This window comes from Cheilinus undulatus, linkage group 12 (genome assembly GCF_018320785.1).
Source record: "Cheilinus undulatus linkage group 12, ASM1832078v1, whole genome shotgun sequence".
Taxonomy (NCBI): Eukaryota; Metazoa; Chordata; class Actinopteri; order Labriformes; family Labridae; genus Cheilinus; species Cheilinus undulatus.
In genome coordinates, this window is record NC_054876.1 from 45,545,783 (window position 1) to 45,834,140 (window position 288,358).

At 39.4% G+C, this 288,358-nt stretch overlaps 4 protein-coding genes and 1 long non-coding RNA gene across 7 annotated transcripts; 3 read left to right on the forward strand and 2 right to left on the reverse strand.

The window, feature by feature from the left end:
* Positions 1–1,641: 1,641 nt before the first annotated feature.
* On the forward strand, positions 1,642–50,048 carry klf5l (Kruppel-like factor 5 like). 2 transcript variants are annotated; one of them, XM_041802132.1, is made up of 4 exons: positions 1,642–1,899; positions 24,116–25,055; positions 27,266–27,325; positions 44,291–50,048. In XM_041802132.1, exons 1-4 carry the CDS (start codon positions 1,759–1,761, stop codon positions 44,467–44,469), a joined length of 1,320 nt encoding a protein of 439 aa, XP_041658066.1. In that variant the 5' UTR covers positions 1,642–1,758; the 3' UTR covers positions 44,470–50,048. The 2 variants fall into 2 exon arrangements, with proteins under 2 accessions (XP_041658066.1, XP_041658067.1); XM_041802133.1 differs by lacking the exon at positions 44,291–50,048 and adding an exon at positions 27,478–27,618.
* A 22,586-nt stretch (positions 50,049–72,634) lies between these two features.
* klf8 (Kruppel-like factor 8) lies at positions 72,635–197,411 on the reverse strand. 2 transcript variants are annotated; one of them, XM_041802021.1, is made up of 7 exons: positions 197,095–197,411; positions 129,375–129,686; positions 92,657–92,929; positions 92,338–92,572; positions 83,959–84,070; positions 77,445–77,584; positions 72,635–77,161 (listed from the first exon to the last, which is right to left on the reverse strand). In XM_041802021.1, exons 1-7 carry the CDS (start codon positions 197,119–197,121, stop codon positions 76,980–76,982), a joined length of 1,281 nt encoding a protein of 426 aa, XP_041657955.1. In that variant the 5' UTR covers positions 197,122–197,411; the 3' UTR covers positions 72,635–76,979. The 2 variants fall into 2 exon arrangements, with proteins under 2 accessions (XP_041657955.1, XP_041657954.1); XM_041802020.1 differs by having other exon boundaries at positions 92,657–92,932.
* A 1,151-nt stretch (positions 197,412–198,562) lies between these two features.
* Positions 198,563–205,542, forward strand: rbm41 (RNA binding motif protein 41). Its single transcript, XM_041801550.1, has 7 exons — positions 198,563–198,602; positions 200,781–200,897; positions 201,393–201,594; positions 201,901–202,105; positions 204,235–204,731; positions 204,981–205,128; positions 205,267–205,542. The coding sequence occupies exons 1-7, from the start codon at positions 198,595–198,597 to the stop codon at positions 205,404–205,406; spliced, it is 1,317 nt and encodes a 438-aa protein (XP_041657484.1). The 5' UTR covers positions 198,563–198,594; the 3' UTR covers positions 205,407–205,542.
* Positions 205,543–210,910: 5,368 nt separating this feature from the next.
* On the reverse strand, positions 210,911–230,992 carry LOC121518903. Its single transcript, XR_005992677.1, has 5 exons — positions 230,832–230,992; positions 226,884–226,959; positions 215,198–215,277; positions 212,904–212,996; positions 210,911–211,690 (listed from the first exon to the last, which is right to left on the reverse strand). It is a non-coding gene; the product is annotated as an uncharacterized LOC121518903 (long non-coding RNA).
* On the forward strand, positions 229,983–236,363 carry LOC121518902 (cornifelin homolog B-like). Its single transcript, XM_041801587.1, has 3 exons — positions 229,983–230,104; positions 232,883–233,040; positions 235,496–236,363. The coding sequence occupies exons 1-3, from the start codon at positions 229,990–229,992 to the stop codon at positions 235,619–235,621; spliced, it is 399 nt and encodes a 132-aa protein (XP_041657521.1). The 5' UTR covers positions 229,983–229,989; the 3' UTR covers positions 235,622–236,363.
* The last annotated feature ends 51,995 nt before the right edge of the window (positions 236,364–288,358 follow it).

Consider the following 288,358-nt stretch of genomic DNA (forward strand, 5'->3'; position numbering starts at 1 on the left):
TAACTGTACTTTAATATGTGAATATATCTAGTCTATAACAGTTTATAAGACAAAATATAAAAGTTAAAAGCTGTGCTGTGAGAATTCACCACATTAAAAATAAGGTGAAAGTTTAGCTGGTGTTAAAATCAAACTAGATTAAGTCAGAAATCTGGGGTGCGCTGATCTCGTTTTAAAACAGTCTTTAGCCCAAAGATTCAAGCTCTGATTTCTGTACTAAAATCAGGTCCAGTTTAACGTCAGGAAACTTGTTGTTTTTGCCCCCTCCTTACAGAGCAGACTTCCTTGTTTTGCAGCCCGGAGGCGAGCAGCTGAGTGGCGCGCTGACGTGACGTCAGTACATACCGCCATTGTTGTGTGTGTAGCTCCACCTTTTTGGGATGGATAGGTAAGATTGGTGGAAGGGTGGCGACAAGTGGGACGGCACGGGTCGGTTTTTTGGAACCCTTTCCAACTTTTGCTCTATGGAAACGCAAAAAATGCGCACTGAACTCAGCCGGACTGCTTGGTGGAAATGACCTAATAGTCAAACTTATCATTTCTAAAGGTCAAAACACAAAATTAAGTGTCAAAACAATTTTTTAAAAAAAGCAAATATATGAAAAAAACATCAGAATTATGATTTGAAGGTCAAAATATGAGATGCAGTTTTAAATTGTGAGGCTTAAAGGTCAAAATATGGGATTAAAAGTCAAAGTTAGGAGTTGAAAAGGTCAAATAATGATGTAAAATTAAAAAATAATGAGTCAAAAAAATTTATAATATGACTTAAAATCTAAAATTGGGACCTAAAAGGTAAAAAAACTACATAGGCCTAGGCCAAATCTATAGATTTGAAAAGGCAGAATATGAGAACTTATATTGAAATAATGAGTTTCAGTTATTATTGTGAGATGCAAAATTGAATAAAATTAAATGAAAACAAAATTTCTTTACCATATCCTGACTTTTAATGCTTTTATTTTTAGTCTTTATTCTGTGACTTGAGGATTTTTTAAATCTTAAGGGTTAATTTTACATTTTTGTACTGGAGGAAATCTGCAGTCCTCGGTGGGCCGCTGAGATTAAAAATATGATATGATTTTGCGGGCCGGGTAAAACCATAAAACAGGCCAGATTTGGCCCCCGGGCCTTGAGTTTGACACCCCTGTTCTATTGTGATTAAAATATGGGTTGATGAGATTTGACAATCATTGACTTGTGTTTTTATTTACATTTTACCCAGCGTCCCAACTTTTTTGGAGTTTATTTTTCTTGCTGGTTTTTGCTTAATTGTGCAAAATAACCAATATTAAAGTAAAACTAGGAAACACAAAGCTCTGTTCAGTGTGTTGCCTTTGATCAGAGCACAAGCGTAGGTGTCTGAATTTCAAAATAAAAGCCCAGAATGACTGAAGAAATCAAGTTTGGATCTTTTGGTTGATTAGAATTTATTCTTGTGTGTATTTAAGGTGTCATAACTTCTCTCCGGTCGTTTTTCCTCATCCCGGAGTCTCTCAGGTAACTGCAGCCTCCCTCCTCGCACCTGATTGGACAACAAGCCCCATCCTCTGCTCTCATTGGCTGTGTTCCCAGTTCCAGGTAGCAGGTCCATACTTGAGCTCAGGTAAAGCCTACCTGTGAGACAGAAGAGAGGGGAGGGCTGTGGATTCACCACGTAGCTTCCAGCTCTACAGAGGCGCTGTTAACAGTCATAACGCTTTATGTTTCTGTTACAGCACAGGTTTATTATCAGATATATTTAATAAAGCACCTGTGATGGCAACGAGTGTAGGACTGGCCATGAATCCGCCGCACACGACGGAAGAGAGGGCGGTGTTCACGCAGCTGAAGCCGGTGAGGATGTCTGGAGCGGACGGAGCGGAGGAGGCGTCCGTGTTCGAGGACGTCAAACCCGGGGTGAGAGTCTCCACAGAGCCGCTCCGGGCGAGGTCCGGCCTCTGTGTTACTGTAACAACTTCCAACCTTGTATTACCCTCACTTTAATGACTGGAGAGAAAACGTGGCTGTAGATATGCTTTGGTGGAAACGTTTGGATGGTAAACAAGAACCATTTTATTACGCTAGAGCAGCTTTGGGCGCTTTTTTCCTGTCATGAGGCTGCTCTTTAAGGAAGCAGCTCACCTGTACTGGCAGGTAGGTAGGTTAAAGTCCTACACAGACACCTGACCTGTAAGAAAAATCAGCTAAAGTTCACCTGTTAAGCTGTTTGGAGCAGGTATAGAGGCAGATTTTACTGTGGGCCTTCAAATTAAAGCTACTTGTCAATTTCACAGGAAGTTCTGCATTGTGAGGGAAAGCTTATTGATTTATTCGATTTTATCTAAAAAAGGCATTAATAGTTGTGTAACAGATTTTTATGACGGATGCACAATATTATGGAAATTACTATTTAAATGCTGCAAGACCATTTGAGGATTCTTTTCTCTAAAGAAAATGGTGTACCTACTTTAAAACCAGCATCAGTTGATTTATTAAACTCAGGTCAACTTTAAGATAACTTGAGTTGCAGCATGTTAACCAGAGTTAAACAAACTTAATTCTATTGCTAATTATAAATTGAAGCTTTAAAAAAAATAGGTCCACAATTTTCTCTCAAGGGAGTTGGAAAAAGATCAGGGTTTTGGTCTGTTAGCTTAATGCTAACACATAATGGGAATCACCTTTGATAGGCTAAAAGATTTAGCAGTTATTTGTGTTGATTTGAACTCAAGAAATGATCTGTTTCTGCTGACATTACCCTGTGGGATTCAGTGTGATTGGTCAGTTCAGTAAAACGGGCCGTCTCTTGAGTTACGTCACTGGTCCCCAACCTGTGGCACGGGACCCTCTTAAGGGGTTGCCAGTGATCTCAGGGGGCACACTGGCTTTGTCTGCTCTAAGTTAGATTTGCACACACTGAAATCATGATGAAACACTTATTAGATAATGCAAAGGTCTTTGGGTAAGAAAAACATGCAGACCCAGTCCCAGCTTTTCTTAGATTCATGTTCTAGGACAGAAATGTGAGGAACCTCTGAGTTTTAGTCCAGCTGTGCCTCTGGCATCACTGCTTTTTTTGTCTTTTGTTGTTTAATGGCGATCAGCACGCCGCTGCCTTGTCTGATAATAGTACCAGAGTAAAATCAGGGGTAGTTTGAATTTAAGACATTGTTTCATGAAATCATTGACTTTTTTTTAAAGTAATCTCAGGAAAAACATTTCCCATCCCTTGCTTGACCTTATAACAGGGGTGTCAAACTCAATCACAGAAGGGGCCAGAGTCTGAATTAAGGTCTAACCTGAGGGTCTAACAGGGTCCACATTAACTATCAACCTCTTTTTTTGCCAGTAATAAATTATGGGAGAAAAAAAATCACCTCTAATGATTATGATTTTAAGATTTAAAAAGTCAAAATGAAAAGTTTAAAAACTCAAAATCTGAGATTAAAAAAGTCAAACTTTTTAGTCCAAAAAGTCAGAACATGAAATTAGATGTTAATAGTAATTAAATGTTAACAAACATAATTAGATGTTAAAATATTGCTTTTAAAGGCCAATAAATATGTATAAAAAAAGTCACAATCATGTTTTCAGGAAAAAATATAACTCAACATTTAAAACTGTGAACCTAAAAGGTAAAAATGTGAGATAAAAGTCCAAATAATAAAATGAAAAGGTTAAATATGAGATAAAACGCGAGAGTTATTAGTGCAAAAGGTTAAAACCAGAAATTAGATGTTAAAATTATGCTTTTAAAATGCAAATATATAAAAATAAATGTACAGTCATGCTTTAAGGCAAAAATATGATGTAAATTTTGGATGATGCAAAAAAGATAAAAAGTGAAAATAATAAATTGAAAATGTCAAAATAAAAGATAAAAAGTGAAAATAAAAAATTGAAAAGGTCAAAATAAAAAATAAAAAGTTAAAATAATAAATTGAAAATGTCAAAATAAAAGATAAAAATCGAAAATAATAAATTGAATAGGTCAAAATAAAAGATAAAAAGTGACAATAATAAATTGAAAATGTCAAAATAAGAGATAAAAAGTGAAAATAACAAATTGAAAATGTCAAAATAAAACATCAAAGTGAAAATAATAAATTGAAAATGTCAAAAAAGATAAAAAGTGAAAATAATCGAAAATGTCAAAATAAAAGATAAAAAGTGAAAATTATAAATTGAAAATGTCAAAACAAATGATAAAAAGTGAAAGTGATAAATTGAAAAAGTCAAAATTATAAGTTGAAAATGTGAAAATTATAAATTGAAGAGCCAAAATTTTAGATGAAGTCAAAATTATAAATGTAAAAGGTCAAAATATGAAATAAAAGTCAAATGATAGACAGAAGTCATAATTGTGCAATGAAAAATTAAAAATCTGAAATTAAAACACAAATGAATTTCTTTTCCCATATTTTTTTTATCTAATGATTTTTTATTTTTATTTATTTCACATTTTTATGGCTGAAGGATACTTGATATCATTGAGGTTAAGTTTAGTTTTAGGCAGAGCTGTGTTTATTAGAGATGCATGATATTTGATTTTTGCTGATATCCAGTATTCTGATGTTTCCAGACTCATTTTACCTGATGCCAATGACCGATTTATGCACCAACAAATATACTTATACTTTTCTTATTTAAACGAATCAAGTGGAACTGAGAGAGGAGCAGGGAAATTTTTAATGGTCAGAGCTTTGATCAAAATGTGCAGGGCTCTTGAGATCGGATGGACCCCCTTAATGTAAAGCCAGTAGAAGGCTTACACAAGTGGTTTTCACTCTTTATCAAGCCTTTATCAAGCCACTGGTTGTCCTTCTGGAACCTTGTCCCATCTCTACAAAGGGTCTTACTGAGGTTCGTCTCCCTCGGTCGCTTAGTTTGGCCGGGTGACCAGCTCTTGGAAGAGTCATGGTTGTGCAAAACTTCTTTGGGAATTCTGGAGGCCACTGTGCCTCTGGGAACCTTCACTGCAGCAGAAATGTTTTTGTAGCCTTCCCCAGATCTGTGCCTGTCACCAATCCTGTCTCTGAGCTCGGCAGGCAGTTCATTTGACCTCATGGTTTTTGCTCCGATATAATTCCTGTATTACAATCTTGGCTTCTTCTAATGTTGGAGTATCTTTCTGCTTCCTTAAAACATCCTGAAGGCCCTACTCATCCTAATAGTCATGCTTATGAGCTGAAACCATGAGCTCTTACTGTCTAAACTCACAGGACTGGATGAGATGATGGAGCAGCAGCTAGGCTGTAGGATTGGCCTCTATCTTCTCCATCCATCATTGCATTTCTTTGCATCTTCCCACTGGGTAGAGTCAGTGGTAGTTTGCCTGTCTGATGCTGGAAATGTGCAGGAATATTTCAGGAATGTCATGTTGCAGCGGTCGTGGTCTTACAGAATGACTAACACGTCTCTTCCCTTTCCTCTGTGACCTGTGGAGAACTGATCACAGCACAGACATGACAGCTGCATTAAAGATAAATGGCGGTGAATTGTCCGTTGGCCCTGCGTGATCACAACAGAGCCCAAACAGAAACCAGATGCCTCAGCGCAGTGCTGAGTCCTGGCCTTCTTCCAGGTGTTCGGTAAACAGGTGACAGACCCCGACACCTGAGGCTCAAACTGCTCTGCTGCTCCGTGCGGACCTGTGTTTTACAATGACGTTTTTACGTTTTCATGTTGATGTGTAGCTCTCTTTGTCATGCGTGGACAAAGATGTGTTTCTGTTGATTTTTATGCAAACATGGAGGGGAAGTAGTCACATGCTGGAGCTGTTTCCAACAATTTATTGACATGGTCACCTGCACAGGTGCAATGGTGAAGACAGCGACCAGCATAGGAACTAAAACTTGGCTTTTTTGTATTTATGTCAGCTTGAGTTAAAGCTAGTAAATGCAACAATGGGACTCAGATCATTTTATTTAACAGACTATTTTAGAGCATTCATTACACCACGGGTGTCAAACTCAAGGCCCGGGGGCCAAATGTGGGCCACGGTGCAGCCCACAAGATCATATCTGAATTAGAACTGGCTCACTGGGATGAGGTCTGCAGATTTCCTCCAGTATAAATATGGAAATGTAACCTTGAAGACTAAAAAACAAAGCCTTGTTGAGTCAAAAAAATCTGAAAAAGTAGAGTAGAAATAGTCAGGAATGAGGGTAAGAAATTAATTTGTGTTTTCATTTCATATTTTTATTTTGCATCCCAAGATTATGACTGAAACTTAGGATTTTGACTTTTTATTTCATATTTTGACATTTTAAATTCATAATTTTGACCTTTTCTCTCATATTGTGGCCTTTTAGATTCACAATTTTTCATTTTAAACCAAATCTTGACCTTTTAAACTCCTAACTTTGATTTTTAATCCCACATTTTCACTTTTTAAACTCTAGATCTAAAATTTTATCTCATATTTTGACCTTTAAGAGTCACACCTTTTAAAAAACTTTATTTTGACTTTTATTTTGTATTTGACCCTTAGGTCTTATAAAGTTGACTTTTTATCTTAGATTTTGAGCCTTTAACTCATATTTATTTATTTAGCATTTATTTGACATGGACTCACAGTAACATTGACGCTGTGATATTTAATCATTTTTCCTTTTTTTTTTTTTTTTTGGAAATCTTATAATCCTTTATCATCACTGTTTAATTTACCCTATAATTCATTACCTGTGAAAACACTGTTGATAGTTTTTGGTTAAATCTTGACCCTGTTAGGCCCGAAAGTTAGATTTCGGCCCCTGCTGTGATTGAGTTCAACACCCCTGCTTTAAACAAATGCCAAACCAGTTTTATGGTCATTCCTCCACTATCTCCTTTGGTTGTCACAGTGCCAGAATTCTAATTTCACTGTTTTAATATCTGCTCAGACACGCCTGCAACAAAAATTTAAGTCCTTGGCTGCCATGCTGGGAAATATCTTGTTTTAAATGACCAAAAATTGGGGGCAAACTCCTGCACAATGTCAAATACTTTCAGTACATATTAGTGAGCTAAGGCAGCGCTGTCTTTCTTACTTTCTTGCACTAGCTTTTTGACACTAAGCTCTCAGCCTGAAGGCACAAGCTTTCCAACAGAGCCATTCTCTTCAATGCCAGAGCATTGGCATTGGGTGTGTAGCTTTTTAGCTGTATCTCAGGAACCAAAGATTGTAGAGCAGGGGTGTCAAACTCAGTCCCAGCAGGGGCCAGATTCTGGATTCAGGTCTAGCCTGAGGGCCTAACAATGCCTAAAATGTCAACATATGAGAAAAATTTGAAATCATGAGTTTAAAAGTCGAAATATGGGATTAAAAAGCCAAAGTAAGGAATTGAAAAGGTCAAAATATGACTTTGAATTTAAAATTGAGAATTTAAAAGATAAAAATGTGCTGATAAAGTCCAAATTCTGAGTTGAAAAGGTCAAAGCATGAAAGGAAAAGTCAGAATCATAAGTTTGAGTCATAATCTTGAGATGCAATATTGAAAATATGAAATAAAACACAAATTAATTTCTTTCCCCACATTCTTGACTTTTTATGAAATCTTTCTTACTCTTTACTTTTTCAGAATTTTATGGCTTAACAGCTTATACTGGAGGAAATCTGCAGACCTCATACTGGTGGGCCAGTTATAATGCAAATATGATATGATCTTGCAGGCCAGATATAATTGTTCCACGGGCCGGATTTGGCCCTCGGGCCTTGAGTTTGACACCCCTGTTTTAGAGACATATTACCAAGACCGGCATGTTCAACGCCCCTGATTTATTGAAGGTCGATCCAGGACATTAGCATCTAAAATCTTCAGGAAAAAACATCCATGAAACAGTGTCAGACATCTTCAAGGAAATATTTAGGGGGTAAGGGCATGAAGATGGCATGTAGAGATGCAGCTATTAGGAGAATAGGTTCTTTATCTTATGTACTTTTCAACAAAATCAAACAAATCCTTCTATATTATAACCTGCACTCAGTCAGGAACACGCTCATCATACATTTAACCATTTCATTGCAGGATAGATGTGCAGTTGGCAGAGAAGAATCTGCTTAAAAGATGCTCTCTGGATCTCTCTAGTCTGCAGCATGCATTGACTTTACAGGGAGTACAACCCCTATATATACCGATCCATTTCTGACAATATGTAATTAAAACAATGAAATTATTTCAGAAGCAATTAATCCAATTAATCAACAATTAATATTGTAACTACAGCAATTTGCAAATTGCAGCATGCCACATTGTATGTTAATCTAATTTGTGATTAATTGCCCAGCCCTAGTTCAGAATAGTGTGTTATTTTAAGCACTTTGTCAGGATTGTCAAAGGGAATCATGATGCTAAACTCCTGCTCAGTTCGGAGAATTAATTTCAGTAACAGGTCAGTTCTACTACAGGAAAGACTTGGTGAGTTTTACCTTCAAAACCTCAACCTTGGTGCCGGAACCCCCTATGGGGTCGCGAGTCAGTGAGAGGGGGTCTCCAGATGTCCAAAAAAACCTAAGAATATTTCTAAAATTACACTGTTGCCACTTTATACCAATTTTGTCACATTTTTTACTCCTTTTCATAATTTTTACCACCAGTTTTAACACATTTTGCCATTTAACAGCTATTTTTGTCAGTTGTAAACTCTTTACACTACTTTTTTTCTGCCTGTTTTTGTCACTTCTAGACCAATTCTTGCCTCTGAAGCTTGATGTTGCCTCTGTTGACCCATTATTGCCACTTTTTACACCCATTTTACACCCAATTTTTCCCATTTTAACCACATTTCACCATTTGATGTGCCCAGCTTTGGTAGTTTAACCAATTTCTGCCTATATGTGCCTGTTTTTTCTTTCTCAGTTAACCCCCTTTTTTGCCAGTTTATATCAATTTTCCATACCATTTTTTATCATTTTAAAGCCATTTCAGCCACATTTTAACTCCTTTTTACAACTATTTATGCCCATTTTTGCCACTTTAACCAATTTTTGCCATTTTTATCTTATATTTGCCACTTCTAATCTGTTTCTGCAACTTTTAAAATCCAACTTCACCACCTTTTCCACCTTTTTTTTTTTTGCCATTTTTAACCCATTTTAGCCATTTTTAAACCATTTTCATTCTTTTTTTGACAAAAAGGATTTACATTTTTAAGGCTATGTACTACACACATGAATAAATAAAGATATTTGTTTCTTTAATACGTGTGGTTATTATTCAGGTTAAATATAAAATATAGTTTTCACAGCTTAACTTCACAGTGGACCATGATTTTGTTGACCTCCATGGGCCCCTAGTTTGGCTGGGCCCCAGAAAGCTCCCCCATTTATCCCCCTTATGGACGGCCCTGTCTGCACATGACTATTCTGAATTATTCTGAATTGTGCATGGTTGTTCAACCACCTTCAGGTACAGTGGGGGTCCCCAGTCTCTGGCACCTTTATTTTTGGGGTTGCGGGCTGAAAAGGTTGAGAACCACTGGTGTAGATTGTCTTATTTTAATTGTGTGGTTTACTGAACCATCAAAAACACACATCCTTACTGTCCTCAATCCAAGCAAACCACTTTCTGTAAATTCAGGATATAAGTAGCCTTTATTTTAGTTTTTAGTTTGAGATAAAATCTACCTTAACGCTCAATTATTGAACCAGTGGAACTGAAGTTTGTCAAAGACAGAAGCCAAACTTCTTTCTGAAGCTTCTTTTAGTTTCTGTTTGGAGGTTTTTCTCCTGTCTCGGCCTGTCTCTCTGTGGATGTATGTAGGTCGCAATGACTGCAACAGGAAGGACTGATTTTACAACCTTAATGGTTTCCATTCCTGGCGGATTCCAGTGAAATACAGTAAAGAGCCCTGAATGAGAGCAGAGCATCATGGGATGTACCGCTGTCTTGTTTGTGTGTTAGGAATTCTCCAGCAGTTTACTTAATTGCTTCAGTAAAAACACGGTTTTATTACAAACGTTTTCATCCTAGCTCTGCAGAAAAAAAGTTTGGAGGGTTTTTTTAAAGATAAAACGTACAACATCTGCCTGCTTTTCCTCATCTTTGTCATTGCTGGAACATGCTCGATGCTTGATGTTATGCAAAACCCGACTCTGCCAAGGACAAAGGAGTCAGGTTAAGTGAAATAGTTACCCCTTAGGCAAATGAATGCCAACCGCAGCCTGAGAGACTTTACCTTATGTGCTCTTGATTCACCACAAATGTGTATCAAGTATTTCAGTGAGAGGAACTCCTCAGAGATCTCTGTTTTGGTCTGATTTGACTGAAGTTTAGGGTTTAATAAAATGTCTGCATGTCTTTTTTCACTTCCCCCCCCTCCTCTCAGACGGGCTTTTGTGTCTTTGTGTTGATGTTTTTAAAGAGCGTTTAACATAGCCTCTGTCGTGACAGCAGTATGTTGCCCGACCTGTCTGAGCAGAGCCCGCATCTCCATAGACCGCCTTGAGGCATCCAGGAGGATGATAAAGGCTGACCTCATGAGAAAGTCTGAGCAGCAGTGAAAGTCTGACACCGGGCAGGTCTAAGCAGACTGTAGTTGTCATACATGTTTAGAGACAGTTCAGCGTTTTAGGAGGTAACCCGTCAGAAAAGAAAAAGAGTGAATCTTCCAGCTTTGCCTTTAAATTTGGTCCTGCAGTTGTTGATAAATCAGTGATAAGATGAAAACTAGACTGTGATTGTCAGAAAGCTGTTGCATATTTTCAGTGGTTTCTGTTTTTCTCCAGTTTAAATTCCTCTTTTTGCTTCGTAAGTGTCCGACAACCCCTGCAGCAATTTTCTGGTGTTTGTTGTCAACTTTCTTGTCTGCAGGTCGACACGTTTTCATGTCTTTTCTTTCCCAGTGCTGGGTCTAAGGCCTGAATTTCAGAAGTGGTGACATGTACTCTGTCTGCATTCAGAGGCATTATTGGAGGCATTTCCAGCAGCGCTGATCCAAACTGATACCTCATTTGAGGAACTGTTTATCACAGTGTTACTCAACATGTGGCTCTGGTGTCTTTTAAGTCTTAATTTTAAATATTATTTCCCCAGAAAACCTTTAAAAAAGGGAGACTTTTTTGCCACTTTCACTATTTTTGCCATTAAAGCTACCTTTTGCAATTAAACACCCAATTTTTTTCTTATTTTTTTGGCAATTTTGCAACTTCTTTTTGCCACTTTTTCCCATTTTTGTCCTTTTTCCGTATTTTTTGCCACTTTTCACCCAGTTAAGCTACGTTTTGCCATTAAATAGCCATTTTGTCTTATTTTTTTTGGTCATTTTGCAACTTCTTTTTTTGCCAGTTTTTCCCTATTTTTTGCCACTTTTCACCCATTAAAGCTACCTTTCACCATTGAATACCCATTTCTTCTTTTTTTTTTTGGGGGCATTTTGCAATGTCTTTTTGCCACTTTTCCCAATTTTTTTCCACTTTTCACCCAGTTAAGCTACCTTTTGCCATTGAATACCACTTGTTTCCTCATTTTTGCCATTTTTTGCCCATGTTAATCACTTTTCACTCATTTTTTGGCCACGTTTTTGCCACTTTTGGACCATTTCTGCCACCTGTAACTCATTTTTTTGGTCACTTCTCACCAAGTTTGCTATTTTCTGACCCTTCTCCCACTTTTTCTCCCCTTTTTTGCCCATTTTTGTTGCCTTTTGACCATTTTTGCCACCTTTAACTTAATGTTATTGCTACTTCAAGCTGTTTTTGCCACTTTTCACCCTTAGATTGTGGCTCTTGAGAAGGTATTTTTCAACAGTTTGGCTCTTTGGTTGAACAGGGTTAAGTAACACTGTATTAGACGCTCACAGAAAATGCTTTTATTTTGGAGACACGCGGAACAAACGTCACTATTGCCATCCTAAATATTTCAGTTTGGCCATTTGTAGAAACTTTGTGGATGCCTCAGTTGTTTTAGTATCCTGTTTGCCTTCTGGGGACTTTATTCTAATCAGAGTATGTTTAATGGTAGATTTAATCCAGTCAGGCACATCAGCAGTAATGACTGAATGAGTAACTAGTATGAAACCTCTTTCCAGATTCTTCTGCAGTTATATCACCTGCAGGTTTCCTGTTAGACTGAGACGACAGGTGAGGTTACAGAATAACTTCTGAGTGTACAGATGGAGAGAGAGTCGCCGGTCCTGCCTAATGATTCCTGAAGATCAATACTCTGACAGGGTCTGAAGCTGAGGTTAAAGATGGTGGTGCCGCACGTTTCCCTCCATCCATGTTTCTTCTCATGCCACTCGAGCGTCAGTGACTTATCGTCCCTTTGCCTTCTTTGGCTGGAATGACTCAGTCTGACTGATGATTTGACTTCCAGGACAACACAAGCTGCTGATTTGCATGTGAGCAAGCGTCTGCTGGCTAGTCTCTGCTCGTGTTGTACCCGCTGATTGTTGATGGGGAGAAACACGATTCATTTTGTTTGGTGGTAGAATTATACCAGACCTTAAAGATCATATCACAGTTAAACTATAACTGGCCCACCAGTGTGAGGTCTGCAGATTTCCTCCAGTATAGAAATGTAAACTAAACCTTAGTGATTAAAAATATCCTTAAGTCATCAAATTTAGAATCAAGAGTAAAAACAATTAGATAAAATTAATTTGTGTTTTCATTTCCAGTTTTCAATTTTGCATCTTACAGTTACAACTTAAACTAAGGATTTCACATTTTGATTTCATATTTTGACCCTTTTCAATGAATAATTTTGGCCTTTTAAACTCACAATTTTCAACTTCATCTCGTATTTTACATTTTAAATTCACAAATATTAATTTTGCCTCATATTTTGGCCTTTAAAACTCATGATTTTGAATTTTACCTCATATTTTGGCCTTCCAAACTTATGATTTGGGATTTTACCTCATATTTTGGCCTTCTAAACTCATGATTTTGAATTTTACCTCATATTTTGGCCTTCTAAACTCATGATTTTGAATTTTACCTCATATTTTGGCCTTCAAAACTCATGATTTTGAATTTTACCTCATATTTTGGCCTTCTAAACTCATGATTTTGAATTTTACCTCATATTTTGGCTTTTAAAACTCATGATTTTGAATTTTACCTCACATTTTGGCCTTTTAAACTCGTGATTTTCATTTTATATTTTCATATTTCACCTTTTAAATTCACAGCTATGAATTTGGTCTCATATTTTGATCACCTAAATTCTTAATTTTTACTCTTAGCCTCATATTTTGGACATATATATTATTTTTTTTCTATTCTATTTTTTCTTTTTATTTTGTGTTTTGACCTTTTGAACTAATAAGTCTGCCTTTCTACTTCAGATTTTGAGCCTTTAGCTACACTTTTAATTTTGACTTTTAATGTTGATGTTTATGGTGTTTATCATCAGAGCTAAGTTGTTTTTTACTTCCCATAATTCATCACTGGTGAAAATGAGGTTGACAGTTTTGGTTAAATGTTGACCCTGTTCGGCCATCAGCTTAGACCTAAATCCAGATTCCTTCCCTCGCTGGGACTGAGTTTGACACCCCTGGATAAGATGCTGGGTCGTCGGTGGTTGTGAAATGTTTGTTTGCCGCTGTTTATTTGCTGTCATAGTAATAGTGCTGCATAAAATCAGATAAGATCACTGAAAAAAGCCGAAATTGTCACCATCAACGCCTGAAACCAGATCATCTTACTTGTAAAACAAGACACATGATACATGACACATGACACAGAAACATGATTCCACAAACCCACGTAAATAATTTTTCATCATAGTACCAGAATTCAAATTTAATGTGATAGTGGTTTAATTAAATTATGTGCAGGTTTATTCATGTCTTTTAAGACAGAACATAACACCTGTTAACTCTTTCATTACTGAGTAAATGTGCAGCTTTTCTAAGAGTTTCCATCAGTGCTGGTTTAATTCTACTGTGACGATACTGAAGCACATCACTGTCTGCTAAACAGGTTTTAAATGTGTTGATTGCAAACCTCAAAGCCAGTCTTCTCTTCCTTCAGTCTCAGTTTCTATTAAAACAACCCAAACACAGCAGAGATTTATCACTTGACTCATGCCGTTTGGATTGTTTGGTCTCCTGATGTCATAATTACCCATCATGCCCGGCCGTGCCTCTGGACCAGACTGCACATGCCGTCCGCAGACAGTCTACTGTTTCTTAATACCTGTGGTCTCTAAACTCATCAGCTGCTAAATCTCCCCAGTGACTGTCTGTTCACTCGTCTGGAAAAACAGTGAAAATCTAGAATCAAAACAAGAGGTGAGGTCATGTTGTGGTGAGGAGAAAACTCATGATTCCAGGTCTGCAAACACCCCCCCCACTTACTGAGAGATGAATTTGAGAAGGAGCTTTTCTGTTTTGTGGGACAGTGCAGGACAAAGAATGACAAGAAACTAGAGACAGAAATAGGACAGCTGGTGACAGACTGGATTGTTTGGAGGAATTGTTGACCTGATTGTTGGGATGCTGCAGCTGTGTTGAAACCAGCTCTTCCTGAACATGATTTATGATAGCACAGGCATAAATAGAACTGAGAATCTAAAGAAAATGTTGCTCCATATGTTAGCTCTTTGCAAATACAAATGCAAGGTTAGTTCCAAAATGGTTTGGACCAACAAGTGTGGACTTACTGCTTAGATTTAAGGTGTTTCACAGACAGATGGTTGCTGAATGGTCATGGGTCTTTGTGCCTTCAGTTCCAGCTTGTTTGTGGGTCTTTGTGCCTTCAGTTCCAGCTTGTTTGTGGGTCTTTGTGCCTTCAGTTCCAGCTTGTTTGTGGGTCTTTGTGCCTTCAGTTCCAGCTTGTTTGTGGGTCTTTGTGCCTTCTGGTGCTGCATGTTTGTGGGTCTTTGTGCAATTAGCTGCTCCTTGGTTGTTAATCTTAAACCATGGAGTTTTACATGGTATAACACTGATTTCATCTCTTTTCCACCATCATTTCATCATAGATTTTAACCCTTTTTAATCTTTACACATCCATGTTAACTCTTTGGTCTCCTTCCTTGGTGGATTTTGTCCAGCCGGCAGTAACTTCTTGTATTTATTTCTCTTTGTGTCATGATTCCAAAACATGCATTCATATCTCTTTGTCTATCAGCGGCCATAAAGCAGCTCCACAGTCTCAAAGGTTTTATTTTTGCTCCCATGACCCCGTCATGATTTCTGCTCTGTTGAACCACATCCAGCAGTTCAGACCAGGAGGCCCCAGCACTATCAGTTGGATTTTTATGGAGATCCAAAGGGGAACAGCCACAGTTTCTCTGCATTCCTCAGAGTTGTAAAGAAGAAGCAGTGCGCACACTCAGACGTTTGTTTTGCAATAAGAAGTCAAGAGGAGTAGTCAGAGATGGCAGATGTCTTGGCTTTATTGGTCTTTGGGTCATTAATCCTCCATTTCTTTTCTATTGGTTATTTAATCTGCAAAATGTGAGCTTTTTCTAACATGTTTACCACCAAAACAGCTCAGGCAGGTCACATCTTCTACCCAATAATAACTCTCGAGATGTGCTACATGCATGCATTAAATCATCAGAACATAACAAACAAACATATGCAAATGACATCTGTTCATGTCCACTTCATCTGTCAATAGCTGATGTTTGTCAAAAGGCTCCATATCAGCTGATATTAATGTTATAATGATACATGAAGAAGATCCGGTTTGGGATCTGCTAACTTGGACCTAGAGAATAAAAGGCTCGCCTATTTTTGCTGCAAGCTGTGCTTATCTCCCAACAAAAACAAAGTAAAAATTATAAATACAGAGGCATATTTACCTGTTTTTTTGGTAAATATGTATGTCCACATTGGTAGACTATTTCACAAGCAAGATGAACACAGTTACACTTTGTGCTTAACAAACTTGGATGCAATTAAGACATTTTCCCCTCCCTCATGCATGCCGCTTCTGAATCATGCAGCATGTTATATCGATGTGCCATCCGTTCCGCTTTTTCCAACAGTAAAAACTTTTTAATTCTCTTTTTTTTCTTGAATTTGTAAATTTTTTAGTTGTTTTTTATGTGCAAATTAATAATTTGCACAAAAACTGGTGGATGGAAACCTCACAGATGACTTGGAAAATAACCGCTCTTGTCATGTAATTATCAAACAAGAGAAGAGCTTGGAAAGGCTACTGATGTGTGGGCAGTGTGCTATGGCCTTAAGTCATGCCGGATTATTTTCCCAGCACTCAAACTCGTCAGTAAAAGCAAACAGGAAGTTTCCTACAATCCAAGTATCTCTGTGCTTTTCTAACCTTGCTAAGAAGATGGATTGTGCAGACTGTCATCAGGATGAATCCAAATTGCAAAGCTTCAAGCTAGTTTGCTTGTTCCAGACTGCATCATTTGAGGAGAAAGAGGTGGTAGGTAAGGGTGTAGTTTAGCTGAAGAGTCTGCAGGCCTGTGGGTGGATGCAGCTAGGAAGGCAGTTTGATTAGAACTGGACATTTATCAGAAGAAGAGAAAAAACTGCAGTGAAAGATCTCAGTGGAAAAAAGACATCTTTGCTTTTCTCTTGACCGGCTTCAGCATGAGTCAAATGTACTAACTGGCTGCCTGTGGAGCTTGTGTTTCATAGTTTACTCCTTGTTTCGTCGCTCTGATTTGTGAAAGTGAAACAGCTTTTCTATCATTCCAGGTTAGTCTCTTTCCATTAGAGCCTTAAATACAGATTTTTTGTGCCGTTATTGGGGTTAAAAACACTCTAATGTATCTGTCAAATGTACAGCAGTGTAAAGTACATTCTCATGGAAGTAAATCTGTCTTAAACATGCAGAGGTCCTTTAAGGATGGATGTGATGTTGGCAGAAAGAGTGGAAACTCCCACTGTGCCCCATAAAGCAGAACAGAGCTGATAAGAGACTGTGTTATCAGGATGAAGGATTCATAACAGAGCAGTTATACATGTTCTCCAATTATTAACTGACTCAGTCTCTGCACAAACATATTCTGCTCACTTACTGCAGACAAGACCATTTGTAAGAGACTTTTTCACCAACTAGTGTGCTGTAAGGCTGCTCTGCTGGGTCTTTAATGTGTTGGGTAGAGTAAATATGACTAACAGGGTTCTGTTGATAAAGGAAGTGGAGGGCAAACACCTCTAAAAAAGACAAACACGAACTCATATTTTCTCAGAGTGCCAGGGTTTTCTGACAGAGCTGAGTCGATCTTGATTCAGGATCTTGATCAAAGTTACGTTGAAACTTTGGTCGTGTTAAACTCGCAGCCGTTATACTTCTGAGCTATGTTCTTATTTCTCTCTTGGACATTCTTGTGATGTGATATCAGAAGAAACCTTCAAAGGATTTTCTTTAAATTTGGCACAAATGTCCACTATGAGTCAAGGATGAATGGATGGATTTTGGATGCCATAGGTCAAAGGTCAAAGTCAGTGGACCTCATCTTCATTCCTTGCTTGTAACTTGGATGCCTCAGTAAGACTTCTGAATTTTCTTCAGACTTTTGTCCTCTCTGATTCAAGGATGAACTGAAAACATTTTGGAGGTATAAAACCAAACCTTTCTTCTTTCTTCTTCCCATCACTCATTTTTATTTAACCTTGCAAAGCAGATGGATTCGCCCGTTTCCACATTTCTCACTGGTGAATCCACCTTACAAAGCTCCCATCTGAATAGTTTGGGCCCAGTTAGAAAGTGACAGGACCAATCATGATGAGGGGCAGTACTTTCAGGTGCAGCAGAGTCGTAACGTAGGCAAGCAGCAACAAGAGGCCGATGCAATTTTGGTGGAAGAGATTAGCGTGCATTGCATATGATTTTAGGCTGGGAATGAGCTACAACGACATTCTGAAAAGCCTGGCATTGCAAGGAACATTATTACCGAGAGGCATTTAAACAGAATATTGAGAGCCAGGTTGATTTACCAGCGGAGGTATGACTTGGACGCTGGGATAGAAAGGCGCCCTCAATTTGCTAACTTAGCTGTCCAGGAATGATAATATTATTAATCAGTATTACTTGCACACGTTATACTTATTTCGTGGCCACAAACTGGTATTTTGTGGCCATGAATTAGTATTTCGTGCACACATTATAGCTATATTGTGGACACAATTTAATTTTTTTTGACCGTGTCATGTCTGGGGCTCCTACAAATTAGTATGGTTCAGTTGTGCTCTTATGAAAACTGTCAGTAAAACCCCAGTGTGGATCAAGCAACCATTCTGACTCTGCTTGTAAAGATGGGTCTCAGTCTGACTCTGGTGTGGTTTGTCTGCAGTAAGAATATCGACTAACCTTGATCCGACCTAACTGCAGAAAGCTCTTTTTTTGCAATAAAACCAGCCACTGCATGGTGCATTATGGGTAGGATTGTTACTACCAGAAAGGCAGAAGGATTCATGTATAGAGATTGTCACTGTCTTCATGACACTGGCATCAGGCTGTAACCTCCTATCTCCATTTTTCTTGTTTTCTTGTTTTCATAAATCAGTAATATTGGTCAGCCTTTACACCTCTCAGTGGGTTTTACAAATTTTAAACAAATAAAAAATGTCTGAAAGATGCTGACCATGACCAGCCAGTGTTAAACTGTTTAAAAAATGCAGGATCTCCAACCTTCCCTTAAAAGTGGTGATAATGGAGATAGGATGTTCATCAGCAGTGATGAACACCTTAGGTAACTCAGAATCTCATTTACAAGAGTTTCCTGGATAGACAGACATAAAAAACAGACCCCGCATCAACCAATCCTGAGTCAGAAAGCAAGAAGTCATCAGTCAGAGCACCTTTAATCTACACTCTAAAAGAGATCTAAGGAGACCAGCTCCTGCAGCAGATTCCTCCTGCAGGAGCAGCGTACCTGAAACTCCTTTTACCCATTTCTAGACTGGCTTTAGGGCAAAATTGTAAAAGTGACTGAGTCAAAGAAGGAGGTCTGTAGCTTCCAGCACTTCTACATGAAAAAATCAGACAAGTTTGATGGAAGCAGGTTAGGTTAAGCTTTAGAAAGAAGGATATGCCTGTGGTTTTGTCTACTTGTGGTCAATGAAGGCCAGCCTACAAAGCTGCATATGCACCTCATTGTCAAACTCTATCATTTGTACATTTACACACATGCAAAGTTAGTGAGTTTCCAAACCCATGAAGCATGAAGTCTTTTGAAATAAGAGGGTCTTTCATGGGAGAACTGTATGTTCAAAGTGCATGCAGCCTCAAAGTCAGATAGTCATTTAAAGTATTAATGCACCATGCCTGATAAGAAAACTGCAGCTGCATGCTCCATCATACCCCGACCTCTCTGTCATCCATGCACAGCACAGAGAAAAGTGCTAAAAAATGGGGAAAGTTGCGGGTGAATCAGAAGTACAGAGTGACAGCTGGATGGATTACCAGCAGGTCAGTAGGGGACGCGACCAAGGGCACCCAGGGGTTACCTCTGCCAGCGTCCCAGCAGCACAGGGCCTGTTTGTGTCCCGTCCTGAAAGGCACACAGGAGCCCTCAGTGAGAAGAAAACAGAGAGGCTTGTTTGTTGTATTTTTTCTGCAGTAAATAGCCCAGACTTTGATTTCACTGAGTGCTCAGATTGCATTGACGACAAGGTGGTTGGAGGTCACCTGCAGCAAACGATGAACATCTTTCAGTCCAGCAGTTATGATGGATTTAATGCAAACGTGCAGCTTTAAATAAATGCACAGTCACATGCACACTGCTTCTGTGTGCTACAAAACTCCATATGAGTGAAAGCATTTTAATTACATCACGATTTGTGATATATAGAGAAGTGTCTTGCACATGAAAAGCAGATAAAAATGTACACTACACTCTTAACTAAGGAGCCGTGTCCCTCCAAACCTGAGAATCATCAGCAGATTATTACCAGATGGATGGAGGAGTTTGTGTTGATGGTGCTGGCAATGGAAACCGCGCTGCAGAATAAAAGTGTTGAAACTGATTTTCTCTGCGTCTTTGTGCCCTCATGAACACGAGCTCAGGAGTACATCAGCACCTCGTTAGGTCATTTGTCCCCAGGTCAGAGGACTGAGAACAGGACTCCAGAGTAAACGCTGGATTAGGATTTCTTACTGAGGGGATCAGTCATGCTGTTTTTCCCTGAACCAGTGATACTCAACATGTGGCTCTTTTGTGATTATTTATGGCTCTTTTTTATCTTAATTTGAAATATTATTCCCCAGAAAACCCTAAAAAGGAAACATTTTTTGCCCTTTTTTTTTCACAATTTTTTGCTATTTCTCACCCATTTAAGCAAACTTTTGCCATTAAATACCACTTTTCTCCTACTTTTTTGCTCATTGTTGTCTCTTTATTGCAACTTTTTCACCATTTTTGCCACTTTGTGCAATTTTTGCCACTTGTATCCCGTTTTTGCACATTTAAGCTATCTTTTGCCATTAAATACCACTTTTCCCATCTTTTTTTGCAAATTTTACACTTTTTTGCAACTTCTTACCCATTTTTCACCACTGTTATCCCATTTTTGCCCTTTTCACCATTTTTTCTCCCTTTTTTCACCCATTTAAGCTACCTTTTGTCATTAAATACCACTTTTGTCCTAGTTTTTGCCCATTTTAGCCACTTCTTTTTGCCACTCTTATCCCATTTTTGCCCTTTTTTAGCCATTTTTTCCCCCTTTTCACCACTTTTCACCCATTTCATCTACTTTATGCCACTAGATACCACTTGTTTCCTATTTTTTTGCCCATTGTTGCCACTCTCAACTGCTTTTTGCCCATTGTAGTCACTTTTCACTCATTTTTGTCTTTTTTTTGCCACTTTTGGACCATTTTATGCAAAATGTAGCCTAATTTTTTTTGTCACTTCTCACCCCTTTTTGCTACTTTGTGACCTCTTTTCCACTTTTTTTCCCCATTTTCACCCATTTTTGTTGCACTTTGACCCTTTTTGCAACTTTTCACCACTTAGATTTTTAACGATGTGGCTCTTTGGTAGAGCAGAGTTGAGTAATATATCTCTAAACAATGCAATTTTAACGTTTTCTTATTATTATTTCTAATATTTAACCTGTTAATGGTGTCTTGAAGTTCTGAAATTCTGTAAAACTGAACACAATTCTTGCCTCTCACTGCCAAAGTTACACAGTGCTGGAAGCACTATGTGTGCTCTGTGAAAATGGGTATATTCCACTCTTCCTGCAATTGAAAGACTCCATGCATTAAAGGTGGAAAAGTCCTATCATTTTGCTTTAAAGTAGGAGTTGCAACAGGACAAATGCTAAGGTAGAGAGATTGCTGGATTGAGCTAAAGGGTGCAACAGTTGATCTTCTGTGCTCAAATCCTCCTCTGCTACAGGAAGTGTTTCTCAAACTCTATCTAGCATGCTCATCATTCTTAAAACAACTTTAATTTATCTTATTATGTGCAGGTTATAATATTGATTGATTTATTGCTTGTGTTTGTTGCATAATGCTTAAGATGAGGAACCTAAAAATCGCTGTATTGGGGAAAAAAGAACACAATTAGATTAGTTTTGCAAATCGTGCAGCCTTATGTGAAGCTAAAGCATTGTTTTTGACTCATCTTGGAGTCTTCCCACCCCCATGTCATCCTTTCTTCAGTGTTGTATGTTTGTGAGGGATCACATCTGTCTGCCTGGTCTATTTTTACCTGACAGTGTTTAAGTTTCGCTGCATCTTTCTCATGCCTCCACCTTTGTTTTGGTTTGGCCCTGAGCTTTTTTTTCTGTTCAGCTTCATGCAGCGAATCCCTTCATCAGCCACTCCCATGGAGGGAACTCTCAGTTTGTTGTTGGTTTGCAGTTGTGTTTGTATGCACAGTGTTGCTCTATTTGTGCACATGTAGAAGTTCATGCATACTTTTGCATTGCTCATGCTTTAATTTAGTGAGAGTATAAACCCACCCGCTGGTGTATTCATGTGCATGCATCCTCTGTGTGGTCTCTGCAGCATGGATTCTTTAGGTAACGGCTTGTGCACATCTAAAGGAGCAACTGTCTGCTTCAACTACTCTGAATCACACACATAGCAGTTCATCAGGATTAAGACCTGGTAGTGCTGTTCATTCAAACAAAAGGGAAAATACCAGCAGTTTATTTTCCTATGCACTCCTTCACCTGTTCAGTCTTGTTGCTTAAGTATTTCTCTATATTCTAACAAAGGTAATATTTCCACACCCAAGGATAGAACACATGTGACGGACAGGTGCATGTCACTGCTAATATGTGCAAATATCACATCAGGACCTGTCACCAAATTTGGGTGATTACTTCAAGGTTTTAAAAGTCTGCTATTTTGCATTTCAGAACACCTTTAAAGTTCAAGCAGTTCCTCCCAGCGTGGTGATTTGTGAATCAAATGAAGTGACAGTAAAAGCTACACCAGTGTGGTCAAAGAGCTAAGAGACAGCTTCAGAGTGCTTTTTCTCTGTTACAGATATGCAGGAGTGCATGTACAAAATGACTCTCTGACATCCCTGTTAATATGGCAGCATTTACACTTATAAAGGGTTAATGTTTAGTGCTTTTCTTTGTGTGAGTCAAGTCTGTGTTAAGAGATTCTTTTAAAAGTTCTTTGTTATACTTTTACTTTACTTGCTTTTTGGATTACAACACATTATTTTGAAAGAAAGTAAGAAGCAGAAAAAAACAAGGGACAACATTAGCGTTATGATGGGGAAAAGGGAACTTACCATGGACAAAACATCCATCCATCCATCCATTCTCTATACCGCTTATCTTGTTGGGGGTCTCGGGGGGGTGGAGCCTATCCCAGCTGTCATTGGGCAAGAGGCGGGGTACACCCTGGACTAGGGCTGACATATAGAGGCAGACAACCAGGCACACTCACACTCACACCTACAGCCAAATTAGAGTCACCAATTAACCTAATGAGCATTATTTTGGTGGTGGGAGGAACCTGGAGTACCCGGAGAGAACCCACACATGCACGGGGAGAACATGCAACCTCCGCACAGAAATGCTGTGACCGGGAGGCCCTGTCTGTTTATAGCAGTGTGAATTTCGTCAACTAAAACTAGGACTAAAAATGTTCGTTAACAGCCTTTTTTTCCATGACAAAAACTAGACTAAAGGCCTTTGCACACTGAGGCTGTTTATTTTGTCCGAATTTTTTGCATGTTAAAAAAGAAAATCAAGCTCATGTTGTTATTATCAGTGAAATTTCGCATCAGTCCAAGTCATTTAAATGGGTGATCGATGATTCAAAACAGTGTCCGCTGCGTCCTCCTTGCTTGCTCACCCCCACCCAACCCCTCCCTCTCTCTCGCTCTCCTGCACTGAAACTTCACTACCTCACTGTAGTTTGCCGGTGTATTATGTGGATATCAGGTATGGAAATATAACAGATAAAGGCAGAAGTTTGTAGCCTACTCACGGCTCATAACAGAGGCTGAATTACTCTCCATCTCTCCAGCTTGGCTCAGTGCTATTTTCCCTATTGTTTCCACTTTTATCCCATTTTTCCCCTTTTTCACGATTTTTGTCTCTTTTTGCCCATTTAAGCTACCTTTTGCCATTAAATACCCCTTTTTCCTATTTTTTTTTTTGCCCATTTTTGCAACTTGTTTTTGACACTTTTTCCCCATTTTTGCCACTTTTATCCCATTTTTGCCCTTTTTTAACCATTATCTGCAACATTTTGTCCAAATAAGCTACCTTTTCCTATTAAACACCACTTTTGTCCTTTTTTCCCCAAATTTTGCCTCTGCTTTTTGCCACTTTTTTGCCCATTTTTGCCCCTTTTCACCATTTTTTGTCACTCCTCACCTGTTTAAGCTACTTTTTTCTATGGCATACCACTTGTTTCCTATTTTTTGCTAATCTTGACTGCTTTTTGCCCATTTTAGTCATTTTTCACTCATTTTTTGCGGCGTTTTTGCTACTCTCTGACCATTTTTATACTTTTTCTCCCCATTTTCACCCCTTTTCAGCCATTTTTTCTGCATTTTGACCATTTTTGCCACCTTTAACTTATTTTCATTGCTACTTCAAGCCATTTTTGCCACTTTTCACCGCTTAGATTGTGGTTCTTGCAAAGGCATTTTCAACAGTTTGGCTCTTTGGTTGAGCAGGGTTGAGTAACACTGTTCTGTTAAGTCTGCAATGGGCGACACTGAGCCTGAAATGTGAACTGTCAGGACTTTTGAATTTGCAAACAAATCTTTAGCTCATCTTGACTCTCTATTTCTTTCAGACTCGGCTGGAGTTGGACAAGTACTTCCCCCAGTCCACCAGTTCTCTCCTGACCCTCCCTCCTGACTCCACGGACAAGAAATACAGAAGAGAGAGCGCCTCTGTGGTGGACGAGTACTTCTCAGAGGATAAACCCTCCACACCCTACAGCCTCAACATCAACGTCATCCTCCCCAGCACCACCCACCTCCGCACCGGCCTCTACCGGCCCAACACCAAGACCCTGACACCACAGCAGATCAAAATAGAACCCGGCCTGGAAGTGCCCTGCTCCATCCCCACCTCCACCACCCAGGCCCTGCCGGACTTCACTTCAGTGTTCAGCGTCCCGCCTGTCGTCAACAACGTCTTCATAAAACCTGAAATGAATGCTGGAGGAGTGGTGAGCAACCCTGCGGGGTCCCAGCAGCAGCAGCAGCAGCCAAACCTGGACTCAGAGCTTCACATCGGACCACAGCCCCCCCAGCCACAGGTCTACCACATGCCCATCACCAGCTGTGCCGACCTCACCATGACGCTGTCCCACACCAGCCCGTCGGCGCACATCTCCACCAACGGCAGGACCATCATGAACCTTGGCGCGGTTGCGTTGCCAACGTCGAATGGAAACTACCTGATGGCGGAGCATCAGCTACAGCAGCATCACGGGTACTACCAAGCCTCCTTGAACAACCCCTCCCAGCACACGGCCCCCCACAGTCTGCCCCCCTCACCCCCAAACTCTCAGCCGGGTAGTCCCGATGGTCAGGCAGATCTGCTTAACTTAGCGCCACAAGCTCCACCTCCATACCAACAGCGCCTGGGAGGAATGAAGGTGACAGGGTTGTCCCATCATGCCTTGCTGATGACGCACGGCCAGGGTGTTCTGACAGGACCCAAATATAACAGACGGAACAATCCGGAGCTGGAGAAGAGGAGGATCCACTTCTGTGACTACCAAGGTGAGCTGTTGGATTAAACTGGATATAGATGTGCAAAAGTCCAACTGAGTTTCCTAACAGCATGTGATACTCACCAGTGTCAGCAGCAACATTGCTTTATGCACTGGGCTTCTGTTGAAGCATGCTAGCAATGCCCAGTTGTGTTTTCTCTGTGTCACTAGCTTAGACATAGGTAAGGTAAGAGGGAGATGACAAGGCACCAGGAGTGGCTGACAGACCAGTTTTCTTGCTTTTCTTTGACTTTTCTCACTCACAGAGCTTGTAAGCTCATTTTTACAGAGTGGAGGCAGTGATGCATCAGTTGTATTTATCCATCCATTTTCTCCACATCCAAAATGCTGGATGTCAGACAGTTTAAGGGGTGAGAAACTAGAATAATGGTGCAGAAATTTGATACTTAGAAAATACAGTTTTCACAGCAAGTGTCAGTGCTGTGTGAGGTGAAGAGATATCCTCTGGAAATGTGATGTCTGTAATAACAGCAACATGCAACGTGTGTGCTTGCTTTGCATAGTGTCGACTAGCGCTGGGCAATTAATCACAAATTAGATTAGATTGTAATATGGCGCTCTGCAATCTACAAATCGCAGAAGTTGCAATATTTCTTCAATTTGAAAGGTGTCAAAATACTAGTATAGCACGTTCTTTTTTTGCAGCAGCAGAGATTTTATGCACATTATGCAAACATTCGAGTGTCAACACAGCAGTCTGACGTACCTCTCACTAATCCATGCTTGCATCACTGTTGATGTGCCATGCTGCTGCTGGCAAAGCTTCACCCTCCTCCACCCCAGCCTCCTCCTTGTTAGCTTAAAGCTTTTTGCACCCTCATATTCAGATTCATGCTAATATGGGTTAACTGCTTCTGAAATTATTTGTTTTCAATACACATTGTCATAAATGGATCTATCCATATGGTGGTTTTTAGCCATGCAACTCCTGGAAAGTCAAAGCAAGCTGCTTGACTTACCCAGGGAGCATCTTTAGAGCAAAGCCCCCTCCACCAAGTTAAACTGTATATCCATTTTGCAATAAAATGGTTAAATGAATGATGAGTGTGTTCCTGACTCAATGTAGGCTGTAATACAGAACGCTTATGCTACATGATGAAGAACCTTATAATAATTGCATATTAGATTGCAATTGCAATATTGGGGGAAAAAAAATCGCAATGAAATTAGTTTTGCAAATCCTTCAGCCCTAGTGTCGACTCTGTTTCTCTCATCCTAGCGCAGCAGTGTGTTTTATCCAATGACTGGCTTGTGTTAAGTCCATGATGATTCAAAGAAGCAGGCTGTTGCATTACACAAGGTCAGGTCAGGGTTGGACTGGCAATCTGTCACACTGGGAATCTGCCTGGTTGGCCGAAGCACTTTGGGGCCAGTTTGATTGATCTGTTTTTTTTTTTTGTTTGTTTGTTTGTTTGTGTTTTTCCCCCCGGTAATCGCTGCCCCATAGAGCAGGGGCAATCAAAAATATCTTAACAGGCCAAGTTACATGTTAACATAGGAGCCCTTCTTTCAAATCACCTTCACAATTCTTGCATCCATTGAACTTGTGAGTTTTTGCAGAGTTTCTGCTTGAATTTCTTTGCTAGATGTCAGAATATCCTCCCAGAGCTGCTGCTTTGATGTGAACTGCCTCCCACCCTCATAGATCTTTAGCTTGAGGATGCTCCAAAGGTTCTCAACAGGGTTGAGGTCAGGGGAGGATGGGGGCCACACCATGAGTTTTTCTCCTTTTATGCCCACAGCAGCCAATGACATGGGGATTCTTTGCAGCATGAGATGGTGCATTGTCTTTCCCATATTGCTGAAACCTGTGGCCCGCTTAATAATGTGGAATGTCCTCCTCAGGTAGTTTTCCTTTGATTGGGCTCACCTGGAAAGCTAATGATAACAGGTGTCTGAGATTGATTTCAGTGATCCAAAGAGCCCTGAGATACAACACCATCCATGAGTTTCACTGAAATAACTAAAAAATTGAATGTTTATGGTGCTAAAATCCAATTTGTATAATAATTCGGAGATTTGCAAAGAATTTAAAAAGAGAGGAAAATGGAGAAATGCAATGGAAATGCTTGGGAAAAAACAGTTATCAAAAGTTTCTACTTTTATTTTGAAAAGGATGCAGGAATCCTGAGTTGAGGATGTCAGGTGAGGACGTTCCTGCTGTCATCCAGGCTTATATTCTCTGTGATTTCTTTTCAGGCTGCACCAAAGTTTACACAAAGAGCTCTCATCTGAAGGCACACCAAAGGACGCACACAGGTGAGAAAACAGCTCTCTGTCCCATCACCTTCATACTGATGTGACAGGAACAAAATATTTATCTTTCTGTCTGTCTTACTTTGTGATGGTTTCATCTTCACTTCCACAAACACTGAACCAACTGCTGACATTTTTCTTTTGTGAACTTAAAGAAAACATCATCCACGAGTGGTGAAGCTAGACAGAAGCAGCTGGTTTTAATCAGTGAATACAACAACATCAGCGCTCTGCCTGAGGAAATACAACGCTCTATTTATTATAACCCCTCCCATTACAAATAAAGCAGGTCACTGGGATTCCTGATTAAAGATTTGATCTTTTACTATCAACTGTCAGACTGAAATTATTTCAATAAATAACATATTTGTACTACTTTATATTCCGTTACAGTGTTCACGTCTTAGGACATGTCTGCACAACAGCAGTTGCAGCTGAAAACTGTGCATTTTGTCTTGTTTTGGGTGCCTAAAAAATGCTAAATCTTTAAAACGGCGCATTTGTTATTGTTGTGCAAACTGGCAGTGTGCAGTTTCACTGGAAAGGGAGACTTTTCACTGATGATGCCATTAAGGTACTGCTCTCTCACCGTCTCATTCACATGAAATGTACTCACTTTGCATGTTGTTCAGTTTAAAGTCGCAGGACGAATTGATATTATAGATTGATCAATATTCTATCATTTAAAGCATTTGTTCCCAACCTGGGGTGTGGGCTCAAATTGTGAAAGAATGGTTCAGGGAGCATGAGACATCATTTTCACACATGGATTGGCCACCACAGAGTCCAGACCTTAACCCCATTGACAGTCTTTGGGATGTGCTGGAGAAGGCTTTGCGCAGTGATCAGACTCTCCCATCATCAATACAAGATCTTGTTGAAAAATTAATGCAACACCGGATGGAAATAAATCTTGTGACATTGCAGAAGCTTATCGAAACAATGCCACAGCAAATGCCTGCTGTAATCAAAGCTAAAGGCAGTCCAAAGAAATATTAGAGTGTGTGACCTTTTTTTGGTGGCAACTTTTTTTTTGGCCAGGCAGTGTATATATAGATGTTGAATTTTTAAGGGCATTTAGGTATTTTTTTTGGATTTCATTAGAAAAGAAATAAACATTTCAGTTCCAAAAAATGAGAATTTTCTGGCTTTAACTTGTTTTTTCAGGCTTTAATGGGATATATTTAAAAAGAAATCATGATTAGAAACATAATATGTTTGGAAAAACCTTAGAGATTAAAAAAATGAAGACAATTGGCTAATTTTTGAGCAAAAAATTAACCTTTTAGGTGGCAAGAACCCAAAGTTTTTGAGATTATAAAGTTTTTCTTATTTTACTCAGAATTTCAGAGTTTAAAAAGATGGATTTTTTTTTTTTTTAATGACAAACGGAACTCAAAAATTTTAAGCTTTTGAAATCCTACATTTACAACAGTGTCATCAGAAATTTACAAGAAACCATCTGGAAAGAGATTTTTTTTTTTTTTTTAACTTTATGATCTCAATAATTCTTAGTTTTAGTTCATGTACAGTGTAAAGTCTTTTTTTCTCATAAATTAATATTTTTTTAAATGTAAGAATTTCAAGATTGTTCTGGAAAATCAACAGATCCTCCTTTATCTTTTTTATCTTCTTGTTTTTTTTCAATCGTGGCCCTCTACACTATTGCAGTAGCATAGATATTTTGTCAAGAACAAGTGTATGTAGGCCTATTATGATGTGGGGGGCGCTTAGACACAAATAGGGAGTCCTAAGGAAAAAGGTTGGGGACCATTGGTTTGAAGTATTGATTCTCACCTGGTGGGTTTAGGACACAAAAGTGGATTGCAGGGCTGTTTTGAGGGGGCCTTGGAAAAAAATGCTGCAAAGTCTCAAGGGTTTCTAGAAGTTCTAGGCAGACGTGTCTCCAGGACTAAATTCTGGTTGACTTTTTTTATCTTGTCATCTGGGATAGAAATGCTTTGGAAAAAAGTTGTTATTCTCTTGATGGTGTCTTCTATTCTTAAAACCTTAAAAAAGCACAACCAGAATCTGGGTTTTATGGCTAGACCAGTATAGACCCTCTGGCTTAAAGCAAGATCAGGTTTTACTGGACCAAACTGGACTGCTTGGTGAGCATGCACCAGTACCACTGTTTATGGCTGTCACCATAAACTATCCTTATACTGAGCATTAAGACCGTCCCCCTTTTTAAATAACATCAGTATTGAGAAGATAAAAACTAGGGCTGGGAAATTAATCCAAATTTAGATGAAATCTAAATCACATCAAAGCCTGCTGCAATTTTTGAATCGCAGTAGATGCAATATAGGGTTTTTTTGTTTTTTGCAGCAGAGATGTTTTGCCCTGCACATCTTGAAATCATTCACATGTAACTTTTTTTTTTTTGAAAAGTTTACAAAATCCTACTTTCCTCCTTTTTGTATGTTTTTCCTCTTTAAAAAAAGATCTTCACTTTTGATGTAACAATTCATAATAAATTTGCAATATGAGTCAAAATAATCACAATTACATACTTTTTCCAACTTGTTAAGCACTAGTTTAATATATTGTGTTGGTTATAATATAGAATGATTTGTTGCTTTTGTTTGTGAAAAAAATACGTAAGACAGTGTTGGAGAAAAAAATTACAATTACATTATTTCCTGAAGTTTTTTTATTTTTAATAAATTTGCAAAATTTTCTAAAGTTGTGTTTGCATGCCATCCTGATGGGGTAGTGAGTGTAGATTCATGAGAGTAAAAATTTTTTTTTTTTTCCTGAATACTTTCTGAATGACCTGTACGTCTGTATATCCTAAAAACCCAACATCGTACCCAGCGCTAGTTGTTGATTTGGGCAAATGAATGATCAACCCTTAAAAAAGCTCACGTTTACCTCACTTTTCTGTCCACATGTTAACTAATCATTGGATTTAAACTATAATACATGCAGTCCACACCTACCCATTGCAATTGTTACAATTGTTAGGCTTAAGCTCATTTATTTGTCTGTTGCATATTTTGTCCCATTGGCAGTTTCACTGCACCCAGAGATGAACACAATAGAAGCTAAAAGACAACAGTGAAGTGATTTCCTTTTTTTTTCTCCACCGTGTCTAAACGTGCTCGTACCTGCTCGCCAAGCTTCCACGGAGAGGGACAGAACAAAGACATGAGGGAGGAGGGGAGGAAGGAGGAAAGAGGAAAAAATGGAGGGAAGACATGCAGTTAAAACTAAGGCCAAACCAGTTACTCCTGCTTTTCAGTCTCTTTTCAGAGGATTGTAAAAGGGGGGCTGGTAAGAATGGGGGAAGGCTGGTTTCGATGCGTTTCCCTCCTGTAAGATGAAACCTGCAGATTCCCAACAGCCTCAGACCTGGATTTTGGAGATTTACTCATGCGATTAAAGAGGCTGAGCTCCCCTGGTGTGAAAACTGTGACGACGGAGAGAGGGAGAGCACGTGAATGAAATGTGCACATAGGGACATCATAAATAGATCAACTGAAACTTTATAGATCCCTGTGGGGAAGTTTGGTTGTTAAACTGCAGGATACAGTGGTGAAGAAGACAAATAGACCATAAAATACACGGTGAGAATGGTAAACAGAAGAAATAATGAAGCAATAAGACAGTAAAGGAATTATAAATACAGTATAGGCTGCCCACACTGCTATAAACTCTGAGAGAACAACATTAGTGGTAAACACACCGACAACCAAAATGATCCAACATTTAGATTTATATTGCCCTGATAAATAAAGACAAAGAAAACAGCAGCACTCATCATCTCTATCTGCTCTCTCTTAGGTCCGATTTAAAGAGGGTGTTATGGATATCATCTTCAAGCTCCAATATTTCTAACATGGAAGCTTTGTGCAGTTTTCTCTTATTTTGTGTCTGAATGTGGAGATGAGTCATCTGCATCTTTCCCCTTTCTGTCACATGGAGTGTCATTCTCTTTCTGACCAGTGGTGGATGCATAAAAATTCTTCACAGTGATTGGCTATTTGTCTTAACAGAAAGCTGTGATGTAGGCTTTTTTATTTAGCCAAGTTACACTGGTTTATTTTTACTACCTTAAATACACTTAAGGTAAGGTATATCTGAGTGGCATTTCAAAAACTGGCAGAAATCAGATGTTTTGCTTCCCCATCTCCCACACCTACATTGACAGCCATGAAATCTGCAGGAAAATCTCTGCAACTCTTGGAGTTTTTAGTTTAAGTTCTGCTGAAGTAGAAACATTTTGTACACAGTCTCAGAACGTTGGTCCTGATCCCCAACGTAAAAACATACAGTATAATGATCTGCAACAGGGCAAGTTTGGAATCATCCCCCTGTTTTTCGCCAATCAGCTGTGTCTCAAAAAAATGAAAGCATGATTGACCCTAAGAAATAACCAGAGCGACTTTTCCTTGAAGGAGGCATTCAGCACTCAACGATGTTCCCATCATATTCATAAATGTTCCTAAACTCGTGATCTGACTAAAGCGAGCATGCTTCGGCATGTTTTGCATTTGGTTGATGATGACTCATGAATTAGAAATGTTGACGGTCTCTGAATGCAGGACCTGCAAAAAGAGACAACATGAGATTAACTGAAATGTAGAAGATATACCACATCTTCTCATCTATTTCAGGTTTTGTTTTCTAAAATCTTGTTCAAATATTTGGATCAAGATTGAAATTGCTCTACAATCTCTGTTAGTCCATTTTGCTTCATTACCTCCGCCAAGGAGGTTATGTGATCATCAGAGTTTGTTCATTAGTTAGTTAGTTTGTTTGTTAGCAACATAACTCAAAAAGTTTTGGATGAATTTTCAGGAAATTTTCAGGAAATGTCAGAAATGGCATAAGGAAGAACTGATTAGATTTTGGGAGTGATCCGGATCACCGTCTGGGTCCAGGATAGTTTTTTTTAGGATTCTGTACTATTGGGAGACAGGGCTAATGGCGGAGGTCTGCGCTGTTACCACTTTACACCAGGAAATGGCAGACATGAGTAACTTCAATCCCAGCAGCATTTTGTCTGTGTTTCCATTCAAAGTTTTGGAGTTTATAGAGTATGAAATACGCACACCAGTTGAGGAGACGAGTCGGAGCATAACATAGAGAAAGACAGCGAATTGTAGCGAGAATACTCACAATGCTGGGAGGAATAGAGGAATATTCACCCTCTCCCATGACTTCCAGTCATCCAGTGAGACCACGGGGGAGACTGTCAGTGCATCTGTTGGCACCAGCAGGCAATGCTTCCGCCTTGACAGTCCACCTGTAGCAAAGCCAAGGCTTTGCCTCACCGCGTTTCCAACCCACCGGGAAGGGGGTAATCAGCAAATGCCGTGGTGGGGGGCACATGGGGACGGATCCAGGAATTTTTTTTTTTTCTTTTTAAGATTTATTTTTGGGCATATTTGTGCTTTATTAGATAGAGGAGGACAGTGCATAGGGACGGAAACAGGGTCAAGAGTTGGGGAGAGACATGCGGTAAAGGGCCTCAAGCCGGATTCGAACCCAGGCCGCCCACGTACATGGGGAGCACCTTTTAACCACTAGGCCACCTGCTCCAGGAATTTTTTAAAGGATTCTTTACTAGTGGGAGATAGGGCTAATGGCAGAGGTCTGCGCTCTCTGAATGCTTTTCTAGTCTTTAATAATCCAGACAGTCGAATCATATTTTTCTACATCTTTATTCGGTGGAGTGCCTCAAGGCTCGGTCCTCGGTCCCACTTTTTAAAATGTTCTTTCCTCTCTGGTGCAGAAATCATGAGTCCTGTGTACCCGTGTCCTCTAGATTTAAGACTCTGGAGTCTGGTTTGCAACTTAGTTTAGTTGTTTTCACTTATAGAAAGCTTTTATTGCATTTTTGCTTCAATACAGTCGACTTCATGTAGAACAATTAACTGACAAATTGCTCCACTGTAGCGTACATCTATCTGTCTGCACATGTACGGCTGTGCCCAACAACCAAAAGGGACTTTTCAATCCATTAAAATTAAAAGGTAACAGAAGCTTAACCTTAATTTGCGTCAACACACTGTCACTGTTTCAGCAGAGATTGTTCATGTGGTGACTCTATGTGCTTCACTTCACTGGAAATGAGATATGTTCTTATGTCCTGAGGCTGCAGTATCAGGAAGTTGTGTGGGTGTATCAGCAAAGAAAGAATGCAGTGGATCTCAATAATATCTATTTCATCCTTTTTGCCAAGGGGGAAGCTTGTTTCAGAGGTTAATGGCTACTAACAGAGCAGACATCTTTGTTTTCAGACATCTAATCCTACATTTCTGAAAAATGTATTAACATGTTTATACATTTAGATTGTCCATAGCAGCAGGAAATTGTGTGTTTTTATGTGTGATTTCCCACTCACACTGCATGCTGCAACAGGCTAATAGCTACTGCTCAGTCTGCCTGAGAAAGAGGTCAGTAGACTGAGTAGCTCAAGGCTAGATTTGAATTCTCTCAAAATGAGTTGAATTTGGATTTCCCTGCTGTGAAACTATTCTTATCTATAGCCGAACAGGCTCAGCAGGGAAACACACTGCAAAAGCAGAGGAATGTATTTAATTTACATAAGTGCTGTACTTATTTATCATTTTCAGATCATTTTAATTTACCTAACCTGCTGGTATCGCTTACATTTTCCAACATTATGGCCATTAAGGTAAAAATGTTATAAAACATGATATTTAAACACTTATCTCCCCAAATGTTTAAGTTTCAATCTTTTAATCAGTTTAGTCCTGATCAGAACATCCAAATACTTGATGATGTTACAGTTGTTTCCTAAGTTTTTGTACAGATACCAGTTTAAAAGCCAGTATTTACAGCTGATATAGGCCAATATTTATATCTAATATAGGAAAATATTTACAGCTGATACAGGCCAGTATTTATAGCTGATATAGGCCAATATTTACAGCTGATATAGGCCAATATTTACAGCTGAATTAGGACAGTATTCACATCTGATATAGGCCAGTATTTACAGCTGATGTAGGACAGTATTTACAGCTGATACAGGCAAATATTTACAGCTGATACAGGCCAGTATTTATGGCTGATATAGGCCAATATTTACAGCTGATATAGGCCAATATTTACAGCTAATATGGGCCAATATTTACGGCTAATATAGGCCAATATTTACAGCTGATGTAGGCCAAAATTGCCACTAATATAGGCTGATATTTTCAACTATTGTAACCCAGTATTTGCAGCCGGTATAGGCCAATATTTAAAGTTGATATAGACCACTATCTAGTGTTGATATAGGGTAATATATACAGCTAATATTGTTGAATATTTACAGCTGATATAGGCAGATATTTACAGCAGGTGTAGACTGATATTTACAGCTGCTTTTGGCCAGTATTTACCACCAATATGGGCCAATATTACCACAAAAATAGGACAATATTGCCAATTTTCACAGCCCATATAGACTGATTTTTACAGCCTGTATAGGCCAACATTTACAGCCAGTATAGGCAGATATCTATAGCTGATTTAGGCCATTATTTATTTATTAATGTTGCAAAAGTGCATTTGAAAAGAAAATGTTGGCATTAACTTGCTATTAGGACTAAAATAGAAGTTTAAGTATCATCACAGCCGTCAGAAGAGTTCAGTATGTAAATTTGTTAAGTTCTCTCTTCGTTTTGACAAAACGTTTTGTTCTTTTATGTAAGAAAAGAGTCTGCATACTTTAAAGTCTCTGTTAAGAACATGTTTGAATCTTCACCTCATCTCTAATGCAATTTGAGGAAACCATCAGTCAAAGCCTGAACCACCTGAGGGCTGAGGGTGCAGGTTATTATAGTTCATGGCTCTACCTTCATTCACATCTCTGCTATCACAACAACCTGCTCCTCCCATTCGTACTCCCGGACGGCCTTGACCATGGCCTCAGCAGCCGCCTGAGCTCCATTAAAGTAAATGTGCAACTTGATAATTGTGTTAGTGAGCGTAAAGAGTAGAGTAGTGTGAGGCTGATGGGGAAACCTCCAGCCCTCTTCACAAACACTGAGCTGATAAAACAGAGCGGGTTTATGAGCGTCCTGAGGAGCCTGGAGTGTTTGCTCTTTGACTCAGTAAAACCCCACATAGGTGCTTTTAAAATGTTGTCACACTTCTTTATTGTACACTGTGAAGTCATTCAGAGCATGAATGGAAACCCACAGTTAGATCATATGAACCTTCACATATCCACACTTTACATGAATGAGGAGACATTTAGTTTGAATATTTGATAGATTACTGTGTTAAATCACACTGATAAAGGCTTCTGTTAAACCTCAATATTCATTCTCAGGTATATTGACTGAAAAACCGCTGATTTTTTTAGTGTTCTTACGTTTTATAACCCTAATTCCAAAAATGTTGGGACACATAGTACAATGGACGTAAAACAGAAGTGCAATTCCAGCTGCCAATGCCTTCTATTGAGTCTGATGACATTTTATTAAATAAAATTAACCCTTAGAGCTCACAGCTAGTTTTTTCACCATCATATCTTGTCTGGAATTTTTGTCTAAAAAAGCTTGTAAAACATCAACCCTGTGGTGCACAGTCAAGCTCTATACATCCTTTTTTCAGAACAACCTGGGCTTTAAGAATATATCTACTACAGTAATGTCACTTGAATTTTTAAAAAGTTATTGGACTCTAATCACAAAAGAAGAAAACAAATCAGAATTTGAAACTCAGAGATTTTTATTTATAACACACAGAAAACAATCGTGACTAAGCCTTTTCTTTGTACAGACTTGTTCTCCCATCTCTTAGGGACGCAACGGTGAATAAAATAAACATTCTGTGACTAACAGTTTTCAAAATATCTACATATATACAAAGAAAAGTCCATGCCATGCATGCCACTCCTCAAAGCAGTAGAGATGCAACTGGTCGACTACAACTCCCACGATGCATTGCAGTAAACAACATTGCGATGCCCTGGGCAAAAGCTGAAGTGATCAAAAATGGATTAAAAATGGATTGAAAAGATGCTTATTATCGGATCTAACAATGTGGATTCGATCTGTAAAGACCCAGAAAAGTCACCGAAGTTCTGAGCTCACTAGAACGGCATCCTTTAGGGCTACGGAGACATCGAGGGTAGCAAATGAACGACAAGAAGGTCAGCTTTCAAATCAGCTGATTTATGCTTCTACGTCACGTTGACGCTATACCTACGCCGTTGACGCGATGCCATCATTGACCATTCGAACTTCTGTGTCGAGGGACCGCGTTGTTCTGCATTTCACCGCCATGTCGCTAGGGGGGTGTGGCTGTGTGTGGTTTCAGAGGTGTCACATCCAAATCCTTGTTTATCTTCTGGTCATGGCGACCGAGGTGGAGCGGGTGTGTTTGGAGTTGGAGCTCATCAATATTGACGAACAAATTCTTTTGTTGCAAATGTTGAAGCGCAGGCGACAGGGAAGACGTTTGCGGAGGTGGTCTGTACGACCACTAAATGAGTCGAGGCTGAGGACGGGTGAATTTACCACACTGGTTCACCCACTGAGGGACCTGGATAGAGAAATTACATTTTTTAGCGGACCAATCACAGCCCTTGTGGTCTGCGTCGCCACGACGCGTAGTTAGGATTTTTTTGGAGGTGCGCGTCAGGCTATGTCTAGGGGTCCGCGTCGACGCAGAGGGCTACACGTAGCTACGTCGTCGATGCAACGCAGAAGCATAAATCGGGCTTAAGTGTCTATGACTTGTGGTTCAAAAGTTAGCCACGTTTTTATAAACTGTCACTTCTTGTTATTTACGACAACGCCGTCCTCCGAGACCAGAAAATGTTCTGTAAGAGTAACAAATGCACAGAGAACATAATCAGAAAGGCACAACAGAGAGATTTCAGATAAAATAAGAATTAAGTGTCTACAACCTGTGGTTCAAATGTTGCTAAGTGATTTATAAAGGGATGTGTGCGCTCTAAGGGTTAACACTAAGGCAGTATATTTATTGTTCAAACACTTTATATGCATAAGATGCATTTTTCTACATTGCATCTGCAACGTTTGTGAACTTACAAAGATATTTTTTGGATTAGGGATGCACAGATGTATTGATCTGGCATCAGTGGCAATCATTAAATAATGTGGACATGAAGCAATGGCAAGGGCAGCAATAGCAGATGTTTATCTATTGTTTCTAATAAATAATAAGCATTAAGGAGTTATATTCATGAATAGTTGAATAGTAAACCCATGTTGTCGGGCCTTAGAGAGAACATATTGTCCAAGTTTCCATGCAGTGTTTTCAGAGGCGCTTAAAGCCTCCTATAGAGAGTCAGTACTCATGTTGTATATGTTCTTCTGAAGTACGTGTCAGCCTGCAACAAAAGCTTTTTGTCCCACTGTGATTGATGATGCTCTCTGCTGCTAAACTGCCTCCACATTCACGAGAGTGTCCATTATGGTTTATGAGCTCCTCATTCATGCTCTCATTAGTGAATGTTTCTGTGTGTTTGAGAGAAAGAGATAATAGGCCGTCCGTTTCTAATCAGCCACCTGATCAAACAGTTTCTGTCTGATGTTTGTGAAAGCTTTGAGCTGATGCCTTTGAGAGTTAAGGGAGATAAACATTTTTTTAGAAAGAGCATCCTAGAGACAGAGAGATGAGAATAATCAGCCAATTATGTCATGAGTTATTATGTTTGAATGCTTGAAACTGTCACTATTTTAACCAAAGAAGGAGAGGAGAAATTTAAAAGTAGCTGCAGAAACACTCAACCAAGTTAAGGATTCACAACCTTCCAACTAGGTACATTATTACAAATATTAAGGTTTGCATTACAAATTGACCCCAAACTAGTATTTTCACAATAAGATGTGCTCCATCAATAGGGAATGAGAGCCAAGAACTGATTCCGATTTGTTCTATCCATCAGCATCATTTACATTTTATGGTCACGATTAGCTTATGGATGCCTTACTCAGTCATTTAAGAGCAGAGGAGGCGAGGAAATAAACAAACATATACCAGGGTATACAGCACAGGTGTAGTGCTTCATCTAATCCTTTATCAAAATGCTTTAAGACTAAAAAAAACATGTTTATAAGGAGACTTTTACAAGCGCTGGAAGAGACTTATAGTTGAAGAATCGTTAATAGATAAAACAGGTTAAATCAGGACAGTGGAGTAAATGAAGTTTCTCAGACCTGTGCTCTTTTCCTCCCAGCGGTAAGATGAGAAGTAATAATCCAAAACTGATATCAGAGGATCTGGGAATGTGAAGTTATGTTCTTTGTGATTTTAAACTGATCCAGATTTGACTGTAACGTCTTCTGGAGATAGTTCATCAGGAGTCATGGGGGTTTTGGGTTAGGGATGATCTGATACCATTTTTTCCTTACCGAGTTCTGATCCAATACCAGTGTGAACTTTCTGGACTGACTGGTGCAGACTAGCAAATTATTTTAGATCTACACTATATTGCCAAATATAGTGGCAATAGTGGCACCTGCCTTGACTCATATGAACTTAAGTGACATCCAATTCTTAATCCATAGGGTTAAATATGACATCGGTCCACCCTTTGCAGATATAACAGCTTCAAATCTTCTGGGAAGGCTTTCCACAAGGTTTAGGAGTGTGTTTATGGCAATTGTTGACCATTCTTCCAGGAGCACATTTGTGAGGTCACACTGATGTTGGACGAGAAGGCCTGGCTCTCAGTCTCCGCTCTAATTCATCCCAAAGGTGTTCTGTCAGGTTGAGGTCAGGCCAAACCCAGGCTCGTCCATCAGATTGTCAGATGGAGAAGCGTGATTCATAGCTCCAGAGAACGCGCCTCCACTGTTATAGAGTCCAGTGGTGGCGTGCTTTACACCACTGCATCCGACGCTTTTCATTGCACTTGGTGATTTATGGCTTGGCTCGGCCATGGAAACCCATTCCATGAAGCTCTCTACGCACTGTTCTTGAGCTAATCTGAAGGCCACATGAAGCTCGGAGGTCTGTAGCGATTGACTCTGCAGAAATTTGGCGACGTCTGCGCACTATGTGCCTCAGCATCCGCTGACCCCGCTCTGTCATCTTACGTGGCCTACCACGTGGTGGCTGAGTTGCCGTCGTTCCCAATGGCTTCCACTTTGTTATAATACCACTGACAGTTGACTGTGGAATATTTAGGAGTGAGGAAATTTCACCTCTGGACTTCTTGCACAGGTAGCATCCTATCACAGTACCACGCTGGAATTCACTGAGCTCCTGAGAGTGACCCATTCTTTCACAAATGTTTGTAGAAACAATCTGCATGCCTAAGTGCTTGATTTTAAACACCTGTGGACATGGAAGTGATTGGAACACCTGATTTCAATTTGGATGGGTGAGTGAATACTTTTGGCTATATAGTGTATCTTAAGATAACTGAGGATGAAAAAAGTAGAGGAGAATGAAAACATGCAGCTATGAGTTGTCAACTCTTGTGGTATTATTGGTACTTGGTAGCTGTGAGTACCTGAATGTAAGTACTCGTATTTAGTCTGTGCATCCCTTCTAGCGTTTTGTTCAGCTTCTTTCTTGCTCACTCTCTCTTTTTCTGTTCTTAGCTTCATTCAGCACCGTCCTCTTCCATCTCTTTGCCTCATCCATTGAATCAAACATAATCGAGACAGGCCAAAGGCCTTTTTTTGAGCTGAAGGCGAATGTATAAATTGACATGCACGCGTCTTGCAAGAGAATGACAACCTGTAGAATATGAGTTATCGTCTTGATATTAAATACCTCATAGACTGACCATATGGTATCAATGGAAACCCAGTTGAACTCGGTGGTCTTCCTGAGACTGAAGGAAAAGATGGTACAGATACGTAGATGGTTCGGAAGGTTTACACCTGACCTTTTGGCAGCTCATTTAGGAGTATACACTCGTCAAGTGTGTTTGTTCTGTGCGTGTGTGTCGTATTTCAGCCGCTTGTTTGCCAGCCCCGGGGATAATAGTCTTAGAGAGGCGGCTGTGCTTTGACCCCAACAGAGCAGCTATAGAGCAAAACCAAACACACCTGCAGGCCGAGAGCGTCAGCCTTTTTATACGGAGACATTTGTACTCCACCTCTACGCACACATAAAGAGCAGTTAACTCCAGAAACAGGATATTGTCCCGATGGCAGACTGGAGCACGTCTCAGCCTCTGATGTGGGATTCACGTGCTTGTTGGATTAAAAAAAAAAACCGTCTGCTCAGGTTTACTGTTGTGGCTACAAAAGGAGATCCCTGCAGCTGTTATGAATATTGCAATAAAAATACACCTTCATTTATTACAAAATACATACTTTTCTTTTATTATGAAGAAGAAAAACCCACACATGGTGATCCTGAGTGATGTCAACAGGATATTTATAGAGAGAAGTTGGCAGCTCACTCTCTTGTTTGATAAAAAATCTCATCTGTATTTGCATCCCTCAAAAACTTTTGTGCAACACTTCATCTGAATGTAATGCCATGAATCAGTTCAGGGGGGTTCTCTGTCATCCAGTGTTGCAGGAGTGAGATTGTCCGTGGCCGTTTGCACCATCAAGTGCTCATTAGCGGCGTGGGCCCTGATAATGCTTTTATGATGCTGTCTAATCAATAGCAGAAGCTATCAGCTATTGGCCATCAGTCACTCTGTGACAGTCATTAGCAGAGCAAGGGGGTCCAAAGAGCATGAGTGGGAGGGATGCAGGTGACAGGAAGATAAAGTGACGATTAGGTATGCATGGAAGTATCTGCACATTATTGGCATCTGTAGATATGAAAAACAATTTTTGAAAATAATAAAGGCATTATTTAGTGTAGAATCAAATGTTATTTGCCTTGTCAGTTCTTGGTTGACTGGTCAACTGAGTTCACATGGGAGAAAGAGAAAGGACAAAAAGCACTGGGCAGAACAAGCAGACATTTTTATTTTCTGATTTTTACAGCAGTTAACTTAAAAGCAGCACCTCTTCAACTCAACACAAAGATGCAGGTTGTCTGTATTGCTCCACCCTCCATCACAGCATCTACCCCTGCTACCTGTTCAGTTCACCAGTCTGCAGATGTGTTGCATTAAGTCTCTTGCATCAAGCCAAGTGGCTTTCATGCGTTTTGCACTGAGGTGTCTCTCCATCCTCTCTGCCATAAAGCCCAGATCAGTGGAGAGCTGCAGTAAAGGTTGTCCTTCTAGAACTCTGTTCAATTGTTTTTACTCTTGATTCTAAATTTGATGACTTAGGGATATTTTTAATCATCAAGGTTAAGTTTACATTTTTATATTGGAGGAAATCTGCAGACCTCATACTGGCGGGCCAATTATGGTTAAACTGTGTTATGATCCTGAGGGCTGTGTATAATTCTACCACGGGCCGGATTTGGCCCCTGGGCCTTAAGTTTGACACCCCTGTTGTAAAGGGTCTGAATACTTATATTGATGTGATATTTCAGTTGTTTTTTTTTTATTAATTTGCTACAAATTCTAAAATTCTGTTTTCACTTTGTCATGATAAGGCACTGATTATAGATTGATGAGAATTATTATTATTATTTTTTTGACTGTAGCATCAGGCTGCAAGAAAACGGAACTAAAAAATGTAAAGGAGATCTGAATACTTTCTGAATGCACTTTAACTGGGTAGGAACTTCTTAGCTGGTAGGATCATCCCTATCCTGGAGTGCTAAATTTTCAACTGATTGTATTTGACGAGAAAATTATAAGTCCCTTACAGGGACCAGACCTCCTGCTGAAAAAGATTCCAACTGTACGTCTTAGATCGTGCTCTTGCAGACTTCATCGTTTAGCTCTGTTGGTGAATGTGCCTTGCATTGATTCCCCAGATGTTGTTTTTCACCTCAGCTTTGAAAAATGACTTTTCTTGTGTTGTTTGCATACCAGTCTATTCATCAGAGCTTTTCTGTGTTGATGATTAGCTCAGTGTTTGGCAACAGCACGTTGTGGCTCAGCAGAGAAATGTTTGGGTGGAGTCGGATTAGTGCCGTGTCTGATTGACTTCACTCATTATTCTCCAGGGCTTTACTTTTCTATTCTCTATTTATAAAGACCTTTCAATTTCAGAACAATGAGAAATAGTGTCTTTATAGTATTACACATGTCATTAAAGTATGTATAATTATTAAAGGTGTGCAGATTTGTCTGAGAGCTTTGAGATTGTAAAGGAATATTTGCACCAGAATTCTGGTATTCAGAAAATCAGAATCGAGTTTTATTGCAGAGTACATTTCCACATACAGGGAATTTGACTTTGTGCGAAAGAGATCAGAATAAAAAGTAAGAGGCTAGGCATATAAAGACGTTATCATAGAAAAATATAGCAGCAAATTTAAATATGAAATGCAATATAAACATCACAAAAAGGTGCAAAAGGTGAAACTGCACAGTTGTGCAGGTTTACTGTGATTAGGTTATAGTGCATTTATCTAAAGGAGTGTAACACATAGTGTGCAGTCGAAACAGCAGAGATAACGTCAGTTGTGTGTTGATGTAACACATAAAGTCTTTTTAAACCTGCATTATTTTTGTGGGATGGTTCTGGGGTCCAGTGAGGGTCTGTGGGGGGAGGGCCAGAGTACTGTTCATGAGGCTGACAGCTGAGTGGGAGAAAAAGTTCCTGATGGACTTCAATCTCCTGCCAGAGGGGAGGGCCTCGAAAGTCCATGCTGCAATTTTACCTGTACACCTCAGAGTCCTGGATGTGTACAGGTCATGGAGAGATAGTGGATTCCAGCCAGTTGTGCACCATCAGAAGTTTGGCTTTTTGATGAGGGAGCTGATGTTGAGCTCTCACTCGAGGTGCTGGGTGATGAGGGTCCCAAGGAGGTGGAGCGAGTCCGCTGGGCAGCAGCGTCCTTCCTGAAATCTGTTTCCACTGTCTTTGGAGTGCTGAGCTTCAGATTGTTTTGACTGCACCAAGTCACCAGATGGTCCACCTCCCACCTATAGGTGGACTCACCCCCCCAAAGATGAGTCAAAGACCTTCAGGGACCACAGACTGGTGACTGAAGATGCAGGTCTAGGTAATGCAGCCTTAGGGGGAGCTGGTGCTGATGTTTCTGCTGTCAGAGACAGGTTTCCCCTGCTGCTTCCTGTCAGACAGGAAGTCTGTGATCTACCTGCAAGGGGCCCTGTCCCTGTTGATTAATTTTTAACTCATAATAACTCTAATATGACCTTGAAGATGCCTGAAGAATGTTAAAAGCTTCACAGACATTAAGTTTTGGCAGTCTGTAAGAAGTGCATTATGAGGTTTCAATGTTCCTCCGGGTTTCAGGCGTAACTTTCCATTTAAGGTGTTTTTATGTAGCGATTTTAGGACCTGAGGTGAGTCAGAATGTCTAAGCAAAATGCTCCTGGAATTAAAGCCATCTAAAAAATCCCTTGAGCACTTTTACAACACAGTGGCAGGAATGAAGCAAGCACACATCCTGTGATGATTCAAGTAGAGACATGAAAATCTCTTGAAGTCAGACAAAGTTGCTCTAATTTGGCCCTCTCCTCTGCTTTACCCTTTTTTTCTGTCCAACAGTATCACTCCCTTTAATAATTAATATAATACTTATTATTATGCTTGTTAGTAGTAGTAGCGGTATGGCTGAGCAAAAGTCTGCTGGTTTTGTCATGTGCAGTGGAGCTCGCTGTCATGTACATTGCATCTTGTGATTTTATCTCAATATTTAGCTTAACTGCAAAGAGCAAAGTGTTGACAGCAGGGAGCCATAAAAACCACAAGCTCAACCTCTCTCGCCCACGCTGCAAACTGCAATTTAAAAAATCACTGCCGCTCAGGAACAGAGCTACGCAGGTTGAAGTTATTATCGCTAACACAAAAACACCATCCCCACTGTGAAGCATGGTGGTGGCAGCATCATGCTGTGGGGATGCTTCTTTATCATCACGTTTTATTTTTAAAAAGATACAAACACTAAACCATTCCTGTTAAAAATCAAGTACATTTCTGACCCCACCTTCTGCTCCTCTTCTCTGTGTTGCAGGTGAGAAACCGTACCGCTGTACGTGGGAGAGCTGCGACTGGCGCTTCGCCCGATCGGACGAGCTCACCAGACACTACAGGAAACACACCGGAGCGAAACCCTTCAAGTGCATCGCCTGCAGCCGCTGCTTCTCCCGCTCCGATCACCTGGCCCTGCACATGAAGCGCCACCAGAACTAACACAGACACACCTGTACATATCACTCAACCGCAATCATACACAAACTAGTGTCTAAACATGATAGTCGCACGGACCAAACAGCATTCATGAACAGAACCAAAATCATCCCTGTTGCTCCGTCAGGGATCATATCTATGAAACAGGATTGATAACAGGAAAATTTCTCTTTCAGATATGCAAATTGACCACCAACAAACATGGGCAGTTACGATAGATTTCTAACATCCCAGTCCCACATTATACAGTATGCTTTCAAGGTATACTGAGTACACAATTCAGCACTTTTCTTCTTTTTATGTATCTTATTGGTTTGTGAAAACAATAGAATCAATGACATACTCAGGAAAATCCCAAGTTCCAAGTATAGCTGTCTACTGTCTAGTCAAACATATCTCAATACTCAGAATCAGCATTATCGTCAGTTTCAACCACCATGATGAAGGAAATCCAAAATGTAATGTCCTCATATGTACGTGCAGCGTCTTAGGATGTTGAGATATACAAAACTCATTTCAACACACCTAAGATATGTAAACCTGTTACAAGCAACAAACTCTTTATTTTTTCCATTTTATATCCTGAAATTTGGTGTTTTACTGGACTTGTCAGTTAACCCTTATTGCTCACAGCTATTTTTTCAACGTAATGTCTCTACCTTAGAAAGCTTGTAAAACATCAACCCTGTGATGCACAGTCAAGCTCTACACATACTTTATTTTTCAGGACAACCTGGACTTTAAGAATATATCTACTACAGTAATGTCACTTAAATTTTTTCTCTAAAGACAAAATGCATTGTGGTAAACAACATGGCGATGCCTTGGGCAAAAAGCTGAATTAAGTGATCGAAAATTGATTAAAAATAGATAAAAAGACACTTAATATCGGATCTGACAATGTGGATTCAATCTGTAAAGACCCCGAAAAGTCACCGAAGGTCCGGGCTCGTCTTTTAGGGCTACAGAGACATCGAAGGTAGGAAACAAACAACAAGAAAGTCAGCTTTTAGAGGAAAAAAGAGTGTCTATAACTTACGGTTCAAAAGTTATCAACATTTTTATAAACTTGTCACCTCTTGTTATTTACGACAACGCTCCTTAGAGATCCCGGAAAGTCAGCCAAGTTCCGGGCTCACTAGAAAAAGTTCTGTAAGAGCTATAAATGCATGGAGAACATAGTCAGAAAGGCATAATGCTGAACTTTCAGATAAAAAAAACAATTAAGTGCCTATGACCTACGACATTTGAACTTTACCAAGTGATTTTTAAAGGGATGTGCTTGCAGCATGAATCCGTGCCGCGTGAGCTCTAAGGGTTAAATGATGAGGTTGTTTTTGACTCATATTAGATAAATGCACTTGCACAGGTTTTAGTTTTGCAGAGTAATGCTGAAACCAGCAGACACTGAGCCAGCTTGCCTTTTTTTGGCTTTATTTTAAGGCAACTTAATCGTGCTTGCAGCAGGAATTGCATCATGCCACGCTATTCCCCATCCACCTCTCTTTGTGTGTTTTATCTCCTAGGATACTGAACAAAAATTATAATCAATTTTTGTACATCTTAGGACAGATTTATGGTCACTTTTCAGGACTTAAGCAAAGTAGTATGCATCAGTTAAAATGCGTGCATGCAGACTTTGCATGCTTGGTCTGCTTGCTATAAATTGTAATAAATCAAAGGACAAAATGTCTTACAGTTGGCCTGTGGAAAATAACTTTGATTTTTAGCTTTTTCCTCTTATTGTTCTCTTTTTCTTGATGAGATAAAAATCATCCGTTGCCATCAGTCAGTGCTGTGTTTGCATAAGTCTTAGCACCAGAGCTAATGATCTACCCAGGACTCAGAGATGATTTTGGTGTCTGTTTCCATCATGCTGATCCATAACACACATCTAAAATAACGTGCAACATGCACACAATCGCACTTACACAAATGCATTGCCTACTGCAGACGTCAGAACTGTGGGGTCAGGCTCTTACCAAGCATTCAGGACTCTTTTTGATCAAATCGAGGACTGAAGTTCTTCCACATGAACTATTTTTACCCTAAAATCTGTTGCCAACTTCCTCCTCCCCCTCACTGTCACCATGTTTTATTGTTTGAGGTATGAACTGTCAAAGAGGAGAGCTTCCTTCCATCCTGCCTTTTGTAAATACTTGTGTATGTATATAAGTCTGAGATTGTGCGTCTGAGAATACAAAACGAATGTATTAAGATTTATACTTGACTTTTTTTATATTAAATGTTGATACGATTTTAAATGTCGAAACTTCCTTGCGACATAATCTCCCTTTAAGAGGGAAAAAGTCAACAAAATAATCAACTGTCATGATCTGGAACCCTCAATGGAAAAGTTAGTAATCACCTGGTTCTGCTTGTTTCAGCACAGGTACTACCTGTCGAGCTCACAGCCATTTGCCAATGTTTGTATGCGTGATAGTACAGGTTACCACGGTGACACAGCTCTGACAGCAGTTCACGGTTTGCCTGCAGTTTCTGTACAGCGCCGGTTTTTCCTTTTTTCTCCTGTATTTGTTTAACACTTCAACTCCAGAGGGTGGATGTACCGGTAACCCAATTACTCTTGATGGTTTTAATGAAGAGTGCACTGTAAACTGGAAGGTTAACGTACGCTTCATGGCGTGACATTAAATGTCAGCTGTGGCTTCGTGGTTCTTTTTTAGTTTCGAGTCATAAACTCTGGATGTTTCTGCAATGGTGTAGCTTGTACGACTGCCAACAACATTACAAAAGGAGAAAATATGCTTTGCTGTTCACATGAGATGAGCTGAAATAGTCGATGTTACCAGGAAAATGGATAAAGATATAAAAAAAGTAACTCTATTTATTTTGAATGACTGAATTATAGTTGTTATTTACAGAAATGTGTCCCCTTACAATCCTTACCCCCCTTTCTTCTGAAAAAAGGTTCAAATAAAACAAGCTTTATAAGTTTTCATCATCAAGGTCTCTTCTAGCTGTAAATCAAATTTCAGCTGAAGTGGTTAAACCCTCTTGGTGGAGTTCATCCTTGAAGGACTCCTGAAAATGGGCCAGAAAAACACAGATTGTGCTAATTTATACACAAATAGCTGATTTCCTGTTGGAGTTAGAGTATGGCCCCAAGAGGGTTTTTTGTAGATCTCATCAAGCAGCATAGGCTCAATAAATTTCATACATGTAGGTGAAAGTAACCCCTATGGGGGACCCTGTTTTGAAGTTTTCAAGGGGGCGCTATTGGGCCATTTTGCATGAGTCATGTGCAAAACCACCAAGATATCCCATTTCTCAGCAGGTCTGATAATTATGATGAGTTTGAAGAGTTTTTGACATGTTACAGCTGCCAAAATGCCATCAAAATGGCATAAAATGGCACGTCCTTGCATCCCAATAGTGAAAAGAATTCACATCCACACCTCAACAGAAAATAACTACAACAGTAATAACTGATCTTAATGTTGCAAAGACACTTATGAGCAGACTATCTGTGTCCAAAACCATAGACGATCGTTAAATTTCAGTTGTTTGTTTCAGTGACATAGGACACCACAGACATACTGACAGTTTTTAAACCAGTTTTTTATGTTACAGATAGGGCGGTTAAACTATACAAATTAATTAATATATATATGTTTTAGGGCTTTTTATGTCTTTAATTGACAGAGAAGAAGTGTGGATAGAGTCAGAGACAGGGGTAAGAGAGTTAGAAGAGACATGTGGGAAAGGAGCCACAGGCTGGACTTGAACCTGGGCCACCCTGTACATGGGGCGTGACCTAACCAGTAGGCCATCTGCACCCTAAACTATAACACTTTAAATCTAGATCAAGCTCAGAGTTTCTTTGCAATTACTATCCACATTTTCAAATCCTGCCACTTTGCATGTGAGATAGTTTAATTCCATTTTTTTTTATTTTTTATATTGGCTTCAACTAAGGGTAATTCACATCTAATTTTGGCGCAGACCTGCTTTTATTTTGAAGGAAAACAAGGAAAAGGAACTTGTCTTGGATTGAAAAGAAAATAAGAGAACTTTAAAGTGGTAAATGTTTGATGGCTCAAGGTGCAGATGACCTTTGACTTGTCCGCTGAGCTGTGAAATGTGACATTAAGGGGCAGTGGTTGACTTATGTACATCACTGTGGCTGCAGGGAGTGTTGCTAAAAGGGACAACAAAGCAGGCAAATGATGCAATTTTTAAAAAATGACACACTAATTATGGATCTTAATTAATGCGACTGATGCATTAACTCTGACAGCCCTATTTATAATCCCACTGAAGACACACAGGATTATTGAACCAGACCTTGAAAACACATGCCTGTCATTTGTAGTAAGAATCTCACGGTGGCGTTTCCACCCATGCAAGATTTCACAGAAGCTTGCGTGATCAAATGTGACTTCAGAATAAAACTTTTACAAAACTTAAACTGCACATAAAATTTAATGTGATGTATGTAAATTCTGAGGTTTTTTTGGTCATGTCTATGAATGGCAAAAGTAAACTACATTGCTACCACTCATTGAGTGTTGAAGGTAATCCATGAGACTCAGCTCGATCTGTTCTCGTAACTATCAAACATGTTTGATATGTACGATTCAAGATCAGGGAGGATCTGGCTCAGTTGGTAGCGGTAAAATAACGACATGACACCGCCCACTTGGGGGATTGTTAGGATAGATAATTAGTTAATAATTCTGGCAATGCCCCGATTGTTGGATGTTGCGGAGAATTAGGAACATAAGGCCCAAAATTAGGCCTAAAGTTCTAGGGAGTAGCCAGCCTTATTCACGTTTCATTGTAAATGCTTAAGGAGAATGCTTCCCCACTAGGGGGAGCTACTCAGCAAAATCAGACCAGTTCTACAACTGCCAACTTGTACCATCTTAAGGAAAAGCGTGTAACAGCAGCATAGCTTTAAATCTGCAGATTAACACAGCTCCCTGCAGGACAAGGAAGTCTTTACGCCTGAGCTATTTAAAGGACAGAACTGGACATAAATCAAATTCACATGCAACATCAAATGCAAGTTTCTTGTTCTGCTGTTATAGTTGTTTTCCTAAAGGTGGCACATGTTGGAAAGGAAGAGGGGATTTTAAATTTCTGATCTTTTTTTTTTTTTAAACCCATGAACTCAACAAGCAGAAACTTCAATTTACATTTCTTCAGCTGGAACAACTTTGTGATCTAAGAGCATTCAGTTTTTAAGGTTATAAAGACAGTTATTGATTGGCCCATGTCTGTCCATCATGAAATTCATCCCTTAATTTCAACATTAATGTTTTATTCTGTAAAGACTGGTTCTCCTGCCTCACTCTCTCTGGAGGAGGGAGCACCGACCGCCCGCTGTGTACATAACTGTAGTTTTACCAGAAGACTTTGTAAATATTTATTTGTTTTATTTCCTCCTATTTTATTAATATTTGTTTTCCTTTTTTAAACTAATGGGATTTTAGATCGGTACTATGTAAATGCTTGTTAATTGTGTTTTGATACTTCATGTGTGTGTAAGAGAATTTATCAGTTTATGAGCAAATTCCTAAGAACAACAACAGTGTATTTTTTCTGTTTGTGCAAAATGCTGCAATGAAACAATAAAAAGATTCATTTAATAAATGCTTTGTTTTCTGGTTGTTCTTCGTATGCCTTACCGCAGGGATGTCAGACTCAATCACAGCAGGGGCCGAATCCTGAATTTGGGTCTAACCTGAGGGCCTAACTGGGTCAAAATTTCCCGTAAACTGTCAACCTCATCTTCCCCGCTAACAAATTATAGGTGAATAAACAGAACACTGATGATAAATGGTTTTGAGATTTTAAAAAATGTCAAAAGATAAAATCAAGATTTCTAAAGTACTAAATAAAATTCAAAATCATGAGTTTTAAAGGTCACGATTTAAGATAATATTCACAAATGATGACTTTAAAAGGTCAAAATATTAGATAAAATTATATAATCATTAGTTTAAAAGCCAAAATTTAAGCTACAATTAAAAAATCATAAGTTTAAAGGGTCAAATTATGAGATAAAATTCACAAATCATGAGTTTAAAATGTCAGAATATTTGATAGAATTATATAATCATTGGTTTAAAAGGTCAAAATCTCAGATAAAATTCAAAATTATTAATTTTAAATGTCAAAATATAAGCTAAAATTCAAAACAATGAGTTAAAGGGTCAAAAGAAGAGATCAAGAGGACTGACAATTTGCATTGGAAAAGGTCAATATTTGGGATTAAAAGTTATATTTAGGAGTTGAAAAGGTCAAGATCTGAGAAAAAAATCTTGAATTAAGAGTTTAGAAGGTGAAATTATGAAATAAAATTCAAAATAATACATTTTTAATGTCAAAATATGAGATAAAATTAAAAATACTGAGTTTTTAATGTTGAAATATGACAAAAAAATAAAAATACTGAGTTTTTAATGTCAAAATATGAGATAAAATTAAATTTACTGAGTTTTTAATGTCAAAATATGAGATAAAATTAAAAATACTGAGGTTTTAATGTCAAAATATGAGATAAAAATGTAATATTGTAATTCAAAAAAGTTCTTATTTAAGATTAAAATTCAAAGTTAGTAGTTGAAAATGTCAAACTGTAAGATAAAATTCTAATCCATGAGTGTAAAACGTCAAATTATGGATTAAAGATTAAAATCGTGAATCTAAATGTTCAAAATATGAGATAAAAGATAGAAAATTATGATTTGAAGAGGTCAAATTATGATATAAAAAGTCAAAACCATAACTTTGAGTCATTATTGTGAGATGCAAATTAGAAAATAAGAAATGAAAACATACATATTTATAACACATAAATATAACACATATAACATATAAATATAACATATTTTCAATCATCAAGGTCAAGTTTATATTGTTATACTGGAGGAAATCTGCAGACCTCAGACTGGTGACTGATTATAATAAAAATATGATATGATCTGATGGTCCGGGTATAACTGCACCTCCACGGGCCAGATTTGGCCCCCGGGCCTTGAGTTTTGACACCCCTGCCTTATGGTTTTATTTGTCAAGAATACTGGTTTTAAGTTAAAGAAAAAAAGACTAGACTTTACTATCTAGTCTGCAATGGATAGTTTGGTATCTGCGATGCACAATGGCATTAATGTCTGTTTTTAAACATTTGCTCTTGCATTTCAGAGATCTGATTTTCATGTGGACCTGTGATTTTTATGTGACAGTAACATCTTGTTTGAGGTACATTCAACTTCTACTTCACCTTCAACTTTATTGTCCCTTTGGGGAAATTTGCCTTGCAGGCAGGTAAAAAAAAAACCATGAAACACAGTCACATAAACTCAGAAACAACACTGAAAAGGACAAGTACACAAATACATTGAGGACAACTGAAGGCAGAGCCATCATTACATTGTGGTGAAAATTGAATGTATCACAACTATTCACTTTTAAAATTTAAATTTAGCTGTGTGATGGGCCAAATGTTAATACACGGATCACTCTGCACACACTCCTCCATTCTGGTTGGGCTCAGTCAGCTGAGATACCTGATTGTCTTTGCTTACCTGTCAGGTAAACGTTAACCCCACCGTTAGCCAGCTCCACTGGGGCTGCGTGACACAAAAGAGCCTGCCAGTTTGCCGGTGGGGGAAGAGAGTCAACAGTTAAGCAAGAAGAATAAGTCGGAGTGTAAAGGTATAAAGACAGAGAGGGTGGAGTCCTCGGCTCTGTTTAGCTGCTGGGGAAAGTAATCATTATGTTTGTGCCAAGATGCTTTCAGCGAGGAGCCTCAGAGATTTGCCTCATCATCTGAGACAACGCCCTTTATGTTGACACGTAATGTGCTCTGCATGTGTATGTGAAAACGGTGCATGGACAGCTCATAGCTGTGTAATGGCTCTATTCTCAGAACAAACAGACATGTTATTTGTTTAAATGTGTGCCATCAACATCAACAGTATCATCGTTGTGTGCAGTGACATCTGGGTCTAATGCCAAACATTTTAACCGCCTCGGTGTGCTAAATCCACTGATTGGTCCACTGTTACAAAGAGGGTAAATGATGCAATGCAAAGCTTTGTTGAATCCACAGATACTGGATCCTGTAGGTCAGGAGCAGAAAATTTAAGGTTCAGTTTAAGTGTAGTTTGACTTTGTATGTTGACATGTAAGTTTTCAGAGTAAAAGTTCCATCCAGACCCATTTGCATAAAGCATAAATAAGATTTAAATGAAGATTTTGTGCATCTTTAATCTAGAGCACTGGCTCTCAAATGATGTGCCTTGGGAATTTGTCTGACTTTCCATTAGTACTACAACTATGCAACAACCAAAGACACTTTAACCAATGTCCTCACAGCATGCAAGCATTACACGTTGCATTGCATCATACAGCATTTCATGCTCACTGTCCATGTGTTATCTGTTAAATATGCAAATGTAAATCTACATGTAAAAATATGACATCTCATGCTTCTCATGAGGTATGGTGCCTCTAACGGCTGTGAGTCACATAGTTTTGTCTCCATGTTAGCACAAGTCAGACCTTAACGTTTCATAAGTGGTTATGAAGAATATCCATGCATCACACTCCACTTTATAAAACAAGCTAACAAGAAAAGTGGAAGAAAATCAAGAATATCCTCTGGTGGGACACTCCTGATGCCTTGTCATCCTTTGTGCAACCTTTTCCCGTGTTACTCCATCTTAATAGGAGCGACAGAGAGAGAATAGGAACAGGGTGACTGGGGATAAACCTGGGGAGCTGCAGTGCATCACTTGCAGGGTGTCAGGATGCTCCAAAAGGAAACTCTGTAACCAAACCGCTGTTGTAGCTGGCACATGCTCACACTGTATGCAGTTGGGACATGTTGCTACACATGCTAAAGAGGCTTTTTGCAATACAGGATATTAATATGGTGTTCTTTGAGATGCCAGCTTGATTTTTGGTGTGCCTTAGGCAAAAAAAGTTTGAAAACCATTGATCTAGAGGATAAAAAGCAGATGCAGGAGAAAGAAGCTATAGTCTCTATTGTCTACATTTGTTTTTCCTCTAAGACCATACTAGTTTTGTTGTGAGATGCTCCAGATATGACCTGGTCATAGATAGATATTGCTATGAGCTAAAAAGTCACCTAAATTCTTGCTAAATTCAGGGTCAAACTTTAATAATTTTGGGAGAAAAGTGTATGTGACAGTACTGGTGGACTTGGGGCCCTAATGTTTGGAAAAACAAAAATGAAGAGCCTCTTTTGATCCCTCTGAATGGAAAAAGTGAACAAAGTGTGTTTTTTTTGTGTGTGTGTGCACAAATCTGAAAAAAGTGCCCTCTTTGGTTCCCTTCAAAGTGGAACAACTTTGACAAATTGCCTTCTGAAGTGCCCTCTCGATTATTTGACATGAGTAAGATAGCATTACAGGGACGTATTTCACCCTTTAAGACAAGTTTATATCGGTCTCAGAGGTCCCCAAAATATGCCTGTGAGGTCTGTTGCTGAAAAAACACTCCACTGTTGGATTTCTGCATGTCTAAAACCACCTCTGTTTCAGCCCTGCTCAGAAGGAGCTGTTTCTGTGTCTGTGGCTTTAAATGTTAATGAGCTGTCTGACTCCACCCCTCTCTTGAAATGGACATGGCTCTCCTGATCCTCCTCTCAGAAGATCAGGAGAGGAGGGCGGAACTTTCTTCCAAGCATGGCGGGCCAACCGAACCTGGGGGCGTGGCTAAATCCCCACATGACATCATGAGGGGAAAATCTGAGAAGGGCTTATTTTAGCACACATTTTCTGAAAGGTGGACAAAGAGAGGGGGAGGTAATGGATTTTTCTGGCACTTGAGGGGATTGTGGACACCAGGGGCACATATTTCTGTTTGAAAAGCCTGAAAAAGTGATTTTACATTTTATGTTCCCTTTGTTAGTTTGTCCTCTAAAATGACCTCCTTGGTCCCTTCTAGAGAGGAGACAAAATTTGACAAAAGGCCCTCTAGTAACCTCAAACTGGACAAAACCTGATGAACTGCACTCTCGTGTTCCTCCAAGTGGACAAAATAAGACAACGTTTCCTCTAAGGTGCCATCCAAGTGTACCAAATTGAACTAAGGGCCCACTTTTTTAACCTGTTGGTGGATAAAACTGATCCAAGTGTCCTTTATATTTCTCTCTAAGGAGAAACATTTGGAAAATGGGCCTCGAGGTTCCCTTAAAGTAGACAGCCAAGTGCACACTCATGTTCTGTCTAAGTGGAGAAAACTTCACAAAGTGCCCTCCAGATTGCCCTGTAAGTGGACAACATTTGATAAAGTGGCCCTCTTGGTGCCATCTAAGTGGGCAAAAGCTGAAAAAGTGCCTTTTTGTTTTCATGTAAGTGGGAAAATTTGGAAAAGCTCCCTCTCAGGAGCTCTTTGGTGGTGTCCAGACAAACTGATGGTCTGCATTTAATGTTGTAAACTAAAGTCTCTCTCTCTTGGGTGGTATGCCAGTCATTTAAGTGTTTCCAGATAGGTTCAATGAAATGTTCTGCTTCACAGATTAATCCGTCACCAGCTCATTCATCAAGAATGCTGAACAGTCTTAATTGGAGCAGCTGAAATGTTGTCACCTTGAGACCTTGCAGCCAATTAGAGCCAAGTATTTACCAAACCATGGTGTGACTGAACTAAAGTAGGTCACTGTTTTGCATAATGCAATCCTTCCTGATGTTCATAGATGTTTACCGCTGAGGGAAGTTGGCAGCAGCAGTGTTACATGCTGTTCCTAGCAGGTACGCAGATGACTCACCTGTTTATCTACAATCTTCGCCTTTCATTTTGCAGTGTCGGTACATTTTCTTTGGCCTTGGTGTCCTGATCTTTCACCTGAGGGCCTGCTGGAGCTACAGCTCATTCCTAGTAATACGCAGCAGTAAGGATCCTGTTAAAACTTGTCCTGATTCTGCTGCACAATCTTTGAGCAGAAGAAGAGACTGAGGAAGAACTCTGAGATGTCAGATCTGGATCTTCTTAAAGCTGTATTTGTTTATGAAGTGGAGACTCATAAAGGTATAACATGCAGATTTTTCACACTTGTAGGTCTAAATGGGTTTAAAGGTGACAAAACACATGGTTAGTGCTGCTTACTTGTGGTGAACCATGATTATTCAACATGTCCTGCCACCAAGACTCTCCCACTATGTCCAAAGTCTGAAAACGGGCCCAACAGAAGCTGAACTTCCTGAGACAGCTCAGGAAGTTCAGCAGCTGCTGATCATGTTCTGCATCTCCATCATCAAGTCTGCTCTCTGCACATCCATCACTGTCTGGTTTGGATCTGCCACCAAGCCTAGATGCCAACAGACAATCAGGTATGCAGAGTGAACTATCAGGACCAAATGCCCCTGAATAACAACCACTCTTATCAAAGAAACAAATATCTTTATCTATTCATTTAGCCTTCTTTAGATGAAAAAAAACTTTGTCAAAAACAAAATTGAAATGGGTTTAAAATTGCTAAAATTGGTTAATAATGGCAAAAAATTGAAAGATGGTGAAATTAGAATATAAAAGAATATGAATGGGTTAAAAGTGGCAAAATAATAATCAAAAATGGGTTAAAGTGGCAAAATGGGCACAAAAGGTGGTAGGGGATTAAATAGTGGCTGAAAAGGCTTTAAAATGCAAAAGATGTGGTGGAAACTAGGTGGAATGGGATGAAAAATTGATATAAACTGGCCGAAATGGGTTAACTGTGGTTAAAATGGGCAAAAAAGGAGTGCAAAAATTGGTTTAGAAGTGGCAAAAACAGGCAGAAAAAGTGATGGAAAGGGTTTAAAATAGACAAAAGGGGTTTTAAGTGGCAAAAATGAGGGCATATTTGCAAAATTGGTGTTAAAAAGTGATGAAAAAGGATAAATATTTGGTAAAATTGATGTAAAGTGGCAACACTGTTGTCTAAAAAATATATATTCTTAATTTTTTTAAGGCATCTGGTGACCTCTTCTCAGTATCTCATGACCCTCAAGGGGGTACCGACCCCAAGGTTTAGAACCACTGTTTTAAGCAGTCTGAAGTTTCTTCATAAACTTCCAGACTCTCTTTAGTTGCTTCTGATATTGAGTAATATAACAAATTTATTTATTTATTTATTTCTGTCAGAGTTTTTATAGTGCAATTGTGGATCAGTGGTTCTCCACCTTTTCAGCCATGCACATTCAAGAATAGTCATGTGCAGACAAGGCCATCCATAAGGGGGAAAAGGTAGAGCTTTCTGGGGCACAGCCAGACCTGGGGGCCATGGGGGTCAGCAAAATCATGGTCCACTGCTGTGTTACTCAACTCTGCTTTACCAAAGAGCCAAATAGTCAAAAAAAATATCTTTGCAAGAGCCGCAATCTAAGTAGTAAAAAGTGACAATAAAGGATTAAAGTATTGATGAAAATAAGTTAGACGTGGCAAAAAATGGTCAAAAGCAGCAAAAAAAGTGGTAAAAATGGGCAAAAAGGGGAAAATAGGCAAAAATGACAAACACTGGGGGTAAAATTGGCAAAAATGTTGAGAAAAGTGGCACAAAAGGGTAGAATTGGCAAAGATGGGTGAAGAGTGACAACATTAATTACTGGTGGCAAAATGGTCAAAAAGTGGCAAATATGAACCAAAAAATGAAGGAAAAAAGTGGCTAATATGGGCGAAAAAGAGGAAAAAATTGCAAATAACAAAAAGCAGGATATAGGTAGCAACAATGGTCAAAAAGCAGCAAAAATGAAGCCAAAAATGAGTGAAAAGTGGCTAAAATGGGCAAAAAGCAGCAAAAAGGTGGTAAAAATGGGCAAAAAGCAGCTTAAGAGGTGAAAATGTCAAAAAAGGGGGAAAAAGTTGCAAATGGCAGAAAGCAGGAAAAAACAGTAGCTAAAAGAATTGGCAAAATGGTCAAAAAGCAGAAAACATGTAGCAAAAAATGAGTGAATAGTGACCAAAATGGGCAAAAGGCAGCTTAAACGGGCTACAAGTGGCAAAAAAATGGTAAAAAAAAAAAAAAAAAAAAGACTAAAAACAAAAAGCAAGATATAGGTGGCAAAAATGGGAACAAAAAGTAACAACAAGAAGTGGCAACATGGGCTAAAAGCAGCAAACATTTCTAAAAAAAAAAAGGTGGGGAAAAATTTTATAAAAGGGGCAAAAAATGCAAATAAGGTTAATGGAAATACACAGACAAAGAATCAAATAAGTGGCAGAAACAACCTGAATAATGTGACTTGCAATGGATAATTTCTGAGGTCAAAGTTTCCCTTTTTAAGGTTTTCTGGGGGAATAATATTTTAAATTAAGACATAAAAGAGCCACAAATCATCACAAAAGAGCCACATGTGGCTCCAGAGCCACACGTTGAGTATCACTTTGGTAACCCTTTAGGTGTCTCACATCTGCAACCAAGGGATGGCGACACCTTGTGCTACAAAACAGATCTTGATTATAAAAACATGCTTCTTAAAAAAAAGTGTCAGGTCTGATTCAGGCTCAGGGCAATAGTTCATGAGAAGGGACGCTTGGGAGGAGCATGCACAGGCTAAAGTAAGGTCAGGCTGGAATTTTAGGGCCCAATCTTTGCTCAACTCTGGGGCAGAGACCTTTATTGCACATGCACCCACCCTGGAAGTAACCAGCAGAAGTCATGTGTCCGTCCTCCCGCCCGGTCTATTGAAGCCTATGAAGAATATTTTACATGCTGAGAAATGCTAAATGTCATTACAACTACACTCGTGTCTGATTAGAAGCATCTAAAGGCTCGACTTGTTCCAACAGAGACCAGAGAACATCATTAAACATGTTTGGGACTGGATTCCTTGGGTTACTTCATCAGCCATCTGTGTAAAACTGCTCATCATTCTCTGTTTCCTCAGCACAGAGACAATATGTGTTGAAAACTTAAAAAGCAGCACAACAAAATCTCCCGTCAAAGTGCATTCAAGGTGAAGATCCCTCTGAGCCATGTGACTCCGATGGCATCTCTATCACCTGTGTTGTTTTAACTGCTTACATCAATGACAGTAAGAAAAGCAGCCATGCTCAGGTGACATCTGAGAAGGAGGAAAAGGGAAAGCAGCCAAGAGAGCTGTCCAAACATCCCCAGCACCTTCACATTCTGAGTTTTTACTGAGATGAAGAGGTCATTGTTTATCAGGATTAAAGAGCTGCTGTGACAAGATCCACAAAGTATATCTGTATTACAATATCAAAACAAACCGTCTGTGTTGTGCCATGGAGACATCATAGTAACAGTCATGTGTCTGTCTGCACTGGAGGAGCTTTATCTGCAGTCACATGTGTTTATTTAGTGTTTGTTTCAAGAGCGTGGTCTCAAATAAACGCCATCATTCTTAATCATCAGTCATTATGAATCAATCGACCTAAAGATAAATGCAGGAAATATTTCTCTGCATTGAGGAGACAAATGTCAGTAGACCATGAAAATTGTTTTTGATAAATTCCTGCGTCCAGGCATCTAATTTAACTTCCCTTGCCAGTAATAATGAGTGATGACTGGATCTTTATTCTAGATATTGTCCTATTTTTCTTGCTAGTTCCCTGTGATAATGGATTCAGTAGGTTTTTCTTGACAAACTGACTCATTATCACTGGAAAGCCAGCATTGCATTCTTGAGATTTCAGCACAGATAAGATAAGATAGTAAAGACAAGATAAGATAAGATAAGATAAGATAATATAGATAAGATAGATAAGATAAGATAGATAAGATAAGGTAAGAAAAGACAGATAAGATGAGATAAGGTAAGAAGAAAATATAAGATAGAAAACATACGCTAAGATAAGATACGACAAGATAAGATAAGATAGATAAGACAGATAAAATAAGAAAAGAAAGATAAGATAGGTAATATAAGAAAAGACGGATAAGATGAAATAAGATCGATAAGATAAGATAGATAAGAGAAAATATGATAAAAAAGACAAGATAGATAAGATAGGTAAGATAAGATAAGATAGATAAGAAAAGAGAAAAGATAATATAGTTAAGAAAAGATATGAGAGAAAAGATAATATTGATAAGATAAGAGAAGATAGATTAGATAAGATAAGATAGAAATATCAGATAGATAGGAAAAGACAAGAAAAGATTCAAAAAGATAAGCTAAGAAAGAAAAGACAAGTCAAGACAAGATCAGATGATTAAATAGAACTGTTTCTTTCATACTAAAGGAAATTAAATACAGATTTTACATCAGCATCCTGCAAAAGTGTTGAAATATACAGTCATGTGCACATATACAGTCATGTGCACATGTTGTGGCATGTAGGGTCAAAAGGACTCATCACATGGCCAGAGTGCTGGGTGTTAACACACGTGTGTTGATCTGCAGCCAAGGTCAAGCTCAATGGCATCTATTTTTCCTAGCCTTTTTTACTCCCGGTAATCCGCCCGGCGACACCGCTGGTTTTCAGGCTCTTGGGACATCCACTGCACAACCAGGGGCTCATGGCAACCTTATTGCCCACGCAGACAGTACTCTAGGCCAGTGGTTCCCAAAGTGGGCTTTGGGACCCCCCAGGGTGGGTAAGTATAATGACAGAGGGACATAGTGGCAGTTTAAAGGTGACAAATTTCACCCCTTTAAGTTTATATTGGTCTCAGAGGTCCCAAAAACATGCTAACATGTCTAGAAACCCCTCTGTTTCAGCTCAGAACGAGCTGTTTCTGTGTCTGTGGCTTTGAATATTTATTTATGAACTGTCTGACTCTGCCTCCTGACTACACCCCCCCTCAGGATCACAAGAGGAGGGAGGAACTTTCTTCCAAGCAGGGAGGGCCAACCGCAGCTGGGAGAGGTCTAACTCCCCACATGACATCATGAGGGGAAAATCTAAGAGCGCCTTGTTTCAGCACACATTTTCTTAAAGGTGGAGAGGGGAGGAGGGTGGTCTGATTCCTGGGGGGGATTGTGGACAGGGCACATATATTAGTTAGAAAAGCTTGAAGAACTGATTTTTGCATAATGTGTCCCCTTTAAAAAACAAGCAGTTTCTGCCTTTTTAAGGCAGAAGACGTTAAAATGATTGATTTCAGTGTTTATTGGTTTTAGACTGTAAAATGATATTGGCTGTAACGGATGCTTTCAAAGGTGGAACTGTGTTCTTCTATATGTAACGGATGTGTAAAAAAAATAATAGTTATAATTCACCAAAAGTCCATCCTCAGTATCAGTTTACATTTTGTTGAATATTTTCCATGTTTGAGTATTTATTTCATGGATATTTGTATTTCATTTCTTTTATTTTGGAAAAAAACTTTTATTTTTGCTGACTTCCTGTGATGACGTCACATCCTGTTTGTTCACGCTAGTCTTCTCAGATGGTAAATGCCCTGCTGAGGAGAGGTAAGTGTCTGTTTATGCTCTTGTTCATTCAGTGCTAAAACTTGGTTTAAAGTGCTAAAAAGGGTTTCAAACTGTATACTGTTAGGCTCACAGATATTTTCTACATGTAATGTACGTTTTGCAAAACATTTAAAGTGTTTATGAACTAAGAACAGTGTTTAAATTGACGTGGATCTCTTTCAGGCTAGTGGGGCATGTGTGTAGCTTCTCATGCAGTATGTTGGCAATTTTGTGTCTCCCTTTTAGTGGTGTGCATGTGGAAGCCCAGAAACGAGTTGCTGTGCTTAAAGTATTGTCTTTGGCACAGGTATGTGAGCCACTTGTCTGTTTTTTTATTAATGTATTTTAACTTCTGTGTTTTTGTGACAGATTTATACTTTTATATTTTCATATTACGACTTTATAGTTGAATAGCACTGTGAACTGTTAAAATTCATTTTTATTCATCATTAGGCATAAAATTTGTTACATATGGTAAATTTCTTTGTCATTGTTTGACATGAATTACAGTGTTTAAATAACGAACATGCATTTACTGAGATGGCAAATGCCCTACTGAGGAGAGAGGTGTTCATGTGGAAGCCCAGAAACGTGTTGCTGAACTTAAAGTATTGTGTTTTGCACAGAATAAATTAGGGATGCACGATATTGGATTATTGCCGATATCCGATATGCCGATATTTAAAGATTCATTTTAGCTGATACTGATATATCTTATATATATTTGAGTATGTTTTATAACTAAAAATTCTGTCCTTTGAATGCAATTTTAGGTTTGATAACCAAAAAAGAAACAAACTTTTTTTTCTTCAAACACACTTGAAAGTTTAAAGAATGAGAATAAATAAAGAAAAAGATCTTACATAGGTCTGTTGGTTCAGCCTAAACCTCCACTAATCTATTAGTATACATGACCAGATTTTACAGTTTAGGGTAAGAGTACCCATTAAGCCCAGGCACCATTTAAGCCCATTTGCAACCTTGAAGTCAGTTTAAAATAAAAAAGAGGGGCCTGTCTAATGCTATACATTATATTCTCCAATCACACAATTTCTTAATTATACGTCAGTTTTTGTTTGGCACCAGTCACATTTGTAGATGCTGAATAAGGCTCGCCTACATTCGTGCAGTCTCAAGGAGGCTCAGATAAAGTCGCCTCAAAACTTTGGTGTTTGGGACTTTTTTTCAATTATTTTCAGCCGCTGACTTGTTAAGTACATTCATATTATGTAATTTGAGAGATTACTGATTTGTTTTTTGTGTATAAACAAGTAGTTTTTTGTAATTTCTTACTATTTAGTTTTATGTTAAAAGATGAGTCCTGCTTGCTAGTGTAGTGAGCTAATCACTAGTCAATACATGTGGCCCTACTGATAGTTACACTGCTTAAGGATTAAAAATGATAAGTACACAAACTGTTTTCTGATTCATTTTACATAAATCTTCAAATTAAGACACAAAAAAGGGTTTGGGGGGGGGGGTGAGATATTTTCAAAAAATGTCTTTGTTCCAAGGTGGGCTTAAATGGTACAGTGACCCAAAAAACAGCTAGCGTGAGCTAACTTTGAACAAGAACTCCTTGATAATTCAGAAAGTTTGGCAAAAGAGGGATAACTATCATGGCAGGTTTATAGGCTACAGGCATTTCTTTATACATTTGTTTCATTTTGGTGGGAACATATTATCTTTATTTCCCTGGAAGTCACTGTAGAACCATTTAAGCCCATCTTATGTGTTTCAATAGGAAATGATGACATTTTGAGGTTTGATAGCTTTTCACTGTAATCCTGATCACACACTACCCAGTTAATTTTTCATAATAATTTGTTTACAGTGAGAAAAATGCCAACAAAAAGGAAGAATTACAGCAACTGTCCTAAAATCATCATTGTTACAAGCCAAACATTAAATCCAAGTTCAACAAGATATTGTTGATGCACTGTAATGTCATTTAATACTTTTTAAAACAAATACATATTTTATTTTGTCAATATTGAATCAAATTTTGTCAATATTAAATAAAATGTTCACTAAAATGTTAAATACTGGAGCCAATGAAAATTAGTTTTTGGCCTACTTAGTCATGTTTGTGGTGGCCCATTTTTACAAGCCAAACATTAAATCCAAGTTCAAAAAATCAACTGTGTTTAACATGTATAACATGTTACTGAATTAATATGTGTTTACTACCTGAAAAATATAATACATTTTTTAAATTTCTGTCAGTAAATGTGGTTGTGGGCTTATTTGGAACACAGATGGGCTTAAATGGTACTTTGGTACCGATTAAGCCCATGCCAGACTTTTGACTTTACTCATAAAATTTCTTTAATTTGTTCTTTAAATTATGCATAACTAAATAAATATACTTTCAAATGAGAAATTAATCATTCATTTTAACAAATTATAATGTTTATAAACCATCTTAGTATCTATGAAAAATAAGTGAACTTACATTTTGGTGGGCTTAATGGGAACACTTACCCTATATGCTGATATACATGTTTAAAATATCAGATGTAAATTTTGGCGAAAGTTTTGATATCTGCCGATGCCGATACTTGGCTTTTTTTTCTAAGATCTGCCGATACTGATATCTGGCCGATAATATCATGCATTCTTAGAATAAATGCTTCCAGTGGTCATGGAAAATTCAGTCCTGCCTCCTCATTCCTCATCATAACACAACACAGAGGTCAAATACTGGAAGCAGAACAGAGTGTATGGCCAGACCGGCTATATATAGGTGTTTCAAATCTAAATTTGCATTAAAGATAGACTGATGAGTTCAGCCCCTGATATCTAGGGTTGGGTACTGTTTGGGTTTTTTCCAATACCAATGCTACATCGAAACTTTTTATACGGTGCCTGAATCGTTACATGTGAGGGGGGAACATGTGTCAGCGGGAGAGTTAAAGCTGTCTGGGTGTCATGAATGCAGAAATATCTTAAGAAGGTTCCAGTCAAACACGGGATTTGAACGAAAACCTGTATAGCTCCACTCGTAAATCACACAACTTCCATAATGTATTTCTAGCCTTTCACTGGGTGGCAGCGTATCAAAATAAAGTATCAGTATCTGAGTTGTAATTCGGACCAGAAGGTATCATATGTGTTGTTACTGGTTTTAGATATTCATCCCTACTAATGTCGAACACTTCTGGCTCTGCCCCCCTTCAACATGATCTAGAACAGTAGTACTCAACTGGTCTAGCCTCATGACCCACCACTCTCTCTTACGACCAATTGCAACCAAATCTCCCCCAAAAATTCTACAACATATGCTAAGTTAATTGAATATGTTGCAGTTTGAAGCATAGAATAGAGGGGAAAATATATATTTTTTCCAATTTTGCAGAGATCTTTAGAGATTACTTCATTATAATGAAAAAAGTAGCTTTACTCAGTGCAATAAAATAAGATAAATTAGTTGAAATACTGACCAAACGTTTAAAAGGAAACCATTCCACAGTAAAACAGGGTAAAATAAAAAGTATCAATGCATGTCCACTAAGAACTTCAGGACTTTTTGCCACCAATTTTTAGATACCTATTCACAACCTGATGAAATCTGCTCCGTGACCCACTTCTGGGTCCCAACCCACCAGTTGAGAACCACTGATCTAGCAACTTCCTGATGCTTTCCAAGGGGAAACAGTTTGGAAGAGCTGCTTTTAGCTTCTCTGCTGCAATCACACAGAACACTTTAAAAGGAACATTCAAACTACAAAAACCTGTTCCTATTTTCCTGTTTACAGCTATGATAATGCAGCATTTTTAACCATGCTGTTGATATTCTGTGTATTAATCTGTTTCATGCATTTACTCTCAACATCACTGGATATCCTGCAGCATGCCTTTAGATTGAATGGATAAATGACCTTGCCGAGATCTGAGCTGCTGCCTGCTAAAGCAGAGGATAAATCAGTGATACTCAACCCTGCTCAACCAGAGAGCCAAATTGTTGAAAAATACCTTTGCAAGAGCCACAATCTAAGTGGTGAAAACAGCTTCAAGTAGCAATAAGAATAAGTTAAATATGGCAAAAATGTTCCAAAAGTGGCAAAAAAAATTAGAGAAAAGTGACCAGAATGGGCATAAAGCAGTCAAGAGTAGCAAAATAGGGCAAAAAATAAGAAACAAGTGCTATTTATTGGCAAAATGTAGCTTTAATGGCTGAACAGTGGCAAAAATGGTCCAAAAGTGGCAAAAACATGGCAAAAAATTAGAGAAAAGTGACTAAAATGGGCAAAAAGCAGTCAAGAGTGGCAAAATAGGAAACAAGTGGTATTTGATTGGCAAAACGTAGCTCAAATGGGCAAAAAATGGTGACAAAAATGTGAAAAGGGGCGAAAAATGAGAGAAAAGTGACTAGAATGGGCATAAAGCAGTCAAGAGTGGCAAAATAGGACAAAAAAGAGGAAAAAAGTGGTATTTATTGACAAAAGGAAGCTTTAATGGGCGAAAAGTGGTGAAAAAATGGTGAAAAGTGGCAAAAATGGGCAAACAAAATAGGAGAAAGGGGCACTAAATGGCAAAAGGCAGCTTAGTTAGTGGGCAAAATGTGGCAAAAATGGTGAAAAGGGGCAAAAGTGGGATTAAAGTGGCAAAAATGGGGAAAAATAGAAAACAGTGGTATTTAATTGCAAAGGTATCTTAATTTGGTGAAACGTGGCAAAAAATGGTGAAAAGGGGCAAAAATGGGACAATTAAGTTTGAGAATTAAAGCTTTCTGTATAAGTCTGGGAAACAAACTGATAAATGTGAATCATTTCTGAGGTCAAAGTTCCTTTTTTTTAAGGGTTTCTGGGGGAATGATATTTTAACTTAAGACATCAAAGAGCCACAAATCATCATAAAAGAGCCACATGTATCCCACAGTATCATTGGGATAAATGTCAGATTATTATAACAAACCTCCACACTTAAGATATAAATTTGAGTGCACACTACTTTTGATTATCACTTATTTAGTATTGATAACCCTTTACTGTTTGACAGATTTTAAATGCTCTATAAATCCATCAGAAAGCACCCAGACAGGCCAGTTTTTTTTTAAGAAGCACCAGGCAGCTTTGACCCTTATCGACCTGTTAGCATTCCTGAAAGTGAGCCAACATTGTCATACAGGCGGCTGAATCACAAAGCACCAGTTTTACTCTTTAAGGCATTTATAGTGAGTTGATAGTGTGTGCCTGTCTCCATCTGTATGAATCCACCGTCTGACGCTGAGCGTGTTAATGATTGTCCTGATCAGGGCTGCAGGAGGCCAATAAAATCATTCAGAGCAAACGGCAGAGAAGCGTTCATTCAGAGCCACAGAAGAAAGATGTTTTTATGACTGAGTTCATGCACTTTATTCTGAGATTCTTATTCATTAACCTGGTTAGATCTCACATTGTTCTCCTTCTGTTTGACTTGTTAAAATGATCCCTTTCAACTCATTCTTATTGACTTGATTCAGTCACTTTTAAAGATGTCATTTTCATTTTATTGTTGGGACTCTACTTGATGTTGACTCTTCTGTCTCTGCAATCATGTTTGGATTCCTTCAGTTCCTTCATCCTCTGCTGGAGCGCCCTCTGGTGGACAACAATTAGGCATGCATTCGTGCAGTTGTATGAGGTTTAACAGTGGACAGAAGCATGAATCTCTGCAACGTCCTGGTAGATGACTGCTTTGACTTGAAGCACAGTGGAGCAGCAGATGACCTTTCATTAAACTTTTACCCTCTCCTGCTGGACAGTTAATTCAGTTAAAGACTATCATGACAAAACATGACAAAAAACACAGAGACAAATGAGGCTTTAAATTGCACCAAAAACATTTTTATTCTATAAAAGAAGAAGGAAGGAACGGGGAAATAATCACAACTGTACAGGGAGAAACTGACTTTTAAACACCATGAGTCACAGTATCAAAAAGCTCACGTTTTCCTCACTGATCTTTACACATTTGTTCTGTACAAATACAAAAGAAAAGAAACAAAAATATTATTAATAATTGTATTATTATAATGATAACTGCATTGCACTGAGTAAATATAGTACTGGCCCATAAGTTACTGCATTCAAGAAAATACCTAAACTTTGTGGTTTGCAGAGGAAGTGATCGCCGGCGAGTCGAGGCACAGACGGACACGCTCGGTGACGTCACCCTCAGACATGAACTCTATCCTGTCAGGTCTCCCAGGGGATAAAATTCAAACACTTTCACTGCCTCTTCACAGATGAACATTCCTGCTTTTTTTTTCAAGAACATAAGATTTAGAAGAATACCGAGGGGGGAAAAAAGCACAAAGCGCAAAAAACCAACAGGAAGCAGGAAAAAAATAAACACAAAAACATGCATCAGTCTCCCTGCAGAATAACTCCAACACCAGGGGTAAGACTTTGTCTGGGTCATCATCATCAGGCTCTGAGACGTTAGAAGTTACTAGCTCTTGATTTGGTGAGTTAAAAGTACTAACTGTGCTGCTTTAATGCAGCTCAGAGCAGATCAGTGTGCTTGTAAAGGGGTGGATAAAGACATACATGTGTGCAAAGAGGGTCAAACGAAAATAACTGGATAGAAACAATCAGTACGTTTACATGCATGAATATCAGCTGGACTGCAGGACTGGTCCTTGTCTTAGTAGACAAGCACCAAGGAAATTTGTTTCATTGATGGAGGTATGACTGCACAATGCTGGGTGGCAGTATGCCCCATTTTAGCCAGTGAATATTGAACCTTGTTCTAATTGACTTTCTAATTGACTTTGCCAATATTTTATTTGTCTTCTAGGTCTGGGTCTGACTGAGGTGTGTACATGCAAGAATAAAGTATCCAACCAAACCATCTTGACGTGAGTTGTCTACAAGAAACTCTATTTCAGTCAGCTTAACGCAGTGTTACTCAACCCTGCTCAACTAAAGAGCCAAATTGCTGAAAAATTCATTTGCAAGAGCCACAATCTAAGTGGTGAAAAGCGGCAAAAACAGCTAGAAGTAGCAAAAAAATATGTTAAAGGTGCCAAGAATGGGGAGAAAAAGTGGAAAAATTTTCAGAAAGTAGCAAAAATAGGTGAGAAGTGACCAAAAAATGAGTTACAGGTGGCAAAAAATAGTCAAAAAGGGGCAAAAACATGTCAAAAAAATGAGTGAAAGGGACTAAAATGGGCAAAAGGCAGTCAAGATTGGCGAAAAAGGGGAAAAAAACAGGTGGTATATAATGGGAAAAGGTAGCTTAAATGGGCAAAATGTGACAAAAAATGATGAGAAGGGCATAGAGTGGCAAAAAGAAGAGGCAAAAATTTGGGAAAAAAGGAAACAAGTGGTATTTAATGGGAACAAGTAGCTTATTTGGATGAAAAGTGGCAACAAATGGTAAAAGAAAGGGTAAAAATAGGGAAAAAGTGTCAAAAAGAAGTTGCAAAAAAATAGAAAAAGAGGGGCTATTTAATGGTAAAAAGTAGCCTAAATGGGCAAAAAGTGGCAAAAAAAATTGAGAAAAAAGGCAGAAATGGGATAAAAGTGGAAATAATAGGCAAAAGGTGGCAAAAAGGAGTTGCAAAATGGCCAAAAATAGGAAAAAAAGGGGTGTTTAATGGTAAAAAATAGCCTAAATGGGCAAAAAGTGGCAAAAACTTTTTAAGGTTTTCTTGGGGAATGATATTTAAAATTAAGACATAAAAGAGCCCCAAATAATCACAAAAGAGCCACATGTGGCTCCAGAACCAAACATTGAGTATCACTGGCCTATCGTGTTTGCATGCATTTTAAAAGTTCAGTTTTAGTCACAGTATCGCAATAATTCCACTTTTTCCTTGGTGCATGTAAACGTACTGACTGTCTTGAGTTTCCACTCACTTTAAAAGAATGAGCTCACATATTAAATTTGAACCTGGACATTTCTGTTATCAGAAAACCCAGCCTAGAAAAGCCAACTGTGTTGTTAGCATCAAAGGAAATGTATCATGGATTAAATCCCTGAAGGATAGACAGATGCAGAGAAAAATGGAACCAAGGTTGTTGCTCTATTTCTAAACCAGCTGTCTGCTGTTGCAGAGGGAACTTAATAAATATGCATCTCTTTCTGTTACAGAATGAAAAGACATCTGGGTTTAACATAAGCAGAGATAAACTGATGTCTGTATGGCAAAGGAAAGACCTACATGAATACTTTAAAACTCCAATTAACAGCCCAACCTTCCACTTATGTCCCCTTTAAACTAGATACACTTACAACACAGGAATATTTTATCGTGTGCAAATTTAGTATAACAATGAGCAACTTAGATTATAAAGCATAAATTTGATCTTGCTTGTAGGGTTGTCAACATATAAGAAGGTAACTTTGATTGGATTTTAGTATAAATCAAAAACTACTGATAACTGATACCACAGCAGAAATAACAGAAATCCTGCACGGTCAGTGGTGGGGAAATTCTTGTTCTTGAAACACTTTAAAGTGTCCACTCTTTAAAGCACGGGTGTCAAACTCAAGGCCTGGGGGCCAAATGCTGACTGCGGTGCAGTTTTACCTGGCCTGCACAATCATATCTTAATTAGAACTGGCCTGCTGCTATGAGGTCTGCAGATTTCCTCCAGTTTAAAAATGTAAATTTTAAATTAACAAAAAAAAGCCTTGTTAAATTATAAAAATCTGAAAAGGAGAATTAAGAAATAATTACATAAAAAGTCAGGAATGAGGGAAAGAAATTAATTTGTGTTTTCATTTCATATAAGTAAAAAAAATATGTATGTACTACACTTTCATAGCACCTTTATGAGACAGACTGTTTGTGTACACAAAGTTAAAGAGTGTAAGTTTTTTTAAACTCTCATTGTGCCAAAAATAATGATGCATTAATATCTTCATCACAAATATTTCACTTTGCATCTCGTTTTTGGAAATATTGCACATTTTCTGTTTTTCCTGTTGAAAAAAATCAGGGGTTCTAATGACAAAAAGACCACTGAAACCTAAAAAAATATTGAAAAATTATAATAAACTTTATATCTATGGATAGGTCTGAAGTTGTTGAAAAGATCTGATACAGTTAAAGTAAAAAAAGAAATATTTATGTGTTACATTTTTACAGCACTTTTACTTTTTATATACGGACCGTTTGTGTACACGAGGTTAAAGAGTGTATGTTAATTTTAAGGTATGCACGAGGGTTAAAGCATGCAACAGCATAAAACCTAGACATTTTCCCTTGATTTTCTCCCTCTTTAATTCCAAAAGTACTTAAATACTTAATGCATATAGGGCCTCTGATTGAGGCATGCTTTATTTTCTGAAAGTGTGCAGAAACACCAGGCGAGTAAAAAAGGACTGGGCCTAAAATGGTGATGGGCTTTTAATTGAAGTATTATGCTTAACCAGAACAAAGAAGAATATTTTCTTATTTACTACCCTTGTAATTCTATAGCAGAATGGGCCTGATGTGAGCCATGACAGTACAAAACCAGCAATCAGATCTCTGCCTGCAAACCCAAAATATTACAAAAAACTTTTTTTTTTTTTTTTAGCCCTGTCAGACCTGATATTTCCTCAACACATATGAAACTGAAGATTAAAAAATGTTTTCTGACCCAAACCAGCTAAATGTCACATTTCACTCACTGTTTGATGTTTTTTAGTGATATAATTCCTAATTACTAATTTTCAATGTGGGTTTTCTTTCCTTTTTTGGGGTCATAATGTTTTGGGGAAACCCACAGTAGTCTCACACATGGACATGACATGCTCACCAACGTCACTAGAAGAAAACAAGAAGGCTACTCTCCATGCAACAAGTGTGCACAACACAAGTGGGACCAATTTTTTTTTTTTAAGAAACTACGAAAACAAAAGCATCATTAGATTTGAAAATAAAAAACAATACATGATGAAACACATTTCATCAAACCAACAGAGGAAGAAGAGAAAAAAGTTTTTTTCACATTATCTAGTCAGTGTTAAAAATAGAAATTCACCCGTTACATTTACTCTGCACATTTTGATTATATACATTTATGTACATGGATTTATCTTAATTATTTGTCATTGTCCTTTATGTCTTTATCAACAGTTTACAAAAGAAAGAAAATTGCAATCAAATGCATATACTCTTCTAGAAAGATGTGCTTAGTAACTATGTTTTTTTTTAGTCGAAGCAGACGGGGTGTTAGGAGAAATGGGGACATTGAGTTGCCCTGCACTGCTTAAAAGAGGCAAAATCTGTCGAAACAAGTGACTAAATCTAGTTTAGATTCTTCAAATTTTTATCCCATTCACTATTGAATTAAAAAATGTAAATGTGATCAGTCAGGTTGCTTAGACAGATTTCTTCTGTTTGCATTGTGCAGATCCACAACACTCTGCCCTGCTCACGGCACGCACTCAGCTCGCAGGGAGCCTGCACGTCCGTCTCAGTTCTCATTCTGTTCTGTAAAAAGTCAAGTGTTTAGCTCTCACTTACTAGCTTTTGAAATGACAACAGCAACAGTGACTCCAAACAGCTAACAAGAGCAGCAAAATGCACGTTGCTTTTTGTTTGTAAAGGGTCACGTTAGGATTGGGAAGTGTGCTGCGTCGATCACAGAATCGGCCTCTTAAGATGGCACAAATTCAAGCTTCAGAGGCGATGTTTTTCGGCGATCGACAGCTCGGGCTTCTACGCATCCTCTCCACCCTTTTTAAAGGTTCTTGTTACAACAAAACTACAAGCTAGTGCTCTACTACTGAGTCCAGAACAGCGCTTTGAGCGAGGTCTGCGTTATAATGTTGCATATTAATCAAGTTCAGTCCAGAATCGGAGCTGGAAAACAGCCCGCTTAAGACATGGACACCATGGGTCAGAGGGCAGGGCCGGGAGGTTCAGTTCTGTTTCAACTGTTTACAAATGTGCACATTAGATTTGTTCCGTTGGGTATTTGTGTGAGAAATTTATGGAGAAAACAACTTTGTGTTAAATTTCTTAGTCTTTTGAGGCCTTAAGGTGAGTAAAAATGCAGTTGTAAGAGAGCTGAACCCCATCACCCTGACAGAAATGCTAGTGAGGAGAGCGCTTAGTTTCCCCGTGATTTATAACACTGACACTGCGGACCCCAGTGAGCCCGACACAGTGCCTGGTTTTCTCCCAGAACCACCGACAGACAGTCCGGCCACTGAGGCTTCCATTCAGCCATTCAGGCTCTTTAAATTTGTTTTACATTGTTGCAAATAGGTGTTTCTGCATGATGGCAAGTGTTTGGGGTATAACTCACTATGTAAATCTAGTTACTTTTACTTTTTCATCCTTTCCCTGCAGCTTGTGCACTGTTTCTGTTTCCCTCCCATATCTGGGCAGGTAGCTATGTACTGAAGGTGATACCTCGTTTTGTCAGCATTAATGCTAACCTTTCAAAGCAGATGTATTCGCCCATTTCCATGTTTTTCACTGGTGAATCCATCTTGCAAAGCTCCCATCTGAAACATTTGGGCCGGTTAGAAAGTGACAGGACCAATCAGTGTCAAGGGGCAGTGCTTTCAGGCGTGGTGGAGTCGTAAGCAAGCAGTGACAAGAGGCCGGTGCAATTATGGTGGAGGAGATTAGCATGGATACTGCTATAGTGCCAGTTTTATCAGAATTTGATGACATTTCTTGGTTAAAAGAAGAACAAAGAACAGCAGTGAGTTGTTTTCTTTTCAAAAACGACAAAAATCGTAAACTGACATGTCTATAGTCGCCATGGTTCGTGTTATGCAGTTCTCTATGGAGTTTACTCCTCGGTAGCGGCTACGATGTCACGTGTTTAGTTGCTCTGATTGGCCTGTAAAGATGTGACAGACAGAACGTTCATCCAATCACTCTTTGAGTTTTTTTTTCAAAGGCTCTGCCCTTTCCCAAACACTGTCTATGGAAGGTTTACCAGATGGATGAGTGACACTCATCCATCTGGTGTGTCAGGTTACATTAATGCATTAGTTACAATGCAATTAGGGCCCATAATTGGTGCATTTTTTACATTAATTACATGTTTTATTGTCCGTTTCAGTGAACTATGGTTAAGCCACTTTTGCTGAATTTTTTTGCTAATTTTGCTGAAAATTGCTAAAACTGAGTTCCTCTTGCCATTTTAATGTCATATTATTGTAAAATACAGAGCTTTTAAGGTTATGATGGCTGTTACTCCTGTTATAAGGCTGCAGAGGTGCAGATTTTGGGGTGTAAATTAGGTTAATGGCATGCCAATATTCTATAGCCTTTGTCCCTGTAGGGTCAAGTATAGTTCTACATGTGCAGCATTCGCCATCCTTCCACTTCTGTAAAGTTTTAAGAAAACTGTAAAAATATTTCTGATGTAAACAAATGAGACTTTAGCTTCAACATGGACCATTCTCAGTCAAATGTAGCCTCACTTTAGGTGTTTCTTCTCTAGTGTCCTGTCCATAGAGCTAACCTGGACAGGTGGTTCACAAAGAAAAATCTTGTATATAAACTCTATGTGTTGAAATAAAGAGCAGCCAGATTTGTGCAGCCGGATGTCCTCTGTTGGTGGTTCTGGTTTCGCCCTTTCAGATTGACTTCAGTTATTAAGGCTCAACGGGCAAGAGGTAAAAGAACAAGTGCCCGGAACACACACTCGTAAAAATCTTAAATTCTGATTATGTGTTTATCTCAAAACATGCACACTCACTCACAGACACTCACACGAACATCACTCCCAAAAAAAAACAAAAAACAAAAAAAAAAAAAACAGCCACTCGGAAAAGCTCCCCTAGTCCCTGCGTGAGTTTAAGTTGTAATCTCAAACCATTTGTGTCTCCTCCATCTTATTCACAGCCTCAAAACACAACGAAAGCAACTGAAGTTATCATTTAAAAACGCTGCTTTTCTGTTAAAACCTAGCCAAGAAACAAAAAAGAACTGAAGGCCTTAATTTGTAAAACAACAATGATGCACAAAAAGCAAATACTGTTATTAAAGAAGAGTCAGAAAAAAAGGGGGTGTGCAGGGGGGAGAACACGCACATGACAAGAACGTGATTGATACACTGGAAACAAATGATTCAGTAAAAAGTTCACAGTCTTGTAGCTCCTTGTACCAGGGGAGGGGAGGGTGGGGGGTTGTTAGGGGCTGCAGGGGTGAAATATTTTAGAGCAAAGTCTCACAGATGTTTACCAGAAGAGGACATTTATGTTTGACGTCACTTCAGCTGCTCTACAAAGCTCTTTATATTCACAAACTTGCACATAGATATGCATATCTACTTTCAGAATCAATCACAGCTAAATTTTCATTTTCCAAATGAATTTTAGTTTTTTAAAGCTGTTTTCTGAACTGCTCCAGGATCTGCATGAACTTTTGCACATTTTCACAACATGTGGGAAGTGGAAAAACATAGAGAAATATGCTAATGAGCAATTAAAGGATGTAAAAGCAACAGAATCTTGGTGTTTTGGGCTCATTTGAGAGGACTTCATCCAGACCATGGACCTGTGGTAGAGACTTTAACCTAAAATCTTTTAAATTAAATTCATTTGATGTATACATTTTTTTTTACAAGAACAGTTAAAATAGATGATTTGAAATGATTTTATGAAAGGCATCCCATGACCCTACGGGGGTCCTGACCCCCACTTTGGGAGCCACTGATCTAGACCAGGAACCTTTCTGAGCTCAGGAAAGTACTAGCTCTAGATTTAAGCTGGAAATAATGATATTTAGTCATATGAACAGTGTCTATGTAAAATTCAAGAAGGAAACTGCAGTTGTAAGTTTTTTTAAGTACTTATATAGCAACCATTTTTGCTTAATAAAGGTTGGAAAGTTCTCAATAACAAAGTCAGGTCAAACCTGATACTATCAGCATTTAACAAATTAGCATCTAACAATGCTGTCAGCTTGCAAACTTTCCCAGACCCATCTAAACAAAATGGCTCTTTTAAGTCCTACATTGTTCAGGTAGAGTGTAAATCCAGCCCAAAAATTCCAGCCGGCCAAAATCCAAGTCCATGCATGGTCTCTCTGAGCCAGACAAGACCTGTCCCGTTTACTGTATTCAAGGACCCAAGCCTAATTTATTTTATAATCAAAGTTAAACTAAAATTCAGGGTTGTTTTAACGACAGAAATCTGTTGAAATGAGATCAGCATGTACTACAAATGTGGAGCATTGAGGATGAGGAGCTGACGCGCAGACATAACTGTGCACTCAGAGATTTTCTCTCTCTTCCTCCCTTGCACTATTATTATGTGCCCCCCCATGGGCGGAGGAGCCTGGCAATTTTTAACAGCTTTTCCCCCTCATTAGGTCACAAGACATCACAAGAAAACAGTACAAAAATGTTAATAAAATAAACCAACAGGAGTGTGGTTTTTAAAAGACTTCTTATATGGATGCACAATATTATCAGCATGATATCAGTATAGGCAGATATGAACATTTCGCTGATATTCACCATATAAATCTGCAGTATATATCATATATCTGCCTTAAATATGGGCAAAATATAAAACTGTACCATCAGGTATAGAGGGCCGCCTAAGGGGCTTCACACTTGAGGAGGCCCACTCTGAGCCCTGAACAATTTAAAGAAGCCCCAAATGTGAAACTACCAGACTATCTACAGCCTCTTTGCACAGGAGGCTCTTGGTCTTCTTAAAGGTGTGCATATATCAGTATCTGCCAAAATGAGTTTGCAAAGATCGGCATATCAGATGTAAGCAAAAATCCAATATGGTGCACCCTTGCTGCTTAGCTCAAGAAGTAGGCCTGGGCAGCAGGTCTTTAAATTGGTGCAGTGGGTCTGCAACAAGGGAAGTTGTTAAGAAGTAGGAAAAAAACAAAAAAAAAAAACTGATAAAACAGACAAAATCTCACAGGTTGGATAAAACATAGCTTTGCTTCCAAGTCTGACAGCATGTCTTTGCTCCCCTGGAGCTCGACTCGGCCCGAGCCAAAGGGTAGGTGTGGAGATACTGGCCTGACCCAGTTTCAGGTTGCAGGCCACATCAGACCAGATTTCAGCTTGGGCAGAAAGTTTAAGGTTTAGTTTCAATAAGGACTTAAAGGAGCCGAGTCTAGTATTGCAGAGATTATACTATAGATGAGTAATATTAGCAAAGAAGCGGTTCAGTGCTTATGGTAGCTGTTATCTATATCTATAACAGAGCAACTGAACAAACATTCTAGCCTTTACATTTTGCAAAATTTCCAACCAGATTCGGTATGTATGTGTTTTTTTTCTACAGTGCATTTATGCAACACCACTGTGTTGAAGCGTCACTATTGTTAGGCCTCACAACATTCATTCTGATGCCGCACTGGCCTTATATTTTCTGTCCTGTCCAGTGCACTTTGGCTTTGCAGGAAAGAGAGCAGCACGACGAAGCATACACTATGCACACAGCACTGCACTCCCCTGCTGGCTCTGCTGATCCTGTTTTCGGCCTCTTTTACTACCTACAAAGACAACGGGGCGAAGTGATGTTCAGAGTGAAGACAAAATATCAAAAGGGCATGAATATCCCTGCTTTAGGCAACGTTGTAAACTGGGCTTGTATTTATTTGCAGACAACATCATTACAGCATTTGAAGCTTCCAACCCCAGCAAAGGAACCAAACCAGAATCAAAAATCCGATCACAAATTTTAGTTAAAAAATTGTTGTTATCAAAAAAAAAGTAAAGTTCCTGAGTTCCTCAAGGGTTCCTTAAAGATCCTGTGAGGCAAACAGGAATGTTTGTGAAGGATAGTGTAATTTTAGATCCCTGACTGATTATCCAGTTCTTGATATGTGCAAAATTATCCTTAAAAAAAACAAAGAGCAGCTGAAGTGACGTCATAAGTTATCAAATATTCAAACACCACACACACACTACTCCTTTTGTGTCCTCCTCTCCTGGTGGATGGATGAACATGGTAAAAGGGGCTGTGATCTGTAGGGTGGACGGTGATGATGATGATGATGATGACGTGTAGAAACTTGCACACAAACTCAAACTCAGAGACACATTCCTGATATCCCTGTCCTTTCATGATGAAAAAGAGCAGGAGGGAGGTTCAGTGTCTTTTCTTATCTGAATCTGGGGCTTAAAATCCCAAAGTTTGCAGGGATCTAGAGGTTCATTTGGGGTGGGAGGGTCTCTGGTACAAGATGTGCTGTGAGGGGGAAAGGGGTTGGGTTGAGGGGGGAGAGGTGAGAGTTCACATCATGACGTGGCGGCGGCGGTGCAGGGAGAGGTGGTCAGACCGGGAGAAGGAGCGGTCGCACTCAGTGCAGCGGAAAGGTTTGATCCCCGTGTGCTTGCGGAAGTGTCGGGTGAGCTCGTCGGAGCGGGCGAAGCGCCAGGTGCAGCCCTCCCAGGTACAGTGGTAGGGTTTCTCTCCTGGAGGAGGTAGGAGACAAGGAGAGGAATTAAGAGGAGAGGAAAGAGCTTAGAGTTAGTTTTTGTTTGTTTGAAACCGTCACATTTCATTGGATGGATTGGGTGTTTAAAGACAAAATATAAAACTATTTAAAAGACAGAACTGAGCAATGATAAATACTTAGACGGACTCCTGAAACACAATCCGTCTTCAGTGCACCTCAGTCTCTGTGCTGTATCATGAATGAGTTCTGATGATTGACGAAGGCACAAGCATTTAGCATTTATTATTCTCTTTTCTCACCTGTGTGTATCCTCCTGTGAGCTTTGAGGTGAGAGCTCTTGGTGTAAACTTTTTTACAGCCTTCATAGTCACACATGTGGATCCGCCTCCTCTTGATGTCGGGAGAATCTGGATCAACGGGCTCCAAGTCCATCACTGACCTGGACGAGGAAAACAGTCAGACTGTAATGTGCATGCATGCATCATGTTTTTGTTCAAAACTGCAAAACTCAACCTTCAGCTTAATGACATATTGTAGTCATAAACAGGTCCTGACAAGAGTTTTTAGTGTGATTTGACTAACTTTAGTGTTTTTTTCCCATTAGGTCTACTTGATTTTGAGAAGATAAAAGGAACTACATTAACAATAAATCATGAAGGAATCCTCATCTATAAACTGAGCAATTGTCTATAGATCTATGGTTTCTAGTATTAAGTTTCACTGACATCCTCATGCCATCTTATTTCTTTTATGGAAAAAATAAATAAGTAAAATATTTATTTTTTTGTTCTGTTCTAGAAATAATAGCACTTGAATTTTTGCATGATATGTAGAGTATAAAAAAAACTGCAGGTAGAACAGGAAATATTGCATCTTCTGTGATTTGAAAGTTGCAGCAGAAAATATTGGGATTTAAAAAAAAAACTGATTAACTGCCTTAACTGGATCTCACTTGTTGGACTGTATGGTGCATGTCTTTCCTCACTTTATCTTCCAACATTTCCTGTTCCTCTTCAGCTTTACTATGAGGTTAGGCAAAAAGCACCAAAATGATGTAAAATAAAAATGCTACCAATAGTACAAAACAGGGTTACTGTGACAGGAAAAATGACCTGCACTTCTACTTAATAATTAGAATATTAATACTTTTATTTTATTATGTATTTATATTATTATTGTTATTTTCATAATTATTTTTGTTGTTATTCTTTTTATTTATACCATCATTATTATGTTAATTATTAGCATTGTTTTTATTTTCATAATTATTGTTGTTGTTGTTCTTATTATTACCATCATTATTGATGTTTTAATTATTATTTGCATTATGATTTTTATTACTATAATTATTTTTATTTTCATAATTATTGTTGTTATTCTTTTTATTTTTACCATTAATACTGATGTTTAAATTATCACTATCATCATCATCATTATTATTATTATTATTATTATTATTATTATTATTATTATTTGCATTGTTATATTATTTTTTATAACTACTATATTTTATCATTTTTGTATTACTTTTGTCAATTTCATTCTGGAAAAGTACCATTTTTGACCAGTAGTTTTATAATTATTTTAATAATAATTATAATTATTGCTATTATTATTATTTTCATCATTGTTTTAATTCTTATTATTGTCATCATTATTTATTATTATTATTTTTATCACTAATAAATGTATTACCTTTGTATTAATACTTTTATCAATCTAATTACGAAAAAAATGCAAAATGTAACCAGGAGTCTTATTATCATTAATATTATTATTATTTCATAATTATTGTTGTTGGTATCATTTTTTTTTTTTTTTGAATTACTATTATTTTTATTATTTTTGTTTTCATACTTTTATCAATCTAATTTTCAAAAAATATAATATTTAACCAGGACTCTTTTTGGGCCATTCAGAATACAGAAGTGGAAATTAACCATTTATATTTACTTGAATCCTTGTTATTGAGTAGCTTTTTGAGGGTAATTGTGCTTTTTTGAGTACATTTTGAAATCAGTCATTTTTACTTTCACTTAAGTTTTTTCTGGGAGAAGGGTTTTTTTTCACTTTATTTTAAAAAAGCATCTATACTAAGTAAAAAACTAACAGTCAAAGGCAGTGAGTTCAAGCTTTTTGTCAATGACATGAAACTGGCCTGTAGTTTGGCTTTGACTACATGATGATCAGAGAATGATTCCACATCCCAAAGCAGAGATTTTTTACTTCATCATAGAGGTGTGACTTTACCTGAACAACCTTGAAAATTTATACTACTGGGTTGTTCTTGTCAAAAAAGAAGGATCATATTTCATTGGTCAGCTCCTCAGAAGCTACTCAGTTCTTAAAGTCAGCTTTAAATTAACAACTTTTTACTTTTACTTAAGTTGATTTGTTGAACAATAATTTGACTTCAGCTTAAGTGAATTTAAACCAAAGTGAATATTCTTTTACTTGAGTACAAAACTCTGACTTTTTCCTCCTTTGCTTGATTGTGAAATGATTTGTGTGATGCTGAGAAAATAGAGCAGTCCATCTCTAATTAGGGTTTAAGTTTGAATAAAAGTAGATATCTGGCCACTGGAGGGCGCTGCGGGTCACGACTTGTCCACACAGCTGTACAACAACTTCCACTCCAACAGTCCTCTCTCTACCTCTCTTTTTTCAGGCTCTTTTTTTCCTGAATCAAGCTTTTGATGAATCTTTAATCTTTATTTTTTTACATGTTTTTGATAATTTCTCATAGGACTGTAAAATAAGTTACTGTGAAAACAGTTCAAATCCTTTCTGTTTCTCTCTGGTTGGTTTACAAAGAGGTGTGACTGCAAAGTGGATTACGAAACCATGTTTACACCCAGTGCTGGGACAGCACTGCCCAGCAACACACTAATACACACACTAATACACACATAAACACACACAGACAACCACACTGAGAAATGTACACAGCCTTACAAAATAACACAAAAACACTTGTTTATTGTTGGTATCACCCTCTCTCTGATTGTCCCGTCACGCACACGCATCCACACAAAGTGTAGATTACAGTGGCGAGCTAACCGTCACGTCCACACCCTGAACTTCAGTTACAGTGAGGCAGCCTCGCCCAGTGGGTGTGGCAGCAGCTCTGACCTAATTTGCTTAGAAACACACCCACACAGACACCTCGAGGATTGTATTTAAAGAGGCTTCAGTGGCACATTAACCTTTACTCTGCAGTACAACCAGTCACAGCATGTCAAATGTCCATGTTTTCACCAGAGGACGAAATGACCTCAGTGATGAAGTCCTGAACACTCCAGTCTGGTGCTGATAGAGCCACTCCAGCATGCTCTGCTCTACGCTGGGTTATATAAGGTTATATAAGTGTCCAGTCCAGGCAGCGCTGCAGTAATGTAATTAGTCAAGAGGCTGCAGGGGAGGGAGGCCATGCACACAAAGACAGCATTTCCCAGAAACCCTGCTGAGCATTAGTGTCTCCCTCCCTGACTCTTATCATGGATTTTACTCTGAAACATCATACTTTATGGTATTAACATCATCCTGACATCAACTTTACACACACTTGATTTACGGTAGAGCTCTGTGGAGGAAAACATTTCTACAAAGGCCATCCTGCTCCAAACCGAGTTGGTTGACAAAAGACAAGTCAGCAAAAATACACGGCAGACATTTTTCCTCTCGGGCCACAGGTGGGAAGCTTAATTAATTAAGTCATCATACTTCCAGACTGTTACTGGATGAGGTCTGATTGACGTCAATATGTCTTCTGAAGCCAATCCTGCTGCTGTCGGGCCTTTTGTCCCTCCCACTTTACAGAGCAACTCAATCTGATGGGATGTGATTAATCTTGACAGCCCTACGTCACAGAAGTAATCACATGACTTATTATCAAAATCTGACTATTCAGTACTGATGTTTTTATTTTACAGCTATGTGAAACCACTTTTCTAAAGCAGGGGCGTAAAACTCAAGGCCCGGGGGCCAAATCCGGCCCGCTGTACGGTTATACCCGGACCAATGAGGCCTGCAGATTTCCTCCAGTACAAAAATGTAAACTTAACCTCAATGATTTAGAAAAAACAAAGGCTAAGAATAATTACATAAAAAGTCAGGATATGGTAAAAAATTGTTCATTCATTTCATTTTTATCAGTTTTGCATCTCACAATAATAACGGAAACTCATTATTTTCATATAAGTTCTCATATTCTGCCTTTTCAAATTTAAAGATTTGACCTATGTATATTTTTTTTTACCTTCAGGTCCCAATTTAAAATTTTAAGTCATATACATTTTTTGACTCATTATTTTTTAATTTTATGTCATTATTTGACCTTTCAACTCCTAACTTTGACTTTTAATCCCATATTGTGACCTTTAAGCCTCACAATTTAAAATTGTATCTCATATTTTGACCTTTAAAACATAATTGACTTGCTTTTTCATATATTTGCTTTTTTAAAAAGATAATTTTGACACGTAATTTTGTTTTGACCTTTTGAACTAATAAGTTTGACTATCTCTGATTTTGAGCCTTTTAATTCATTATTTTTACTTCTTTAAATCTCAAAATCATCACTGCTAATTTTCCCCCCATAACTGTTGGAAATAAGGTTGACAGTTTATGGTTAAATGTTGACTCTGTCAGGCCCTCAGATCTGACTGAAATTCAGCATCCGGCTCCTGCTGTGATTTAGTTTTACACCGCTGTTCTAAAGTCCGTGCAGACGAAAGCACAGGACTTAAACCTTCAGAGCGTCTCCAATAACAAGCGATTAAAGGTGTATCACCTGTTCTTTGGTTCTGACTTTGACAGATGCATGCCAGCCCAGTACCTCTTCCATCTAAACAATCAATCCAGTCTGGATGAAGGCATCCCAGACCACCACTGTATGCAGTCTGGGCTGTCTGATATCAAATTGTTTATGCACTGAGGTGTGCCCATGCAAACCATTTTAGTGTCTAAATGCCCAAAATGGACACAAATCCCTGTGAATGCATTGTATAAATGTTGTGGAAGAGGAACTGCAGTCTTTCGCTCTCCTACAGTGCTGTGAAAAAGTATTAGCCCCCTTTCTGATTCCTGATTTTTTGCATATTTATCACACTTCAATGTTTCCGATCATCAAACCAATTTTTATATCTCACAGAGACAACCCAAGTAAATAGAAAATGCAGTTTCTAAATGATGATTTTATTGATTAAAGGGAGAAAAATACACAAACATATCTGGCCCTGTGTGCAAAAGTAATTGCCCTCTGAACCTTAAAACTGGTTGTTCCTCCCTTGGCAGCAATAACTGAAATCAAGCATTTGCGATGACTGGTGATGAGTCTTTCTAATCACTGTAGAGGAATTTTGTCCCACTCCTCTTCACAGAATTATTTACTTCAGCCATATTGGAGGGTTTTGGAGCTTGATCTGCGTGTTTAAGGTCACACCACAGCATCTCAAGTGGATTTAAGTCCAGACTTTGACTTGGCCACTCTAAATCCTTTATTTTGTGTTTTTTTCAGAGCCATTCAGAGGTGGACTTGCTGGTATGTTTCAGGTCCTTGTCCTGCTGCATGACCCAAGAGGGCTTAAGCTTGAGGGCACAAACTGATGGTAGGACGTTGGCCTTCAGGATTTTCTGGTAGACAGCAGAATTCATGGTTCCGTCAATCACAGTGGTCCAGGTCCTGAAGCAGCAAAGCAGGCCCAGACATCACACTGCCGCCACCATGTTTAACTGTTGGCATGATGTTCTTTTTATCAAATGCTGTTATTTTTACTCCAGATGTAACGGGCCACACTCCTTCCAGAAAGTTCTACTTTTGTCTCGTCAGTCCACAGAATATTTCTCCAAAAGTCTTGGGGATCATCAAGATGTTTGTTGGCAAATGTGAGAGGAGCCTTTGTGTTCTTTTTTTGTCAGCAGTGGTTTTGGCCTTGGAATTCTCCCATGATGCCATTTTTGCCCAGTGTCTTTCTGATGGTTGAGTCATGAACTCTGACCTTGACTAAGGCCAGTAAGGCCTGCAGGTCTTTGGATGTGGTTCTGGGTTCTATTGTGACCTCCTGGATGAGTCGTCGTTGCACTCTTGGAGTCATTTTGGTTGGCCGACCACTCCTGGGAAGGTTCACCACTGTTCCCAGTTTTCTCCATTTGTGGATTACGTCTCTGACCATGGTTTGCTGGAGTCCCAAAGCCTTGAAAATGTCTTTGTAACCTTTTCCAGACTGATAGATTTTAATCACTTTGTTTCTCATTTGTTCTTGAATATCTTTGGATCGTGGCATGATGCGTTCCTTTCTGAGATCTTGTCGCCTACTTCACTTTGTCTGACAGCTTCTATTTAAGTGATTTCTTGATTCAACAAATCTGGCGGTAAACAGGCCTGGGTGTGGCCAGTGAAAGTGAACTCAGCTTTCCAAGAACTGTGGTTAATCACAGTTAACTCATGATTTAACAAGGGGGGCAATTACTTTTTCACACAGGGCCAGACAGGTTTGGAAGTTTTTCCTCCTTAATCAATAAAATTATCATTTATAAACTGCATTTTCTCTTTACTAGGGTTGTCTCTGTGTGATATAAAAATTGGTTTGATGATCGGTAACATGTAAGTGTGATAAATATGCAAAAACATCAGGGATCAGAAAGGGGGCACATACTTTTCACGGCACTGTAAATCAGCTTCATTTATCAACAGCAAGGGTCAACATAGTTTCAAGTAGATCCTTACTATCTTTCAATAAAGTCCCAATAGATACTCAACATTTCAGCAGACGTTATAAAAAGAGATTTAGTTGCGTCTGATGCTGAACTCACCCTGCATCGATGCTCTGGGCGCTGAGGGAGGCAGACCCCGACTCTGTGCCACTCTCTGCATCACTGTCACTCTGGTACTCCACCGGAGACGTGGAACCCGGCTTGATACGAACTGTGAAGACAGACACAAAGAGAGAAACATTTGGTAAATTTATACTGAGAAGAATAAAGTGGAAAATTAGAGGGAGACATGGAAAGCCATGGGAGGAGGGCTGATAAGGAAGCTGAAAGCCCCAAAGAAAGGGACAAATCAAAGAATTGAAAAGGAAAGGAGGAAGAAATGGAGACAAGAGAAAGTGGAGGATGGGTGAGAACAAGTGAACAGCGGGGGGTTAATAACTTCCTTATAGTCAGGCCTGGATTCCAGCAACTTAGCAAGACAAAAGCTTCCCCCATGAGTTTGTGTGGTTAGGTGTGGTCTGGTTTTCACAGCATGTTTACATCCTTAACTTATGTCCCTTTTACTAAAATGTTCACAGAAAACAACAGACTGTCTCTTTTCCTCTCAACAACCTTGGACAATGTCAACGCCGGAGTGAACACAATGAACAGATGTTAATGAAAATTACTCTGCAGAACTCAAAGATTTTGCTAATTAGCAATTAACTTAACAAAAGTCTCTGGAGGCTATGAGAAGCTCCGGCTGGTTGTCCTCAGGTTTTTGAAGTCACTGTTAGAAACAAAGCGTCTTCACCAAAGAGGATGGTTTTTAGAGTTGTAGGCTTACTTTTAAATCTCTGATAGCTGAGATAGTTTGGTTGAAGGCTGGGTATTTTGAGATTTATATTCATGTTTGCTTTTTTTTGTTTTTTTTTTTTTGCATTAAAAGAAGCACAGGAGTGCTGTTGAGGCGTAAAGCCAGATTAAGGCTGAATCCCAATTCTCCCCTTAACCGTCAATCTTAACCATGTCGCAAAATCATGATCCCGCAAAGTGCAAGGGCCGTCCCAATTCTCCTGAGAGTTGAGTTGAGGGGCGAATTTTAGGGATTTACCTCCCTCAATTTTGAGATGTTCCTGGAGCTCCCTTGGTATTGAGGGATATCACTCCAAGAAAGATGGCGGTGAATGCGGGAAAGAAATGAGATACAAATGTAAATTTCTTTGTTAACAGAGATCTAAAAATTACAAAAACCACTCCAATATCTTTGTTTAATGTTATTTTATGGATTATTTGCCTTTTTGTAGCATAACATGTACTATCATTTTTACGATTGTAACAGTGCCGCCGCAGACAAACCTACGAGTTACAACTGGTGTTTGGCGTTAGCTAATGGTCGTGTTATACGGTGACTTTCAGCTGAATATGTCTGTGTTTATGGTGTTTATATGTTACTGGGTTGAATATTAACACGTTCTCATTGTTCTTCTTCCTCTGAATCAACAGACTACGCAGTTTTGGCACATTACTGCCCTCTACAGTCTGAAATCGTAACTGCTATTAAAGAGTGTCCCATTTCTAAGTCACGAGATGGCCCTTACACTTGATTTTGAGGGGCGAGTTAAGACTGAGGGTTGAGCTCGAGGGTAAGATTGAGGGTTAAGGGGAGAATTGGGAGCAGCCTTATTCTTCAAAGTCAAAGTTTTAAGACTTAACAAGAATATTTTAAACCATCAAGGTTAAGTTACATTTTTATACTGGAGAAAATCTGCAGAACTCATACCGGTGGGCCTGTTATAATAAAAACATGATATGATCTTGGGGATAACTGCACCGGGCCTGGACCTTGAGTTTGACACCCCTGCCCTATAGGGTCCCAGCCCTCATGTTGAGAACCACTGCCCTAGGCCATGTTTACTCACCACATACACCTCTTACTCCACCCTAAAGGTGTAGACTTTGTTATGTTTTTAACATAATTTTTTCCCATTCCCCTGGTGAAACTCAAGGACATCCAGAGCTCAACCGGGGTTGTGTCAATCCTCCTTCCTGCCGGATGGTGCCCTTAGGCGGCCTTACCTGCCACACATCAGCCTTAATTTTTGGCCTAAACATGCCTGGATGTTCTGTACAGTATTGTGCATATAAATCAGTTTAAGTTCAACTTAAAATAAACTGCAGTCATTAGGTGAGAAAAAAATGCATTCATCATCTAAATCCCAAGTCCTCCTGTCAGAAATCTTTGTTCAGATCAGACAGAAGCACTAATTCATGTGATTTATTGGTACATGACTCCAATTCTTTCTGTCTCAGTGAAAGGCTCCCACTCCTCCATCACTCCTCTTTTTCTCCTCGTCACGTTCACAATTTACAGACTTCATGCACTACTGCTCATGAGGAACAATCTCAGCAAAGCGGAAACATGACATGGGCAAACAAAGGAATAAAATACGTCAAAATAAAAACAACATGATTGAAAACAAAGCCAGATTTACCCGTACATCCCCCCTTCCCCTTCCTCCTCCTCCTCTGTCTGCAGGAATGCAGCAGCCATGCTGGTCAAAGTCCACCCAGCCTGGCAAAGGCGAGGGTGAAGGGAGGGGTAGGGTACTTGGAAGGGTGATGCAAGGAATCTGGGTGGAGTATTTTTACGTGTTTGTGTGCTGTTGCATGCGTGTGTGTGGCAGAGGGTCACACAGCTAAAAGTGCTCTTTGTCTCTGCAGACAATTAATCCCCCATCCGCCGCTGCGGCCTTTCTTTTTCAAAAGCGACCCAGCTCCTCTCCTCTCAACCCCTGCACCCTCTCCTCCTCTCTGCATGCTCAGCCACACCCTCCCCCACACCCTTAGCTCACCTCCACCCACTCTCTTCCCTTCTTCCATCTACCTCTGCAGCCCTCCTCTCTTATACCTTCCACACAGCACATGAGGAGTGGGAATCAGCTGCCTCTTTCTTGTTGAATTTGCAGGTACAAGAAGATTCTGAAGATGCAACACTCCAGAACTTTAGTTCAGACTTTAAGATGAGGCAGCCCCCTCACTGACAGCTGGACCTCCAGGACCTACTTACATTATTGATATTATATTGATATGATATTAGATTACATCAGTTAAAAAGGACATGTGAATGAGCCAACTCAGTAATGATAACTTTAATAAAACTGCATGAGATCATGTTCTCAAAGCATCTGGTAAATATGTCACTACCACCCTCCCTTTACTTGATACTGCAAAGCTGCATAAGGAATGGAGTTAAAATATCTGTAGCAACCAGTTTGGCTTTTTTAAGACAAATGTGACAACATTTGGACAAAATACTTGAGCTGCAAAGGATCAAGGGCTTGGCAAATTCAACCCAACGTTGTCACAGAGTAACACTGTATGTTGGTGTTTTCAGGGTGCATTTTCCACAATGGTGCGATGATGAAGCTCTCCTGTCACTGTGAACATGTGCAGCAGTTGTACGCCACAGATGTGACATCCTCTTTATTGACAAAAGTAGCATGCAGTCTCCATTTGCAAACATTTGTGATCCTCTGAAGAGCTCAGTGGCTTCAAGCATGGTACTGAAATGGATGCCACCTTTGCAATAAGACTGTGTGAAATTTAATCTCTGCAGGATATTCCACTTAGGAAATGAAAGCATTTAGGAACAACAGAAACTCAGCCACCAAGCTGAAGGCCATGTAAAATCACAGAGTGGAGTCAACGGCTGCTAAGGTGCATGGTGGGATAAAGTCCCCTACACTCTGCAGATTAAGCACAAGAACTGTGCAGCTGGAGCTTCATGAAAGGGTTTCCATGGCTGAGCAGCTGCATGCAACTCTCACATCACAAAGCCTAATGCCAAGCGTCGGAGGGAGTGGTGTCAAGCACACCAACACTGGACTGTGGAGCAGTGGAAACTGATCTGTTGAGTGTTGAATCACGTTTGGCAGTCAGATGGGTGAGTCTGGGTTTGGAGGATGCCAGAAGAAAGTTTGGGTTAGGCCTTTTATCTCCAGTGAAGGCCAAACTTAATGCTTCAGCATGCAAAGGCATGTAGGACAATGCTATGCTTTCAGCTGTGTGGCAACAATGTGGGGAAGGCCCTTTTCTATTCTAACATGACTGTACCCCAGTGCACAAAGCAAGGACTTTAAAGACACGGTTTGATGTGTTCATAACTTGACTGACCTCAGCCCCATCGATCACCTTTGGGATGAACTGGAACAGAGATTGAGAGCCAGGCCTTCTGGTCCAACATCAGTGCCTGACCTCATAAATGCTCTACAATGAATGGGCACAAATTTCCACGAAACACTCCAAGGAGACTAGAGGCTGTTATCGCTGCAAAAGAGGGGCCGACTCTACATTTAAATACATGGATTTGAGTACAAATTTCATACTTCATCATGTCCTCTTCTGAACTCATATGCTGAAATTGTTTTGATAATAACCATTAACAATAACTGCAGTTAATTATTAACTGCATATCTGCTATCAATAATGACGTTTTGCCAACAGACTGATGGGAAACAGACGTCAATGACTGATTAACTTTGCCCACCTCAGGAAGGAATGCAGATCTGATGCATTATTTAGATCAGTGATACTCAACGCGTTGCTCTAGAGCCACACATGGCTCTTTTGTGATGATTTGAGGCTCTTTAATGTCTAAATTTGAAATATGATTCCCCTGGAAAACCACAAAAAAGGGAAACTTTGACCTCAGAATTATCCATTGCAATTTGTTTCCCACACTTCTACTGTAGGCTTTAATTGTCAAACGTAATTGTCAACCTTTATTTTTTTGTCTGTATATTTCCATTGCCCTGATTTGCAATTTTTTTGCCCCTTTTTTTTAACCCTTTTTGCCACTTTTAATCAATTTTTGCTGCTTTTAGCTCAGTTTTGCCACTTTATTCTCATTTTGCCCTTTTTCACCAGTTTTTACCTCTTATCCTGCTTTTTGCAAATTGCATATTTTCCCTTTTTTGCCACTTTTTGCCCATTTAAGGTGTCTCTTGCCATTACATGTCACTCTTTCCCATTCCCCCTACATTTTTGCTGCTTTTTGCCACTTTTTTCACTCAATCTTTACCATGTTTTTGCCACCTGTAAGTCATTTTTTGTCACATCTCTTTTTCTCCACATTTCTGTCACTTTTCACCCAGTTTTTGCCGTTTTCTGCTTATTTTACCCCTGTTCACATGTTTTTGGTGACCTTTTATTACAGCTTTTTGACTCTTTTGCTTTAACTTATTTTTATTGCCACTTTTCACCTCTTAGATTGTGGCTCTTGCAAAGGTATTTTTAACAATTTGGCTCTATGGTTGAGCAGGGTTGAGTAACACTGATTTAGATCCTTTTAGACTTTAAGGCTACAAGAACTTTCATATAAGGAGCATAGAGTTAATCCCAAAAAACAGGCCCAATATCTAAACAAGAAACATGTCGACAAAATCAACTTGTCAACAGTATTAAAGCATCTGTTGTTGACTTCAAGCTTGATGCCAAAGTCCAGGGTGTGTCAGGACATTGTGATACATCATTTAGGTGTGGCTCCAGGTGTAACAGTCCAAACAAGCCTCTTTACAGCCTCCTGTAAATCACATTTTAGTAAGGAGAGATTACTGCCATTGCTTGATTACTTTTACAGCCACTGAAGCGAGCAAAGTTGCTCAAACCGGCTTATAAAGATTAATGAAATGGTATTAAAATACTTCATTACTGAACGGTTCATTACAATGGGAGAGATTTTGTCGTCTGGGTTCTTATGTGAGTAAAATATGCAGCCAATGATAAAAAGGATGAATGCTTCTGAAACTAGTGCATAAACTTCACAGTTTTTGTGTTTCTGAGACACTTTAAATGCATGCTGGGAAATGAAGGAGGGTTTGAAATGGAGTGGAGAAAGTGAAAACTGTAAATTATAGCACTCAATGAGTCAAAAACTCCTGGCATGTTGTGAACGTCACTCACTGATGAGGTCAAACAATCCGAGAGCATCCTCGGGCCAGTTTCAGTGCCTCCCCCGTTTACATTCCTGAGATGAGGCTGCTCGGGATGAGACGGCGAGGTGAGTGCCTCTGACTTCACCGAGGGGACTTTACTGCAGTTTGTCAAAGGGGTGGAGGCCTGTTTTGCCAGCTTGCCTGAGCAAATGTCGAGCTTCCCCCCAGTGTTTACTCAGGGATGGATTACACCGCCTTCGGCCTCTCTGCTCACCGTTGCTTAACGCCGATCGAGCGGACTGCTCGAGGTGTTTCACGATGATGGCAGCAGGAAACTTGAGCTTGGTTTGATAAGATTTTACAGTAGTGATACACATCACCTTTTCACACAATGATAAACTGTAGAGTCACAGAAAGGTCAGAGCTTTCTGTGCATCCTCACGCACAAGTTAATAGATTACTACAAACACAAGAACCTATCAGTAAGCTTCCTGTTTGGACAGTGGATAAGCCCTCTTTTGGATTAATCTCTCTTTATGATTAATAAGATATCTTCAAAATTACCTCCTCAGGGAGAATGCAAGTGATATGCTTTTAAATGGATTTTATCCAGTGATGTGTTCTAATCTCAGATTATCTGTATCAGTGTCGCTAAGTTTCTCCCAGTAAGCACAGTCCAACCTCATAATTTATGATTCCCTCTGCTAGGGGATGCCCAACACATGTTTTCATACCTACACTGATCATCAAATGATATCAGCTGATACACTCACCATACAGTGCCAACAAAACATATTCACCCTGTTTGAGGTTTTACCCTTTTGTCGATTTTAGAAATCTATCTTGGTCAAAATAATTTGGCTTTTTTGACAAAAAAACACCCTTGAATGTCAAAGTGAGAACAGCTTTCTACACAATAATGTCAAATAAAGAAAAATATGTAATATATAAGAAGAATGGAGCGGGAGCAGCATCAGCAGTGATGCGGTCTCTGCATCGGTCTGTCCTGGTGAAGAAAGAGCTGAGTTGAAAGGCGAGGCTCTCAATTTACCGGCCGATCTACATTCCTACCCTCGCCTATGGTCATGAGCTGTGGGTCGTGACCAAATGAACGAGATTGTGGATACAGGCGGTTGAAATGAGTTTCCTCTGCAGGGTGTCTGGGCTCTCCCTTAGAGATAGGGTGAGAAGCTCGGCCATCCGGGAGGGACTCGGAGTAGAGCCACTGCTCCTCCGCGTCGAGAGGAGCCAGATGAGGTGGCTCGGGCATCTGGTATGGATGCCTCCCTGATGAGGTGTTCTGGGCAGGTCCCACTGGGAGGAGGCCCCAGGGAAGACCCAGGACACGCTGGAGAGACTATGTCTCTCGGCTGGCCTGCGAACGCCTTGGGATCCCCCGGGAAGAGCTGGACAAAGCAGGCTTCCCTGCTTAAGCTGCTGCCCCCGCAGCCCGACCTCGGATAAGCGGAAGAAGATGGTTGGATGGATGTAATATAAAATAAGTGACTGCATAAATATTCACCCACTTTAGATTGACTGGCCTAATCCAACAGAGGTCCAGCCACTTAGTGAAAGTCGTCTCCCAGTTAGTGAAATGGGGATCACCTGAGTGTGGTGATAAACACACCTGTGTCTAGAAGGTCCAGTCACTGGTTAATCAGTATTCCTGGTTACCATTACACCAGGAAAACAAAAGAACAAAGAGACCAAAATGGAGATTTAGGCCATCAGACAAGGTGCCAAACACTGTACATCACCACAAACATACCATCCCCGCAGTGAAGCACAGTGGTGGCAGCATCATACTGTGGGGATGCTTCTCAGCAGCCGGTCCTGGAAGGACTTTTTTTGCAGTTTTGCAAAGAAGAATGAAGTAAAATTGCAAATGTCCAGATGTGTAAGCCTGATTGAGACCTATCCATACAGACTCAGTGCTTTGATTGCAGCACTTTATTGTTGTCAAAAAAGCCAAAATATATTGACCATGACTGATGTATAAAATCAACAAAAGGGTAAAGCATCCAAGGGGTTGAATACTTTCTATAGGGATTGTATTTCAGCTTTAACCATGAGACATTTTCCTCCTGTAAACCAGCCTTTTAAAGGTCCATATTAGAATCAAAAGGATAGTATCAGCTGGTGATACATTTACAGATGCACAGCATTGGTAGCTATAACGGGAATATTAATCATCCTTCGTGGATGGAGAGATTCTAAAATAGCAAAGATTGGCAGGCAGGCTGAGGGCAAGTCCAACATATCACTAACCACAACCTCAGAGCATCTCCACTAGGAATTGAGCTGCACTCCTCTGAGACCCGGAGCTCACCATAAATGATAGTGTGGGCAGGAGCGACACAAACATGGAAGAACAATGGTGGGTGTGACGGTCAAAGATAGGACCACTGGAACTGTATAAGCCCACGCAGAGGGCTTTTTGTTTCTTAGATGACATTTCCAGGAGAATTTTAACCTCTTTGGATTCCAAAGCCGTGCATAACAGATGGGCATCTACTCTGGATATTTAATGCTTTCTACGAGAGGATTTCATTGAACCACTCACCGGATCCTTCTGAGCGCCCGTCGCTGCCTATGAGCGGCACTGTGATAGCTGCTGTTGCAACACCGTCAGTCGGCATGGTTGTGTAGACGACTGGCAGCGACTGCACCACCACCGGGATGGTCTGGAGCTGCCCCACCTTACTGGGCATGCTGACGGAGGGGATTGTGTGTATGACGTGAAGGATCTGCTGACCTCCTGCACCCTGAGTGGCCAGGATGGAGCCTGGAGAGAGGACCTGGAAGACGATATAAGTCAGTATCACCCTTCTGAATTATTTTTAAGAAACAGCAGTGATAGAGGATGATGATGAGGAAGTTACCATAGAGCCTATGGATTGTACTGCAGAGGGGACGGGTGTAGCAGACAGGCCCGGCTGGGTCACAGCGCCGCTGGGTGCAGGGTTGACTGTGGTGCTTGTCGTAGACACAGGAAGTGAAGAGGAGCGAGGTTTGTTGAGCGACAGGTCGACGGGCTCGGTCTGGTCTTCTGCAGGGCTCGGCTGTGGCGAGGAAGGCTCTGTCTTACAGAGTGAAGGCTCTGTCTTCACCTTTACTAGGTCTGTGGGCTGTGTGCAGTCATCACCAACCTCCGCCTGCTGGAGAGAACAGAGCGTCACGGGTAAATGGGAGAAGATTGGAAACCTTTTCGGACTGAGATACAAATACAAAACCCAAAAATACTTTATCTCAAGGTCTCAGTTTAAGGCAGATCTTATTCAAGCTTTTCTTTTGTGCACAAAACTCCTAAAAATCTCCTTAAACTTTTAGCATTAGTTACGTGTCTGAATGCTATGTTTTTACCATGGCATTTTCCAGCCAACCATCAACTGAAAGTTCCAGTTGGGTATTGGAGGTGTGTCCTGCCACTGGGGAGTAAACTACAAAATGCAAGCTGTGTCAACAAAATTGTTGCAAAAGTCATGTGTGTATGACAGCCAATTAAGAGGCAGAATTCAGGTGTAACTGATGGCTTGTGAGGATTATGACAACTTGAAGCAAAAAGGAGTGAGTTTTCTTAACCAAAATGAACTAAGTCCACACTTACAAAGTGGTCTATATATCTGCAGATTAGTGCACACATTTGTGAATCTTTGTACAAAGTTACAGATCTTTGCACGCATTTACAGATCTTTGCATGCATTTAGAGATCTGAGCACATATTTGCAAATATGTGCACACATTTGTGGATCTTTGTACAAATTTACAGATCTTTGCACGCATTTACAAATCTTTGCACAAAATCAGAGATCTCTGCACGGATTTACAGATCTGAGCACATATTTGCAGATATGTGCACACATTTGTGGATCTTTGTACGAATTTACAGATCTTTGCACGCATTTACAAATCTTTGCTCGAATTTACAGATCTTTGCATGCATTTATGGATCTGAGCACATATTTGCAGCTTGGTGCACGCATTTGTGGCTCTTCATAGGAATTTACAGATCTTTGCATGTATTTACAAATCTTTGCATGAATTTGAGGATTTGTGCATGCGTTTTCAAATCTGCCTATGCATTTGCAGATTTGTGCACAGATCTTTGTACTTATTTGCAAATACTTTTGCAACAATAATAGCTCCACAGAAGCTGCTCAATATAATGGAAAAGCCCCATTGGTCACCAGAGTAGGGACATTCAGGAGTTGAAAATAAAAAGGTTATTTCAAAGACCTGCAACACCTGAAAACATCCCGTTCACATTTTTAAGAGAATAGCTGCTGCCTTAGATTAAAAGTTAAATTGTGTTGTTTTTTTCCCATACAGATTGCCAGTCTGAGGTGTTTTATTTACGCCTCCAGTGACATTTCATCTTTAATACATGATATCACAAGGCACAATGAGAGTAATCCCCCCTCTGTGCTGGGATCAGAGTAGTAACAGAGGCATAATGATGGAGGAGCTTCGTTATGCTACTGCTGCTATGGAAAGGACTGTTTATTCACAGAGCCGTTTGTTCTTTGCATGCTTATAATGGCCTTAAGATCCTGGTTCACCGATGGTGGCTGTTCAGCTATCTATGGGAATGATGTTTTTGCACATGCAGATACAAGACACTTGAAAAATTACTGTGGGAAGTTGTGGTTAGCCAATGTGTCTTCATGCATGTACTCTTTTCTACTTGCCTGATTGTCCTCCTACTCTTTTTTATATTGCAAACATGTACAGTTGCATGTAGCATTGATATTATACTGTCTCACTCGGTCTTGGAATTATATATTGCCTTTGGACGTCAGGAGAACATGAAAGAGGACTGAGATTCTTGTGATTCCCTCTAGAGGAGAAATATTAAAGATACCGATATAAGAGGATCCCGAATTTACAGTGTGGAAATTCTACTAAACAACCACAACCCTCTTTTTCCAATTAATTAAAACCACTGTCCTTTGAGGAATTGCTGCTTCCTCAATCCACACTTTCACATAACTTGCATGAAGCTTCTCCGTGTTACGCCCTAGATTCTTTCTGCCTCCTCAGAGGAACCGAGCACCCTGTTCGCCTCCACAGCCACCCAGGGCTCAGCTGGCATGTAACTCGAAATCACGGGGAACAATGGCTGCTGTGTGGGACACTGAGGGGGAGGGAGGAGGGGGAGAAAGAGAGGGAGAGGGGCTGGATGGGAATAGAGACAGACTGGTACAGAGAGAAGTGAAAGAGTAGGGAGCAGCAGCGAGCCTCCAGTCCAGATCTTGGCCTCCTTCCAGTTGAGCTGAGCGTAGCTTGGCTCAGGGTGAGGAGGAGCTGGGTGGAGACGCTGCTACGCCCTTTTATCGGTTCACACAGTTCAGCTGGAGGCTGGGCTGTGTGACGGAAGGTGAAGACACAAGCAGGAGGGCTGATAAACAGCCTAAAATCAGCTGGTAATAAACCATATCTGCATATTTTAGCATATTATATGTCAAATTTGTTTCTTTGGATGATTTCTGCCTTTAAACAAAAGTTCAGGCTCTCAATCAAAACTATAACGAAAGACTCTGAAGGGTGTGGGAGCAATTCCATGCTTATTTTACAGTGGTTCAGTTTAGTCCGTTACTGTATGCAGTTATTTGCATATCCATTGGGCAATTTTGAAAAACAATATTGCTTTTATTTTGACTTATACTGTAAATTTGTTATGATCTGTGGTATTATACAGATATTTTCATATCCTTATTTTCTTTTATTTGAAAATTTTGTGAAATTCTTACTGAAAGAGTGGAAACATGATTGATGAGTAGGATTTTTTGAGATTTCTGAGCAACCAAAGCCAATTTATTCTCACTTAGCATAAAATGTGTGCAAGAACATCTCTGCTGCAAAATATTTAAATCAGAATGGTTTTTGAAATGGATCTTTGACAAGTTTCACCTTAAAGCAGGGGTGTCAAACGCAATCACAGAACGGGCTGGATTCTAAATTTAGGTCTAACCTAAAGGCCTAACAGGGTTCACATTTAACCAAACTGTCAACCTCATTTTCACCAGTAATAAATTATGGGGGAAAAAACTAGCACGGATGATAAAAGATTCTGAGATTTAAAAAGTCAAAACTATAAGTTAAAAGGCTCATAATCTGAGTTAAAATGTCAAACTTATTAGTTCAAAAGGTCAAAACACAAAATTAGACATTAAATAATACTTTTAAGAGGCAAATATATTAAATAGAAAGTCACAGTCATATTTTTTTAAGGCAAAAATATGACTTAAAATTTAGAATGGTGCACCTAAAAGGTCAAAATATGAGATAAAGGTCTAAATGATAAATTGAAAGAGTCAAACAATTAAATAAAAGGTCAAAATTATAAATCAAAAAGCTCAAAATATGAGATAAAAAGTGAAAATAATAAACTGACAAAGTCAAAATATGAGATAAAAAGTCTAAATTAAAAATTGACAAAGACAAAAGTCAAAATAATACATTCAAAATGACAAAATGAGAGATAAAAAGTCCAAATAATAAATGTAAAAGGTCAAAATTTGAAATTAAAGTCCAAATAATAGATCAAAGTCATAATTGTGCAATGAAAAATTGAAAATATGAAAAGAAAACACTAATTTATTATTTTCTCACATTTCTTTTTCCTAATTTTTATTATTTCTTATTTTTTCACATTTTTATGAAGTATGGATATTTGATATCATCAAGGTTAGGTTTACATTTTTCTACTGGAGGAAATATCCAGACCTCATATTTTTGAACCAATTATAATAAGAATGGGATCTTGCAGGCCAGGTATAACTGTACCATGGGCCGGATTTGGCCCCCGGGCCTTGAGTTTGACACCTTTGCTTTAAAGAGACATTGCAACTCCTGGGATTTGGAAACAGCAGGTCATATTGTGATTCCAGTCAAATTTAGATCAGTTATTTAGACTTAGGGTCAGTCCTATTTCTACCCCTTAGCCCTTATCTTAGCCCCTCCCCCTGGTTTTGCACGTTCTTGTCAGGTGAAGGTTTCCCAATTCTCATTTGTATTGAGGGCTACATTGACATTGAAATGAAGATTTTCCAGGACCACACTTGAAAAAAAGGGGTATGATGAATGTCCTTCCATGCACTGTGATCAACTGTGAAATGGCGCAACGGACTACGAAGGAGGCGCAAAAATGTAAAAATATTTTCAGCATAATGATTACAGAAAATACAACAGTTGTGTTTTCTCATATACTCAGTCTTTAGCCACTGGGGATGGGAGTTTATTGTATTTTTGGTAAGTACATGTGTAAAGGAGGGCTGTTAACCATGTAAATATATGGAGGAGATCAACATGGACATCCACAGTATGAACGGGATGGTCAAAGCTTAATTGTCACCTATAATGACCCACTGTTTATCAGCAATGTGTGATCTCCACTGCCAAAGTTAGGCAAGGTATGAGTATAATGAATCTAGGGCTGGGCAATTAACCGCAAATTAGATTAAATCGCAATATGGCCTGCAGCAATTTTCAAATCGTAGACAATGCAATATTTCTTTGACCTCAAATTTGTGTCAAAATACCAATTTTTATGCAGCAGAGATGCTATGCATTGCATATCATGCATTCAGAATAGTGCCATATTTTTAGAATTGAATTTTTAGATTGTAGAAAAAAATCCTATTTTCTTCATTTTTGTCAGTTTTTCTAATTTAATATGAGAATTATATAAAAATTACCATTACTTTGAATACAACAGTTCATATGCAATTTGCAAAATAACTTAAAATCATCACAACAAAGTATGTTTTCAAAATTATTCAGCCCTAGTTCAATCTGATATTGTGTTGGTCATAGTATAGAATGAATTATTGCTTTTTTGTTGGAAAATGCATGAGATGGGGAACTTAAGAAATAATTGCGTATTAAATCTCAACTGCAATACTGGGGGAAAAAAATCGCAATTAGATTATTTTCCCAAATCATTAAGCCCAAAATGAATCTGTGCCATTCCACTTTTCTTGACGCCTTCTGTTGGGGTACAAAGTGCACCTATTCAACGATAAAGGGGGAAGCTGCTGCCTTCTGATTGGGCAAAAAAATCCCCACTTCCAGTGTAACAGCGGTTATAATGGACAAACACAAAGAACGGCATGAAACGCTTTTCTCCCCATTTCACATAAACATGCTATTTTTATTTGTAAGATTTATTTTTGGGCTTTTTCTGCCTTTATTGATAGCAGAGGATAGTGGATAGAGTATGCAGGAAAGTGCCACAGGTCGGATCCGAACTGCGAACATGGGGCGCACCTCAAACCACTGCGCCCCAATAAACACATTTTTAATGGGCATGGTGATATACCATTGTATTTGTTTACGAAAGAGCTAGTTTGGAAGGACAGAAGATTTTTTTGGTTTGTTTTAGAGACAAAAAAATTCATTAAAATGGGTCCAAATTAAGTCGTTTTTGGGAGCTGAAAGAGTTTCTAGCCAGGATTTCCATCACTCTGAGTGAGGCTGGATAGACATCAGCTGTGGAAATACAAGCAAGATCAGGATTTCCTGTTCTGAGCCATGCCAAACTGTGCTGAACCAAACTGGACCACTTGGTAGAAAGAGACTGTTTGAATCACTGCACCTTGCCATCATTATTTAACACTACTGATGCTTCATCCAGCCAAAAATTAGCATTTAGGTACATCAGAAATGTGACTTTTGTGGGTAGTAAACCATGTTCAATCAAATTGTCTTATTATACAAAAATAAATTAAGTAAGAACGATAACTTTATTAAAGTGGGCACACTTAATCTCCTCTTTGTTTGGATCCACTATAAACACCAACACCTAGGCCTACAATATACTTAAAATGGACTGAACAGGTGCAGAACTTGGCGAAAGTAAGGAGGCATTTAAGGAGCTCTTAAGGGAAATAGGATAAGGAAGGAAAGGAGCCAGGAGAAAGGGAGCTGTTGACAACACACACAGAGAACCTGCACCAAACCTGGCTGAGGTAAGGAGGGATTTTAGTCGCTCTGTAACAGGCAGAGAAGAGAGGAAAAGGGGGGAAGGGGGGAAGGGGAGGAAGGAAAGCCAGTGAGAAGAAGAGATGAAGGAGCAAAGACGGAGAGAAGAAAGCAGAGCCATAACATGATTATAGGAACAGGAGAGAAAGGAGAAGAAATAAAACTGAAAAGAGAATGATGAAGTGTGAAAGAAGTGAGGGAGTGGATGAGACAGAAGGAGACGAGAGTGAAAGGGAGTGGGTGGGAAAGGCCCAGCGTTGCCATGGAAACTGGGAGCTATCAGCTGACTCCATGTTTTCCACTTGTTCCCCACCCACCACCACCACCACCCAGCTCCCTTCCCTTCTCCTCCTGGTGTGTTTCCATCACCTCACCCACACCTCTTCCTCCCTTTATTTCTGGACCACGCCCCCTTTCACCTTTCTCTCTCTCCTTTAGCATCCCTCGCCCTTTTACATCAACCACGCCCTCTCATCCCTTCGTTTCGCTCCATTTTCCACCCACTCGCTCTCATTTTTCTCCATTATCCTCCATTCTTTTCTGCTTTTTCCTCCTTTTACGCTTGCTCAGATTAAACCCACAACTCTTTGTAAAATCCGCCCAAGAGGAGGCCGAGAGGCTGAACTGTACGAAGAAAGAAAAAGGAAAGATAAACCTCAGTGGACTTCTGTGAGCTCTGCGATCTGAGAGACTGATGGAGGAGTAAAAATGAGGAAAAGACCAGAAACTTTCTGATATGAGCTCAGAGTGATTAGCTCAAAAAGAAGGGTGTACAGCAGCTTGTTACCCTGTGGAAAGAAAAAAATCCAGCCTTCATACTACTCTCAGATGATTGTACTCTAATTTGACATTTTCAAGTGACTTTTAAAGAGCAAAGTTAGGATTCAGGAGAGCACATTACCTTATTAGCCCTTGTCACAAGACAACAGAGCCCTGTGTCTCTGTACAGAGCCTATAAAAAATATTCATCCCCTTTAAAGTGATTTGATCAGCATTCCTGGCTACCATTATACCATGAAGACAAAAACACCCCAAGCAACTCAGTGAAAAGGTTACTGAAAAGTATGAGACCATTAATCTCCATATTTTCCTTGAAAACCAAGTATGTACACTCATAATATCAATTACGTAGTATATTGCAATCGCAAATCACAAATTACAATTTGAAAATTGCAAATCAAACTAGAAAAAAATGCAATTCCAGCTGAAATTGCGTGGGAGATGCTGAGAACTGAACTGTCGAAGAACCGTTGAAAATAGCTGAAAAAGCAAAAAAATAGCTGAAAATAGCACGAAAGCAGAACACCTTGCTTCAGTTGTTCAGAAAGCCTTCAATGAGCATTTGTGGATAAATTTTAACATTAGTGCAGATGGACAGCTGAAAGCTGATGGTCACACTTTGAGCCCCACTGTGGGAAAACTATTTATCCTTTTGACCTCAAACCTTTCTGAGCGTAAGAGGAGATGTGTGGCTATGTTTTTAAGTTTGGTTGGTTTCGGTGGACCAAATATTTTTTCCAGGAGAGCAATTTGTACAGGAAGTTCTGCCTCTACTCAAAACGGCTGCTGTGCTCTAGAATGTGACATCATCACTCTAAGCCCCTCCATTTACCCCCATTGTAAATGTCTGAGAGCCAGAATCTGTATAAAGTTTGATCAGTGATTTCTAGAAATCTGTAAAAGATATCAATAATGTGAATCATTCCTAAATAGCTGAAGAGACTGTCTAAGTTTTAAAGAAAGAATGAGGTCTGTGTGTGGAAGTAAGCTGAATTTACAAGCCTTAGATTTGGAAAGCTGGCCTATTCGAAATAATGATAGTTCTTTAATAGAAAAAGCAAAATAGTTGAAAAAAGTATTTATAGCAGAAAAAAGTAAGGACACAAGAAGCAGAAACATTTAAAAGTAGAATTTTGAAAATAGCATAAGAAATGCCAAAGTTATGAGGAGTTGAAGAAAATGAACTTTTGTGGAATTTTGCCTGTTTTTTTCTGTCTGTTTAACATTGTTTAAAAAAGTTAAATATTTTAAAAATTATAAAAGTTAGATATATATGAAAAGTCATAGCAATCATCCCGGGAAGAAATTGGAATTTCTTAAGTTTGAATGGTGTTGATACCACAAATTACTAAGGAGGAGATAGCTGCCACGGAATTAATCTTAATGGCCAACGTGAAGAACAACAGCGGGATGCTGTCCATCATAAATGCGATCACACGCTATTACCAAATCAAGCATCACTAAAAAAACACAATAAGGAAATATCTAAACTCAGTTAAGTCCTTAATATTGGCCCCCATGGAGATCTATAGGCAGCAAAATAAGTAAAATAACTCTGGGAAACACTGATCAACATTTAAAAGTGTTTGATTACTGGAAATAACAGACTGATTCATAGTTGATCAGCATACACAAATGTATCATTAGTTGCACAGAGCTTGCAGGGAATTTTGAGTAAAATGAGATGTAATTTGAGCCAGACAAGCCTTTTAACCCCAGACCAGTACCTGAATGTGTGTATTAATTTCATTTCCTGGAGTATCTTCAGCTTTGTATCTCTATAATCTATCAAACCAAAGAATATTACAGTTTTATAAGCAATGCTCCAGATTATGAGGTTCTCAATTTAGATAAACTCTAACAGGATTATGCAAATAACTATTTCCCATGGCCAGTTTGCATCTGTCTGCTTGTGATCGCCTTTTCTGACACCGTGCACGAAGTAAGGATGCCATTGACAGCTATAAAGCACAGTGACATGATTCTTAGATTTCTGCTGCAAAAAGACTAAAGTCTGTAGCTGTTAGAGCTTTCATTAAGATCAATTTAAACAGTCACTTATGTGCATTATTTAGTATTAAATGCAATGCAAAAGCAAATGAGTCACTTGGTTTAAATGCATGTTCCAGTCTCAGTTTTGTTGCATCATTTTCTGCACAATGATAAGCTCAAAGTTCATCCTCACCCTTCACTCCACCTGCAGTCAAACACATTTGCATTGTTTATAAAGCCAAAGATGAAGTATGGTCATAAAATAACTGTCAGGAACTATCACAACGATCTGTCATAGCTGAAACACAACCCACTTCAAATAATACGCTCTCTGAACGCAGCAAAAGAAAACCCCTTTGCTAAGCTGCTGCAGTGGAGCTCTATGGACTTCTTTCTCCCTCCCTTCACTTCTCAGTTCAACCGCTCCGCCATAAAATGGGTCACCCAGTCTTCGCCTCGCAGTTAATTCATGTGATCTCTGAGTTGAATGGGAGCGTGCAGCAGCTGTGACTGCAGCGGTGAGAGAGAGAAAAGATGGGATCTGTCCGGAGAACTTTAATCGTGTTGGACTCTCACACATGGGGTCTCACACGGATACAACATGGAAGGAAGAGTAGAAATCCAGCTCTGCTATGAGGGAGCTTATGTGCTCTCAGAGTGGTGCAGTATGAATACGACACGTGAGTGGAGCTGGAGTGACAGTCTTCTATCAGAGAAAGGAGCTGCCGTACTTTATTTTAGTTTGGTATCAGGAGCAAATTCAGTTCGTCCAATAATCTTTAAACATTCTTAATTTTCAACGTATGGAGAGTGCAGGAACCAGGGATTCCCATAAGTGCCAGCTGTCAGCCAAACAGCCAACTAGTCACTCAATTACAACCAGCAGTTTTCTTATTGTTAATCTTGTTTAATAACTTATCAGGTCCTTATTTACATTTGTGCACTGACTTTATGCAAGCGTCCATGAGGTCCTTGCAGCCCTGAACCCTATGCAAAGGAAGCTTTCAGACCCCCTGACTGGTCACTTTTTCCTGGGGGCTGAGAGCTCTGTAGAAGGCCTTGAGGTAAAGTTCATTGCATGTGCATACTTTAAGAGCAATTTTTGAATCCACCTCTGCTATCGAGGGAGCTAACATGCCTAATGTAGTGCAGTATGTATGAATATAGCATGGAGAGTTAGCCTTTTATCAGCGGGAGAAACAGCCGTCGTACTTCTTTCTTTTAGTTTGGTATAAGAACTAGCACGGCAACAGACTTCATGAAGAGGCAATACTTTCATTTCAATCCAGTCCAGGTTGTCCATTTACCAAAATTCTTTTAACATTCCTTCTATGCTGTAAGTCCTTGTTGCCCTGAACCCCAAGAACAGGAAGCTTTGAACCCCCCCTAGCTGGCTACTTATCACCACAGGCTTACAACTCCAGATGTTTGAGGAAAACCTTGAGATACAGTTCACTTTGAATGTATACTTTTCAGAAGAGGTGGCCATTTTTGAATCCAGCTCTGCTCTCAATGAACATATGTGCACAAAAAGCTGGGGTTTATATGAATACGGCATGGAGTGTTAATTCATAAGAGAGTAGCGGAGCTGTTGCTCTCCTTTTGATTAGATTGGTTTCAGAAGCAGCTTGGTTACAGACTTCATGAAGTGGCAAAAACCTTATATTATAAGTTGAATAACCAACAATAGAAAGTAGGTGCCACAGTTTTCCATAAGCACCAGCTGTCGGCCAAACAGCTGACTACTCACCTAATCATAACCAGCTAATTTTTTTTCTATTGTTTACTTAATGAAATTGTTTGCTCCTTTGTATAAGTTGAATAACAGAGGCAGCTCAGAAGTGTCAAAAACTTTAAAATTCAAGTTGAATAACCAACATTTCTTCAACATTCTTTAGTTTCAGCATATGAAGACTGCAAGAACCAGGGTTTCCCATAAATTCCAGCTGTCAGCAAAACAGCAGACTACTCATAAATTACAATCGACTACTTTTGTCTTATTGTTTACTTTATGATATACTTTGACAAATGCTGGATGCATATGTTTATGTTGAATCTACACTGTAGCCTACACCGCAGTTACTTGTAGCCATCAACCTTATACACCTTATAGCACTAGCTGTTAGCCAAACAGCCGACTAATCACCTATGCACATGTGGTTGACTTAATAAATAATTTGAAAAAAGCTGAATTAATATGTTCATGTTCAATCTTTGCCTTAGCCTCCACCATAGGTCCTTGTGGCCCTCAATTTTATGCACCTTATGGCACCAGATGTCAGCCAAACAGCCGACTACTCACTTACACACTTTTGGCTTGTTGACTTAATAAAACAGTTTGACAAAATCTTGATTCAAATGTTTAAGTTAAATTTACGCTGTAGCCTCCACCAAAGGTCCTTGAAGCCCTCAACCTTATACAGAGAGTTCAGGTACTAGAGTACTAGACAGCACCAGCTGCCAGCCAAACAGCCGACTACTCACTTAAGCACCTATGGCTATGGTTGACCTAATAAAAGGGTTGGAAAAAAAGAGTATTTACTGCTGTAGCCTCCACTATACAGTAGGTCCCTGTAGCCCTCAGCCTTATACAGAGAGTTCAGGTACTAGAGTACTAGACAGCACCAGCTGCAAGCCAAACAGCCAACTACTCACTGATGCACTTATGGCTATGGTTGACTTAATAAAAGAGCTGGAAAAAAAGATTATTTACACTGTTGCCTCCACCATAGATCCCTGTAGCCCTCAACCTTATACAGAGAGTTCAGGTACTAGAGTACTAGACAGCACCAGCTGCCAGCCAAACAGCCGACTACTCACTGATGTACTTATGGGTATGGTTGACCTCGAAAAAGTTTCCTTCAAGTCTGACTCAAACTTTTACATTGAATCTATGTCATAGTCCTTGTCACCCTGAACCCTATGCAGAGGAAGCTTTCAGACCCCTGTCATTATTCGTGTCTTTACTTTAAAGACAAGAAAAAGTACATTTTTTTAAAGGAACATTACGTCAAATTTTCTCGCTGAAATGTTTCTGCTATTGTGTTTATACTGTTTATGATTCGATTTTTCTAAAGGTGATTGCTCACATTGACTCAAATATTCAAAACTGTTTTCAAAATTAGACAAATCTTCTTAATTAATTAATTTCTTAAGTTGTGAAGGGGAATGTCATGTCCACAGGTGGTTCCACCTTTAAGCATGATTAGGCAAGATTTTTAATGCACATTGTATTAGAAAGTATTTATTGATTGTTTTTGCCTTTGTGTGTTTTCTGAGTTTCAGTCTCTCCACTATGCCTTTTTATCTTTGCACTTCTCTTTTCCAAAACCATTCAAACATAACAGTCATGCAAACAAAATAAATTCAAACATAATGTTTTGCAGTCTCAAATGGAGAAGAATAGCACAACTGTCATTCTGATGTTTGTTTTCACGGTTTCTCTGATGAAACAAAAATGAAAACTGGAAAATGCAAAACATACTTCAAGTTCCTGGGTAGTTATTGGAAAAGGGCCAAAAGTAACAGCAAAGATGATGCCACAGGGCACTGAAAACAGATGCTGTAACACTATGCTTACTGTAAATACTCACTCCCATCTTTGGAAGACAATCTGATCATATTTAGTCAAACACAACCAGCTTTGAATACACAGAGAGAAACAGGATGGAGCCAATGGTAAGGAACCTGAATGCCACTGAAGCCTAATAGGCTGTCAGTCCAAGTCACTGCTGTTATTTTTTCAGAGAGGAAGAAATCGATAGGTCCTGAGGTGAGGCAACAATACACTGACTGCTAAAGGTGAGGGGAGGATGGAAGAAGAGAGAGATAAAGAGAGGAGAGACGGAAGAAGAGGCAGCGCTGCTATTGATTTCCTGAGTGTTGTATGCACCACTGTCCTCTGTGATAAATGTTCTTTAATCACACTTTCAAAGCAGAAAACTATTAAAGTTAAGCAAATTAAATGATATAAGTGGAGGTCAAAACATCTCATGTGAATTAAAAAAATGCATTGAAGTGAAAATAGGGGAGATAAAGTATGCCCTGATTGGATTCACTCGAGTTCAACTGCTCCTTTCTTTGAATTATTTACATCGACAAACATTTCTAAACACGCAACATGCATGCAAGACTTTTGGTTAATATTTGATCACTTAATTCACTGCTGGGAGTCTTTGAGGCGAGAGGTTAATGTTTGTGATAGGGATGAATAAAATTGGACTTCTGCTGATAACCAATATAACAGTATCTTTAAATATATTCTAGCCGATTCCCAGGGGCGAAGCTATGGATTTGGGCTGCCAGAAAGAAAATTACACAGAGGGCCTCCTTTAGCCATCCAGCCAAGCAAAAAAATTTGTGTGGATTTACAAAAAATAGATCCTTTTTCTGTATTTTTGAATTAAAATTTGCCTAATAAAGCCCTATTGTTGGCAAGATTCAATTAAATTGACTTCACATTATTTTATGTGTTTATTAATCTCTTATTAATCCCTGTTTCTGCCTTCTCCTCCATTATCCTCATCTTGCTCTGCTTTTACTGCATCTTTCATTTCCATCATCGTCATCTGGCTCTAATTTCCTGATTTCTTCTCCTCCATCATCCTCATCTTGCTCTCTGTCCCTGATATCTTCTCCATCACCCTCATCTTGTTATCCGTCCCTACTTTCTTCTCCTCCATTATCCTCATCTTGCTCTCTGTCCCTCCATCATCCTCATCTTGCTCTCTGTCCCTCTATCATCCTAATCTTGTGCTCTGTCCCTGCTTTCCTCTCCTCCATCATCCTTATCTTGCTCTCTGTCCCTCCATCATCCTCATCTTGCTGTCTGTCCCTGCTTTCCTCTCCTCCATCATCCTCGTCTTGCTCTCTGTTTCTCCATCATCCTCATCTTGTGCTCTGTCCCTGCTTTCCTCTTCTCCATCATCCTCATCTTGCTCTCTGTCCCTCCATCATCCTCATCTTGCTCTCTGTCCCTCCATCATCCTCATCTTGCTCTCTGTCCCTCCATCATCCTCATCTTGCTCTCTGTCTCTCCATCATCCTCATCTTGTGCTCTGTCCCTGCTTTCCTCTTCTCCATCATCGTCATCCTGCTCTCTGTCTCTCCATCATCCTCATCTTGCTGTCTGTCCCTGCTTTCCTCTTCTCCATCATCGTCATCTTGCTCTCTGTCCCTCCATCATCCTCATCTTGCTCTCTGTCCCTCCATCATCCTCATCTTGCTCTCTGTCTCTCCATCATCCTCATCTTGTGCTCTGTCCCTGCTTTCCTCTCCTCCATCATCCTCATCTTGCTCTCTGTCCCTCCATCATCATCATCTATCTCTCTGTCCCTCCATCATCATCATCTTGCTCTCTGTCCCTCCATCATCCTCATCTTGCTGTTTGTCCCTGCTTTCCTCTTCTCCATCATCGTCATCCTGGTCTCTGTCTCTCCATCATCCTCATCTTGTGCTCTGTCCCTGCTTTCCTCTTCTCCATCATCCTCATCTTGCTCTCTGTCCCTCCATCATCATCATCTTGCTCTCTGTCCCTCCATCATCATCATCTTGCTCTCTGTCCCTCCATCATCCTCATCTTGCTGTCTGTCCCTGCTTTCCTCTTCTCCATCATCATCATCTTGCTCTCTGTCCCTCCATCATCCTCATCTTTGCTCTCTGTCCCTCCATAATCCTCATCTTGCTCTCTGTCCCTGCCTTCTCACAGGATGATAGAGGAGAAGCTTTTTGTACCACTGAAATTGGCCAAAATAACAGCCAATAAACAGCAGGCTAACATTTACAGCATATAAGTTATTAGTCATATTGTGCATCCATGGCTTATCGTTAGATTTACAGTTTTACATAAAATTAATGTTTAAATGCATTTTCTCCTCTCTGCTTTTTACGTAGATGAGAAACATCACTGAATTTGTGTTACTTGCTCCCCTTATATGACTCTGGGGTGGTGGATTTGTTGCGTCGGCGCTGATACGCTGTGTGCATGTCCGTGTGCCTGAGGAGGGGCAGATAGGACGATAAAATAAAGACAGAGCAAAAACAACAGCTGGGGGAGATATTTACAAGGAAGCATGCAGCCCTGCCCCACCTTGCACACTCACAAACACATGCAGCTCCACCCGTCACAGCCCGACCCACCCAATGAAACGCCAGCTGCACCCACCCTGCTGTCTCTCTCTCACTCTCTGTCTCTCTGACTCGCCCACCTGTTAGCAGGCTGATCCGTGCACTGTCTGTTAGCAAGTGCTAACGCTAATCTTACTTAACAGGAGTTGCCAGAGTTGATTTCCTGGGTGCTCAGTAACTTGTTCCTCCCTCACGCCCACACAGGGTGGCCTCAGTCTGACCTCAGAGCAAAACTCTGACTTTAGAGAATAGTCTGACAGATCAGTGAACATGAGAGAGCAGGAAGCTTTATTTATTTAACAATCAGGATTAAATATCCCCAAAAAGACAAACATACCCGAACTGAACAAGATGTACTGAGTTTTGATTTGATCAGGGGCCAATCATGGATCAGTGTTTTGCTGATGTAAGATACGACTACCTGAGTAGGCGACAGATGGAGGTGAACAGAACTCAGGCTGTTTCACTCATAAAGCCAAAATACATGATTTTACTTAGCTTTCCTCGACAATAAAAAAGAGCATTTCCAGGTCTACACTTTTAAATCTCATCTCTGGCTCCTTTCCTGAATGCCATTCCCCACTTTCTCTCTCTCTCTCTCTCCCTTGTGTCCTATTATAACCACTGTCCTATCTGAATAAAGGCGTAAAAACACAAGAACGCTAAAAACAACACAGGGTCAAGCCATGATGGCTAATGTTGCTAATGTTAGCAAAGAAGCTAACCAGGAACCTACTTGCTGTGAGGCAACAGTGTCAAAGCATCCTGTAAATTTCAAAATAAAACACCAGGTGCCGACTGTCAAACGTTTATCTCATCACAATATCACCATTTCATCAAATCAGGAAGCAAATGAACAGCAAATAAACCTTAGCTATGCAAAGCAGCATGTCGTTTCAGTGTTTTTCTCTTCATTTCCACGTGAACTTCTCCTCTCATGACCCATCTGCTCTCTGCTGAGCTGCACTGAGCTTTACAGCGCTCCCTTCTGCTTAAGAACCAGACTCAGTGGATGAAAAGAGGGTCAGGGCAAAACCATGGAGTTGATGGATCACTCCACAGATGGACTATTTGTAATTTGGGGTTTTAGAGAGAGCATTAGGTCAGGACCAACCTATCTGACATGTCTGGAGTAGGAACGGACTTGTTAAAACATGTCAGGACATGTCAGAATTATCTGGGAGACAAACATGCAGATTGTTTTCAGCTGCAAGAGTCTATAAATAGAAAAAAGGATGCATAAAAGATAAGTTGTTTATTGAGGACAAAATTATGATGTAATGTGGAGTAAAGTTAGAGCATCAAACCAACACTGCTGCTCTGACTTTTTAACCTTGTTTTCACTTCCAGATGAAATGTTTGACATAACCAGGCTAGACTGGACGTGTTTAAAACCTGACTGTTTGTGCTGCCATGCCCTATCCATTCACACTCCTCCTGACTCTACAATGAAACTTTAAGTGCAGCGTCAGTATGACTGACAGCAGTGATGACTGACATGATGCCAGCAGGTCAAAACTGTAGAAGCATCTGATTAGCAACATATTCATATGATTCTATGGTGTATTTAAAGGATTATGCTCTTTTAAGAGTCTGCCTGTTCAACAGCTTGTGTATTAACCTGCTCCCCACTTCGTTTACATTCAGACTTTAAGAATGCGCCTCATCCTGTCACATCCAGTTGTTATATAGACAGAGAAGAAAGTGTAGGCGTAAAGACAGCGCCTCACAATAGTTCATGGGTAAAAAGTTTCTAACAAAGCAGCAGGCTCGTCACTCCTGTCCTCAGATGATTCTTCAGAGACGTTCATAAACAATTAACCTGACACACCAGATAGACGGCTTCACATTTCCATGGCAGGGATGAACATATAATTCATATCCTTCAGGTTGTTGGTCCAACCTTAAACTCAAACACACATATGGCCCACATTTACAGCCGATTAAGGCTGATATAAGCCAATATTTACAGCTATATATAGAGGGTGAAAAAAACACATATTAAAAGCAAGAAAAAAGACATATACAAGCCATTTTTTAAACCACTGATATACGCTGATAAAAGCACATTTTTAAAGCTGATACTGGCTGATACAAGCTGATATTTACAGCGAGTTCAGCTAATATAAGTTTTTTTTTTAACATAAGTTATCATTATTATTATTATTATTGTTATTGTTATAATAATAATAATAATAATAATAATTATTATTATTATTATTACTATTATTTTTTTAATGGGAATTTGTTTGGATGTTTGGGAAAATGTATTTGTATTTCTTGGGTAATTTGTTTGGATATATCTAAAGATTTTTTTTTTTTTTTTTGCTTTTTTATGGAAATGTGGAAAATTTGCTTGGATGTTTTCGGGTAATTTTGAAAATCCTGATTTTAATGGAAATTTTGAGAAATGTTAACATAATTTTTGGAAATTTGCAATTACTTGAGGTCAGAGTGCTTTTAAATTTTTAGGTATTTTCATCGAAATTTGGAAAACTTGTTCAGGTATCTGATAAACTTGGATATTTTCATGTATCCATGGAAATGTAAGAAACTTATTTGTAATTTTGGGAGGAATTTGATTAGTAAATTTCAAGTATTTTCAATAATTTTTTGGGACAATATTGTATTGTAAGTATTGTAAGTTTCAGGGGCAGTTTTGGGGAAAATTTGCTTTAATTTTGTTTTTATGTTATTGAAAATTTGGGAAATTTGGGTATTTGAGGGAATTTGGAAAGCTGATATTCACAGCCAATACAGGCTGATTTAAGTCGATGTTTACAGCTGATACAAACCAATAGAAGATGATATTTACAGCCAAAAAAGCCTAATAAAAATAGATGTTTACAGCTGATGTGAGCTGATATTTTAAGCTGACTTTGGTTGATAAAAGGTGGTATTTACGGACTATTTTAGCCAGTATTTACAACTAAAAAAATCTAAATATTTCAAGAGAATAACAACAGATATAAGCCAATAATACCAGCCAGGACAGGTTAAAAATAGTTAATACTTAGAGCTGATATAGGCTGATTCAAGCTGATATTCACAACCAATAAAGGCTGATATAAGCTGAATTTTCAAGCCAATATGAGCAGATAAATTCAGTATTTAATGCTGAAATAAGCTGAGAATGGGGAGATATTTAAAGCCAAAATAGGCTGATTTAAACTAATATTTACAGATGATACAAGCTGATATATTTAGACTAATAAAAATGTATATTTACTTATTTACTTAGGCTGATATAAGGCAGTATTAACATACAATATAGGCTGATACAAGGCAACATTTACAGATGATATAGGCCAGTATTTACAGCAGATATAGATCAATACAAGCAAATAAAAACTGATATAAGCCAATATTTTCAGTGGATCTTGAAAAAGAAAACAAAAAACACTGCTCTAGCTGCATAAGTTGATATTTAGTGGGGGGGGGGTGCAAAAAAAAATTCAGGATAAACCTAGTGAAAAGGGCAAAAACGGATATAAATTGCAAACCTGAGCAAAAGGAAGTGGCAAAAGTGGGCTTAAAGCAGTAAAAATTGCTTAAAAGTGGCAACAAAATGGAGAAAAGGACAAAACATGTCAGATAAGGGCAATGAAAATATACTGACACAAATATTGGGGTGCAATGTGACTTGCAATGGATGATTTCTGGGGTCAAAGTTTCCCTTTTTAATGTTTTCTAGGGGAATAATATTTAAATTTAAGACACAAAAGAGCCACAAATCATTACAAAAGAGCCACATGTGGCTCTAGAGCCACACGTTAAGTATCAGTGCTGTAGAGGGTGGAGAAAACATAAGTCCTGTATTCATTCAGCGAACAATACACGAGTCCATTGACCCGTCCATTATTTCTAAATCATCACCTTTAAAAATGGAAAACCACAAACTTTCAGCACCATACAGAAAACGTTTGCAGCCGTGACGCCTCGGCTTAACTCGGGAAACAGTCTGTTTGTGTTGGAAGCAGGTGTGTTCATCTCAGCACACTGGAAGTTTTTTCACTTGGCTGAATAACATCCTAATTTTAGAGCTGAATGGATGAGATGACATGGAGAAACATGGAGATTATTGATGTTTTACTGTCAGCATACACTCTCATTATTCACCTCTGTTTCTGATGCAGCAGCAGTCACCAAAACTCTAAATCCAGTCACTATTTCTACCTGTTTTCAGATAAAATGGTTGTTGTAAAAAGAGAACATTTATGACATATGATGCTTTTTCACTAAAGCAGTGAGTATGGCTCCAAAGTTAGGCCCCCAGATACACTCAAATGAAGTTCATGAACTCTGATCCAGACCCATCAGTGAGGCTGGGTCATGGCAGTGTCAGTTCAAGCCTCCAGGAGAACCAGGACCTACAGCTTCATCTCTAAGCTGCAGAGCCAAAAATGGAGATATTTGTCAAGAAATACACTTGAAAAATGACTCAACAAAAAAACAGAATACATGAAAAAGAGAAGCAACTGATGCCCTAAAACCAGCGCTGCTCATAGAAGAGGAAACTTAAGACTAAAAAACAATGGAAAAAATAATCCAGGTCCTGGCAACATGATTTGAAAAGTAGGGCCTTAAATTCATAGAAACAACCCTGAAGAAGCCAAAATACTTTGTTGTATCTTTAATATTCCAGCTCTACCCTGCAGGTACTGCACATACAATAGTATTCACACATCTGCTTTACAAGACAGTCATCATTTCTGCTATTAGAGATATTCCTGCTAAATGTTTATTGAGGTTGAAGGTATTTGCTTGAAAGTTTGGCAGAATTTGCTTGGAAATTTTCATGGAAATTTAAAGGGAATTTGTTTGGATATTTGTGGGAATTTGCTTGGAAATGTTAAGGTATTTCAATAGAAATTATTGAAACATGTTTGTGTATTTATGGGGAGTTTTAATGGAAGTTTAAAGGGATTATTTGATGTTTGGATGTTTGGGAGAATTTTGATATTTTCAGGTTTTCCATGGAAGTTTGGGGAAATGTATTTGTAATTTTGAATGAATTTGCTTTGAAATTTTCGAGTGTTTTATTGGAAATTTTGGGGGCATGTATATATATTTTAAAGAGTTTAATTGGGAAAATTTTTATTTTTATTCTTTTTTTTGCACTTTCATTAAAAATTCTCTCACACTTTTTTCAATAATTTTCATGGAAATATGAGAAAGTTGGGATGTTTAGGGGAAGTTTCTCTCATTTTTTGGAATTTTGGAGAATATCCTTAATACTTACAGGAATATACATGGGATTTCTGGGAAAATTGTTATTTGAATGCTTAGGTTTATGAAACAGTTTCAATGGAAGGTTTGGGGGATATTTGAAAACATTTTTGGGGATTTTTAGTAAAACATTTTTAAGGATTTTCACAGAAATTTCAGCAGGATTTGTGTGGATTTAAAAAGGAAAATCCAAGAAATTCAAAAAACAACTCACTCAGCAACCACTCAGCCCAAACATTTGCTCCCAAACTGATCCAAGTCTGTATTTTCTGGACCTCCAGGAGATTTGTGGACACCATTTCTGGTCAGATCTAATTTCTGATCAAAGTCCAGGCTGAGATTTTAAACTCATCAGGTCCTACTGATCACAAAGAAGTGTGAGAAACTAAACGTCCAGTGTTCAAACCATCCTGAGCGACTGGATTATTGTTTTTTAACCCTTTAATGAAATATAACACGTCATAATATGCTGCAGCATCAACGATCTACACCACTCACATCAGTTCAAAGATGCACTCCAACAAGTCTTCTCTGCTTCCTGTTTCCCTCACACAGCTGCTGTTTTTTCACTTCCTGGAAGCCCTGCTCTGGAGGAAGTAGGCTGCCAACAATGACATCATCATCCTGCACCAGCAGAGGGAGCTGCATTAGTCCACTATCTGCACTGCAATCGTCCTTTTCTCACCCCACATCATCTCTCCCTCTCTCCTCTCTCTGCATCCCTAAAATTTCCCCGTGCTCCACTCTGAATGGACCGAATGCTCATCGACACTCACAAACACGCACAGAAACACAATAGATACACAAAAACTAAATAACACTCATGGTAGCAAAGCGCTCCTGGCAAAAGCACAGCGAACGGGCCTCTAACCTCTGATGTCTCATGCTCTCACAGACACACACGCACAAACAGGGGAGTGATAGAGTTTGTGTACATGTGTGTACTTGTGTTGTGGCCTGTCTTTGTGCATGAGTGCTCCGGTTTGCTGGAGGACAACTGACTTGTTTATGTGCATACATCAGTGACAAATACACACATGCACACAGGGCCTCATTGTGTATTTGTGTATATGAGAGAGAGAGGGGGAGAGACATAGGGAGATTATGGGGCTATTCACTGTGCCGTGCTGGCAGGTATTCAGGATGTTTGTGTGTTTTTGTTTGTATGTGAGTCTGCCTTTGGCTGAGTTAGAAAGAGAGAGAGGGAGAGGGAGAGGCTGGTCTGGAAAGGTGGAGGAGGAAGAGCAGGAGGAGGAGGAGGAGTGAGGGGGGGAGGGGTCAGGCTACACACAGCCTTTTCGGCAACTCCCGCCAGAGCCACGGTTGCCATGGTGATGGGGTGAGCGGAAGCAGAGCCTCCCTCGACATATCCTATTAGGGTGAGAGAGGGGAGAGAGAAAGAGAGAAGTCTGAAAGAGAAAGTAGAAGAAGAGACGGTAGGAGAGAGAGGGGCGAGATAAAGGTGTCTGCACCCATGCATAATGCTGGTTTAAGACCGAGTCAGAGATAATAAGAAAGTCTTCAGATAACTTTTGCCCTAACAAGACAATAGAAAAGTCATTTGACCTCCCTCTGAAACAATGTTGAACTGTTTCCTCTAACTTTAATTCTTCACTGCTGACCTGCAGCTTAGCACAGCATCACTTTCTTACTGCACAGTGGCTGTTAAGTCTTCTCAGACGATGCATGATCAGCGTATAACCATGCATTCTGGGCACCACGCATAGGTCAAAATACGTCTTCAGTGATGCGCTGTTATCAGAGCTCACTAGCCCACCTATTGTGCAAATGCATCATTTCCATAGCTCACTTACTGTAGCTAAGATTGCCTGCATGCTGTGTGTAGTAAACCCTGCTAATAGGAATGAATGGCAGTGAATTAGCCTCTAGCTAAGAGGCTAGCAGTACATCTTTAACAGGTTTTCTCCCTCATGTTATCATAAATATGCTTTGAATGGTAAACTGCTGCAACTGCCACTGCTGCTGCTGCGGGCAAACCTTAACCTCCTCCACCCCAGCCTCCTCCTTTATAGCATAAAGCTTGTTGCGCTGTCAAATGCAGATTCATGCTACTATGGATTGGTGCCGCAGGCACATCCCTTTATAGATTGATTTTGATTGATGATTCCACGTCTTTTACTCCTCACATTCAGCAATTGGTTAAGAGGTTAAAGCTGAAACTGGGTTTTTATTTCAGGATCAAATCCTGTCTTTCTTTTGAGTCTAAGAAAAGACTGGTTGCTGCCACTTTTATGTCAGTGTTGCACTATGGAGATGTCTTGTTCATGCATGCTTCGTCTCAGAGCTTACATGCTCTAAACACCGTGTATCATGGAGCTTTGGGGTTCGTCACAAACTCTAAATCCCTCACTCATCATTGTTTTTTGTATGAGCATGTGGGTTGGTATTCTTTGTCTTCACGTAGACTTAAACACTGGTAGACTATTTTCTATAAAACTGTTCTTGGTCGTCTACCTTCCTACCTTCTGACCTACATTAGTCTGAAGACCTCTGGAACTTATAATCTCCGATCTCAGGATCTTTTCCTACTGTTTGTCCCCTAACCTTGCAAAGCAGATGGATGCACCCGTTTCCTTGTTTTTCACTGGCGAATCCATCTTGCAAAGCCCCCATCTGAACCGTTTGGGCCCGGTTAGAAAGTGATAGGACCAATCAGTGTTGAGGGGCAGTAGTTTCATGCGCAGCGGAGTCGCGATGTAAACAAACAGCAGCAAGAGCTGGTGCAGTTATGGAGGAAGAGATTAGCGTGGATGCTGCTAAAGCACCAGTTTTATCAGAACTTGATGACATTTCTTTGTTAAAAGAAGAACAAAGAACAGAAGTGAGTTGTTTTCTTTTCAAAAACGACAAAAGTCGAGTACTTACATGTCTGTAATCACCATGTTTCGCGTTATTCCTCATTAGCTGCGCACTTGCAGCTTGATAGCTGCTATGTCACATGTTCTGTTGCTCTTATTCATGTTCATCCAATCACACTCTGAGTTTTTTTCAAATCCTCTGCCTTTTCTCAAACGTTTCCTACTGAAGCTTTCCCAGATGGATGTGTGAAACACATCCATCTGACGTGTCAGGTTATTGTCCCCAGGGTCAGAACTGAACTGGGTAAAAATTTGCTGCCCCCTTTGCCTGGAATGACTTACAGAAAGACCTAAAACTTAGTGAACTCGTCTCATTGGAGGCTTTTAAGAGGAGGTTGGTTGACTTGGAGGCAGTCAGATCTGTATGCAAATGTTTTGAATGATGTGGTTTAACATAGCTGGTTTTAACAATTACTTGCTGCTTTCTCTTTCAGTGTACTGTTATTTGACATTTTACTTGTATGTTTACCTGTTTGTCTGTAAATTTGACTGTGCTGCTGCTATCTTGGCCAGGACACTTTTGAAAAAGAGATTTTTAATCTCAATGAGGTTGTTCTCCTGGTTAAATAAAGGTTAAAAAAAAAAATATATATATATATATATATATATATATATGTATATCACTTGGTACCATTTGAACTGTAGGTCGTAGACACATAATAGTTTTTTTTTTTTTTTTAATCTGAAAGCTCTTCGCTGTGCCTTCCTTATCATGTTCTCCATGCATTCGTAGCTCTTACAGAACATTTAATGTGAGCCTGGAACTGGGGACGGTGTTGTCATAAATAACAAGAAGTGACAAGTTTATAAAAATTTCGATAACTTTTTTTTTTTAGATTTATTTTTGGGCATTTTTGTACCTTTTTTTGATAGATGAGGACAGTGGATAGAGTCAGAAACAGGGATGAGAGTGGGGGAGAGACGTGCAGTAAAGGGCTCTGGTCAGATTCGAACCTTGGCCGTCCGCATACATGGGACGCACCTTTAACCACTAGGCCACCTGCGCCCCAAAACGTTGATAACTTTTGAACCATAAGTCATAGACACTCTTTTTCTCTGACAGCTGATTTTCCTGTCTTTCATTTGCTACCCTCGATGTCTTCGTAGCCCTAAAGGACGCTGTTCTAGCTAGCCCGGAACTTCGAAGACTATTCTGGGTCTTTGCAGATTGATTACAGATTTCTCCAATTTTGGTTAAAAACAAAAAAACGGAATAACAAGAGTTTCTCCTGTTTTTTTTTTCAGTCTGGTTTCAACCAGGAAATGGATCTGCCAGAAAGTACACTGACCTTGGCCGGTATAATTTGCAGACATTTAACGGCCATGTTGTCCTTCAAGTCCACCAAACACCACTACTTCTTACTGTTTTCAACATTTATTATATAAGTATTCAGAGTAGGTGCTTTTCACTGTTCCCTGTGGGCAGACGTGCCAGATTGAAACTTAGAAAAGGGTAACTGGAGTTAAAACAACACTCATACAGTAGGCTTCATGAAGATTTGGGGTGTTTTAGTTTTTGAAGGCTTCCAGTCGAGTGAATACCAGGAGGATCTGCTTCCTCAAGACTTTATCTTTGGACAGGAAACTCCACTCCCCTCTGTTCGAGGCAGCCACAGAGGTGTGGTCAACACACACTCACACACACACCACACACACCCTCTGTTTAATGATCCCTTACGCAATACTACCCCACCCAGCCCCCACCCTCCACTAACCCAAACCATGCCACAACACAACACTCACATAGGGCTCTACAGGACCCCCTCCCCCATCTCCTCGAACCCTCACAGCCTCTGGTGAACACTCTTATAAACTCGACCTTTAATCTGACATGAATCAGGTTTTTAATCAGAGAGGCGCAACTTTATTTTGTGGGGTTTCAGGGTCGAAATTTATGTCAGTGGCTAAGTCTACGCCCCACACACACACATCCAGTACTTCACTTTATTGTAAGAGTTCATCTACATGAACCAGTGATCAGATCTTCTACAGCAGGGGTTCGCAACCACCAAAATAAAGGTGCCAGAGGCTGGGGACCCCCGCTGTACCAGAAGGTGGCTGAGCAGCCATGAACATTCAAGAATAGTCATGTGCAGACAAGGCCGTCCATAAGGAGGGATAAAGAGGGAGGTTTCTGGGACCCAGCCAAACTGGGGGCCCATGGAGGTCAGCAAAATCATGGTCCATTGTGAAGTTAAGCTGTGAAAACCATATTTTATATTTGACCTGAAAAATAACCACTCTTATCAAAGAAACAAATATCTTTTAAAGTGGCAACAGTGTTGTCTAAAAAAAATTCTTCATTTTTTTTAAGGCATCTGGTGACCCCTTCTCAGTGTCTCATGACCCCAAGGGGGTCTGCCCCCAAGGTTGAGAACCACTGTTCTACGGTATTATGAACTCAGATGATCAGTGCAAATAATGGATGAGTCATTTCAATAGTTGAGATGCATTTATAATACACAAGCAAATAAATAAAGCTCTTAATTTCATAAACAAGGGACCAATGTCACCTGCAGACAGAGCGATAAGTATATCAGCAGGGTAGAGCTGATTCTGTTTCACAATCATCTCCTCAGTAGAGCCAGTAAAAGTTAAACATACGAGGCCCCAACATTGAGCCCATTAAGGGGGAAGGCCACATGCACATTATACCAATATGCACTAATTCATAGCTTTTAAGCAGTGTCACTCAACCCTGCTCAACCAAAGAGCAAAATTGTTGGAAAATACCTTTGCAAGAGGCACAACATAAGTGGTGAAAATTGGCAACAAACTGCTTAAGTAGCATTGAAAGTAAATCAAAGGTGGCAAAACTGGTCAAAAAGCAGCAAAAATGTGTGAAAAGGGGCGAAAATGGGGAGAAAAAAGTTAAAGAAGGGTCACAAAATAGCAAAAATGGGTGAGAAGTGACAAAAAAATGAGTCACGGGTGGTGAAAAATGGTCCAAAAGTGGCAAAAATGTGGCCATAAAATGGATGGAAATTGACTAAAATGGGCAAAAAGCAGTCAAGTGGCAAAAATGGCCAAAAAATAGTAAACAAGTGCTATTTAATAGCAAAAGGTAGCTTAAATTGGCAAAAAATGGTGAAAAAGGGCAAAATGGGATAAAAGTGGAAAAAAGAAGTGGCAAAAATGGGCCATAAATAGGACGAAAGTGGTATTTAATGGACAAAGGTAGCTTAAATGGGAAAAAAGCTGCAATAAACGAGGAAAAATTGGATAAAAGTGGCAAAAAATGGAAAACAGTTGCAAAAAGAAGTGGCAAAAACAGGCAATAAAAGAGGAAACAAGAAGTATTTAATGGCAAAAGGTAGCTCTAAGAGAACAGATTTATAACATAACACAAAGGGCTTTCTGGTGAAATTTGTGCTGATCTTTACTGTAAATTACTCATCTTCTGATGTGCCATGCGTGACTTTTGGCAAAGTTTGGAGCAGCTGTGATGACGCTTTGTGCTGGCCTATGAACATAACTGAAAGGTTGCTTCCAGCGAATTACTAAGTTATTACCAAGATGTTTGTACAAACCTGACATCATCTATTGGCGTTTAAATTTGTTGGGATACTGTATTTTGACATGCAGAATTTTTCCTAAATTATATGCAGGATAAAAGTTCAGAATCAGGATCCCAAAAGGATATCAAACCCCCAAAACAGCCCTAAATTCAACAGTAAGCACAGCGACTTAATGTAAGAGCCCTAAACTTGATTCAAAAGTATGTAAGTCTTCTCCCTGCAGTCAGCTGCATGTCATTCTTGTTTGTCAAACCTGGCATCTAAACAAATCTAACACAACCTAATCCTGTAACCTGGAGGCACAATTTAGACCTGATGCTGCTGAATTCTGACATTAATCCACATTGGAGGGTGAAGAGATAACATCTGTATCAGCGGGGATGAAGAGAGGTTGATTCCTGTCCTGAGTGAGACTTTCTTTTGACTTTTTTCTCCTATATCTTCTCAAAATTGCATCTCTCCCTCCTATATCCCACCCCAAGGTCTCAAGTACCATCAGACCGCAAGCTGTATTCTGCTCTTTACTTATTCTAGGAATTATGGAGTGGGAAATTCCTAGAATTCAGATCCAGAGTTGGCGCAATACTTGCTTAAGGGCTATTTGTTGGAAGAAAAAACGCCTACCAAGGCGAACTGACTGATGGTTGCAGTGCCTACAAAAAGTATTCATATTGATTTTATAAATCAGTCATGGTCAATATAATTTGGCTTTTCACACCAAAAAATTATCTACTGTCAAAGTGATTGCAGTATAAAGACAGCTGTGTCTGGGAGGTGCAATCACTGGCTAATCAGTGTTCCTGGCTACCATTGCACAATGAAGACAAAAGAACACTCCAAGTAACTCAGAGGAACGGTTATTGAAAAGTCAAAGTCAGAGGATAGAGACAAAAACATTTCCAAGTCTCTGAACATCCCCCAGAGTTCAGTTAAATCCATCATGTAGAAATGAAGGATTATGTCACATGTGTAAATCTGCCTAGATCAGACCGTCCTCACAAACTGAGTGAGCGCGCAAGGAGACTAGTGAGAGAGGCCACCAGGACACCTATGACTACTCTGAGGGAGTTCCAAGCTTCAGCAGCTGAGATGGAAGAGACTCTGCAGACAAAAACTGTTGCAAAGTTTTATGGGAGAATGGCAAAGAGAAAGACACTGTTGAAGAAAACTCAGATTTAATCTGACCTAAAGTTCACCAAAAGGCATGTGGGAGACTCAATGGTCAAGAGGAAGAAAGTTCTTTGGTCCGATGAGACCAGAATGGAGCTTTTTTTGCCATTAGATAAGACGCCAAACACTGACATCATCACAAACACACCATCCCCACTGTGAAGTATGGTGGTGGCAGCATCGTGCTGTGGGGATGCTTTTCAGCAGCCGGCCCTGGAAGGTCAAAAGAATGCAGCAAAATATAGGAAAATCCTGGGATGCTATGGCTTGGAAGAAGATTTATTTTCAAGCAAGACAATGAGCTGAAGCATACACAGAAAGCTACACAGAAATGGTTTAAAGACAACAAGAGGAATGTTCTGGAGTGGCCGAGTCAAAGCCCAGATTTCAATCAAATAGAGAATTAGTGGCTGGACTGAAAAGGGCTATTCACCCCTCATCCCTGTGCAACCTGGCAGAGCTTGAGCAGTTCTGCAAAGAAGAATGGAGTTAAATTGCAGAGTCTAGATCTCTGAGCCTGACTGAGACCTATCCACACAGACTCAGGTTTTAGTTAAAAAAAAAAAAAAAAAAAGCAAAATTGAATTGTAAAAAAATCCATATGTGCCAAAAAAAAAATAATTTTGAGTACAAAAACCTAAAAAACATTCAGTGTAGCTAAAAAGAAGCCAGATTTTGAGGGAGAAAAGTGGTGGATGCAATAATGTCTGCATTTGCATAGAAAGCAATACTGATGAGTCACATATCACTGCATTTTTTACTTTAACACTCAGAAAAGGATGTTAGATATGCTTAAGTGTTAGCATGGAGCAGGGGAAGACATAAATAACCGACTGTCAGGCCAAAATTCCAGCAACACTGAACAACTCCAGGTTCTGCAGACGAAACCATCCCTGTCTCCCCTACTGTTAGCACACTCAGCCTTTAGAACCCAGGAGAAGCAGATAGCTACACAACCTTCGTCCTTGCTGACATAATCCTGCAGTGCCACCTTTTCTTATCCGTCCACACCCTCCAATCTCTCCTCTAGCCCCGTTTGCCTTCTAGCCTCTGAATTATCTCTTCTCCTCACTCTTTTCTTGTTTACCCTCCTTCAGCTCCCTCTCTCCATACCTCACCCATCCTCCCCCCATCCAGCTGACACCCTCCTCCTCCTCCTCGCTTAGCTCAGTCTGTTTTCTGGGTTAATGGCTGCTATGGTGACAGGCCTCACCTTATCATTACTGCTCACACCCTTTCTTCTACAGCCTCTCCTGTCGCCCATTATAACCAGGAACATGGACCGACCTATCACAACACTGGAGCTGGAACTGCTTAAGGTGTAGCAGCATGCCAGCTCAGCCACAGCGGCATGTAAACACCCCCAAACTGTGTATTATTTATGATCACGCTTAATTATCATTCATAAAGTGAAGCCAGCAATAAGCTTGGAGTTAGCCAGCAGACAAACACCATCAATATGAGCTGTGACAGTGAGGTTTGGTCCTGGATTAGTCAGGTAACTGAGCTTCACCACTAATGTTTATAACAACATAATGAGCCATTATGGAAGACAAAGAAGCTAATAGAGAAGAACATTGATTCATAAAAGCTGAACAGTGAATCAAAGGTGTAAACAAAGGAGCCACGTAGTCAAAACAAAGCAAAGAAACCTCCTTATGTTACCTGACTGGTTAATGGACTGTCTTTGTTCAGGACCAACCCAAAACAGGTCGAAAAAATACAGGAAGAAGGAGAAGAGCAGGAATAAGAAAAAAAGACAAGAAGAACAAGAACAAGAAAATAATACAAGAAGAACAAGAACAAGAAAAAAAACAAGTAGAAGAAGAAGAGCAAGAACAAGAACAGACAAGAAGAACATCACAACTAAACTAACAAAAATAACAGCGAAAAACAATAACAGCAATAGCAGCAACAGGAACAACAACAACCACAACACCAGACAACAAGAACAGCAACAGCTATGCAACAATGAAAACAACGATGGCACCAACAATTAAACAGCAACAGTAGCAAAAATATTCACAACAGCAGTCTGATGAAAATGACAATTTTGACAGTTGTTGTCAAAAAACAACTATAAATACATTAATATTTTTTTTTAAAAAGGACCACACAACAACTGGAGCAACAAGAAACCCCAGAAAAATTGGCAACAACAACATCAAAAACAGCTTGGAAACAAAAGCAGCATTAACAAAAACAGGAACAACATCAACAATCCGAACAACAAAAGGACCAACAACAACATTGCAACAGCAGCCTCAAAAGCAACAACAACAATAAAAACAACAACAGCAGTAATGCAACAGCAACACAACCTCACAAACATCAAAATCTCACAACATTGTTAAAATAAAAACAAAATTACAAATGGTGATTTTTACATAAGAAGGTATAAATCAAAAAAGCACAAGAGATTTTCAAAATTATGCACACCATGTTTCTGCAGAAAAAAGTCAACTTATTGTGTTAGTCCATCTAAAACTGGACTCTAAGAGTTTGTGTAGGGCTGCAAATGGCACAGTGGTTTGGTCCTGCCCCGTGTTTTGCACGCGGTCTGGGTTTATATCAGTCCAGTGGCTCCTTTCCCACATGTGTCTCCCCCACTCTCACATCCCCATTTCTGATTCTATCTACTGTCGTCCTTCATGAATCAAGGCATGAAAAGTCCAAAAGTATATCTTTACTAAACAATTTCTTGAAATCACACTGACATATCTAAATAATTCAGCTGAGGATTGATTAACTCGACTGGACTCAAACCAGCCTAGATGTTCTGAGCATGCTCCACAGTTTCCACGCTGGACTCTGACCCAGAAATTGATGAGCTAGAGCAGTGTCACTCAACCCTGCTCAACCAAAGAGCCAAATTGTTAAAAAATACCTTTGCAAAATCCACAATGTAAGTGGTGAAAGTGGCAAAAAACGGCTCAAGTAGCATTAAAAGTAAATTAAAGGAGGCACAACTGGTCAAAAAGCAGCAAAAATGTGTGAAAAGGGGCAAAAACAGGGAGAAAAAGTGGAAGAAGGGTCAGAAAATAGCAAAATGGGTGAGAAGTAAGAAAAAAATGAGTCACAGGTGGCAAAAGTGGCAAAGAAAGTGTGGATATTTACTAAAATGGGCAAAAAGCAGTGAAGAGTGGCAAAAATGGGGAAAGAATATGAAACAAGTGGTATTTAATGGCAAAAGGTAGCTTAATGAGTGAAAAGTGCTGAAAAAGGGGAAAAATGGGAGAAAAGTGGAAAAAAGTGGCAGAAATTGGCAATAAATAGGACAAAAATGGTATTTAATAGCAAAAAATGGGTGAAGAGTGGTGAAAAAGGGCAAAATGAGACAAAAGTAGCAAAAAAGTGGCAAAAACGGGCAAAAAAGAGGAAACAAGTGGTATTTAATGGCAAAAGGTAGATTTAATGGGTGAGAAGTACTGAAAAAGTGGAAAATGGGGACAGAGTAGAGAAAATAAATGCTAAAAATGGGGGAAAAAATATGAAATTAGTGGTATTTAATGGTTAAAAAAATTGGTGAAAAGTGGTGAAAAAGGGCAAAAATGAGAAAAAAGTGGCAAAAACAGGCAATAAAAGAGGAAACAAGTGGTATTTAATGGCAAAAGGTAGCTTTAATGGGTGAAAGTGGCAAAAAAAATGTGAAAAAGGGCAAAAAAGTTTCACTATAAGGTTTTCTGGGGAATAATATTTAAAATTGAGACGTCAATGAGCATGTGGCTCACGAGCCACACGTTGTGTATCACTGAGCCAGAGGGACAGCGTGCAGTGCATCTGTGTAAAAAATAAAGCACAGGGACAGAACAAAACGTACTGAGCTAGTTACTGAATATAGAGTCTTTGGATAAACTACCTTCCCCTAAGTTGATTCTGAAAGTAAACCCATTGGGGCAATAAGAGGGCAACCAGTACGACCTTAGCAGAGGTTTCAAACCTCTCTCTTTACCCACTTTGTCGGGATGCTCTAGCTCTGTGCTGACCTCTGACTTCCTCATTCTCTGTTTCATGGAGCTCATTCTTCTGACGCTCTGCCTGGAGTCACTCAGGATTAGAACAAACAAAAGGTCAATGCTGCTATTTCAAATGCAAAAAAAAAAAAAACATAAATGTCAACACGCTATCATAGCTATGCAATTTTAAAAACCAAGTATCAGTGGAAACCAAGCACCATCGGGACACCCCGCTCCTCCTGCTTCTGCACTTCACTGACATCACTGCAGAACAATCTCTAAAGCACACTCTGTGAGAAAATATATACCTGACAGTAATAGATTAATTAGTTATTGATTAAAGAGACAAGAAATTTCCCCGTTTTATCTCCTTAAAATATATTCCAAGGACAGAGAATTCCATCCCTGGCATGAGAAAACCAATGCTGCATTAAAAATATATATCCAGGCACTTGAAGTCTGATTAAGTGAAGGCTCTGGGTTGTATAGACGTGGTACAAAGATCCTGGAGCAGCTAGGATAAACAAATGCAGAAGAAGAAATGAAGAGGATGGACCGTGGTGACAACTACAGCTGCACAAACAACACCACTTCTGCATATTTTAAGAACACGAAAACTTAAGACGAATGTGACCTTTATGTTAACTTTCGCTAAACTCATCTTCCTTCAAGCATACCATCCCATCACTCTCTGCTCTGCTCCATCCATCATGTCGTCTACTCCTCCATCAATCCTGCTGCTTTAACTCCATCTTCAGATCTTCCCACTGTCATCAATAATCCCTCATTCAGGACTCCGCCCACCAATCCACTATCCACATTTCTAATGCACTCAGTCCTTTCCCATTCCTCCTCCACATGCTCTGATTTCACGGGAAGAGTCCTCTGTACAATACTGGTGCAAAGTTACATTTCCAAATCGTTCTTACAAACTTTGCAGCAATGAAGCGAACATTAGGGGACACTTTAAAGGGGACATAATTCACCCCTTTAAGACAAGTTTATATTGGTCTCAGAGGTCCCCAAAACATGCCTATGAAGTTTGTTGCTGAAAAACACTCCAGTATTGTATTTTTGCATGTCTAAAAACCCCTCTGTTTCAGCCCTGCTCTGAACGAGCTGTTTCTTTACATGTGAGCTGTCTGACTCCGCCCCTCTCGGGAAATGGATGTGGCTTCATAGATGTGGCTCTCCTGAGAGGAGAGGAGCTGAGAGGAGGGCAGAACTTTCCTCCAAGAGGGGAGGGCCAACCTAACCTGGGGGCGGAGCTAACTCCCCACATGACATCATGACATCACCACATTTCCTGACAGGTGGAGAAAGAGAGTGGTACTTGAGGGGATTGTGGACAGGCCAGGGACACAAGTTTTTGTCAGAAAAGCCTGAAAAAGTAATTTTGCATAATATGTCTCCTCTAATTTAAAATAATACATGCATAAGATGAATTAGAAGCTTGCTTTTCACTTGGACTGACATCTCTGCTTAGAAGACACATGTATTTCTACCGTGTGTGCACGGAGGCAGGCATCCACTGCAGCACCTACTGGCATTCAGTCTTTTCGTTTTTGTTCCACTGAAATCAAACATGTCCAATTATTTAAGCCAGAATCAAACAAGAAACAAGTCTCACTGTAAGCACGAGACTGACTTCAGATCCAGAGGCTGCAGCTACCACATCCAACTGAACATGATACAAGACTTGAAAGCTGATTTTCTGTTAGGACAAGGTTTTAACCTCAGTGATCATTAGCTCCAGCGAGATGTTAGCTGGAGGCAGGGAGAAAGGAAATGCCTCATTAGCAGCCTGCTAGCTTCTAATGCTACCTCAGACTCAATGACAACAAATAATGCAAACAACTGCCTCCCTCATGAGGACAGTTACGTGTGCTCAGGCCTGTGTGCACGTGCATTTCTGTCTTTCTTTAAGCTGAGACATGAGATCAAAAGGAGAACTTTTACGCCTTGCTACCTGCTGCATCTACACATCAGGCCATCCACACTTCCTGCCAAAACTTCACTAAGGGTTTGCTGACAAACTTAGCTACCGCTGAGAAGTTTGGAGTTCAATTCAAGACCTTTCTGATCACTTAAAGGTAGAGTATGCAGATTTTCTATACTGAAATCTCTAAATCGAAGATGTCAAACTCAAGGCCCGGGGGCCAAATCCGGCACGTGGTACTGTTGCACCCGGCCCACAAGTTCATATCATATTTCTATTGTAATTGGCCAGCTGGTATGAGGTCTGCAGATTTACTACAGTATAAAAATGTAAATTTAACCTTTGAAAGCTGAAAAAGGGTAAAAAATATTTAGATAAAAAGTTTGAAATGTAGAAAAGAATCAATTTGTTTTCATTTCATACTCTCAATTTTGCATCTCAAAATCACATTTATTGTTTGACTTTTTATTTTATAAAAAGTCATATTCCACCATTTCAACCTACTGTTTTAATTTGATCTCACCTTTTGACCTTCTCAACTCTAACTTTAACTCTTAATCCCACATTTTGACCTTTAAGACTCACAATTCAAAATTGTAACTCATGTTTTTACCTTTGAAACTCATGATTTTGAATTTTATGTCATATTTCCATTCTCACAACTCCCAACTTTGACATTTTATCTCATATATTCCCCCTTCAAATTATTATTTTAACTTTGAATTTTGTGTTTTGACCTTTTGAACTAATAAGTTTGACTTTCATCTCAGATTTTGAGCCGTTAAACTTGCAATTTTGACTTTTTTAAACCTGAAAACCATCTATCATCAGTGCTCAGTTAATTTCACCCATTTTTTTTACTGCAAATGACAGTTTATGGTTAAATGTTGACCCAGTTAGGCTCTCAGGTTAGACCTAAATTCAGAATCCGGCCCCAGCTGTGATTGAGTTTGACCCCCTGCCTTAGGCCCCATCCACACAGAGATGAATTCAGGCCTATACGCAAAAGTTTTTTGTGGTTTCGGCATTTCATCCACACAGAAACGGCATTTCGGGTGACGACAAATGACACTTTTGTAAAAAACGGGTCCCAGAGTGCATAAACCTGTAAACGACTACCGTTTCGTCTCAGTGTAGACTATCCGCATCTTTCTTGAAACAATTATGTCACACACAGCGTAGCTCTCTTTTGACGCCTGCACGGGTACGCCAAAACAACAATGGCTGAATACAGGGTTGTGTTCATGCTGCAGAAGCTACTGAGCTTGTTATGGATTTTATAGCAAAATCTGATGCTCCTTAACCACCACTGGGAAACGCAGGCACCAGCTGTTCATAAATTCAGCGGCGAGAACAACCAGAAGGGTAACTAGAAGAAAGTTTGTGTCAGTTTTCTGCGATCTTTTTCTCTCGTTTGGCGAACACACTACAGCAGTGATGCTCAACGCGTGGCCCTCGAGCCACATGTGGCTCTTTTGTGATGATTTGTGGCTCTTTTGTGTCTTAATTTGAAATATTATTCTTTTAAACCTTGACCTCAGAAAATTATCATTGCAAGTTACATTAACCAGTTTGTTTGCCACACTTACACAGGAGGTTTTAATTGTCAAACCTAAATGTCAACCTCTATTTTTTCCCTTTTCTACATTTTTGCCACTTTTAACCCATTTCTGCTGCTCTTAGCCCATCCCTTCCACTTCTTTCAGCCACTTTGTTGACCATTTTTGCGACTTTTATCCCATTTTTGCCCTTTTTCGTCAGTTTTAGCCACTTTTATCCTGCTTCTTTGCAATTTTTTGCCCATTTCAAGCTGCCTTTTACCATTAAATGCCACTTTTCCCCTATTTCCCACCTTTTCACAGCTTTATGGCCCATTTTAGTTACTTCTCACCATGTGGATTGTGGCTGTTGCGATGGCATTTTCTAACAATTTGGCTCTTGGTTGAGCAGGGTTGAGTAACACTGCACTATGGCGTTTCAGTCGTTTTCAGTCATTTTTAGCGGTTCCGTGCTTACGCGGATATTTCCTGAAACGATTCCATCTTTACGGAAAACTTTTTCAAAACCAAACAGCATTTTCGGCTCCGTGTGGACGGGGCCTTAGACCTTGCTGTTGGAGCCAGCGGTCCTCCGGGAATTTTTTTGTATAATCAGCTATTTTATTCCTTCTTGGCCCCCTGGTTAGATTCTGAATGGACATGATAAACTAGCAAAGCACTTGGAGAGCGCAGACCTCCACCATTAGCCTTATCTCTCAATTATACAGAATCCTTTAAAAAATTCCTGGATCCAGACAGTGATCCGGATAGCTCCCAAAATCTAATCAGTTCTTCCTTATGCCATTTCTGACATGTTCTGAAAATTTCATCAAAATCCATAACTTTTTGAGTTATGCTGCTAACAAACTAACTAACAAACCCTGCTGATCACATAACTCCTTGACGGAGGTTACTACTGAAACTTAGAGTGACTATATCTTGAGGCCTCAAGCAGCTGCCTACATTTGCCTGATGGTAAAACCACCTCATCATAAGGGAATTACAAGCTGTTTTTTGTTGGTTATTGCAGAAGTAAAAAAAAAATAAAAATAAAATAAAATATGCAAGGTAGGATGATAACCTGCTAGTCTGGATGTAGTCCAGGATAAAGGATACTTCTCTAAACCATATTTTAACATCTAATAACTGTTACCAGTCTTCTAAAGATTGCTAAAGTCTTCAAGGCCATTGCACTAAAGCATCAATAGTGAAATTATTTTATTCAGGTAATCAATGAGTCACTTCTAAACTGTCTCAATAACCACTTAAACAAATCCTCCTCTGCCATCTGACGCATTCTAATCCACAAAGTGAACTCAACCTGATCACACATGTCTGATAGGAAGTGATGTGAGTCGGGAGCCACACCTAACCACACCCTCCTCCACTCCTTCATCCATCCTCCTCCATGTCCACCCACACAACCTTCTTCTTCTAATCAACCAATCACCTCCATCCAACCCTGCTTCCCGCTCCCTTCCCCCTCCTCACCGTGCACTCCATCTCCTCTGGCTCTGGTTTGATCTGAACAGAGGGCATTTCTGTCCCTCCCTTCTCCTCCTCCTCTTCCTCCTTTTTCTTCTTTTTCACACACTGTGCTGCCACTTCCTTGCGCTCCTCTTCCCCAGCTTCCTCTTCCTCTTCTTTCTGAGGCGGCCTAGGCCTTGTAGCCTTCTCTTCTTCCTCCTCCTCTTGTGGCGGTGGAGGAGGTTGCTGGGTCAGGGCGTTCTGCTTAGCCGGGCTCCTTCTCTTCTTCTTCTGGCCGGCGGCGGCGCTCTTCTTCTGCTTAGGAGTCGACTGGCACTGGAAAGGAGGAGAAGAAGAAGGTGAGAAGAAGAAGAAGAGGGGATTAAAGGAGAAGACAGGGGCCAAAGGAAGGTAAAAGAGGGGGTGATAAGGGGGGGAGTTGAGGGGAAAAAAGAGGGGGTTGGTTGAAAATGTCAGAGAAAAAAGGGTGAAAACAATGTAGAAAAAAGAAACTTCCAGACCAGGAGAAAAGGCTGAAAAGAGGGGATTTGTGAAAGGAAAGCAGAAGAAAGGGGGGGGAAATGTGAAATCAAGAGAGGAGGAAGACAGGTAGAGGAGGAAGCAAGACAGGAAATGGCAGACTAGAGTTTGGAGGGAAAAAAACACATGACAACAAGCATTACCTCTGCTCTAAACAAAAAAAAAGACCCTTCTCAGAAATCTGCCAGAAGGGGGGGTTAAAACACACACAGACACTCACTGTGGTTCTAAAAAGATAGAAATTAAAGCTGAAGAGAGAGACAGAGAAACAAAAGGCCTAATCCTGAGGCTGCCAGTGAGGGAATGAGAGCGAAAGAGAAATAACAGAGAGAGAGAGCAGGGAGGAGTAGCCGTGAAATGACCCCTCCCTCCCTTTCAGCAGCAGGCAGGCAGACACACCCTTTTCTGGAAGCCCAGAGAGCGAGCGAGAGAGAGATAGGGAGACAGAGAGAGAGAGAGGTGTGGGGAGTGCCGAGGCCGAGGGACTCAGCACACAGACTTGGAGCTGTGCACACGCCCTTTTTCTTCTTCTCTGTCTCTATTTTCTCTCCATGTCCACTTCCTTTTTCAAACATTTTAATGTACTTCTGCTGGAACTGAGATAAAACCGAACTCCTGTTAGTAAAAACATCATAGAAGCACTAATGTTGGAGTTAAAACTTCTAAATGATCCACCTAGGGTTTCCTCTGGCCTAAATATTTAGAGAGGAGTGACACCAGTAACACCAGTTAGCTTAGACAGAGTCATGGATACTAACAACAAACACTCACAGCTTTTCTGTTGGATTTTTCAGACACTCATTTTTTTTTTTTTTTTTTTTACTAAAAGTAAGGCTGTAGTGTTCAGATTGATAATGCTGAACATTAGCAGATAGTTAGACTAGTGGTTCGCAACCTGGGGTCTGGGGACCCTTAGAGGGGCCACTGAAGATCTCAATGAGGGCGTCAGGGCCCTGTCCGTTCTGATTTTGTCAAAGTTAATTCCACGTATCTCTGGCATGGGCCACAGCCTTGTATCTCCAAAATCACAACTTATCAGGAACTGAAAAAAAGCTGTATCTTTAACCTTCATGTGTCCCTTTGCTTCCTTTGGCAATTGTATTGTATTTTACGGCATCTCAAATAAATTTTGTCTTGACTTGTGCCCCGTGCTGATAATGCACTGTGTAGAAAAATCCTGACGTTTGTGCCCCTAGTGTCCATTTTGGTCCTATCTACTTCCATTTTAATATGATTTTTTTATTCTGGGGCCATCAGAACATTCATGTAATAAATGCTGATGATTTTTCTGTGGTATATTTGTGAAAGTTGTAAGCTGCTCATTTACAGCTCTGACCTCTGAAGTCACTACAGAAAGCAGATCACATCAGCATCCCCCCCCCACCCCCGGCACTGTTAATGAATTGGTTGGTTGACTGGATGGATGGATGGATGGATGGAAGGAGGGATGGATGGATGGATGGATGCATGGATGGATGCATGGATGGATGGATGGATACATGGATGGATGGATGCATGGATGGATGCATAGATTGATGGATGAATGGATGGATGGATGCATGGATTGACGGATGGATGGATGGATGGATGGATGGATGGATGCCACGATTGATCGATGGATGGGTGGATACATGGATGGATGCATAGATGGATGCATAGGTTGATGGATGGATGGATGGATGGATGTATAGATGGATGGATGGATGGTAAAAATGGACTTGAGCTTGTATAGCACAGGTCAAACCTACCCATTCACACCCATTCCTTCACTGATGGCAGAGGTTGCCATGGAGACGTGGCCATCAGTATTTGCTAATCCCATTCATACGTTTCCATACCCATTTACTCGCCACTGACGCAGCAGTGGGGGGGGGGGGGGGGGGGTTGGGGTTAAGTGTCTTGCCCAAGGACACATCGGTATGTGACTGCAGGAGCTACAGATTGAACCAACAACCTTCTGATTGTGAGACGTCCATCCAATGGAGGCATGGATGGATGGATGCTCTGTTGATCCTGAGGGAAACTCAAGGAAATGCATTTAAATGGAGCACATATTGCCTCGCAGTAAGGCTGCGCCCCATGTTCAAGTGGCAATTTTTCCTGCATGTCCCACCCCCAGTCTCTCATCCTTTGTTCTGACTCTATCTACTGTCCTCTCCTCTAAATAAAGGCATGAAAAGCCCCAAAATATGTCTTTAAAAAAGCATTTAAATACATTTTTTTGCACTTTCAATACAATGCAACAAAAGCAAAGCAAAAATAATCTGAGTCTATAAATGTCTGGTAGTTGTGAAAGTCAAATTTGTTCTATTTCGGAACTGAAATCAGCTCAATCAATCTTGCGCCCTTTTAATTTAGTAAAAGAATGTCATTTGCAACCACCAAAAAGAGAAAAAGCATCAGATAACTTTAGAAAAGCATCCTGGACCAGAGAATATCTGTGGCTTTTTTTAGTGGCACCATTATTAAAATGATAAATCAGGCATTAAAATCGCTGCTGCTGATTTGGTTTATAAGGTGATGTAATGCTGCTGTGTCATATTCATCATGATGTTATATCAGACTTCCAGCTGTATTCTATTAAAAAGCATAAAGACAGTTGATGACACCCTTGGCTAATGAAATCCTGATCCATATTTATGTCTTCTATTTTCACAGACTGATTTGACTCTCTGCCGTCACCCTCTGTTTGAACTCTGCTCATGAACAGAGGTTATAAAAAAGGACGACTTCTCTTCCTCTTCTCTGTCCTTTCCTTCCTCTCTGAGCTCAGTTGATGCTGATGTGACTGTGTGGTTAGAGCCAACGTTTCAGTGGAATTTTAAAGAAGTCTGTGAGATCGTGCACGTACACGTTTCAGCTGTGCGTCTTTGAGTCTGCATGCTGTAAATTTTAACCTGACGTCTCTGAAAGGGGTTAAACTGGGTCTTGAGCACTGGTGCACGCTCCAGAATATAGACAGAAACGAGGGTCCCACATGGTGACGTACTGACACCGACATGCTTCAAACAGGAAGTGAGAGTGAAACAAATTTGCAGATATTTATCTTTCCCACGCCGTTAAGGCACTCTAATTCACAAACTAAATCTGTACATCCTGTCTATAGCAACGACCCTGTTATCTGCCCTGTGAAACACTTTGTTTGTCTAAGTTTTAGACTAATGATCACCTGATGTTGCTGCTTTATTTTGCAACACAATTGAGGTTTCTGGAGAAATGTTACAAAAGTTATTCTACGTCAAACAATGCCCATAGATAAAGAGGAAAGACAGCTAGGGTAATGTGGATGGACTGTTATATGTTTCATTTTATCACCAAATAATTATTTGCTTAATAATTTTGTCTGACTTACTAGTAACCTTGCAGAGCATGATTGGATCAGCCAGGTTCAAAGTCGGTCATCAGGCAGATCCTCTTGGAAAGCCTCACGCTGATTTGCTTGTTCCTGATCAGAGAATGACCAGACCAATCAGCGTCCTTTAAAGAGAAGGAAGCGATAGCTGCAGGTGGGGTTTAGTTGAAGCGACTGCAAGCCTGTAAACACTGGCGGCCAGTTAGCATAGAAGCAAAACCATGCAAAAAGCCTTTTTTAGAGGTGCACATGGGCTTGCCAATCGAAGCTAGTCTAAAGCAGTGGATCTCAACCTTTTCAGCCAGCGACCCCCCAAAATAAAGGTGCCAGAGACCGGGGAGCCCCCACTGTACCTGAAGGTGGTTGAACACAGCCATGTGCATGCAAGAGTAGTTGTGTGCAGACAAGTCCGCCCATAAAGGGGGATAAATGGAAGAGCTTTCTAGTACCCAGCCAAACTGGGGGCCCATGGAGGTCAGCAAAATCATGGTCCATTGTAAAGTTAAGCTGTATAAACCATATTTTATATTTAACCTAAAATTTGAAAATTGCAGCAGGCCATATTGTGATTTAATCTAATTTCCGATGCCCAGCCCTAATTAAAATGGTTTAAAAATTGCTAAAATGGGTTAATAATGGCAAAAAAATGTAGAAAGAGGTGATGGAATTGAACTTTAAAGTAGCAGAAAAGGGGTAAAGTGGCAAAAATGGGCATAATTAGTGGTAAAGGGAATTTAAATGTGGCTGAAATGGCTTTAAATTGGCAAACATGGGTGGAAATGTGGTGAAATAGGTTGAAAAATTGGTATAAACTGGCAACAAAGCGTTAACTGACAAATAAAAAATAGGTAGATATTGGCAGAAATTGGTTAAACTACCAAAATTGAGCATATCAAATGGTGAAATGTGGTTAAAATGGGAAAAACTGGATTTAAAAAGTGATATAAAGGGGTTAATAGTGGCATAATGGGTCAACAGAGGCAACATTAAGCTTAAGTGGCAAGAACTGTTTTAGAAGTGGCAAAAACAGGCAGGAAAAAAAGTGGTGATAGTCGATAGATAAAATGTAAGCCAAAGCTGCTCAGGGGAAGTGCAAAAACATCTTTGCCAAGGGAAGCTTTCAGTGTGGCGACTTGCTCTTTTTTACCAATAAGGAATGTTTTCCAGCTCTGATAAAACTGCCGCCATACTGTAGCTACATGGGGCTAACTGCTGTACTAGTAGCAGCTGATTGGCTAGAACCATTTTAAGATGTGGCACAGCTGTTTTAGATTTGGGCTTTGCAAAATTGATTTGCTTTATGAAAGACATGGAGCTTTGCAAGGTTACTTATCTATGCCATTATCTTAAAATTACCATGCTGGTTTGACTGGCATAAGAGGTATACTTCATTTGGTCTGTGTTTATCTGATGCATCCAATCATTCTGATGCCAGCATCATGTCAGCCTAACTGCTGAATCAAAGACCAGATTTTCATCAGTCACCAATGAGGCAAACTGATCTGCTTTCATGGTGAAACACTGATAAACATCAGAAAAAGTGGTGAAAAACATTAATATCAGTTTCAGCAATTGGCTAAATTGCTATTCTAAGCATCCATATTGGTCCTAAATTTCACAATAGTTTCTGGTTAATCTGGAAGCTTTGACAGTTTCTGATTCATGCACAGATGCGATGAAACGTCCAAAGGCTCTTTTTTGCTCCGCATTAAAGATATAGAGTGAGCTTTCTGTCTAAATTTTGCATTCATTTTGCACATCTATCTGCAAGTTTTCTGAAGCCTATGAATAAAGACCAAACACCAGAAATCATGAGGGCATTATTGAGCTGTGTAGGTCAGGTCAAGCCCGACACAATGAAGAATACAAGCCAAATACAACGAAGGAAACGACGCTAGGTTTGTGGCCATTAGAATGTCTCCCCCAATATAGAGGATATGTGTGATAGTAGATGGATAGTGAAGGTTAAAATGTTCCTTACATAAATGGAGCATAAATGCCTTTTAGATGGCCTGGCTTTAGAAAATATTCAGTTAAAATTAAAAGGGAATAAACACTGACTATCTGTCTTAGTTTATCTACACTCCAGTGTTCAAAGATGACACAAACATGTCAGCCTGAAGATAAGCTGGGCTTTTTTGGGCTGAGTCCTCTTCCTCTTTGTCCTCCTCCTGTCTCTGTAGACAGACTGGCAGCAGTGGTGGGGAGTTACAGGCCGACATGTAACACAGCTCAGTGGATTCCTCCGTGAGGTGTGGCCCCAGCCAATCAGCCAGGGTGTGGCTGTGTTCACCTCCCCTCCCCCCTCACACAGAGGACACAGAGTGGACTCACAGGCCCATTGTGAGGGGACAGAGCCCCCTCTGTGTCTCTAAACAAAGGTAAAGGCAGTTTGATGTCACACCTTCCCCCCCCAACCAGCAACACACAGAGAGGATTTGATACTACAACAAACAGCTGACGTCAAATACTCAGAAGTAAACCAGACTTTACTTTTAACTCTCTGTCCTGGGGGACTCTGGATATTCAGCCTCAGAAGATTAAATTTATGGAGGCCCTAAATGGACACACTTCATTACATTTCACTGAAGCCAGTTTTCCTCTTGTTTTCTGTAGATCTTTATGAGTTTAAAACTTTTGATCTAGAGTGATCAATACTGGTTTAATGTTCCTCTAATATAAATGAAGGACAGTGTCAGTTCAAGTAGGAAAGCTGTGATCAGCTGATGTCCAGCTGATCCCAATTATCCCCTCCCAGCTCCCACAGCCAATCACAGCTCTTTCTCTCACACAGCAGTGTATTTAAATATGATGTCCTCACTCAACCTCCTCTACCCCAGCCTCCTCCTTTATAGAATAAAGCTTGTTGCACCCTCATATTCAGATTTATGCTACTATGGCTTAATTGCCTTTGAAATAATTGTATTGTATTCGATATGCATTTTCATAAATGTGTATATCTACATGGGGGTTAAGCTGTGCATTCCCTGGAAAGTCAAAGCTTTTTTTTAAGCTGTTCCAACAAAAATATGTGTCCCTGGCCTGTCCACAACCCGCTGCGTGCTATAACATTCTCAGATTCTCATGATGTCATGTGGGTGTACTTCGCCCCACCCCTCGTTTCATTTTCCCCCCCCCCCCCCCCCCCCCCCACTTAGAAGAAAGTTCAGCCCTCCCCTCCTAATACTCCTCTCTGATCAGGTGAGCCACATCCATTAGGCCGTATCCATTTCCTGAGAGGGGCGGAGTCAGGGGCAGAGTCAAACAGCTCAGTAACATTTGAAGCCACAGACACAGAAACAGCTCGTCCTGAGCACGGCTGAAACAGAGGGGTTTTAGACATGCAAAAATCCAATACTGGAGTGTTTCTTTTTAGCAACATACTTCACAGACATGTTTCGGGGACCTCTGAGACCGATATAAACTTGTCTTAAAGGGGTCAAACATGTGACCTTTAACTACATTCTGTAAATCATTATCAGTCTCCTGCACTACTAATCAGTATCAATATCAGCCCTGAAAAACCAATATCAGTCGACCTTTATTCCAAAAGTACTACAGGTACTTTCTATCAGGCATCTATCCATCTTTAAAGAAGTGCATTTCCTTTTGTTGGACAGTAGGAGGCATCATCTGTAGATTTACACACATATGGACATCATTCACATAGGTATGTGGAAACAAGGAGTAAAAATAAATGTTTAAAGACCCAGTAAAGTGAAAATAAATCTGTATTTAGGTTTGTTGTGTGACAGTTCACTGTGTTATGAACCCCTAAATCAAATTTCAGTCGACTAAACCATCTCTAAGTTTATGAAATTAAGCTTCTAAATCATGAAATTGAGGCAGTAAAATCTGCTCCAGGATGGTGTGGGTGTGTCTGTTAATGAGATGAAGCCACGCCCACTCAGGAGAAATACGATCCTCTCAGACTTAGAAATGTGTTACAATCTGAATGTTGACCTTTCAACAAATGCAGTGACATCAGCTAACAACAGACTGGACTGAGATGAACTGCTGTGTGATTTTATATTGTAGTGTTAGAGGGGCGGGGTCATTCCCCACTTTGGGCATGTGACATCATGTGCCCACATATTGGCCCCGCCCACATTAAACAAAGCCAGGAAAGAGGTGAAGACTTTTTAACGGTCCAAATTCAGAATTCAGCCACATGTAGATCTCAGTGTTTTCACGTTTACAGCAACCATATTCCAACAGATCCAGAGTGTTTAGACACTCTTTTTTAGACACTTTTTTTTTCTAGATTCATTTCTCAGATCAGTAATCTAAAAAAAAAAAAACGTCACACAATGAAACCTCACACACTGAGTCTGCTGTAATTATCTGACTATTCATTGCATACTGGCATAAGAAGACAAAATGGTCTTGAACTGCAAATAAAGGCCAACTTTTTAATTTAGTCTTTCTGATTGCGTGACTGTTGAAATGCATTTAATACACACCACAGTGTTAAATATGAAGTTTCAGTTTGAGAGGGAGTGAGAGAGAAAACAGCAGCTGCTGCTCTGAATAGTCAATAATCCGTTTAAATGACTTATATGGGTGTAAATCAGAGGTTCTCAACAATGGGGTCAGGACCCCATTCAGGGTCCCGAGACACTGAGAGGAGGTCTCCAGATGCCTTACAAAAACTACGAATATTTTCTTATTTACACTGTTGCCACTTTACACCAATATTGCCAGATTTCAACCCATTGTCATCACTTTTTTAACCACTAGTTTTGCCAACTTTAACACATTTTTGCCACTTAAAACCCATTTTTTGTCAGTTTTAAACCCTTTCCACCACTTTTTTTCTGCCTGTTCTTGCCACTTCTACACCAAATCTTGACACACTCTGCCTATTGTTGGCTCTGTTGAACCATAACTGCCACTATTAACCCCTCTTTACCACTTATTACGCCACATTTCACAATTTAATGACCATTTTGGCCAGTTTAAGCCATTTCCGCCTACTTCTGCCTCAGCTAACCCTTTTTTTTTGCCAGTTTATAGAAATATTTCCCCCCATTTCAACCAATTTCCACCTATTTTTGCTACTTAAACACCATTTTAGCTACTTTTTAATCCCCTTTTTACCACTTAATATCCCAGTTCTTAACACGTTAACCAAATTTTGCCATTTTTGGTTATTTTTTGCCAATTTTACCCAATTTTTAGCACTTGTAACCCATTTCTGCCACTTTTAAACTCCAATTTCACCACCTTTCCCAGCAATGTTTGCCATTATTAACCCATTTTAGCTATTTCTAAAGTATTTTAATTCTGTTTTAAACTAAATGATTTACATTTTTAAGAGGGCTAGTTACTGCACAAATGAATTTAAAGATATGTTTCTTTGATAAGAGTGGTTATGACTCAGGTTAAATATAAAATACAACAGCTTAACTTTACAAGGGACCATGAATTTGCCGGCCCCCAGTTGGCTGGGCCATTTTTCCTCCCTAATGTACGGCTTTGTCTCCACATGACTATTCTTGAATGTGCATGGCTGTGTTCAGCCACCTCCAGGTACACTGGGGGTCCCCGGTCTCTGACACCTTTATTTTGGGGGTCACGGGCTGAAAAGGTTGAGAACCCCTGGTGTAAATAACAACTCAAACTAAGTCTCTGAGCTAGTGTTCAACATGATTGGTAGACTATAAGAACATTGTACTTCATAAACATGCAGTAATTAACAGACTCAGTGTGCAAAGGTCTTGAGTATTGATCAGGAAACCTCAGCCCTTTGCTGAGGATTAGCATATCACTGTAAGATAGCTTGTCCTTCGCTGCAAAACTATTGAAATACTTGAGGAAGGAGTCCAGATGGTCCATGACTTTACTTTACTGCAAGCTACCACAAGCCAACCTTATGTCACCAGACCAGTTTCATCAAGTCCTCACTGTATGCAAAACACCAAGAAAGGCCTGTAAACTTTTAACACCATGCCCTTTAATCCTTTTGCAAGACATGACCAGAAGGTGTATCAATTAGTAATGTATGAATGTCATGTAATCAGTGAATTTTTCTAACATGTCATATACCCCTGCAGATGGATCCTGACTGATTTTGCCTCCTATCACCAGACGGTCCTGATTGAAATCAGATATTCTCATCATCCTCTTCTACATTCTCATCATGTTTCCAATCCTCCAGACAGACTCAACAAGATAAATAATAACTGGCTGCTGTTTCATACCTGATGGAAACTCCATAAATCCACAGATGTCATATTTTGATTCTCCAGAATGAAAAAGATTGTAGGCTGTCATTTTTGTAAATGACAAACAGAATTTACCAATAAAGTTGGTTTGTTGCTCGACAGTCTGACATGATACGAAGCCTTTGGTCTTTGAGTCATGAAAGCACCCTTGTTGACATTTTGAGGTGAGTGTGAGACGGTTTGGAGCAGGGAGGATTTGTTTTTGTCTGCTGGAAAAGAGCTGATGGCTGCAGACGGCACAGCTGGAGGCTGAAACTCTACCAACAGATTTAAGTGAAATACTCCCTTAACTTTCACTATTTGCTGAAGTTCATTGATATTTTACAGCTTCTCAAAACTTGTCCTTGGATCATTTCTGAGAATTAAATTTAGTGATTTCAGCCAATAAACTTGCACAGATAGGGAGCAATGCTAAACACCATTAGTCAACAAGATAATAAGTTAGAAACAGAGGCCTTCAGCGGACATGCATCCACACATTTCACTCAACTTTAATCTCCAATGATATCAAAATCCTTTGTGTGGATGCACCTTAACTCGTACCGTTTAACATCCAGTGGCTCACACTTCATACAGAGGTGGTCTTGGATGCCTTTATTTAGATCAGGGGTGTCAAACTCAATCACAGCAGGGGCCAAAATCTGAATTTAGGTCTAACCTGAGGGCCTAAAAGAGTCAAAATTTAACTGAAAACTGTAAACTCTGTTTTCACAGGTAATGAATTATAGGGGAAATAAAGCAGTGATGATAAATGATTTTAAGATTTAAATAGATTAAATGTCACAGCATCAATATTACTGTGTCCATGTCAAATAAATGATAAATAAACAAATAAATAAATGAGTTTAAAGGTTCAAAATCTAAGATAAAAAGTCAACTTTTTAAGTCCTAAAGGTCAAAATACAAAATTAAATGTCAAAATAAGGTCTTGAAAAGGCAAATATATAAAATAGAGAGTTAAAATCATGAGTTTAAAGGTCAAGATATGAGAAAAAATACACAATCAAGAGTTTAAAAGGTCAAAATAAAAGATACAATTCAAAATTGTGACTCTTAAAGGTCAAAATATGAGATAAAATTCTAGATCAGGAGTTTAAAAAGTGAAAATATGGGATTAAAAGTCAAAGATTGGAGTTTGAAAGGTCAAGATATGATTTAGAATTAAAAATGAGAATCTATAAGGTCACAATATGAGAGAAAATGTCAAAATTGTGACTCTAAAAGGTCAAAAAATGAAATAAAAAATCAAAATCCTAAGTTTCAGTCATAATCTTGGGATGCAAAATGAAAATATGAAATGGCAACACAAAGTGATTTCCTTTCCTCATTCCTGACTTTTTATCTAATTATTTTTACTCTCTACTTTTTCAGATTTGTATAACTTAACCAGGATTTTTTTCCATCTTCATGGTTAAATTTACATTTGTATACTGGAGGAAATCTGCAGACCTCATTCCGGTGAGCCACTTCTAATTAAGATATGAAATGATCTTGCGGGCCGGGAAAAACTGCACCGTGGGCCGCATGTGGCCCCCAGGCCTTGAGTTTGACACCCGTGACTTAGATGGACTGGCTGCATAGACACAACACGTGCTTGCATGCAATGAAGACCAAGCGACAACTCTGTAGTAGCATAGTAGGTATAATTTCTGCCACAAATTAGATTTTTGCAACAAATGCATGGTGTTACAGTGTGCACAGAGAGCAGAGTGATATGTGACAGACAACAGCCTAGTCTAAGGCCAAAAACGATATATTTCCTTTTCATTTTGAAAAATTTTCTGTAAACATGGGATTGTTTCAGGGAATGCCTGCATAAGTGGCGCTGTAATGCTGCCATGGAAATGCACCAAAAGAGAGAAAATCACAGAAAACTGCCTAAAACTTTCTCCTGGTTGCCCTTCTGCTTGTTCTCCATGGTGGATCTAAGAACAACCATTAAGTTCCCAGCTGGTAAATTGGTTAGTGGGTAGCCTAAAACAGCTCCTCTAGTTGCTGATTAACTGCAGAAGATAGCTTGTAGAACAACTTGTTTTCTCTGCAAGTTGACGTCAATGTCAGGGTATTACTTCATGCTGTGCAGTCCTTGGAGTGCAGACTATGTTTTCAAAATTGTTGCTTTCTCACATGCAGCTAGAAATCTCACACAACTTGTACAATTCCTGCACTTATTTGCAGTTAAAGTTGAAGCACAGTATATAAGTATGACATCTGCAGCAACACAAAGGCTAGATTCTCTTTACTTGCCTTCTGCCCAAAACATTTCAGGTTGGAAGTGCAAAGTGCTGCAGCCAGACTTTGATCAGAAAGGATTTGCAAATAATTCCTTAGTGTTTGTTTTGACCTAATCTAGAGCTCCAGCTAGGTGGAGTTCAGACGGAGCCACGTAAGCAGTAAATCACAGAAAAAAAAACCCCACACTAGATTGAATTTTAAATAGTCTGAACTTTAGTTTAAACCACACCCACTTTACAAATGTTGACCAGACTGAGGCAAACATGGAGAATCTTCTGTAAATCCAAGCTGATCCACCTCTGCTGGCAGACGAGGCAGTGAAGGGGAAGGAGTCGAGTGAGGGGGTCTGGAGTGAGAGTGGAGAAAGCAGCACTAACGAGGAGTGATAGCCAGAGACTGTGAGGGTCTGCATGTTGTGTAAATTAGGAGTGACAAGAGTGTGCATATGTGTGCATGTGTTTGTGAGAGTGTATGAGCCACCCCCCCCCCCACCCCCCACCCCCCACCCCCCCAGAGGAGGGGTCCCACTGTGGAGTTCCAGGAATAAAGAGGGTGGGGTGGGTGTGACCCTGTCAGCCTCTGATCCCACCACAGGAAGTCAGTATGGGGGGAGAGACAAGCAGAGGAAGACGGACAAAGATAAAACTTTGTCACTGCTGCATGGGGTGTAGAAACATCTAAACTTTTGAAAATTTCACAAAGTTTGGATTTAAACAGCAATGAAACCTCATAAACTATAATGCTCACAGATTTTCATGGTACAACCTCTCAGTATCATTAGTTAGGGCAGTGGTTCTCAACGTTGGGATCGGGACCCCATTGGGGGTCTCCAGATGCCTTACAAAAACTAAGAATATTTTTCAATTTACACCGTTTCCTCTTTACACCAATTTTGCCAGATTTCAACCCGTTGTCATCACTTTTTTACCACCAATTTTGCCAACTTTAACACATTTTTGCCACTTAAAACCCATTTTTTGTCCGTTTTAAAACCTTTCCACCACTTTTTATGTATTTTATTTATTTAACCAGGAAGTCCCATTGAGATTAGAAAGCTCTTTTACAAGAGAGACCTGGCCAAGGTAGCAGCCGTACAAAGTCAAAAGTTTCTGCCTGTTCTTGCCACTTCTACACCAAATCTTGACACTCTCTGCCTATTTTTAGTCCTGTTGACTCATAACTGCCACTATTAACCCCTCTTTACCACTTTTCACACCACATTTCACAATTTAATATACCCATTTTGGCCAGTTTAAGCCATTTCTGCCTATTTCTGCCTCAGTTATATTTTTTTTGCCATTTTATATCCATTTTTTCACCCTATTTCAACAAATTTCTATCTATTTTTTGCCACTTCAACCAAATTTTGCCATTGTTGGTTTTTTTTTTTGCCAATTTTATGCAATTTTTGGCACTTCAAACCCATTTTAACTATTTTTAAACTCCAATTTCACCACCATTGTTTGCCATTATTAACCCAGTTTAGCTATTTTTAAAGTATTTTAATTCTGTTTTAAAGGGATCCTTCAACATTTTGGCAAATTTCCCCATTGCCATAATTCCTATAGTCTTAATAGTAGGTTCATTTCCTTTAGTTGTCGGTGCAAGCTGTTTCTAGATCTGGGGGGACCGTTAAACCAGCTGCACCGCTAACACTATGTTAGCAGACAGAATTTTTGCTTTCCCTCATCAAACCCATCAAATACACAATCCAACAACTCCAAAACACTCTCATGGACAAGTTGTGATCTGCACATTCACCACGCTATGAAAAAATAACATAAAATTTGTAACATTACGACACATGAAGCAAATACTCAGAACTATTTCTTAAGTAAACCACTGGGCGGAGTGACACAGTGCAGCAGCCATGTCTAGAGTGTAGTTTCGGCTTTGCATTTAACTTTAAAATATCTCCATCTCGTAATGTTTCATGATTATTTCATAGCGTGTTGAATGTACAGGTCACAACTTGTCCACAAGAGCGTTCCAGAGTTTTTGGATTGTGTATTTGATGAGTTTGATAAGGGAAAGCAAAAATTCTGTCTGCTAACATAGGGTTAGCTGTGCAGCTGGTTTAACGGTCCCCCCAGATCTAGAAACAGCTTGCACCGACAACTAAAGAAAACAAACCTATTACTAAGACTACAGGAATTATGGCAATGGGCGAATTTGCCAAAATGTTGAAGTATCCCTTTAAACAAAAGGATTCACATTTTTAAGAGGGCTACTTACTGCACAAATGAATTAAAAAGATATGTTTTTTTGATAAAAGTGGTTATGATTCATTATAAAATACCACAGCTTAACTTTACAGTGGACCATGATTTTGCTGGCCCCCACTTTGGCTGGGCCATCTTTCCCCCCTAAAGGGCGGCCTTGTCTGCACATGACTATTCTTAAATGTGCATGACTGTGTTTAATCACCTTTTCAACTCACAATTTGGACTTTATTTGTCACATTTTTATTTTTTAGATTCCCAATTTTAAATTTACAGTCATATTTTAACCTTTTCAACTACTTACTTTGCCTTTTAATCCCATATTTTGACTTTTAAAAACAGGATTCCTTTTTTTTCCCATATTTTGACATTTTGGATCAATAATTTTTACTTTTTATATCATATGCAGACCTTTTACACTCCGAATTTTAAATTTAAGTCATATTTTTAACTTTTTAAGTCATCATTTTGAATTTTACCTCGTATTTTGACATTTTCAACTCCTAATTTTTGGCATTTTAATCCAATATTTCAACCGATCAGACTCACAGTTTATATTTTAAGTCATATTTTGACCTTTCAAACTCATGATTTCAACTTTCTTCTCATATATTTCCTCTTTAAAAACATAATTTTTCTATTTTTAATATTGTGTTCTGATCTTTTGAACTAATAAATTGGAATTTTTATTTCAGATTCAACCTTTAAACTTATTATTTTTACTTTTTTGAATTTTCCTAGATTTATCATCACTGCTATTTTTTTCATATTTTATTACAGGTGAAAATGAGGTTGACAGTTTATGGTTATAAAGGTGAGCCTGTTAGACCCTCAGGTTAGACCTAAATCCAGAATCGGGCCCCTGCTGTGATTGAGTTTGACACCTCTGCCCTAAAGTATGAGACAATCCGTAACATCTAAGCTTTCTAACACCCATATCTGGAAAATCCATACAATACCATTTTGCCTCTGAATGCAAGATAATCCAAATTAAATTTGGTAGGATTTTAGTTGGACTGAAATGTTTACATGTATCTTAAAGGTCCAGTTTTAGTCAGACAGTGACAGTAAATAGACTTTTATTTTGACTGCATGTCGACACATCCTCAGTGACCTGGACTGGTTTGGATTTGTCCTCCACTCGTCCTCCAGAGGATTTATCTCTTGACTTGAAACGGGCCAATCTCAACATTTTTTAAAATCTATTTTTATCTGGTGATGGCTGAGTGAGCGTGAGCTGAACACTCCTGCTTTATCCTCATACAGTCCCACACATTCACACCCGCTCAGAACAACCAGTCTGTTACTAAAATCTGAAGGAGCGGAGGAGGAGACGAGTCTGAGGAGGGTTTATCACTCACTCTCTGTGTTGGACTTCTATTCAACCCTGGGACTGTCTTAACTTTTCATTTTCTGTCAGTAGAAAGTAGATTTAAGTGACAGTGGTAAGAACAGAGATCTGATGATGTAGGGAGGAGGAACTTTCTGGAAAAATGACGACTACCTAAATATTTCTATTTGCACACAGACATAGAGCACTGCACTGAGAGAAATGAAGGTGAACTGCACCAGAGTTTTTGTGTGGTTATGTCAGGACTGGAACCTGCAACCAGTACATTAAAACCGCAGCCTCTGTATTGGTCCTTTGCAGTCCATTATGGGTGAGGAAGTGGGGGACAGCCGTTAGGAATGAATGGGACTGGGGCTGGGCAATTAAACAAAATTCAGATTAAATCGCAACATGTCCTTCTGCAATTTTCAAATCATAAAAGGCGCAATATTTCTTTGAAATGAAAAATGTGTTGAAATACCAGTTTAATAACATTTTTATGCAGAAAAGATATGTTCCACCCATCATGCAAACATCTGTCAATTTATTTTTAGAATAGTTTGCAGAAGTCCTACTTTCCTTATTTCTCTACTTTTTCTAAATCAAAATGAGAATGACATGAAAATGATCAATCCTCTCAATACAACAATTCCTTCTGAATTTGCAATATGATCCAAAATTATTGCAATTAAAGATTGTTTCAAAATCATTTCGTCCTAGTTTGATCTATTTAATGTTGTGGTGGTTAAAATATAGAAGTATTTACTGCTTGTTTTCATGGAAAATACATAAGATGTGGAATTTAAAAAAAATAATTGCACATTAAATCGCCATCGCAATATTGGAAAAAATTATCGCAATTAGATTATTTTCCCAAATCGTTTAGCCTAAATGGGATTAGAGGAAAGTTAGTACTTTACAGCTCCAAATGGACCAGGACTCTGCAATTATCATCAGAAAATTTCTCCATACATTGAGTACAATCCCTACATTTTTAACCTGGTGTGAAGGCGATCGATATCGCAATTTACTCAGCTCTGCTGGCCTCCAAAGTAGCCAGCTTCCATTTGAGTACCAGTTTCCTTTCCTCCATCCTTTGTTGTTATTTTTTCCAAATTTAAAAAAACTGAACTGGTACCAAAAGAAGAGCCGTGTGGGAGCCAAAAATCCAGCTCTACTGAGCCAAATGATCAGGAAACTGAAACTGGACAGACATCAGCTAAAGACAAATGAGTAAGATCAGAGTTTAAGCCACAAAACCATGACAAAGCTGTACTGATCCAAACCGGACCACTTTGTGGAAACAGACCATACACTTACCCAGGTTTTTTTAATTCCTGCCTGCTGCTTTTTCCCAGGAGTTTTTTAAAAACTCATTCTGCCACTGTATTTCACTATTTTAGGGACATAAAAGTAGCTAAAAGATTGAGAATTTTTTTATTTTTGCACTTTGGATGTTTGGCTTACTCTGGCAGAGTTTCTCTATGCAGAAATCACTTCTTGACCCCCAAGGGAAGTTCTCTGCTACTTTGCTCAGCACCTACTCTACCAAAAGAGCTTCTTATATTGTTCATTTTTACTAGAATCATACCCAGGTTTACAAATCTGGTATGGTGACAACCCTGCTATTCTCAGTGCAAAAGCATTTTGTCTTCCATTACCCCGTTATGTGTAATCAGTCTTTTCAATTTAGATAACAGGTGACACAACTGTGGCGGGCTTTCAGCCTAGAAAATTTGATTTTGAAAATGAATACAAACATTTAAGTCTAACATTTACATTCTCAAAGCTAAATTATTCAGTTTTAGGTCGATTTACCCTTGTACTGTATGTACAGGCCTCAATCAACCCAGAAGGAGCCCAAGACTTCTGCACACGCTCCATAGTTCCCTGCAAGGCTTTGACAGTAGACCAGCATCAGGAGGAAAACAAGACAAAAGCACAGATTGCAAGGACAGAGTCAGCATTTTAGAACAGATGAGGAGACACTGGTCATGTTGAATCAACTGACTGTAATAAGATCATAGGTAGACCAAAGAGGGCCTACCTCTATCTGTGATAGCAGACTCGACCCACTCTAGTCCAAAAATGGATTCTTCCCCAGTGCCTGGATAAACGTCAGAAGTAAACGGCCTGTAGCTCGACTTAACTGTGCATGTAAAAACATACTCAAGATTACTTTGTAGCCTGCACAAATTAGCTAAAACCTACTTTAAACTTCTGCATAAAATCTGCATCAAAGCTAAACCATAAAGCCACGTACTGCTGTTAGAACGAATGCCCACATTGTTCTACCCAAATACGACTCATCAGTGAAGTTTTGTATGCCAGTTCCTGGTCCTGCCGCCACATTTCCTGCTTGTTTGCACACAGGAAACCCTGGCTCATCTGAGTTAACGAGTATTGAGCAGCAGAAGGTGATGGAAAGTGAAGCTGCTGAATCAGCTGAGGCAGAGGATGGGGAATTTGCACAACACAAATAAGGATTTGCACTTTGAATGCTGGCAGGTAGATCTGACTGTCTGCAGCCAGCTATCTCACTCTAGACTGCACATAGGATGCCTGTAGACAAATCAGAGACTTGCAGTAGAGGACAGTGGCTATGCACAAAATCCATCTATTTTCTATACCACACATCTTGTTTCGGGTCGCAGGGGGCTGTAGCTTATCCCAGCTGTCACTGGGCGAGAGGCAGGGTACACCCTGGACTGGTCGCCAATCAATCACAGGGCGCTATGCACAAAATGTGGACTTTAAATACTTTATGCTCAGTTGTCAAGATTTGTACCCCAGAGCTAAATTCCCATATTCATCTGAAAAGTAGTCTTAGAGTTCAGTTACTCTTTAAGTGTCCTTGTTTTCAAACGGCCACCCAGTTTCATAGATGTGGAAATATCTGACAAGGGACATCTCTAGGAGAAAAAGCTGCTGGACTAAAAAGTAAAACAGCTTATCATTTTTGGTAGATTTAAAAAAAATACACATCAAATGAATGAAAATATCTTTCAAATGCATCTCTACTAGAGGAGTTACTCCATGACGACTCTCTCCAGCTCTGAAACTTGTCCTAGTCTTATTTCTTGCAGTGTGTTTGAGAGAGAGAGGGTGGGACAGACACTATCTGGGTCAGCGCTCTCCTCCCTGTCACTGCTGCCTCTCCCAAACCCCCCGGCCCTCACTGCCTGTGTGCATATGTGTGTATGTGCGCACGGGTTTTGGGTGGGGGTAGGGGGATTGCCCCAGTCAGCCGCACTCTCTTCAAGTCCACGCACAGACATATGTACACGTGCACGCTTCAAGTCTGCTTATGCCCACACCCATGAACGCACACGCAGCGATTTCCCCAAGCAGCTCCTAAAAACCCTGCACACATGCACAGCACTGAGCCCTTTTCATCAGGAGTGCAGATGAAGATAACTTGCCTCCGTTTGGCTCCAGTTTTCTGTCTCTTTCTCTGTCGCTCCTTGCCAAAAGACAGATTTTAAATCGTTTAAGAATACTCAGAAACGCTGACTGTCATTTAATGAAGTATGATAACAATCAGAGTGAGACTAGGGAGAGAAATAACTGAAATAAAAAGAGATGCAGAAGGTTTCCCCTCAGTTATTGGCTGCTTTCTCATACAGCTTTGGGTTCAGTCTCAGTTCATGGCGGCGTCTAACATCCTCCCGACACGCTGTCGATTGCATTCACATATTAAACAGCAACTTGTCACCCGCTGAATGCAGCAGCAGTCAAAGATCAGGTTTATTAAAGCAGGAGGTTGTCCATTTTATGGATTTTATGGCATCTTTAGCATTATCAGACACATTCTAGGAGAAATGGAGTAATAAATAGAAAGGAAAAGGTGCTGCAGGAGTCCCAGGTGGGTCACAGATTGACTTATAATGACAGCATTGGCGTATGAACACTGTGCTGAGGTGTCACGCTCTTCCCCCCTATTGAAGGCCTTAATATTCTGGCTTTAAGCACACATAAATGGCCTGAATATGAAGCACCGTTGATGTGGTTTCACCGTTATCAGTTCAGACTGCAGCAGGTGGTAGCTTTTGTATTTACAGCTCACACAAAAGGGGAAGTTTGCGGCCACGACTTGTTCTCCAAAAGTAGCTCTCCTGAGACTGCCAGTAATATTTTTGGGTATTACATCACATGCCGGTATTACAGGAAAAATAAAAATACACCAAGCGCCTGAGCAAGAGTTTCTATTTGGAGAGAGGAGTAGTTCATCTGTGGGTCAGAAAGCTACATGACCCACTAAAAGGGCTAAATCAAACAGTGTTGATATATCTGTGATGGTCAAAGATCACCTGCAACACTGCTGAGGTTTACATGTGCTGATGATAACACTTTACATCATCTGCTGTCGCTCATTTGCAGCTATTTGCTTCTTTATATGTGTTAATGCTGTTTTCACTGCTTTGTGTAGCATTAACACCCTCTGCTGGGGCCTCTGCAGATTTGCACACTAAACATCGTGTCTCTTAGCAAGTTTGGAACGTGCTGTCGCTGTAGTAGGTTGCGTTGCAAAAATGATCTGCTAAAATACTTAAGTATAAGTTTGTTTCTCTTGTTTAAATTATGGTTTATCAATGTGATGTATGTGAGGATCTTAATATCAATATACAACATTTCTGTGATGATACTGATTTGGTTCTTTAGGCTCACCAAGTTGATATGCTTCACTAGCAAAAATATCTGTGGTGTAGCTTGTAAACCAACTTGTGTAGCTTCCTCATTTGGTAAGAAATGGTAGATTAAAAAGCCTGTTTATTTCCCTTTAAAATGGCGCCACGTTCATAAGGATCATGCATTTGTGGGATGAGCAGCAGAGCTGAGTTTGTGGGTTGGACCCATGAAAATCTGTCAAATCTCTTCCAATGCCACACGGCTTATTCTGCTGTTGCTAAACTGACTCGACTGAACTTGATCCTCCAAGATGACGTAGCTCGCCCCCATAGAGCGGGGTTTATCGGAGAAGGCCTCCAGAATTTTGGAGCGGAGAGGATGGAATGTCCTGCCAGCAGTTTAACACTCGAGGCTCATGACCAAAACTCCCTTCAATGGAACCACATTCAAAGCGCATTTGTACTTTGTCGAAATTGAAGAAATATTGCTTTTATTTAGCAAAAAACTGGAAAGGAAACCCAGCTACTGTGTGACCAGGCTGGTGACCAACATGAGGAGGAGTTGCCAGGCTGTTGTGGCTGTATTTGGTTCTTCCACATGCTAATGAGGCCCCATCCACATACAGACGAATTCAGATGTATACGTAAAAGTTTTTTGTCGGATCGGCGTTTCATCCACACGGAAACGACTTTTTGGGTGACTGTAAACGATACTTTTTGAAAACAGGTCCCAGAGTGCATAAATCCATAAATAACTACCATTTCATCTCTGTGTGGATGGCTATCCGCATCTTTCTTGAAATGATTACGTCACATGCAGCGTAGATCCCTTAAGCCGCCTGCACGGGTCCGGCCAAAACAATAATAGCAGACTACACAGTTGTGTTCGTGCTGCAAAAGCTACTGAGCTTGTTGTGGCTTTTACAGCAAACTCTGATGCTCCTTTACCACCACGAAACGCACACAACATATGTTCTTAAATCAACCAGAAGAACATTTGTGTCAGTTTTCTGTGATGTTCTTCTTCTCTTTTGGTGCATTTCCATGGCAGCGATACAGCGCCACGTACAGGCTTGGCATATGCACTACAGCGTTTTTAGTGGTTCCGTGCTTACACGGATATTTCCTGAAACTATGCCGTCTTTACGGAAAACTTTTTCAAAACGAAACGGCAATATATCGTTTCCGTCTCTGTGTGGACGGGGCCTGAGGCTCCTGTTTTTGACTTTACCAGAATCACAACCTGTAAGTTGTGGTGTTAGCAGCAAGTTGTTAATTTAAGCAACTTAATTCCATAACCTAAATGTGCCCTTTCTGATAACATGGCTAATTTTTCAAGAAAATTGAAAATTTTTATGCACTAGCCCTGCAAACCAACAAGCATTTCATACACATGATCCAAGAAATAACGCAATCTGTGTTCCAAAACAGCAAAACTTTCCAATAATAGAATGGTGTGATCAATCCCTTACTTGTCCTTTATCTGTTGTTACAGATAAATTCACCTGTGAATCATTTCCTTCCTGTGAAAACTGCCTGTGCTCTAAAACAGAGAGGAGAAGAGAAGGTGGAGTGGATCAGTTGGGAGAGGGCAGAGAGGTCAGTTCCCACTGGCTTCCAGTTGAGGGTCCAAACATTGCACAACTCATGTAACAGGAGTCTCTGACACACAAAAACACTGACAAACACACACACTTAGACCCCACCTCTCACAGGCTCAGAGCAGGAGGACCCCCTCTGAGAGACAGAGGCTCAAAGTTTAACTAAATGTCTAAGAGTGCATTCTTACAGTGTGTAAACCTTCAGGGTCAAAGCCTTCGGCTTCACTTTCTTTACATATAATTCACACATGCATGAACACATACACCCACCTCTCTCTCGCTCATTTTCCTTCCTCCTCCTTAAATTCTCTCTCTCTCTCTGTCTCTCTCTCTCTCTCTCTCTCTCTCTCCCCCTGTGGTTGTGTGTTTGGGCGGGGTTTGGTTATTAAGTGACAGAGATGAGACAGGCGTTTGGTGGTTGAGTGGAGGCTTGGTGTTTAAAAGAAAAATATGGGCCCAATGTGTTTCGCAATCACCATCTCCAAACCCAACAAAGTGTTCTCTCTGGGAGAAACTCTGCAGCTGCAGGTTTGGAGCAACATCACTGCGATGCCTTAAGTTATCTGACTATTTAAGCATTTAACAGACATGCAGTAAAGTAATCCTCTCACCTTTATCTACTCTCAGCCTTGATTTCTTCTCTCCTCATATAAAGTCGGTTTGAGGTTGCAAACTTGCCATGTTCCAAGCTCTCTGCATAAAGTAGAGCCAGGTAAATACTGTCCTGCAAAACCAGGGAGGGAGCAAAACTACTGGAGAAGAGAACAGCTGTTTTAAGGAGGAACAAAGGGGTGGTTAGAGGAAAAAGAACTGGGGATAAAAGGATAAAGGTCAAGGCTGGAGGAGCTAAACCACAAAGATGTTGTGGCAGTTTTCACTCCCTCACTCCTGAAAATGCACAAATTCCAGGTAAACTGCCACTGTTGCTTTTTCACATTATGAACCTTTCAGCAGGAAAATCTCCTTTGGCCTGTGCATCCATCCATCCATCTTAACATCCATCTTAACATCCATCTTAACATCCATCCATCCTAACATCTATTCATCCATCCATTCATCAGTCAACCAACCACTCATCCATCCATCCACCAATCCATCAATTTAACCACTCATACATCCATCAATCCATCCATTTAACCAACCACTCATCAATCCCTCCGTCTGTCTAACCACTCTTCCATCAAACCACACATCCATCATCCAACCATCCATCCATCCATCCATGTGTTCATCCATCAAACCACTCATCCATCTAACCATCCATCCATCCATCCATCCATCTATCCCTCCATTCATCCATGCATCCATCCATCCATCCATCCAACCACTAATCAATCCATCCATCCGTCCATCCATCTATCTATCCATCCATCCATCCATCCATCCATCCATCCATCCATCCATCCATCCATCCATCCATCCATCCAACCACTAATCCATCCATCCATCCGTCCATCCATCTATCTATTCATCCATCCATCCATCCATCCATCCATCCATCCATCCATCCATCCATCCAACCACTAATCAATCCATCCATCTGTCTGTCCATCCATCTATCTATTCATCCATCTATCCATTCATCCATCCATCCATCTGTCATCCATCCATCCATCCATCCATCCAGCAGGATAAGGAAGAGCAGACATCCCTCTCTCCATCATTTCCAACTCGAGGGGGATCCTGAAGCGTTACCAGACAGGACTGGATGTATAACCCCTTTAGTGAATTCTGGTTCTCCTTACAGAGAACCTTCAAAGTGAGGCACCAAGGAGGCCACCTTCTGAGGAAACTATTGCTGGTTCCTTGTATCTATGATCTCAGTCTATCAACCCAAATCTAATAACCATGGATAAGGGCTGAAACTAAGATTAACTAGTTAATTGTAAGTTTTGCCTTCTGGCACAGATCGATCTTCATCACTGGTGCAACATCTGCAGTTCTCTCTGTCAACCTCTCACTCCATTCTACCCTCACGTAACCAAGACTCTGAGACACTAAAATTCCGTTACTGTGAACATTATATTTTTCCATGTGGGTTAAGTACACAAGTTAGATAAGGAAATGCACAGAACAAAAACTAAAAAAGACATGACCTAACTTAACTTTTATACTTTAGTTTGTACACAGGACACCGACACAGGTATCCTGAGTTGACTGTTCAATGTATGTTTAACCTAATCAACCACCCAGACTTAATAACAGACAGTGGTGTTTATTTGCATGCTAGTTGAACAAGGCTGGATATAAGGAAGTATTTCTGACCTTAAAAATGTAGCTTACCTCCTTTTTATCTAAAATACCCTCTCTTTTTGACGAAAGCTGTAGCCTCTGCTGTAGGTCTACATAGCCCTGAACTCAGTACAATTAATCAGATATTTAAATCAATTAAAAAGTGCACTACTATGACTCTGCTGCAAGGTTTGTGAGAATAGAGGTAATGATAATAACATCATCACATGTTCAGTATGTAAACTCTCCTCTACAGTGTGACAGAGAGGACAAACTTATCTCTGTCCTCAGCCACTCCCTGACAGTTTCTCTGCCTCCACCCTCTTTCACTCAGCAAAGAGCCCCGCCTCTTAAAGGGCCAGCGCCCTCCTGTTTGGGGCCTCCACCAGGAAAAACCTGACACGTGAACCCTCTGAACCCCACTGACACACTGAGAGGATACGATGTACTGAGTGACTGGAGCTCAGGTCAGCATGGACACTGTGAACCCAAACAGCAGGGAATCCATTAATAAGGGTTGAGTGATTCTGATGTCTTCTAAATCTCAATATAAAAACATATATTCGACAAGGTGACTGTATACATCAGACATTCGTCAGATTCTATGAGCATATCTTTATACTTTAGCTCAGGCTACATCATTAAAAATTGCATCATCAGGTGTCTGGCCCTGGCTTCCTCCTTACAAGATGGGGGACAAACTTTTGTATTTTGTTTTTTAAACATTTTGAAAATAAACCCACGGTCCATACAAGACGATGGCTGTGTCCAAAATCACCTTCTATTCACTTTATAGCGCACTAGATCAGTGGTTCTCAACATTGGGGTCAGGACCCCATTGGGGGTCGTGGGACACTGAGATGGGGTCTCCAGATGCCTTAGAAAAACTAAAAAATATTTTTTTAATCTACACTGTTGCCACTTTATACCAATTTTGCCAGTTTTCAACCCGTTGTCATCACTTTTTTTTACCACCAATTTTACCAACTTTAACACATTTTTGCCTGTTTTGAACCCTTTCCATAACTTTTTTCTGTCTGTTTTTGCCACTTCTACACCAAATCTTGACGCCTCTGCCTATTGTTGGCTCTGTTGACCCATTATTGCCACTATAAACCACTCTTTACCACTTTTTATGCCACATTTCACAATTTAATATGCCCATGTTTTGCCAGTTTAAGCCATTTCTGCCTATTTCTGCCTCAGCTAACCCTTGTTTTACCAGTTTATATCAATTTTCACCCAATTTCAACAAATTCCCACCTAGTTTTGCTACTTAAACACCATTTCAGCCACTTTTTACCACTCAATATCCCAGTTTTTGCCATTTTTTGGTTATTTCCTTGACAATTTTAACCAGTTTTTGCCACTTCTGACCAATTTCTGCTACTTTTAGACTCCAATCTCACCATCTTCCCCAGCATTGTTTGCCATTATTAACCAATTTTAGCTATTTTTAAAGTATTTTAATTCTGTTTAAACAAAGGGATTTACATTTTTAAGAGGGCTACTTACTGCACAAATGAATTAAAAAGATATGAGTGGTTATGATTCAGGTTAAATATAAAATACCACAACTTAACTTTACAGTGGACCATGATTTTCCTGGGCCCCAGTTTGGCTGGGCCATTTTTCCCCCCTAATGGACGGCCTTGTCTCCACATGACTATTCTTGAATGTGCATGGCTGTGTTCAGCCGCTTGCAGGTACAGTGGGGGTCCCCAGTCTCCAACACCTTTATTTTGGGGGTTGCAGGCTGAAAAGAGAGCACCTGCACTAGATAGTGGAAATGCCTCTCTGTAATACTGTTTGAAGCCTGAGTGAGCATTTGGAGTATATACCATCATGCATCATGATGGTATATGTGGATTCAAAGTAGAAGCCATGTAAAAACAAGAGCCATCCAATGTGTTGTGTGGATTAATCCATCATAATGATTAATCTGATTAAATATTTCAACACAGTTAACCCATCTACAGCGCAGAATGGCTCAAAATCCCTGAAACGTCTCTGGCAACACATTTCGGGCAGTTTGTCCAAGTAGGGTTACTGTCAAGCATGCCGCCGCGCAGGCGCAAATGGGCCGTTGATCCAGTAGTGACCAACCATCTCGATATGGACGCTAAACAGCACATCGGCCCTCTCGATGGGAAATTTGAATACCAAAAAAAAAAAATCAAGATTCATTCTGCAGTAAGGGGTTTTCTTTTCACCAAAGCACTTCCAGCTTAATGGAATAAGCATATATATGGCATATATATTCCCTTCTTTCTTGAGTCTGTTTATTATGCAAAATGAAACGCCATTAATATAGATTTAAAATGAATGATATTTAATCATGATTAATCGAAATTAGTCCACAGCAACCCTGTGATTAATCTGATTAAAATTTTTAATCGTTTGACAGCACTACATATATTTGTATAAATGTATATACTTGTATATATTTGTATGAAATAAGAATAAAAGATTTATAAAAGTTAATAACATTACAGTCCATTAAATTGCCAGTACATTAACAATTTAAATGATTTATCATACATTGTATATAGAGCATTTTTGCCTATTATAATACTGTAAAATTCAATGGATGGCAGTTGTTTGGACATGCAGGCTTCTATTTTGAAAAGCTCACCTTTCCCAAAAGGTCACATGATTTCCTTTTCTTCGAGTATTTCATTTAATGAAGAAAACAAAATAAACAGAATAATGGCTCGTTCTTCCTTTTTCCACTTTTTTGATCAAAAATGAAAAAACGGAATAACGAGAGTTTCTCCCATTTTTTGAGTCTGGTTTCAACCAGGAAATGGATCTGCCAGAAAACACACTGACCCATGCGGGTTAAAAAAGAGCACTGTAACTGATTAGGTTGAATCTGTAAAACACATGCAGTGATTTTCTTGGAATGCCTCTTGTCCAATCAGAATTCTTGGTCGGAACTATAATGTCTGATAACTGACGCTTGTCTTTTTAAAACTCTAACAGAAGCCTGACTGTTATTTTTAATGCATTAATTATGTCTAAGTGGTAGAATACATTAAAAAAGTAATACATCAATGCTTTATAAAAGAGGGAGTTTGACTTATTTTGATTCAGAGCTGCATGTTCAGTCATTTTACTGAATCTTAGCCAAGCACTGGCATCTTTTTCAGGCAGCATTGTCTCTACATTAGCATAAAATCTCTACACACAGACTCACTATCTCTCCCACACATCTTGTCTAACCTCAGGGCTCGAAGTGCAGAGAAAGTCAAAACAGCAGCTGACGGCTGTCTGTCAACTCTGACAACAGCACGAGGGACAAGTCAACAACGTCCAACCAGAGGTGTTTACAGCCGGCGGGTCAACGGTCACTGCTGTTACACAATATTGTCTGTCTGTCTCCAGGAGGGAAGAGAGCAGAGCAGAGATAGTGTGGACAGAGGAGGAAAAGATGATCTGCTGGGTAAACTTCTAAGAGCATGATTTAGATTCTTTATTCTCGTGATGCCAACACGGAGAGAAGAACATTTTGATGAATTATTTCACTTTGATGCTCCAACATTTTCTATGAATTATTCCACTGGCTGTTTCTTTTCATTTTGTATGGATCCATTCAGTACTGCACTTTCCTGTTTTTGTTCTTTCTGTAATTATTAGAACAACTTGACTCCTTAATAGCCAGTTTCCTCACATTTTAAATCAGGATGTAGGAAAATATCAATACGCTTAACACTGTGGTGTGTTTCCAAACTGATTCATAAAAACACCACAGCTCTGTATCGTTTCTGAAAGTACAAAGACATGTATGTTATCTTTTTATACTCACATATTTCTCCACACCGCTTAAATCTGAGCTTAAACTCTTTATGTTGAAGATTAGAAATCTTCATCTCAGAATCACTTCCCACTTATCCAGGCTTCAGTCACCAGAGACACTGTTCCTACCCGAATCTTTCACGTCTTTTTCCTTGACGTCTGTCAGAAAACGCTGCGGGGCGATCGGACCAAGACGAGGAGGGAATCAGTGAGGAATCCTGTAACACTGCTCTGTCACAGTCGAAGGAGCCATCAGTTAAACACACTATACTTTAGAGTAAAGGGGGTCACTTAAAGACCCTGAAAGGGGAAAATAAATCTGTGTTTATTGTACGACTGTGTTATGAACCCCCAGGTCAGATTTCAGTCAAAAAACACCTCTAGGTTTATAAAATTAAGCTTCAAACTCATTAAAAATGAAGTAGAAAAATCTGCTCCAGGATGGTGTGGGGGTGTCTGTTTCTGTTGATAAAGCTGAAGCTGCGCCCACTCAGGAGAAATAAGATCCTCTCAGATTTAAAAATACTACTATCTGATTGAAGGAAAGCTCTCATGCTATTACCCCGCCCCCTGACCTTACGTTGACCTTAAGATCAGAGATCAAATCTAACAAAAAATATGAGCCCCTGGCATGTCCACCATCCCCTCAAGTAGCCCTCTCTTTCTCCACCGTTCAGAAAATTTGTGCTAAAACAAGCCGTTCTCAGATTTTCCCCTCATGATGTCATGTGGGGAGTTAGCCCCGCCCCCAGGTTTGGTTTTCCCTCCCCTCTTGATCCTCCTCTCCAGATCTTCCTCTCAGAGATCAGGACAGCCACATACATTAAGTCACATCTATTTTATTTGAGAGAGGTGTGGACAGGGGCGGAGTCAGGCAGCTCACTAACATTAAAGCCACAGACACAGAAACCGCTCATTCTGAGCAGGGCTGAAACTGGGGGGTTTTTAGACATGCCAAAATCCAACACTGGAGTGTTTCTTCAGCAACAAACTTCAAAGTCATGTTTTGAGGACCTCTGAGACCAATATAAACTTGTCTTAAGAGGGTAAAATATGTGACCTTTAAATGACACATAGACCACTGTTGCTGATAGATTTACCTCACAATTAACAAAAAAACAGCATTTAACTGAGTGTTAACTTTGAATAAAGGCAGTGACATCAGCTAACAACAGACTGTACTGAGATGAACTGCTCTGTGATTTTACAATGTAGCATTAGAGGGGCGGGGTAAACCACAGGTGACATTCAGTCTGACCAATCAGGCATTAACTCTTTAGGTGCCAAAGTCGCAAAATTGCGACAAGCAACATTGCTGAATTAAACAGGCTCTAAATGCAAATATGGTGCCTAATGTTGTTACTACTTTACACCAGGCGATGGCGGACATAAGTAACTTAAATCCCAGCAGCATTTGTGGGTGTGTTTCTATTCAAAGTTTTGAACAGAGAGGGTTTGAAAGACGCACCCCCGGTCGAGGAGACGAGGACACGGTACGAGTGATTGTAGTCGGAGTGTAACAGAGAGAAAGAGAGTGAATTGTCACGAGAATACTAACAATGCTGGGAGGAATAGAGGAATATTCACCTTCTGACATGACGTTCAGTCGTCCGGTGAAACCATGGGTGAGACTGGCAGTGCGTCTGTGAGCAGCGACAGGGAGTCCCGTGCGCCATGACAGTTCACAGGCAGCATATGCCAAAGCCGATGCTTTACCTCACTGTGGCCAGGGTGGGGGTATTAGGGGTGGTCAAAACATCGCGAATAGTGACGGAGGTAGTGGAAGTGAAAAAAACACAGAGGTAGGGGCAGACATGGTAGAAGCCGTAGGAGAAAACGCACAGCCAATGGCAGTGGAGGCCACCTGGTGATGTTAGAATATGCAAATTAGACAAGTGAATTTACTCCCATCACAAACTTTGGGTCATACTGAAGATTTTTCTCATTTACAGTATGCCTTTATCTCTAACCACTTTCAAGCTACAGTCTTTTGAAATGTTGATATCAAAATTGAATGTTTTCTTGAAAAAACTCTGGCGACCAAAGGGTTAAACAGACTAAAATGAATGTTTCCTGATCAATTATAGCATCTCTAGTTGATCTATTTGACCTAAATGCAGTCTGATATACCTTGGTGTTTAAGTGAAGTTTACCTCTATATGTTTGGCTCGTCCCTGTTGTTTCCTACCCCAGCTGCTCACTGTTGACGTTTGTTTTCCAGATGTTTCTGTGATTTTCCAAACTGATCTCTTGGATTTTTTTGCTCATGCTGTTTAGACTGGGATTATTTAGCCTCTCCTGGAGCTCTGTGCGTTGACTCACGTTGCTGCTGATTGGCTCTTTTATGGCCGACAGATGCTTTAAGCTGGTATTCAGCCAATCATGACCCATTTCTCTGGGAGTGTTCGCTACGACAACTTCAGACCTCCTCGGTGAGCTTCTCCCTGTTCCCCCTTTAACAACAGCAGTGGCACGCTCATGTGGTGATTTTTTCATATGTCGGAAAAAAACGAACACAAATACACACTGTATATCTGCAGAGGAGTGTAAGAGAGAGCTGGGTGTGTCTCCATCTGGCTTCAAGAGCGAGAGAGCGAGAGAGAGAGAGAGAGAGAGAGAGAGAGGCGAGCTGCTATCACCACACCCTGCTGACGTAAAGTCGGCCACCACTTCCCTACACACCCTCTGATCCACTTCAGCACACACACCAGAGACAGTTAGTGTACTCTGCTCTAACTTAGACACACATTACCCCCTACCCCTGCATACATGCACAAACACAAGAGCTGAAACCGCAAAGATGTGGTGAGAGCACTTCTCTAAAGCTCACAGAAGCACTTTATAGACCAGAAGTAACCTCAAACATGTGTAAGAGAGCGCAGACACTCGCATACATGCTGACATATTCATACGGTTCACTTAGTCTGATAAACAACCATAAAACATGTCTGACAGAGCATGGAGGAGGAAGTCTGAGTGGTTCAACTCAAAAAAACTGAAGAAAATGACAGTACAGTTGTCTGCTTTCTTATCCTACCACCTCTTCTGGATGTCATCAGTTTACACAGAAAAGATGCCATGTTAATATTTGATAAACTAGAGGTGGAGCAAGATCAAATCAAATCACAAGCATCAGACTTTAATGAAAAGAGACGTTACTGTAAATCACATTTCAAGGCACTTTGACTTCATAACTCAATGACTCCTTTCAATGAGATCGTCAAATTTCAATACTCTAAATACTTTTTTGACATTGCATGCTTTAAATGATTCAATATCTATATCCTTTTATCTAATAGCACCACGAATCTAGCCATTTTTCAACTGGTCTTAAATGTTGATCAGGACAGTGTTAATTTCATTGACTAAAACTATGACTAAAAATGTTCGTCGACAGCCTTTTTCCATGACAAAAACTAGACTGAAACTGACAAAAAATAGATCTGTGATGACTGAAACCGACAAAAACTAAGTTTAGTTTTCATCAAGATGACTAAAACTAGACTAAAATGTAATGTAGTTTTCATTAGACATTTAAAATCTTTGATATTTCTCCACTGTGGGTAAATCTGAAACAATGCATCTGTAGCTATTCTGCCTCTCAGCTGTAGATAGCAGGGACCCCAGGTTAGGCAGAGTGCAGAGAACACACTACCATGATTTAGTACCAGATTTAGGCAAGAAAATAACTGCTTGGACTAAAGGTAAAGACAAAAATGTGAGGACTTTTTATGGACTAAAACTAGACTACAACTAAAAAGAATAGAAATGACTAAAATGTGACTAAAACTAAAATGCATTTCATTTAAAGACTAAAACTAAAATTAAAAAAAGCTGCCAAAATTAACACTGGATCAGGAGTGTACTACAGTATTTTCAGTCATTTTCAGTGGTTCCCTGCTTACAGAATTTCCTGAAACGATCCTGTGTTCACGGGTAACTTTTTAAAAACTAAATGGAAGAAAATCATTTTCGTCTCTGTGTGGACGAGGCCTTTTTCGAATGTGTTGCTTCCTCAAAGCTGTGTGTTACACCAGGGGTTCTCAAAGATGGGGTTGGGACCCCCGGGTCCCGAGACACTGGGGCCCTGTCCACAAGGAAACAAATTCAGGTGTGTACACAAAAGGTTTTTGTCAGATCAGCGTTTCATCCACACGGAAACAGCGTTTCAAGTGACTGTAAACAATACTTTTTGAAAACAGGTCCCAGAGTGCATAAATCCGTAAATAGCTATCGTTTCGTCTCTGTGTGGACGGCTTCCCGCATCTTTCTTGAAACGATTACGTCACACATATCATAGCTCTCTTACCACGCCTGTGCGGGTCCGACCAAAACAACAATGGCTGAATACAGGGTTGTGTTCCTGCTGCAGAAGCTACTGAGCCTGTTATGAATTTTATAGCAAAATCCGATGTTCCTTTACCACTACTGGGACGCATAAACCAGATGTTCTTAAATCCAACGTGGAGAACAACCAGAAGGGTAACTAGAAGAAAGCTTGGCATATGCACTACAGCGTTTTCAGCGATTCCATGCTCACGCTGATATTTCCTGAAACTGTTCTGTCTTAACGGAAAACTTTTTCAAAATGAAACGGCAGTATATCGTTTTCATCTCTGTGTGGACAGGGCCTGAGAGGGGGTCTCCTGATGCCAAAAAAACAACAAATATTTTTTAAATTACACTGTTGCCACCTCATACCTATTTTGCTAAATTTTAACCTATTTTCATCACTTTTCCCACCAATTTTGCCAATTTTAACATATTTTTTCCACTTGAAATCCAGTTTTTGTCAATTTTTAAACCCTTTCCAACACTTTTTTCTGCTTGTTTTTGCCACTTCTAAACCAAATCTTGCCTCACTATTAATGGCTCTGTTGACCCATCATTGTCAATATTGACTCTTCTTTACCACTTTTTACGCCACATTTCATCATTTAATATGCCTATTATTGCCACTTTAATGCCATTTCAGCCACTTTTTAATCCCCCTTTACCACCTAATATGCCCTTTTTTGCCACTTTAACCCATTTTGGACATTTTTTTTTGTTATTTTGCCACTTTAATCTAATAGTTGGCATTTCTAACCCATTTCTGCTACTTTTAAAATCTAATTTCACCACCCTTCCCACCATTTCTTGCCATTATTAACCCATTTTAGCTGTTTTTAACGTATTTTAGTTCTGTTTTTCACGAAAGGATTTACCTTTTTAAGAGGGCTACTTACTACACAAATGAATTAAAATGCTATTGGTTTCTTTGACACAAGCGTTTTTTATTGGGGTTAAATATAAAATACCACAGCTTAACTTTACAATGGACCATGATTTTGCTGGCCCCCAGAAAGCTCTCCCATTTTTCCCCCTATCGGGCGGCCTTGTTTGCACATGATTATTATTGAATGTTCATGGCTGTGTTCAGCCACCTTCAGGTACAGCGGGGGTCCCCAGTCTCTGGCACCTTTATTTTGGGGGTCATGGGCTTAAAAGGTTGAGAACCACTACTAACAGTTCTATGCACCTGTGAGTAAATGAGCCTTCTAAACTGCCTTAAAAATCTTATAAAGATGTATATGTTACTACTACTCTCTCTTGCTTAGTGTGCTAAACGTTGGAGCTTCCCTTGCCCTCTTTTACTGATAATGGTCCATGCATTACACAGTGTTTATATCTAGCTTTGAAGGTGAGGGTTCAAGATTGAAGAAAATTGGGTTTCAAGATAAAATCTGGAGTCTTCTGGGGATCAGTGCGGGGGCAAACTGCCATTAGTGTCCATGTAGCTGATGTCAACAGACTTTTTGGAACAAATTTGGATCAGCATTTATTCTTTTATCAGCATATCTGCTTTCAATGCTCGGCAGTGAAAAGGAAGCATGCACGGGTGTAAACGACCAGCTTTAAAATGAATATTCCTGCTCTGTGGTAGGCTGTTTGATGAATATCAACTGAAAAGGTCTTCTTAATGCAGGGGTGTCAAACTCAAGGCCTGGAGGCCAAATCCGGCCCCTGGCACAGTTAAAACCGGCCCCACAAAATCATATCATATCTTTCACTCTAGCTGGCCCTCCAGTATGAGGTCTGCAGGTTTCCTCCAGTATAAAAATGTAAAGTTAACCTTGTTGATTCAAAATATCCTTGTTCAGGCATGAAAATTAGAAAAAGTAAAAATAACAGATAAAAGTCAGGATGTGGAAAAGAAATACATTTTTGTTTTCATTTAATATTTCCAAATTTGCATTGCGCAGTTACAAGTTAAACTTATAATTTTGGCTTTTATCTCATATTTTGCCCTTTAATATTCACAGTTTTAAATTTTAAGTCATGTCTTGACATTTTTCACTCACGATTTAAAATTTTTCACATTATTTTGACCTTGTAAACTTATTATGTCAAATTTATCTTATATTTTTGCTTTTAACTCATAATTAAACACATGATTTTGAATTGTTGGCTTATTTTTGACCTTTTACTCACATTTTAATTTAATCTCATAATTTGACCTGTAAAACTCACAATTTCAAAGTTTTTCCTCATATATTTGCTTTTTTAAAAACATTATTTTGACTTTTTATTTCATGTTTTGACCTTTTGATCTATAAGTTTGAGTTTTTATCTTAGATTTTGAGCCTTTAAACTTATCTGTTGTTTAAATCTCAATCATAAATCATAAGCATCAGTTCCAGATTTTTTTCCCCATAATTCATCACTGGTGAAAATGAGGTTGACAGTTTATGGGTACATTTTGACCCAGTTAGGCCCTCAGGTTAGACCTAAATTCAGAATCCGGCCCCTGCTGTAAGTGTGATTGACACCCCTGTTTTAAAGGGTGCTGGTTTAGCTCCGCTGGTAGGGCAGACATTGATATAAAAGGGTTGAGTCCTCCACACACTGGTCACATGACTGTCTCTTCTCAGCTGTCCTGTGAAAACAAAGGCAAAAGGCCTGAAAAAAGTCATAGTTTACCAGTAAACAGCAAAGGTTTCCCTTAAACTATGGTGAAAAATCTGGAATGTCTCTTTATCCTGTAAATTCACACAGAAACTCAGGAGTCAACCTGTGAAAAACCAGCCTCAGAACACTGTCCCTCCTCCATAAAACTTTACAGTAAGCAGTATGCTGTCCTGGTCTGATGATAAAGCCCTAATAAGGCAGCCAGACTTGTATCTGTCAGCCTGTGAGAGTGTCACTGTTCAAGGGTCACGGTTTCAGGAGTCACTTTCACACAAGACACAGACGAGCGCTGTGACTCTGTAGAGCGAGCTTTAGACGAAGATGTGTGACTCCATTTCTATTCAGCTCTCATGCTGTGTTTACACCTGCTGCTGACGTGCATCTCCAGTGAAACTAACTGCAACTGACTGCTTAGGTATAGGTGTGAATGAACTCAAGATTACAACTCTGCAAGTCAGACAGAGCATGGTGCCTGGGCTATGATAGTTTAGTTGTTGGTTTAAGGAAGTAGCACTCATTGCACTTCATGACTACAACTACAGCCTGGTGGTTATGAGCCTCAGTAAGGTCAACAATAACCAGATTGCAAGGACAGTGGTGACTCAAGGACAAGGCCTGAAGTGTTTTCTGTGTATTGTGATTCCCATTGTTTGGTTTCTACTGATCAGTAACCAGAAGGGGGCGTCACAGAGGCGTCATCTATGTTATATACAGTGCAGGATAAAAACTCATACTGCTCTATAATAGGGGTGGGAATCACCAGTGGCCCTATGATACAATATCATCACAAAACTTGGGTCATGATTCGATATTATAGCATTTAATTTTAAACATTTTAAGATACAGTGAGTATTGTGATACTGTTTAGCTCAAGGTAACTCAACTCTGCTCAACCAAAGTGCCAAATTGTTGAAAAATGCCTTTGAGAGAGTCACGATGTAAGTGGTGAAAAGTGGCAAAAACTGATTAAAGTGGCACAAAAAATAAGTAAAACGTGGCAAATAATGGTCAAATGGCAGCAAGAAAAAGTGTCAAAAGGGGGCAAAATAGGCAGAAAATGGCAAAAAGTGAGTGAAAAGTGGAAAAAACAGGGAGAAAAAGTGGCAAAAATAGGTGAGAAGTTACCATAAAATGAGTTACAGGTGGCAAAAATGGTCAAAAACAGCAAAAACATGGCAAAAGAAATGAGTGCAAAAGTGACTTAAATGGGCTAAAATGCAGGTAAAATTGTCAAAAAGCATCAAAGAGTGGCAAGAATACTGAAATCTGTGGCATTTAATGGCAAAACGCAGCTTAAACAGGCAAAAAGTGGCAAAAAAAGGAAAAATTGCAAATAGCAAAAAGCAGGATAAAGGAGGCAAAGAATGGTGGCAAAAATTGGATACAAATAGTAATAATGGGCAAAAAGTAGCCAAAAAAGTGGCCACAAAAATGGCAAAAGTGTTTTCAGTGAAAATGGATTAAAAGTGGCAAAAAAAAATTGCAAATAAGGGCGATGTAAATATACAGGCAAAAAATACCCTTACCCTTCCAGGTCATTTTCTTGTTAAAGAAAATCTGCAAATGGGAACGTACAGCTGTAATGACATAAGATGGAGTAATGCCTTTAAAACAAACACAGAGGACTTGACAAGTAATCATTTCAGTGTTCTTAATCTAACCCAGTGTTCAAGTCAGAACTAAACAAACCACCCAGAGCTGTTTGTGGTGTTTTTCCTACTTTGGTTTAAGTTAGTTACACAAAGGTGTCTAACTTCAATTTGTAAAATGTCAAAAAGATCACAAAGAAGAGTCAAAAGAAATCTCAACTGCTTGAAATTAATAAGGGACCATATGCCAATCAAAGCAGCACAGCTGGATATGCATGCAAAAACATACACTGTCTTATTGTGTCACAGCATGGAGCCAAGCCTTTCTGCCTATGATTAAGTCTGTTGCATATTTGTATAACCAAGCATTAAAATAATGGATAATAAAACCCAGGAGTTGGCACAACTCATACAATTTGCTCGGTTTTGATTATTTTATATAATCCTTGTGCTTGTAACTGGTTTTGAAATGCTTACAAAACTAAGCACCATAAACTTTATGCAAACTTTTCATGAGACAGTTTTTGTAAGCACTAAAACTGTGCAGCGGGAGCTTCATGAATGGGTTTCCATGGCCAAGCAGCTGCATGCAAGCCTCACATCACCAAGCGTGATGCCAAGGGTTGGATGGAGTGGTTAAAGCACTCCGACACTGGACTGTGGAGCAGTGGAAACATGTTCTGTGGAAGGATGAATCACGAGAGTTGAAGAGTTGAAGTTTGGCAGAGGAGGGATATGGGGCTGTTTAAAAGGGTTTGGGCTAGGCTGCATTTCTTCAGTGAAGGCCGATCTTAATGCTTCAACATACCAAAAAATATTGGGACAATGCTATGCTTCCAACTGTACATGACTATAAAGACATGGTTTTATGAGTTCAGTGAGGAAGAACTTGATTGGCCTGCACAGATCCCTGACCTTTGGGATGAACTGGTACGAAGATAGCAAACCAGGTCTTCTGGTCCAACATCACCTCACAAATGCTCAACAGAACGAATGGGTGCAAATTCCCACAGAAACACTCCAAAGTCTTGTGGAAAGCCTTCCATGAGAGGTAGAGGCTGTTATAGCTGCAAAAGGGGGGGGGGGGTTATATTAATGTGCATGCATTTGAATACAGTGTCATCATATTTTTCTGATCTGTTTAATAGCAGTTAGCATACAGGTAAGAGCATTCCCATCACCTGGATTGGGCTGCAGATACCGTATGGAGACTGTGTATTTATTCTGTAACCACACGCACCAAACCTACACATCTAAACTGTGACAGTTCAGGATGAATCCAAATACTGTTAGCCTCAGATTATTCTGGTTGAAATGGTGCCAGACGTGGAAAAGCATCATTACTCTGAGAAGGATCCTTAAGATTCCAGTGGACAGTAAATAACATTCCTACGATCAAACATAGAAAAGTGGCTCTTTTTTCCAGTGAATGGAGGCAGAGTCAGACATAAAAAAGCTGCTCAGAGAGGTAGAGATGTTTTGGTTCATGTTTGCTCCATTATTTCCCTGCATGAACAGCAACCTGCTGTGGTCCTGTGACCATGATTAGCCCTACCTCCATCACCTTTCACCTTGTTTCCACTTCCTCTTCAAGCACTGGTGTAACTTTAGCACACCTTAAAAATGCATCACATCAAGATTTCGGTCAATATGACTCCCAGACAAATCCTGCCTGTTTATCAGAGAATCTGCGGCCTGATTATCACATCTGTACCTCTACAATTCTATTTCAGACACACCCTTCCCACCTCATCCTCCACCCAACCCCCCCTTCACCACCTTTCTCCTCCTCTTTTCCTTCCTCCTTCTCCCCCCCTTCCCCTTCCCTCCCACGTCCCCCTTTTCTTTTCATTGTGGCCGTTTTGGCAGCGCGGCTGTGGTTGCCATAGTGACAGGATTCTTTTTTTCCCCCTGCGTTAATGACTGTGGCATGGTTGGTAGGGGGTCACTCTCCACCACCAACACCACCACCGACGCATGGAGGCCTAATCTGAGGTGACGCAGCCAACATCCTCGCACAAACACGCACGTGGACTCGCGCACCAACGCTGGCGTGCCGCAGACGTTCACAGGAGCCCGGTGAGAAAAATGTGCATGTGTGTTCAAGAGCATGCACGCACAAGCACACACTGGCTGGAAAGGCTCCACCCCTCACCACACTCATTCACATAATTCTCAGTCACACATTCCCACCAGGAGCTCACATTCAGCTCCACTCAGCTCTCCAGTAACCTTCACTCAGACAAATACATCAATATCAACACTAACTTCCTCTCCTGTGCACATTAGGCACCCAAGCTCCACCTTGCTGGTTCCAAATGTCATCATTACACAAAGATAGCCCATATACAAACTCCACCTTTTAAATTATGATTTAATTTATTAAGGGAAAAAAGCAACCCAGACCTACCTGGTCCTATGTGCAAAAGTAACATAGGACCAAGCAAGTGTTCATGCCGTGTTAGTTTTACTCCAGATGGAACGGGACAAACGGAACGGGAAAGTTTAGCTTTTGTCTACTCAGTCCAAAGAATATTTCCCCAAAAGTTTTGGGGATCATCAGGATGTTTTAAGTCAAAATAGAGATAAGCCTTTGTGTTCTTTTTTGCTCAGCAGTGGTTTTGGCCTTAGAACTTCTTAGGGCGCTTTCACATTAGGCCCAGTTGTTTCGAACCGCGCTGCAGCGCGATTCCTCTCCCTCCCCCTTGTCCCGCTGGCTTGCTTTCACACTAGCAACATCAAACTGTGCCTGGGCGCACTTGCATATTTACTTAGCCTTAAACAGCAGGTGGCGGTATGCATGTACCTGGTTTACAACCCCGCAAAGGAGGAGAAAGAAGAAGAAGCTACCATGGCAAACGCTGGGGTCATGACCTGAGAGAAGACTGTTTTATGGTTTTGACCAGGCAAAAAGTCCGTCCTGCAGCCATGGATGATTTAATCACTTTTAAGATGCAAGCAACTTCGCTCTTCATATCTGCACATCTGCTACCGCTCAGAGGATTAAATGGGCTCGCACTGCGTAGATACAGTGGTTTTTGAGGTGACAGAAGACTTTTATTTCCTTTGCATTTCATCTCACTGACTCCAACTTGTGTTCATCTGTAAGGTGAGTCACAACAGACCGTTTATTGACTGGATTCGGATGATTTCCACCCTTTATAGGAAAAATGTGAACAAACTGCTGCTCCTTCGAAATTATTTTAGTTTTTCCAATTACATGATGACATCATGATATGGCGCTCTGTCCCATATCCGAGCGCGGTTGCATTCACATCCCATCTGAACTGTGCCAGAGTCCACTTGAATCGCGCCCGAGACCACCTCCCCAAGTGGGCCCGAGCCCGGTGCCCGGGCGCAGTTCGTTCGCATTTACACTACCAGAATGAACTGGCCTTTGGGTTCAAGTGCATTCGGATCTGGGACCGTGCCCCTAATGTGAAAGCACCGTTTTTGTTGAATCATGAACACTGATCTTAACTGAGTCAAGTGAGGCCTGCAGGTCTTAAGATGGTGCTCTGGGTTTATTTCTGACCTTCTTGTTGAGTAACTGATGCACACTTGGAGTTGTTTTGATAGGTAAGCCACTCCTGGGAAGGTTCACTGCTCTCAAGTTTTCTCCATTTGTGGATAGTGGCTCTCATCATGGTTTGCTGGAGTACCAAAGCCTCAGAAATGGCTGACAGATGTCAGTGACTTTATTTCTCATCTGTTCTTGAATTTCTTTAGATGGTGTCATGATGTGTTGCTTTTTAAGATCTTTTAGCCCAGTGGCTCTCAACCTTGGGGTAAGGACCCCCTTGGGGGTTGCGATACACTGAGAGGGGGTCACCAGATGCCTTTAAAAAACTAAGAATATTTTTTGAATAATACCGTTGCCACTTTACACCAATTTTACCAAATGTTAATACTTTTTCATTGCATTTTAATACCAATTTTTCTAAGTTTAGCACATATTTGCCACTTAAACCTATTTTTGTCCATTTCAGACCCTTTCCATCACCTTTTTTCCCCTACATTTCCAAACCAAACCAACCACATTTCTCCCTGTTCTTGCCTCTATTGATCCATTATTGCCTCTATTAACCACTTTTTACACCGTTTTTCCATTATTAACATATTTTAGGAATTTTAAACCCACTCTTCCCTCTTCCTCCAGCCTCTGGGACCTTGAAGAGGCCCAGAATCCACGTTGCTTGAAATCCAGTGTGAAGTTTCCACAGTCAGTGATGATTTGGGCTGCCATGGCATCTGCTGGTGTTGGTCCACTGTGTTTTCTGAAGTCCACAGTCAATGCAGCCATCTACCAGGAGATTTTAGAGCACTACATGCTTCCTTCTGCTGACAAGCTTCATGGAGATGCTGATTTCGTTTTCCAGCAGGACTTGGCACCTGCCCACACTGCCAAAGGTACCAAAGCTGCTTCAATGACCATGGTGTTACTGTGCTTGATTGGCCAGCAAACTGGCCTGACCTGAACCCCATAGAGAATCTATGGGGTATTGTCAAGAGGAAGATGAGAGACACCAGACCCAACAATGCAGATGACCTGATGGCCGCTATCAAAGCAACCTGGGCTTCCATTACACCTGAGCAGTGCCACAGGCTGATCGCCTCCATGCCACGTTGCATTGATGCAAAAGGAGGCCCAACCAAGTATTGAAGGCATAGAAATGAACATACTTTTCAGAAGGCTGACATTTCTGTTTAAAACATCCTTTTTTATTGATCTTATGTAATATTCTAATTTTTTAAGACGGTGAATTTTGGGTTTTCTTATCTGTAAGCCATAATCATCAACATTTCAAGAAATAAAGGCTTAAAATATTTCACTCTATGTGTAACAAGTCTATAAAATATATAGGTTTCACTTTCAGAAAAGAGTGACAGAAAATACTGAACTTTTTCATTGTCTCATATCAACTTCATAAACAGTGCATTAAAAATACATTTAACATTTGCAGTGCAAAAAGTGGTTTGACATTTTCTCAGCTCAGATTTTAGGATATGTGGAAAAAGTGTCTGTACACCTGAATGTGACGGGTGAATTGGAGAAGAAAAAAGGCTTTCAAAAACTCAGAAAAGCTCCTGCGCACATATTGCTTTTTGCAGACATTTATTGAAACACAATGCTTCGGTCCAACCGACCTTCATCAGGTATGATCCTGCCTTCCAACTCAAACATTAGGTAAGACCAGGTAAAAAATAAGATTATTTTTGCAGCCTTTGTTATCCAGGAAATAAAAGTTAAAGACAACTCCATTACTCTCAGTGTCTTATCTCCTCACCTTCTTTGCCGGAGGAAAAAATCTCACTGAACGGCGGTCAGATACCAATAATCTTTGCAACAAAGATAGCAGGGGCCAAAACATGAGGATTTAAAAGAATAGGAACACAGCTAAATGTGTTGTTTTTATTGCCTGCAGTAAAAATCACCCGTAAATGACTGCTACTTTCACTCTTAGTGGCCTTTTCTTGCAGTATGGTCACAAATTTCATCATAGTAGAAAAAGATGCTGGGCTACTATGTCACAGGGAAGAAAGTTTCAGGATTTCATTGGTGAAAACTTTTGGGCACAGCCCTTATGTATTTGACTCCACTCTTATGTTCAAACATGACATTTCCCATAAGTTATCTTAGAGAATATCTTAAATTTCTATAGGTGTATAATAATGCACTCTCAAACTTGCATATGCCCATATGCAGTTCCAGTGCTGCAGAATTATGTCAGTTATGTTTCCGCTGATACAATCTCCAGACGCAGGATGTGTTCGTATGTTTATACACACAATTACCTGTCGGCCTTCTTTGAAATAATCACATGCTGGTCGGAAATCTTTCTTTCAACCGTGGGCTTCACACCCTCCACACATTCCTGCTCTGAATGATTTACAAAGCCTGTAAGCAGAACGTCCGATCCAAGGTTTCAAGTTGCTTTCCTTGTTTTGGTTTCATGGACAGAGATGCTAAATGTGCAGGCTGCCAACCAGAGCTGCCAATATCTTTGAGAAAAGGATGATTATTCAACAGCAAAAATGGACAAAAATATTTACTCCCGGAGCTCCTGAGCACGGCTGAATGCATGTGGCTGTGGAGCTTGCACAATGGTTTTGGTGTAGCTGAGAAATTGGCGATCGAAATAGAGAAAGAAACTGGTGTTTTCTGGAAGAGACGGCCAATGAAGGAGAAGTTAAAAAAAGAATAGGAGATGGCAGGGAGAATGGATGTGACACAGATGGAGAAGAGACCTGAGGTATTAAAAGCTTCAGCCCTTACAAAGCTGTTCTTTCAGCTCACATGACAAACTCCCAGCAGCTTTATGACCTTCAGATAAACTCCTGCTTCTATAAGAGCTGGTATTGTTTTCTCCACAAGATTCTGTATGCTAACTCCAGCGACGGCAGCCACGCCTGGCTCCATTAACAGTCCTGAAACAGGCCAACACCCAGACTAGCCTGTGAGCTGCAGTGTAGCAGACAGTAAACTAGTAAACAAGCTCAAGACCATTTGGAGAAACTTTATTCCTTTACACAGATGAATTTACCATGAAAAGACAGAATAAAGACAGTGTTTTCCCTTTAACTTCACCCTTCTTCTCAGTTTCAGAGAGTGTGCTCTGTAACACAAGTTAGGCTATAAACTTCCCATTACTTAAACTCCTCTAGACCATTTCAAAACCATTTTATAACTTGCAAACATCTGGTTTAAATGGTTCTAATTGTTGCCTTCTTGTCTCCCTGCACAATGGAAAGGAAGACACATTTTCTGTGCGAGTCACTGAAAGCGTAGTCATAACAGCCGTGCAAATAGGTAGCAATGCAAGCTGGTTTTAGGCACACTTTTAGTTGAAGCTAAATGCTAATATAGCATACGTCCCCATGCACAATGTCATTGCTTTGTTGCTAATGTCTGCAGGATGAAATGTTTGCTATGTGTACAATTTCAGCCTAGTGTTTAAGCCTGCTAAATCTACAGTTCCTAGGCATAATTTCACATCCCATTAAACCAGTGTTACTCAACTCTGCTCAACGAAAGAGCCTAATTGTAGGGAAAAAAAAAACATTTGCAAGAGCCACAATCTAAGTGGTGAAAGGTAGCAATTAGAATAAGTTAAAGGTGGTAAAAGTGGTCAAAAAGTGGCAAACACCGTTTGAAAAGTGGCAAAAAAGGGCAGAATGTGGCAAAAATGGGTGGGAAGTGACCAAAAATAAGTTAAAGATGGCAAAAAATTGTCAAAAAGTGGCAAAAATCAGCAAATAGGTGGGAAAAACAGGTATAAATCAGAAAAAAAAGGTGTATGGGCAAAAATTGGCATTTAATTGCAAAAGGCAGCTTAAATGGGCAAGAACTGGCAAACATAGGCAAAAAGGGGCTAATACTGGGGGGAAAGTGGCAAAAAAGGGCAGAAAGTGGCAAAAATGGGTTACAAGTGGCAAAAATGGTCCACAAGTGGCAAAAACATGACAAAAAAATAAGTGAAAAGCGACTAAAATGGACAACAATCAGCAAAAAGGTGGAAAATAGGGAACTGAGTGGAGTTTAACCACAAAAGGCAGCTTAAATAGATGAGAAGTGACAAAAATAGGCAAAAAAGGAGCAAAAAAAATGCAAAAAGCAGGATAAAAGTGTTAAAAATAGGTTGAAAAGTAACAAAAAGAAGTGGCAAAAATGGGCCAAAAGCAGCAAACACCAGGAGAAAAGTGGCAAAAATGGGTGAAAAAAGGTTAAAAAAAAAATCAGTTACAGGTGGCAAAAATGGTCTAAAAGTAGCAAAACATGGGTGAAAAGTGACTAAAATGGGCAAAAATCTGCAAAAAGGCAGCTTAAATGGGCAAAAAGTGGCAAAATAAAGGCGACAAGAGAGGCAAAAAATTGCAAAAAGCAAGATAAATGTGTCAAAAAGAAGTGGCAAAAATGGGAATAATGTTTCAATCAATTAATCAATAATATTTAATCTTTTTCTGTCATTACCCCCACTCAGCCTGGTCCACAGAACTGTCTGGCCCCTGAAAAACCCTGTGAATAGGTCCTACCTTTCATTGATATATACTTGATATGCAATGTGTTGATATCTCAATGCATGCATGGATCAGTAGCATTGGTGCTCGTTTCATGGCTAACATTTTTGGAGCTGAAAAGTGTGTGAAGCTGTTATTGGGTCCTGATGTTCAAATTACTCATTCATGCCACTCTTTAACCCATTTTCCTCACTTTTTATGATCATTTTTCCACATTTTTCCACATTTTCCAAATTTTATTCCATTGTAGCCACTTTTCACCGTATGACCATCCATTTTTCCACTTTCTGATCCATTTTTCCCACTTTTAACCACTTTCCACCCAATTTTCACCATTTTTACTCCAATAGTTTAACCTTTCAGCCTTTCTTGACCCATTTTTTCCATTTTTTATCCTATTTTAGCCACTTTTAACCACTTTCCACTATTTTTACCATCCACTCTGCCCCTCTTTGAAAGACTCAGAAATCGGTTAGGAAAGGCAATGGTTTCCACTTTTCACCATTATGATCCATTTTGGCCCCTTTTTGTAACTTTTTATCCAATAGTCACCATTTTCTCTGATATTTTTTGCCCATTTGTTGCCTTACTGCCCCATTTTTCCATCCATTTTTGCCCCTTTTTCCCTATCCGTATCCACTTTCCAACATATTGCCAATTTTTGCCTTTCTTGGCCCATTTTTATGTCCTTTAACCCATTTTTGCAACTTTTCACAATTTTTGGATCTACCCCCACCAGTTCAAAAAGGTCAAAACATGAAATTGAAAAATCACGTTTTTTTTAATGGCAAATATATTAAGAAGAAGTCAAAATCATGAGTTTGAAAGGTCAAAATATAAAATAAAATTTGTAGTCATGAAATTAAAAGTCAATATGATTCAAAATTTTAAATTGTGAGTCTAAAAGGTCAAAATATGGGATTATGAAGTCAAAGTCTGGAGTTGAAAATATGAGGTAAAATACAAAATAATTGGTTTAAAAAGTCAAAATATGACTTAAAAATTAGAATTATGAATCTTAAAGCTCAAAAGTTTGAGTCCTAATTTTGAGATGCTACATTGAAAATGTGAAATTAAAACACAAATTAATTTCTTTTCCCACATAACAAGAATTTCTTAAATCATCAAGGATAAGTTCACATTTTTATACTTGAGGAAATCTGCAGACCTCAGACTGACGGGCCAGTTAGAAATATGAGATCATCTTGTGGGCCAGATTTCACTGTTCCATGGGCCGGTTTTGGGCCCTGAGTCTATAGTTTGACACCTGTGTCTCAGAGCCTAGGTAAAGCAGAAGAAAAGGAGTCTTTGGTTTGAAAACACCAGAGAGTGGAGGCCTCTGGGTCTGTGAATGTGACACTCGTGGTCACAGGTAAATACTGTGACCAACAGCCTGGCATGTGGGGTCAAACACATGCTAGTGTTGACCATTAGCAGTCCTGACACCGTGTCATTCATGGCATGTTTCTGCGAAAGTGGACTTTTTCACACGATCAACCAGAAAACTTGTAAATCAATCAGCAACAAGTCTGCCTCTAAGACGGATGAATAAGGCTTCTTAAAGTTATCAATGACAAACCAGCGTGAGGGCCAACTGACTCAGTCTGGTCTTTTCTCCATACATAACCATGCAGTCTTTTTATCTGATGGGACCTGTAATTTAGGGCCTTTGCTGTACAAAATAAATAAAAATACTACAACAGAAAGACAACGATTCATATGTAAAGAGAGGAGCACTTGGATTCAACAATATTTCCAAACTAATGTTAGCCAATACCAATATGATACCATTATAAATACACACTTTTACTGTAAAGAACATAAAGTCTCCCTCATATTAGAACTGAGCTTCTCGTCTCATGGTGACAGCCAAACAAGCCAAACATTTGATTCTACAACAAATGAGAGATGTCCTGTTTCAAATGCTGAAAGGTTTGGATAACTTGAGGTTAAAAATTTGGGTGACAGAATAAGAAAAGGCTGCCAAAAATAATTTAAAAAAATGTTTTTATTTGTTCGAATCTGTTTCTAAATCAGCAGAGTTGCGTGTTTAGGTTTATTTGGACTGAACCGAGAGGAAACCAGAGAGCTGTGCCTGCCAGACTCATGAAACATACCCCGATGACGGATTAACACATTAAGACAGACAGAGTTAAACTGTCACTTCAATGTATAGTCAACACAGATGGCTGCTGGTCCACCAAGCTGTTCTAATGAACACCCTGTTTTTGGATGTGGGGAGGGGGGTATTTTCACTACAATTCTTTCTCCATCTTCATGTTTTTTACTTTCGTTAATTTACAGATGGAAAGAAAAAGAAATGTGAATAGGCTGGAGTTTTTATAAACAAATATCTAATTCAGTACCAGGCTTTATCCAGGCATCTATTCAGAATGAATTCACAGTAAGATCCAAATGCATTGGTGATTAAGTACCATGGGAATAATGTTAAAACTACAGCCAATAAAATACTGTATTTGGCATTCAAAGAGTGTCCAAGGCTCACTGCCTGAACATAAGAGCTCTGTCAATTTGAAGGGGGTCTTCTGCCTTTCAGTTTATTCAAATGTTTTCAATTTCGAAAAAAAAAGGTCAGATAGCTGAAAAGCTTCGTCAAAGCAAAAGCTGTATTCTGTGAATGTCTAAATGTCTGCAATAACTGAAATAATTCCAACAATATTCAACAGCAGACTTCAGTAAAGTGTACAGAGTAGAGAAAGAGAAAGCTTTTGTTCAGCAGAGCTGCAGTGCATCTTGTAACAGATTCAAACAGTCCATCACGACTTGAAGTGGATCCCAGTTCCTCCAAAACTGGTTGACAAAGCTTCTGCCAGGAGTCAGACAGGGAACAGTTTTGTTTACAGATCTGACAAATACTGAATCAGATTAGTGACAGTGTTTATCTCTTTAAATCCATGCAAACAAGTCCAGCAGGGAGGAAAGGTCTCTGTCAGATTTACTATACCATGGTCTGGGTTAATACTAAATTATGACTGTGTTTTACCTCATGATAAAGAAAAAATTCTGTCTCCACAGCGTTCACCTTTAGAGAGTACCTGAACTCTCAGACCACGTTTTCAGAAGAAAACCTATTTACATATAAATTTAGTGGTACTGTTGATCAGTGAGGGTCCAAATCTAAAGAATCGAGCTAAACAAATTCCATACTTTCTTTAGGAAATACACTATATTGCCAAAACCCTAACGACAGCAACTCAGCCACCAAGTGGTAGGCCACGTAAAATGACGGAGCAGGTTCAGCGGATGCTGAGGTGCATAGTGCACAGAGGTCGCCAACTTTCTGCAGAGTCAATCGCTACAGACCTCCAAACTTCATGTGGCCTTCAGATTAGCTCAAGAACAGTGTGTAGAGAGCTTCATGGAATGGGTTTCCATGGACGAGCAGCTGCATCCAAGCCATACATCACCAAGTGCAATGCAAGGCGTCTGATGCAGTGGTGTAAAGCACGCCACCACTGGACTCTAGAGCAGAGGAGACGTGTTCTCTGGAGTGACGAATCTCGCTTCTCCATCTGGCAATCTGATGGACTGGATTTGGCAGTTGCCAGGAGAATGGTACTTGTCTGACTGCATTCTGCCAAGTGTAAAAGTTTGGTGGAGGGGCATTATGGTGTGGGGTTGTTTTTCAGGAGCTGGGCTTGACCCCACTTCGCAGCCAAGGTCAGGCTCAATGGTATCTCTTTTATCCAAGCCTTTTCACCCCCGGTAAGAAACTCTGGCGGTTTTCAGCCCCTGTTTCGTTCTACTAAAATAGTTTGGTGACTTTTTGAGCAAGTTAAAACAGCCAAATTAGTGATTCTTCTGATGGAAAAATGACGCATACATATACAATAGGGTCCTTGCCACCTCTAGGTCGGTGCTCTGCCCAAATAATCACATCTACTATGGAGAAAATGTGTGGATCTTTACTCTTAAAACCACACCATGGAGCTCTATAGCAGAAATTTGCAGGGCCACTAGATCTCGCTGTCCAGGTAATATTGTGCCAGGATAACATTAATAAGCAGTGTTTTTTTTTTTTTAAACAAGGTTAATAACAAACATATTGAGTCTTCTATATCATTGGTTCTCAACCTTTTCAGCCCGCAACCCCCAAAATAAAGGTGCCAGAGACCGGGGACCCCCACTGAACCTAAAGGAGGTTGAACAGCCAGGAACATTCAAGAATAGTCATATGCAAACAAGACTGCCCATAAAGAGGGATAAATGGGAGAGCGTTCTGGCGCCCAGCCAAACTGGGGGCCCATGGAGGTCAGCAAAGCCTTGGCCCATTGTAAAGTTAAGCTGTGATATCCATATTTTGTTTTTTTTCCCTAAAAAATAACCATTCTTATCAAAGAAGCAAATCTATTTTTTAATCATTCGTGTAGTAAGTAGCCTTCTTAAAAATGTAAAACCCCTTTGTTAAAAAAAGAAAAGTGTTGAAAAATTGCTAAAATGGGTTAATGATGGCAAAAAAAAAAAAGGTAGAAAAGGTGGTGAAATTGGATTTTGAAAATAGCAGAAATGGGTTAAAAGTGACAAAAATTAGATAAAAATGGCAAAAAAAAGGCAAAAATAAGTTAAAATGGCAAAATGGTCATACATAGAGGTAAAGGGGAGTCAAAAAGTGGCTGAAATGGCTTTAAATTGGAAAAAATGGGTGGAAATTTGGTGAAATGAGATGGAAAATTGATATAAAATGGCCAAAAAGGGTAAACTGAGAAAGAAAAAATAGGCAGATATTGGCAGACATTGGTTAAACAAGAAAAATGGGCATATAGAATGGTCAAATAAGGTTAAAAAGGAAAAAAATTGGGCTTATAAAGTGGTAAAAGGGGTTAATGGTAGCAATAATGGGTCAACAGAGGCAACATTTGGCTTAAAGGGAAAGAATTGATTTAGAAATGGCAAAAACAGGCAGAAAGTAAGCAGTGGAAAGAGTTTTAAACTGACAAAAGTAGGTGTTCAATGGTAAAAATGATTTTAAATTGGTGGGGGAAAAACAATGACAGAATTGGTGTAAAGTGGCAGCAGTGTAATTTTAAAAAATATTCTTAGTTTTTTTTAGGGCTACTGGAGACACCCTCTCAGTGTCTCGGGACCGACCCCAAGGTTGAGAACCAATGTTCTACATGACCAGATGTCATTGTTTCATTCAGGCTTGTGGTAAGTGTAACTTGCATGGTTATGACTTTATGGCTAATACTCAAACCTGAAAAGCAGGGGAGGCTGAATGTTGTGGCTGATTAGGGACAGCAGGAAGGACTGAGTGGTTATGTCATAAATAAACCTCCCAAAATTCCATTTTTCCCATGTTCTCCCGTGCTTTTTGGCCACCTCGTGTTTTGTTATTTCTCCTGGAAACTCCTGAAACACCCGACTATAAACAGGTTATTTCACACAGATGAATTTATACATTTTGCACATTTGTCTGAGATATCCAAGTTGCCAGATCATTGTTAAATCATGCATGCACAACACACCTACATGAAAATTTCAAGCCCTCCACCCTGGCAACCCACAACCTCATTCAAGGAAATGAATCCTGCACATGCAGACACAAGTCTAGGTTTCTATAAGCTACAATAAATAGCATGCACATTTCAGTCCAGCTCTGAGTCACCTTCAGTAACAGTGGTGAAGGTGAAGAGGAACTGAATGAAGGTCAGCGCCACAGCAAAACAGGGTGCAACATGTACCCACGCTGCTTGATGTTCACTCTTGTTCGGGGTGCTATTGGCGGTTACAAATTTGTGTTATTGTGTTCAGGGTCAAATTTTGGTACAAGACATTCAGCCAGCTCTGCTCTGCTCTGCCTTCACCATATAAACGGCGCAGTGTCTCTATTAATAGCCCCGAAGCCCCGGGGCTGGCCAGCCCAAGCAAGGCCGCCCAGCAAACACAGAAAAAAAAAAAAAAGACAAGACACCGTGACTCCTCCAACGAATCCACCCCCACCCCCACCCCCAGCTGAATCCTGGGAAACAAAGTCTGTTAACAATACAGACACTGAGAGATAGAGTTGAGCAAACATGCAACAAGTTAGAAAACTTCATCCATCAATGACCCTCAACATCTGAGCCAAATTAGGCTATAAATTGATGAAATATATTTTCTGTTGTAACAGCAGGTTCTGCTTTTTCCTGGAGACATTATAACCTGGCTGCAGGGCTATTGAACCACAACAGCACCAATCAGTACATTTGCATACAGTTTGAAAAAGCAGATTACATGAATGCAGCTTATTATGTTCATACAGCTCAAACTGGACTGCTATAACACACGTAAACACATTAGTCCTACTAAAAGCATACTAGTTTGAATTTATTGCATCTGAAATGGCACACCAGCATGATGGGGTTGGAGGTCAGTTCACTTTCTCATGTTTACGCCTCAATTGGACCCAAAGTTAGCTTGCCATTCTGCAAATTTCCACCCAAACTTTAACTTAATTCTTGGTCCAGTCAGTATATGACGTCCTCCCCAGCCCTTCCAATCTGTTCACCTGGGGCCTGGCGGACTCACCTGCCTGTCAACTCTGCCAGAAGAAGGGATCTATGGAGCCCATCTTGAGCTGCTGTTCTAAGGCCTTAGGAGAGGGGTGGTATCGGTGGCGCAGATTAAACCTGTACCGGCATCAGCTCCAGCAAGTCACAACATCCTACAAAGTGCTCCATCTCTTTTGTTCACACTGGAGAAAAGCCTCAACCCCGTCCAAAGGCCCAGGGAGGGCTTCTCTCAACAGCAAGAGACTGGCCGTTCCTGGTCGACTTAGGAAGACAGCTGAAGTTCCCAGACACGATTACATGGACCACTCTCAGGCCTGACATGGTCCTGGTGTCTGAGGCAACCAAACAAGTGGTGTTGCTGGAGCTAACTGTCCCCTGGGAAGACAGAATAGAAGAGGCTCAAGAGAGAAAGAGAGCACCTTTGGTTGCAGACTGTCGGAGACGGGGGTGGAAGGCCTGCTGTGAGCCTGAAGTAGGTTGCAGGGGCTTTGCAGTGCGATCATTACACCCAGTCCTGGGACTCTTAGGAACCTGTGGGCAGCAGAGACGACGAGCCACCAAGAACATCTTGGAAGCCGCTGAAAAGGCTTACCAGTGGCTCTGGATTAAGAGGGGTGACGAGTGGCGCAGTTAGCTACCTGGACACAGGTTGGGGACTGATCACCCCCAGCCGGGTTGCCTGGAAGAGGGTGTCTGAAGATAAGACCCGAAACACCTGATGACACCAGGTCCTTCACTGACAATGTGTCCAGGTTGCACCATGAGGTGTATAATATGACTAACTCAAAAGTTGATGAGAATAAATGCATAACATTGTATAAGTAGCGCCACCGTCTATCTTTGGATATCACCATAGGCATAGGGGTAGCATGCATGCAAATGTGGCAAAAGCAAAGCAGGTACCAGCGGACCAAAGCTGTATAATTTGTTCAAGATTCCAGTAACATAAAACCAGTTCACTGACTGCTAACTTGTTTGCAAGGTCAACAGAAAGGTCCATAGTAACTAACTTAAAAGGGCATATCCAGTGTAGCATAGCAGAAGCTGACAAGATCCCAACAATAGATCAATTTATCCCATGTGTACGCATGACTTCATTTATTTGAATTTATTAAACCAGGAAAACCTCATAGAAACTAAGGATCTCATTAACAAGGTGTCCTGGAGTATCCTGGGCTGCAGCACATTTATCAGAGTTGCAAATAGAAAACACAGATCCACCAAATCCATCAATCAATCAATACATCTTTAACCTGATGCTTCTTCTTCCAACATCTTTTATCTACTTTTTAAAAAGCTTTAAAGAGACGAGCTCCCCAAGACACAAATTTACCTTCAGCTGCAGGGGGAGCGTACCTTAAACTCTTTAAACCAGTGATACTCAACGCGTGGCTCTTTTGTGATGATTTCTGGCTCTTTTATGTCTCAGTTTGAAATATTATTCCCCCAGAAATCTTAAAAAGGGAAACTTTGACATCAGGAATTATCTATTGCGAGTCACATTAATCAGCTGGGGTGCAGGAGATTAAGCATACTTAGTGAGAAGTACGTCATATTTAAATGGACCGCTGTGTTGAGAGAAAGAGCTGTGATTGGCTGTGGGAGCTGGAAGGCAATAATTGGGATCAGTTGGCTATCAGCTGATTGTGGCTGGGTGTATGATTTCTGTGAACTAATGCTGAGCTTCATCAATATTAGATAGAATGAACTAGGGCAGAAAAAATATCTGATTGCAGTTATTTTTGCTCATATTCCAAATTTGTTATAAATTGCTTTAATGAAGGGGGTTATCATTTTATGTCTATTGTTTTGATTAAGAAAAACCCACATAAAAAACACAAAAAGGAGAATTTTTGTAAACCATTCTGTGCCTAAAATCTCTGCTGCTGCAAAAGGGATTGTATTAACTGGTATTTTGACAGATTCTTTTATAGTAATAGAAATATTGCAACTTCTGCAATTTATAAATTGCAGCAGGCCATATTGCGATTTAACCTAGTTTGTGATTAACTGGCCAGCCCTAATTATAAATCACGAAAAAAAATTCCACCACTTTGCATGTGGCTCTGCTCTCACTGTGTGAGTGTGTGCGGTCGTTGACTAAACTACAAAACATGTCAGAAATCCATCCAACCTGTCGGGAGCTGCTGGGTGGGCTGTGGTCAGCCATCATGTAAAAGGTACGCTCTCCACTTTTCTTATTCCATGTTTACTGGCATCTTTTAAAGATGTTTCTGCGAATCCTTTTCAAACTTTCAACCCACGTTTCTTCTTTCAGAAGTACTGATTCAGGCACCGATTAGGCATCTTTAGTATAGAAAGTATTGATTTAGCACTGGTTTCATAAAAAACCCAAACTTTACCCAACCCTAAATGGTGCACACTCAGGTGGAAGCTCAGTTCAACTCAAACCCCTGTCTTAAAATTGTGCGGTTTATGTCCAGTTTTGATATTTGTCTGATATTTACTCTTCTGTGGAGTTGGACAAGAATTATAATCTACATTGAGCTGTAACCATAGCTCATCTTTGCTATGCATGTATACAGACTCTCAAGTAGAAAAAGAATTTTATATTTAGAGCTGTTTTTAAATCATGATGAAAGAAGCTGCATCGCTGCAGCTGTTTGGGAATTTAAACTTCTGAAAAGCACAGATGTGACATTTTCCTCCTCTCCTTCTGCTCTCCAGTCTACCTGCTTCCTGTTAATTGTCAGTGATTCAGCTGACAGAATGACCCCGCTATAACACCACCCGCCAGCAATGACCCCTGTGTCAGCCCTAACGCACCCCGGCCATTCCTCACACTGTGTCCTCATTGCCTGCTCTCATTTATCTCTTCTGTCACACTCTCACACATGCAGACAGTCTTCCACTCAGCTGAGTGAGTCCAAACCGAACACATAATGAGCCCTCTTATTTATCAAATAAGCTTCTTTGAAGGGGGTCAGCATCTTCACATGAAACTCTCCTGCTGCTCTGGTACTCACAGACATATTTCTGTCACCTCGCCCATCCCCTTGTCCGTGACCTCGCCTTTAGTATCAGTGATCAAGGATCTGAAGCTTATTGTACTGCTGCAGATGTCGTAAATTACTCCGAAATAAGAGCTAGGTATAAAATGGAAAATGGAAAAGTGCAGTGAGCCGGTTAGCAGCAACTCCTCCTCACCACCTGGAAAACACTTAGGGTCCTTTAACGAAGCCTTCTCAGCTCAGGTGGTGAGGCATGGGACGCCTGATCTCCAGGTCACAGGTGCTTTTAAACTACCAGTGCAGTCCTGAACACCCATATATCCTTATAAATAAACTTTTACAACATCCAACACAGACTATTCCCACATACTTCTACTCCTGTATTTCCTTTATGTGTCCCCAGTTACATCCATCACAATCACCACTGATAAAGCTGGTTGTACTGGTCCACCGTACATAAAAATCTATAGGGGGAGGGAGCATAAGACATCCCCCCTTCCAACTGTCCCTTATCAGCCACAACATCACTCAGCTCAGAAATGGGGACAACTTTATCCACTTTTCTTGATAAAATTAGAGCTAATCTGTGCAGTTCCCACAAGATGCTATCGATGCTATCAGTTAGCGGTTGTTTACATCAATTAAAGAGCATTGTGAAGGCTAGGCTGAAGCTATAAGCTGGAGCTACTATGGTGGGTGGCTGCATTACAGTTTAGACCAGTGATACTCAACACATGGCTCATTCATGATGATTTGTGGCTCTTTCATGTCTTAATTTGAAACATTCTTCCCTCAGAAAACCTTAAAAAGGGAAATTTGACCTCAGAAATTATCCATTGCAGGTAACATTAATCAGTTTGTTTCCCACACTTACACAGTAGGCTTTAACTGTCAACCTCTATTTTTGTCTGCATATTTTTTGTTTGCACATTTCTTCGTTAAAAGAAGAACAAAGAACAGCAGTGAGTTGTTTTCTTTACAAAAACAACAGAAGTCATGTACTGACATGTCTACAGTCGCCATGGTTCGCGTTATGCAGTTCTGTATGAAGTTTACACCTCGGTAGCATCAGCGACGTCACTTATTTTGTTGCTCTGATTGGCCCGTAAAAATATGACAGACAGAATGTTCATCCAATCACCCTCAGAGTTTTTTTTCAAAGGCTCTGCCCTTTCCCAAATGTTGCATATAAGGTTCTCCAGATGAATGTGTGAAACAAATCCATCTGTCAGGTTAACATTGCCCTGGATCACATCATACCCACTGGTGCACGTTCAACTATTTGACCTTAGAGCAGATGCTCCAGCACTGTGCCAGACCATGGTGCATTTGTTGTAGTGATGGGAATTTAAGCTCTTTTCAGTGATCCGGGTCATTCAGTTCGGCTCAGCAAGAAGAACCGGCTCTTTTAGCTCCCAAACCGCTTTTCATTCGGGTACTAGTTATGTTAGTTTTTGACCTGCCAGATTTAGCAATGTCATGACATACAGTACGATTGAAATTTGTGCTGGTGGTTTAGTCCAACTGCTCAATTTTTTTGAAAACACTGCCAAAACACCTTGCGGGTCAGATGAAATCTGCTCACTGGCTGGGCTGTATGACACTCCTGATATAAAACAATGCTGTGGAAGTGTAAGTAGAACAGATCATTCCTGCTAACCAATCACATAACATACAAAATACTTAAAATAATGAGATACTAGCTATAATAATATAAACGGTTCTCAAACGGGATCCAGCTCTTTGAACCGGCTCGGTCACGACTGACCCATTACTAATTCGTTGTTTGCCAAATTAGCCTAAAATCATTAGCAGGATTTCAGTTATGATTAAAACATCTCACAAAAGCGTTACAAGCATGCTCTCACTGCACAGCTACGTCTTCATGACGGTACCATGGCTGTTGTCTAATACCCTGAAATACGGTATGACCTTATTACCGCCCATTCACCACACATTTAAGGGTTATTTGCAGAAATAATCATTTGCAACAAGCCTCAGCTCGGGACATCCCGCTAATCATCAGAGGGGCAGATCTGTCCTTAAGTGTGTAGCCAAGCCTGAGCAGGACAATTGTTTCTATCCCTAATGATGACTACAAAGAGTTTCTTCTAGTTCACATTAAAGGCAACTCCTACATACATAATGACCCATCTGATGTCAAATCACGTATCCCACTGTGATGAATCAGCCAGTTTTAGTTCATCACTGTTGTTGACCAGATGTGGCCCTAAACTCCACTAATCTGGACCATCTTTCAACTGCTGCTCATTTTTCTGCTGCTTTAACAGAGCTGTAAGGGCTGAGGTGACACGCTGGCAGCAGCTGGATGATTCCCCCCCCACCCGCCCATGTCACACTGACAGCGTGGACGAGGAAACACAAACTAACACACAATCAGCAGCAGTTTAATCAAACTTTGTTCAGCAGAGTTAACCGTTGACTGCTGTTGAGCATCAGCTCTCTCTCTCTCTCTCTAACTCTTCGTCACAAAAACACACAAACACTCCTCCTCTCTCACACAGGCAGACTTTGTATTCAAGGGCCCTTTTGCTGCTGATGCCCTGCCCAGGAATGTACAGCTGACCCTGCTCTCACGTCTACAGCCCAGCTGATCCTCCACACACACAAAAACACAAACACACACACACACACAGAAAGCATGGAGCATGCTCAGTAGTGCTCAGATCAGAGCTCAGTAAACTACACTTCTAATAATGCACAGCTTCAGCTGTAACAGGAAGAAATTGATTTCCGCTCTCACAGAGTCAAAAACAGTCTTCTGGGTCAAAGGTCATAATAAACACACAGAGAAAGAAGGGGAAATACACTGATTTATCAACTCATATTTTACGTTGCCTGCTCTTTACATCATGCAACAGTGAGTTTTTGCATTTTAATGTTGAGGAAGGTGTTTTTTGAGATTGTAGCATCAATAAAATAATGATATATATGAAAAAAAATGACAGAATAAAGATTGGATTTTTTGGTCAGATTTGGCCCATCTGAATGTCAGTAAATATTCAGAGAGGTCTCGCTGCAGACCACTGATCTCAGACGCCCACTCCTGAGACACCACCCCCATTAAAGGTCATATATTTTACCCCTTTAAGCAAGTTTATATTGGCCTCAGAGGTCCTCCCAAAAATGCCTGTGAAAATTGTGGCTGAAAAAACACTTTTGCATGTCCTCCTATCAGCTGCCAGCTGAGAGGATGATCAGGGGAAGAGGGTTGAACTTTCTTCCAAGCTGGAAGGGCCAACTGAGCCTGGGGGCGGGGCTTACTCCACACATGACATCATGAGGGGTAAATCTGAGAACGGCTTGTTTCAGCACACATTTTCTGAAAGTTGGAGAAAAAGAGGGGGGGCAGGATATGGATTTTTCTGATTCTTTGGGGGATTGTGCGCAGGCCAGGGCACATGTTTTTGTTAGAAAAGCCTGAAAAAGTGTATTTGCATAAAATGTGACCTTTAGGATGGAAGTGACATTTTATTTATCAATTTAGCCTTTGTTTAACCAGATGAAGACCTCTCGAAATCAAGGCTTACAGATTGTGATAAAATTATGTAATTCTAGCTGTTCCTAACCCGCCCTAACCCTTACAAGAAGTGTAATCTGATTTTATTTTCAAGTTTTTGCATGCATTTCTGTCCCGACATTTGTGTTGTGTGACAGCATTGACCTGCAGAAGCAGGTGTCTGACAGCAGCAATCTGCAGCCACACTTTCTTACCAATTGTATAATGCGTTGTTACTCAACCCTACTCAACCAAAGGGCCGAATTGTTGAAAAATGCATTTGCAAGAGCCACAATCTTGAGGTAAAGATAAAGGTGGCAAAAATGGTTAAAAAGCAACAAACACTGGGAGAAAAGTGGCAAAAATAGGTGGGAGGTGACCAAATAATGAGTTAAAAGTGGCAGAAACATTACAAAAAATTGACTCAAATGGGCAAAAATCAGAGAAAAGGTGGGAAAAATGGGCAAAAAGTGGAATTTAACTGCAAAAGGCAGCTTAAATGGGCAAGAAGTGGCAAAAAGGGACAAAAAATTGCAAAAAGCAGGATAAAAGTGTCAAACAGGGGAGAAATGTGACAAAAAAGTGGCCAAAATGGTCCAAAAGTGGCAAAAACGTCGAGAAAAATGAGTGAAAAGTGGCTTAAATGGGCAAAAATCAGAAAAAAAGGTGGGAAAGAGGGGCAAAAAGCACAAAAGAGTGGCAAAATGGGAAGTCATTGGCATTGAATTGTAAAAGGCAGCTTAAATGGCCATAAAGTGGCAAAAAAAGGCAATAAAAAGAGGCAAAAAATTGCAAAAAGCTGGATAAAAGTATTAAAAATGGGCTAAAAGCATTAAGAATGGAATCAAAGTAGCAAAAAATTGCAAATAAGGGCAATGGAAATATGCAGACAAAAATAGAGGTTGGCAATCAAGTTTAACAACTAAAGCCAACTGTGAAAGTGTGGGAAACTTTTTAATGCTACTTGCAATGGATCATTTCTGAGGTCCATTTTAGGGTTTTCTGGGGGAATAATGTTTCAATTACGACATAGAAGGGCCCAAAATCATCACAAAAGAGCCACACATTGAGTATAACTTGTCTAATTCCTTTTTTTCCCCACACATTGGTATGTTTAGAGCTTGTCAAGTCGCTGACCATGTTTTAAATTTATTTTACAAAATTCAAATATAGTCATGCAAAAGAGAACCACCCCCTGGTATATTCTTCCTGCAAGTGCGCCAAACAAGAAGTCTCATGTTGAAGATGAAGCTTAAATTTAGTTTAAATAGAAATATGGCCGACTGCAATTTGCAAACCGCAAAAGGTGCAATATTTCTTTAACCTGAAATGTGTGCCAAAATACCAGTCTAATACATGTTTGCAGCAGGGATGTTTTAATGCATCTTGCCAACATTCAAATCTACTTTTTTTTTTGGAACCATTTGCAGAAAATCTGACTTTTTTGTTTTTGTATCTTATCAGTCATAAAAATAATAATTCCCCTTAATACAACAATTCATATCAAATATGTAGTCAAAATAATCACAATTAGTTTTTTTTTTTTCAGACTTGTTCATCAATAGTTTAATCTAATCTCTTAATATGGTGTTTGTTATAATATAGCAGGGGTGTCAAACTCAAGGCTCGGTGGCCAAATCCGGCCCGTGGTGCAGTTATATCCGGCCCGCCAGATCATATCATATTTTTATTATAACTGGCCCACCAGTATGAGGTCTGCAGATTTCCTCCAGTACAAAAACGTGGACTTAACCTTGATGAATTACAAAATCCCTGATGACTCATAAAAATTATAAGTAGTAAAGAGTAGAAATAATGTGATTAAAAGTCAGGAACGTGGAAAAGAAATTTGTTTTCAATTCATATTTTCAATGTTGTATCTGACAATTATAACTCAAAGTTATGGTTTTAACTTATTGTCTCATATTTTGGCCTTTAAGAATCACAATTTTACATTTTGAGTAACAGTTTGATCTTTTAATCTCAATTTTTTAATTTTATCTCACATTTTGACCATTAGCACTCATGATTTTGGATTTTGTCTCATATTTTGACCTTTCAGATCAACAATTTTTAATTTTGAGCAATTTTTTGACTGTCAGAACTCATGATTTTGAATTTTACCTCCATATTTTGACCTTTAAAACTCATGATTTTTACTTGTTCTTACATTTTGTCATTTTCAATTCCTACCTTTGACATTTATCTTATTTTGACCTTTAAAACTAATGATTAAGAATTGTATCGTATTGTTTTGACCTCGAAAACTCGTGATTTGCAATTTTATCTCATTTTTTGACCTTTAAAAAAAATTCTTTATTTTATCCGATACTTGACCTTTTAAACTCTTGATTTTGATTTTTTTTCTCACATTTTTAACATCAAAAATTATGATATCAACTTTCTATCTCATATATTTGCCTTTTATTTTGACTTTAAATTTCAAAATGTTTTTATCTTTTGAACCAATATGTTTTACCTTTTCATCTCAGATTTTGAGCCTTTAGACCTATCATGTTGACTTTTTAAATATCAAAGTCATTTACAATCAGTGCTAAGCTTTTTCCCCCTTCTCTTCACTTCTGGTGAAAACAAGGTTGATGTTTTATGGTTAAATGTTGACCCCGTTAGGCCTCAGGTTAGAATCCGGTCAAAGTCAGAATCCGGCCACTGCTGTGATTGAGTTTGACACCCCTGTAATATAGTATGGTTAAATGCTTGTGCTTATTACACAAGATGTGGGATTTTGAATTTGCAATATTAGGAAAAAAATATTGCAATAAGATTATTTTACTAAATCGTTCAGCCTTTACTCACATCCTGAACTCCTGCATGGCTACCTTAGCAGCAACAAGCCTTCACACATGCAGCTGCTTTGAGTAAAATGTATGAAGTGAAAGATTTTCAAAGATGAGTGATGTTACTTGAGCGTCTTTATAAAAGTAATATGATGAAAATTTTAGAAAGAGAAGAAACAATGCATTCAATATGCAGAGTAGTACAGTATCATTCTGTGGGAAACAGCATTAAATCATACTTATTCCCAGTGCATGCTGATTAATACTCTACTGAAGTACTAACCCTCTCAGCGTTTGAGTAAAAGTCTCTTGCTGATCTACTGGTAGTAATTTGGGTTGCAGCATGCTCCATATGCCTTCATAAGCCTTTTTCACAGATGCACCCCTGAACATTTCTGTACAATCTGAAGATCTAAACCTTTCAACCCCCTCGACTTTGCATACACATTTTGCTGTGGGGCTGGCAGAGAAATTCCAGATGAAGTCGAGAGGGAAAAAAATTATGGTTGCATTCATACATGCAGCTACAAAGTCAAGATACATGAAGCAAAAAATCCAAGAGTATCACTAAAAGAAAGACTAATGTGGGGATGTCTCCTAAAGCAGTGGTTCCCAACCTGGGGTCCAGGGACCCCTAAGGGGGGCACCAAAGATCTCAGGGGGGGGTGCAAGACCCTGTCTACTCTGGCGTTGCCAAAATAAGATGTTCATTTAAAAATAAATAAATAATGATTAGAAACATAATGTACAACAGCATACAGGGCCAGAAAGATTAAAATATTATTATTATTAATATTTATTTTATTTTTTAGTTTATTTGACAGTGGCTATGCAAAACAAAACTGTCAAGCCACTGTTAGCTATAAAGCTAATTTTCATCTGTGGTCCCTAGGCAGAAAGATGTAAAAGAATATACAATACGGAGAGTATAAGAAGAGTCTGTACATTTCTAATCAAAAAAGGTCAAAATTTGTTTGGGAAAAAAATCTCAAATTTTTGAGATTATAAAGTCTTATATTTACATCATTTCATAGTTTAAAAAGTCAGGTATTTACATTAAAAAAAACAGAATTTCGGAGTTTAAAAAGTCTCAAATTTCCACATTAGAAACTCAAAACTTCTAATTTTTTTAAATCATGATTTTACAACACTGTTAAGTCAAAATTTTACAAGATACCAAACTGAAAACAGCAGTCAGATTTTGACTTTATAATCTGAAAAATTCCAATTTGGGGTTCAGGGACATTTACTGCTTTTCAGGTAATAAAAATTCCCCTTTTTTTTCTTATAAATTAACATTTTTAAACCAGTTTTTCCCCTCGAAATTAGCATTTCTTTTTCCCCAGAGTGGCAGTAATACAATGCTGTAATAATGGATAATTTGGACATAGCTCTTTAGTGGAGAACAAGTCTATATAGGCCTGTTATGTTGTCAATGAAAATTACAAATGATGTGTACTTTATCCAAGGGGGGCTTAGCTTTCTTTGATGAGAGAAGGGGGGCTCCAAGAGAAAAGGGTTGGGAACCAGTGTCCTAAAGGTTCAGTCTTGGGGTTGAGGTAAAATTCACGTCAACCTTGTAGGCTGTAGTTTTATTCATTTACACAAAGAGAGAAACCCATCAGCTGCACAGTGCTGTGTTTGCAGGATTTAAGGCTTCAGTCATTGGTGACATAACTTGTTTTTAGGGAGTTCCACTTCAAAAACCATCATCTAAACACTTACTGTTACTGTGTGGTCCAAAATATTCATTTTATCCACTTTAGTATGATATCACTGATTTATAATATCTAAACAACTAATTTATCTAACACACTCCATCTGGGCGTGCTGGTCCGTCACAGTTTACAGTATTAAGAGTGTGTGAATGAGCGATGGCACATTAAAGTGAACGTAACGGTCTGAATGAAAGCTTCACAAAAGCTTTAAAAGTGACTGTTATAAACACTCATGTAAGTCGCTTTGTAAGGAAACAAATCTTTACCACACAGGAAGTCTTTCGTTTAAGGTTTCCTTTTCATTTGGAACAAACAGGAGGACATTTCAACATTTTTTAAATCTCTGAAAGTCCTCACAGTAGAGATGGGATATGAGAGTACAGGTAAATAAGTCTGTAAAGCAAATTTAAAGATCCAAACAGAGAGAGAAAGACAACAATATGGGAACAAGGTTTAAAAGAGCTGCCACTCTTGTTTTCTCTTTACAGCTCACAGCTGCCATCCTCTCTGACAATAATTACAGTAATAAGACAATAGAGATCCATTTTATCAATGAAAACAATTGCTCCTTTTATGTCACTCATTTTGATTAAGAAAAACATACATAAAACACAAAAAGGAGGTTTTTTTGTAAACCATTATATAAAATGACACTTGATTGTATTAATGTGCATAAAATCTCTGCTGCTGCAAATGAAGATTTATTAAACTGGCATTTCGAAACATTTTAAGTTAAAGAAATATTGCAACTTCTACGATTTGTAAATAGCAGCAGGCCAAATTGCAATTTAGTATAATTTGCAATTAATTGCCCAGCCCTAACTCTAACTGATCCAATCTAAACCTATACTTCAGCTTTTTAAGACACAATAAACAGAAGACGTCACTCCCTGTCCTGATAAAACAGTTTGAACTTGTCTCCTGTATTTGACCTCTGATTAGAGGAACAGTCAGCACCAGAGAAGACCGCTATCCAGCATCGTGTTCTCAAGCGTGCTCATAAAAACCGTAGGCCTGGCGCCACAGCATGAATACAGCATGTGGAGATTAAGTACAGCGCTAACAAAGCTGGTCTTTAACTGATGTTTAATTGATTTTAACACACTGGATGAACAACTTTGAAGTGCAAGGTTGCTTTAGGTTGAGGGTTGTTCACTTAAATGTTTTCTGTGACTGAATCAACATTTTCCACAATCACTCTGTTTTCTGTTTTTGTTTTGAGGCTATTTTAGCTTCAAATATCAGCAGAGAGCTTGAATGGAAGGCACAAATGAGGAATAAAACCACCAAGATGTAACAATAGAAATAATTCTAGTGCTCTGGCTGCACCTACAGCTTGCTGCAGATTTAGTGATGCTGTTCAGATGGCAGCAAATTCCTGTAGATTCACTGTAATTGGCATGTACAGTGCATGTGGCCAGTTCTGATATTTAAAAGCTTGGTTGGCAAAAGTCCTACGCTGTGAGCCCTGTTCTGTCATTTATTAAATAGTGCTGCAAAGTCAAGACAAGGCCTTTTTAAATCTTTTACAGCTTTAAATCAGCTTACTTTGCAAACTGCTCATAAAAAAAGCTTTTTCATTGAGCTAATAAATTGCATGTAGACACTGTAGACCATCAACTAGATATTACAAATGAGGCTCTGAAAGAGCGTGCAGCTAACTCTAAAAGTTTTCTAATTTTGGTTTCTAAAGTGAAACTAATGCAGAAGCACGTTTGAACTGTTGAAATGTTGCAAAATAGTCTTTAGTCTTCATAATAATTATGTGCATTTTGTGAATGATTTCTTTTAGAAAAATAGCCACACTGGCCATGTGTCGCTATGGCTACCTTGAGATTTGTCTACCACAACCATTGCTTTTCTCTGTTTTAGATGCAGAGTCCAAAAAATACTTTGATTCTTTGAAAGGACAGGCATTCAGAGGCTTTTAGAGGTTTTATTGCCTTAAGAAAAATAGACATTCTTTATGTCTATTGTGCATGATACTGCAAAGTTTCCAGAAGACTGTTTCCAAGGTTTTCAGAGTGCCATAATTTACTGATAACAGAAATGTAGAAGATATAAACTTGTTTTAATACCAAAATAACAAAAAAAATCCTCTGCACCTATTATTGAATAATTTCTGGCTTTTTAATTACCCATACTTGCACAATTACCATACAAACTCACTTCACAAATCAGTAAGATCTCAGGCAAACACCACTCTCTTTTTGTGCAATTTAGAAGAAAAGGAAGAAAAACATGACTGGAGATGTGTGTTTTTCTCTGATCCTTTTCCTAATAAGTGCAGAGCAATTAATTGATTTTCAATTTCAATCACATTTTGGCTTCCTGTGATGGTAAAAACAAGATAATCACAATTATCAGGCTTCATGACATACAGTATGCTTGTTTTGACAATGTTGCACCCTGGAGTAACCTTGCTAAGCAGATGGATACGCCCGTTTCCTTGTTTTTCACTGACAAATCCATCTTGCAAAGCTCCCATTTGAACCATTTGGGCTTGGTTAGAAAGTGACAGAACCAATCAGCGATGAGGGGCAGTGATTTCAGGCACGGCAGAGTAGTGAGGTAAACAAGCAACAGCAAGAGGCCGGTGCAATTATGGTGGAAGAGCTTAGTGTGGATGCTGCTAAAGCGTAAGTTTTATCAGAACTTGATGACATTTCTTCGTTAAAAGAAGAACAAAGAACAGCAGTGAGTTGTTTTCTTTTCAAAAACCACAAAAATCGAGTACTTACATGTCTATAGTCGCCATGTTTTGCGTTATTCCTCAGTAGCTGCGCACGTGCAGCTCAATAGTGGCTACGTCACGTGTTTTGCTGCTCTGATTGGCCCGTAGAGATGTGACAGACAGAATGTTCATCCAGATGGATGTGTGAAACAAATCCATCTGGCGTTTCAGGTTAAACCCGGAGGGCAAGTTTTCAAACTTTGTCCACTTGGAGGGCACTCTGGAGCAGAGCAGTGGTTCTAAAAGTGGGAGGAGGTTCCCAGAGACCTTCCAAAAACAATGAATATTTTAAAATGATTTTAAATTGTATATTTTACCTGTTTTTATAATAGAATATATGCATATAATTAGTTAAATATAAAATATGCTTAGAATATAAGTCTGCAAACAACTCTTCAACCAACTTCAGGTACAGTGGGGGTCCGTGGTCTCTAGTACCATTTTTAGGGGGTAATGGGCTGAAAAGTTTGAGAACCTTGGCCCTAGAGGACACTTCACCCATCGTGTCCACTGAGAAGTACTCAAGTACAGTGGTTCTCAACTGGTGGGTCAGGACCCAAAAGTGGGTCACTTTTTTCAGTGGGCTGTGAACTTGTGCCTGGAAAAAAAAAATATGCAAACAATATCCAGGATGTACTGAAGCCTTAGGCAGACGTGCATCAATACGTTTTATTTTTACCTACCTACAAAGAGTACGATCTGGATTTTCTTATATGATCTTGACTTCTTTAGTTGAGGCCACTGCTCTAGAGGGCACTTCACTAAATTTTGTCAATTTTGACTGTACCATGGAAGCCAAGAGAGCACTTTAGCAGCGTTTTTCAAACATTCGGGGGCCGTGGGAAGCAGTCACCCCCAGCCTGCCCCATCTCTGAATCCCCCAGTGACCGGGTCAGACGACCTGTCCTGATGTATGCTTTCTGCATTTTTAATCATTTCTGTGAAACTTTGTGCACTTGTGCAAAATGCATACCTTTTTGGTTACAATAAAATAAAAAAAATGCATGTGTTTTATTTAAAGCTGCACCGATAGATTGGCTGAGGACCAGAATAAGTCGATTTTTGGCCTGCTTGGAAATTACCGTTACCATTTTGGATTTGACGCATGCATTTGACTAGGTTTAACGCATGCATGCAAGCCATTTCATGAAATTTCATGCCATGTAGACAGCGATAAGCAGCTCCAGAATGTGCAGCGCAGCATCGGCAGAGCTGCACAGACAGTCTCCAAGCTGCAACTGCACACAAATGCAGAAAAAAAATCTAAAGGAAAATGAAAGTTTCTCTTTTAGTGTTCACTGCAAGCATCCGCCTACTTGTGTATGTGTGCATATTCCCACCACCTCCCTTTATTGTGCACATGCACCTACAACGAACAAAAAAATTGAAAATCTATAAGAGACACGGTTTAAAATGATAAATCTAGCTGATAAAATAATATTTTTTTACAAATAACAAAAATAGGTATCAGCAGGTGAGACCAGGAGAAGTTTGGAGACCTGAAATCAGTGCATCTCTAGTTTTGTTTTGTTTAAAAAGACATCACTTAATAAGGTGATTTAATTGTTTAGAGTTTGTGGTATGAGTGTCAATTATAACTGCAACATGAATCAATATCTGATTAAAAACACATTTGCAATTAAAGAAGTGCATCTTTGCTGATATTGGTCTGATGAAATCAGACCAAATAGGCTATTTTGCAAGGTTCAATTTGTTCAATTAAGAAATTTGATTATGCACCGATTCTTTGACACAAAAAGCCTCTTTAAGACTGCCTCTGTCCAACCAATCTAAACCAGTTCTTTCTGATATTTTAGATTCTAATACCAGCAGAAATCAACAAAGAGGACAATCATTGTTGTAAAAGTAGAGCTCTCTGAAACAATGATGCCATCAATTTTTAAAAGCAGACAACAGGGGCAAAAACCAAATATAAGTATATGGGGCCTAAAACTGTAGAAAGTGTAACATCCATAACAAACAGTCAATGTTCAAACATCAATAACCTCTCCTGGTCAGCCATGCAAATTTGCAGGTCAAGGTTCACTTCTTTGCTGGCGAACTTGGAAGCTGTTTACCTAACTGCAACTTATCTCCATCATATTTCATGCAAACCATCAAACGCTGCAGTGAGGACTCAGCATCTATGTCTCAGACCAGCCTGATCACACGCCAGATTTCATTCACTTCTGAGGATCCTGCCAGCCAATCTGACATATAAACACACTCTGATGAGGCCAGCCTCATTTAAAGGCACAAGACTAGAGCAGTGCCTTGTAACTGGAGGCAGTGCACCTGGCTGCTTCCCAGGGCTGTGTGTTTGTGTTTCAGGAGAGGCTGCTGGCCCTTTAAAAGCTAAGATGGTGTCCTACAAGCTGCAGTTTCTGCCTTCCGTTTCCTTCCTGCCTCTCAGAGATCACAGAGCATTTAAAATTGGACCTGAGCTAACCTCGGAGAGAAAGAGAGAGCAGAAGACCGAGGAGATGGAGATGTTTCTGTAGGAAACATGGACATGACAGTGCCTTCAGCATGATGTTCTAGCGATGCAATGAGGTCGTTGTTACAAAAGTCTTCCATTAATTGCAACATAAACTGCCAGATTGCAAGGAGACACTTGCAATTGGCTGTTATGGACATAATTGCTCACTGACAGTCATATTTGGCGCATGACAGTGTCAGCTCTGCTTGTGTACAGGCAGATATCATCCACACACATAGAGGTTTCTTTTTCCATTGACCTGGGCAAAGTCAATAAGGTGCACTTACTTTCTTGTTACGGGTCTCCGTGTGCATCTCGGTTGCCGGAGCGTTGCAGCGGCGGAGGGGTGGAGCAGCAGGAGCAGGAGGGGGTCGGTCGGGGCTTTGGGTGTAGCTCTATCAGAATAAGAACTGTTGTGGGTTTAGGGGGGCTAGTTTTCCACCTTTACAGTCAAATTTCGGGATATAGGTACACGATCCCTGCCTCTTCCAGTGTTTCTTTTCAGTTCATATCCGCAGCGTCGAAGGTTCCCTTTGCTCCCCCCAAAAAACAGCCAGTCTCTCTGAGTCTCTCCCTCTCTCTGACGGCGTGTTGTTGCCGTGTATTCAAGGGCTGGGCTCTCTCTCTCTGCCTTTTCCTCCTCCGCCTCTCCCTGCTTGTGACCCCACCCTGCGTCCCCACCCCTCATCTCTCTGTCAGTCAGTGGAGGAGCTGCGCAGCCCTGCAGCCCTGCAGAGGAGCCGAGCTGCCGGCGACCCGAGAAGGAAGAGAGGGGCTGCCTGCTGCACAAGCGAGCTCTAATGCATAGGAACTTTCAAAAAATGCACGCAAACTGCTCAGCTCTGTGGATGTACCCCCCATCTATTATTGCAGAGCTGCAGCAGAGATGGTGAAGAGAAGCACCCATGTCACCTTACTGACGTCAGCCAGCAGGCTAATTGAGGACACTCCATCTGGGTTGGGAGGGTGGGAGCGGTTTACAGTATCCAGCAAGGCTTTGCAGCTTTTATAAAACAGCGCACATGGATGAATAAAAGGCAGCAGGATCTGATGATAGACACGGGGTTATAACCACACCTTTTCTAATGAAGCAGGGTGTGGCTAATGACATGCTTTATGTGCATGTTTTTATTTTTAAAACATATTTCACAATAGCATAAAAAAGCAGGCAGCATGTTAGGTCTGGTTTGGATTATGGACGAAAAGCAAGACTCAGCCAAGCATATAAAATCAGCATTTATGCTCAAATATATGATAATTCATTAATAATGATATCAAACATATGATAAATCTGTCATTTTGATCAAGATAAATGTAAAAACGATAAAGTCATATTTTCCCAATAAATTCTTGTATATTTTGTCGATAAATATATATTATTTATATTATATGATGAGTAACAGGTTCTAAATATTTATTCAACAAATGGAAATGGGATCTGAATGGATTGTTTAGATGGTTTGCAGAAATAGGTTGGCGTTTGACGTTTTGTACCTTTTTGGGCATGTGAATCAAATTTATCTTACTGCTGACATTTTTTCTCCTTCGATTTTTTTATTCTTATTAACCATTCCATCATTTCCACACAGGCATTTTTATTCAAGTTAAATAATTTCTGCATTAAACAAGATGTATGACTATATATTCATGAGAAAGGAGCTACCAAGCGAATCATGCTCCCTCAAATCATTTCCCCAGTAACCATATTTATATTTTTGTTCTTGTAGGTCTTTTTACTACATTTCCCATGATTCCACAGAGCGGAACGGGAAGCACACGGCGGAAACATGCGAAGGTAAAAAAAAAAAAAAAAACAACTTTCGTTATCATAGACCGGTAATTTTCTATACATTGTGGCTTTGAAGACAAAGTAGTTTGTCAATAGAATATTTTTGAATAAGTGTAAAATCAAAAATACACTTTCAAAGTCGATACGTCCGTTGAACGTAGCCGAGTTGTTCTACTTCTGGCAGCACTGTTGTCATGGAGATAGCAGCAGCGAGCTAAGCTAGCGTTAGCTACTTCGTTGTAGCTGTGTAGGTTTTGTTATGAACAATTTAACTTGAAGTTACGTTCAATTCGACATTAATACCGTCCCTTTCTCACTCGTAGCTGCATGTAAGTGGCCCATTTCGGCTCCGGTTGTTTTCTCGTTCGCCCCTTTTGTTTAATAATTAGACTGAGATATAGCTGTTCGCTCTAATTTCATTCACTCAGAAGCAAACTCAGCTTCCACAGCTTCCTGGACCATCAGATTACATACTTTCTAACGAACCCTTTTCTAAAAAAAAGTTGGGTCACTGTGTAAAACGTTAACGACAGAATGCAACCATCGTCAAATCTCACAAACTCATATTTTTTCTCAATAGAACATTAACAACATATCAGACGTTGAACCCGAGTCATTTTACCATTTCATGAAAAATATTAGCCCATTTTGAATTTGATAGCTTCCACACATCTCAAAAAAAGCAGGGGCCATGTTTTATTGCATCCCCTTTTAACAACAGTCTGTAAAGGTCTGAGAAGTGAGGAGACCTGTCGCTGTAATTTTGAGAGGAATGTTGCCCCATTCTTGTCTGATGTATGATTCTAGCTGCTCAACAGCCCTGGGTCTGCTTTGCTAGTCTTTTCCTTTTCTGATGCTCCAAATGTTTTCTGTTGGTGAAAGTTCTACTTGCCATTTCAGCACCCGGACTCTTCTATTGTGAAGCCAGGCTGTTGTGATGGATGTGATATGTGGTTTAGCATTATCTTTGCCGAAACATTCAAGGCCTTCCCTGTAAAAGACGTGGTCTGGATGGGAGCATATGTTGCTCTAAAACTTCTGTCTACTTCTCAGCATTGATAGTGCCTTTCCAGATGTGCAAAGCCTGTTTTAAGCTTGATGCATCCTTGAAGTCGAAAGTGTCTGCACATCAAAGCAGCCCTTCAGACACGTCCCTTCACGAAGGCCCTGGTGCGGCAAATTTTCAACTGGACAAGCACATCTCTCAAATTTTTTTCAGACAAGGATGTTCAAGGTATCAACACATGCAACAGACGGGGTTTTCAGAGAATCTTCCCCCTAGCTTTCAGCGTCACGATTCCACGTCTGTTTGTCTCCGTGCAGCCGTCCATGTGGAAAGCATAACCAAGCCTTAAGCTGCCCACGCCATAGGGCACTAATGCAACCCCATACCATCAGATATGTAGGCTCTTGAACTGTGCAAGGATAACAAGCTGGATGCTCCCTCTCGTCTTTATAGTCCACAGAACAAAGAAACTGGGATTTCCAAAAAGAATGTCAAATTTTGATTCATCTGACCACAGAACAGTTTTCCATTTTTCTTCTGTCCATTTTAAATTAGATTTTTTTTTTTTTCTCGGATTGGCAAACCTCTGCCCATCTTTGCTTCTGAGAGAATCTGCCTCACTAAAATGTTCCTTTTATATCCTGTCATGTTATTGACCTGTTGCCAACTAACCTGATTAGTTGTAAAATGCTCCTCCAGCTGTTTTTCACTAGTACCACTTACTTTCTCAGTCTTTTGTTGCCACATCCCTACTTTTGAGAAGTGGTGCTTCCATCAGATTGAAAAATAGCTAATATTTTTCATGAAATGGTCGAATGTCTCATTTTCAACATCAGATATGTTATTATGTTCTTCTGTGAATAAAATATGGGTTCTTAAGATATGATAATCATTGTTATCTGTTTTTATTTACACAGTGCCCAAACTTTTTTGGAACCAGAGTTGAAATTATTGCAGCTGAAGCCCTGCTCCTTATTCTCATATCCAGACAAAAGTTACAAAAAAATGTCCACTGAAATACTTCAATACTACATATCTAATTTTTTGCATTTTTTTTGGTCCAACTACTACCAAATAAGCTTAGCCACCAGAGAGTATTGTTGATGTGTCATGTCCATGCTGTCATATAAAGGGTCCACTGGGATTCTGACCTTCTGTTGTTGTGTTTTGTTGGTCAGAGTGAGCCGGCGGTCCTGTGAGGATGGCCCACTGCTGGAGGAACAGGAGACTGAGGGTCAGAGGCAGCTCCACAACCTCCTGCTGCAGCAGCTCCACACTGACGTGGACGTTGACAGGTCAGAAACTTTTACAGAACCGAAGCTTTTGAAAGCTTTTAAAATAATCAAACTCTTGTCATTTCTGGCTCAAAGTTGAATCTGTTTTTGGGATCATTGTCCTGAAACATTCACTGAAAGGGTCACTCAAATAGTGATTAACCTATCTCTGGATGAAATTGATATTGCACAAGTGGTGATAGAAACATCAGGGGCATTGATGAAACCTGTGTCTGTGTTTTTTATGTATCACAGTTGGAAAGACAGCCTGCAGCTCTGTTCCCAGCAGGTCTGTCTGTGCTATAAAAAAGCTCTGATATGCTGCCTTCACTGAGTCCACAGGAGCAGCCTGGAGGAGGGTTTATACACCTCCCCTAGGGCTACATAGTCTTACTCAGTATCAATAATGTGTTATTTTAAAACTTCAAAAACATTCTACGTCTTTAAAGGTGTCTGTGGCTGTACACTTCATTTAAAAGCCTGGCCTCATTTTCGATATTTAATTCTGTCTTACAGATGTGTAGCCAAGAAACAGTGCTTCGCCCCAGCGGCGTTGTACCGGCCGTTTGGTGATCAGGCAGCTGGGGTGAGGAGTCTCTCCCAGTTTCAGGCCCTGCAGGATGGAGAGAAGGAGCTGGCTAGCCTCCGGGAACTGGGTTTAACCGAGGCAGAGATCCAGCTGTGGCAGAGCAGAGACGCACCGGAGGGAGCCGAGAAGGTGATGATGAAGACACTGAGGGGTTTCTAGCCTTGAATGTGTAAAGTTTGCTTGATTTTCTCATCTTTTTTCCGTGTTCTTAATCCAAACACTTTTAAGATACCATGGATGGGAAGTTTTAAAACATCTGAATTTGTGCATAATATGAAACAAATGAAGGAAACATCAGGAGTACATTTGAAATGCCACATTAAGCATGAAATCCACTTGTATAATTCTACCCCAATAATGATGTAACTATTTAATCTCTGGGGTAATACGCAAATAACCATGCCATAAATGTCATCTGTTTCTGTGCCCACACAGTCCCATGGTGTGTGCACAGCTCCAGGTGTGAAGCAGCAGCGCCTGCAGGTGATCAGAGACAAGATTGAAGCTCGGGCTGAACTCCTGGCCCGCCCACAGCGCTTCGCCTCCAGCCGGCCGCTGTCACGCCGGGAGATGGAGATCGAACAGTCACTTTTTCAGGGGAATGATCGTCTGGGCTTTCTTACTGCACTTTACCACAGAGGTACAGATGGATTTAGTCACTGTGAAGATTACCAGAGTTATTTTTCTATGAGAAACACGGCCAAACTGTTGTTTATGACAGGATGGAGAGGCAGAATAATGAAAGAAAATTCAGAGGGGAGGTTGGCCTGGTAGAAATTCTGCTTGAATTAAACTCAGCAAAATCAAATAATGACTGGCAGAGACACATTTCAGGATCTCCTAAGAGTACCACAGATGACAGTTTCTTTATTCCTGGTCTAATAACAGAGTTTTAATGGAGGTTAGATTATCTACAGGGCTTAGGTTTAGTTTTAGACGTCTTGAATGTGATTGTGTCTTCATTCTGCAGGTCTACAGTGCTGTGAAAAGTATTTACCCCCTTTCTGATTACTGATGTTTTTGCATATTAATCACAGTTAAATGTTTCAGATCATCACACCAATTTTTATATCTCACAGAGACAACCCAAGTAAATACAAAATGTAGTTTCTAAATAATGATTTTATGTATTAAGGGGGAAAATTTCCAAACTTATCTGGCCCTGTGTGAAAAAGTAATTGCCCCCTTTGTTAAATCATGAGTTAACTGTGACTAACCACAGTTTTTAGAAAGCTGAGTTCAATTTTACGGGCCACACCCAGGCCTGTTTACCGCCAGATTTGTTGAATCAAGAAATCACTTAAATAGAAGCTGTCAGACAAAGTGAAGTAGGCGACAAGATCTCAGAAAGAAACGCATCATGCCACGATCCAAAGAAATTCAAGAACAAATTAGAAACAAAGTGATTGAAATCAATCAGTCTGGAAAAGGTTACAAAGACATTTCCAAGGCTTTGGGACTCCAGCGAACCACAGTCAGAGCCATTATCCACAAATGGAGAAAACTGGGAACAGTGGTGAACCTTCCCAGGAGTGGTCAGCCAACCAAAATGACTCCAAGAGTGCAACGATGACTCATCCAGGAGGACACAAATGAACCCAGAACCACATCCAAAGACCTGCAGGCCTCACTGGCCTCAGTTAAGGTGAGAGTTCATGACTCAACCATCAGAAAGACTGGGCAAAAACGGCATCATGGGAGAGTTCCAAGGCTGAAACCACTGCTGACAAAGAAGAACACAAAGGCTCGTCTCACATTTGCCAAAAAAACATCTTGATGATCCCCAAGACTTTTGGAGACATATTCTGTAGACTGATGAGACAAAAGTTGAACTTTCTGGAAGGTTTGAGTCCCGTTACATCTGGAGTAAAAATAACAGCATTTGATGAAAAGATACATTATGCTAACAGTCAAACATGGTGGTGGCAGTGTGATGGTCTGGGTCTGGGGCTGTTTTGCTGCTTCAGGACCTGGACCATTTGCTGTGATTGATGGAACAATGAATTCTGCTGTCTACCAGAAAATCCTGAAGGCCAACGTCCGGCTATCAGTTCGTGCCCTCAAGCTCAAGCACTCTTGGGTTATACAGCAGGACAACGACCTGAAATGTACCAGCAAGTCCACCTCTACATGGCTGAAAAAACACAAAATGAAGGTTTTAGAGTGGCCAAGTCAGGGTCTGGACTTATATCCAATTGAGATGCTGTGGTGTGACTTTAAACAGGAAGTTCATGCTAGAAAATCCTCCACTATGGCCGAGTTAAAACAATTCTGCAAAGAAGTGTGGGACAAAATTCCTCCACAGCGATGAGAAAGACTTATAGCCAGTTATCTCAAACACTTGATTTCAGTTATTGCTGCCAAGGGTGGAACAACCAATTATTAGGTTCATTAGGTTCAAATCAAATAAGTATGTGATGTATGTTAATGAGGGCCTTTCTGTGCGGAATTTGCATGTTCTTCCCATGCATGCTTGAGTTATCTCCAAGTACTCTTCCCACCACCAAAGACGTGCTTGTTAGGTTAACTGGTGACTCTTAATTGCCTGTAGGTGTGAATGTGAGCATTTTTGAGTTGATTTCTAGACCAGTGATTTTAGATATATATATATATATATATATATATATATATATGTATATGTATAATCAATCATTAGAATTTAACCAAAGTATCTGTACCTTTATCTGTAGTTTTACTTGAGTCTTGTAATCTTCCTGCTTTACCTGCCAGAAAATGTAACCGTGTGTCCTTGTTCTCTTTCCCTCACAGATGAAGATAACCAGGATGGCCAGCAGGGGGAGTCATCCTCTAACCCAATGGATTCTCTCTACAATGACGTCCTCAGCAAGGATAAACAACGAGCATCACGTCAGGACTTCCAGAAAGACACAGCTGTAGAATCAGACACATCTACTCAGAGAACTGAATCTGACCAATCACAGGACTCACAGAAGGACAGCAACCAATTAAAAGAAACTCCTGATCATCATTTAGAGTCACAGGGTGAAAAGAGTTGCTTGCCTGGACAGTCAGAGTGGACATCAGTCACCTCAGAACAGCAGCAGGCTCAGGACAGACCGTCTGCTCGGACACAGATAAATATCAAACAGCCAATCAGGAGTCTGTGTGGAGCGGCGGGACCGCTGACTGTCAGAGGGGAGATAGAGACGATATCAGATGAAGAAATCCTGAACAACAGAGAATCTGAAGAGGGGATCAAGAGCATACCGAGGTTCAGAAACTACCAGCGGGGACAGCCCTCCAAGGTATCAGGAAATGCTTCCTGTTTGTAGGAGTCCAAGACTTTTTTGATGGGACAGAGAGAGAGGGTGATGAATGCATGAAAGAAACAACAGGCTGGATTTGAACCCAGGCCGTCAGTGTTGAAAACAGCTGCCTTTGTGCATTGTGTGCATTGACATAAATACTAGACTTCCTGCTCCCTGACCCTATTAACCAAAACGATTTCTCCCTATTTTATTTTTTTAAACTTATTCTTGTTTTCATCCCTGCAGGTGCTGTGTGTAAAGAATCTGAGTGCACAGGCATCTGTGGCCCAGCTAGTGGCGCTGTTCTCCAGGTTTGAACAGGAGAATGGACCGTCAGTCGTTTACCGCCTGCTGACAGGAAGGATGAAGGGTCAGGCCTTCATCACTCTGCCAGGTGAGACAGCATTTTCTAGGACAAGTCTGCTGCCTGTGATTTAACTATTTAGGTCTCGCTTTAAAAATAAACCTACATCCTTTATAAGTCAAACATTTGATCTATTATTTGGTGTTTTTCTTTGTTTTTCTTTGGCAGACGCTGAAACAGCAGAGAAAGCCCTGCAGTTGGTCCATGGATACCGGTTACACGGGAAACCTTTGGTGGTTGAGTTTGGCCGTGAGCGACAGGAAGAGGAGAAACAGAGGGAGCAGGAAGTGCAGGAGGGGAATAATTAGGACTTTTTAAATGTTTATTACTAACAACAACCTGAAGCATGTATGCTGTGAATAATGTTATTTTTTATAATTTCATTTGCAGAGGAATACATTTCCTTTGTTAACTTCACACAAATAAACTCCTGTTCTATTTTCACCTAAGCTTTCTGATTTCATTCATTCTGTATTCGTAAGAGTCAAAGTAAGCTGGGAAAAAATAAATTATAAACAAGATTAGCAAACATTTGAATAGAAGAGAGAAGCCTGGTTTGTGAACCCCATGCACAGAACTGTTCTAGAAGTGGACGGCTCAGGTCCAAATCCAACCTCTGGCTCCTCTCCCACATGTTATTCCCCTCTCTCTCCCTCCTGGGTTTCCCCTCTATCCCTGTCCTCTGTCTCTAATTTAAGAAAAACACCTAAATATAAATCTCTAATATGTGTCTTCATCTAATGAGACAGTTTCTTTCGTTAAAATTAAATGCCCCCTTCTATTATCAAATCCAGTATTTCTTCAAGCGTCTGAGTTTTGGTTTTACATGGTTCTGTTGGCTGAGGATCCATTATACAGGTGATATGCCGGGAGACAACAGGTGTTTTTCAGGCCCCTGGACATCCACAGCAGGACCAGCTCATGGCAACCCTACTACCCGCCTAGACGGTACCCTAGGCCAGTGGTTCTCAACCTTGGGGTCGGGACCTCATTGGGAGACACTGAGAGGGGGTCTCCAGATTCCCTAAAAAAAAGCTAAGAATATTTTTTAAATAACACTGTTCCCACTTTACACCAATTTAAACCCATTTTCATCTATTTTCCCTTTAGTTTTAACACATTTCTGCCATTTAAGACCCATTTTTGTAAATTTTAAACTCTTTCCACCACTTTTTTCTGCCTGTTTTTGTCACCTTTAAACCAATTCTTGCCACTTAAGATTAATATTGCCTCTGTTGACATATTATTGCCAATATTAACCCTTTTTTGCCACTTTTTTTACACCCATTTTTTCCTATTTTACCAAAATTTTCCTATCTGATATGCCAATTTTTGCTAGTTTAACCAGTTTCTGCAAATATCTGCCTATTTTCTCTTTCTTAGTTAACTTTTTTTTCGCCAGTTTATATAAATTTTTAAATTCAATTCAATTTTTTCACCAAATTTCCACACATTTTTGCCAAATTTAAAGCAATTCCAGCCACATTAGAGCTCCCTTTTACCACTATTTATGCCCATTTTTTGCCACTTCAACCCATTTTTGCCAATGGCTTTTTTTTTTGCCATTTTTATATTATTGTTGCCACTTCTAACCCATTTCTGCTTCTTTTAAAATCCAATTTCACCACTTTTCCACCCCCTTTTTTGCCATTTTTAAGCCATTTTATCAATTTTTAACCCATTTTAATTCTTTTTTTCCCCCCACAACAGGGATTCCCATTTTTAAGGCAGCTATTTACTACACAAATTATTAAAAAAATGTGTACATTTTATTTTTATGAAGATTATTTTCAAGGGAGTTTTACTACCAAGAGCATATTTTCATATTTTGACTTAGTGTTTTTGTGCAAAACAGTTAATATAGTAGGATTAAAAATAATAAAATGTTAAAAAATACCAGTGCTCATGCTGAAAAGAAGCTTGAATAGATTAATATGAAAGTAAAAGTGCAAAATATAATATACTGAAACAGAAAAGTATGAACAAAGGTGCAGAGGAGTAGCTCCACAGACATGCAGGAATTTGGGGGATTTTTTTTTTTTTTTTAATGAATAGTAATAGTTTCATTTTCACCCAAACTTTTATTCAAGGCAAAAACAAAACATTGAAAAATAACACATTTTACCACTGTCTTTACACTTAAAGGCTTTCATAAAGCTTTTATTCTGAAATTCACTAAGCAGGAAGTTTAATCAGACACACAGGAAAACCCCTTGACCTTACTGTTATCAATACATGTTAATAATGTATAAAAGATAAAGCAAATATCATGGATGATTATTCACATTACACATTTTAGGAAAAAACAAACAAACAAAAAAAACCAAACAAACAAACAAATATTTTGTTTGGATATGGTGTGCCCTGAGATTGTGGCTGATTATTGCTGCACTGTGAACTGAAAAAGTCTATCTGGAATACAGTATTATTCCTATTTTTGGACACTAGATGGAGCTATTAAGACTTGAAAAACAAGAGGGGAGAGAGGAAGGCATCAATAGGGCTACAGGGGTTGATTATGTACGGTCCTGTTAATAGGTATCTATCTCCTTCTTGATTTCTTTTTTTTTTTTTCCATATTTGTCACACTCAAATGTTTCAGATCTGCAAACACATTTTTACACTAGACAATGACAACCTGAGTTAATACAAAATAAAGTTCTTAGATGATGTCAAGCCCTCTTACCTGGTCCTGTGTGGAAAAAGTAATTTCTCTCGTGTTAAATCAGGAATTGACTGTGATTCACCACATTTTTTTTCTTTGAGTTCAGCTTCATTTGCCACACCCAGGCCTGATTACTGCCAGACCTGCTGAATGAATAATTCCCTTAAATAGAACCCATCAGACAAAGCTAAGTAGACTAAAGGATCTCCAACACATCATGGCGCCACCTAAAGAAATTCAAGAACAGATGAGAAACAAAATCATCAACATCAGTCTTAAAAGGGTTCCAAAGACTTTTCTAAGGCTGAGAGACTCAACCACCCACGAGGAGAACCATTATCCACAAATGGAGAAAGCTTTGATCAGTGGTAAACCTTCCTAGGAGTGGCTGGCCTACCAAAGTGTGCATCAATGACTCATCCAGGAGGTCCCAGAAGAATCCAGACCATCATTTAAAGCAGTGTTACTCAACCCTGCTCAACCAAAAAGTCGAATTGTTGAAAAATACATTTGCAAGAGCCACAATCTAAGTGGTAAAAAGTGGCAAAAATGGTCAAAAAGCAGCAAACACTGGGAGAAAAGTGGCAAAACTGGGTGGGAAGTGACTAAAATGGTCAAAAATTAGAAAAAGGGTGGGAAAAATGGGCAAAAAGTGGCATTAAATTGCAAAAGGCAGCTATAATGGGCGAGAAGTGGCAAAAAGGGACAAAAAATTGCAAAAAGCTGGAAAGAAGTATCAAAAGTTGGTGAAAAGTGACAAAAAGAAGTAGCAAAAATGGGCTTAAAATGGCTAACAGTGAGAATTGTGGCAAAAATAGGGGGAGAAGTGGCAAAAAAATGAGTTACAGGTGGCAAAAATGGTCAAAAGGTGGCAAAAAATGAGTGGAAGGGACAAAATGGGCACAAATCAGCAAAAAGCTTGGGAAATTGGCAAATAAGAGGCATTCAATTGCTAAAAGCAGGATAAAAAGTTTGAAAAAGTGGCTTAAAGTGTCAAAAAGAAGTGGCAAAAATGGCTAAAAGCAGTGAAATTGGAATAGCAAAAAACTGCAAATAAGGGCAATGGAAATATACAGACGAAAATAGAGGTTAACAATCACAGCCTACTGTGTAAGCGTGGGAAACAAACTGATTAATGTTACTTGCAATGGATAGTGTCTGAGGTAAAATTTCCATTTCGAGGGTTTTCTGGGGGAATAATGTTTCAAATTAAGACATGAAAGAGCCACAAATCATCATAAATGAGCCATGTGTTGAGTATCACTGATCTAAAGTGTTCATGATTCAACAATAAGAAGGAGACTGGTGTAAAACTAACACGGCATTTCATGAAAAGAAATTGGACCAGGACCTGGACCACTTGCTGTAATTAATGGAACCATGAACTCTGCTCTCTACCAGGAAATCCTGAAGGAGAATGTCTGGTCATCAGTTCATGGCCTCAAGCTCAAGCACACTTGGGTTATGTATCAGGACAATGTTCCCAAACACACCAGCAAGCCCACCTTTGATTGGCTTAAAACCATATGAAGGTTTTGGAGTGACCTAGTCAAAGTCTGGGCTGAAAACTGAGTGAGATGTTGTGACATGACCTCAAACAGGCCATTCATGCTGGAAAATGTGGCTGAATTTAAATCAATTTTACCAAAATGAGTGGGCCAAAATTCCTCCACAGCGATGGGAAAGACTCACTGACAGTAATTACAAATGCTTCAGTTGTTGCCACCAAGGGAACAACCAGTCATCAGACTTAAGGTTTAAGGGACTCATTAATACAGGGCCATGCAGGTTTGGATGGCTGTTTTCCCCTTAATAAATAAAATCCTCATTTAAAAACTGACTTTTGTATTTTCTCCAGTTATCTTTGTCTTGATATTGTGCACTGATAACACTTTTAAAAATTCAGAAAAATTGGGACAATGTGTAACTTGTAAATAAAAACAGAATATTGATCTGAATTTTTGAATCAACTTTCAGCTGAATACAATGTAAAGACAAGATACACACACACACATATATATATATATATATATATACATATATATATATATATATATATATATATATATTTCTTGCCTTTATTGTGCTCCAAAAAAGTTGGGACAGGATCATGTGTTTTATGACCTTTTTCTTCCAACACCATTCCAAGTGTCTGGGGACCGAGGCCACTAACTGTTGAAGTTTGGAAAGGGGAATTCGTTCCCAGTCTTTTTTGATGCAAACCTTAAGTTGCTCAACAATGTGGGGTTTCTCTTGTTGTGTTTTATGCCTTATAATCTGTTAATTTTGTTGACTAAAACTATGACTAAAACTGTTTGTCGACAGCCTTTTTTTCCATGACAAAAACTAGACTAAGACTAACAAAAATAGATCTGTGATGACTAAAACTGACAAAAATTAAATTTAGTTTCCTACCTGTTGAGGTAGCATGGGGTGGCGCGTACGAACACAGCAGCCCAGCTCCATCACTAGCAGCAAAGCAAAGCCCTACACTTACACCAGAACTGACTCCTGATGACGACTTGGAGACTGACAGGAGGAGGACACGGAGCAGCACGACACCTACAGCCAGTCTGGAGGAGGCAGTGACGGCATTGTGCGAGAAGGCGAAAGCGGGGCAAACAAGCCGGGCTGCAGGCTAGGTTAAGAGCGACCCCACAAAAACCTGCCCTACAAGCATCTTTCTCCTGGATGCCCACTCTCTCACCAGCAGGATGGATGAAGTGAGGCTGCAGATTTCTAACCACCGCTTGGAATACTGTGATTGCTGCTACAGAGGAAACTGCCAAACATAATTTTGTTGCATTTTTACAATGCAATGACAATAAACAATCTAAAACAACTATTCAGTGGAACGTTCCCGCTGTTTTCTTAGCATTACACAATTTTGCCAGTTTTTTTTGCACCTGTCCTAACTTTTTTGGGACATTGTGCCATCATTGACTTCAGAATATGTGCATATTTCCCCAAAAACCCACAAAGTTTATCTGTCTGAATGTGAAATATACTGTATTTGTGCTGTATTCAACAGAATACAGGATGAAAAGGACTTTCAAATCACTGTAGTCTGTTTTTACTCAAATTTCACACAACATCCCAACATTTTTGGAATTAGGCATCGCATAAGAGCATATAAGAAATCCACAGTTTTCATTTTGTTATTTTAATGAACAAAATCAGCATCAACATGGTGCATCATAAATAAATTTATCCATTTATTTGGTCCAACAAAAATCTTCATGACATCCATGTCTTCTTTCCTGGTTTGGTTATAGTCGACTAGATTTCTGCTCTCTTTTTTACACCAGGTTAAAGCATAACCAAATGCTAGCTCTCCTTAAACTCATTATATCATATTTCAGCGATCACAGGCAGCATGGGGGGCTTAGACCTTCTGAACGCTCTGCTTTTGGTGCGACAGCCAGACGACCAGACATAAATGACGCCCGCCTGACCACAGACAATCTTCTGTTTCTCTCTAACCGTGGTTGTATTTGTTTGTCTCTTCGATAAAAATGCACCTAAACTCGTCTCTTTATCTTCTTTTGTTTTTTCATTCTCTTTGTCCTCAGCCGTCGTCCTGCTGTTTAAGATGGGAATCTGTCTTCTCTTAGCGTCCTTCAGAAAAACCTCAACACGGATTTGAACCTGGTTTTTGTCTGGACTTGAAGCAGGCGTTTGAAGAGGTGAGCTGTTCATGTGGGAGAACTGCCACTTGGTGGTCTTCTCGTTGTCCGTCCATCCTCTGCGGGCCATCCGGGCTGCAGTGAGGACAGAGTCTGTCCCGTCTGAGAGAAGAGGCCCAGACATCGTGATCGTCCTGGAGACACTAGAAGGGACAGTCTGTGGGTTTCTGCAGCTCTCCATCATGCTGAGGATCTGAGTCTCAGCTTGGGTTTGTTGTCCTGATTAGAGACACTGAAGCACCTGTGAATTATGTTTGAAAAGTTTGAGATTAGACAACATGCTTTTAAATTTTCAGTGGTTTGACACCTTCGCCAAGTGGTTATAAAGTCTCAGCTATTCATTAATGTTAAAGGATGGCACTCTTTGATAAACTGATGGAAAAGGACTTCTTAAAGGGATATTTCAGTAATTTTGGAGTTGGGTTGTATACGTTTTTGGTAATAGTCATTGCTTCCACTTGCATGCACATAGCTGGTTTGCAAAACCGCCAAGAAGAAGAAAGAAGATGACGAAGCAAACATGGCAGCCACTAGGGTCATGAACTGAGTGATGATTGTTTTTATCATGTGGGTCCATCCTGCCAACATGGGCGTTTTATTATTTTCAACATGCCACACAGCCTACATCAGCTGTAAATATTGACCTATGTAAGCTGTAAATATTGAGCTATGTCAGCTGTAAATATCGGCCTACATCAGCTGTAAATATTGGCCTATATCAGCTGTAAATATTGGCCTATATCAGTTGTAAATATCAGCCTATATCAGCTGTAAATATTGGCCTACATCAGATGTAAATATGGACCTACATCAGCTGTAAATTTTGGCCTACATCAGCTGTAAATATCAGCCTATACCAGCTGTAAATATAGACCTATATCAGCTGTAAATATTGGCTACATCAGATGTAAATAATGGCCTACATCAGCTGTAAATATCAGCCTATATCAGCTGTATTATTTGCCTATATCAGCTGTAAATATTTGCCTGTATCAGCTATAAATATTTGCCTGTACCTGCTATAAATATTGGCTAAAGCCTAAAACCCACATACAATCCCCAGTTTTTTTTATGTCCACAACAAATCTTACTGCAGCTTTTTTTTATGAACACCACACAAATGCATGGCTAAATAAGCACTGGTTTGATTACAGTGTCTATTAGAAGAGCTCCATCATCCACTCTTGTTTTAAATCTTTTTTCTCCATCAGATCTTGGGAGAAAATGTGTCAGTTTAGGTCCAGAAAGCCTCTACCATTATAAAAAGTGCACGCAACTACAGTCAGCCTGTGTGATTTCATCAAATCTCCACTAGGTGGAGACATTTCCCCTTAGGGATTAAAGCAAGCATAAACAAAGCAAAGTAATCCACATGTCTGGGTAATAACTGTGTTCAAAGATAAAGGTTTCCTCCAGTTTTTCATGTGTTTCAAAGCAAATGAAGTTTTACCAACCTGCTCAAGCTGTTTCAAAAGTGGACAGATGTAAGGCTTGATTCCCAGTCTGAGAAGAGCAGGATGTGATGTCTTGATGTCTTGACCGTAGGACTGCAGCAGGTAGAAAAATATTCAGATTAAGAGACTGTAGAGGCGAGGAGATTAGACTGAGCTGCCATTATAATCGTGCCATTTTTCTTTGACACAGAAATCCCCTTTCTTATGCATAATGACTTCAGCTGCTTTTTAAGCATGATGTTGCATGTTTGCATTCTTTAAAGCTTACCCTGCATTAGGGCTGAACTATTGATCCCAATTTTCCTTATTGTTGCCCCATGAGCATTCTCAAAACATTTCCCAATGTCTTTATTTATTATAATAAATGAGATGTTTTTTCAAACCAAATAAGAGCTGCTTTCTTTCTTTCCAAACTCTGTAAAGCACTTTGAGTTGTTTTAGTGTCTGAATGTTGCTTTATATGTACACTTGCCTTTCCTTACAGAATAAGGATAATTCCCATGATTGTGTAGTTTAATTTCCATGGATTCAATTGATTCAAGAGACACAAATAAATAAGGAAAGTGCATTTAGAATGATCTTCATATTAAATGCATTTCCAAATGTAAACATCACATATGCCTGGATGAAGAAAACAAGGTGAAACAGAATGTTTTCAGACAAAGTGTAAAGAAGCTTTTCAACTTTTTAAGCTCCTTTAAGCCAGATAAAAACAGGTTACTGAGGGCTTACTTTATTTAATCCTTTCATGTAAGCTTTTTTGCAGATTTTCTGCACATTGTTTTTACCGAGAAGTAACAGCAAGATAAACCCGACTACCCTCATTAGCCCCTGGTTAAATCAGTTGGCAGGCAATTAGAATAAACAGACTCAGGCAAGTAAATAATAGGTTACATAAGGGGAGCATAGAAGTACAATTCAATTTAACTCTGCCAAATGTTGCTCAGTGCTCTGCTCCAAGTGGATTATGCGTTATTAGATGTCATTGATATCTGATATGTTGATATTTCCCAACTCATCTCTGCTAATAATAATATACTCCAAAAATTAATGCTTAGCCTTGTGAGGTGGAGCAGATATCAGTTGTAGATAGTGGCATAAATTTTACCTTCCAGTACAAATAGTTAACTTTTTCAGCTCTTATTTGCCATGGTCAGTATTGTACCGGCAATATCAGGCATCTGTAATTAATAAATCATTGACTAATCATCCAATAAGATAAAGAGTATGGTCAAGACTGGATTTTTTGAGTGTCTGGTACAGAAGTGAAATCTTATCGGCATGATGATCAGACAGTGTTAGCTAAAGAAATGACCTATCACTATAAGCAGAAAAGAAATTTTATACCAGTATTTACAACTGATCGATCAGCTATAATATCGACCAATAAAGGCTGTAAATATGATCCTATATTGGCTTTTATTTAAAGTTTATATCAGCTGTAAGAGACAGCCTATATAGGCTGTGAATTGTGTTCTAAATCTTCTGTAACTATCAGACTATATTGGTTGTAAATATTGGCCTATATCAGCTGTAAATATTGGCCTATATCAGCTGTAAATATTGGCCTACATCAGCTGTAAATATTGGCCTATATCAGCTGTAAATATTGGCCTATATCAGCTGTAAATATTGGCCTATATCAGCTGTAAATATTGGCCTACATCAGCTGTAAATATTGGCCTATATCAGCTGTAAATATTGGCCTATATCAGCTGTAAATATTGGCCTATATCAGCTGTAAATATTGGCCTACATCAGCTGTAACTATTAGCCTATATCAGCTTTAAATACCGGCCTACATCAGCTGTATTATTGGCCTATACCAGCTGTAAATATTTGCCTGTATCTGCTGTAAATATTGGCTCCTATCAGCTGTGAATAATAAGGCTCCAATAAATATATCATATATTGTCTGTTAATACAATGAAATATGACACAAATGATCCATATGGTGTCCTAGTATACTGCTGTTTAGTGACTTAAAAGAGATTAGATATCTAAATCAGTCAGCAGATCTCATAGAAAACAATCTAAGCCTCCTGTTTAGCCATTTATACCTTAATACAAGATATTTTTCTGGACTTGCTTTGTGATATTTTGACTAGAAATTAAAAAACACACTTGCAAAGATGTGAGTTTTGCAATGCATTTAAGATGAAGTGGCACTTTCAAAATAAAGATTGATTAAATATTCTAATTTGAAGCACACTATGCAGCCCTTTGTGTGAATTGTGCTATACAGTATATAGTTTGAGTTGAGTAATGATATGTGGCTTAATGGTGATATTCACCTTTGCAAATGTCCAACGACGCTGCTGTTTGTTCTTCACGTAACAGTATCAGAGGTGTCCCTCCATCTCCATCCTTTCTGCTGAAATACACACGTGCAAAAATGTGTTAGCATTCATCATAATAACTTCAATGAACCTCTAAAGTCTGCATAGTTACCACCAGTCTGGAATGAATTTCTACTAACCTGCAGACAATTCAAATGCAGGGAATTTCAGTTTGGTATCCAGATATCTGCTCCTCTTCTGCCTCCAGCTGTACTGACAGCTCAGCCAAGTGCTCTCTCTGTTCAATCCCCTCCCTCTTTTATACCTCCCTCCCTCTCTCTCTCTCACCCCTCACCAGGTCAGCCCCCCATAAGCGAACTTGTAGGTCAAAGTGCAATTCAGGATATACCGACAGATGACTTATTAAAGTAAAAAACAATAGCAGGGGTCTTTGTGAGGTCAAGAAACAATGCCAGAATCAACCTTTGCTTTATTTTTGCAAGATCTGCAAGATTGTGAAATCTACTGGTTGATGAAGACAGTTCTTCCAAAGGATTTCACCTCATTTTTTTATGATTATGGCAGTTACATTGGTGCAACTTGGACATTTTAAGGAAAACTCCTCGTGATTTTGAAGCACAGGCCTGAATTATGCTGACTATGCTGGACCGTTACCTCAGTGTGCAGGTTGAAGCTGCTCTGCAGCCTGTTTGCTCTGCTTGGTCTTTGGCTTCACTGCCAGAGTTCAGAGAGTTTATCTACTGTGAATAAAACACCAGGACGCTGAGATGAGAGCGAATGACCACATATTCACCTTTCAACCCTTACAACAGAGTCACGTTTGGGCCAGGTGTGTTGGACGGTTCTTCGTGCTGTCACCACACGAGGAAAGACACTTGTTGGCATGAGGATCATACCGTTGAGCTTAGTGAATGTAGAGTTAATACTAGTTACTAACATAAACAAACCTGTATAAAACAAAAGTCTGATCAACAATAGGTAACTTTTCCTCCTTAAGCAGTTTTAAAGTTGATCTAAAACCTCAATAACTTTGAGCAGGGAAAATGTTGTCAAGCCTTTTCCACAGAGAGCCCTGGCTGCCTGCTTTCTGAACTGTTACTTTGGCAGCAAGTTCCCGTTCTCTTGAGAGAAGTATATATGGTTTTGTGGTTCACTCATGTAAAAGAGAGGCTAACAAGAAACCAGTTAGCTTGTCTCTGAATTGTTTCATACAATGGCTGGATTTAAGAGGTTGAAAATTAAAATACAGTGAAAGATATGCTTTTTCATTTCCAATAATGGATGCATTTTTGACTCATTGATAAAATTAAAATCACTGATTCACTTTTCATTTTGATTTTCATCTTCAAACACACAAATTCCATAGCATGAGCCAAATGAAAATTGAAGCTCTGCTAAATAGATCCCATAATTTAAACGAATGGGCTAGTTTCAAAACTAAAATGAATCATTACAAAGGCTTTTTCATTCTCAAAATGTGTATTTTTTTGACTCAAAAATGAAAAGGAAATTATTTAGTTTTCTAGCTAATTTAAATTTTCACTTGCAGAGCGGTTGAAATTAAAAGGAAAAAGACACTATATTTTGATTTTCAGAAAATGCTTTGTTATTAAGTGCTCAAAATTTATATAAAAAGTATAATTTGAAAATGAAAATGCATTAACAGAGACTCTTCAAAATATGTGTGCATTCTTCAACCTAATTAAATCATAATGAATATAAAATAATTACATTTTAACTTTCATCATTACTTTGCACAGTGTATGACATTATTAAAATTAAATGGAAAAATTTAATTTTTAATTTTCAGAAAAGCTCCATTAAAAAAGTTGTGATTATTTAAATAGCTAGTTAATTAGCTAATTTAATGTGGCTTGCTTTACAATTAAAAGGCAGTATCAGAGGACCTTTTAATGTCTATGTGTGTGCTTTTTTTGACCCATAAATTAAATCATAATAAAACACTTTATTTGTATTTTTATTTCATATGTCAGTTTGCTGAGCCAAATGAGCCACTACTCCAATTTTATTGTTTTTTTACCAAAAATGGAAAAAAAATGAAAAATGAGCCATTATTCCTTTTTTTTGTTTTTGACCACAAATGGAAAAACGGAAAAACAAATATCATTTTTAAAAAAGGGATCCAGTTTTTTTTTTTCATTAATTTTATTATTGACACTGGCTTGAAGTCCCATCTAATGTTCTTTAAAACTGTAATTAGCCTCCTGCCACTAGAGGCCGCTGTAGCTTCAGTTTATGGCCGCTGCCTTCCTGCCTGAGCTTTCGCCGTACGTAAAGGTGAGAAGCTTAGCAGTTAGTGGGTCGTAGGAACAGCGCTATATGGCAGGGTTTTTTTAAAGTAAAACATGGAAATAAAGTGTTATTTATCTGGATATTGGTATTGTGAGGCTGTACGAATTACCAATCCCTACTTCATATAGTTTTATTTTTGCTACCAGAGTCACATGTACAAAATACAATATATTAGTACTTTTTTTATTCCTCTGCATTGATACCTGTGCTTTCAGGGTGTTTTTTAGTATCTGAGTGTACAGTTATGTGCACGTACATACTCCAAACTAATCTCGACCATTCCAGTTATTCAGGGATTTCACTACACCATGTGGTCATCAGCCGTGAAAGAACTGCAGCTCACGTGTTGACTGGGAGGTCTCCCTCCTGTCACAGAACTCTCCGGATCAGAGTTCACGGAGGGAGAGAAAGAGCTGTATCACAGAGCAGTGGGGTCAGTTTGCTCAGCATGTGCTGGCTAATGGCGCTTGCCAATCTGGGTCAAAGATAATAGAAACTGTCGAAACGCTGCCTGGTGGATCACCCCAAACCACTGGGTGTCCTGGCATAACATACTGTACTGTCTTTTTTAAAGTCTGTGTTCAAGTATGCTGCTGACAGTAGGCGGTATTTTTGAAGAAATGCCTTAAAAAGAACACATTTACCCGATAAAGTAAAGCTTTAGTAATGCAATCCTGAAAATAGTCAATCAAAAACATGCAATTTACCCTGTTCAGTGTAAAATTAGCTTTAACTGCTGGCCAGAGCAGCATTTTATGCCCCTTTTACACAACAATGTTTTTGAGTGAAAATGCAAAAGTTTTACACAGCAACTGGGTTTTGGTACCTGAAAACCAAACTTTTTAGAAACGGGCTCCAAAGTGGAAGTTTTTCAAAATGCCCCCGTCTACATGTAAACAGGGAAACCAGCACTTTCTGAAAACGGAGATGCATTGCGGCTGCAGTAAATATCCATCCAGAGTACATGTGTTAAATGTACTTTAGCTTTAGCACCGGAAGTTTCACCCATATTCAGATTTATAGTAGCGGCCCCAGGAATAAGGTGGAGAAGCATGAATAGAAGTCTGAAGGTTGATGATTTAGAAACCTTCTAATCCATCTATGTAATTATTTGTTTATTTTGAAGTGGGATCGGCCTAACCTGACACGCCTCCCGTAGAGAGCGTTTGAAAAGGGCAGAGCCTTTGAAAAAAAAACTTGGAGGGTGATTTGATGTATGTTCTGTGTATCACATCTTTACGGGCCAGTCAGAGCAACAAAACACGTGACGTAGCCACCACCGAGGAATAAACGCCATAGAGAGCTGCATAACGGGAACCATGGCGACTGTAGACATGACAGTACTCGACTTTTGTTGTTTTTGAAAAGAAAACAACTCACTGCTGTTCTTTGTTCTTCTTTTAATGAAGAAATGTCATCAAGTTCTGATAAAACTGGCGCCTTGGCAGCATCCACACTAATCTCTTCCGCCATAATTGCACCGGCCTCTTGTTGCTGCTTGTCTACGTCACGACTCCACCGTGCCTGAAAGTACTGCCCCTCGTCGCTGATTGGTCCTGTCACTTTCTAACCGAGCCCAAACTGTTCAGATGGGAGCTTTGCAAGATGGATTCGCCAGTGAGAAACATGGAAACAGGCAAATCCATCTGCTTTGCAAGGTCAATACAGCCCAGCAAATAAAAAGAGTTAATCTGATCCACAAGGTGTTTTGGTCATGTGTTATGACATTTCTTAAATGAAGTTAAACTGGCACTCAAATGAATTCCCATCACTATACCCCTGTAAACCCCCCTGCAAGTGACTTGATTTAGTGTATAGTGGAAGCATGTTGGGAGCCCTTCAAATACCATCAATGGGAATTTTTCCAATGAAATGCCAAACAGGGCTTTTACTTTGAAAAGCACAAACCAAATGTGCACTCAAACTGTGTTTATCTTTCTTTTGACATATTGTACCAGTGTGGAAACAGAAAGCTTCTTTAATGGTAGAAGTTTAGAGAAAAACTTTATTAAACATATAAATTACAGATCACAAATATACTCTACCAATGTCGGCATGCATATTTGCTATTCATCATTTTCTCATCTGTTTTGGCCTAAAACCCACCAGGGTGCATGGGAAAAAAAGGCAACTCGATTCTCTAAATTCTCCACTCCTAAGCCCTGACTTGAACTCGAGTTGTGTCAGGTCATACTTGTGTCACACTTCCAGTCTGAAACTGCCAAACTGTCTCTTTATCAATGGAGACCATTTCTGCTCTCATTCTTATACAAAGTTGTAGATCATTACCAACGACTCGTTCAGTTTGATGAATGTTTTCAGAAGTTTTTGATGTGCATGGGTGCCCAGAATGTTCAGGCTCATGGACATCCTCTCTGCCTTCACTAAATTTTTAGTTCCATTCAAACACATGCACACGTGACATGCAGTGTTCCCCATACACCTCAGCACCTACGAGCAATTTAGAGTCACCAATTAACCTAACGAGCATGTCTTTGGTGGTGGGAGGAAGCCAGAGAAGCCAGAGAGAACCCACCCATGCATGGGGAGAACATGCAAACTCCACACAGAAGGACCAGGAAGCGAAACCAGGATCCTTCAAGCTGAGAGGCAACAGAGTTAGTCCTACATAACCTCTGTTCTTAGGAAATACTTCAACAATAACTCATCAGTGACACACGCGGCAGATTTCCACAGAAGCTGTTTGGTCAAACCACTTTCAAACAGGATTACGTCCTCACACACCCTCATGATGAACGCCATGCCGCAAGACACGGGTAAAGATCAGTTTACAGTTCAAAGGGTCACCAGATGATGGGGAAATCTCTCTTTGTCTCGCATTAGTAGAGACTAAAAAGGAAGTAAAACTGGGCCAAATCATGACGGAGGTCCTGGTTTCACTCCTGACTGTCCTAAAGTGGGTTAAAAGAGGCGTTAATAATTAAACAGCAGTGTATGCAATGCAGAGTCAGGTATATTTACAATTCTTCACATAAAAACCCAGTTTTTTTTCTAACTATTCCATGTGAATGTACACACCCTAATCCCAAAAAAAGTTGGGACGCCAGGTAAAATATGACTAAAACAGAAAATACTGATTTAGAAATCTTTTTCATCCTGTTTTCAACTGAAAACAGCACAAAAATTCAAGATATGTTATGTTCAAGCTCATAAAATATATTATTTTCTGGAAATATAAACACACTGGAGTTGATGCCTGCAACATGTTCCAAAAAAGCTGGGACAGGTGCAGGAAAAGAAAGGGAAAGTTGTGGAATTTTCAAAAACCACCTGGAACATTTAGCAGCTAAGTCAGCTAACTGGTGATTGAAGAATGGCTGGTTATAAAAAAGGACTCCCGAAAAGCTCAGTCATTTGCAGTCAATGATTGTGTAAAGGCCGGCTCAGACTACACCAGTTCTTTTGGTCGTTCACGGCAGAACCATGTCAGATTATACAACAAAAATCTTGCCCCGTCTTGGCCGACAACCTGACCACACTACAAGAGTGATCCTGACCGCTTGCCGTATGCTGACATCACCACTGTCTCCCCGACTGAGTGCGAGTTCACAGGCTGACAGAGGGGTGGGTCAAAGAGTGCTCCATGTGATTGTAGCAGTCTTTTGCTCATAAAAAGGGAAATAAGAAACAATTATAGATTGGATTATGGATAATAAGTATTGATATGGATCCATAGCTACCTTAGAGTTCTCAAATTATGCTGATTGGTCTGAACAGTGTTCGTTTTGGCATGTGTGGGCCAAATATTGAGGCTGCATTAAGGTGTAGATGTAGCTGGACGTATCAGGCCATGATGAAGCATTGACATAACCCCCATCGTGCTCTGGATGTCCTTGCATGTTACCAGGGGCATGGGGGGGGTGACAATATCTACATTTTTAGGGTGGCATAGGGGGTGGATGTGCAAGTAAGCATGGCTGAGGGTACTGTACGGGGTAGGGTTGTAGGGCTGACACGAGCCCCTGGTTGTGCTGTGGATGCCCCAGGAGCACGAGAAATGCCGGTTGTATCAGCATGGGTGAAAAATGCAGTTGGCTATGACAGATGTATGTGTTGAGCTCAACAACCTATGTTCAGTCATTTTCAGGTAATTATGTAACTGTATTTATTTAAGGTCATCATTGTGGCATTCAGTTTTCTTTGTAAGATGAACAGGAATGCAGAGGGTGGGGCATTTCATGGAGAAGTTTCTGTTTGTCTTGTCAATTTAAATCTCTACCTGTTTCCAGTTGCTTTATGTTTTCTACTTGAAGCGTTGCAGCTACAATCCCTAATCTCTGACGCTCTTAAGGTATAAAAAGAGAGACATAACTCACCACCAGTATATGAGTCAGCCTTTAATTCAACTTAAATGGCCTTTAATAGTCTTCATTCAGTACATCCACTGCCTTTACTGTAGTCTGTGGCCTGCTGCTGTAATTGTACCCCAATTAAAAGAGTCGTTGTTGTTTAAATATGGGAGAGGTTTATTTATTCACAACCCACATTATAAGAGAGGACAAACAGGTGACCTATTGATCGCAAAGCCACTGATTACATCACTTCCATTTGTAAGTTACTCAAATACTTAGCGAGCAAACAGGGAGACTGAAAGGTAGCATAAGGCCAGTTTAATATATTTGATCCATGTCATTATAGTAATCATATAAAACTATAATGAAAATAACAGAGAACATCAAAACATCAAAACAAATCCCCTGAAATTTCCATGAAAATTTCAAAAGTCAACCCCTAACCCCCAATTCCCAATCAAAATGAAAAAATAAATTTCCCACACTCCCCATGAAGATGCCAAAAAAAATCTAAAGCAACTTCCCCAAATCTTCCAATGAAACTTGACAACATATCCCAGAAATTTAAAATGAAAACACTTTCTAGTTTCCAAGCAAATTCCCAAAAATATCCAAACAGAAAATTATCCCAATATTTTAAGCAAATTACTCAAATTCAGAACAATTTTCCCAAAGATCCCATCAACACAAAAAGATTACCATGTTTTAGGAAAGCCACATATAATGTCGTCATATGTGCACGCTGGGTCTTAGGAGGGTGAATATTATATTGATTAACCCTCAGGCCCTCCTAGAGCCCTTTTAGGGCTTTTTGATTTATTTTTTGCCCTTATTTTGGCAGTCATCATGCCAAAATGATGATATTTGACAAAGATGTTCATTTTTAATGAATTTTTGAAATGTCATTATTCACACTGTGTTGACAGAATTTTCCACTGTATAGACAAAAAACTCACTCTCTCCCTCCTAAAGCCCTTTTTGGCCTCATTGACTACCATTAAAACCACTTATCTTTATTCCACTGCCACTGCAATACAGAAATAAGAAATCCTGTCAATTCCTCTGTGACTCAGTCATTCAGAGGTAAAAATATTTGCACACCAAAAAAAGGCCACCAAATTTTGCCATTTTTCAATGTTAGCAGAGAGGCATTGTGGGAGATAATGACCTTGCTTGAACTGATTGGATATATCAGTGGCTGTAGACCAGTGGAATTGATTATTTTAACTAAAACTAAAGCTTTGGGTGTTTTCTATGGATGTCAGAGTCTGGTAAAAAAATAAAATAAAATAATGAAAATAAATCCACATCTGCTATACATGATGAAGACTGGAGTTAAGGACCAAAAATAAATTAAAAAAACAAACAAACAAAAAATTCTTTCATGTTTAATATTTCTTAATATATCCAATATCATAAAAGGGCTTTAAAAGGGAGAGTGTGATTTTTTAAAATGTTTTTGTTATCACACAAAACTTAATAGTACCTCAAAATCAGTGTTGCTTCTAATCATTGACATATCCAAGACTGATAATCCCTGCACATAAAAATCTGCTCTGCATTTTTCAAATAGAAAAGAATTAATTTTTTGTGTCAGAAAATGTGGCATTATTTAAATAGGGTTCAAATTATGAAAAATCATTCACATCTGCTGTGCATGATGAGGACTGGAGTTGAGGACCAAAAATAAAAAAAAACATTTTTTTCCAATTATTTTTAATACTTTTTAAATATATCCAGTGTCCTAAAAGGGCTTGAAGAGGGAGAGTGTGATTTTTTTTAAAGGAGGACCTTTGGGTTAAAGGTAGTATAAATATGTTGTCTTAAGCACCACCCTGTTCAAGTTTCCTCTCTGATTGAAGGAAACCCTAAAAAGAATAACAAATCTTTATTTTAAAAAAGCAGCCTCAGACTGATTTAAGTCCTGATTATGGCTCAGTAATAGAAAAGTTGCAGTTATATTTTCCAGCCATATTTATATATTTATTCTACAGTCATACAGAGTTTGTTTCCTGATCTCTGGAAAATTTGCGCATCATAAAAATTGCAGGGCTCCTCCATCAGCTCTCACAAATGTAGACTAATCTTTACTGCTTAATGCAGTAAAGCCAATATGCATGGAAGGAATAACTGCATACAAGCTCATCATCTCTGCACACGAGTGATGAGCCACCAACACAGTGGGGGAGCATCACAGCTGTGCCTTTGACCTATTTACAAAGTTTTAGTGCACGCACTTTTTTATGGAGCTTTAGCAAAGAATCACATGACCCACTGTGATTTTTCCATGGCACCAGTTTTGAACAGTACACCCAAGAAGTCATTTAAGATTTATCAATTAAAATTGGAGCAACAGTGTGGCATGCAAATCAACACAGACAGACATGCCACCAATTATAGTAGTAAGATAAAAGAAATACGCAGATTATTTAGAAGGCCCAGCTGTAGCTACAAGGACAAATTTCCTGATTTCATACCTATTGCAAAATATTTGTGCCTTTAAATGCACATCTAAGGATAGATCATCATTCCTTCTAAGTCCAAACTTTTCCATTATTCATTAAAACATTTGCTTATGATTAAAAATTTTAATTTGAGTCATGGTTTGTCTCTAAGGAGGTGGTGATGGGTCCTGATGCTGGACCAGATGAGAACCACTTCACCATGTATTGTCATTTAGTCAACTGAAGGGCAAATTAAAGGGCACTTTATCATGTTTTGTACACTGCTAGATACTTTAAAGACCATGTGAAGTGAAATCCAAAGTTTGTGTCTTAACACTCTAGATGTGTTGGAATATGGTAGCTGTAAACGTGAAAACACTGAGATCTACATGGGACTGAATTTTGGAAGAAGACCATTAGAAAGTTTTTCACCTCTTTCCTGGCTGGGTTTAATCCCCATCATCCGGATGGGCACTTTTACCCTTTTTGCCCACTTCAGGGGCACCATGGTTGGCACTTCATCATGAGTTATGTACCATAGGAACATCCAAAAGAGAACTTAAGTTGTGTTTTTCAAATATTAGGGCATCTGGGGAGGCAACTGCCCCCCCTTAGCCAACTAGTACCCTGATGACATCCTTATGGAACAAAATCTGCCCAGGTGACTCAAGCAGAGCTCAGAGTAAAGATTAACTTTAATCAGCTGAATATCTGCACTCAACTCTGCTCAACCAAAGAGCCAAATTGTTGAAAAATACCTTCATAAGAGCCACAATCTAAGTGGTGACAAAAAGTTAAAGGTGGCAAAAAATGGTCAAAAAGCAACAAAAATGGGTGAAAAGGGGGCAAAATGGGGAGGAAAAGTGGAAAAGGGGTCAGAAAGTAACAAAAATGGGTGAAAAGTGACAAAAAAAAATGAGTTATAGGTGACATAAAATGGTCCAAATGTGGTAAAAAAAAGAGAGAAAAGTGATTAAAATGGGCAAAAAGCAGTCAAGAGTGGCAAAAATCAGAAACAAGTGGTATTTAGTGGCAAAGGGTAGCTGGAATCGGTGAAAAGGGGCAACAATGGGATAAAAGTGGCAAAAAAAGGTGGCAAAAATGGACAAAAAAGAGGAAAGAAGTGGTATTTAATGGCCAAATGTAGCTTGAATGGGTGAAAACTGGGAGGAAAAAATGGTGAAAAGTGACAAAAATTGGGCAAAAATGGGATAAAAGTGGTAATTAATGGCAAAAGTGCTAAAATGGGTAAAAATGGCAAAAAAATGTGAAGAGGGGCAAAAAAGGGATTAAAGTGGCAAAAATGGGCAAAACTAAGGTGAAAGTGGTAATTTGGCAAAAAATGGGATAAAGTTGCAAAAAGAAGTGGCAAAACTGGGCAAAAACTAGGGAATAAGTGGCATTTAATGACAAAAGGTAGCTTAAATTGGTGAAAAAATGGCAAAAAAAAAATGTGAAAAAGGGCAGAAAATGATAAGAAGTGGCAAAAGTTGGCAAAACCAGGGAAAAAGTGGTATTTAATGACAAAAGGTAGCTTAAATGGGTGAAAACTGGGAGAAAAAAATGGTGAAAAGTGACCAAAAAAAGGGGTAAACAGTGGCAAAAAAAAGGTGTCAAATTGGGCAACAATGGGATAAAAGTGGTAATTAATGGCAAAAGGTAGCTTATTTGGGTGAAAAATGGATGAAAATGGGATAAAAGTGGCAAAAAGAAGTGGCCTAAATGGACAAAAATTAAGGTGAAAGTGGTATTTAATTGCAAAAGGCAGCTTAAATAGGTAAAAAGGGGCAAATAATGGGTAAAAAGTTGCAAAAAAGTGTCAAAATGGGCAAAAAAGTAGGAAAAAAGAGGTATTTAATAGCAAAAGGTAGCTTAAATGGTTGAAAAGTGGCAAGCATGGTGAAATGGCAAAAAAAATTCACTTTTTTAAGGTTTTCTGGGGGAATAATATTTAAAATGAAGACATCAAAGAGCCACACGTTGAGTATCACTGGACTAAATAAATCAACCATGTGACTGTTGTAGAGGCTTGTTGTCTTATTTTTCATGCCAAGTATTTTGATAAGAAGTTTTGCCAGCAAAAGGAAGAATATTAAGGAAGCAGATATTTTTGACAGTCGGATTGTTGAGGAGTGATGGTTCAATACAGTACAATACAGTAACTTCATTTATCCCTGAAGGGAAATTCATTAATAGATAGGTCACATAATGTGGCCTAACATGCATCTGTCACTGTGATCTTAATGTAGAACATTTTTCTCTCCTAGTAAGTAGTTGTTCCACCCACACCTAATTTAACAGCTACATTTTAAGCAATTTCTAGAAACCAAGTCTACCATAAGATTGAAGAACTGGCTAAAATATTGTACCATTATTTATTTCTGGGTCCGCATGTCAGGCATAAGGAGGTTCTCCAGGGTGAAAGATAAAGATCTTTCCAGAAGAAAGCCCTAAAGAAATGGAGAACATGTCTCATGGTTCTGACATGATTCCTGAATATTTCGTGAGCTACCCTTAAAAGTAGTTAAGTATATTGAACTCCACTAATTTAAGTGTCTTAATTTAAATTTGGAACTCTTTGGAAAATGATGTCACGGAATCTTTCCTCACCTGACCATGGTATGGTGTTGATCCTGTCATCGCCACACCTTCATCTTGGTCCTCTGATGGCGACAATCAATAATAGCTGAGCGGGAGAAGAGGACGGACCGGTTTATCCGGTTTGTTTTTCCAACACTTTTGTTGTCAGCAGGTATTTCTGAACTGACAGAAATCACAGCCTCTCAGTACAGACATCACCTGTGACGGGACGTCCCACTCCAAGCTTTCTCATCACAGATACACAGGTAAGAACACACATAAAAATAACCAGACCTTCATTGTAATTGTTAGATATTGCTCTTTATACAATCATCAATATTTTAAATGTGTGTTTATTTATTTTCTTTGTCATCAGATATTTTCTTTTTGGTATTTTTAAAAGAGATTTAAAAACTTAGATTAAGAAGTGTTTGATAATTTATCTTGTTTTGAAAGTTAAGTTCTTATTTTTAGTGTGTAACTTTACAGTATAATCTTAAATCAAGCATGATCATATCTATTTATGTCTCAATCAGTCAGGAAGTCCTTAAACCAAGTAAATAACTGATAAAATAAGCTACATTAGTTCTCTCATCCACAGTCTCATCAAAATCAGATCTTGTTTCAAGATTCAGTAACAAACTTAAGTTGCTTGATTTAAGAATCAGACAAAAAAGCACCAATAAAACATGAAATTTATTGAGCAGAACACTTCAGACTTTAAACACATTAAACCAACACTGGAAAGAAATGATACAGCCTGAAACATGAAGATGTATGGTCTAAAAATGTGGACTGGTTTTAAGTTTTATGGTTTAGTTTCAACAGGATTTAGACTTGTTTCAAGATGAACCAACTGGTTTAAGACACAGATTAATCATACTTTACTAATATTAAGTATTTTTTCACTACATTTGATAATATTTTATTGTATTATTATAATTTTCAGCTTAATTTGCTAAAAGCAAGAAATTAAAGAAATGACTTTGCTTGTATTGAGTATATTTCACTTATTTTTAGGATGTAGGAAGTTCAATTTTAAGCAATCTTAGCTTTAAAACAGCATTTTCTGCTTATTTTTACCTTTTTGAAGGGATCTGCCATCTTACTTATTTCTAGATTTAACAATCTTATTTCAACAGATCTTATCAAGTCAAATTATCTTGCTGCATTGACAGATAATTTTACCAGTTTTGAGTACCTTTCTTCTCAGATTTAGTGGTTTTATCTTATATCAAGCCCCCCTTTTTGCAGTGTAAAGATAGGGATTACAGTGTTTTTTAGACTTTGTTTCAAACTATTACCCAGTCTGGGTTCTCAAAGATGATATTTATCAACCTTTTAATTCTATATCTTCCCATAAGAGACAGAGTTGTCTTAAAACAACATAGTGGGGCAAAGCAGTCATATTTACAAGTGTGCATTCCCTCCATATTGCAGTTTAGAAAAGGTTTACTATGCTGTTAATAATTTTTGTTGTCATATTGTGTACCTGCAATTAGTTTTCATCCATATCAGTCATATAGACTTTAAAGTTTTAATACAGTAATAGTATATTTTCTCTCTCTCTTTTTAAATTCTTTTCTTGATTTATTTATTTATTTTTGCTGATTTTGTTTTTCATTTTATCCCCATCCTCCCTACCCTTACCCTTAAGGGTTTGGGTGCCTAACCCTAACCCTCTTTGGGTTTTCCCTGGTTTGTGGAGTGTTGATTTATATTTTATCCCCTCCTGCTTACCTTAACCCTAACCTTTAGAGATTGGTGCCTAACCCTAACCCAGGGGTGTCAAACTCATTTTGAGTCTGGGGCCAGATTTGCTGCAATGAGACGTCCTGAGGGCCGGACCAGTAAGGGCCAGAGTGTCAAAGTCAATCACAGATTCTGAATTTAGGCCTATCCTAAGAGCCTGACAAGGTCGATATTTAACCATTAATTGCCAACCTCATTTTCACCAGAAGTAAAATATGAAATAAATAGATAAATAACACTGATAATAAATCACTCTGAGATGAAGAAAAGTCGAAATGATGAGTTTAAAGGCTCAGAGTCTGAGATAAAAAGTCAAACTTATTAGATGAAAAGGTCAAACCACAAAATTTAAAGGCAAAATGTTTTTAAAAGTCAAAATCACAAGTTTAAAAGGTAAAAATATGACTCAGAATTTTAAATTGTGAATCTTGAAGGTTAAAATATGAAAAAAGTCAGAATCATAGGTTTAAGTCATAATCTTGAGATGCAAAACTGAAAATATGAAATGACAACTTTAGTTACTTTTCCCACCTTCCTTTTCCCCCTTACTTTTTCAGATTTTTATAATTTAACGAGGATATTTTAAATCCTTAAGGTTAACTTTACATTTTTAGACCTCGTACCCTCGGGCCAGTTAGAACAGAAAGACTGTATGATCTTGTGGCCCGGATTTGGCCCCTGGGCCTTGAGTTTGACACCCCTGCCCTCTTTGGATTTTCCCGAGTTTCTCACAACAAGTGGAAAATGCATCATTCATCAGGTCATTCTGGCTCCAGCTAGGGTAATGTACGTCATGTCCTGCCTCAAGGTTGATGTCGCCCCACTGTAGAAGTCTGCAGCTGAACAGCCCACCATAGAGGCCCGTAGCCGGATCCTCTTGACAAAATGGCTTATATTGATAAATTGTAGACACTGTACTTCAGAAAGGGCTTTAATGAAAATTATTTTTTCTCTTTTAGCTCATTAACACACTAAAGTCATCAGTATCAGGACAAGGAAGATATCATCTGTTCAACATTTGAGTTCACTCATGATGTAGTATTTTGACTTTATTATGGTAATTGTTTATCAAATAGAGATAAATCCTCAGTGTGGTGTAAACGTATCTCCTTCGTTACAAGTCATTTTGGCAAATGCTTTTGTCCAAATCGTCTCATTATCTCTTCCTTCCTCATCCTCTTCCATAAAGAAACAAATCACTGAGTGTTTTTTAGATGTCATTGCTTCCATGTTTAAGTTTGAAAATCCTGTCATTGAATATGTCAGTGTCGTACCAGTTACTGTATGTCACACGCATTCTTATCATACTAGAAATACTTTTAAAGATATTTTCAAGGCTGTAATGTAACGTCTACATCCTGGTTTCTCCTTCAGAAGCAGAATCATGTCCTCCTCTAAGTCTAAGGCGGTCATCAGGCAGCCTCAGTACCAGATGGACTCCAGAGAATCTGACCAGTGGGGTTCTGGGATATGTGACTGCTGTGATGACGTGCCTGAATGTAAGTTTATTCTATTTTATTTACCTAGTATCTTGAGATTGCTGTCTTTATTTTTCTTGAATGATTTTTGACCCCTATAATGCTGAGGAACTGGCGATATGAAGCTTGTTGGGGCCTTGGGCAAAGACTCACACTTCCCACCCATTTTTGCCATATTCTGCCCTTTTTTGCCACTTTTCTTCCAGTGTTTGCTGCTTTTTGACCATTTTTGCCACCTTTAACTTATTTTTCACCTCTTAGATTGTGGCTCTTGCAAATGTATTTTCCAACCATTTGGCTCTTTGGTTGAGCAGGGTGGAGCAACACTGATCTACGCCAACAAAGGCATAGTTATTAGGTAATGGATGAGTTTTTATCTCTGATAGCCTTGACCTTTGGGTCACATGTGGAATTTTCTGGTACCTTTGACAAGGATGTAGCATGGCAAACCATACAGGGGCCGAATCATAACCACATTTGTTTGCCATACCTTCAGAAATTGAAAGAAATTCTCCTCAGGCTCAGTTATACAAGTGGGGCACTTGGCCTAGATTTAAAAAACGAACAAACTGTGATTAGCCACATAGTTTTGAAAAATTGAGTCCAGTTTCACAAGTCACACCCTGCCCTGATTACTGCCAGACCTGTTGAATCCTTAATTACATCGGTCTAGGGCTTCCAGGTGTCTGCTGCCTGTGCCGTACTAGCATGTGGCTGCCAAGTTCAAGGAAGGGGAGACAGACCTTACCTGTTGCAGCTTAACCTCAGTCACAGATGACAGTTCATTGTTTTGTAACATAAACACGCGACTAAACTCAAAGAGAAACTTAGAAACAGAAATGAAACCAGGGAAACAGTCTATTGTTTGCTCCAAACTTTCTCCACGAGGCAGCTCTCAGTGTTGCAGTGTTCCACAGTCCTCTCTAGCACACCTGCCCGCCTCAGCCTTATCAAGACAGCGGTCCCCTCCTCTCATCAGCTACTGGCTGTGAGAGCAGGGAGACCCGCCCCCTATCAAGCCTGACAGCCATGCCATAAAACCTGTCAGGGAGTGCTGCCTTAACAGCATCTAAAAAAAAACAAGAACAGATGAGAAACAAAGTCATTTACGTCTATCAGTCTGGGATGATTGCAAAGACATTTCTAAGGCTTTAGTACTCCAGCAAAACTCAAGACATTTTAGTCTAGTTTTAGTCCATGAAAAGTCCTTGCATTTTAGTCTTAACTTTTAGTCCAAGCATTTTTTTCTTGCCTAAATCTGGTACCAAATCATGGTAGTATGTTCTGTGTGTGCTGCCAAACCTGGGGTCCCTGCTTTCTACAGCTGAGAGGCAGAATAGATACAGCTGCATTGTTTTTTGACAGATCTATCCACAGTGGAGAAATACCACGTATTTTGAATGTCCAATGAAAACTTCATTACATTTTAGTCTATTTTTAGTCATCTTGATGAAAGCTAAACTTAGTTTTAGTCAGTTTTAGTCATCACAGATCTATTTTTGTTAGTCTTAGTCTAGTTTTTGTCATGGAAAAAAAGGCTGTCGATGAACAGTTTTTGTCCGAGTTTTAGTCGATGAAATTAACACTGTTAAGGTCAGAGATCATGGTTCAACAACAAGAAAGAGACTGGGCATCCATGGGAGAGTTTCAAGACCAAAACCACTGCTGACCAGAGTGAACACAAAGGCTCGTCTCACATTTGACTAAAAACATCCTGATGATCCCCAAGACTTTTGGGAAAATATTCTGTGGACTGATCAGACAAAAGTTGAACTTTTTGGAAAGTGTGCAGCCTGTTCCATCTGGATTAAAACTAACACAGCATTTTATCAAAAGAACATTATACCAGCAGTCAAACATGGTGATGGCAGTGTGACGTTCTGGAGCTGGTTGATGCTTCAGGACCTGGACTACTTACCTGAATTGATGGAACCATGAAATCTGCTGTCTACCAGAAAAATCCTGAGGGGGAAGTCAGCCTGCGGCCTCAAGCTCAAGCATTCTAGGGTTATGCAGCAGGACAGTGATCCCAAACATGCCAGCAAGTCCAACTCTGAATGACTCAAAAAAGAAAAACAAATCTGATTGAGATGCTGTGGCGTGACCTTAAACCGGCCGTTCATGCTGGAAAATCCTCCATTGTGGCTGAATTAAAATAATTCTGAAAAGAAGAGTGGGCCAAAATTCCTCCACAGCGATGTGAAAGACTCACTGACAGCTATAAAAAGTGGAATTTGTATTTGGAAAGTGCTAAGTGGAATAATTATTACAGTAACAGTAGATCTATGTTGGCATACTTTTTACTTTCCAAGAGGGAGTCAACTTTTATGTAGTTTTCGTCCTCTTAAGTACAGGTAGTCACAGGCTGCATCTGAGACAAAGGGACATTGTTGGCCCACTATGAGTGCTGCTCCTTGTTCCTTGTTTTTCTACATTATTTTTTCATCTGATGAATGAAAAACATTTGTGTTCTGTCTGCAGATTCTTAAAGGAAATAACAGCAGGAAGTACTCTGTTCTTAAATCTGCAGCTCACATTAAAACCTTCCTCTTTGCTGAGTTAGATTCAAAAGTTGTAATGATTTAGACTCCAGCCTGCGTTACAAGAAAATAGAAATCATGTGAGAGATTCATTCTGATGTTCTGACTCATTCTTGGTCCATTTAACCACGAAAATCTAAAAAAATGAATGGAAGGAAAAACAGTCATGAAAACTCTTTGTCTCTGAACGTCTGAAGGGGTGTTTTGTTTCAGTATGCAAGTGCTTATTTAATTATTTGGTTGTTTTTTCCTTTTTCAGGTTGTTTTGCTTTCTGGTGCTGTCCCTGCTTTGCCTGCAGAACATCCAGAGAGTACGGTCAGCCGCTCTGTCTCCCCCTGCTGGAGATTTTTGGTGGTGCCATCAGGCCTATCACCATGTCCATGAGGGTCTCCATGAGAGAGCGCTACGGCATCAAAGTAAGGACACAAGTCATTTATCTATCTATTCATTTAAAACCACAGTCAAATCTCATAAACTCATATTTTATTCACAACAGAACATAAACAACATATATATAAGATGTCAAAACTGAGACATTTTAGCATTAATTGAAAAATATTAGCTTACTGTGATGGCAGCAAAACATCTCAAAAAAGTGGGGGCGGGGCATCAAAAGACCGGAAAAGTTAGTGGTATAATGTAAAACAGCTGGAGGAGCAACCAGTTACTGGCAACAGGTCAGTGACATGACTGGGTATAAAAGGAGCTTTTTAGGGAGGCAATGTCTCCCAGAAGTAAAGATGGGCAGAGGTTCACCAATCTGTAAAAACAAGCTGTGTCTAAAAATTTGGAACAATTTTAGAAAAAAATTACTCAGTGTAAAATTGCGAAGGCTTTAGATATCCCACCAATTACAGTGTATAATTTTATCTAAAGATTCAGAGAATCAGGAGAAATCTCTATCTATTGCAGGGGTGTCAAACTCAATCACAGCAGGGGCTGGATTCTGGATTCAGGTCTAACCTGAGGGCCTAACAGGGTCACCTTTTAAACCATAAACTGTCAACCTAATTTCACCACTAATAAAATATGAAAAAAAAACCTTGCACCGATCAATGATTTTGACATTTAAAAAGTTAAAAAGTTTAAAGGCTCACAATCTGAGAAAAGTAAATTTATTAGTTTAAAAAGGTCAAAAATGAAATTGAAATTAAAAAATAATGTTTTTTAAAGGGAAATGTATCATAAAGAAACACAAAATCCTGAGTTTGAAAGGTCAAAATATGAAATAAAATTTGTTATCATGAAATTAAAAGTCAAAATATGATTCAAAATTTTAAATTGTGAGTCTCAAAGGTCCAACTATGGGATTATGGAGTCAAAGTCTGGAGTTGAAAATATGAGGTAAAATACAAAATAATTAGTTAAAAAGGTCAAAATATCACCTAGAAATTAGAATTATGAATCTTAAAGCTCAAAATGTTATATGAGAAGTCAAAATTATAAGTTGAAATGCTCAAAGTATGAAATTCAAAGTCAAAATTCTAAGTTTGAGTCCTAATTGTGAGATGCAAAATTGAAAATGTGAAATTAAAACACAAATTAATTTCTTTTCCCACATTCCTGACTTCTTATCTAAATGTTTTTATGCCTTACTTTTTCAGATTTTATGATTTAACAAGAATATCTTAAATCATCAAGGATAAGTTCACATTTTTATGCTTGAGTAAATCTGCAGACCTCAGACTGATGGGCCGGTTATAATGGAAATATGTGATCATCTTGAAGACCGTTTTTAACTGTTCCACAGGCCGGATTTGGCCCCCGGGCCTTGAGTTTGACACCTGTGTGTTAGAGCAACATATGCTCCCATCCAGACAATGTCTCTTTCAGGGAAGGCCTTGACTATTTCAGCAGGACAATGCTAAACCACATACCACATCCATCACAACAGCATGGCTTCACAATAACGGATCCTGAACTGCAGACCTTTCACCACCAGAAAACAATAGGAGCATCACATAACACAGGGGTGTCCAAGAGGGCCACACACAGAAATATATCAGGATGGTGGGGCCCCTTTCATATTCCTCACCATGAGGATTTTAAAGTTAGTAAAACGAATCCAATGTGAGTTAATACATGCTTAGTGAATGAGTATTCCTAGATGACTATTTAATGGCTGACAGGGCAAATACACAGCCATTTTCAGGATTTTGGGGAGCCAATCAGATTTCAGGGGGCCCTTTTTAGCCCTGGCTACCACTGGCTCTGTTCCTGAAAAGTTATTGGAGCTGCTATTCGCTGTGATAATCCATCAGGACGTTATTAATCAAGATACCGTTGTGTCAAAACTTTTATTTTACAGATTTAACATGGTAGCACTGCCTTGTGCTGAAAACAAGAAGTACAGCTAAGCAGAAGTGACATGTTTTATGTGGGAATTTTTCATTTTACCCCTAGAATTTGCTGCAAGCCAATCGTACATGGGTCACAGGCTGCATTTGGCCCCTGGGCCATAGTTAGGACACCCCTGACATAATGAAAATCCCGCAAAGAAGACCCAGGTCATTTGAACTGCTAGATTTCTACATCAGACAAGAATGGGACAACATTCCTCTCCCGAAACCTTTTTTTTACAGTGACCAGAAATTTTCTGAGGTGGAGCTCTTGATGCAGTGATTGAACAAATGTGTATTTGGAGCATATCCTTCTAGTGAATGTTAAGAAACAAACAAAAACTATTTTCATACACTAATGATATTTATTGACACAGTGGGATATATCAAAAATCAACAATGAAATTGATTTGATGCAGTGGATGATTTTAAATGTACTTCATTATTAAACCATTGGCTCCTCCTTTCAATCCCATTCTAGCATCATTTTCCTAACCTCACATCTAAAACAGTGTGTTGTCTTTCTCTTCAGGACACTATGTGTAAGGACTGCCTGTTTGCCACCTTCTGCGTCTCCTGCTCCTGGTGTCAGATGTCCCGAGAGATCAAGAGGAGAAAAATACCTGTGGTTCTCGTAGGAGCCAGAAACAAAAAATGAACTCTCTCCTCGCTCAGTCAACACCAGTAAACTCCTCATCATCACCTCTGAAATCTGTCTTTACACCCCAACCTGCTTCTTCTGTTACTAACATGAGGGCAGTGACTGCAGCCTAATCAGAAAAATAGTGATACAAATCCACACTATTGACTGAAAAGTCACACAAATGTAAATAATAGTGTTCTATTCATGAAGGCATGGATGAAATCAGTACTTTCTAACTTTACTGCTACCAGAGGCTTTGTTTTTAGTCGCCGCCCCACTCTCTTTTAGAAACGAGCACCTAATTATTGTTGTATTTAACAGAGTGTCTGCTGCCTTCACAAGAACCCTTTCTTTATCAGCACTATGAGATTGAATTACCCTGTGGGGGTTTAGTATGGAAGCCCTTTGAGGACATCCGTAGGTGCCTTTTATTAACTCTGTTTCCTAAGATAGCATGTATATTCCTGCTGTTTTCTCAAGAAGAAATTTACTCATTAACATGAGAAGAACAGTGATGTTATGTGGAGATAATGTGATAAATAAGCAAAAAAATGAGAATAAATAAAATATAGGTGTTTGTCCCTTTAAGGCTTTTTGTGATTTGACTCAAGTTTATTAAATAATTCAACTTTACTAGTTTATGTGGGCATCTCCCTATTATCAAACTGACATTTAGCACTTAAAATATATTTATTAGCATTAAAGAAAGATAGAGAGTATGTAAGATTTTAGCTTCAGTGATATTTCTAATCATATTTGCTTTATTAATACCCATCCCTTTCATATTTATGTCTGCTATCATATGTGAAATTTTGACTCTTTCCTTCTGATTAATTGTAAATAAACATAATTGAATGAGCTAAGTTGTTTTTTCTTAGTGTATATTTGTACAGCCCATTTGAGGAGAAACTGAAAAATGCTTCTTTAATCTACAAATAAAGCCCATTATGAACTTTGCTATGCTGCAATACCCTTTGTCTCCACTAGAGGGAGCCACATACTTCACAATGAGCCTTAAGAGTTGGGGTTATGTGGGGTCAAAGTGGATCAAACGTCTTTAATGGCCTGTAATAATGCTTTAATACCCTCTCATTTATTAAGAGCTCTTATATATCCTTAAAGGTGATGTAAACAGCATGGAAGCATCATTCAAAGAATGTTTCTCTATAATGATTTAAAGGTAAATTTGTTCATAACTAAAGAGAAACCCTAACCCTATATATATATATATATATATATATATATATATATATATATATATATACAGTGCTTAACAAATATATTAGACCACCCTTACCAAAGTAAGGCACAGCTGCCCTAAATTAACAGCATTGGTAATTACCAAAATCATTTTTTATGTTTCTGCAATGTTAATACACCAATATGTAGAAGCTCTTTAACCCAAATGATATTTTTAATGCTAAAATATAATAATTATTTTTATCCATGAATTTTCAAATTTAATGATTTAAAAAAAAAACAACAACAAAAAACTGAAAAAATAGTAAAGCACATTTATATTTGTTGATTAATTTGTCAAATTATAGTTATTTACTTGCATTCCTGAACAGAAAAATGAGTTTTAGTGGTTGAATGTTATGCTTGATTCATTTCTGACTTCTCAGAGAAGCCCAGTGAGCCGGCTTAAATTTGGGTGAATTCAGTTTAAAATTCCTCATTCCTGTTCAAAATGGTAAAACATGGAGAGCTCGCTGGAAATGAAAGAGTCTGCATTAAAGCACTTCATGATGCTGGATGGTCTCTGAGACAAATATGACAGGTGGTCTAATAACTTTGTTAAGCACTGTATATATATTATATTATATATTATTTATATATAAACAAATATAAACAATTATATAAGCATAAATATTTAAATATTTTAGTTTTTCTACACCTAAACAGCATGAAAAAGAATCATTCTTGATTAAAATCAATAATGAGCTCATTAGTGTGGATGAAGTATGTAGAAATTATTCTAGATTCAAACCTGGGGTTTTAAAAACAGGAGAATTATGTTTGCAAAAACTGTTAAATTCAACTTCAGAATCATCAGAAGAATCTTTCATTAAACACAGCCACACTCTATATACTCTCAAACTGATCATATCCTTATAGAAAAATCATGGACGAAACACCTGTACGTTCAGCTTTGAAAGCCTCTACAATCTTAAGCTGCTTTAAAATCTTCACATGGTCTAGCTCCATCTTTTTTTGGTGAATTTATTAGCAGATACCAGGACACACAGGCTTCAATAAGCAAAACCTCTCAGCCTTCTCTGTCACAGGAGCAAAACTCTGGAATATTCTACCCTCTAAGCTGAAAATGCAACAACATTTTAAAGTTTTTAAGAAAGGTTTTAAATCATGGCTGAAGGAGCAACAATACTGTTCTCACCATGGGCGAAGCACAGGAGGGAAAAGGGTCCTGATTACCCGGGCCCACAGTCAGGAATGGCCCTTGAGAAGCCTGCAATGAAAAGTGTGTTTTAAGTTATTTTTTTTCTTAGTCGTTAGTGTCATTATTGAATCAAAAGCAACGAAATGAATCACTCAGCAGACTGAAATAGATATCAAATATAGTAAAATACAACACTGAGGGGCCCTGCTCCTCCTTTAAAAATGTCCAGATGTCCAGCACTGCAAAATAATACAAGTCAATTTAATGCAACTATAGTAAAATTATTGCTCATAAATGGGGATTAAAGTTCAAAAATACATTAAAATTAGGCCTGTTAATATGAAAGTGTTAACGCTTGTGATCAGTCAGAAAGCTTAACACATTAAAAAAATAATAATAACAAAGCAATTTAATCATATGACTAAGTTTGACCACAACTTCCTGCCGTAGTCCTCCTGCGTGGATGTTTACATCAATGGGGTGAAAAGGTTAAAGGCGGGTCTAACACAGCCAGCAGTGATGAGTGAGGAGACAGACCCAGGTCTGCTTCACGGCAAATTTAGATTTAAAAAGCTGCCTAATGGAAGTCTGGAGGAAACAAAGATGTGTGTGCATACTGCAGTGATGAACTGTCTTTACACCGAAGCACAACGAGTCTGAAGTACTGCCTCCGGGCAAAACGCATCTCTGCTAATGTTATCAATGACGCTAACAACAACACAGGATCAAGCCATGATAGCTGATGTTGCTAACGTTAGCAAAGACGTGACATGTGATTCTCAGGATGCTTTTATGAGCACAACACCTGCACCAGGTGCACTAATCAACATTGCAATCAAATTGACTGCTTACAGCTGTTTTTTCATATTACGTATATATTATATAAACATACATTCTTTGATCCAAACATAAAAAGCATAAGTCAAAAAGATGCATAATTTTCTGTTTATTTGATTTCATTTCAGAAATCAAAACTAGAAAATGAACAGTTTTTTTCATTATTCGATTTGGTTCTTAAAAAAGAAAAGTGAACAATGAGCCATTTTTCTTTTATTTGTTATTGAATTATCAATCAAATATTAAATGAACGAATGATTCATGGATTAAGTGGCCTTGACTTTTTCACTTTGAGTTCCAGAAAGTAATCGGTTCATGACTGACTAGCTAGCTAGCAAAAAGAGATGCAAATGGCAGCCAAAAACAACATTTTGAAGGGTTTTGTCAGGGAAAAGCAAGTGCTCAAAAAAAACAGAGAATATTGGATGAATATTAAACAGGATAGTCAACCTCATGAGCAGTTACGCAACCTTGTTTGGTGTTTTTCTGCCCCCTTGTGGCCAAAAATGAATAAACACAAGTAGTCATCTATCTGTTCCACACCCACTAAATTTGAACCAGTTTTTAAGGAGAGGAGATTTTGCCTCCTTTTGTGCTGCCCTCTCTGCCTTTTGAAACATATGCATTCAGTATCATGTCATATTTTGTCAAATTACTCTCAATAAACGTTCCCATTTGTTTCGCCTCCTTTGCGTTCCTGTGGAGGTGATCCCCCCGCTCTGCTGGCACACTTGGCCCTGGTGTTCACTGTAAATTGCTCAGTGGGTTGTTTTTAATGGGATTATAATGACAGTTATGGTTCGCAAGAATTGATGTTTGTGACTTTTACGAGGTGTGAGTGAAGGGGCGGGTCCAGGCGGCTCATAAAGGCTGCAGGAATGTTAATTGGTCGAGGCCACTGCTGCCCTCTTTGTTCTGAGCGCTCATAGTGGGCTTCTGTTGCGCCCGTTAAAGGCCAAAGAACTGATTTAAAATCTGTGACTTTAACCCCCCCAACACCCCCCGAACACACACATATGTACAAGACTTATCCCACCTACATCCCCCATCCCACCTTCTCCCTCCTCCCATTTCTTTCTTCTTCTCTTCCTCCTGGAGAAAATGGACCCTTTGCTTCCCTCATTTCCTCCATGTTGCTTAATCAGGTGGCCAGCAGCACCCTCCTCCACCGCTGCTAGGTCTGATCCAGTGCTGGTGGAGTCATTCTTTTTTTTTTTTTTTTTTTTTTTTTTGCTCTTATGGTCACACGACTGCCGCACGCCCAGACGCATGAGACAAACAGATCTGTGCTGAGGTGAGGAGGGAGGTTTAGATCATTTTTTATTGTTGTTTCTATTAAATAAGAGAGTTTTTGTTACATGGTAAACCGCCAAATTCCAAATTTGGTTTTTAATCAATTATTATTCTATCTTAAATTTCAATATTTCTATTTCATAATGTTAATCAAAATGTAATAAAGATCTAAAATTGGTAAATTAATATTTTAAAATCCTATGCAACAATTCTATGTCATCCTTTTATGTGCACTAGGTACTGTTCTATCTGTAGCAAGTTCTTATTCCCACAGCAAAGTTGTCATGACTTTTAATCAACCAGAAGTTCCTTGTTGTCTGTCAAATTAAAAACACGTTTTTTTCCCAAACAGGAAGCAAAGCCTCCAGCTGAAGACAGAACAAATTATGGAGTAAAAGCATTATAAAGGAAACCTCAAGCTCATTGATTAGCTTTATCCTTTAACCTTACTGGGTTATTTAAAAAGAGAAACAACTGCACAACTGGAACTCCTGAAAAATGCAAATGCCATCATTCAAACCAGGGATCAATGGATTTCAGTGGGTCATTTTGTACATGCACTCCTGCATATCTTTTATTTTTCCAAGGGAAAAAGTATCAAAGGTTTGTCCATGACAATAGAGGGACTGAGTTGAATGGTCAGCAGCTTCTTTAAGATTTTTTTTTTCTTTCAATCAAATGGGTTTCACCCATGCAATAAATCCTCCGACACTAAAACACATATGAATGTAAAAAAAACAAACACAAGGTTTCCACCTTGCTTTTATGGAGACTCTCTGCTAAACCAAAGTAAATATGGCGCTCTATATCAATGGTTCTCAACCTTGGGGTCGGGACCCCCTTGGGGGTTGCGAGACACTGAGAGGGCGTCTCCAGATGCCATAAAAAAACCTAAGAAGGTTTTTTTAAATTACACTGTTTCCACTTTACAGCACTTTAGTCAAAATTTTAGTCCTTTTCATCATTTTTTCCCACCAATTTTAACACATTTTTGACATTTAACACCTATTTTTGTCAGTTTTTAACTCTTTCCATCACTTTGTTTCTGTTTTTGCCACTTCTAAACCAATTCTTGCCACTGAAGCTTAATGTTGCCTCTGTTGACCCATTATTGCCACTGTTAACCTCTTTTTACACCCATATTTTAAATTTTAACCGCATTTCACCATTTCATATGCCCAATTTTGGTAGTTTAACCAATTTCTGCCCATTTCTGCTTATTTTTTCTTTCTCAGTTAACCCTTCTTGGCCAGGTCATACCAATTTTTTCATCCCATTTTACCATATGTTCACCATTTTTACTATCTAAAGCCATATCAGCCACAATTTAGCTCCCTTTTACCACTATTTATGCCCATGTTTGCCACTTTAACCCATTTTTGCAGTTATTATTCAGGTTAAAAATAAAGTATGGATATCACAGCTTAACTTTACAATTGAACATGGTTTTGTTGACCTCTATGGGACCCCAGTTTGGCTGGGCACCAGAAAGCTCTCCCATTTATCCCCCCCTATGGAAGGCCTTACCTGCGCATGACTATTCTTAAATGTTCCTGGCTGTTCAACCACCTTCAGGTACAGTGGGGGTCCCCAGTCTCTGGCACCTTTATTTTTGGGGTCGCGGGCTGAAACGGTTGAGAACCACTGCTCTATACAGCATTATCCTGTCTATGTAGGCCAAGAGCTGTGCCTGCCCTCTATTCTCTAGATCAGGGGTGTCAAACTCAAGGCCCGAGGACCAAATTCAGCCCGTGGTACAGTTACACCCGGCCCATCAGATCACATCCAGTTATATTATAACTGCCCCTAAAATATGAGGTCTGCAGATTTCCTCCAGTAATGTAAACTTAACCTTGACGACATCAAATATCCCTATGTCAAAAAAAAGTGGGAAAAAAAAGGTAAATAAAAATATGGGAACAGAAATTCATTTGTGTTTTCATTTCATATTTTCAACTTTGCATTGCACAGTTATGACTTCAGGCTGTTATTTGAGCTTTTATTACATATTTTCACCATTTTGAATCTATAATTTTGACTCATATTTTGACCTTTTCAATTTTTCATTGGACTTGTATCTATTATTTTGAGCTTTCCGATTTTTAATTTGACTTTTTATCTAATATTTTGACCTTTTCAATTTTTTATTTGACTTTTCATCCAATATTTTGACCTTTTCATTTTTTTATTTGACTTTTTAACTATTATTTTGACCTTTTAAATTTATTATTTCAACCTTTAGCTCATACTTTGATATTTTCAGTGTACCATTTTAAATTTTAAGTCATATTTTTGCCTAAAAAACATGACCGTGACTTTCTTTTTTATATATTTGCCTTTTAAAAGCATTATTCTAACATCTTATTTTGTGTTTTGACCTTTTCACCAATAAGTTAGACTTTTTTAATTTCAGATTTTATGCCTTTTAACTTATCATTTTGACTTTTTAAATCTCAAAATCATTTATCATCAGTGCTAATTTTTTCCCCCATAATTTATTACTGGTGAAAAATGGGGCTGAAAGTTTGGTTAAATGTGGACCCTTTTAGGCCCTCAGGTTAGACCTTAATTCTTCTGTGATAGATTTTGACAATCCTGCTCTAGATTCTCCTCTTGTGTGACCCGGCACTCTAACAGACAGTCTGAAAGCCCTGACCTGTTCACATGCAAACCAAAATGAAAACCGAGCCGTGCTGTGCCCATGTCCTGTGTCTTACATGCCCAAGCTGAAACAGACTTCAGTGTTGCATGAGCATACAAGACAAAACTAAGCAAAAAACCTCCTTTCATTTGCAAAAAGCCACTTATTGGAAAGAAGAGGCTTTTTGCAAATGGAAGGAGGTTTGGAAGCAGACAATTTTTTACATTGAAATGATGTTTTACTTTGAGTTAAGCCGGTAAAATAGGACATAATGAGTCTGAGATGTAAACCTGAGGTCAGGTGTTGCATTTGAACCTGGAGTAAGAGGAATCATCCTGATGCTGCTGAGCATCACCCTGTCTGCCTATTTCCACCTCCACAGATAGAGACCCCGTCTATCTGCCCCAGTCTCTCCATAATTTCCAGGGGAAGTGTTCCTTTTAAAAGACAAGCTTGGGGTTGCCGGGGAGCGGACTGATAATGGCTCAGGTTAAGATGAGGTGGGAGTCCGACACACGCTATCAGACGACAGGCCTCCAAGCAAACAAACAGCTCTGACCTCTCCAAACAACGGCAGCAGGGAGCAGCTGATAGGGGGAGATGGATAGGTGGAGGTTGGTGATGGTGCAGTCAGTCAGAGGCAAAGGGGCATCAGGGGCAAGAATTATCTGATCCCTCCGTGATCTCAGTGCCTATCAAATCCAGAATGTGTGGGCGTCATTGGTAGAAAATCACTGTGTTTTTTAAGATCCTAAAATAACCCTGCTGTGGTTTCTGTGGTGAGTTTTATATCCCATATATATCAAAAAGAGAGTGCATCAGTGTAATCTGCATGCATTGCTTCTTCAACATTCATAATCTACTGATGATAGCAATGTGCAAAGAAACGTATGAGTCAGGAGGTGAATTAGACACCAAGTCATTGCATAGATTGCAGATATTTTACAGAATCATCACTGGTAAAAAAAAGCATTTAGGAGGAACAAATATTCAACATGAACCTTTTGTCTAATAGGTTGCAGAAGAAATACTGTAGGCTACTCTGGCATCCTCTTTTTGCAGACGCAAGTTGCCCTGAAGACAGGCCATCGTTCAACCGCTAAACCAATGCTTTTGTGGATGCAGCCTGTGTGCAGCTGTGTGTGCGACACCTCCAGACAAATGAGGAAACGGAGGGATGAGATGGGAGGTGAAGCAGCAGCAGAGAGGTGAGCAAGGAGGAGGAAGGGTCAACAAATTCTTTGATTACTGAACCCTGTCATTCAGATAGCACAGGCACTGAACACTGAGTGAGCACACTGAACGTCAGTGGACAGACCGCCATCTACATACCAGACGATTCAAGAAGCTGTCCATGCTGCATGTTAAGTTATGTCCATATAAACTAACCCAAAAGTAAGTTAGCTGTCATTAATCAGTAATACTGAATGAAGCAGTTGGGGCTTTAGTTAGAGTTGAATGAGGTCCTGTCCTGTCATGCATTGGAATCAAACCCTTCCTCCACTAGGGGGCAGCACTCTGAGCTTAAGTCCTTCCATGCACGGCTAAAGAGGTTCTCCTGTGTTGTTAGCTTTGATATACGACTGCTGCAAACAAGCTCTAAGTGCATCTTAAGGTTCACTGAAAGGGTGAATAAGATCTATAACTCTTGTGTGGATGTCGTGTTGGACCTCTGTTGCCTGACAGCGACCTTACAGGCTTTGTTAAGGCTCATTATTTGACCTTAAAAAGACCATAAACACATTTGAAATCTATGATGTGGACAACAACAACAGCTTGTGTAAATTCATATTTACAAGATGTTGATTACATATGTGATATTGAAAGGCCAACATATGTATTTTTTATTTTAAAACAGTGGTCCTAAAACAGTTTTTACACCCTGCAGGTCAAGACCCTATTTGAATAATATTATTATACCTAACTGCTAAAAACTAAGGAAAACATCAATGTGTGAAAAAAAATCACTCATAAGTCTAGTTCAGATCAAAGAAAGCCAAAAAAAGAGTAACCAAGGTTCAAGTCTACCATCCATCCATCCGTCCGTCCATCCATCCGTCCGTCCGTCCGTCCGTCCATCTGTCCATCCATCCATCCAACATCCATCCATCTGTCTGTCCATCCGTAAATCCGTCCATCTATCCATCCGTCCATCCATCCATCCATCTGTCCGTCTGTCCGTCCGTCCATCCGTCCGTCTGTCCGTCCATCCATCCATCCATCTGTCCATCCATCCATCCAACCATCCATCCAACATCCAACCATCCGTCCATCCATCCATCCACTGTACCTCTGTCCATCTATCCATCCATCCATCCATCCATCCGTCCATCCATCCATCCGTCCGTCCATCCATCCGTCCATCCATCCACCCAACCATCCATCCGTCCGTCCGTCCATCCGTAAATCCGTCCATCTATCCATCCGTCCATCCATCCACCATCCATCCATCCATCCATCCATCCATCCATCTATTCAAACATCCATCCATCCATCCAAACATCTTACCATCCATCCATCCAAACATCCATCCACTGTACCTCTGTTTTCACATAATTGATCTGTTATCATTTTAAAACATCATCTTGCTCAAAGTTCTTGCAGTTTGATGTAAAAACTGAAGATTTTCCAGACTTTACAGCTCTATCTGGTAATTATGATAATGATGAAATAGAAAAGTCTAACAGTTTGAAATTACAATTCTGAAAAGTTGGTACCACCCTGCCTGTAAGACTTGGCAGCGTTCTCCACATGAAGTACTCGGTCATGGCTATTTGAGAGAATGGTTTGTTGATGTTTCCCTCCTAATTTGTGATTTCTCTCTTCCTGTGGGCAGAGACGTCATAAAGCTGAACCTACAGTGTTTCTATTACAGGAGAACATGAAATTGTTGTAGCATACTGGATCTATTTTTAATCATGTGTGTTTGCAGTCCTTCCTGACCCACAGCGCCACTAACTACTCTGACCCCCACCCCTGCCTCCACCTCTACCTCCACCTCCAACCCCCAGACCCAGACTCTTTGTCACCATGGTGATTGGTAGACTAAACACCGGGCTATACTCACCAGATCCACAACCCACTGGATCATTACAAAACATTAAGACAAAACAAAAGGAAACTAAACTGGTGACCCCGCCCCAACTGCATGCACCCCCCTGGCCTCCTCACTCTCTATTTTAAGAGCACGCTCACATGGATGTGAAATTACCCACACATGCACACAAAGATGATATTCTTAACATTCTTGGGCCGGTAAACAATCAGGCTGGAGAGATGCATCACCCCAGCAGACAGACAGATTCAGAGGGCTGGGAATGTTTACACGGTGCTGTCGCCCTCTGAGGCCTCGTCGAGAGCCTATGAAGACTCAGACGGAGAGGAGAGAGACGCTGAGAGACAATGTTCATCAAGTCATGAAGAGCAGCTGATACTGAAGCTGATAACACTGCAGGGAGGAGCTCATTACTGACTTAATGGCAACAGAAAAGAATAACACCAGCATGATGACTTTAGGCCCATTAAAGATGTTAACATGAAACATGAAGGGTTAATTCGTAACAAAGAGGAATTCAACAAAAGATCAAGTTATGACACAATGTCTGACACCTTTCTATTTTAATAAGGACACACCACACAAAAATAAACTTGTTTGCTTCACTTCTACGCTATTTTTCCACCAGGGGGCGCTCAATCAAAAGAAAAACTAAAGATAACAAGTAGAGACATGCTACTCACCTCTGCAAATCTCTGCTGCTCATTTATTGTTTTGGTCCGTTCAAAAAATATTTTTACTGAGCAGTAAACCACTGTTTTCATTTCATGGATGAGTTTCTCATAGTGATGGAGAAAAGCTGTTAAAAGTGGGCTGGTTTGTGTCATCAGTGATCCATGGATGCATTGATAGTAGCTTGCAGTGCAAACGAAGAGAGCCACTTTTAAAGATACACTGTGTAGAATTGTTACACTGAAATGTCTATTTTACTGTCATTTTCAGTGGAAGTCTTATAACAGTTTTTATAGCTGAATTCTTTATTTTTGTAATTGTAATTGCAAGTTAATTATTGCCTGTTAATTACAGAATTGCAGTTTGGTGGAGGGATAATGGTATGGGGCTGTTTTTCAGGGTTTGGGCTAGGCCCCTTATCTCCAGTAAAGGCCAATCTTAATGCTTCAGCATACCAAGACATTTTATGCTTCCAACTGTGCAGTAACAGTTTAGAGAAGGCCTTCTTCCATTCCAGCATGACTGTACCCTTGCGCACAAAGAAGAACTATAAAGACAGGAGTTGGACATGAATCATGCTCGCTGTGGAATAAACAAGGTAAAACACTGCAGCAACACCAATCTTCATTGACACACACCAAGCTGATTAGCAGTTAGCAACAACAGCTAAGCTCACCAGGCTGGTCTGTGTTGACCTAAACAGCAATTAATGATGCTGTTAAGTCAAAATTTCCCTTAACATCTAAACAGGATCAGGAGATCCTAAGCAGCACTTAATGATTTATTTGTAAAGACATGAGCAGGACAGCAGCGATGACAAAGGTTTAAAGCAGCTGCTCCAGACAGTAGCTATACAGAAGATCAATACAAGCAGGTTTAGAACAGGCGGTGAGACATGTAGTTTATCCTGTCATACTAGAATATTATTATGAGATGAGATAAAATAACACTGACCAAAGTGGTATCAAGCAAATACCTGGAGAGTTAAAGTTTCTATGCCTTGTTTATGTACTCCTACAGCTTCTATTTTTCACTCAAAAAGACCATGTTTTAGCCGGGCTGACCTGTACCAAAGAACATTTTTTTTGCAGCACTTTGTCGAGTCATGGACAGAGTAAGAAGCAGACATGTTGGAGTCCCCTCGGCCCGGATCCGAATGAACTGACCGCATTCTACCGTGACTCCACATCAGTCACAGAGATATACACCACTTCCTCCATCCCCGTCTCCATCAGTCAAGTCCTGCGGCCGATGAACTTCCATCGTCTCCAAGGTTGATAACAAGCCTCTTAAGCTTGGCGGCTAATCAAGCTCAAAGGAGGGAGAGGGAGAGAGATAGTGGAGGAGAACAAGAGGTCTGCCTGTGGATGCAGTCATCTCTCCCTCTCCGTCCTCTTCATTTTCAATTTTCCCTTATCTTCCTCTCTCCACAGGGGGAGGCGGAGGGAGGCCTAATAGCCTAGAGGGGGGGGCTCCAGAGTCCCTCCACATACCAGTCATTTACTTAAACTGGAGAGAGAAGGAGGAAAAAAAAGAGAAATGTCCTGATAAATCATCCAGGGTCACTTGGCTTCCATGTTCCCCCGAGTTACGGAGATAGAGAGCAAAGAAAAAATGTAGGAAAGAATGAAAAATGAAAGGAAAAGCAGAAACATTTTGTCTCAGACGTCTGTCCCCTCTTTGATGTTTGTCCCATCAGACAAACAGAGAGAAACTGAAATAAACAGAAACAAGTGGAGGCTGCTGCTCCACAGTGTGCACTGAGTGGGCTCAAGTCAAACTTTCTCTGCAGGATTAAATAAACTCCTCTCAGGATGAAAATAAAGGATGGAATTCATTGGGTTTCTGCATAATACGATGTAGAGTTTGTCACGTCCAGCCTGCCTCAGTGTTTGTTTGTGGTCTCCTTGTTGAGGCCAGTAAACACCTACATGATAATCAAAGTGATTTTGTGCACAGTCCCCCGTACTGAAATTACTGAGCAAAGCTCTGAGTTTTTGTTGGTTCCAAAGAAAGATCCTGCCAGATTTTCTGAGGTTCCACTGGAATTAGTGTTTTGCAGGCAGCAGGTCAAGCAATGTCAATCAGAGCTACAGTTAAAGGACACATGCCGTTGACCTGGATCGATGATGATGTCAGTCTGGTCAAACTGGGGTCATGGGGTGTCTTGGCTGCACCTTTGATTGTGTCAGTCTACAAGAGTTCTTGTTGTCCCCGATGTTCATGTCCTGGCCCAATGTTTGATGACAGGCTGCAGTGACTCAATCAGGCCAAAATCTGGCTAAATTTGAGGGACTCTGGCTGAATTAGGTGGCTTTCACACTAGGGGCCCGGTCTCCAATCCGAGTGCACTTGAGCCTGAAGTCTGGTTCTTTTAGGTTAGTGTGAATGCAAATGAACCGCGCCAGGGCACCGGGTCAGGGCAAGACTGAGATAAACCGCAGACTTGGCCTCACGCGTGGGGCAAGGGGTCTGCTGGACAAGGCGGACTTTTGGTCCCTTAGCCTCCTGGTCTAAGTAATCTTTTGTTTGGCCTGGATGTTGACTGATTGCTCAAAGTGCCACCTGAAATTACGGTGGCCCTGAAGGCCAACAGGATTGATATTTCAAAAGGGCAAAATAAATTTCATGAAAAACACAAATACGTGTCACAAAACAAAAAAATATTCCACAAAAGAAAAATGTGTCAAAACACAAAAATATTTCACAAAACACAAAAAAATTCACAAAACACAAAAATATATATATATAAAAAAAAAACACAAAAAAATTCACAAAACACAAAAATATTTCAAAAAAACCCCACAAAAATAAGTCAGAAAACACAAAAATATTTCACAAAACACAAAAATATGTCAAAAACCCAAAAATATATCAAAAAACCCAAAAATATTTCATAAAAAAACCCCACAAACATATTTCACAAAAGAAAAATATGGCAAAAACCCAAAAATATTCCACAAAACAAAAATATGTAAAAAAAAAAAAAAAAAAAAAAACACAAAAATACTTCAAAAAACCAAAAATATTTCACAAAACACACAAAAAAATCACAAAATACAAAAGTATGTCAAAAATCACAAGAATAATATGAAATATTTTTGTATTTTTTGAAATATTTTTGTGTTTTTTAAAATGTATTTGTATTTTGTGAAATTTATTTTCCATCTTTAAAATATTAATTGTGTTGGCCTTCAGGGCCACCATATGAAATCCTTTGTGATGACTTCTCTTTGGTGTAGTTTTGGGAATCACTGGCAGGACCATGTGTCCTATGCTGATGTGCTCAGGAAAGTGAGGATGTGAAGGGTCAGCTGGATATGAGGCAGGAGTTTTACTTCTACTGGCACCTGGGGTGCTATCCTGGGCCTGATCCTGCTCACCACATACTGGGTGCCAAGGACCCAGCGTGTTGGACTTGACCTCGAGGGCGGCTGCATACATCATCTGGGAGGACACCTGCAGAGATGGGGCACGGCACAGGTCTAGATGATCACCATGAGCAGGCTACAGCAATGTGCCGAACACCCATATGGTCCCATACCTGACCACAGGCAGGAGGGCATTTTTGAAAACATAAGTCTGTCTCTTTGTTTTGATACACCCAAACAGCATCAGCAAGGATGGCATTTTTTTTGGGAGCTCCATTCATAGTTTATTTTAATGAAGCTTTGGGCTTGTAACATCACACTGTGCACTGTTTCTCCTCTGTTTGGCTTCACTGATGTGGGACGTTACCCTTATTCTTATGGCAGTGGCAGATGTAGCAAAACCAGTGCTGGTGTTAGACTTTTAACATGCTAAGACACAAACCCAGCATCTATATTTTCAGATGAAATCCAGTCATTTGGCTCTATGTTTGAGCTTTGTTGGAGATTTTTACAATGAAAGCGGCAGTGAGGGACCTAATATGTTTCTGCTGCTATCAGAATAAACTGTGTGCAAGTGCCAAAAATGAAAGTTTATTCCTGGGTCATCACACAACACGAGACATCTGCTACATGAGGGATACACCTATATCAAATAATATTAAACACATCTATGCTCCCATTTCCTGAAGAGTGGGGGGAACTGGACAGCTACAGCAAAAAAAAAAAAGAAAAAAGAAAAAAAGAAAAAAAAACACCTGTTTACTCATGTCCTGCTTCTATTACATGTACAGCTGATGTTTAGCCTATCTAGGGGTGTCCTTTTTCCCCCCTCTTTTCAGTGAAATGAGTCCAATACTGATGATTGCCCATCATGTTTGTTTATTTTTAAGTCTTATTTGACTTGGATGAACTTTGTGTGATTTTTTTTTTTTTTTAAGTCTTCAGTCAGTTTCATGCAGAAAAACTGATATGAAGTTTTTGTGACATCCTTATTTTCTGAATATTTGTAATTTGGTCCTCTTCCACAAGCTTGTTTATTCATCATTATCCAAACCCTTATTTGAAAAGACTGTGCCAAGAAAGAAGTGCTGTTAGGCTCCTATATCTCTCTTGAAGCCTTTCTTTACTCCCCATTTTTCAAGTCTTTCACAATACTGTATTTTTTGTCGTCATACTCCTTTATTCCTTAACATTTCCTTTTTAAAAGTATTTGTAATAGTGGATCCAGTCCATAAATGTTGGGAAATTGGAGATGGCAACTTTTTCAAATGGATTGATATCTGGACTTAAAGTGGGAGTTTCAGACGGGTTGTTTTCTTAGCTAACATGGGCCAAGCACTTTAAAAGCAAGTGTTTATAAAGTAAAGTTATATAGTTATGGCTAAATTTCTAATTCACTGGTCAAGAGAGAGTTAAAGAATAAAAACGCAGTGAATCAGTTTTCTTATCTTGCAGCTCTGACCTGAGAGAAACTCCCAGATGATGTAGGACTAGACCCAACTCTGACCACCTGTTAGTCTTGTATGAGATCTGCATAAGTCAATCTATGAATAAAGCATGAAGCTAACCATGTATCAGGAACTTTTAATGGATTAAAAAGGAAGTAAGGAACAGTAAAACAGTAAATGTTTGAAAAACACAAGGTTCAGATGACTTTTGGCTTGTCCACTGAGCTTTCTGTGAGTTTTTTAGAAGTGAAATGAGACATCTGGATTTGAAAACACCAGTGGTGGGAATGGAAGAAGGATAAGATGAGTAAGAAATTCTGAAGACACTGATGAGATTACTTGGAAGTATTAGGGGACACGGGATGGCACAGGGATGAGAATTCAAAACCAGCGCTGACATGGCACCAGTACCAACATATCTGATACCTACTGGACTGAATTACAACACAGATATTGATACTTCATTTTGATACCCTCCAACCCCAATGCATCATCCTACCACTCAGTAAAAGGCTGCTGACAACACACGTCTTTTTCTCTCAAAAGTATTGATTCAGGCACTGTTTATGCAGCAACACTGTATAAAAAATATTGACTTAGCACTGGTATCAGAAAAAACCCAAATGATACCCAACGAAGGAGTCTGTACACAGATGAGCTGTAATGGAGGTAGCTGGGGTGGAGGAGGGTTGCAGTGGTCGCACTGAAGCTACTGACCACAGAGGAGAGAGAACAGAATTTACAGGTCACATATTATGCAAAATCAACCTTTTCAGGCTTTTCTTACAAAAATATGTGCCCCTGGCCTGTCCACAATCCCCCCAAGAATCAGAACCCCCCTCCCCCAGGTTCAGTCCCCCCCTCCCCCTCCCCCACACACACTTGGAAGAAAGTTCCGCCCTCCTCTCCTGATCCACAAAAATCCAGAAATGGATTGATTTTTCAGTAAAAAAAACTTCAAATACATGTTTTGAGGACCTCTGAGACCAATATAAACTTGTCTTAAAGGGTTAAACATGTGACCTTTAAAATATGACAGCTGCAGGATGATTGGGTATAGAGAGGTTGTGGCAGAATGGGCCGACTAGCTGACTACCACAGCAGGAAGAGCGAGCGAAAAAAAAAAAGAAAAATTATGAGATAAAAAATCATAATTAAAAGATACAAAGTCAAAATTATGAGATAAAAAGTCATTTAGTCAATTCTAACTTTTTAAGTAATAATTTTAAATTTTCTATTCATAATCTTGACTTTGTATCTCATTAGTATTACTTTTTTGCTCTAATTCTGACTTTTTATATCATAATCATGACTTTTTATATAATAATCATGATTTTTAATCTTATAATTATGACCTTTTATTTCTTAATTATGACTTAGAAATTTTTTCAAGAGTTGCTGTACTTTCACTTTTTTTTTTTCTTTGACCCAAATGGGCCTCCATACAGGCATCTCGAGGGCCCCTCCCTACTGTGGGCCTGGGGAATCAGTTTCCTTTCCCCCCTCTGTGCTACGCCCATGAGTGATGAACTAACATTGCATAAAATTCTGTTGAATTTTATTGCAAACTTAAAAACAATCCAAACAAGTAGTTTTAGTCCCAAAACTTAGCCAAACTTGACTTTTTCACATAGTTTAAGGTTGGCAGTAGCTCAGGCTCCAGTGCCTTGGATTTTGTACCAGTGGTTTCCAGTTCAAGTTCCAGTCGGACCAAGTTTTGAAATTGATCCAGGGATAGAGAGGATCATTTCCAAAGTACTGCTGAGGTGCCATCGAAGACTATAGGCTACAAACCTCCACTGTAGGTCGGATGCACATTTGTTGCAATATCCCTTTATGCTGACATCGCTTTAATTCCCATCAGATCCTGTTTGTGCATGTAATTTAGCCTAGTTGTGTGTGGCATATTCAGAGACAGAATGTCAAATTTGAATTTCCCCTTTTGGGATTCATAAAGTTTGTGTTCTTTTATTTCTCCTGTATTATGAAAAAAAAGTTGATGAACTTTTCATTGGCATAATTTCTGAGCTTTTAGTCATGTCACTGCAAACATTACTTATCACTACCACATAATGCTATGTTAAGGGCAGTGTTGCTCAACTCTGCTCAAGCAAAGAGCCAAATTGTTGAAAAATACCTTTGCAAGAGCCACAGTCTAAGAGGTGAAAAGTGGGTGTAAGCAGCAATAAAAATAAATTAAAGCAGGCAAAATAGGTGAAAAGGGGAAAAAAAAGTGGCCAAAAAAGGATTAACGGGGTAAAATAGGCAGAAAATGACAAAAAATGGGTGAAAAGTGACAAAAACTGTGGAGAAAAAGTGCCAGAAATGGGTGAGACATGACAAAAAAAAATTAAAGGTGGCAATAATGGTAAAATAGTGGAAAAACATGGCAAAAAAAAAAAAAAAAAAAAAAGAATGAAAAGTGACTAAAATGGACAAAAAGCAGCGATATGCTGGAGGAAAATGGAAAAAGTGACATGCAATGCAAGAGGCACCTTAAATGGGCAAAAAGTGCCAAAAAGGGAAAAAATTGGATTAAAATTGCAAATGGGGTAAAAAAAAGGGCAAAAAATTGCAAATAACGGCAAAGGAATTATGCAGACAAAAAATAAAGGTTGACAATTAAGTTTGACAATTAAAGCCTGATGTATAAGTGAGCAAATTGCAACCAAAAATTCTGAGTTCAAAGTTTCCCTTTTTTTTTTTTTGGTTTTCCGAGGGAATGATATTTTAAATTTAGACATTAAAGAGCCACAGTTCCTCACAGAAGAGCCACATGTGGCTCTAGAGCCACGCGTTGAGTATCACTGGTTTAGGAGTTTGCAGAAGCACCTGATTTGGACTTTCCTGTAACCTGGAACATCTAAGAGCAAAGCAGCTACACAGTAATTAAATCTGCACATTCAGGACTACTTTATGAGCTGTGTGCATGTCAGAATTCTTTTTGTGCAGCATGCATTTGACTAGTTATTGATCTTTATTGATACCAGGAGAGAGGAGATGGTAAGCACGGTTTTTGAACTCCATCTGGTCAGCTGTAGAGGTTCAAAGAGGTCACAGATGTACAGATTCACAGAGTTTCTTTCCTTCTCTCATCACGCTCTCTTCCTCTGTCACTCTCTCTCATTTATTTCCCACCACTCTCTTACCTCATCCTCTCTCCTTGCAGTGCCTCCTCCTCCTCCTCTCCTGCTCTGTCATCTCTCCGTCTTAAATCACCTCCTCTCACCCTCGAACCATTCAGCCTCTGCGCCATCTCTGCTCTCTTCTAGTCTGCACTTTGACTACAGTTCCCATGATCAGGGGTGTTTTTACTTCTATATTAATGAACATTCTTGTAATTGCTGTTTAAGTCATGTCAGTTTCAGTGGAAACTACTACTGCCTATGACTGTAACTGTTCACAAACTCATCTCCATTTTATGATTCAGAACTTTATTAATCTCACAAACACATCTGCTGATCGTGAGTGATTTTTTTCTTTGTGGTTAGTTTGTAGTCAGAGAAGTATTTATCAATCATGTTTAAGAGGCCTCAACTGATGCTGAGAGCAAAACAGACCGGATGCTTTTGCAGAACCACAACCTCAGAACCCACCAACTAACATCTGGTGACAAGACCCCCTTTGAATCTTCATCAACAGATATCTGCATAGAAGAGTTGATGTCGTTGCTCAACTCCAATTCAGTTCTTTCAAATCAAAATGAAAATTCATGTCCATGTTTGTGGATTAACATTGGGTAGTGGTGTTGCAGAAGATCTAGAGAACAGGGGCCAATGGGAGCTCAACATGTCTACATGCATGCACAATCACAGTGAAGCCTCTGCAACGTCTGTTATAACCTCAACAGCACACACAGAGGGGGATGATGTGATCCTTATGTGTCTGTGACATGAAGGCAAAACATCACAGAGGTGTTAATATCCCACCTTAAAAGTGAGGATAAGTGCAGCTTACACACAAAGTTTGAGGTGCCATTAAAACAGTTTTACTGCTTCCAATCAAATCCAAGCCTTCCTGATCTTTAATCACTGGTGGGAAGAACCAAAAGAGCTCGTCTGCTATATTTTTTCCTTCGGTTGTGCAGGTTTCTGCTAGATCCTGTGTCTGTGCAGTCTCTGTGAAATCAGAGACAGGTGAGTGGTCTCACTGTCTACCTAAATTATTTTGGTTGCGATGGTTCTAATATCCATGGTTTCCCACGTTTCTACAAGGAGTTAAGATTTGAAAATCTTTGTAGCTAGCCTAACCCCTAAATTCCACATACTCTTCCAGTGCTGTGTTCGGTTGAGACCGCGATTTCAATATGGAACCATGGCAGATTGGCTTTAGAGCCATTTGAGTCTGCCTATTGTAAGCAGACTACTGACGTCACACAGGGTTTGTCTGATTGTTTCTACAGCCTATGGGTGTGACTGCCTTCCTCCATTCAGATTGTAGCATTTTTTACATTTGAGAGGGCGTGGCTCATGAGTGGGTGTGGCATCAGCTCATTCAACAGACACGGCAACAACATTATAGAGCAGATTGTTCTGCCTCACTTTTAATGATTTTAAAGCTTAATTTTATAAACCTACAGATGTTTTATTTGACCGAAATTTGACCTGGGGGTTCATAACACAGGTACCTGCCATACAACAAACCTAACTACAGATTTATTTTCACTTTACGGGGTCTTTAAGAGATATGTACGCCCACATTGGTAGAATATTTTTGCAATGCATTTCTTGATGACCTCAGTGAAGTCCATAAGCCGACACATGATGGTCTAATAAAGTTCTTTAAATCAGAAGTTCTCAACTGGTCTAGTTTCAGGACCCACCACCACCTCATCGACAAATGGTGATGCAGATTTCTTGATTTTTTTTTGCTGTAATCAAATCATTAAAATGAGGCAGTTTGAATTTGAGATGGAGCACAAGATGTGACGGCACAAAGAGATGGAGACATATTCTTCAAAATAAAAGCCCCCTATAGACTTTGCCACAGATTTTCCATGCACACGTCCATGTACCTCTTTTGGAACCATTGAGGATCAAGGTTCTATTACAACTGTTACATTACATTACATCATGTCGTAGGTAAGACCAACACAATATGATTACACTTCCAGTTTCTGCTTTTCAAAATAAAACACTCATATGTGTGGAGAAACTTATGTCATTTAGACAGAATGCTTTTACACTGAATTATCTGCAGCTTAGAGAATGGATCAAGTCACTTGTATGTTAATTTATTGAGATAAAACTTATGAATGAAGACAATGCTGTTAGAGCAGGGAAGACACCTCTAACAAGCAGGATACCCTGGTATCAAGCATACATGCCGCAGCTGCATGCAGCAAACAAGCATCAAGCCTACAACAATTAGTGCAAAGTAGTTAAATTTTATTTGCAGGGTGAATATCTTTCAGGATTTGACAAATTATTATAAAAAAAAATTGTCCTTTTACTCAATTCCTGCCATTACTGAGGCATTAAGCCAATGTTATTCAACCTTGCTCAAACAAAGAGCCAAATTGTTGAAAAATACCTTTGCAAGATCCACAATCTAAGTGGTGAAAAGTGGCAATACAAATTAAAAAGCTGGCAAAATGGGCGAAAAAGCTGAAAAAATGTGGCCACAAATGGGTGAACAGGGGTAAAATAGGCAGAAAATGGCTAAAACTGGGTGAGAAGTGACAAAAAATGATGAATGGCAACAATGATAAACAAGCTGCCAAAATGTGGCAAAAAAAGAGTGAAAAGTGACTAAAATTGGCAAATAGCTGCAAAAAGGTGGGGGAAAATGAGTAAAAAGTGACTAAAATTGGCAAAAAGCTGCAAAAAGGTGGAGGAAATTGGAAAAATTGACATGTAACGGCAAGAGGCACCTTAAATGGGCAAAAAGTGGCAAAAAGGGAAAAGACACAATTTGCAAAAAGCAGGATAAAAAAGGCAAAAAGGGTAAAGAAAAAAAGGGCAAAAAATTGCAAATAAGGGCAATCACTGCATTTAAGCTTTTCCAATCCAACCAACAATTATTCCACAGATTTAGAAAGGCCAAGCGTTTAAAGTTATAAAATGAAAACGAGGAACTCTGTGACAAGTGTGTGTTGGAAAGAAAAACAAACACAACCCCATTCTCCTTCGCCCCTCTATCTGTCCCTCCTCCTCCTCCTGGTCCTCTAACGTCACTCCTGCAGGGCTGATAAGACCAGACCAACATTTAAACACACTCACAGTAGAGGAAGATTGGTGCATCAGTAAATCCATCATGTGACTTGTGTTACCCTTGACTCAATCAGTTGATTTGACCAAAATGACTGAATTTGCCCTCCAGAAGCACTGATAGAGCTGTATATGATCAGCTTAGCGTAAATGCTGTTATTCTTCTGTTGATCTAATACACTTACTTCTGACAGCTCCATGTTTTATAGCAGAACACTGATTTATAAAGTTTCTCTCCCTGTCATCCTTCAGAGGAAACCTTAAGTTTCTGTGACTACAGATGCCATTTTTTCTCCTGAATGTTACATGACATTTGTGATGGCCTTTCTCATACTTCAAATCACTCTTACTGCTCCAACAGTAAGATATGACAAAGAACTCTGATTGGGCTTGAGACCATCATCAGAAAATTTCTACAAACATTGAGTATGATACCGACAAAAACATGATTCATCCAATGGGTTAACCAACTTGCCTGCTATGGAGATGATTGATACCACAGATAACGTACCTCCAATTCCACATACTTCGTCTGCTTGCAGAATCACAAAGCAGCAAATTGCTCTCTTTCTAGTCAATCTTTGCAATCCCACTGCCCGCGTTCCAGCCTGTCCCAGAAGCTCCTCTCTGCTCCGCTTGGCAGGAGGTATGCGCCACGTCACTGCCAAGATGCATTATTGCACATAGGACAGATCGATCCAAACAGACAGAAAAACATGCAGTATCCGGTTAACTTCAGAATACAACACATTTCATAGACTTCTGATGTAAATCACAGCAATATCAACATTACATTTCAACCTGTGCAGGAGTTAGCACTGTGGCCTCACAGAAGGAGGGTTCCTGGTTTGCATCCTGGTCAGGGCCTTTCTGTGTGGAGTTTGCATGTTCTCTCTGGGTACTCCGGCTTCCTTCCACCTCCAAAGCTCACTCGTTAGATCAATTAGTGACTCTAAATTGGCCGTAGGTGTGACTGTAAGCGTGCCTGGTTGTCTGTCCCCATTTTTTAGCCCTGGGATTGACTGCTGACCAGTCCAGGGTGTACCCCGCCTCTCGCCCAATGACAGCCGGCATAGGCTCAACCCCCCCCCGACCCTCAATGGGATAAGTGGTATAGTAAATGGATGGATGGCTTTCAACCTGCAGCACAAGCAACTGGTCAGTGGGTCTGAGAGCTACTATGGCACCACTGACGAGGAACAGTTAACTTTTAAGGTAGAAAACCACACGTCCTTTGTAGCAGACATTAACCTTTTAATGTCCTTATGTACTCACCCATGATAAAAACAACAAAATCATAGAGTCATGTTTAAATGAATGACAAAACAACCTCAAAAAGGCAAAACAATCTGCTGTTTATACACTACTTCTCCCAGGATCTAGTGATCTCAAGGGCTGTGCAGCACTGTTCAAATGCCTCAGACACTTCTACTGTGAAAGGATGTTTGTCTTCAGCCAAGCTCTAAAATTTCCCTCCGGAATAATGAAGTATCTGTTTGTCTGTCTATCTGGGCTCAGGCAGAGTATGCAGAATGAGCATACTCCTTGCACGTCTAACCAGATGAAGAGAAACAAGAGTCCTGAGGAGTTTTGAACTGAGCTAGGTCATTAACAGCTTTTGTCTCTTGTTTAGTCATAAAAACCCTTTTAACGGAAACTCTGATACACAATCAAAAAATAAACTTTGTGAGGTAAGTGACTGAGTAATGATGTGCTGATCACGAACGAGCCTGTTCTACAAGCCGACTCTTTTGTATGAACCACAGGAGGCACATGGCACGTATGTAAAAGCCAAACTGTTACTGAATAAAATCATTTGGGAGTTAAAAAAAAAACAGCTTCTCGGACTGAGCTGAGTCAAAAAAATTTAGAGCTCTAAAATGAGGCAGATCTCCCACTGCAAAGAGGAGGACTGGGCAGAGTACTGGGCTTTGGAAACCCAAGCACAATCAGGATTTAGTGTGAAAATCTGTACTGAAAGACCAAATGTGAGAGTCGTCCGACTCTTCTCCTGGTTTTAGACCGAGACCTTTAATCCAGATCCAGGGGTGTCAAACTCAAGGCCTGGGGGCCAAATCCGGCCTGTTGTAAAGTTATACCGGGCCCACCAGATCATATGATATTTTTATTATAACCACCAGTATGAGGACTGCAGATTTCCTCCAGTATAACAATGTAAACTACACCTTTATGATTTATAATGTCCTTGTTGAGTCATAAAAATTAGAAAAAGTAAACAGTAAAAATAATTTGAAAAAAGTGGGAAAGAAATTCGTGTTTTCTCTATAAGACTAAAATTTATGGTTGTGACATTTTTTTCATATTTTAAACTTTACATCTCATAACTTTGACTTTTTATCTCATATTTTTTTTCACCTTTTAGATTCATAATTTTAAATTTTAGATCCTATTTTGACCTTTTAAAGTCATGATTTTGACTTTTATCTCATGTTTTGACCTTTTTCAACTCCCAACTTTAACTTTTATCTCGTTTTTTTACCTTAAAAACTCATAATTTATTGATTCTATATATTTTAACATTTGAAACTCATGATTTCAATGTTTACCTCATAATTTGACTGTTAAAAATCATGATTTTGAATTTTATTTCAGTTTTTGACTTTTAAAATTCATGGTTTAAGTAATTTGTCATATTTTACCCTTTAAAACATTATTTTGACTTTAAATGTCATGTTTTTACCTTTTAAGCTTATAAGTTTGACTTTTTATCTCAGATTTTGAGTTTTTAACTTATGTTCACGTTTTATACGCAAAATAATTTATCAACAGTGACAATTTTTTCTACCATCATAATTCATTTCGGGTGAAAATAAAGTTGACATTTTAAGGTTAAATATTGACCCAGGTAGGCCCTCAGGTTAGACCCAGGTTCAGAACCCGGTCCCTGCTGTGATTCAGTCTGACACCCCTGTTTAATCCATGTCTGCTGTGAGATTTTTAAACTTCTTGCCAGGAAGTGTCACCGCTTTTGTGACTCAAACTGCCCCCTTGAAATGCAAAACTTCAGCATTTTCTGGCCCCATATGGAGAACTTTGCTGTGTCATCTGCATACAAACTAACCAAGTTTATTAAACTCAACATTTAGGACACAAAAGTGTATTTTATTTGAAGCAACAGAAGCACGGACACTCTAGTTCTGTACGTATTCCTCCAGGACACACATTGACTCTTTCTTCAGGAACTGAAGCAGAGGCGACATTATGGTATTAAGGCAGTCACTAATCATGGTCGACCTTTTTCCTCCTCACGTCTTAATCTGTCTCAACTAAACCCCCCTTTAATGGCACCCCCACCCCCAAAAACATACACAGACATGACCTCTCATGTCCTGGAAGTTATTTTAGGTTTCTGTGGCTGAAAAAGTATCAAAGTTCTCTGTTCAGCAGAAGTGGCCCGATTCTGCAACAATCACTGAGAGTTTTGACCCCAATCTGGCCCCTCTTAAGACCCCATCTTCTCCAGGAGCCCTATGTCCTGATCCTTAAATGGAGTCAAAGAAAGCCGGGTCTATGGAGTCACTTCTCTGCTTCTTAAACAGCTCAAGGTGTTGCATATTATGAAGGCTTAGCACAGGGGGGGGAGTCAAGTGAGAGAATTTAATATGGAGGAGCAATAAAACGGCCAAAAGAGAATGTTCAAATAAGAAAAATGATGAAAAGGTGAGGGTTCAGGGTGTGCTGAGAGATGTTCATTTATTTATTCTACATCCTTAACTATAAACTGATAATAAGTCACTCTGCAGGGGTCTTTGGATCTCCATCCAGCCGTTTTACAGTAAAGGATTATGGGTCATTAAAAAGAGGAACCGGATCAAAACAATGTGTTGTTATGAAGAATGGAGACTCCGATGCAGCGATTAAACCCAAACACCACGTCCTTCCGTGTACGACTTCACTGAATTCACACGCACACCGTCACATACTGTGTATATCCCATGATTCCTTGGGTGTCATTGTGAGCTTGTAAACGTCAGCGCTGTGAGGTTAGGAGAGAGACGGCGTTAAATCCTGCAGAGGTTGAACCTCGGAGACATTTTTCTCCTCGGCTTCACCTTGTGCTGAAAAGTAAATGTTTAAGCGAGCGAGGATAAACAGACTTAAATCATCTTTCGTGAGCTGCGAGCACACACCTTATGGGGGAATGGAGGAATTCTGGGAAATAAAAGTTGTCCCTTGGCTGTATCTCTGTGTTCATCAGAAGTTTGACAGGTTTGTATGGAGGGAATTCAAGACAAAGGACACACAATCTGTGACCCTCAGACCTCTGCAAGAGAATCGGTCTGCTGGCTGAACATTTCCTATACTTGTAAAGGCTTGACGGCACTCAAGCCTTCATAAAATGACATTTTTGGGTATTTACAGCAAGTTTTGTTAAATAAAATCATTTCATAATGTCAAACTAGGGCTGCAAGCAGCACAAAACAGGCCCTCAAAATGTCCATGCATGCTGTGATTGTGCAGGTCGAGGTTATGGCAAAACTGCAAACTGGATTGCCACAGTGATATAACTGATAAACTAGGTTTAAAAATGGATTTGATTGATCATAACAAAATCAAAAACTGCACCAAACATAAAAGAAATACAATAAAATCTGCTGTATATGGAGCAGAATAGCCATGCATTCTCAGTCCAAACCCTGACAGCAGAGGTAGCGCCACAGTCACAAACGGGCACAGAAACATCTGTGGGAAACACTATCTATTCTGGTTCATTATGAAAGCACATGCCTTTCTTTTCCCGGGAAGTAAACAGAGATTAGAGATTTTATTTAACAATATTTTAGTCCGGTTTCCCCCTCACTGTCTTCCTGAAAGCCAAACAAATCATTAATGTAATCTCAGTGTGTGGCCGCGAGGTTACACGCCTCAGTTACTGTAAGAGATACGGAGCTTTGACCTGATGGGGCTTCTGTCGGTCACTGTAAACAAAACCTCTGAGTGCCTTACAGCAAAATTAGAGAGGGCTAAAATACAATTAGAAAAGGAGAATGGCCTGGACGGAATTATATTTAAAGACCCTGTAAAGTGAAATCCAAGATTTGTGTCTGAACACTCTAGAAATGTTGGAATATGGTTGCTGTAAACATGTGAAAACACTGAGATCAGGTGACTGAATTCTGGATTTAGACTGTTAGAAAGTTTTTCACCTCTTTCCTGGCTGGGTTTAATGTGGGCGGGGCCAAAATGTGGGCACACATACAGTGTTTAACAGTGGTTGAATGTTATGCTTGATTAATTTCTGACTTATCAGAAAAAGCCCAGTGAGCCGGCTCAAATTTGGGTGAGTTTGAAATTCCTCATTTCTGTTGAAAATGGTAAAACGTGGAGAGCTGACTGAAGATGAAAGAGTCCACATTAAAGCACTTCATGATGCTGGATGGTCTCTGAGACAAATAGGGAAAGACATAAAGTGTTCTCACGGTGTGGTCAAGTATGCTTTGGAGTCAATTGCCCAGACTGGTACTTACACAATGCGCCAAGGAAGAGGCAGGAAACCAAAGTTAACTGAAGCAGATGTCAGACACCTCAAGATTTGAAGTACTAGAGACAGAAGGAAGACAACTGCTGATCTTCAGGCAGAGATGAATGCTTCTAGATCAGAGTCTGAGAAAGTCTCCAGAATGACCAAAAGCAGACGACTGATGGAACAAGGCTTAAAGGGAAGAACAGCTGCTAAGAAGCCATTATTGAGGCCTGCAAACATCCAGAAACGCCTCAGATTTGCCAGGGAGCACAAACACTGGACTGTTGATGACTGGAAGAAGGTACTCTGGACAGACGAGTCCAAGTTTGAACTCTTGGGTCAGCATCCTGGTGTTTATGTCCGCAGAAAAGCTGGAGAACGTTTTGATGCATTGCACCCACAGTGAAACACAGTGGAGATTCCATTATGGTATGGGGTTCCATTTGTGGATACGGCGTGGGCAAATGAGTGAAAATGGACGGTATCATGAACAAGAACATCTATAACAACACTTAGTGAATCGTGGAATCCCTTCTGGACTGAATCTGATTGGTCGTGGGTTCATATACCAACAAGACAATGAGCCCAAGCATACTTCAAAGCTGTGCAGAGACTATTTGAGCAAGAAAAAGGAATCTGGAGTACTGGAACTGATGGACTGGCCAAGTCAAAGTCCAGATTTGAACCCTATTGAACAAATTTAGGATTTAGTAGATTCAAAGAATGATGGCACAAAAGTTTCATCTAAAGCAAGTCTGTGAGAACAGCTAACTATTTGGAGCTAAATAACAAAAGAGACTGTGAAAAAGTCCATAAAAACAATGGCAGCAGGAATGCAAGCTGTTATCAAGGCCAAAGGAGGCCATACAAGATATGAAGTTTCTTGGTTATCATGCGTGAAAAAGAACTATTTAGTTGTTTCAATTTGTTATTTGCCAAATAAATAACAATAACATTTTTAGTTTGAAAGATTTCTAAAATATTTATGTTTTCTCATTTTTATGACAGGTGGTCTAATAAATTTGTTAAGCACTGTATTTTTCCTGAGTGGGCGTGGCTTCAGCTCATTTAACAGACACGCCAACACTATCCTAGAGCAGATTTTACTGACTCATTTTTTCATGGTTTTGAAGCTTAATTTCATGAACTTTAAGTTTTATTTGACTAAAATTTGACCTGAGGGTGCATGAAACAGTGACCTGTCATACAACAAACCTAAATACAGGGTTAGGGTTAAATAAATCAAACTGATTGGACATGATTTGGAAAGACAGCTCTGTATAGAAGGCCTCACAGCTAAAGATGATACCAGAGGTCAAAGGAACTGCAGAGCTCAGAGATAGGATTGCTGACAGGCACAGGCTAAATTAAAGTTCTGCTGCACTGGAGGTTCCCAGGAGCAAAGCAGGCCTCCAGAATTCTCATATGGAGGAAGTTTGGACCAACCAGGACTCTTCCAAAAGCCGGTTGCCTACCAAACTGAGCAGAGAGGTGACCAAGAACCTGATGGTCACTCTGACTGAGCTCCAGAGATCCTGTGTGAAGACGGGACAAAGTTCCAGAAGGGCAGCCATGACTGCAGCCCTCCACTGATCTGGGCTTTTATGTCAGAGTGGATAGATGAGTGCAAAACACAGGAAAGTTCACTTGGCTTTCACTTGGAGTTTTATGCACACTCCAAACTTGTTTTTTGCTCTGATATTGTTGTCAGCGAGAGATGTGTGCCTTTCCAAATCATGTCCAATCTATCAGTTTAGCACAGATGGACTCCAGTTAAGGTGTAGAAACATGTCAGCAAAGATCCAGAGAAATGGGAGGAACCTGAGCTACATTTACAGTGTTTTTGCAGACGGTCTGACTCTCAGACTCAGACTGCTCTACATGTGAAAAAAAGAGGTCTGATGGTTTAGTTTCTCTTTTATTTATAGCTGCGGCAGCACCCCCTGGAAAAAGTAAGTAAAGTCCAACTCAAAGCAGTGGTACAACAAATTTTGTAAGCCTTGAAAGTCTGTAAAAGAAGAAGAAGAAAATCTAGATCACGTCGATCCTGATTAAATCTTTTGATCAACTGCTCCAAGAAGATAAAAACTGATTAGCAACTAAAAACCGAGTCAAACTGTAGAGATATAAATCAAATAACACTTCCCCTCTAACACTGTGATGTTTAAAGATTATGTTATCATCTGTTGGATATGAAAAACTTGCCAAGCACTGATTTATAAAATCCCCTCCTGGATCAACATTGTGGTTTGTTGTCCAACTGAAAATAGAGTTCCACCTTTCACTCCACCTACAGCAATGATCTGGATCAAGTGTTGTGACTCAGTCTTTACAGTACTGTTTTATTTGGCAGTACGGTGGCCTGTACAAGCTGCTGGAAAGCAACCCCACCCCCATCCCCTCCACCTCCTCCTTCTCCTCCTCAGTATCTCTCAGCTCCCAGGAAGCTGCCGGGCTTGGCTGGAGCCAGAGTTCTGCCCCATCCATCATCCTTATCAGGGAGAGCCTGGCTGCACGGCGGAGAGAAGAAGACGAGGAAGAAAAAGAGATGTAGCTTAAGAAGTGAAAGAAAATGTAGTTTTCTGATCAAATAAGAATTAGGAGCAGAAAACATGGTGTAAATTATTGTTATTTATCATGTGTTTGGTGAGTTTGTGCTCAGGTATCAGGATGGGGGTAAGGTGACTGGGTGGGGGGGTCAGAATCCGCAGTGATAAGCCCTGATACAAACAATAACAGCAGGCACCATCCAGCCACATCAAAGCCCCCCATTTAGATTTGGCTGGTTTTGATGGGGGTGCATGGACTGGGATGGGCTAGTGTGGAGGTGGGGGGGGGGTTAGTCCTGGGTGGGGGTCTTTGGGTGCAGTTACAGTGACTCTTCAAAGCTTCAGCAGAAGTCTGACCCTGCACCAGAACATCTTTTACAGCTCTGGGTCAAATATACAAAAGTCAGTGAACAACAAAGACAGAGAAGAAGAAAAAGAATGTCCCAACAGCTGATAGTGAGTTTTACGGTCACAGTTAACGGAGCGGTTAGTGGATAAAGAGCTGACCGCCATAACTGTCAGAGCATCCTCTGATGTCTGAGGGAGCGTTACACAGACCGAAAACACTGTCACTGTCATAGCTCGGACTGGAATCTAAAACCCCCTTAATAAGGGTGAAGGGAAATCTCTTAGTATTCCAATCTAACGGGAGTTATTAATTTTGTGGCTTGAAAAGCAAAAAAAATATTCTCTAGATCAGGGGTGTCAAACTCAATCACAGCAGGGGCCGAAATCTGAATTTAGGTTTAACCCGGGGCATAACAGGGTCAAGATTCAACCAAAAACTGTCAACCGCGTTTTCACAGGTAATGAATTTTAGAGGAATTTTAAACAGTGATGATAAATGATTTTAAGATTTCTAAAAAAAAAAAAAAAGGTCAAATGATTAAATATCACAGCATCTATAAATCTGAGATAAAAAGTCAACTTTGTAAGTCTTAAAGGTCAAAATACAAAGTTTAAAGTCAAAATAAGGTTTTTAAAAGGCAAATATAGAAGACAGAGACTTAAAATCATGAGTTTAAAGGTCAAGATATGAGATAAAATATAAAATCAAGAGTTTAAAAAGTCAAAATAAAAGCTAAAATTCAAAATTGTGACTCTAAAAGGTCAAAATATGAGATAAAATTCTCGATCAGGAGTTTAAAAAGTGAAAATATAGGATTAAAAGTCAAAATTAGGAGATTTAAAGGTCAAGATTTGATTTAAAATGAAAAATTGTGAATCTAAAAGGTCAAAATATGAGAAAAAAGGTCAGAATTATGAATTTAAAAGGTCAAAACATGAAATAAAAAGTCAAAATCCTAAGTTTCAGTCATATTCTTAGGATGTGCCAGATGTGCCACTGTAAAGTTAAGCTGTGGTATTTTATATTTAACCTGAATCATAACCACTCTTATCAAAGAAACACATATCTTTTAATTCTTTTGTGCAGTAAGTAGCCCTCTTAAAAATGTGAATCCTTTTGTTATTTTTTAAAGGTTTATTTTTGGGCCTTTTCATGCCTTTATTAGACAGAAGAAGAACAGTGGATAGACACGAAAACAGGGAAGAGAGTGGGGGAGAGACATGAGGTAAAGGGCCACAGGCCAGATTGGAACCCAGGTGCCCGCGTACATGGGTAGCGCCTTAAACCACTTGACCATCTGCGCTCCCGTAAATCCTTTTGTTTGAAACAGAATTAAAATACTTTAAAAATAGCTAAAATGGGATAATAATGGCAAACAGTGCTGGGAAAGGTGGTGAAATTGGAGTTTAAAAGTAGCATAAATGTGTCAAAAATTGGATAAAATTAGCAAAAAACAATAACCTAAAAAATGTCAAAAATGGGTTAAAGTGGCAAAAACTGGGATGTTAAGTGGTAAAAGAGGATTAAAAAAGTGGCTGAAATGGATTTTAAGGTGAAAAAAATAGGTGAAAATTTGTAGAAATGGGGTGAAAAATTGATATAAACTGGCAAAAAAGGGTTAGCTGAGGCAGAAATGGCTTAAACTGGCAAAAATGGGCATATCAAATTGTGAAATGTGGCGTATAAAGTGGTAATGATGGCCTAATAGCGGCATTAATGGGGCAACAGGGCCAACAATAGGCAGAGAGTGGCAAGAGTTGGTTTAGAAGTGGCAAAAACAGGCAGAAAAACAGTGTTGGAAAGGGTTCAAAATTGACAAAAAGAGGTTTTTAGTGGCAAAAATGTGTTAAAGTTGGTAAAAAAGCAATGAACACAGGTTGAAATTTGGCAAAAATGGTGTAAAGTGGAAACAGTGTAAATTAAAAACTATTTCTATTTTTTTTAAGGCATCTGGAGACCCCCCTCTCAGTGTTGGGACGCTATGTAAAATGTAAAAAAATGCAATGGTTGTTGAATCTCATAAACCCACATTTTATTCACAATAGAACATGGAGAACATACCAGATGCTGAAAATAAGACATTTGACCATTTCATGAAATATATTAGCTCATTTTGAATTTGACTGGAACAATATATCAAAAAAGTAGGGACAGGACAACAAAAGGCTGGAAAAAAACAGGGCTACTAATGAAAGACTGCTGAAGGAGCATTGTGCAACTATTTAGGTCAATTTGCAATTGGTCAGTAACATGACTGGGTATAAAAGCAGCATTTTAGAGAGGCAGAGTCTCTCAGAAGGTTCACCAATCTGTGAAAATGGAGTCTGAACAATTTCCTGAAAAATGTTCCTCAGCTTACAGTTGTGAAGACTGAATATCCCACCATTAACAGTCCATAATATCATCCAAAGATTCAGAGAATCTGGAGAAATCTCTGTGGGCAAAAGACAAGGTAGAAGGTCAATATTGAATGCTTATGATCTTCAGGCCCTCAGGTGGCACTGCAGTAAAAACAGGCATGAATCTGTTCTGGAAATCACTGCATGGGCTCAGGAACACTTCAGCCGTGCCATCCACAAATTAAGTTAAAGCTGTAGCATGCAAAGAAGAAGCCAAATGTGAACACGAGGCAAAATGGAAAACTGTTCTGTGGTCAGATGAATCAAAATTTGAAATTCTTTTTGGAAACCACAGATGCCAAGTCCTGTGGAAGAGGAGAGGGACCATCCAGCTTGTTCTCCTGGCACATTTTAAAAGCCTGCATCTCTGATGGTATGGGGTTGCATTAGTGCCTATGGTGTGGGCAGCTTACACATCTGGAATGGAACAATCAACGCTTAAAGGAGAGAGAGATTTAAGAGCAACATTAACCTGACACGCCAGATGGATTTGTTTTACACACCCATCTGGAAAACCTCCTGTAGACAGTGTTTGAGAAAGGACAGAGTCTTTGAAAAAAACCTCAGAGGGTGATTGGATGAACGTTCTGTCTGTCACATCTTTACGGGCCAATCAGAGCAACAAAACACGTGATGTAGCCGCTACCGAGGAGTAAACTCTATAAAGAACTGCGTAACGAGAACCATGGCGACTGTAGTACACGACTTTTGTTGTTTTTGAAAAGAAAACAACTCACTGCTGTTCTTTGTTCTTATTTTAACAAAGAAATGTCATCAAGTTCTAAAAAACTGGCGCTTTAGTAGCATCCATGCTAATCTCTTCCGCCATAATTGCACCAGCCTCTGTGCTGCTTGCTTATGTCACGACTCTGCCACGCCTGAAAGTACTGCCCCTCAATGCTGATTGGTCCTGTCACTTTCTAACCAGGCCCAAACGGTTCAGATGGGAGCTTTGCAAGATGGATTCACCAGTGAGAAACACGGAAATGGGCGAATCTATCTGCTTTGCAAGGTCAGAGCAACATATGCTCCCATCCAGACTATGTCTCTTTCCGTGAACGTCTTGACTATTCCAGCAAGACAATACCAAACCACAGAAAACATCCAACAACATGGCTTCATGTAAAAAAGGTCCAGGTCTTGAACTGGCCTGCCTGAGGTCCAGACCTTTCACCAACAGAAAACATTTGGAGCATCACAAAAGGAAAAATTCAGCAATGACCAAGGATGGTTGAGCAGCTAGAACCCTACGTGAGACAAGAATGGGACAACATTCCTCTCCCAAAACTCTAAGAACTGGTCTCCTGACTTCCCAGACGTTTACAGACTGATGTTAAAAGTAGAGGGGATGCTTCACAATGGGAATCATGGACCTGTGCCGACTTTTTTACAATGTGTTGCAGCCATAAAATTCAAAATGAGCTTCATGAATGGTAAAATGTTTCAGTTTCTGCATCAGATATGTTGTTTATGTTCCAATGTGAATAAAATATGGGTGTGTGAGATTTTATTTTTCGGAACTTTAAAGAACAGATGACAACATACTCAAGTCCAATGTGTTTATTTTCTACTTTTGCAAGAACTTACAGTATGAGTTCTGTGAAGAGAGAAAAGGCTAAAGACAAGGCCCTTCATATATTTAGGCTATATGCTCAAGCTCGTATGCCACAGTGCTGTGCAAACATGGAGACAGAGTGCATCTTTTAAGTTCAGGTTTTCTTGTTTGTAGCTATGACAGCAAATTTCTGCCTTAATTTATTATGTTGCACAGTTGAAATTCCCAGAATGCATGAGCACAGAACAGTGATTGGAGGATTTCTGCGTCTTATATCTCCTTATGTCTGTGGCCTCCCATGATTTTTAAATCGTCTTGTGTATAGCCTGTTCTAAGCTGGTCAGTTTTAGCCAGAGGCCATGTTGACCATTTAGAGCTTTTAAAAACAGCAGCCGAGATACTACAACCATCAGAAACAGATAAAAATCTAGCGCCCCTCTGGAAATGAGGCTTGAGTGGTTTTAGTGCTATTTTTTCACAAACAGACAAATATATATTCTGTTTCGCTGTGCACAGAGATCATCGAAGCCTCTCACCTTCATCACCAGAGGGAAACATGAAATCATTCATCTTGATTGTCACAAAAACCAGGAGTGATCCATCTCTGTGCAGATGAATGGGCTCCTGCAGGCTCTAAATGTAATAAAAGCTGCTCTCTAATGGTCTATAGTTGTATTAGTGCTGCTTATAAAAGCCATGAGGCCATGAGTTGGACAGAGGGGGAAATACAGCATCATTACAGGCCTGCAGACGTGGATCAGTCTCTGATAACATTAAAGCAAAGCTTCCTTTGTGTGCCGGCGCTCTGCTCTCCAACACTGTAACTGCTTTTGGCGTGAGCCAGACGAGCAGCCGCTTTGAAGCTGTGGTGTCACAGCGGGCCGAGAGCTCAGCTGATGACGGTAACAGGACGGGTGTGTGCTGGGAGAGGTGGAGGTGCTAAATTAAATCTACATCCACAGAGAGGAGGTTATTCCTCTGATACAGTGAAGTTAAAGGGCTCAGTTACAGCTGACTTAAACTTAAAATGCAAGTTTTAAAGACTTATTTTAAAAGCCATACCTCATATACTTCAAAGAATATAGTTCATCGTTCACCGGCTACCAGCATGGCTAATGACACTGAAACTAAAAGCTGGGAGTTCTGCCATGTTGGGCTCTAAGGTCGTGTCCCACAGTCTTTAATGAACGATCAGAAAGCAATCTAGACTTCAGAGCTTAGCTGAAATGTTTACAAATGTCAAGATGCAAGAAAATAGAGTAGAGGAAATGAGGACAACTTTAATCAGAAAATAAAGTGAATACTTGTAAAACAGACAAAAATGGGCAAAAGTGGCAACAGTAATTAAACGTGGCAAAAACAAGCATAAATGGGCACAAAGTTAAAAAAGTGAAAAAAATTAGCAAAAATTGGCATAAATATCAGCAAAAATGGGCAAAAATATCAGCAAAAATTCACAAAAATATCAGCAAAATTGGGTTTAATGTGGCAAAAAAAGTGCCAGAAAAGGTTGTGCCAGTCAAAAGTGGTAAAAAGAAGAGGCAAAAAATGGGTACAGGTGGCAAAAAATTGTCAAAAAGCAGCACAAAAAGGGCCCAGTTAGGGAAAAATTGGCAAACATGGATTTCAATTTGCTAAAGGGTTAAAAATGGCAAAAACAGAAGTAAAAGAGCAAAAAAAAAAGGAGTCAAATTTGGCATAAAAATTAAAGCTCCAAAAAAGGAGGCAAAAAATGTTTAAAGTTTTGCAAAAGCAGCAAATTGGGTTGAAAGAGACATAAAGCAACAGAAAAGTTTAAAAGTGAAAAATGGACAAAAAACAAAACAAAACAAAACAAAACATAATCAGCAAAACCTGGCAAAGATATAGGCAAAAAACAGATATAATGTGATGAAAAATATTCCAGTAAAGGTTGTTTCAGGTAAAAGTGGAAAAAAAGAAGTGGCAAAAATGGTTAAAACAATGGGCGAGAAGGGGCCAAACAGGAAAAAGAATGGGTTAATATGGCAATAGTTCAAAAAAGGTGGCAAATATGTGTTAAAAAACATGGAAAAAGGGGCCAAATAGGGCAAAAATTGGCAGAAATAGCTGTTAAATTCAAATTCAAGTCAATTAAAAAAGTGTATTACAGACTTTAGGTCCAGAGAAAATGTAAAACAATATAAAACAACACATAAAAAAGGACAGAGCAATACCTACATGTTTCCATAAAGGCATGATAAAAGTTATTAAACCAGATTCGGTATAAAAAAAAGCATAAAAAATAAGATTAAACTAAAAACAGGCATCTGTACCAGTGTTTCCATAGTGGTGACATGTATTTAACAGCACTGTGACAGTGTCACCAAATAAATAAATTAATGTGAAGTGTTACAGCACTTTATTTGATGTCAGTCAGGGGAAAAATGATTTCATTCCCTGTGGAATCAAGTCAACACATACATTTATACACAAGATTTCTTATTACAGGATGTAGAGTATTAACTCCTGCTGTTATCTCACTTGCACTGCACCATGGTCTTGGTCTTTTCAGTAATAATCTCAGTGCATCATTATAGGCTACATGTAGCCTCTGCAGACTTGATTTCCTATAGTTCATCCTCAAGTGTGCAGTATACAGAGGTGTACAGAAGTGTATGCTTTTAACAGAGACAACAGTATCTGAACAAAAACCAAACCTGCGAGCAAGAATGTTTGCTTGTGCATAAATATTACAGCACTGTCTGTAGATGTCATCATCATCCGTCATTTTATCTGAACAAAAGAACAAAAGTTGGTTGAAATGGCAAAAATGGAGGAAAACATTGGTTAAAAAAAAAAAACAAACAAAAAAACAAAACAGCAAAAAGGGTTAAAAGTGGTTAAAAGAAGAAATGGTGGCTATTATGTGTTAAAATCGGCAAAAAAGGTGTTAAAAGTAGTAAAATGGGTTAAAAGGTAGACCTGTACTTACTTATATAAGTACAGTACACCAGCACCAATGCAACTGATCCAACACACATCCTCTGACATTCTCATTAAATTCTAAATGTAAAGAGCGTATTCTCTATTATTTTAGGAGCCCAGACAATTATGTTTCCAGCTTGTTCTCCCATCAGGTTGCTGACTGTATGAGATAATTTAAAAAAGTTACTGAACTTCCAGTGTTTACCACACAGTCTTTACCTGAGCATCACTCCCAGGTAGGCTGTAGACACTTTATTCATTTTTAGAGAAATAATCTGAGTACAACCAATAATCATACTGTCTTCTTGTTGTGCCCTTCACTGTGATACACACACAGTGCTGTGGAGCATGCTCAGTACGTTCCTCATAGAAACAAACGGGCTGTTGTTGTATCTCTGCTGTTAAACGTTTTCTGCTGATGTTACTCAAAAGTTTATCTTTTTTAAAATTATTGTAAGACAATGAAAGAAGCAACAGAGGGGTGGGGAATTTATATAAAATGTTAGACCTACAGGTTAAGTTATGGGCGGCTTGTTGTAAAACTTTAATACGTCTTTGGATTCTTCCATCAGGATTCATAAATAGCACCTCGATGCGAGTCCACGCCAACAGCACCACCCAAAATAGCCCCACAGGATAAGACATGTAGCGTTGTACTTTCCGAGCACAGAACAATGTTTGACATCTCTGAGTTTATACTGAATATCCTCATAGTGAGAGAAGATGCAGCTCAAAGCCAAACTGTTACACATCAGCAAATACTAAACTACTCTTAAAACTGGGTTTCCTTTTAATTTTCCTGCTTCTGTTTTTCAAGCTTTAGTAGCTGAACACTGATGATGTTAAAATGCACAAAATCTGAGTCATATTCCACCAGCCAACTGCTGTGGTCAGCATCAGTAAAGACTCTGGTTTCCTACCATTTTAAGACTTTAACATTTAAAACCTCCTGAGGAAAATTATTCATGTTCATCCAGTGAGCTGGGAAGAAAGCCACATCCTCGTCCTTATCTCTCCCCAAGTTTCCTCTATCTCCTCCAGCTGCTCTCAACTATAAAAGCCAAGACAGCTCCCATGTAAAAAACTATGAAATCATTTAAATTGATTACCAACTTCTTCAGCTGATCTAATATTAAAAAGCATAACTTACTGAATCCTAAACAATAGTTCTGAGGCCATGATATGCAGCATGTGTCAAACATAATGTCATTATTAATGCATAAAGTTAAAGAACAGTATGGTCCAGACGGAGCCTGGTTTCTTTCTGCAGAGACAAGAAATAAAGAAAAATGGATTTGTTGTAGAAACTAGACCACAACAACAAAACTAATGATTCAATTAAACCAATCTAAAATATAATGCAGGGGGTGCTTCACTAAATATATTAAGTTATCTAACCTAAGTACAGTTGTTGCTTTAAAGCTCAGCAACACAAATAGAAGTTTTATGTTTGTCCCTCCATGCTTCAAGGAAAAATCCTAACCCGGCAGCATCTATAACGCAATTGTACTTCAAAATATTTTCTTGAGATCTTTTCTAATTTACCCCATTGTCCTCGGAAATCCTCAAATCAATTAAATCAGTTAAATCTATTAAAATACTGATAAGGCATCAACCCCCTGAGCCTAAGATTTTTATAACCACTATTCCTCGTCTGGACTTTTTATCTTAAACAGTATGTAAAACATCAACCCTGTGTATCAGCCAGAGGCCTACGCATCATTTAAAGCATCATTTAGGAGATTTGAGCCAGAAAGCAGACTTTGTCTCTTCTTCAAATGTCAACAAAAGGTCAAGAGGCAGGGTAACGGTGTGTGTGTGTGCTTTTCTCTATTCAGATTGTAAAGTGAAATCCAAAGTTTGTGTCTTAACACTGTAGATCTGTTGGCTACAGGTGGCTGTAAACATGTGTAAACACTGAGATCTACATGAGACTGAATTTTGCATTGAGACCATTAGAAAGTTTTTCACCTCTTTTCTGGCTGGGTTTTATGTGGGCGGGGCCAATATGTGGGCTTGTGACATCACGAGCCCACAGTGGGGAATGACCCCGCCCCTCTAACACTACAATCTAAAATCACAGAGCAGTTCATCTCAGTCCAGTCTGTTGTTAGCCGATGTCACTGCCTTTATTGAAAGTTAACAGTCAGTTAAATGCAGTTTTTTTGTTCATTGCGAGGTAAATCTATCAGCCACAGCTGTCTATTGATCATTTAAAGCATCATAGCAGAGATTTGGGCCAGAAAACAGACTTTGTCTCTTCTTCTAAGGTCAAAAAGGTCAAGAAACAGGCTAATGGCGAAAGTGCTTTCCTCTGCTCAGATTTTAGCAATTTTTTAGGTCTGAGACGATCGTATTTTTCCTGAGTGGGCGAGGCTTCAGCTCATTCAACAGACACGCCCACAACAACCTAGAGCAGATTTTACTGCCTCATTTTTTCATGGTTTTGAAGCTTAATTTAATAAAAAACCTAGAGATATTCTATTTGACTGAAATTTGGCCTAGGGGTTCATAACTTAACAGGGTCTTTAAAAAATCTCACAGACAGTTCAGTGTTAAAATCAGAAGTTATCTGAACCTTTTCTATTTCAAACACTTCCCTTTTTAATGGTAACTTATCTCCTTGACAGTCCATAACAAGTTCCTTTTTTCATGGTAAAGCTCATGTTAGAATCTTTCATCAACCTATAAAAGCAGGTCTGTATCCGGACTGGAAGTCTGTAAGTCCTGGTTTAAGATAGGAGAAAAATAAAAAATTACACAAAACAGTTATGAATGCAAAATTGGGATTTTTAAAAAAAATGCTAAAAATGAGGTGTGATTAATTATGATTAGCAACAGAAATCCCGAGATTGATTAAAAATCAAATCTTTTCACAGCAGGATTAAAAGCTTTTGTGTAGTGTCTGATTTTTAAATGTTCTACCCTGCTACACTATTTGTGGACAACACTGTCCACTTCCAAAACTGCTACAAAATATTTCAGAAAAATATTTCCCTTTTTTTAGTTACATTTTTTAAATCAACTTCATTCCAACCAAATATTTTTAGGATTTCATGTCACTATGAATACATGATGTCAACATTTCATGTCCAAAAAAGGAACTACAAAATATGGTTATTTAAGAGTAAATAATGGCGGCTAGGGATTTTTTTCAATTCCCAGGCTTGGATAGTTTAAAAAAAATCAATGTTAATTTTGATTTGTCTTTTTTTCTGCAGATATTTTGACCCTTTACACCAGGGGTGTCAAACTCAAGGCCTGGTTGCCAAATCCGGCCCGTAGTGCAGTTACACCCGGCCCACCAGATGATATCATATTTTTATTAGAACTGGCCCACTAGTATGAGGTCTGCAGAATTCCTCCAGTATAAAAACGTAAACCTAACCTTGATGATTTATAATATCCTTGCTCATTCATCAAATTAGAAAAAGAAAACAGTAAAAATAATTTAATAAAAAGTTGGGAATGTAGGAGAAATTAGTGTTTTCTCTAAATTTTCAATTTTGCATGTCATAGTTATGACTAAAAATTATGGTTTTGACTGTTTATTTCATATTTTAACCTTTAAATCTCATAACTGTGACTTTTTATCACATACTTTGACCTTTTAGATCCATAATTTTAATATTTAAATCCTATTTTGACTTTTACAGCTCAAGATTTTGAATTTTGTCTCATGTTTTGACCTTTTTTCAACTCCGAACTTTGACTTTTATCTCGTTTTTTTTTTACCTTTAAAACTCATTATTTTTAATGTTGTTTCATATTTTGACTTTTAAAACTCATGAATTGGAAATTTAATCTCATATTTGACATTTTAAACTGGCATTTTAGATGGTTGTCTCATATTTTGATTGTTAAATGTCATGTCTTTGAATTTAATCTTTGTTTTGCTGACCATTTCAACTTCTAACTTCGACTTCTATCTCATTTTTTTTTACTTTTACAACTCATGATTTTGACTTTTATCTCATTTTTTGACAGTTAAAAAACCTGGTTTCAGTATTCTAGCTCATATTTTGCCATTTGAAAACATTATTTTGACTTTAAATGTCATGTTTTTACCTTTTAAACTTATAAGTTTGACTTTTTATCTCAGGTTTTGAGTATTTAGACTTATCATGTTGACCTTTTAATCTCAAAATCATTTAGGTTGACACTCAAATGTTAAACATCAACCCTGCTAGGCCCTCAGGTTAGACCAAATTCAGAATCTGGCCCCTGTTGTGGTTGAGTTTGACACCCCTGCTTTACACACAAAAACATGCCACAAAATAAGTGACTGCATCAGAAAAACCAACAGAAACATCGTAAATTAAGCTGATATTTAAAGGGTTCAAATACACAAAGATTTATCTGGTAGTTTTGATCAGGACTTAAGTTTTTCTGCAGTGAACATTTTTGTCCTTGATGGATTATTAGGGTCATTTATAATTATTTGGATATCTATAGCAGCCTAAATTAGCACTGCTCCTCCAAGTTCTGGGAATTTGATGAACTCCAGAAGTTGAATCAAAAGTCTGCATCATATTTTAAAACACATTATCTATGCCGTCCACAAACTACAGGCTAAAACTTCGTATATTCTGTCATTACGGACAGAAAAAGCTGCAGCGAGTGTGAAAAAGTGCGTGCATGCTGCAGACAGGCAGATATGCAGCGTCCACGCCCAGCAGCGGCAGCCTGGCGTACTCTTGTGCCGCTCGTTGTTTTCCTAAAGGGCAAATCTCGGAGGCCCCTGACAGATATGCACGTGTAATTGGAAGCGTCTGGCATTGTGTGTCGGCCTACAACCTCAGTGCTTCTGTCTGCACGTACAGAGAGATTCCGACCTGTACACACACTTCAAGTCAAGTCACAGTATATCATGACCCCGACGTCACAGGTTTGCTTTTACACTGATGTATGGACTGTTAGAGACCGTGGGAGAGGGCCGAGCGGGGCCCGTCTGCACCAGGATCATCACCGGCCTGTTAGGAAGAACTGAGAGGAGCAACAACGAACCAGGAAGAGCACATTTACTGTCATATGAGTCATAAAAGAGTTGATAAAGAATGATTTTCTCAGGTTGATTCTGATGATTCAGTGGTGGTATCGGCTTCTATCTGGCATTCAGATGACCTCTTACTGTTGTTTCACACATACAAAGCATTAAAATACAGTAAAGCTCCCATTACTTAATGTAAGCACCCTCTGTGTACAAAGGTAAGTCAGTTAATTCACGTACGTAACTCTGAATGTCATTCCTGCTGTTTCTGGAGCATGCTTGGTTTAATTTAGTCTGTCCCCTGTCCTGCTGTAGTTTTTAGTCATCAGTCTACATGCTGATGGTCTGATTAAATTTTCTTTAGTTTAATAAAGAGGTGTCACTGTTATTCTCAGACAGATTCAGACCAGCTTAAAACTCTTAACGGAAGCTTCAAACACGTTTCTGAAACTCATCAGAGAATCACGGAAGATATTTGGTCGTCACTGACAAAAAAATAAAAATCTAACAAGTTCGTTGATAGCAGCACAGTTATACTTCTTTGGAGGGACTATTTTTGTTTTCATATACAGTCCTGTGCAGAGCTTTAAGGCATGTTTGGGGCAGAAAATTGAGGCTGAAATAGTGGTGAGTAAGCCGCCTGAGTGCACCACAGGGCAAGAAGGAGGCTTGACACGACCCTGGTCATGATCTGGATGTCTGTGTATATTATTACCAAGGAGCATGGGAAAATAATCTGTCAGAAAAATAAGAATGCCCACACCTTTTCGGCGGAGTAACAGGTGGATGTGGCGAGTAAGCACAGCCTAGGGCAGAGGTTCTCAACTAGCCTAGCCTCAGGACCCACCAGTCTCTCTTATGACCAATTGCGACCCAAATTTCCCCCCGAACTTCAACAACACATGCTTAGTTAACTGAATATGTTGCAATTTGGAGCATGATGGACCAAAAATACATGACAGGAAAAGTAGAGGGGACAAAACTGACACATTTTTCACCCTCTTTTCCCATCATTTTGTGTAATTTTCGCCAATTTTGCAGAGATCTTTAGAAATTACTTTATGATCATGGAAAAAAGTAGCTTTATTCATTGAAGAAAAGGAGATAAATTAGTTAAAATACTGACAAAGGATTTAAACTGAATCATTTCCACACTAAAAAATATTGATGCATGTCCACTAAGGACTTCAGGACTTTTTTCCACCAATTTTTTATAGACACCTATATGTGACCCACGGAAAACTGCTCCACGACCTACTTTTGGGTTTAGACACACCAGCTGAGAACCACTCGCCTAGGGTACTATCTGGGTGGGTATTAGGGTTGCCACAAGGCCCTGGTCATGCTGTGGATGTCCCAAGGGTTTTAAAACCGCCAGTGGTCTTTGGGTGTGTTACTGGACGTGAAAAAGCCCAAACAAAAAAGGTGATGTCCAGCTTGAGTTAAGAGTGGTGGTTCAGATTATACGCCCTCTGAGCCCTAAACTGCTGTGTCTCGTCTGAACTTTATGTCTTAAAAATCTTGTAAACACCAACCCTGTGGTGCACAGATAAGCTCTCAACATCTATTTCTTAAGGACAAACTGGGCTTTAAGAATATCACATGAATTTTGAAAAAGTTATGGGACTATAAATACAAAAGCAAAAAAAAAAACAAAACAAAAAAAATAAATGAAAACAAAAATATTTTTATGTTTTAAATGCAGTAGATATTAATGACAAAGGTTTTTTGTACAAACTTGTTGGGGACTAAAATAATAATAATAAAAATCATTCTGTGACAAAACATCTTTAAAATATTCACAATTTTTAGCAAAAATCGTCATTGCACTTTTGGGAATTTAAGTCATTCAGGCTCTCTTCTTCAGTTTATAAGTGCACACACCAAGGTTATAATAGTTTTGGATTTTTCATTAGTTTTTATCTATGTTTAATTTTCACTTTCAGTATCGATATCAGTTTAGTTTTTATTAGTTTTGACTGCTGGTTTGTTAGTTTAGTTTTAGTTTGCAAAAATGCTTCGTTTTAGTTTAGTTATTTGTTTTAGCGTAAGTTTTAGTTTTTTTACAGATAGATGTTGAGGCTGAGTGAACATCATACATTTTTAAAAACATATTCAAACAGGCCACTCTCCACATATCATTTTATTTACTTAATGATGATGTTTGAATACAACTCCAGACATAGAACTACCACTATGTGAAGTCTTAACCAATCAGATCAGGCAATTTTACACTCTCCAGAGTTGTGTGTCGGTGCCAGTCAGTATGGTTGTGTCAAAGACTAAAACTAAGGATATTTTGTCTCCATTTTTATTTTATTTTAGTTAGTTTTGTAAGCACACTATACAGTTAAAGTTAGTTTTCATTTTTTTGGTAAAGCTTCGTTTTTATTAAGTTTCAGTTAACTAAAATGATTTTTGAATTTTAGTTTTAGTTATTTAGTTAGTTTTAGTTAACTGTAACAACCTCAGGTTACACAGTTCAGCAAAGCATAATGTGGTGACAGAATAGCCTGCCATTTGGTTGTCACAGCCCAGTTACAATGCATTCTTGGATACAAACGGATAACATGGGTAACCGGCTAACTGCAGGAATGCTTAAAAATTGATTCTAAATGGATTAGAAGAAGTCCAATATTGGAGTTACTTGTGTGGATTTAATCTTTAAAGACCCTGTAAAGTGAAATCCAAAGTTTTTGTCCTAACACTCCAGATATGTTGGAATATGGTTGCTGTAAACGTGAAAAAACACTGAGATCTACATGTGACTAAATTCTGTATTTAGACCATTAGAAAGTTTTTCACCTCTTTCCTGGCTGGGTTTCATGTGGGCGGGGCCAATATGTGGGCTCATGATGTCACAAGCCCACAGTGGGGAATGGGGAGTAAAACCTAGAAAAAAGTGCACTAATTATCAGGTTAAGTTAATATCTGTCTGGGTAGCTATCAGGTTTAGTATAGTATCATTTTGCATGTGATTGTTTTTGTCTGTGTTCTGGTTCTTGACCTGGTCTCCCTTAGTAGAGTTTTTTTTGTCGAGGGAACAGTGTTTAATCAGAATATATCCCCATTAGGCACAGTTTTGTCTGTGAAAAGTAACATCCATGATACTTCTAACATACATTTAGCAGATAAAATAGAGATATAATACATCGTCTACTATTTTTAATTCTCAGTTGACAGCTGAAATACATCCAGATATTTCTCTTAATTTTCCCTCTTTGCTAACAGAGAAAACTCTCCTCATGTCTTCTTAACTGAATCTGTAAAACAACCAGAGACAGTGCTGGTACATGATACAATATCCTTAAACGCTTGTGTAGGATCTTGGCCTGGTCTTCTTTGGTATGAGATCTGATCTCAGAGGGGTGAACCTGGCTAAATAAAGGTCAAATAAATAATAAACACATTGACATTTTATCAGCTTTTTGCTCCATAATTAAATTATGATCTTCTTAAAGTAAATCAAAGCGTTGCAGTAGACCGGGGTGTCAAACTCAATCACAGCAGGGGCCGAAATCTGAATTTAGGTCTTACCTGAAGGCCCTACGGTGTCAAGATTTAACCGAAAACCGTCAACTGTGTTTTCACAGGTAATGAATTATAGGGAACTTAAACAAAAAAAATGAAAAATAAAAATGATTAAATATCACAGCATCAATGTTACCATGTGCCCATGTCAAATAAATGCTAAATACATAAATAAATGAGTTAAACACTAAGAATCTGAGATTAGAAGTCAACTTTATAAGTCTTAAAGGTCAAAATTCAAAATTAAAAGTCAAAATAACTTTTTTAAAGGCAAATATATGAGGAGTTAAAATCATGACTTTGAAGGTCAAGATACGAGATAAAATACAAAATCAAGAGTTTAAACGGTCAAAAAGAAGATAAAATTCAATACTGTGACTCTTAAAGGTCAAAATATGAGATAAAATTATTGATCAGGAGTTTAAAAAGTGAAAAAAATTGGATTAAAAGTCAAAGTTAGGCGTTTAAAAGGTCACAATATGATTTAAAATGAAAAAATGTGAACCTAAAAGGTCACAATATGAGAGAAAAGGTAAAACAGTTATGAATTTTAAGGGTTAAAAAATAAAATAAAAAAACAAAATCCTAAGTTTAAGTCATAATCTTGGGATGCAAAATGAAAATATGAAATGAAAACACATATTTATTTCTTTCCCTCATTCCTGACTATTTCTACTCTCTATTTTTCAGATTTTTATGACTTCACAAAGATTTTGTTTGAAATCTTCAAGGTTAAATTAACTTTTTTTTTTACTGGAGGAAATCTGCAGACCTCATTCGGGTGTGAAACTTCTAATTAGAATATGAAATGATCTTGTGGGCCGGGTAAAACTGCACCGTGGGCCGCATTTGGCCCCTGGGCCTTGAGTTTGACACCCGTGCATTAGGGCAAAGGAGTCCTTTTTTACTTTAAATGACAGTTTTGTTCACTCATGTTTTTTCCTGTTATCTCAGCCGCAGAATCACACAGGACAGCAGCAGTTAACACTCAGAGTTACAGCTACAGAAGGCACATTATATATCTGACAGACTCACTCTGTTTTTATATAAAACGCATTTAAGTCTGGCAACAATCCCAAACATGAGAGCGGACGGTACCGGCATGAGATGGCTGATAGGGAAGCAGGACTAAACAACATGTGACACAGGCAGGAGGAACCATAAATCCCATCCAGGCTCAGCGAGAACGAGCAACAATGAGCGGCTGCAGCGAGCAAGCGAGCGAGCGTCCAGATGTGGAGCGGTGCTGCTGAGGAGGGAGACAGATTTATGACCTCTTCTTTAATGAGGTAACATCCTTTTCACTCATAAGACTTTTAAGAAGTTTTTTTTTCTACCACATGCAAGAAAAAAAGTGATGCCTGTGGAAGTGAGGCGAAGATGTAGGAGAGATTCACAGTCACAAATGTGAAATTCTGCTTGTTTTTCTTTTTACGTCATCACGGCTGCAGAGGGGAGTTTATGGCAGTGAGGAGGAGGTAGAAAAGGTTATGCATTAAAAGAAATACACACAGCATGATGTGATCTACAATGTAAATTTTCTGATGTAACTGGGGCCATTTGCACTTTTAACATTGGTGAGAAAACTTTAAAATAAAAACAACCCTGACACTTATCTGCAAAAATAACACAAGGTATTTTTTCACATAAAAATCTGAAATATAAATAACAGCTTAACTGACTTCTGTATGGGTTTAAATGAGTCCTCAGTTTATGTCTACAAGCGAGTAAAGAGGTTGATCGGATGCAGTTTTTGGTGAATTGGTTGCATGCCTCGGGCCCGATTACTAAGGGATCCAAAGTATAGAGGCCTGTACATGGTGCATCAAGGCTGCTTTCAGCAAATTACTACTGGAACTTCTCCAGGTTGATCTATTGTGTCAAATTAAAAAACAACAGACAAGTGAGAAACACAGAAAGGGGCGAATCCCTCTGCTTTGCAAAATTACAAGAAAACTACAGCTAGGAAGATTTTTTTTCCAGCAAGTCATTAGCTGTGAAATCACACATCATTTTTTGAAAGATGAACCTTTAAGCCCCCTGATGTACTCACTCTTAGTAGAATAAAAAACAGGATGGAATATCTAAACAAACAGCAAATCAGCTTTAGAAAGGCAACATAATCTGTTGTTTCCTATTTCCCAACTTGTAGTTCTATGATGATACGATCTCTCACCTCCAGCTGCTCAGGGCGCACAGAGACGCTGAACAATTGTGCGGTTATTTGGGGGAAAAAAATCGCCACTTTATCATGCACAGTGGCATCTTTGTAAAAACCAGGTTCTGCACAGCAAAGCAGGGCAATTAATTGCAAATTAGATTAAAATGCAATATGGCCTTCAGCAATTTTCAAAGTGCAGACAGTGCAATATTTCTTAACCTGAACTGTGTCAAAATAAAAGTCTGCTGCATTCTTTTGCAGTAGAGATGTTATGCTCTACACATTATGCAGCATTCAAGTTTGTTTTTCGGATTTTTTATTTTAAAAAAATCCTACTTTTCTTCTTCATGTAAGAAAGACAAAATGACAAAGAAATTGTCATCCCCTTCAATATAACAATTGATATCAAACTTTAAGACCCTGTAAAGTGAAATCCAAAGTTTTTGTCTTAACACTCTAGATATGTTGGAATCTGGTTGCTGTAAACACGTGAAAACACTTAGATCTACATGTGACTGAATTCTGGATTTGGACTGTTAGAAAGTTTTTTACCTCTTTCCTGGCTTGGTTTCACTTGAAATGATGTGTACATAAACTCTGTAAATTTGACGGTGACTTTACTGTTGATATAACCAGGGGTTAAACCAGTCTATGCTGGTCTGCATGTTACCCCTTATTTGAAACTGTTAACAGATGACAGGGATGAGTGTTTTTATTCTCAATGTTCACTACACCATTCAGCAAGGAAAATTCGATTCAAACAGTTAAAATGTTATTTGTCAAGTGTGATGTTCAAGTCAAAACATTACCATTCCTTGTATTGAACAATATAAACAAATTTTCATGAATTGTCAGAATTTGTTCAGGTGCAGCAGAAAAACAGTCCCACGCAGGGCCGTACTGTGGAGCACACTCAGAACACCACTTTATATAGCATTTTGTAAATGAACTTTAATGCTGGAAATGGTTACATCTCAGCCTTTTGACTTCTGGTCCACATGCCTTTTAATACCCTACTACGTTCAACCAGCAAAGATTGTCCACCCAGCCTCATTGCTCACAAAAGCTAATTTCAATCCAAACAACTCCCACTAAGGGTGTTTTCTTAAACAGTGACACAGTTTTCCTTAAAATAGATATTGATGATGACATGCGAGAAAAAAGCTGCTATGAAGTGTGGCTGTCTGCCTGGTGTCCTGACACTCCCAGCATGTTTTTAGCAGCTACTTCCACTGGGTCCATGCTCTTCCGATCCTGGGCGTACAGCCAGTACAGCCCTTTGAACTGCTGATCCATCCACATCTGTATTTCGATACCCAAAATATACCGTATATGTGTGAGGAGGAATGACATTTTATGATTAAAAGAAACCATTCAAGCTAAAGGAAGCGCCATAAATGCTGGTATTCTTAAGATAAAAGAGACGACCTGATTGATTGATCGGGGACAATTAATGTGCGATCAGTAGATCAGAATCAATCCTAGACATAAATTACCAAACTAGCTTGTAGTTAATACTCTGCTCTCAGGTATAACAGGCTCCACTCTTCTTGGAAGGCTTTCCACAAGACTCTGGAGTGTTTCTGTGGGAATGTGTGCCCATTCATTCTGCAGAGCATCTATGAGGTCAGGCTCTGATGTTGGACCAGAAGGCCTGGCTCACAATCTCCATTCCAGTTCATCCTAAAGGTGCTGGATGGGGTTGAGGTCAGGGCTCTGTGTGGGTAAGTCAAGTTCTTCCTCGTCGAACCATGTCTTTATAGTCCTTGCTTTGTGCACTGGGGCATAGTCATGTTGGAGTAGAAAAGGTCCTACCCCTAACTGTTGCCACAAAGTTGGAAGTGTAGCATTGTCCAACCCTGAAAAACAGCCCCATGCCACTTCTCCTCCTCCACCAAACTTCACAGATGGCACAATGCAGTCAGGCAGGTAACGTCCCAAACCCAGACTCGCCTATCTGACTGCCAAACAGAGAAGCTGATAACTTGACAGAACCCATTTCCACTGCTCCACAGTCAGTGTGCTTTACTCCACTAGTTCTCAACTGGTCCAGCCATAGGACCTACTGCCACTTCTGCAATATGAACTTTGACCAAATTTCTTATTTTTTTTAACTTCATATGATGAAAAATATTTCAGTTTGGAGCTTGGATGGAACAAAACACAAGAGTGAACAAAGAGACCAAAATTTTCATCTTGCTTTGTCGTTTTGCTTTTGTAATGTATATTTCCATGAATTTTAAAAGGTCTCAAGAAATTAATGCATCATCATAGGAGATGCTAACCTTGCAAAGCAGATGGAATACGCCAGTTTCTGTGTTTCTCACTGGTGAATCGAAGGGAAAATTTTTTAGTCCTTTTTCACAATTTTTTTTGCTACTTTTCACCCATTAGAGCTACCTTTTGCCATTAAATAACTACTTGCTTCCTATTTTTTGCTTATTGATGCCACTTTTTTTCCAATTTTTGCCTCTTGTATCCAATTTTTCCCATTTTTTGCCACTTTTCGTCAATTCAAGCTACCTTTTGCCAAATAAATACCACTTTTTTCCTATTTTTTGCCAATTTTTGCCACTTTTATCCCATTTCTGCCCCTTTTCACCTTTTTTTGCCCATTTAATCTACCTATTGCCATTAAATACCACATTTTCTATTTTTTGCTAATTTTTTACAGCTTTTTGCCCATTTTAATCAATTTCCAACCATCCTTTGCCATGATTGTGCCACTTTTGGACCATTTTGCCACCTGCAACTCATTTTTTATGTCACTTATCTCCCATTTTGGCTATTTTGTTACCCTTCTTCCACTTTTTCTCTCCATTTTCACCCCTTTTCACACATTTTTGCTGCTAGACCATTTTTGCCACTTTTAATTTACCTTTAATGCTACTTAACTCATTTTTAGCCAGTTTTCACTACTAAGATTGTGACTCTTGCAAAGGTATTTTTCAACAGTTTGGCGCCTTGGTTGAGCAGGTTTGAGTAACACTGGTTTACCAGATGGATGTGTGAAACAAATCCATCTGGCTTTCCAGATTAAGGAAACTCAACTTTCTTGCATTTATGCCAGTGGAAGTCTTGACTTTCATTCACCACGCACCTTAGCAGTCTTTGACCCTGCTTTGACCCAGTTGACTGTGGAATATCCTTACCTGACAAGCCAGATGGGAAAGCTTCAATAGGAAAAGTTTAGGAAAAGACAGAGGCTTTGAAAAAAACTCGGAGTGTGATTGGATGAATGTTCTCTCTGTCACATCTCTACAGGTCAATCAGAGCAATGAAACACGTGAGTTAACCGCTATCGTGCTGTGCATGCGCAGCTACTGAGGAATAACATGAAACATGGCAACTAAAGACATGAAAGTACTCGACTTTTGTCGTTTTTGAAAAGAAAACAACTCACTGCTGTTCTTTGTTCTTCTTTTAACGAAGAAATGTCAAGTTCTGATAAAACTGGTGCTTTAGCAGCATCCACACTAATCTCTTCCGCCATAATTGCACCGGCCTCTTGCCGCTGCCTGTTAACGTCATGACTCTGCCGTGCCTGAAAATACTGCCCCTCATCACTGATTGGTCCTGTCACTTTCTAACTGGGCCCAAACGGTTCAGACGGGAGCTTTGCAAGACTGATTCGCCAGTGAGAAACAAGGAACGGGCGTATCCATCTGCTTTGCAAGGTTAGGAATATCCCGCAGCAATGAAACTTCACCAACCGTCTTATTTCAAAGGCAGCATCCTCACAGTACCACGCTTAAAGTCACGCTTAAAGTCACCCGTTTAGGATCAACCTTAAAAAACAGATGGATTCACCCATTTCCGTGTTTCTCACTGCCGAATCCATCTCGCAGAGTTCCCATCTGAACAGATTAGGCCCTGTAAGAGAGTGTCAGGACCAATCAGGAGTAGAGGCAGTACAATATTTTTGCCCTACTGCCGACCGAATTCGGCAAGTCTAATCGTCACGTTTTGTTACTCTGATTGGCCCGCAAAGATGTGATGGACAGAACTTTCATCCAGTCCCCCTTGGTAGTTTTTTTTTTTTCTTTTGAAGGCTCTACCCTTTCCCAAAAGCCATCTATGGGAGGTTTTTCCATTGGATGTGTGAAACAAAGTATCAAATTACAGAAATGTTTAACATTTGATCAAACTAAAATTTACACTAGTAAAGAAATCTTGAGGGCCGATAAGGGCCCACAGCAGATTGCATCTTACGTGAAGGTGGGCCCCAGCTTGTGTTTGCTGAGGCGGTGGGCGTCCATTTATGAGCTGCCAACATGAACGAAGCATGGTTTTCAAACAGAGAGGCTAACAGAGGATTTGTGTGGCTGCAGTCACCTGAAACACTGGCTCAGATTGTGTTCTTGCTCTGAATGGTGGAGTCATCACCCTCTAACTCCTCTGCTCATTATACAACCTCTCCATCCTCACTCAGCCATGTTTTAACAGCACAGAAGGACCCTGGGAGAATGAGAAAACACGCCACCAGATTCATGAATGGGCACTGGACCCCTTGCAAAATAAATCTGACAGAGAAAACAAGGTGGGTAAATACCGCCATCCTTGGCAGGTTCGACTCAAAGCGACAAGAGTTGAAATTGAATTTCCGTGGAAGTGATGTAATCCCCCGACCCGGGTCAAAGTGAGATGTTATTATCTTAATTTGGGGCTCATTAATCGCCGGTGAGGCGGGCTGATGACAAGGTTTCCACCTTGTCCCAGCTGCGTGGAGCTGCCAGCTGATTTAGGACGGCTCCCTTCCTCGGTATGTAAACCATTTGCTGCAGGAATGTATAAGCAAGCCGTAAAAATAGGATTTGGCCTGAGACCCACAAGATAGATTGTGCCGTAAAACAACGCGCC

Bases quoted from the DNA above. Each gene is read 5' to 3' on its own strand.
- klf5l (XM_041802132.1), top strand. From the start codon at position 1,759: ATGGCAACGAGTGTAGGACTGGCCATGAATCCGCCGCACACGACGGAA. The intron at 25,056-27,265 runs GTGAGCTGTTGG...ATTTCTTTTCAG, and splicing joins CCACTTCTGTGACTACCAAG to GCTGCACCAAAGTTTACACA. The intron at 27,326-44,290 runs GTGAGAAAACAG...TCTGTGTTGCAG, and splicing joins ACACCAAAGGACGCACACAG to GTGAGAAACCGTACCGCTGT.
- klf8 (XM_041802020.1), bottom strand. From the start codon at position 197,121: ATGCACACGGAGACCCGTAACAAGAAA. The intron at 84,071-92,337 runs GTGAGTGGTTCA...CTGTCTTCACAG, and splicing joins CGGGCGCTCAGAAGGATCCG to TTCGTATCAAGCCGGGTTCC. The intron at 77,162-77,444 runs GTGAGAAAAGAG...TACCTCCTCCAG, and splicing joins TCACAGGAGGATACACACAG to GAGAGAAACCCTACCACTGT.
- rbm41 (XM_041801550.1), top strand. The intron at 202,106-204,234 runs GTACAGATGGAT...TTTCCCTCACAG, and splicing joins TACTGCACTTTACCACAGAG to ATGAAGATAACCAGGATGGC. The intron at 205,129-205,266 runs GTGAGACAGCAT...TTTCTTTGGCAG, and splicing joins GGCCTTCATCACTCTGCCAG to ACGCTGAAACAGCAGAGAAA.
- LOC121518902 (XM_041801587.1), top strand. From the start codon at position 229,990: ATGTCCTCCTCTAAGTCTAAGGCGGTCATCAGGCAGCCTCAGTACCAG. The intron at 230,105-232,882 runs GTAAGTTTATTC...TTCCTTTTTCAG, and splicing joins CTGTGATGACGTGCCTGAAT to GTTGTTTTGCTTTCTGGTGC. The intron at 233,041-235,495 runs GTAAGGACACAA...CTTTCTCTTCAG, and splicing joins GAGAGCGCTACGGCATCAAA to GACACTATGTGTAAGGACTG.